Genomic DNA, 272,367 nt, shown 5'->3' on the forward strand with positions numbered 1-272,367 from the left:
CACTGAATAACTGATACTTTTGAACTGTGGTGCTGGAGAATGCTCTTGAGAGTCCATTGGACTGCAAGGAGCTCAAACCAGTCAATCCTAAAGGAATCAGTCCTAAATATTCATTGGAAGGACTGATGCTGAAGCTGAAATTCCAATACTTGGGCCACTTGATGTGAAGAGCCAACTCGTTTGAAAAGACCCTGATGCTGGGAAAGATTGAAGGCAGGAGGAGAAGGGGCAACAACAGAGGATGAGATGATTGGATGGCATCACCGACTCAATGGACATGAGTTTGAGCAAACTCCAGGAGATTGTGAGGGATAGGGAGGCCTGGCGATCTATAGTCCATGGGGTTGCAAAGAGTCAGATACCACTGAGTGACTGAACAACAACAGGGTGAGTATGTGTCTGGAGTTTTCAAGACATAGCAAGGATGCCAGTGTGGCTGGGTTAGAGAGAGTTGAGGGTGAGAAGCAGGAACTGAGGATGACCACTGAGTTGGAACAAGGGATGTAGGGCGGAGGACTTTACAAGCCCTTTGCCTTTCATGCTGAATGAAATGGGGAGCTACTGTAGACTTTTGCGTGGAACAATAATATGGTCAGGCATAGTTTTAAAGGATTACTCTGGCTTCTCTCACTAGGATAAATCACAGAACAATGGTGGATAGGCCAGAAGCTATTGCAGTAATGGAGGCAAGAAATAATAGTGGCTTGAACCAGAGTGGTAGCAATGAAAAATGATGTGAGCGAGGGCTCATGAATTCCAGGACACTGTAGAAGAGTTTCAGGGATAGGGGAAGCTGGAAGATGGAGACAGATTAGGGGATGTTTGGAGCCTTGTCGTAATGAGACTTCAGGTGGGAACTGGGAGTCTGCTCTACGCTTAGGGACAGGAGACAGCTGTGTTTATAGAGTGAAGTGAAGAAGCTGCTAGAACCAGAAGCATGGAAATTCAGAACAGAGGGGATCATCAATAGACTAACATTCCGCAGAAGATGGAACTATGAGTTGTTTATTCTTGGAAGGAAGCTGGGACATTTCTTCCCCTAAGAAAGGAAAGAAAAGACAATGGAATTATTCAGGAAGATTCTAAAGAAAGAAATGTTAAAATTTTTATTCTTTATGAAAACAAACTATGTGGTAAAAATTAAAAGAATCAGAAATTAATAATAGAAAGTAAAAATTCCCAATAAATCCATTCCTAGAATAATTTATATTAAATGTTTGGTATGTTTTCTACATTTTTTCTTCTAAGCATATGATTTCTCTTTTTTTGAAGGTGACCTTTTCCCCTCTGCCTGGATTACTGTAGGATTTTTTCTTCAATCCTTGAAGTTTTAGAAGAAAGCTTTTATTAAATTTTCTTGGAATGTGGTGAGCCCTTTTAAAGTGTAATTTCAAGATCTTCTTTATTTCAGAAAATTCTATTATGTAAATTTTTACAGTTCCATTTATTCATTCACATCTTCAAAGACAAGAGTCATTCATATGTCAGTTCTCCATTGTCTGTTGTCCACATCTTTCATCTTGTTGGTGATTACTTTCTTTCTAAATCATATTCTGCTAAATTCTGTGTGATTTTTTTTTTCATTAACTTATCCTCCAAGTTCAATTTTCTTCAGTTTAAGTTTACTTCTTGGTTTTTTAGTGTGATTTTCAGTGATGCGTCTGATGCTATTTTGGAGGGCTTTTAAAAAAAAATCTTTGAATGAGGTCAGTGAGATCTAAATTATTGCTCAAAAATAAAGTGAGTCATTGTCTTGCCCCCTCTCCCTATTTACCTGTGAATCATCCACTTAAAAAGCAAACTGGAATATAGAATGTTGATGGCTTATAATCTTTGATTAGCCATTCAGTGATGACTCAGCTGAACAGCAAGAAAACCTACTGTGGATGACAAAGAAAGAGAGGCAGAGAGAGATAAAGGGGAATTTACTTTTTTTTTCTACCTATTACCTACATTTTTAAACAAAGTATTCAAGTGACTTGTAATAATACAAAAAGTAATTTTAAAAATTATTTAACATCCAAATGTAAATAAAACATCAACACCAGAGAAGAAACAAAAATACAGTTAGGTAGATGCAGCATCCTACAAAGTTATTAAGAATTAAGTTATGACCAAATCTTTAAGTTTCCTGGCAACCAAAGGAAGAAAAAAATCATCCACATAATTAAATATATGATTCCCATTGACTCAAAAAGAAAACCAATAAGTCAGTGAGATGGAAATATTTTGTCACACTGAGTTCTGAAAAAAAAAAATCAAATGGGGCAGTGTTCCTAATGACTTTGATTAGTAAATACAACCGTGTCACTCTTTAAGACATTTCTTATAGCATTGCTTAATGAAAACTGAAAACCTCGCATCTAAAATAGTCTAGAGAAAACAAATCCCAGTGGCTCTAAGACAACATAATCCAAGCTTGTTGAAAGATACTCCTCCTTGGAGGAATAAATGGTCTTCCTGGACTGAACTGTGTCCTTGTGAAAGGTATGTTGAAGTCCTAATCCCCAGCATCATAGAATGTGACTTATTTGGAAACAGAGTAATCTCAGGCATAATTAGGTAAGATGAAGTCATCCTGGAGTAGGAGGAGGGCCCTACTTCTGTAAGACTGGTGTTCTCACAAGAAGTAAGACACAGAGAAAGGCCTTCCTGAGTGGCTTATTGGTAGAGAATCTGTCTGTCAATGCAGGAGACTTGGGCTTGATCTCTCGGTCAGAAAGATCTCCTGGAGGAGGTCATGGCAACCTACTCCAGTATTCTTCTCTGGAGAATCCCATGACAGAGGAGCTTGGTGGGCTACAGTCCAAAGGGTGGCAGAGTCACACATGACTGAGCGACTGAGCACCCAAAGCAAGACATAGAGAAGGAGAGACTATGTGAAGAACACAGAGACACAGAGGGAAAGGGCGTGCTGAAGATGGGAGTTGTGCTGCCTCAAGCCAAGGACCATCTAGGGCTACAAGAAGCTGGGAGGGGCAAGGCAGGAAACTCCGCTAGACCCTCCAAAGAGAACTTGACTCTGTCACAACTTGATGTCAGACTCCTGGCCTCCAGATTGTTTTCATAAAGTTTGTGGTCCTTTATTATGACAGCCTTAAGAAACTAATACAGATAAAACTGTATTTCTTTCAACAATATTTTATTTATTTAATTTATCTTATTGAAGTATAATTGATTTACGTTGTGTTAATTTTTGCTGTACAGCAAAGTATTTGTTACACATGTACATAGATATTCTTTTTCCCATTCCTTTCCATTATGGTTTATTGTTGTTGTTGTTCAGTCTCTAAGTCATGTCTGACTCTTTGCAGCACGCCAGGCCTCCCTGTCCATCACCAACTCCCAGAGTTTTCCCAAGTTCATCAATCCAACCATCTCATCCTGTGTCCCGCTTTTCTCCTTTTACCAGCATCAGAGTCTTTTCCAATGAGTTGGCTATTCATATCAGGTGACCAAAGTGTTGGAGCTTCATTTTCAACATCAGTCTTACCAATGAGTATTCAGGGTTGACTTCCCTTAGGATTGACTGGTTTGATATTCTTGCTGTCCACGGGACTCTCAAGAGTCTTCTCCAGCACCACAATTTAAAAGCATTAATTCTTCAGCGCTCAGCCTTCTTTAGGGCCCAACTCTCACATCCATTCATGACTACTGGAAAGACAATTGCTTTGACTATACAGACATTTTTCAGCAAAGTGATGCCTTTGCTTTTTAATAATGCAGTCTAGGTTTGTCATAGCCTTCCTTCCAAGAAGCAAGTATCTTCTAATTTCATGGCTGCAATCACCATCTGCAGTGATTTTGGAGCCCAAGAAGAGAAAATTTGTTACTTCTTCCACTTTTTCCCTTTCTATTTGCCATGAAGTGATGGGACCAGATGCCATGATCTTAGGTTTTTGAATGTTGAGTTTTAAGTCAGCTTTTTCACTCTCCTCTTTCACTTTCATCAAGAGGCTCTTTAGTTCCTCTTCACTTTCTGCCATTAGAGTGATAACATCTGCATATCTGAGGTTGTTGATACTTCTCCCAACAATCTTGATTCCAGTTTGTAACTCATCTAGCCTGGCATTTCACGTGATATACTCTGCATTTAAGTTAAATAAGCAGGGTGACAATATACAGCCTTGTCGTACTCCTTTCCCAATTTTGAACCAGTCATTTGTTCCATGTAAGGTGCTAACTGTTGCTTATTGACTTGCATACGGGATCTCAGGAGACAGGTAAGATGATCTGATATTCCTATCTCTGTAATAATTTTTCATGGTTTTTTTGTGATCAACACAGTCAAAGCCTTTTTTTTTTTTAAATATTTTTCCTATTATGACTTTTTAATTTTTTTTTAAGTTCTTTATTACTCCTTTAATTTTCATTTTTATAACCTACTGAAGTGAGGTGAAGTCACTCAGTCGTGTCTGACTCTTTGCGACCCCACGGACTGTAGCCTACCAGGCTCCTCCCTCCATGGGATTCTCCAGGCAAGAATACTGGAGTGGGTTGCCATTTCCTTCTCCACAGTCAAAGGCTTTAGCGTAGTCGATGAAACAGACATGAATATTTTTCTGGAATTCCCTTACTTTTTCTATGATCCAACTGATGTTTACAATTTGATTGCAAACAGATCTGGTTCCTCTGTTTTTTTCTAAGCCTAGCTTGTATATCTGAAAATTCTCAATTCAAGTACTGCCGAAACCTAGCTTGAAGAATTTCGAACATAACCTTACTAGCATGGGAAGTAAGTGCAATTGCCCAGTAGTTTGAACATTCTTTAGCACTGCCCTTCTTTAGAATTGGGATGAAAACTGATCTTTTCCAGACCTGTGGCCACCTCTGGGTTTTCCAAGTTCCTGACATATTGACTGCAGCATTTTAACACCATTATCTTTTAGTTTTTTAAACTGTTCAGCTGGAATTCTATCGCTTCCCCACTAGCTTTACTGATAGTAATGCTTCCTGAGGCCCACTTGACTTCACTTCCAGGATGTCTGGCTCTAGGTGAGTGACCACACCATCGTGGTTATCCAGGTCATCAACACCTTTTTTGTACAGTTCTTCTATTCATTCTTGCTACATCTTCTCCTGCCTCTGTTAAGTCTTTACTGTTTCTGTCCTTTATCATGTCCATCCTTGCATGAAATGTTCCTTTGATATCTCCAGTTTTCTTGAAGAGATCTCTAGTCTTTCCCATTCTGTTGTTTTTCTCTATTCTTTGCATTATTCATGGAAGAAGGCCTTCTTATCTCTCCTTGCTTTTCTCTGGATCACTGCATTCATTGGGTATATCTTTCCCTTTGTCCTTTGCTTTTTTCTTCTCTTCTTTTTTCAGCTGTTTGTAGAGCCTCCTCAGACAACCGCTTTGCCTTCTTGCATTTCTTTTTCTTTGGGGTGGTTTGTTCACTGACTCTTGTACAATGTTACCTCTGTCCGTAGTTCTTCAGGCACTCTGTCTACCAGATCTAATCCCTTGAATCTATTCATCATCTCCACTGTATAATCATGAGGGATTTGATTTAGGTCATACCTGAATGGCCTACTGGTTTTCCCCACTTTCTTTACTTTTAGCCTGAATTTTGCTATAAGGAGCTGGTGATAGCTTATTATAGGATATTGAATATAGATCCATGTACTATGAAGTAGGATCTTATTTTTTATGCATCCTGTATATAATAGTTTGCATCTGCTAATCCCAAACTCCCAGTCTATTCTTCCCTCAACCACACTCCCACCCTTGACAACCACAAATCTGTTTTCTCTGTGAATCTGATTGTTTTGTGAAAGTGGAAGTGTTAGTTACTCAGTCGCTTCTGACTCTTTGCAACCCCATGGACTGCAGCCCAACAGGCTCCTCTGTCCATGGAATTCTCTAGGCAAGAATACTGGAGTGGGTTGCCATTTCCTTCTCCAGGGGATCTTCCCTATCCAGGGATTGAACCTGGATTTCCCACATTGCCGGCAAACTCTTTACCAACTGAGCCATCAGGGAAGCTTGTTTGGTAGATAAGTTCAGCAATAATTGTTTTGTAGATAGATTGTTTTGTAGATAAGTTCAACAATGGTTTATAAATGTTAATTCTCTCAATCAAGTTTTGGTATACGTTGTTGTGTGGCCAGACCACTCAGGATGGCTGTTCTCTTGCTTTTGTATATTCTGCTCGACAGGTTCCTACTTTACCTATGCCCTACTCACAAGACTGACCTTTCCTCTCAGTCATGGAGCCTAATCAGTAAATGCTTATACACTTGCTCCTGGCCCTAGATGGTAACTGTTCTAATCTTTAGATTAGAACTATCTCCACATTGATAGTTCATCAAAGTGCAGTGAAGGGTGTGTTCCTCTGCAGGTTTCCCTGGTAACCAGTGAGCCAGCCTATAATTGGTAACTTCTCTCCCCTGCCACTTCAGACATGTAAGATCCGCTATCCATGAAACCACTGATGTCTCTGTTGCTGACTCTAGGCTCTTTGTTTGGTCTTGAAGCTGGGCAAGTACAAGAATTGCAGGTCTGCAGGGTAAAGCCCAGCAGTTGGACAGTAGAAGGTTTGGTAAGGGACTAATATAGTTTTTCCGTGCTGATACTGAGAATGGATCCATATACTTTAAATGAAAACCTCTTAAATATGTGTCAGCTAAATATTCCTTGTGAACATTGCCATACCTAAGATTTACATCTGTAATGCTGACCATCACACCTGCAGGAAATACCCAGTGTGTACATGAAAACAAGTCCAGAAGCTTTTGTTTATAACAGTGTGGGATCTGTTTTGTCACATGAAATCAAAGATGATTGCTATGATTTAGTCTAGAAAGTTTACAAAAGAGGTGATACCTGTCTCTCACTGCAAGAATTGGACTGACACATGATTACAAGGCATAAATCAGCTTTTTAAAAATGCAGGTTAATTTTAGTACAGTTGATAAGCCAGGATTTATAACAATGAGTAGATAGCAGCTCTGCTATCTGTTGAAACTACCCATAATCATTGAAACTCATCACTGGCATACAGTCTCACATTCTCTATAGTAGGAAGGACATATATACAGATTTTCCAAAAATTGTCTTCCTTCCTTCATTTCTTCCCATCCAGAGAATTTTATTCCCAGGCAAATGGTATTAAGAAACCAAAGTTTGTACAATTTCACCCTTATCCAAAGGTCAAGTTTCTGGACATTCTCCAAAACACAGCAGCTGTCTAGAAATATGAAAAGGAGGAGGTAGGTCTCTGAGAAATAATTACAGATCCTTGAATTAAAATTGTGATATTTGTGGTAGAACTATGGGTAACTGGAGACAGACTCAGCAACAGGGGCAAGGCACACTAAACAGCAGACATAGGGTGACACTGATTTACCTGCAATAATGAGCATTGGACAGTGAGAGCTGGGTCCAGAGCGAATGAGGTACCTAGGGGCAGGGAAGGATCCAGTGGTACGTTTCTTACATTTGAAGGTATATGCAACTACAAATAATAAAAATATTAAGTTAAAATATGTGGAAGAGTTCTCTTACTCTGAAGTGTTGAACATGAGTGATAAAATATGTCATTGTTTTTAAAGTGAGTGAGTGTGCTTAATATGTTAAAATAAATTATAACGGAAATTAAAATGTGAAGATGGAGAAAGAGACTATATCAAAGTATCTATCATATTTTTAAAAGAACAAAATAAAACTTCTAAAAATGAAAAAATGAAATGATTAAAATTAAAAGGCTAATGGAAGAATTAACAGCAAAGCCTCCTGCAACTGAAGAGACAATGAGAGGGGGTTGGTAAGTATAGATTGGAGGACATTTCACAGAATGCAGCACAGAGATAATTGCTGGATAATTGCTAGGCAGAGATGTTAAGAATTATGGAGCATAGAGTGAGAAAGTTCAGTATGCGTCTAACCAGAATTTTCAAGAGGAGATAACAGAGGAAAACACAAGGCAATATGTGAAGACACATCAATGAGACATTTTTACAATTGATGAAAGATAGTAACCACAGATTCTAACACCCAAAGGATCCCCAGTGAGATAAATTTAAGCAGACATGTACACACCTAAACACACTGTTGTAAAACTTTAGAATGTCTGAGACAAAGTGAAGATATTAAAATTAGTCAAAGAAAAAATACAGATTACCAGTAAAGAAATGACAATAAAACAGCTAAATTCTCAGCAACAGAAGTGGAAAAGACAAGATTGTAGGAAAATATTTTAAATGTCCTGAGGGATAGCATCACTCAAATAGAATTATTTCCCTAGTGGTTCAGATGATAAAGAAAGTACCCGTAATGAAGGAGACCTGAGTTCAATCCTTGGGTTGGGAAGATCCCCTGGAGAAGAGAATGGTAACCCATTCCAGTATTCTTGCCTGGAGAACTCTATGGATAGAGGAGCCTGGTGGGCTACAGTCCATGGGGTTGCAAACAATCGGACATGACTAAGCGACTAACAGTTTCACTTTCACCCCTTAAAACCATAGGCCAGATTAAGTTAGATTACGCTATGGTAACAGACTAACTCTGAAACCTCTGTGGCTTAACACGGAAGTTTCTGGCTCACATTATTCATCCAGTATAGGTCAGAGGACTTTCTGCTCCACACGCTCACTCAGGGCCTCAGGCTGTCATAAGCTCTGCTTTCTGTAGTGGCATCTCTCAGAGCTGCATGACATATGAGATCATTCATTTCAGGAGGTAAAGAGGGACATTGAGGAGCACAGGTTCTATCTGCTTTTGTCTGGAAGCGAAACACATCACTTCTAGTCACAGTGCTTTGGTCAGAATGAGTCTCAAAGTCCCAAAGTAACTGCAAGACACTGATAAATGAAGAGAATTCTGTGGATACTTGATAAATACTAATTTTCTCTGCCACAACTATTTGTCAAAATGGGGATGACATAGAAGTAGTTTAGAAAAACAAACACTGAGAAAGTTTAACATCACTGAACTCTTAATAAAGGAACCTCTTAGGACATCTTCAAGAAGGAAAACCATCTGAGAAAGTGAGCAAAACTGAAGTTAGTAAAGGAAAAAGCCAAATTTTTGGGTAAATATAAAGGTTAAATAAAATTTAAGGTACTCTGGAAGAAGATCAAGGGTAATAGACATTTGTCTTGTCAGATGATGAGAAGTATTACAAAGGTATTGTGCTGAAGACACTGTGAGATAAGCATCAGTTCAGCTCAGTTCAGTTCAGTCGCTCAGTCGTGTCCGACTCTTTGTGACCCCATGAATCACAGCACGCCAGGCCTCCCTGTCCATCACCAACTCCCGGAGTTTACTCAAATCCATGTCCATCGAGTTGGTGATGCCATCCAACCATCTCATCCTCTGTGGTCCCCTTCTCCTCCTGCCCCCAATCCCTCCCAGCATCAGGGTCTTTTCCAATGAGTCAACTCTTCGCATGAGGTGGCCAAAGTACTGGAGTTTCAGCTTCAACATCAGTCTTTCCAATGAACACCCAGGACTGACCTCCTTTAGGATGGACTGGTTGGATCTCCTTGCAGTCCAAGGGACTCTCAAGAGTCTTCTCCAACACCACAGTTCAAAAGCATCAATTTTTTGGTGCTCAACTTTCTTCACAGTCCAACTCTCACATCCATACATAACCACTGGAAAAACCATAGCCTTGACCAAATGGACCTGTTGGCAAAGTAATGTCTCTGCTTTTTAATATGCTATCTAGGTTGGTCATCACTTTCCTTCCAAGGAGTAAGTGTCTTTTAATTTCATGGTGATATAATTAAGCATAGGGAGAGATAAATGGACCCAAAGTTTATTAGAGAGTCCTGAAACAGACCTGGCATGTGAGAGAACTTAATATATGATGGAAGTGGCCTTGCAGATAAGTGTAATTGGCATTGCGACAATTGGTTATCCACTTGGGGGAAAATGCAATGCACTTGGATCTTTGCCTCACTTTATGTCAAAAAACATCTACTTCAGGTGGATTGAAGACATAAATATGAAAGGAAAAAACACCTTAAAATTTTTAATTTATAATGTAAGAGACTTTACACCAGCAGGATAAAAATTTTCTTAGAAAGACACAAAAATATAATTTATAAAGAAAAATATTGCCTGGATGGGAGGGGAGTTTGGGGGACAATGGGTATGTGTATATGTATGGCTGAGTTCCTTTGCTGTCCATCTGAAACTATCACAACATTGTTAATTGGCTATACTCCAATATAAAAAGTTTTAAAAATAAAATTAAAATATTGAAGAAATTTTAGTTAATTTTATTAATTAGATACTTAGCTGCATCAGAACATACTATAAATGAGAAGATACTTGCAGCATATTTAACTGACAAAGTAGTAATATCCAGAAGAAGAAAGAATATACAAATCTCAAGAAAAAAGCTCACAATCAAATGGATAAAAACAGGCATTTCACAGAAGAGGAAACCCATATGGCCAAAAATATTAAAATATGCAACTTCAATATTAGAAAAATAGAAATTCAAATCCTGAGTTGCAGTTTCATCCCCAGTGGGTTGGCAAAATTTTAATAGTTTGAAGAAGTGTGTTGTGAAGTGTGGAACAGTCAGAACTCTTATTTTGCTGGAGTATAAATTAGTCTGATTATTTTGGAAAATAATTTGACATTATCATATAAAGTAAAATATCCATAAACTGGTATTCAGCAGTTTAACATCTAGGCTTATACTGTGGTAGACAGAATCTAACACCCTCCACCCCAGGATATCTGTCCACATCCTCATCCGCAGAACCTGTGACTATGTTAGGTCACAAGGCAAAGGAGAATTAAGTTTGCAGATACAAATAAGGTTGCCAGTCAGTTGATATTAAAATAAGGACATTATCCTAGATTATCCAGGTGAGCCCAATAATCACAAGGAAACTTAACAGTGGAAGATGAGTCAAACCAGAAGAAAGTGACCAGCCGCTGTGGACTTTGAAGGGTCTGTAAGCCAAGGAATGCGAGCAGTCTCTAGAGGCTAGAAAAGTCTAGAACTTCCAGAAAGTATGCAGCCCTGCTTTTATCCCAGAGAGACCCATTTCAGATTTCTGACCTCCAGATCATTAGGGTAATACATTTCTGTTGTTCTAAGCCACTGAACATCTAAATTTGAGATAATTTGTTACTATAGCAATAGGAAACTGTTACAGTAGTCTAGAGTAACTTTTGCACAGTGGCAACAGGAGATAGATGGCAAACTTTATATAGCAGCATTGTTCAAAAGTCATGAACGATTGAAAATAATCTAGATCTTCATGGTTAGGAGAGTAGATCCATTAAAACTGTGGAATAATATATACCAGTGAAATGAGTAAACCACAGGCATATGGATCAACATGATATTGAGTGAAAAAGCACGTGACAGACAGATACATAAGCTAGAATGTCATTTATATAAAATTTAAAAAATTAAAAGTCCAATATGTTGCTTAAATATTCATAGTAAAATACATACTGTCTAAAATAAAAGCAAAGGAATGATTAAATACAATTCAGTGTTAATGGTTGCCTCTGGTGGTGAAGCCGTGGGACTTGCAGATTGGTGAAGAACATACACTTCATCATTCAGGCTTTTGTAACAAAATACCATAAACTGGGTAGCTTATAAACAACATACATTTATTTTTCACAGTTCTGGAGGCTGGAAGTTCAAGTTCAGTGTGCTGGCAAATTTGGTATCTTGTCTTTTTGCTATGTTCTCACATGGCAGAAGAGACAGGAAGCCTCTTTACAAGTACTCTAAATCCCTTCCAAGAGGGTTTACCATCATGACCTAATCACCTTCCGAAGGGCCTACCTTCCATACACCATCACTTTGGGAGTTAGGATTTCAACATAAGAATTTTGCAGAAGGGACACAAACATTCAGACCATAGCAGGCACATGGGGAGCTTCAGTAGCACTGGCAGTGTTCTAGAATACTGATTTCACTGGGTTTGTCATGATGCCTTGTAACACACATTTTCTATATGTTGGTTTGTAAGCACTGAGTATTTACTATATTAAGAAATAGACAAGAATAAAAAATTCCTAAGTATGACAGAATGTAGATTTTGTCCTATGGTGCTTGAAATAATTAACTGAGGTATTTGAGGCATTACAATTTGCTTGACGCTCAAATGAGTATTAGAAATACTACTTTTACATAAACTAAGTAAGTGAGAGTTTTGTGGCTCATGTGGCTTAACTGGCAGCTGATTTTTGTCCACAGGGTCACAGCCAAGAAGTCGAGTGAAGGTGACCGGTTCACAGAGAGAACTTGGAGACCAAACAGCCTTCCTAGCACCAACTCCACCCCTAATTACTGGTCAACCCTAACACATGCTTGCTCTGTCCAGGCTTTGTTCTAAACATGTACAGTTCACACAGCTACTCTTTTTTTTTCCACACAGCTACTCCTTGAAGTAGGTACTATTATTATTTCTATTTTACAGATGGTCAAAATGAGACCCACAGATACCCTGCTCAAGACTACCCAGCTAGGAAGTGGCAGAAACTTGTTTCAAACACAGACAGTTTGAGTCCAGAGCCTATACTCTTATTCACCACTGTATACTGCATCTCAGTTGTTCCTCAACTTTATTGTCATGAGATTTACAGTGAGGCAAGATCCTCTGGAGGAGGGCATGGCAATCCACTCCAATATTCTTGCCTGGAGAATTCCACGGACAGAGGAGCCTGGTGGGCTCCAGTCCATGGGATCACAAAGAGCTGGACATGACCAAAATGATTTAGCACACACACACCATGCACTAAATTAAAATACCAGTTCTTGTGACATTGTTGCTCTGAAGTAGGTCTTGAAATGAGCACTGGAATTTGCACTGTCAGATGGCACTTAAGCATTTACCACTAGTTTGACTTCTGTCCAATTTACCCTCCCACAAACACGATCATACTTCTATACTTAAAATTCTTCTGTGTTTCTCCCTGGCATCAGGACTCCAGTTCAACCCTCCTGGCTTAGCATACAGGCCCTTCATTCTCTGGCCCCTGACCATCCTTTTTGGGTCACAACCATTCCCTTAACCCTTTCTTTAGTTCCGCAGACCCTCTTGCAAAACTGCGTGTGGTATTTCATGTATCTGTTCTTCAGGCATGCTGCTTTGTCTGCCCAGAAACACTCTTCCAACCTCTTGACCTAGCTAACTCCTACCCATCCTTCCAATTTCTGAAACCTCATTTCATACCTTTGCCCAATATCGATTTAGAAGCCTCCCCTCTCCTCTAACATAATACTCCATGGTTTCTGAAATATCCTGTAAATATTTCATGGTGGTAATGGCACTACATTGTAAACTTTAGTGTACTCAGATGTTTCCTCCTTTAAGACTGTAATAATAGTAATAAATGTCACTTATGGAAATTATAGGCAATTCACATATTATTTCTCTTTCTTGACCCAACTCAATTTTCAGCTGCATTTGAAAGTTGAGGAACTGAGGCTTAGAGAGTAAGGTAGCGAATTGGTAGTCAGATCATGATCATGGCAGTACCACACTCACACCTGGTTCTGCAATGTCTTTGAGTCTTTCTCTCCAGGCATGAGTGCTGACACCTTCCTGGTTAGATGAAGGGGAATGGATGCATGGCCTGAGTTGCCATAGATGCAGGTTTAGAAGAAAGAAGTGAGTGAGTGAAAGTTGCTCAGTCGTATCCGATTCTTTGTAACCCCATGGACTACAGAGTCCATGGAATTCTCTAGGCCAGAATACCAGAGTGGGCAGCCTTTCCCTTCTCCAGGGGATCCTCCCAACCCAGGGATTGAACCCAGGTCTCCAGCATTGCAGGCAGGTTCTTTACCAACTGAGCCACAATGGAAGCCCTAGAAGAAAGAAAAAGGAAAGAAAAACAAAGCCAAATTTGAAGTCAGAGTGTGAAGGCTCTTGCTTAGTTTCCACCTCTGCCTCTTCCTAGATGCTAAGATAGGCGAGTTCCCAAATGCTGAGCATGTCCACAGGCTATTAGTATGGCAAGCAGGCTTCTCTGACTGGGAAGGAACTTAGCGCTAGAGGCTGCAGATCAATGGGGAGGCCAGAAAGCGTCTTAACCCAGAGGCAGAGTTCCATTAGTGTTAGTTTTCTTTGCAGAAGAATTGTGATGTCATGCAGTCTTTATCTAAGTTCCTCAGATGGGGAAATAGTGATTTGCTATCTCTGCCTGCAGCTGTGACCAGAGATTGATGTGGGCTTGGTCTCAGGGCCGGAGCTTGCACATCGCCTGCCTTTTGGTTTGTGTCCAAGGCTGCTGTTGTCTGAAAATAGAAGCTGACACTGCCTCTGACTCAGTCTCTTTCACCTCATGTTCTTTCTAGTTCATTTGTCCTAAAAGTATCGACCCATCTAATTCCTTGCTATGTGTCAGATTTGCAAACTTTGAGAATTATTACAGAGAGATTTAAACGTTCTTTAATTCATTCCTGGAAGTTGGGTGTCTTGTGAATCAAAGGAAATATGTATCTTTTTTATGTTACCTCACTAATGATATACAAGGTCATGGGGCATTCTTCATGGTGCATCTTTTGAATAAAGTAACGGTGTTTGTTAAAGCCACTACCTTGGGGTCCATCCCACTTCAGTTAGCAGGGAGTGAGGGTCTGCCTCTGGATTAACCTTCTCAGCTCTCTGTGACTTGCTGAGCCCTCTTAAAGGCTCCTCTGTACCCTCTCTCCTTTAATGTCTTCCCTTTAAGCAACTGCTAACAAGGACTTCTCCACGCCCATCTGATCGGAAGTGGTAAGGTGGCAAGTTCTCAGCACCTGCACCAGCTCCCTCTGTGTTCCAGGCAGTCGGGCCCTCTTCTCCATTCTGCACCTCTAGAGAGAAGCCATGAGTAGGCTTCTGCTTCCCCATCTCCCACCCATCTTCCTTCCCATCAGTGTGAGACTTAAGCAGAGATGACTGCTTTCAGTTCATTTTGTATTTTCATCAACTGGTTAGGCTCTGTGCGTTTAATTCCCTGTGATGCAAACTCTCTTCATTGTATGTAACTAAGTCTGTCTGTTTCTCCTGACACTTTCAGGTTTACATCATCCTAAATCTACCACCATCTACTGGTTGGGTAACCCTGAGCGCATCACTTTGCCTTTCTAAACTGCAGCTCTGTCCTGTATGTGGACGCCCTTGAGCTTGCTCTCCTCAACCTCTCCCTGTGGTCCCCAGACTCATGACAGGTGTGGGAACTCGGAGTCCAGGAGCCAATGATTCCCACTGCTCTCACATAGGTCCCCGTAGTTGTGGAGGGCAGTACTCCTCCTAGAGATGTGCATGACCATGTTCTTGGAGGCCACCTGAAGGCAGCCTCTTGGAGTCTGTCTCCTTTTACCTGGGCCTGGTCTTAGGGAGCTGATGCTGGGCCTTCATTTAACTGGATGTACCTTGGAGGGTAGGGGAAGAGCTACCCAGATTGTAAATCATTGATCAAGTGTCTCTCTCCACAACAAGCAGGAACTCTCCCACCCCATATCTGGGACTGAGGCTGCTCTTCTTCCCAGAAGTGCTAAGGGTTATGCCTCATTATTTAAAAATTATGTTTCAGAAACCCTAACACACTGGGGCCCATGGGTTGAATTTTCTTAAAGATTCCAGGGCTCTACCACTGAGTCTGAATCAGTAGATCCGGAGTAAGGCCTGGGAATCTATACATTTTAAAAGCAACACACCTAATTTTATGATCAAACAGATTTGGGAAGGACAAGCAGAGCTCTTCCTGCATAATTCTCTTTGTTTAACTTTTCCTTTCCGAAGGGGGTCACTGGGCAGCTCCTTTTCTGCAGCATAAATGACCAGCCCTCCCCAGGTATGCTTAGCAGACAGGTGTGTCCAAGTCCCTCCCCAGCTTTTACCCAAGTCAGTTACTTTTATTTTTAACACAAGTCTATGATGGAACGTTCTTCCTAAGTATGAGAGATCTAGGTTTTGTTGGTCCTGCAGCTTATAATTTAGAGATACTCTTGAAGGAAAGAAAGATTAAGGTATGAATACAACATTCAAGATAGCCTTGGAAGAGCCTTCTGTCTGTGAAAAACCTGAAAGTTTAAACTTTATCACCTGTGCAGCCGCTCTGCCTCTGAGCAGCTTCCTCCTTCTGGAGGAGATCAAAAGGACACTGTTACTTGGATCGTCTATGAGCTCCACATATATTACTAGATGAATTTGTGGAAATGTAGAGGGGGGAACCTACAGAAATAGATAGTTTTGGCCCGGAAGAGTCTGGAACTGAGTTTTTAACCACAGCACAGTGGCCTAGGCTTAGTTGGTATTTACTTGTTGTTATTCCATTTCTTTGAAGTTGGAGAAACGGTAACATGGCTCCTTACACCCACCTCCCATTACTTTTTGACCTCCTACCATTTTCCTCCTTGCTTCTCCTCTTCAACCACACTGGTCATCCCTGAGTAAATCTGGCTCGCTCTTGCCCTGGGGCCTCTGTATTTGAGGTTACTCTTCCTGATATGGTGTCTCCATGTTACAGAAAAAGACACATGGGTTCAGAAAAGCTCAGCACTTCGACCACGTGATTAAAGCCCATGAAAACATCCATAACATTTTTCCAAGGGTCTCATTCTTTTTTTTATTGAAGTATAGTTAATTTACAACTATTAGTTGTATGAGTATTTACAAATATTAGTTTCAGGTGTACAAATTACTGATTCAACATTTTTATAGATTACACTCGATTTAAAGGTATTATAAAATATTGGCTATGTTCCTGTGCTGTACACTATATCCTTATAGTTATTTAGTTTATACACAATACTTTGTACCTATCCTATACTGTCCTTCCAATTCTCTCTCCCCACTGGTAACCACTAGCTGGTTCTCTGTACTTGTGAGTCTGTTTCTATTGTTATATCATTTGTTTGTTTCTTTTTTTAGATCTGACATATAAGTGAGATCTCACATCTTTCTCTATCTGGCTTATTTCACTGAAGCATTAATACCCTGTAGGTCCATCCATGTTGTTGCAAATGATAGAATTTCATTCTTTTAATGGCTGAGCAGTATTCCATAGTCACATTCCATATATGTTATGCATCTTCTTAATCCACTCATCTATTGATAGAAACTTAGGTTGCTCCCATATCTTGGCTACTATAAGTAATTCTCTATAAACATTGGGATGCATATATTATATATTGAAATTATAGTATTTTTAATATATTTGATAAATAAAATTTATTATTAAAATAATTTTACCAGTTTCTTTTTATTTTTTTGGTATGGCTGAGAGAAAACAAAATGACATAGGTAGCTCACATTTCTGGCTTAAATTATATTTACAGTTTATATCAGACAGCACTAGTCTACATGTCCAATCCCTCCTTAAAAACTTTTCTCATCTTGTCTACTGCTCAGTTCAGTGCTCGTTCACTCCCATCCAACTCAACTGCACTGGCTTGCTTGCTATTCTTCAAACATAGGAATCTATCAGGCATCCTCCTGCCTCAGGGCCTTTGCTCTTGCTAGCTCCACTCTTAGAAAATCTTCCCTCGAATATTTGGATGATTTGTTCTTTAACCTTCTCTGGACTTTATTCAAACTTCACCTTTCCAATGAACCCTTATCTGACCACCCTGCTGAAATTAAATTCCTCATGTGCCTCCACTCCTGTATTCACTGAGCCCTTCCCCTAATTTACTCTCTTCCATAGCATTTGTCACCATGTAACCCACTCCAGTATTCTTGCTTGGAGAATTCCACGGACAGAGGAGCCTGGCAGGCTACAGTCCATGAGGGTGCACAGAGTCAGACATGACTGAAGTGACTTAGCAAGCACGCAGCACAACATAGTATATATTTTTTGCATTTGTTTTGTTTATTAACTAATTGACCCTCTAGAACCCATGCAGGTGGGGAATCTTGTTAAAGCTGTACTCCTAGCATTGAGAACTATGCTTAGAACATAGTAGGCACTCAACAAATATTTGGTGAATGAAATGCTGAATGAGTTTTAATCAGCCGCTTAATTATACAGGTCAAGAACTGAGGACAAGTGGCTTTTTCAGGGTCTCATGGAGAGTTAAGGGCAGAGTGGAAGCACCCTCTGTAGATCAAATGCTAATGACCAGAGGTGCAGGTGCCACCACCTAGATCCCAGCCCTTTACTTGCATTTGTGTTACTTCACTGGACTCTGCCCTCAATTTCATGCCACTTTTAGGACTCGTGCTTGGGAGAAGGATCTACTCCAGAAAAAAATATTTTACCTCAGTTACTAAATCCAGGAGATAACCTCTGACATTCTCTTTTACTTCAAGGATAAACCTTTGAGTTTTTGTTTTTTGTTTTTTTTTTCTAGACAGGAATTATATTTCTATCTGGATCTGTGAAAACTAGTGACATTTTACCGGGAAAAAAATTGCTAGAAGGAAGTCATTACCTTTGATAATATGGTCAGTTTTCTGAATTTGCAGATGAGGAACCTGTGGATATAGAGGGTGGCTGTACTGCACTATTTTATGTAAGGAACTTGAGCATCTGAGGAAATTTTGGTATATGCAAGCATCCTGCAACCAATCCCCTGTGGATACTGAGGGAAAATTCTATAATGATTTGTTATAACCTGTTCATTTATTTGACTAACCAGTACATATTTATGGATATGTGCCAGGCATCATTTTAGGCCCTGGGTACAGATAAATGTGACATGATCTTGAAGGAGTTAATAGTCTATTGTATATGGGGGCAGGGGAGGAGGCAGAGGGCAAGATAAATGAACAAATACAGGATGTGTTAGTTTTTATAGCTGCTGTAACAAATGACCACAAACTTAGAGGCTTAAAATAATACCCGTTTGTTCTCTTAGAGTTCTGGAGATCAGAAATCCAAAATGAATCTTGTTTGGCTAAAATCAAGGTGCCAGGAGGCCACATCCTTCTAGAGGGTCTAGGGAAGTATCTGTTTTCTTGCCTTTTTTTAGGTTTTAATGGCTGCCTGTCTTCCTGGCTCGTGATCCCTTCCTCTATCTTCAGAGCACATCACTCCAATGTTTGCTTCCGTGGTCACATCACCTTCTCCCTTCACTCTGACTCCTCCTAGGTCCCTCTTCTATGGTCTCTATGATGATAACCAGGTAACCCAGGAAATCTAGACAATTCAGGAAAACTCCTCATCTCAAGATCCTTAACTTAATCACATGTGGAAAGTCCCATTTGCTGTATACGTAACATTTATAGGCCCTTGGGATTAGGACCTTGACATTTTAGAGGTAACATTATTCAATGTATACCACAGAGGATGATGTGACAAGGGTCACAGTGGAGTTAAGTAGAAGATTCTGTGTAAATATAAATGAGACTGCAGACAGGATGTGGAGGAGAAGTGGGATGGCTTTATAGAGTAAGTGACGTTTTAACTGAGGCTTACATGGTGGCAACGGATGGGTGGTATGTATGATGAATAGAGGAATACACAAGAGAAAGGAGGTTTAAATGAAGATAATTTTTGCAATAATTATCTATCACTATGTAACAAATCACTCTGAAACTTGGCAGCTTACAGTAGTAAATGTCTGGGATCTCACATAGCTTCTGAGGGTCATGAATCTGGATGCTCCTGCATTATGGTGTCTCGTGAGGTTGCTCTTAAAGAAGGGGCTGGAGAAGTCGTCTTCAAGGTCACTCACGTGACTGTCAGCAGGAGGTTTCAGTCCCTCAGGAGGCTGAGGCCACTCCATAGAGTTACTCATGTGACACAGCAGCTGTCTTCCTGGAGGGCAAGTAATCCAGGAGAAAAGATAGTTCAAGATAGAAGCCTTAGTCATTATAACTGAATTTCAGAAGTGGTTAGATTATCATCATTCTACCATTCTATTGATCACTCAGACCAACTCTGGTACAATGTGGGAGAAAACTACCCAAGGTCATGAACACCAGGAGGTGGGGATCATGAGGACCATCTTGAAGTCTGGATTGTGCAATCTTCTTGAGATGATAAGAGCTTCTCATTGCTCGAATGTTCGACAATCATGAAGGATTGGTGGGGATGAGGTTGACGTGGGAAGGGAGGGTTAGAGTATGGCAGACCTATACCCTTGGCCAAGAGTTTGGAGATAATCCTTTTATTGATAGGGAATTATTGCAGGGGCTTAGAGAAGTGACGTGATCAAATTGCTTTTTAGAATGATCATGTGTGTGGTAAGTATGTATGGAGGGTGAAGCAGAGAGCAAATAGATTAGAGAGTAGGAGTGGCTAAGAAGTTATTGCAATAGTGCAGGAGAGAGGGGAAGAGGCTTCATATAAGGCAAAAATATGGAAGAGCCAAGGATGATGGATTCAAGGCATACCAGGAAGTGAAATATTAGGGAGGCAGAGGGTCAGGGAAGGCCTCAGGGTGACTCTCAGGCTGCTGGTTTTCAAGATGCATGTGAGTGAAAGTGAAGTCACTCAGTTGTGTCCGACTCTTTGTGACCCCATAGACTGTGGCCCACCAAGCTCCTCTGTCCATAGGATTCTGCATGGTAACATATGCATATGCTGCCAAGATGCATAGGTAGCATTAAAATACTACAGAAAGAAGGATATGGTTGACATGAGAGTCAAAAAGAGTTAAGATGCCTATATTTGAATGTATAGAAACTGAGCTGCCTGTAGGACTTACAGGTGTAAAGACAGCTGGTGGCTGGTTAGGAGTAAACCTTGTTTAGACTAACTACAGTGAGCCCTTCTGGGCATTTTCCAAGAGAAAGTGCATTCTGGCCAGAGGGGCGCTCTTCTCACTCTGAGTTGGTATTACATCCTAAACTAAACTGAAGGTCACTTTTTAGATACCATCCTCATAAGGTCACCATCCTTGTAACAACCAGTTTTTTATTGCCTGCTGTATATCACACTTTATGCTATGCACTTTGTGTTCTTTATTTTATCTTCACACCAAGATGAATGTTACGGAGATACGTAATGTTATCATGGGCTTCCCTGTTGGCTCAGCAGTGAAAATCTGCCTGTCAATGCAGGAGACACAGGTTCAGTCACTAGGTTGTGAAGATCCCCTGGAGGAGGAATTGGCAACCCACTCCAGTATTCTTGCTTGGGAAATCCCAATGGACTGGTGGGCTACAGTCCATTGGGTCACAAAAGGGTCAGACACAGCTTAGAGTCTAAACAACGACAACAATGTTATTATTTCCTTTTAATAGATGAGGAAGCAGGTGCAACTATTATCCCATTTTTTTTCAGATGTGGAATATACATTGTACAATATACAATTCATTGTGAATATGTAACATCGGCTTGAGGTTATGTAGTGAGTACTGATGGACGCAGGTCTCAAATTGAGATCTTTTGATTGCAGACCTTGTGCCTTTAATTGAACAGTCACCTACACGGTGCTTTCTAGAGTCAGAGCCACTTTCAAGCAAGGTGGGGTTAGGGAGTGATGATTTACCACCCTCCATACAAGAGATAGCAAATAAGGAAAGCAGGGGCAAAGTCCACAGAGCAGTGTGGTGGAGGAAAGGTCAGACGCCCTCTTCCTGTTCAACATGGAGAGATTTTGGCCTATTGACAATGTTTGCTAGCTCTTTCTTGGGACTCTCTTCCAATTTTTTTTTTGTTTTGTTTTGTTTTTTGCTATATCTGAAAAAATTGTGAGGAATTGCTTTCATTCATTTTAAAAAAATTGTTCATTTTCTGGAAAGTATAGCATCCTGCGTTAGCCAGATGGCCTTTGGATGCAGAGGGAGTTTAACCACAGCACATTTTTCATTAGAAAAGAGATAGGGGAGTGGGTGGATGAAGGATGTCAGACAGATTATGTCTTTTCCTTAAAGAAGGTTCCCATAACAGCAGATAAATTGGTCTGGAAATAGCTTCCAAGCCATTTCTTTATGTAAAACTCAGATTAAAAAAGAAAAAAAAAATGTTCTCACATCTAAGATTGTACTGTGACATTTAAGAAGAGATAAAGGGACTGGTGGTCGTGCCCAGCTTTGCAAATGGCTCCTGGACTCTTCCCTGTCCTAGAGAAGCGCTGACCCCGGACCTGCTTCTGGCGGATCAGGGTTGAGAGCGCAGGCTCTCACTGACTGGCAGGAAAAGTGCCACAGCTTCTCTGCAGCCGTCTGGAATTTCCCCCGAGAAAGCAGAAGACAAGGCTAAATATAGACTTTCACCTTGAAATGCCATAAAGGTAATAAAACAGGGCATGGTGGGTTATGACAGGTTCCTTTGCCATGCTCCCGCTTCACATTTTCTGTGAGTTTCCAAGCAACAAGCTTATTGAAACTAGAGAAGTAGGGAAGTGAGCAATGAGTTCAGAGAACTAGCCACAGAAATGCCCAGACAACTCTGGACATCAGAGAACTGCTTTTCCCGTCTCCCTGACCTGCCAGACCCCCCACCCCACCCCTGCACAGTATACCCAGAACCTGGTGAAGCCAGCACACAGTACCTGTTCAGTTAGGACTCAGGCCTTTGCCTTTATTGATACCCGACCACCTATCAGACCTTTCTGTGTTCATCTAGCAGGCATCAGTGTTAGTAGGAATATGCGTTCTATCCTAATTTCTTTTGATATTTGTTAGGTAAACAAAGCAACTCAGAATCTGGGGGAGCCCTAAGTCATTATTCAAATTCTAGAACACAGCTCTCTCAGTTGTGTTTAGCCCATACGCCTTAACAGAATTTCTAGTTCTAGTTTTGGTTTCAAAATATTAGCACTTAAGTAAAATTTATTTAATTAAAACCTAAAATGGGGACCTCTGTGTTGATGGTGGTTGACTTCACCTTCCAATGCAGGGGGTGTGGGTTCGAACCCTGGGCAGGGAACTAAGATCCCACATGCCTCACAGCCATAAAACCAAAACATACAACAGTAGCAATAGGGTAACAAATTCAATAAAAATGTTAACAATGGTCCACATCCAAAAAAAATGTTTAAAAACCAACTTAAAACATCACTGAGTTTTCTAACTAATATAACACATAATGATTTTTTCCTTCTCATTTTTATTTTTCTGTGCAATGAAATAAAACTATGTAACTTCTCTGGTCCAAGTTAAGGATTAATATGGTGTTTATGTGCCTGTCCATACACTTCTTTGCATGAACATTGTAAAAATGCACAATTTCACACAAATGGGCTAAGGAAAGTGAAAACCATGGAAAGACTGCTTAACAGGAAATGAAGCCACACCCCAGGAGGCCCATGGTAATGAAGTCAGTGCTGAATATATGAAGATTTATATGACATGTTAACAGATTATTACCACAAATTATGTTACTAAGTCAGTCATGGGAAATTGGTTCAGGGCCAGAAGGAAGTCAGTCTATGAACAAATTCAGCCTTTGGGGTGAAGCTTTTCCACCTGCCACAATCACAGAAACCTTTCAGCACTATAGAGTCGGTGCCTACTGGACATAAGATCAGGACATTAGCCAGTGATGACTGCGTGAGACTTTAGGAACAATTTTCTGTTCCTAAGGGGCATGACTGGCCCCTATAATTGTCTTTCTAATTTTACTGTTATAAACTATGCCTGTTGGAGAAGTAATATTACTGAAATAGACATTGTCTGAGAAGTTTCCAGAGAACTAAAATTTTGTAAATGTATTTTTGGCTGGCCTCTGACGTGTTTGATGTTCTCCTCCTTTTCAGGGACACATGCAGCTATCTATAGGGAGAGGAAGTGCCCCAGACCCATATGTGACAGGAGGACTCAGACTGGGGCTAGGTGCTTCTGAGGTACAAATGAACCAGCTTAGTAGCCCCAGCACCTGACTCTGACTCTAGTTTAACTTTTACCTTTGCCTCCAATTGTCATCTTGTTAGTCTGTCCAATAATAACGATTCCAACTGATGGGCTTCCTTCTTCTTCCTTCTTCCACATCCTCTATCAGTTTTCTCAGATCTATTCTTTGATCTGGTGCTTGTGTCAAATACCATCTTTGTAACTGACTTCTGCTCAGCCCAGGATCGCTCTCACAATACACCCCTGGGTGCTGCTGCAGGGGGCTCCAGGCCCCCGCCCTGTGAGGTCCATCTCAGGGTATCAGGGAGACCTCAACCAGCTCCTGGGTTTCTTTCAAGACTTTTTTTTCAGATTAGTGTGGGTTCATAGCAAAATTGAGAGGGAGGCACAGAGATTTTTCGTATATGTTCCTGACGTAGCCTCCCCCAACATCAACATCCCCTGCCAGAAGGTACTTTTGCTGACTGGTAAATCTGCATTGACACATCACAATCACTCAAAGTCCATGGTTTCCATTAAGGTTAACTCTTCGTGTTGTACAGTCTCCCAGTTCAGAAAAATGTATAATGACATGTTTCATATAGTGTTTTCATGGCCCTAAAATTTGCTGTGATTCACCTATTCATCCCTCTCTTTCCATTCACCCCTCCCAGCCCCTTAGTCCATTGTCTGGATGTATTTCGGTTTGTTTATCCATTCATCTACTGAAACAACATCTTGGTTATTTCCAAGTTCGGGCAATTATGAGAAAAGCTGCCATAAACCTCCATATGCAGCTTTTTGTGTAGATATAAGTCTTCAGTTTCCTTGGGCAAATATCAAGGAGCACAACTGCTGGATCATGGGGTAAGAGTGGGCTTCCCTGGTGGGCTCAGATGGTAAAGGATCTGCCTGAAGTGTAGGAGGCCCGGATTTGATCCCTGGGTCAGGAAGATGTCCTGGAGAAGGGAATGGCTACCCACTCCAGTATTCTTGCCTGGAGAATTCCATGGACAGAGGAGCCTGGCAGACTACCATCCATGGGGTTGCAAAGAGTCAGACATGACTGAATGACTAACACTATGTTTAGTTTTGTAAGAAACTGCCAATCTGTGTTCCAAATGGCTATACATTTTACATTCCCACCAGCAATGTGTGAGAGTTACTGTTGCTCCATCTCATCACCAGCATTTTTTGCCAGTGTTGTGGATTTTGGTCATTTTTCTACATGTATAGTGGAATCTCATTGTGTTTTTAATTTGCATCTCCCTGATGACATGTGATATTTCCTGCAAAAATTAACTCTTTCAAGGCTTGAGATACAGAGCAAGAAACTCCCAGCCTCATCCAAACCCTGTGGATCTGTCTTTCACCTAAGAAATTTTGTATTCCAATTAATAGACCTGTTCTCCTGAGTAATGGCATTGACAGGAAGTGAGCACACATAGACCTCATCTTGTGATGGAAGCCCAGCGTGACACTCTTGGTCATGACTACAGCTAGTGTGAACAGTAGCCAGTGCCTTCCTATTTCCCCACCATTTGTCAGCCTGGAGCTGCTTCTTTTCAAGGAAACAGTTCTACACTGATATGATTGACGTCCTTCTGCAGGGTTCCTCTGGGGGCCTTCATAGTAACTGTGTCACTTCAACGTGTTGTCAACATTTTCTGAAATGTGGACAGTCTGCTGAGAATGGTCTTCATTCTTACAGTAGATGTGGCAAAGGTTTCATATGGTTAATTGCCATGTGTGTATCTTATTTGGTGAGTCTTGTTAGATCTTTGGCCCATTTTCCCTGGTTTGTTTACTTCCTTACTGTTGGGTTTTAAGGGCTCTTTGTATATTTTGGATAACAGTTCCTTATCGGATATATGTTTTATAAGATATATTCCCTGTATTTTCTCATTCTCTTGACATTTTCTTTTGCAGAATGGAAGTTTTTAATTTTTAATGAAGTCCAGCTTATCAATTATTTCTTTCATGGAGCATGATTTGTATCTGGAAAGTCATCACTTTACCCAAAGTCATCTAGATTTTCTCCTATGTTATCTTCTAGGAGTTTCATAGTTTTGTGTTTTACACATTTGATCTGTCTCTTCGAAGAAAGTGTGTGTGTGTGTGTGTGTGTGTGTTTTAGTATGCCTTGCAGTTTTTTTTGATAACTGGGCCTGATGTACCAGTTAAAAGAAACTTCTGTAAATGGGCCTTTGGGAGTATGGCAGTGAGGTGTGGGAAGAGATGGAGTGTTCTATAGTCTTGTCTTGTCTTTAGGACTCAGTCTTTTGGTTAGCCTGTGCCTATGGACTTTGAACTTCACAAGTATTTTTCTCCACGCTTTGGTGGGACAGGATGGGATGGAGTTGAGTATACCCCTTCCTCAAGTCCAGTTAGGCTCATGATAAGACCTCAATGAGTTTGCTCCGGTTAACTAGTTTCCCCTGTATCCAATCTCCTGATCGGCCTCATTAAGAACAGCTGTGCTCTGACGTAGTTCAAAATGGTTCCTTTTGCCTCTGCCCTGCAGGAAGCCTGAAGGAGTTTCTCTCCAACGTTTGCTGTGAGAACCTGCTTAAGTTCTAGAAGGTAAAACTCAAAAGTTTAGGGCTACCCCTAAGACTTGGTCCCCTGTAGTTTTTAACTTTCAGATTTGTCCACATTGAGCCTTCTTTAATTCATTGAGTACATTTTGGGTTTTCCTATCCTGTCACTGGTTCCCACTGTAGCTTCTGCTCAAGAATCTCTGTTCAGGTAAGCTGTAACTCCCTTTATTTGCCTGTCTGTCTCCCCATTATTAGAAGCAGTGGTTTGTTCTGTGTTCTCCCTCTCTTATGAATCCAAGAGAGTTGCTTATTTTTCTGTCCATTCAGTTTTTTTGTTGCTGTTGCTTTTTGGCAGTGCTCTGTGGCCTGTGGAACTTTTCCCACCAGGGATTGAACTGGGGCCTCCTGCAGTAGAAGCACCGAGTCTTAACTGCTGGACCACTGGGGAATTCCCACTTAGCTTTTAACTTGTTAGCCCTTAGTGGTGATTGTAAGGTCCTTATATTCAGGACTGAAAATGGTATTTGTGGGTTTCTTGCCCCAGCTGGAGGGATTTATGAACCTCCAGGCTACCTGGGTCCCAGCCAAGACATGCTGGGTGTTATAAGCTTTTCCATTCAGGCCCAGGAGAAACATTTGCCTGCAGGAGAGTCTTCCTGCTCAGAAAATAAAATGGGATCCTGCCTGAGATAAGACCTGTGGATATACAGCAGTCTCTTGGGATCTGTGAGGGACTGGTTCTAGGACTCCCTGCAGATGTGAAAAATCTGAGGATACACAAGTTCCTTATATAAAATGGCATATAGCACACACATCTTCTTGAATACGTTAAATCATCTTTAGATTACTTAAACCTGATACAATGTAAATGCTATTGTAAATAGTTGTAAATACAATGTAAATGCTGTGGAAGGCAGCTATGCTATTATTACTACCAGCACCTCTGTAAATGCTACATATAAATAAATCATTGCTAGAGTGCAGAAAATTCAAGGTTTGCTTTCTGAAACTTTGTAGAATTTAATTAAAATTTTTTCTTTTGTCCTGGTTGAATTTGTGGATGTGGAACCTGTGGATAGAGAGAGCCGATTGTACAATGTAGGCCAGAGAGTGAATGCTCACATGGCCAGTCATCAATCCTGTGAGCCTTGAGAATTAAACTCCCATTCCCAGAAATAACACCTAGAGTCCCCAGGTTTGTCATTTATATCCACTTTGACTGCGTAGGCCCTTTCAATCCTTTTGAAATTTCACTGTAGGTTTCTTGGCTGACAGAGTAATCTGCTGCTTGGGTGTGTGGGCTCATGTTACCCACTCTGTTCATATGCTTCCTTTATTGTCATGAATATGCTGACCAAGAGGATGTGGGCCCAATTTCACTGCCTACTCCTTTTCTATTTTTTTCCAGGAAAAAAATGGAGAAATGGTTACTTATTGTGGTAAAATATGTACAACACAAAAGGTATCATTGTAACCATCTAATGGCATTAAGTACATTAATTCACACTGTTGTATAATCTTCACCACCATCCATCTTCAGAATTTTTTCCTTTTCCCAAATGGAAACTCCATACGAATTAAATACTAACTTCTCATTCCTCCCACCCCCAGCTCCTGGCAACCACCATTCTGATTTCTGTCTCTGTGAATTCACTGCTATAGGTAACTCATATGGGTGGAATCATACCATATTTGTCATTTTGTGACTGACCTATTCAACTTAGCATAATGTTCTCAAGGTTCATCCAAGTTATAGCATGTGTCAGAATTTCCTTTCTACCACATTTTGTTAAACCATTCACCCCTCATTGAACATTTAGGTTACTTCCACCTTTTAGCTATTCTACACAAAGCTCTATGAACATGGATGTACAAATATGTTCACATTTATGATTTCAGTTATTTTCTGTATATACCCAGAATTGGAACTGCTGGACTGTATGGTAACTTTTATTTTTTCTGAGGAATTGTCATGCTATTTCCCTCAATGGCTATCCCATTTTACCTTGTACCCCACAGCAATTTCTTCACATTCCTACCAATTCTTTCTCTTTCTCCCTCCCTTTCTTTCTTTCTCTCTCTCTCTCTCCTTCCCTCCATTCCTTAATGGTAATAGCCCTCCTAATGGGTGCAGAGTGGTATCTCACTGTGGTTTTGATTTGCATTTTCCTCATGATTAGTTATATTCTGCATCCTTACATGTGTTTATTGACCATTTGTATATCTTTGGAGAAATGTCCATTCAAGTCTTTTGTCTATTTTCTAATGAGTTTGTTGGTTTTTGAGTTGGGTCAGAAGTCTGATTTTTTTTTTTTTAATGGTCTTAAAAAAAAGAAAAGAAAGTGAAGTCACTCAATTGTGTCTGACTCTTTGCAACCCCATGGACTGTAGCCCACCAGGCTTCTCCATCCATGGGATTTTCCAGGCAAGAGTACTGGAGTGGGTTGCCATTTCCTTCGCCAGGGGATCTTCCCGACCCAGGGATTGAACCCAGGTCTCCCACATTGTAGGCAGATGCTTTACCATCTGAGCCAAATATTAAATAGTAGTTACCAAATAAATATTTTTTAAAATACTGTGAAAAAACTATGAAGGCCAAATTCCATTAGCCAGGGGGCTCTCACCCAAGTACTGCCTGGTCACTGCCTTGGCCTTAGGTGTGGATGGCTCTGAGGGGCATTGTCCAGAAAGCAAAGCCTGGTGGGAAGGACTAAATGGAGAGCATTCACTGTTTATAACATGTCGTGTTTTCCATCTGAGCTACCCAGGAAGCCCTCCCTGGGTTGGGAAGAGCCCCTGGAGGATGGCATGGCAACCTACTTCAGTATTCTTGCCTGAAGAATCCCCATGGACAGAGGAACCTGGCGGGCTACAACCTGGTGGGGTTGTAAAGAGCTGGACACGACTGAGAAGCTAAGCACAGCACAGCACAGTGTTTTCCAAAGCCCCATTTCTTGCCTTTTATTACCAAAGCCAAAATCCATATGCCTCACCTGTGCTCACCATGGCAATGAAAGCAAATAATGTATTTAACTTGATTTAATAAAGGGCTTTACCTGGTGAGGAGTCAGAGAAAGCTTCTCATCAACTGAATGGGAAGTATTAAAGATCTTTGTTCCATTGTACAACTTTCCACTGAAGAATATTCCTTTATAAAACATGTATTGATTCACTGACTGTTTACAGGAAGAGAAAATGGCACATTTATATGAAAGTATATTAAGTGAGATAACTCAGGGAGACAGCAACTGACCAACACTGACCTCTTCCAGCACTGCTGGGAAAGGTGCTGTAAGTGGACTCAGAGGAACTGACCTGGACTAGAAGGTCCTAGGACTGATTTCTCTCCCTGCTACTGTCTTGCTGTCTGACCTGCCTCACTGACTTCTATTTCTTCCCAGATAAGATAGGCTTAATAACCCCTCTTTGGAGAGGTTTTTGGAAGGTATGAAAGGCCTTTAAAGTGGAAGTGCTCTTTAGACCTAATGTTCTATGCAAACTGTCCTTTTTCCACATCCTCCTAGTCCTGGGAACAAGCTTGGGAGTGGGGAACGCTTGACCTAAAATATGGTCTGAGCCTCCTTGAGGGTTAACACTGAGCACCAAGTGCCCTGGACCTTGCCCTTTGAAAGTCAATCAGGTTTTTTTCTGCTGTTATCATTATTGTCCTTGACATTTTCCACTTGGCAGCTAGCGTGCGTCCTCCTGACCAGCTGGGAGCTACAGCCATCCCTCTCTATCACACCCTGGCAAAGGCACCACTGGGGGCAGCCAGGGTGGCCCCAGTCATCAGCGACCTACCCCAGGACAAGCCCAGTACTTGCTCTTAAAACTCCTTTCCACCCCTGCTCAGGGCTCAGAGGTACCTCCTCACAAGCGAGCACAGTTGTTCAGGTCAGTCTTTAAAGACAGATAGCCTTCTCACAGATCCTAAGAACACACTTGAGGACCTCCAGGAATCTTTGGGTCTCAGTGGAGGGAGCAGTGTTCTTGGAGACCCAGTGATGGAGGTATGGCCTTTCCATACCTCCAGACCCTCCCCGCTTCCAGGCTGTGCTAGGACAGAGCTAATGTCTGGGTCACCTTGGTCAAGTTCATCAGCATCTTGAGTTTCAATGTCCCCTTCTAGAAAGTTAGAGTGGTAATATCTATCTATTCAATATGATCAGAGGGCTAAAAGAGACAGCAAACTTAAAGTGCCTGGTATTTGGGGTAAGCTTAAAAGAGTTAGTTCTTCAACTTAGAGGTGGAGAAAAGTACCAGGGGCAGGGCTGAGAGGCATTTTCCAGGTACATGCCTGAGGAGCAGCCTGTCCATTCTTCATCTCCAAGGAGTTGGGGTCCAAGCACTGGGCATCCTCCTGCCACCCAGTGAGTCTCCTGTCCTTGGTGTTTTCCTGGGGCATGGGAAGGCTGTAGCAGCTAGAGTCAGTGTCCTATAGGCCCATCCTCTGTCCTCCTTCACCACTTCTCCTGGGGGGCTTAGGAGCCCTGATACAAACACAGTTCCTGGGGGTCTGCCCAATGGCCAGATTGTCCCAGAATGGGTAGAAAGATTGGGCTCCTCGCTGTGCGCTTCTCTACAAATGACCACAGCTATCCTTATTCAGGGCTGAGCCTGTGGAGAAAATCATGTAACTGCAGATTAGGGCCATGACAAATTCATGGTTTTCAAAATCCACCCTTAACAATCCTTTTGTCACAGGCCAGCTCCTTCTCCTGTGTTCCCTCAGCTTCTCTTCCAAACCTTAATCCTTGCCCACAGGTCTCCTGACTTACCTCTGCCCTCACCCTCTTTGCACATGCACTGGTCTCCACTATTCCAGGAGAACCAGTGTGATAGATGCCGCCTTCGCGTTCTCAGCCTGCATCTTCAAAGCTGTCCATCTGGCAGCAGTCCCTCCCTCCTCCTCTCCAGCCTAAAGAGACAGGAGGCCTTGCCTTCTACTCAAGGGCGCTCCTTCTGTAGTGAACTTGTGTTCTTTCTTTTCTCTGTGTCCCTTCTTCTGGCCAAGAAGCCCAGTTACCTTTTTGGAACCATCCTCTTTCTTTCTTTGTTCACGTGGTGTAGTTGGCATTGACCGCCACCCCCCCTCCCCAATTCCAGAGAGGACATGTAACTAATTTAGAGCCAATCAAAACACTCCAACTTTTTGGCCACAGAAATAGGTCAGAGTGAGCACATAAGTGAAACCTGGGTCCCTCAGAATCAGTCCAGAGCCACTGAGATGTAGTTTATTTTACTGAGCCCATCAAGCTTATGGGTCATATAATGATGGAGATGGGGCACCATATTTGCTACTACTTGGGTGCAGACTGCTTGAGAAAAGTGGAATTGGGAAGGGGAGAGGGAGGGAGAGGGAGATGCCTGACAACATTTTGTTGAGTCTTTGGAGGCAGCCATGCCTGGATTTTTTTCAGGTACATGAAAAAGTTCTCTTTTTCTCTTAAGTGGGTCGAGTTATTGGCACTTTCGACTAAAGAGGCCAGAAAGAAAACACCCTCCCTTTTAAACCCTAATGTCACTAGAGAAAGATTATATCTCTGTGTTGTTCATTCCAGCACTTAGGGTAGTGCCTGGCACATAAATCAGTACTCAGTAAATATTTTATTAAATAATATTAACTAACACTACCTGTAACTAGGGTTGACAATCCCTTCTCTTCACCTCACCTCCATCTTTCTTTATCATTTCCCTTCCTGTGTTTGGAGCCTCTCCCTTCCTCAGACATTGTAAATGTTCATGTCCCCTTAATCCTAAAAATAAAACCAAGCATGTAACAACAAAATAAAAAAATCTTCCTTCCTTATGGTATTTCTTTCTAGCACCCTGACCTACTATTCCATCTCATCTGAGCTCTTCAGAAACATATTCTTAACTCACAGCAACCTGGCTTCTGTCCGAACTCTTTCAACAATGTCATGCTTATCACTGACATGAGAGAATGTGGTCAAGACTCTGCAGCCCCTCATATCTGCATAGCCAGCTGATTCTTTCCAGGAGGCAGTGTGTCCCTCAGAACCCCAGACTCTTCTCACTGAATCTCAGCTCACGGCTCTTCCTTTTGCCTGAAAGCTCTGCTTGAATTCTGGCCTTCCGTTAGAGCATCTGAAATTTCCTTCCTGCCTTGGAATTGCCATGGCACAAGCTTTCTCCTTGGCCTTTGTGTTTTCCCCCAGGTGGCAAAGTAGGTCAGGCCGCAGTCGTCCAGTGCGTTCAAGGCCCACACTCATGTCACATGTTGACCCTCAGACTTATGCCAAGTCTTATACCACAGCCGGCACTCTCAGCTCAATCATTTTCAGGGGCCAGTCTTCTAGGTCAGCCCTTTAGGTATCGAACTGGGAGTGTTCTTTGCCACCTCTCGGATTAGGTTAGAGCGAAGTTTCATTTTATTCAGGTTATTGTACTATTACCTAAGGCAATAGCCAGAACAACCACCACCAAAGGCCATTTCAGGAGTGAAAGGAAGTGCCTTGTCTCCCTGATCCAGGAATCCCTCTGAAGGTTAATCCTGGTTGGTTCTGATGACCTAACAGGTAGTGGAGGATTCCAGGTGTCTAAGTCAAAAAGTGTGACTTTGTCTATACAACAAGTAAATGTGCACAAATGAATAATTTATAAAGGCTTAAGAGGTAAATGATCTCTGTTCATCCTGCTGGCTTTGGAAAACCACCACATCCTCCCGTGGCTCCATCTCTTTCATTTATCCATTCAGCAAATATTTGGCAAGAGTCTACCGCCTGCAAGGGGTTTATTATCCATATAAAGACAAAAATCATGCAGATAAATAGCTTTAATAAAATGTGCTATTAAATTTCAAATAGGTTTCCTTCTGTTAAAGGCCACATGGAGACTTAAGAGTTAAGTCAACAAGTGTAAAGTACTCATTTAAACTGGTAAACCAGGTCATCTCATTTCATGCTGACTAAACTTGGTTCCATATCAGAGTCTAGAGTCATAGTTTGGGGTGGACCCTGGAGTTTTTAACAATGCTCCAGAATGATTCTGATGTGCCCCTAAGTTTATCATGGATCCATTTCACCCTTTGCCTTCAGAACTGGACTTGATATCTAGGGTCATTTAATGGTATCTCCTTCTTGAAAATGGGTCATTTCTTGATTCTCTGGGCTTCCCAGGTGGTGTGGTGGTAAAGAATCTGCTTCCCAATGCAGGAGGCATAAGAGATGGAGGTTTGATTCCTAGGTAGGGAAGATTCCCTGGAGTAGGAAATAGCAACTCACTCCAGTATTCTTGCCTAGAAAATCCCATGGACAAGGAGCCTGGTGGGCTACAGACCATCGGGTCACAAAGGGGTTGGACACAACACTTACACTCCCTCACTTGATTCTCTAACCGTACGTCCTTTGGTTCTCTCCTGTCCTCTTTTATCAGCCTTTCCCCCTGCTATTTCCTTTCTATGAGCCACATATTAGCTTTCTATGGCTGTCAAAACTCAAACTTAGTGTTTTGAAATAAAACAGATTCATTATTTTACCGTTCTGTAGGTTAGAAGTCCGATGTGGGTTTCTGTGGGCTAAGACCAAAATATCATCAGGGCTGCGTTTCTTTCTGGAGATTCTAGGAGAGGATCCACTTCCTTGCCTTTTGAGCTTCTAGCCGGCTGGTGGCCCTTCTCCATCTTCAAAGCCTGTAATGGCTGGTGGAGCCTTTCTCACGACACGTTGTTCTGACCGTGCATCTGTAGTCACATCTCTGTTTCCGGTTCTCCTCCTTCCTTCCTGTTCCACTTTAAGGGGCTCCTCCCTTCCTCTGTCTTCAAAGCCAGCCACTTCTCACATGTCACTCTGACCTCCTCTTCTGTTTCCTGCTTCCACTTTGAGAGATTTCTGTTATTATGCTGGGCCCACATGGGTAATCTACAGGACTCTATTTTAAGGTCTGCTGGTGTGCAGCCTTCTGAGGGTTTGGATGTGGGTGTCTTTGGGGGAGGGCATCACTCTGCGGCTGCAGGGCCCTTCGTCGTTGTTGTTTATCCTCTCTCTGCAATTTTCAGAGGCTAAACAGGCCGAGTGAGTGAGTGAGTAAGGCAGGACAGAGAGACAGAGTGAACTGGACGTCCCTTTTAAATGGGCAGCAGCTAATCCACTCAGGCCATTTGTTGCTATGTGAGAATGTGGTCCCAGAGTTGCCGGATCTTCTGGTTTTTTTTTTAATCTGGGATTTTAGATTTCCTTTCTTTGTTATATCCTCCAACTTTTAAATGTTGGCTAAGAGTTTAAATATTTAAAGGTATCATACAAGCCAAACCAAAAACATCTACTGATGTATGCAGCCTTGAGCTGTCCATCTGTAACCTCTGCCCTGTGTGTTATCACCAGAAACAATCTCACTAAGCCCAAGGATTCACCCACCCCCAACACTATGCAGGATGACTCCCAAACCTCTGAGTCCATCTAGACCTCTCTGATAAGCTGAGAACAGCATTTATGACTACATTCCCCAGGGCCATACCCACTCATGAGCTCCTTGGAAAAATCTGCTTCTCAAGCTTGAAACCTGGGGGTCCCTTACTTTCTGATTCAATGGCCCATAATTCATTCCACCTTTGCACTTTACAGGGGTCCTTGATTGTCCCTTTGCTGGATATTGTCACACTCTTTATACTAATTCTGTAGGTTTCATTCTTCATCCTGACCTGATTGCAGCCTAAGCTCTAAAAGGCAACAGGCCGCCTGAACTTTCACATCTACTTAACGTCCTCAGCGCTTTCCAATATCCCACAGGATGTAGTCCAGAGTCCTCAGTATGGTCTTCCATGCCTGTGATGATAAGAGCCTGCATTATCTCTCCAACCTCCTCTCTTACTTCTTCCTCATTGTTGGCTGGGATTCCTGTATTACAGGACAGTCACTGTAGCCCTTCTGTACTCGACGTGGTATAACATCTGCTCATCCCTTGACCTGAAGTGCCCTTCCCCACTGATATACCTGGAAAGCTACTCATCCTTAAACCCAAGCTCAGGTCTTGCTCTGTGAGATGTTCCCTCTTTCCCCTCTGCCTTTTCACAGCCCTTCCTTGCAGCTCTCACTGCTTTGCTTATGCATTTTTTATTGAACTTGTCTCATGTGACTTCAAGAATTTATTCACACATACGTCTCCCATCTTTGTGTCGTATCATCTTTGTGTCACGAGTACTTAACCCCGGGCCTCACAACAGAGGTGCCTAATAATATTTCTGAATGAACGAATGAATGAAGGAACCATGCTAGACAGATGGCATCTGTCCTATTTATAATCAAAATTACCCCCAAGGAGTTGTAATTCTTTGATGAGTTTCTCATTTCTCCCTTCAAATAAGTTTCTATCTTCCGCCAGCTGCAGAAGCTCTTTGAATGATTTAAAATGCAGAATTCAAAATTGGCTGCCAAGAAATGCCACTTCATTTCCTTTCTAAAATAACATTTTCCCCCGTGGCCCAGACGTAACAACAACCCTTGGCTAATGTTTCATATAAAGGGGATTTTTCTGGTAAAAGGAAGGTTAAAGGGAGTGAATTTTAGTTTCCTCATTTCCTTGGTCTTCTGTAGGTGTTCCTGTCCAGGTGTGAAGACTCTTTCCTGTCTAGATGTGCAGGGGAAACCCACGCCAGGTCAGGTATTTAATCCTGCAGTGACGCCACCTCAGGAAGTGTCAGGGACCTGTGAACCTTACAGCCTCCTGCAATATAGTCATAGATCTGGGAAAGAATGACAATTTACAAGGTGTTTCTCTATCAGACAGGGAGCAGATTAATTTTCTAAAAATGGAAGGAGCAGGCACAAAGTGGCTCTTGTCGTCTTGGGCAGTCTGGCCAGCAAACCTTGTAGACCGACTAGAAGAGCTGGGTTGAAGATCAGCCTAAAGGACAGCCTCATAGTCACTTACCATTGGCCCAAGTGGAGCAGGGCAGACTCCAGGGGCAAAAGTGAACATTCAGCTCCTGGACCCACATTGCTTTTCAGTTAGTTACCAGACAGATTGCCTTGTAAAGATTGCAGGCAGATATATCAATAACCTCAGATATGCAGATGACACCACCCTTATGACAGAAAGTGAAGAGAAACTAAAGAGCCTCTTGATGAAAGTGAAAGAGGAGAGTGAAAAATTTGGCTTAAAACTCAACATTCAAAAAACTAAGATCATGACATCTGGTCCCATCACTTCATGGCAAATAGAAAGGGAAAAACAATGGAAACAGTGACAGTCTTTATTTTTGGGCTCTCCAAAATCACTGTAGATGGTGAGTGCAGGCATGAAATTAAAAGATGCTTGCTCCTTGGAAGGAAAGCTATGACCAACCTAGACAGCATATTATAAAGCAGAGACATTGCTGACAAAGGTCCGTCTAGTCCAAGCTGTGGTTTTTCCAGTAGTCATGTATGGATGTGAGAGTTGGACCATAAAGAAATCTGAGTGCCAAAGAATTGTTGCTTTTGCACTGTGGTGTTAGAGAAGACTCTTGAGAGTCCCTTGGACAGCAAGGAGATCAAACCCATCAATCCTTAAGGAAATCAGTCCTGAATATTCATTGGAAGGACTGATGCTGAAGCTGAAGCTCCAATACTTTGACCACCTGATGCAAAGAACTGACTCATTGGAAAAGACCCTGATGCTGGGAAAGACTGAAGGCAGGAGGAGAAGGTGTCGACAGAGGTTGAGTTGGTTGGATGGCATCACCGACTTGATGGACATGAGTTTGAGCAAGCTCTGGGGCTTGGTGATGGATAGGGAAGCCTGGCATGTTGCAGTCCTTGGGGTCGCAAAGAGTTGGACACGACTGAGCAACTGAACTGAGCCAGACAGCAGTCACTGTTATGTTGTTTGAGGTTTTCCTCTTCTCCTATCTCCCTGGTATATCAGGGCCCCCTGCTCCTTGAGGGAAAGGCACAAGAGGGAAAAGAATTAACACCCACTGCATACCTAACGCAAACTAGGAAGTGCATTAGATGCTTTAGAGGCTTTCTTCTTTTAACATATTTTAATTTTATTTGTATTCTTAAATCTCCATTTTACAAGTGAGGAGACAGGACAGGTGAGGCCTAGCAACTTGCTCAATTCTACACAACCAGGAGATGGTAGGGCTGAGGTTTATTCCCGGTAGGTGTTAAAGCCCATACTCATTCCACTTAATGATACTGCTGATACAGGAAAATAGTTGTAAAGTCTAATTTTTGTGCTTGTGTACCAGAAACTGCAGCTTATGTTATCTCATCCAGTTTCTGGTCTTAACGGACTATGTCTAAAGTATTCTCAGGCCAATATTCGGGCAATCAATCAACACACATTCTGTAAAGGGGCTACCCTATTGATCCAAAGAGGCATAAGACTCAACCCTAATCTGCCAGTACTTACGGGCTGTCTGAAGAGATGAAGAAAGTAAAGAGTAACACAAGAGCACTGTCATGGCATAGGAACTGTGGCAAGTAAGCATGTCAGCAACTCTGGATCTTTCTACTGTGACACTCACAATGTGTGATACATTCCCCTGGGTGTTTGTGGGGTCATAGCTGTCACATCTCCTCTTTTGCCCACTTAAACTGTGTACAGTTGCTCAGTCGTTGTCTGACTCTTTGCGACCCCAAGAACTGCAGCACCTCAGACTTTCCTGTCCATCACCAAGCCCTGGAGCTTGCTCAAACTCATGTCCATCAAGTTGGCAATGCCATCAACCATCTCATCCTCTGTTGTCCCCTTCTCCTCCTGCCTTCAATCTTTCCTAGCATCAGGGTCTTTTCCAGTGAGTCAGTTCTTTGCATCAGGTGGCCAAAGTATTGGAGTGTCAGCTTCAGCATCAGTCCTTTCAATGAATAGTCAGGATTGATTTCCTTAGGGATTGACTGGTTTGACCTCCTTGTAGTCCAAGGGGCTCTCAAGAGTCTTCTCCAACACCACAGTTCAAAAGCATCAATTCTTTGGTGCTCAGCTTTCTTTATGGTCCAACTCTCACATCTATACGTGGCTACTGGAAAAACCACATCTTTGACTAGATGGATCTTTGTCAGCAAAGTAATGTCTCTGCTTTTTAATATACTGTCTAGGTTGGTCATAGTTTTTCTTCCAAGGAGCAAGAGTCTTTTAATTTCGTGGTTGTAGTCACCATCTGCAGTGATTTTGGAGGCCAAGAAAATAAAGTCTGTCACTGTTTCCATTGTTTCCCCATCTATTTGGCATGAAGTGTTAGGAGCAGATGCCACAATCTTAGTTTTTTGAATGTTAAATTCAATGTAATGTAAAGTGTGTTAGACTGAAAATAATTGCAAGGATTTTGTCAAAGAGATCACTGCAATCAAAAGGGATCTTTGACATTTTAATTATTAGTAACTAAATATCAGTTGCCGTCTCACAACGAATGACAGGACAGCCTTGTGTGTGGAGCTACTGAGCTCAAGCATCACTGCAGGGATTGCCAACTGTCTCATGTGGACCAAACACACTGTTAGATGAGAGGAGGGGGCCCTTAATGGGGCTGAAGCAGACTAGGGTGTCTTGTAGGAAATCGCAGATGCTATAGACTCAAGTCTAGCATTGTTCCTGACATGTGGAGACTCACAAATGAGCTGAACTGAAAAATGCAGGGCAACAATGCCAAAGACCTGCAAATGCTGGCCAGTTACACCCAAGGTCCAGCACAAGGCTGGACCTCCTTCCTTCAATGCAGACACACAGGTAACCCCCCGCTTCCCTCCCTGTAGCTTCATTAACTCAGTGAATCAGGCAGACTGAATTTTCTAAAGGAACTGCCTGACTTATCAGACTGGACTATGTTTTAAATTGAATAACATGAAAACTCATTTCTCCCTTAGCCAGAGAATAGGGGCCAGAGGCAGGGTGGAGTGGCAGGAGGTCAGATTAAAAAGGGCTAAAGTAAAGGAGCTACATATTCTCTGCCCTGAGTGGAGTGTGAAATAAATTTTGTGACTTAGTAACACTTATATTGCTATTTGCTGGTTTTTCAATTTTAGATATCCTCTTATACTACTCCATGGCCGTTTTCTCCCTTTTCATCGTAATTTCTGAGAGTTAATAACACTATCTTTAGTTTTTCTATTGGTACCTTTATGCAGCTTCAGATCATATGCTTAAATCTCCCTCTCTTGTCCCATCTACTTTCAGCGATGCCCCAAGTTTCTATCATATAAGGTAAGGGCACTTCACATCTTCCACATTCTAATTTCTGTCATTTGGATAATTAACGTTTATCTTCTGTAACTATATTTGAGTCTTATTATACATTATATATGAGATTCCCTGGTGGCTCAGATAAGCAAGCATCTGCCTGCAATGCAGGAGACCTGGGTTCGATCCCTGGGTTGGGAAGATCTCCTGGAGAAGGAAATGGCAACCCACTCCAGTATTCTTGCCTGGAGAATCCCATGGATGGAGGAGCCTGGTGGGCTACAGTCCATGGGGTCGCAAAGAGTCAGACACAACTGAGTGTCTGACTTCACTCACTCACTTCACTATACATTATATATAGGTTGATCAAAATATCAAGAATAAAAAATAAAGTTGTTACTTTGAGTATGAAATACTTTCCACTCCAGGGCCATGTCAATATGATGCCAGCACCTTCAGGGTCACAACTGCCATTGTAACAAATTAAGCTTAGCACCTACTACACACCATGGTTGCATAGTGGCTTTCTAAATAACACAGGTTTATAGTTTTGGGAGTCGGAAGTCCTCTGTGAGTCTCCTTGGGCTAAAATCAAGGTGTCAGCAATGCTGGTTTCTTCTGGAGGCTCTAAGGGAGAAAATTTGTTTCCCTGTCTTTTCTAGCTACCAAAGGTCACTGAAATTCTGACACTTGTTAAAATGGTAATGAAGACTTTATTCAGGACTACTGCAATAGGTGTCAGGACTATCACAAAACGGGAGAGAGATCAGATTCAATTCTAAATACAACAAAGACAAGTGAAGATAAAAGTCAATGAGCAGAGTGAGGGGTGTCAGTGGATGAAAAATTATTAAGAAGAGACACTGAGGGAGAAGGGGTTCTTGTAAACTGGTTTAACAGGATTCTTGCTGCAGGAAGGTAATAGTGATAAGATATCAAGCATTGGTTGGGGGGAGTTTCTCTAAACTGACTTTGCAAGTTTCATCTAAAGCAGGGCAAAGCAGGTTGAAGACAGATACCAACTATAAGGCTGAGTGAAAAAGGGCACAGAGGAGAAGGTCTAAAATTTGATGAGAGAGGGAGTTTTTGTCACTTGTTCTCTCCGGAAGCATAATGGTTCTCTATATTACTCAAATTACATACTATGTACTTCTAAAAAGATTCAGTTTTCTTTAATCAGATCTCACTCCTTTTTGTTGTATTTATTCTTTAGTATGATATAGTTTTTGTTAATATTGTGAGTGAGGTTTTAAAAATTATATTTCCTAATTTTTATTTGAGTCATGTGGGAAAACCTGATTTCTGTAGGTTGATTCTGTGTTTAGCCATTTTACACTTCTCTTTTATTGAGTTTAGTCATTTTTCAATTCATTGTCTTAAATTTTAAGCATGTTTTTCCACTCACAGTTCAGTTCAGTTCAGTCTGACTCAGTTGTGTCTGACTCTTTGCGACCCCATGGACAGCAGCACGCCAGGCCTCCCCATCCATCACCAACTCCCGGAGCCTACTCAGACTTCTGTCCACTGAGTCAGTGATACCATTCAACCATGTTATTCTCTGTCATCCCCTTCTCCTCCCGCCATCAATCTTTCCCAGCATCAGGTCAGAAATAAAGGACAGAAATGGTATGGACCTCACAGAAGCAAAAGATAAGAAGAGGTGGCAAGAATACACAGAACTACACAAAAAAGATCTTCATTGATATCTTTTAGGATGGACTGGTTTGATCTCCTTGCAGTCCAAGAGACTCTCAAGAGGCTTCTCCAACACTATAGTTCAAAAGCATTAATTCTTCGGTGTTCAGCTTTCTTTATAATCCAGTTCTCACATCCAAACATGACTACGGAAAAACCATAGCTTTGACTAGACGGCCCTTTGTTGGCAAAGTAATGTGTCTGCTTTTTAATATGCTGTCTAGGTTGGTCATAGTTTTTCTTCCAAGGAGCAAACGTCTTTTAATTTCATGGCTGCAGTCACCAGCTACAGTGATTTTGGATCCCCCCAAAATAAAGTTTGTCACTGTTGGCACTGTTTTCCCATCTGTTTGCCATGAAGTGATGGGACAAGATGCCATGATCTTAGTTTTCTGAATGTTGAGCTTTAAGCAAACTTTTTCACTCTCCTCTTTCACTTTCATCAAGAGGCTCTTTAGTTCTTCTTCACTTTCTGCCATAAGGGTGGTGTCATCTGCATATCTGAGGTTATTGATATTTCTCCCTGCAATCTTGATTCCAGCTTGTATATTATTATTATTCCAGCCCAGCATTTTGCACGATGTACTCTGCATGTAAGTTAAATAAGCAGGGTGACAATATACAGCCTTGACATACTCCTTCTCTATTTGGAATCAGTCTGTTTTTCCATGTCCAGTTCTAACTGTTGCTTCTTGACCTGCATACATATTTCTCAGGAGGCAGGTAAGGTGGTGTGGTATTCCCATCTCTTTAAGAATTTTCCACAGTTTATTGTGATCCACACAGTCAAAGGCTTTGGCATAGTCAATAAAGCAGAAGTAGATATTTTTCTGGAACTCTCTTGCTTTTTCAATGATCCAACAGATGTTGGCAATTTGATCTCTGGTTCCTCTGCCTTTTCTAAATCCAGCTTGAACATCTGGAAGTTCATGGTTCACATAATGTTGAAGCCTGGCTTGGAGAATTTTGAGCGTTACTTTGCTGGCATGTGAGATGAGTGCAATTTTGCTGTAGTCTGAGCGTTCTTTGGGATTGCCTTTCTTAGGGATTGGAGTGAAAACTGACCTTTTCCAGTCCTGTGGCCACTGCTGAGTTTTTCAGATTTGCTGGCATGTTGAGTGCAGCACTTTCACAGCATCCTCTTTTAGGATTTGAAATAGCTCAACTGGAATTCCATCACCTCCACTAGCTTTGTTTATAGTGATGCTTCCTAAGGTCCACTTGACTTTGCATTCTAGAATGTCTGGCTCTAGGTGAGTGATCACACCATCGTGATTATCTGGCTCATGAATTTCCACTTTAGTGTCAATAGTTAAACCTCTGTTTATTTTTTTGGTATTGTTTTGTTAAGGTCTCAAGAAAAGGTTGAATAATAAATGGTATCTTGTTCTTCACTTAAATGTAAGTGCTTCCACTATTTCACTGTTAACTAAATGTTTTGTGATAGGTTTTTTGTAGTTACACTATCATGTTACTATAGCTTTCTTCTGTTCATAATTTATTAATACTAAGATTTTTTTAAAATTTTAAAATTAGGTGTGAATGCTAATGTAGTGAATTATAATAATAGAATAATTGATTTACTGAGGTTGATCTTCCTTTGAATTATTGGAGAAAAACCTATTTGAGTGCTTTTCAAAATGTTCTTAGAAATTGCTTGTGGCTTAAAAGGAAAGATCTATGATATAATCTGATTCATATTCATTTCACAAATTTTCCTTTTATCTATTAATGCTTACGAAGATATTTGCTAATTTCTTTGCTTATTATTGCTTCTTATATCCATCTACTCCTCCTGGATTTACTTTCTTTCTTACTGAAGTACTTAAGAAATATTTCTGTCAGTGAGGGACTGAGTGGTTAGTTCTGACTTTGAAAATGTCTTCTCTGTTTTTCCTTCTCTTCAAGGATAGCTTAGCTTGAAATGGGAGTCTAGGCTGACAGATACTTATTCTCAGCTCTTGAAGATATTACTCTGTAATCTTCCAGCATGTATACTTGCTAATAAAAAAAAGTCTGTCTAATTGCCTTGTTTGTAGGTTGTTTTTCTTTCTATTTACTCTGAAGATTTTCTCGTATGCTTTGATGCTCTACAGTTTTCTCTGCTGCTTAGCGTGAATTTGCTTTTATTTACCTTTCTTGATGTACTTATCAATCTAAAAACTCATGTTTCTTCAATTGTAGAAAATTCTGTCACTGTTGCTATGACAATTGAGTCTTTATTACTTTCCCTTTGATGTATTTTGAATCTTTTCATTTTATCCTATAATTCCTTTAAACTTTTATGTACTTTTATCTCTGTGTCACATTCTGAGTTATTCATTCAGTTTTACCTTTCTGTTTTCAAATTCTTTCTTCAGCAGTGTGTAGATTACTATGTAATGATCTTCTGTTCCTCTCCTCAGTGGAGATATATATATATATTTTAATGAAAGTTTTTCTTTATTTAGGTATATTTATGTTGCACAATGTTTTATAAGTTATAGATGTCCAACATAGTGATTCCCAGTTTTAAAGGTAATACTTCATGTATTGTTATAAAATATTGTGTGTTTTAAAATATGTCCTTAAGGCATTTATTTTGTACATAATAGTTTGTACCTCTCCCCTACATTGTCCCCTTCCCTCTTGCCACTGGTAAACACTACGTTTGTTCTCTATAACCACGAGTCTGTTTCTTTTTTGTTATATTCACTGCGCTGTCGTAGATTCCATGTAAGCATGCTGTGTTAAGTCACTTCAGGGGTGTTCTACTTTGTGTGACCCCATGGACTGCAGCCCTCCAGGCTCCTCTGCCCATGAGGATTCTCCAGGCAAGAATACTGGAGTGGGTTGCCATGCTCTCCTCCAGGGGATCTTCCCAGCCAAGGGATCTAACTCATGTCTCCTGTGTCTCCTGCATTGCGGGCAGATTCCTTACCTGCTGAACCATTGAAGAAGCCCTTTTGTATCACAGTTTTTTTTTTTTTTTTCTGGATACACACCCAGGAGTAGAATGGCTAGACCATGTGGCAGCCTTGCTTTTAGTTTTTTGAGGAACGCCCATACTGTTTTTCATGGTGGCTGCACCAGTTTAGATTCCTGCCAACTGTGTGTGAGGGTTCCCTTTTCTCCACGCCCCCTCCAGCATTTGTTGTTTGTAGACTGTTTGAGGTTAGCCATTCTGACTGGTATGAGGTGATACTTCATTTTGGTTCTGATTTGTATTTCTCTAATAATTTGTGATATTGAGCATCTTTTCTTGTGCCTGTATCTGTATGCCTTCTTTGGAAAAATGTCTATTTAGGTCCTTTGCCCATTTTTGATTGGGTTGTTTGTTTTTTTAATGTGGCCTAAGGCTGCATACTCTCTGCTGACCCTAGTGGGCAATAAAACTCCATCGGCCGTCCTAGAGCTTCAGGCTAGTCTAATGTTCCCATGAGCCACCCTGACTTTAGCTTCTTCTCATACCAGGTTTTGAGCTTCCTCTTTTTTTCTAGCACCGTGTTGTTTCCTTTATTTATTTATTTTTTTTAAAAATTGTCTCTAGTTTTACATTTCTGAGGTTCATCCACATTAAGGTTTATAGCTCTAGTTTATTCATTTTATCTCCTGTATAGAACTCAACCCTGTGGAGTTATGTCTATTTATTTGTTCATTCTCATTTTGGTGGATACTTAGATTATTTTCAAATTTTTGCTGTTACAAGTGATGTTGCAATGATTTTTTAAATACATACCTCCTACGGGACAAATGAGTTTCTCTAGGCTCTATTGTATGAGTGAAACTGGGGCTCACAGAGCACATGTATGGGCAATTTTACTAGATTTTTCTGGGTTTGCTTTCCAAAATGGTTGACTAGTTCATATCTCCAATGGCAGTGTAAGAGAATTTTGATTGCTCCACATCTTTGCTACAATTATATGTTAAGCTTTCTAGTTTTTGCCCAACTGATATGCATGTGATAGTCTTACTGTGGTTTTAGCCATTACATTCTTAACACTTTATGACGGTATGCCTGCTACATGTATCTTTTCCTGCATAAGAAATTACCCCAAAATTTAGCCTCTTAAAGCAACCCGCTTATTAAGTACAGATGTTTCATGGGTCACAAATTCAAACAGATAAGAGCAGAAATGGTTTGTCTAGCCATTAAGATGTCTGGGGCATTAACTGGGAATATTATACAGCTGGAAGCATCTCCAGAGAGGGGCTGGTGCCACCTGAAAGCGTCTTTACTGGGAAGGGACACAGACCTCGCTTCTCAATGGAAAGAATGTCAAAGAGTTTGTGACCATGTTTAGAACAGCTGTTACCCAACACAGGTGCTGTTTGGTCATTTTCTCCAAAATAACAGTCAGTTAACAGGGTGTAGTTTGTTTAAATAATACTTTATGTGTTATTGTTAAATTTCATGTTTTTAGAAAGATATTAATAGAAATATATCATAGAAAGATATTAATGTTTCCAAAAAGTTTATTGAAGGATAAAAATAGTGATGAAAATAACAACATAAGTACTTTACTTTGTATTACTTTTAATATCTTAAATGGTGAAGTAGATTTCAGTGAGAATATTAATTGTGAATCTGTGTATTGGAACAAGTAGATCTTTGAGTTTGATGGTTTCCTAAATTATAATTGTGGCAAAGCTGTGGGACAATCAAAATGAGAAGAGGGAAGACTCATATATCTCTGAAAATAGAATTTTGTGGGATTGGTCAGTCCTTTGCCCCTAGCCAGTGATGTTGTTTACTAGGATAATTTCTTAAGTGGTATGGTACCAGTGAAGTTTTTATACCTCTCATTCTGGTAGACCTATAAAGTTTTTCCACAATGCACAATAATTATTTTCCATACAAATTTTTTGTTTTTTGTTGGTGAAGGTGTAGAACAGATTTTAGTGAATATCAGCTTTTTTTCCCTTTCTGACCCACACATCTTTCTTCTGAGATCTACACCTCCCCCAACCCATGTAATTCTAGTGAGGCTGTTGTCCTGTATATCCCCTTACTTGGGCACAGAGGTAGGTTCTGACCCAGGCAGGATCACTAGTCCCATTCAGGTATTGACATAATTCACGAGAGACCTTCTCCTTCATCAAGGACTATGAACTCTTCTGAAAGCACAAGCCTAGAGTGCTGGTGGTTTTATTTTCTGCTGCATGGAAAGTGTCTCCTGAAACTGAAGTCAATTCTGAGGGAAGCAGGGTTAAGACGTGGAGTGAGAGAGAGGCGAGTTGCAATGATATATAGTTTGATCTTATATTGTGACAAAAACCCACCCTTGGACTTCCTGGTTCTGTGAGTCCACTGCTTCCCTTTTCTGTTGAAGCTACTTTGCATTGAGTGGTCTGTCACGTGCTGAGAGAGCCTTGACTAGTATCAATTCCCAAAGTATAAAAGCAAGATTCAGTCTTCCCCCTTATAGCAAAAATTGTACTAAGCATACTAAATTAAGAATTGTGCAAAATCAGCCCCAAATAAATGACAAGTATGTATGGAGGGAAAGCAAGAGAAAAAAATTGGTGACATACTATCTAGAACAATGTAGGTAAAGCCACTGACAAGAGATTTTACATTGGGCTTTCGGTGTTGAATTGTATGGGAAGGAAAAAGGTTCAGCAACCTTTTCATTTATCCCAGAGAAGAAAACTTTTATTTGGTTAGTGAATGTTTTCTTAGCCACAGTATAGATAGAAATGAGGTTATCTGCAGATCAGTAAGTGACAAAGAAGAACATTGCTACTTGAATGAAAAAGGCTTTTTTCCTAGATGCTGGTAACCATGTTTATTCATGGAGAATGTTCTGCACTTGACTATGTGTTTCTTGACTTTGACAGTTATTGCAGAAAATAGTGAAAAATTTAATAACGGAGCTTGCGGTCACTAAGTATGAGTTTTTAGCATACTGTATGAAGAAACGGGCATCAAAGACAAGAGTTTTTTCTCCACATGACAATGATGTTGGCTGTTAAAAGGAAGGGTGCTCCTTGGCTTGGGAAATGAGGAATGAGATGAAGACATTTCTTCATGACAATGATACTGCTGGTGATGCCATTTCAGTGACATCAGATGGCTTACTCAAAAGTATTATTTTCAGTCCTGAAAGGAATGGATCAGGATTTCTCAAGAAAGCTGAACTCTGATGGAACTGGCTTAATTGCTAGGAGTTAGTGTCATAATATTTGAATTTTTAAAATGGATAAAGATATTAATGCTCTGACATGGGGCATGCTATTTTTGAAGAATTACTCCATCATTATAAAGAATGCAAGCAATTCAGTGAAGTGCAAAGGAGAAGTTATAAAATCACCCCAGATTCCACACCATTAGTACCATGCTAGGCTTTCCTCTATGTGCGAACAGAAATAGAAGCCTAGAGACACAGTGAGGTACTAACTAGATAGCACTTATTTAATAAAAATTATATCATACTTTTTAATAGAACATCTCCAATTTAATTTTACTTATATTATAAAATCCAATTTAGTAGAAGAAACTGAAATGAAAATAAATGTTATTGGATTCAACACAAGAAGTTGAAGTAAAAATGAAAGCTGCTGATAAATGTTCTTTCCCCACAAAATAATTATGAAATTATAAAAAGAATCATTGAGAAGTTAGAGTCATTATCTTATATTACCACATGCACTAGTTTTAGACAATTAGTTGACTTCCTGCCGTAAAAGATAAGGAAATGACCAGTCTTACTTCCTTTTCCTACCTTCCAATTTTGTTAGCTATCTTTTTCTAATTTTGCTAAGGTTTAAAGCATTTACATCTGGTTCTGTAACTTTAATTCCCATTCTTGTGTGTGTGGTTAGTATGACAAATGGATTCAGTGTTCACCATGGGTTTTGTATCTCTGCTTCCTCATTACTGAGTTCTTTTTCAAAGACCTAGTTGGATGTGAAGGGGCCATAGGTTTTCTTTTAATTACTCAAAGAGACTTACCTTGTGCCTTTAAATTAAATGCAAATTGATTGGGTGTACTACTCTTGGCTCACATTGTCTTTCACTTAGAACTTCATACCATTGCTGTCTTTTGGCACCAAGTAATACTAAGGAGACATCTGAGATAGCCAGATTCTGCCATCACCTTGAGGGTCTTAATTTTATGCATAAAAATTTTAATCCTTGTAGTTCAAAACCTTCACTGGACTATGGTTTGGTGTTGAAAGCTGTGTGTCAATTTTTCCTGGAAAGATATATATTTTTTTTTAATTTTTTTATTAGTTGGAGGCTAATTACTTCACAACATTTCAGTGGGTTTTGTCATACATTGATATGAATCAGCCATAGATTTACACTTATTCCCCATCCCGATCCCCCCTCCCATCTCCCTCTCCACCCGATTCCTCTGGGTCTTCCCAGTGCACCAGGCCGGAGCACTTGTCTCATGCATCCCACCTGGGCTGGTGATCTGTTTCACCATAGATAGTATACATGCTGTTCTTTTGAAACATCCCACCCTCACCTTCTCCCACAGAGCTCAAAAGTCTGTTCTGTATTTCTGTGTCTCTTTTTCTGTTTTGCATATAGGGTTATCGTTACCATCTTTCTAAATTCCATATATATGTGTTAGTATGCTGTAATGTTCTTTATCTTTCTGGCTTACTTCACTCTGTATAAGGGGCTCCAGTTTCATCCATCTCATTAGGACTGGTTCAAATGAATTCTTTTTGACGGAAAGATATTTTTTTAACACACTATTTCATCTATAGTTTCTTAATTCAAGGATGCCAATTGTGGATTATCTTTGTTCACAGTGTCCATGACCACCTGTGAATTTTAATATCATTTACATTTAGTATCATTATCTCACTGTAATAAAATCTTACCTATTAGTACATCTGTGGCTTTATCTCCCACTTACCACTGTGTATTTTCATCTTTTCTGTCTGTGGAGATGTTTGAGTGCAATCTATTAATGTATCTTCAAAGATATTTGAAAATGTATTCTATCATTTATATGTGGAAAGTAAGCAAGCAATTATTTATAAGCTGGAAAAGGCAAGGAAACCTAGAGCCTCTAGAAAGGAATACAAGCTTGCCAATGTTTTGATTTTTCATCTAGAGACTCACTTCATATGTCAGCTGTAAGATAATAAATTTGTGTTGTTTTAAATCATGAATTTTGTGGTAATTTGTTACAGGAGCCAAGGACAAACTAACATGTTAAAGTAATCACTGGTTGTAAGTATTACTACCCCATCAATAATCAGACAATGAACCAACTGGGTTTCTCTCACCAGCTCTTTATCCCCATCCCACTTTCCTTTTGGCTGTTGCATTAACATCAACATTAAGAGATAAGCAAAGAGGAGAGTGAAAAAGTTGACTTAAAACTCAACACTCAGAAAACTAAGATCATGGCACCTGGTCCTATCACTTGATGAGATGGGAAACAATGGAAACAGTGACAGACTTTATTTTCTTGGCCTCCAAAATCACTGTGGATAGTGACTGCAGCCATGAACTTAAAAGACGCTTGCTCCTTGGAAGAAAAGCTATGACAAACCTGGATAGTGTATGAAAAAGCAGAGACATTACTTTGATGACATAGGTCCGTCTAGTCAAAGCTATGGTTTTTCCAGTCATGTATGGATGTGAGTTGGACTATAAAGAAAGCTTTGCACTGAAAAATTGATGCTTTTGAACTGTGGTGTTGGAAAAGACTCTTGAGAGTCCCTTGGACTGCAAGGAGATCCAACGAGTCCATCCTAAAGGAAATCAGTCCTGAATATTCATTGAAAGGACTGATGCTGAAGCTGAAACTCCAATACTTTAGTCACCTAATGCGAAGAACTGACTCAGAAAAGACCCTGATGCTGGGAAAGATTGAAGGTGGGAGAAGGGGACGACAGAGGATGAGAGGGTTGGATGGCATCACAAACTCAATGGACAGAAGTTTGAGTAAACTCCGGGAGTTGGTGATGGACAGGGAGGCCTGGCATGCTGCAGTCCTGGGGTTGCAGAGTCAGATATGACTGAGCGACTGAACTGAAATACTCTAAACTCAATGAGTCTGGTGTGTTCAACTTTATGTTGTATCATCAAGAGGATAGTTTGATGCCAAGGGTAAGTCAGACCAGGAGTTAGTCATGGTTTCAGTCACAACCCTCACTCTCACTACCTACTGTTTCCTGCTAATATCCTAGGGAAGAATAGAAACAAGCAGCAGGTGAACTGAGGTCTGTGACCAGTGTTTGTTTTTTTCTTTTTCTTTTTGGTGTATGGTGAGTCTTGATGTTATTTAGTCACTCAGCTGTGTCTGACTCCTTGCGACCCCATGGACTGTAGCCTGCCAGGCTCCTCTGTCCATGGGATTCTCCAGGCTAGAATACTGGAGTGGGTTGCCATTTCCTTCTCCACAGGATCTTCCCAACCCAGAAATTGAACTTGCTTCGTGGCGTCTCCTGCATTGCAGATGGCTTCTTTACCACTGAGCCATGGGGGAAGCCAGTATTAGCCAAGTATAAAGCATTATGAAGGGAGATGACTGGAAGCCATTCACCATGGGAGTACACTCATTGGGTGTACTCATTTGTTAGGACTGCTTTTACAAAGTACTACAGACTGGGTGGTTAAACAACAGAAATTTATTGCCTCACATTCTTGGAGGCCAGAAGTCCAAGACCAAGGTGCAGCAGGGTTGGCTTCTTCTGAGGCCTTTCTCTCTGACTTGTAGATGGTCCTCTTCCTCTTATGTTCTCACATGGTCTTCCCTCAGTTGGTGTGTTCTCTCTGTCCTAACCTCCTCTCATAAAGACACAGTCTTATTGGATTAGGGTCCAACCATATGACCTAATTTTACCTTAATTATCCCTATAAAGGGCGTACCTTCAAATACGATATTCTGAGGTACTGTGGGTTAGGACTTCAACATAGAATTCTGGTAGGACACAATTCAGCCCTTATCAGAAGGCATATAGAAAATGTTCAGCAAAGCTAAACTGAAAGTATTTAACTTCACATCCAATATTTGTAAGAGAAAAGTTGAGGGAATTTCAAATGATGATAGTTCTGGAGTGAAGATATGCTCAGATCTTTAGAACTAGTTACATACAGAAATGAGGAAACTAGAATTTACACAAGCTTAACAATGATAAAATGAAGAAGTCACTGGTTATAAAATGCATCAATGTTTATAAACTTTTGTAGTAACAAAACAAAAAATGATAAGTTATTAATTACCTAAAAAGGTATTTCTTGAGGTAAATGACAACTATAGTAATACACATTAATCAACCTGGCTAAAACCAGAAGAGGTAATGGTGAAGCTCAAAAACACCTCTAAAGAAAAAAAAAAAAATTCATAGTTCACTATTACAAAGTAAGGATGAGGGCTCTTCTAGTGTTAATCTTTAAAACATGAATATTTTCAAACATTATTTTATAAGTAATTTAGACTAATAGTATCAGGAAAAAGTAGAAACACTTTAGAGACTATGGAATAAATCTAGCAGTTTCTCAGTAAACACCCAGTTAGAATAGGCTAGTAGCCATTTGACCCTCTATTGCTCTGTTCTCACCCAAATACATAAGAACTAGGAATCCATAAGCATCTGAAGTATACACAGAAAATAAATCAGGAAATAAGGGTACTAAATAGAATCCAAGACTCAAATTGTTTTATCCTTTCAAGATACTTTAATTTTGCAGTTATTAATTAAAAAACACAGTTGTTTTCAGCATTTCCTAGCTACAGGAGTGCATAGGAAATTCCATTCTAAATAAAGAAGTAATTAATGAAATAACAACACACCTTAACATTTTACATTGATAGGTTACAGTTTACAAGGTGCTTTCACATACATTATTTCATTTGATTCTTCAACAAGCAGAAAAAACAGTAGGAAAGAAAAATGATTTTTTTAGGTTTACAATGAGTATTTTCAGGCCAATGGGCACTCACCACAGGAACGTATCAGAACAAGACAGCAATGCCCACAAGCCACAATATCATTTTGGTAGGCTGACAGTTTGATATCAATTGGATATTTAGCATCAGTGAAGGAGGAAGGAATCAGAACAGAGATGAGGTTCTCATGATATTCAAAGAACTGTAAGAACACTGTAAGAATTAAGGAGAAGAGAGATGCCCTAGAATATCGCCTTACTGAGACTTATTTCAAAGCATGTTATCCCCTCAGAATGTCAAATAAAAAGAGTCTCATCACAACATGGGGAAGTTAGAAGGGACCTTAGAAACTGCCTAATGGAACTCGTCCATTTCACAGATATGAGAAGTGAGGCCAAGATCACTGCTGATAGTGACAGACAAGGCTTGACACTCAGGTGCCTTGACTTCAGTCTATGGCTCCTTTCCCGACAATGTCATCTCCTTATTATTTCTTCTGTTTCAAATAACGTAATCTGAGATTAAATACTGATTCATTCCACTTATTTCTTATTCAAGTTTTTTTATCTTATTTTTGGCTAAATTGCGGCTGAAACTGGGAGTTTTATATAATTCCAAGATATTCTATTCAGTGTATTTGAGTGGTTGGAAATAGACTCCCTTGATGGATTGGGACAAAGCTTGCTGATGTCCTTCAAATGGGAAGTTAAACGGAATGACTAAATAGCCCTCGAAGCCAATGCATGCCTATGGGTCATCCACCCAGGCAGATTTTATAGCAAATTGTGCCAGGCAGTAGTAATTTCATGATTTTCTTTTTTCTTTTTATTTTTTAGAATTCATAGAAATCTTTTTAATTACTGAAAACTAAAAATGTAGTAATCAAATTGTCACCCCTATGATTTACCTAAATTATTATGTACTAATTTTACAATAATATACAACATAGGTACCATAGCATTTATAGCATACATATTGAATACATGATCAGCATGTTCTTGGGTCTAAATGAAATACAAAAAACCTAAAATATTTTATACAAATGATGTTTCAGATTTATTAACATGATATACTGTTACATAAAATTTGCTACAGCAAAGTATTTCATATTTTCCTTGCACATTTTAAATATAAGTGGACCAACAAATCAGTATCAGCCTTAAGTGACATGACCATGCAGAAACACTTGACAACCAAAAGATGCACAGACTGACGCAGAGAACATCTCAGAGAGATTTCTTCAGCATCTTCAAAGGTCTCACAAAGGTGTGGTACACAGGAAAATAAGTAGAATCAGTGACCTACCTGCACCGATAATGAAGCTGAGTGTTTATATACATTAAGATCAGTTTGATTAAACACAACTCATCTTATATGCATGTAAATTGATCATAAAAATGAACACAGTTTATTTTCAACAATTTTGGTGTGTTGTTTTAAGATAGGTCACTGACACACAGAAATAAAACCAGACAAGAAATTTAAAAGCAAAGAAAAAAAATATTAAAAAATTGAGTCAAGCCATGGATTCTCAACAAACAGTGAACGAAATGGACAAAAGTGTTTGAAATTTCCACGTGATAGCAATGTTATTAAGTCAGCTGGCAAAAAAAAAAAGTATATTAAAAAAACAAGTACTAAAATTGTATTTGCATGATCATAATTCCATTTACTGAAAGAAGCTAGAAATGATGACATATCTAAAAATACCACACCTCAAAATTAAAATACAGTTGTGGCAGTTTTATAAACTTTGTCCCCTTTCCTCATTGCTGAGGTGCAGGACGGAAGCTGAAGTTGCAGCAGTGCCTCCATCTCAGGCTGACACATACAGTTTACCAGCATAATCACCTGGCAACAACTTTTGTTCTTAACTGTGACAAAACAAAGCAAAGCAAACAAACCAAATACCTCTACACAAAAGCGCCTCTACGTCGTTTACAAGAGTCAAGCCATTTTTTTGACTTAGATGAGTATTTGTTCACATCAATGTTCTTTTTAGTTCATTTCTCTTCCTTTAAAAAGTTTATAATGGGGACTTTTTGAGAAACTTAAAAATTTGTCTTTTTCATTAGTCATGTTCTATTAAAATACTGTCTAAAATCCTTATGGAAAGTTAAAGTTTATAAATCTTAGAACTCTACTCTTGATACCTACATAAATGCTGGTACCAAGTGAGAGAATCTGGATGATTACGATCCATGTTATTAGCTTTTCCTGCAAATGAGACACAATTGTCACACTGCACAGGTTGGTCACTTATTTACTCAAGGGGAGGATGACAGAAAAGGCAGTGAAGTGAGACAGAGCTTCTGATCTGTATGAACCCAGCTAGCTGCTGGGTCTAGCTACTCTGCATTAGTGAGTTCTAGGAAAGTTAATGTTTTATTTGTGTAAATATCCTCGGTGAAAAGACATTCTAGCTTTAAAAACTGTCCAGCGTTTTGGCAACAACTGAGTATGAGCTATTCAAAGTAAAAATAATTATTAGAAAGCATATCCTCAAGCAACTGACCAACACAAATATTGGTTAAGAGTTACTAAAAGCAACATTTATCCTTCCCTTCCAAAGTCACATAGCCATAACACTGCCCATTTGAAACACCAAGAAAATAAAATGAGCACTATTTGCAGAAAAATTAATGGAAATGAAACAGGACGGAATGGATGTGGAAGAAGAGAAGAATGACGAACCAAAGGGAAGCGGGAGGTTGTCTAGTTCTGTGTTACGGCACAGACAATGCTTGCTTAGCGGTGCCTTGTTACAGAGGTGGATGCAGAGTGCACACATGGATGACGGGAACAGAGACCTCACTCAGTCGCTGGAATGAAGGAACTCAGTAACTGCTTTGACAAGGACGGTCTCGGCTCTGCCTTATCTCTTAACAGAGTGCAAAGACTGAGTGTGAGCTCCCATGTCATCTTGTTGCTCTAAAATTCACAAAATTCTTTCCCACATTTTTCTGTTATAGAGACACGGATATCTTCTTCTTCATAGTCATCAAAGTTGCTGGTATCTCCAGAGCCTCTGAACTTTGGTATGAATGGAGCTTCAACCTGTAATTGAGAAACAGAGAAAACAAGAGTGATATTATGATTTATTTTAAGAAATATATATTTGGTCTTAGTGTCAGTTCCTGGTACAAAGCTCCTAAAGCCTTTGGATCTCTTGAGTTGAGCATGGCAAATGTGTCTTTTGTTATGTTAATGAGGTGTCTTTGGGAAAGCCCATAGGTAACTTAAGCAGGGTGGCTGGTTGCCAGGGTACCCAACACTGTGATTAGAAGGTTGGAAACTTCAGTTCACTACCTGACCTGGGGAAGAAGCACATCAAGGCTGTATGTTGTCACCCTGCTTATTTAACTTATGCAGAGTACATCATGCAAAATGCCAGGCTGGATGAAGCATAAGCTGGAATCAAGATTGCTGGGAGAAATATCAACAACTTCAGATATGCAGATGACACCACCCTTATGGAAGAAAATGAAGAGGAACTAAGAAGCCTCTTGATGAAGATGAAAGAGCAGAGTGAAAAAGCTGGCTTAAAACTCAACATTCAGGAAACTAAGACCATGGCATCTGGTCCCATCACTTCATGGCAAGTAGACGGGGAAACAATGGAAACAGTGACAGACTTTATTTTCTTGGGCTTCAAAATCACTGTGGATGCTGACCGCAGCCATGAAATTAAAAGATGCTTGCTCCCTGGAAGAAAAGCTATGACAAACCTGGATAGCATATGAAAAAGCAGAGACATTACTTTGATGACATAGGTCTGTCTAGTCAAAGCTATGGTTTTTTCAGTAGTCATGTATTGATGTGAGAGCTGGACTATAAAGAAGGCTGAGTGCTTGAAGAACTGATGCTTTCAAACTGTGGTGCTGGAGAAGGCTCTTGAGAGTCCCTTGGACAGCAAGGAGATCAAACCAGTTAATCCTAGAGGAAATCAACCCTGAATATTCATTGGAAGGACTGATGCTGATTGCAGTCCTTGGGGTTGTAAAGAGTCGGACACGACTGGGCGACTAATACCACAATCTGATCTCAGAGGGAAGAGGGGCTGGAGACTGAGTTCAATCAGACTCCCCTGGTGGCTCAGTGCTCAACAATTTGTCTGCCAATACATGAGACACAGGAGACACCGGTTCGATCCCTGGGTTGAAAGGATCCACTGGAGGAGGAAATGGCAACCCCTTCCAGTGTTCTTGCCTGGGAAATCTCATGGACAGAGGAGTCTGGAGGGTTATAGTCTTTGGGGTCGCCAAGAGTCAGACATGACTGAGCAACTGAACACTCACACCAAATGGCAGTAATTGAGTCAATCATGCCTATATAATGAGGCCTTCATGAAACCCCAAAAGGAAAGAGTTTGGGTTTTGGAGAGCTGGGGTGGTGAATCAGTGGGGATTTGGGGAGAATGGCATGCCTGGAGAGAGGAGGAAACTAGGACCCCCTTTCTATACACCTTGCCCTAGGCCTCTCTTCCATCTGGCTATTCTTGAGTTACACCATTTATAATAAACTGGTCAATCCAGTAAGCAACTTTCCTCAGTTCTGTGAGCCAGTTTAGCAAGTTAATCGAACCCCAGGGTTTTGGGGGAATCTTGATCTATAGCTTGTTAGTCAGAAGCACAAACTGGACTTGCAGTTGGTATCTCCAGACAGGAAGTGTCAGAAGTGAGTTAATTGCTCGGTTGCATGGAAAAAGAGGAAAAAGAAATGCCTGAGAATTTCCAAACACTAAGGAAAATAAATTCTTATTATTACTAATGCAGTGGCAATCTTTAAATGCCTTTAAGTCCCTAAATGATAACAACATTAAAAGAAGAAACAAACTATAGGTTTGCTATTAATCTCAACATCTTCATTCAAAGTATGGTACAGGCCAACAAACGAGATTTCACTGCTGCCATCAAAATGCTGGTAATTAACGTTACAAAAGATGAGATGGTTGGATGGCATCACCGACTTGATGGACGTGAGTTTGAGCAAGCTCTGGGAGTTGGTGATGGACAGGGAGGCTTGGCATGTTGCAGTTTATGGGGTTGCAAAGAGTTGGACACGATTGAGCAACTGAACTGAACTGAAAGTTACAGAACTCCAGCTTTCCTTTATCAGTTTATTTCTGAAGTCTATTTTTCTGTCCTCCTTTCCTTAATTCCTTCCTCTCTAGGTTATTTTTTTTTTATTCCCAAGATTATTTTGTTTGAAATATCTGGCTATCAAGACTTTCTGGGAAATTTGAAAAAAAAAGTCTTTTAGAATTACAAAATTGTTCAATTCTGAACATTTTTTCAGTCCAGAGCTGTTTCTAATATTTATACCAGTGATTTCCAACGAGTTTTGATTAATATGCCTTTACTAAAACATCTTTGAGTATATATCACCAATAAATGTAGTTTTTTATTTATAAATAATTTACACACATGGCTAAATTATTACAAGATACACACAAACAAGACATCTAAAAAAATAAGGTAAAAAATAAGTAGGAATGGGAAGTCTAACTGGTTGCCTTGTGTGCCCTGTATGGGGGCCTGCAGGTCTGCACCACACAGAACAATGAGCTAGGCAGACAGTCGCTTCATGTCTAGCCAGGCAGTAATTTAGGATCACAGCTATTGAGCCAATCATCTCTAGAAAATGACTGTACAGTGTGAGCTGTCCAGGCCATTTTCTTCCATTTCTGTCTTTCTGCCAGATGACTTTGACTATTTTGTTGTTCATGAGCACTTGGTCAAAGAATAAAGACTATGAAAACTATTCAAATTTACTATCATTTTTGCACTTATCTACATACTTATCAGGGACATGATACTAAAACAAATGGCTATTTTTAAAGTACTGAATTATTTCTCTTTGTAAATTATCCAGAGATTCCCAAGTTCATTTCTGTTAATCATCAAGATTTACTATCAATCAATTTGCCCAATACAATAACCTGCTATACTGTGCTACTTCTCAGCAGATAAGCTGTTTAATCTAGATAAACCAAGCTCTTTGGAAAGGGCTCATCATTTAGATGAGCAGTAGCAGTTCTACCCATTTTAAGAGTAACTGTTTAAAATACATGATATGCATAGAATAGTAAATATTGGCTAAGTAACAGGAGAAATGTTTATTTCTAAATATAAGTTTTAAAATATTCAAAATACATCATAAATTTTTAAAATATTAATAAGGACAAACCTCAAGGAAATCTAATTAATTCATCTAAATATAGCATTAATTAACAATACTATAACAATAAAGATAGTATAGTGATAATTACAAAGGGATATAAATGATTTTATAGAAAAATATAAAATTCAAAAATTAATGAGGCAAAAATTTAAGAGGCCAATACCCACAGAATTAATTTGTTTTCATTTCCAAGGTATAAATATAATTCCTATCTTCCTTAAATTTCCCAGAGAAACATGGAAAATTTCCAACCTAATTTTATGAATCTATATAATTTCAACTCCAGAAAAACAAAAACTACAGGTTGATAAAATTTAAGACTACAGAAGTAAAAATCCTAAATAAAGCTTTAGCAAATTAATTTCAGGCAGATATTAAAATAATAATACCCTATGATTAAAGGATATTCATTTCAGGAATGTCAGGATATCTCACCAATATAACTCTTTATACTAACATGTCAAAGAAGATAAAAATACAATATACTGGCAGTCAAGGATATTTCCTTAACCTGATCAAGAATACTTATCCAAGACAAATGGCTAATATCTTATCTGGTGGTAAAGCATAAAAAGCATTCCCATTCAAAAGAGAACAAGATAAGAGTGTTCAACAGGCCCACTATTTTAAAATATTATTCTAGACATTCTAGCATATACAAATAAAACAAAATGGAAATAAAAGATATTAAAAAGAAGACAAATGACACTTCTACCCACTGTGATGATCTTCCAGTAAAATCTAAGGAAACCAATAGCAGAATTTACTTATTAAGGTGGCCAATCATAATAAACATAGAAATGTTTTCTCCCCCATACTCTTAATGGGAAAGAAACATACTCACAGTAGCAACCAAAATATCAATTTAAGGAAAAACTTTGAGAAAGAAATTGGACTTGTATGAGGTAAGGGGTTTCTAAAACTTTACCAAATAACAGAAAATTTTGAATAACTGCACAAATATAACATGTTCATTATGAAGAAATTTCAAAATTTTGGTTTTCTTTTAATTAATACACATAATCCCAATTAAGATCCCCCAATACAACATAAACATTTGGGAAGACCAACAAAACAGAGGAATTACTGCTTATTGGGTACACAGTTTCAATTCTATAGGAGCAGGTTCTGGAGATGGATGGCGGTGATGGTGGCACAACAGTATGAATGTACTTAATGTCCCTGAACAGAGCACTTACATTTGGTTAGCATATTAAATCTTATGTTATATGTACTTTACTACAATAAAACTGGAGAAAACTGAAATATGTATTTTTTATAAATATTTATACAAATTCCACATATTAAATATATAAGTATTTTGAAAATTGAAAAAAATCACGTTAGAAACCTACCTAAAATGATGTGGTGGTTCCCTGATGGCCCAATGAGTAAAGCATCTTCCTGAAATGCAGGAGCTGCAGGAGACTCGGGTTTGATCCCTGGGTGGGGAAGATCCCCTGGAGGAGGGAATGGCAACCCACTCCAGTGTACCTAAAAAGTCCCATGGACAGAGAAGCCTGGCAGGCTACATAGTTCATGGGGTTGCAAAGAGTTGGACGTGACTAAGTATGCATGTACAGTCTGAAGTTGAGGGGAAAGTGAAGGCCTGGAGGAAGCAGATTTACTATTGAAGGTGGTTACTAAAGTCATTGGAATGGACTATAGTGAGGAAAAGCACAGAAATAAAAGGAAGAAATATGCCAACTGTTAATAGAGATACTGTCTGAATGATGGGATTATGATGATTTAAAATCTATTTACTTAACAAATTACCTCATGACAACTGTATGAAACACACCTCAACCAGCAAGAAAAATAGAACCAATCTATTTAATTTTTCTCTCCAAACTATTTTCTTTTGCATTCACTATTTTAACCTAAATGTTGAGGATGAGAAATCTGATGCTTTAAAGTAGTTAAGTAATTTGCTTGAACTCTCACTCTTAATGGTTGGCTGATCTGGGATTCAAATCAGTGTCTACCTAACCTGAGTTCACACACTTTTTACTGCCTTCTGAGGCAGTCTTCCTACTCTGAAAATGCTCAAAGCATAAAATTTAAGCAGAGAATATGTAAAAATCTATGAATATCTTAAGAAGCAATGTATTGCTCTATGGTTTGGGCTTTATTTTAATCTTTCTCTTTAGTGGCTAAGTCATGTCCAATTCTTGCGTCCCCATGGACTGTAGCCTGCCAGGCTCCTGTGTCCATGGGATTCTCCAGGCAAGAATACTGGAGTGGGTTGCCATGTTAAAAGATCTTTAACGAACAAAGCTAGTGGAAGTGATGGAATTCCAGTTGAGCTATTTCAAACCCTAAAACATGATGCTGTGAAAGTGCTGCACTCAATATGTCAGCAAATTTGGAAAACTCTGCAATGGACACAGGACTGGAAAAGGTCAGTTTTCATTCCAATTCCTAAGAAAGGCAATGCCAAAGAATGCTCAAACTACTGCACAATTGCACTCATCTGCCACGCTAGTAAAGTAATGCTCAAAACTCTCCAAGCCAGGCTTCAGCAATATGTGAACTGAGAACTTCCAGATGTTCAAGCTGGTTTCAGAAAAGGCAGAGGAACCAGAGATCAAATTGCCAACATCTTCTGGATCATCAGAAAAGCAAGAGAGTTCCAGAAAAACATCTGTTTCTGCTTTATTGACTATGCCAAAGCCTTTGTGTTGATCACAATAAACTGTGGAAAATTCTTCAAGAGGTGGGAATATCAGACCACCTGACCTGCCTCTTGAGAAACCTGTTTGCAGGTCAGGAAGCAACATTAGAACTGGACATGGAACAACAGACTGGTTCCAAATAGGAAAAGGAGGATGTCAAGGCTGTATATTGTCACCCTGCTTATTTAACTTATATGCAGAGTACATCATGAGAAACGCTGGACTGGAAGAAGCACAAGCTGGAATCGAGACTGCTGGGAGAAATATAAATAATCTCAGATATGCAGATGACACCACCCTTGTGGCAGAAAGTGAAGAGGAACTAAAAAGCCTCTTGATGAAAGTGAAAGAGGAGAGTGAAAAACTTGGCTTAAAGTTGGCTTAAACTTTTCAACATTCAGAAAAATAAGATCATGGCATCCATTCCCATCACTTCATGGCAAATAGATGGGGAAACAGTGGAAACAGTGGCTGACTTTATTTTTTTGCTCCAAAATCACTGCAGATGGTGACTGAAACCATGAAATAAAAAGATGCTTACTCCTTGGAAGGAAAGTTATGACCAACCTAGACAGCATATTACAAAGCAGACACATTACTTTGCCAATAAAGGTCCGTCTAGTCAAGATTATGGTTTTTCCAGTGGTCATGTATGGATGTGAGAGTTGGACTATAAAGAAAGCTGAGCGCCAAAGAATTGATGTTTTTGAACTGTGGTGTTGGAGAAGACTCTTGAGAGTCCCTTAGACTGCAAGGGGTCCAACCAGTCCATCCTAAAGGAGATCAGTCCTGAGTGTTCATTGGAAGGAGTGATGTTGAAGCTGAAACTCCAATACTTTGGCCACCTGATGCAAAGAACTGACTCATTTGAAAAGACCCTGACACTGGGAAAGATTGAGGGCAGGAGGAGAAGGGGACAACAGAGGATGAGATGGTTGGATGGCATTACCGACTCAATGGACATGAATTTGGTGATGGACAGGGAGGCCTGGCGTGCTACGGTTCACATGGGGTCACAAAGAGTCTGACACGACTGAGTGACTGAACTAAACTGAACTGAAAGGGCTAATGTGATCCTGGAACTGGGAATTTGAAGAACCCAGAATTAAATACGTTGTTATTTAGTCGCTAAGTCCAGTCCAACTCTTTTCAATCCCAAGGACTGTGCCCCCCCTCCCCCCCTGCCCAGGGTCAATAGTCCATGGGATTTCCCAGGCAAGAATACTGAAGTGGGCTGCCATTTTCTTCTCCGGGGGATGTTCCCAACCCAGGGATTAAACCTGTGTCTTCTGCATTGACAGGTGGATTCTTTTACCCCTGAGCCACCATGGAAGCTAATATAGATGTGATTTAACAGCTCAAACAATTTAAAGCATTTAACCTTTCTAAGCTGATTTTCTTATCAGTAAATTGGGGAAAATGGTATCACCTATCCCATAGAATTACTTCAAAGATTAAAATGAGACATTACAGTGTTGCTTTTATAAATTTTAAAGCACTACATTGGTGCTAGGAAATTTAGGGGAAATATGGTATGTTTACTTATTCCTGGAGGAATAAGTGAGGCAACCCACTCCAGTATCCTTGCCTGGAAAATCCCAGGGACAGAGGAGACTGGAGTCCATGAAGTGATAAAGAGTCGATATGACAGAGCATGAACACACAATATTTATTCACTACATCTAAAATCTATTTTAAGTTGCTCTGGACTTTGTTCTTGACTACATAACACATTCAGTTGAGATAATAATGCTAACGGCAATGTTTCATGAATTTAATGGTTAGAGAGTATCTGAATCCCTCTTTGAGATACAAAGGCTGTACTGGACTCACATTGCTTTGGTCTTGCTATGTTTTCTATCTGCTGAATTAAAATTTTTTTTAAGTGTTAAAAAAACCTTTTATAAGACTATAAATTAGAAAAATGACTATTTACAATTAGAGCATTTACATTTTTTTCCCATGGAAATTCACTCATATGGCTTCATAGCATTATTAGATATGGCAAATTTTGGAGACATTAGATGTTTTGGTTTTATAGGAAAAGAAAAAGAAAAAATTAACATATTCAAGATGAAAACACTTCATATGAATTATCTTTAACTGGGCATTTAAGAAGGAAAAGGAGAGATAAAGGTAATTCAGCAAAGCAAAAGTTTTTCTTAAATGTCTCAATTTATCCCAAAGGTAAAGTAATGATGATTGAAAAATATCTTAATGAATCCAACAATTAAATGTTACTAAATCTGGCTGTGTGCCAATTCTGGGTAGGTGAGTCTATTTGTTTACATATTGTCTTACTAATGTGACTTTACATCAGTTTTGAAGTGCAAATTATTAGGACACTAATATGTACTTGCCATGGCATTATGAAAAATAAAAGGTATGGGTAGGAAAAATTTAACAAAGAAAATATTTCCAATTGATGATCTATACAGACATACACTTTCCCTTCTATCAAGGAGAAAACTCATTTAAGTTGTGAGCTATAAGGTTCTTTGTTGTTTAGTCGCTAAGTCATATCTGACTCTTTTGCAACCCCAATGGACTGTACTTGGCTAATCTCCTTTTATCCATGGGATTTCCCAGGCAAGAACACTGGAGTGGACTGCCATTTCCTTCTCCAGGGATCTTCCTGACCCAGGGATCAAACCCACATCTCCTGCATTAGCAGGCATATTCTTTACCACTGAGCCACCAAGGAAGCCCTAAAAGGTTCTTTGAGTCTTGCGTAAGATTAATTCAAAAGGTAAAAAATACTAAAAGTTTGTGCTAAGTTGAAGATACCTCTACTACATATAATTTAAATAGTAACTTGAAAAGCTTTTAAATTAAAGAAAGAACAGGCTCACCTTTCTCTGGTAAATAGCAATCCAATCTGTTGTGGCAAACCACTTGTGAGTTTTTATATCACTCACACCATTCTTTAGATTTCCAAACCGCTTTGTTAAGTCTACCTGCAGTAGGTTCCTTAGAAGGTCCTTGAGATCTGAACTGAAGTGAGAAGGGAATCGAACCTGCAAAACAGACCATGTGGTAAGACACACATTCTAAGATTCAAGACATCTCTGAAAGGTATTTTTTTAAATGTGATAGATCATTATATAAACATAAATATGCAGTGCTGACTTTCAAATACTTTTAACTACATACTTCAGTCTCCACAGTAGTCTTTAAAAAAGATAATTATTTAAGTGAATGAATTAAAACTGTTCTCTTAAGATCTTGCTTTGGTCATAAACTATGGAGCTACTATTGATGTGGCAGAGAATCGGACATGACTGAGTGACTAACACTTTCACCTTCACTCCAGAAAAATGGACCCCGCTCCAGAAAAATGTGCATAATTACAGAACTTTTCCAGCAATGTCAGAAGGTTTACCCATCTTCAAGAGAGACCCCTTGGATCCCATATTATAAACTTTTGCCTTAGAAACAAATTTAAACTTGTAATTTAAATAGAAAAAGCAGCATATGAAAGATATCAGTATGCACATTTTTTAAAGAGATGATCAAAAAAGCAGTCTAAAAATGATGATAAAAACCCACACTGCCTTTCATAGCATAGGAAACCACTTTTCTTTCACTAGTGGGTGACTTTTGAGTACAATTCTGCTATTATGCAATAGTACAAAAATGATTTAGGTTGGTTTAAAAGCAGTTTCCACTTTCTATATTGCGAAGATTTTATAATTAGTTGATTGGCCTCCAGTCTTAAAAACAAAGAAAAAAACTCCAAATAAGTGAAGATGTTATATATCAGGTAATCAATAAAATAAAGTACCAGTCATTGGAGACCTAGGTCTACTTTCTGTGTTGTTTAAACACTCTTCTCTAACTCTCTATTCCAACCTAACTCCCAGTTCTCCCCCTATTATTAATATGAGTACTGAAAAATTAAAATGGGTACTATTAAGGGATGATTTTAGAATGAATAGCTACATCTATGCCTCCTTACTATTTTCTTTCATTATTACGTTTTCTCCATTGTCCTATGCATTTCCACTGTCCTCTTCCCCATCAAACACACAGGTATGTATGCATATAGCTACATGTGTGTGAGCACGTGCACTTTCATTTTAATCCCATTTTCCTGTTGTGTGTTCAATTTCATGCTCCCACCCTCACTAAACACGAACACCATTCTCTGGATTATCATGGCCTTAACTTCAAACTGACCATAAATCTTGAAGAAATGCTTTAAAGGGTTAATAGATACATTTCTGAACCAGCATTCTTTCTTTGGTTCTCTACAAGTGCCACCGGCACCTGTAACTTGCACTGTGTGTCATGACATAACCTCAGGTCATCTTCACCATGCGCTCATTCGTTTAACTCTGCTGCAGTATCCGTGCATGTATGTCTCACCCAGACTGTGAATTTCCGGAGGGAAGATATTGTGTCATTTTTGTGTTTGTAGTTCTAGGATTTATTAGACCACTTAAAATAAGACAGTTCACCCATCTGACAATAGTGTATTGAGTACCTACTATGTGCCAGGTACTATTCTAGGTGCTGGATGCACAAACAGTGAACGAAAACAAGTCTCTGATTTCTTGGCACTTACATCCTAGTTCAATATGACATTCTTGATGAATACAGTATTAACTGTATTCTATTAGTAAATACAGAGAAACTAAGATTCAGAGACATTATATACCTTCCCAGTCATCACACCAGAAAGCAGCAGAACTAGACTCGAAATGTAGTCTTAGAATTCCCAGCCCCATGAATTTTACTCTTTATTACACTTCAAACATATAGAACTTCTTAATTTATATTCTGACTTTGAAAAAGTTCAACGTACTCAACATTGATTCTTATGTTTTCAAAGCAGAAGTTAAAACAGGATGCAGAGCTAGAAATTTATGGCAATACTAGGTTCATCATCATAGTCTTCTGACTGCCACTCACAGCTAGTCTGTAAATAAACGTTTCTCAAAGTGTGGTTCCAGGGATCACTTTCATCCACTAGGAAGCAGATTCCTAGGGCTTACTTCAAAGGTGATAATGGTACTGACCTGAAAATCTGAGCTGCTGTCTCTAAACAATTCATCTATACATGAAAGTTTGGGAAACACTATTTGCAATGCTATTTACTATGTTAAGCAGAAGTTGCTTTTTTTTTTTTCCCTGCTAGTGACAGATCAAAAAACAATTTTAGTATAAATTGTTTAGTATAAATAAATCACCATCATAACAGAAGAAAACTAGTACTTGTCTCAAGTAACCAAAGACTATTTGAAAGTTGAAGATTTGGCGTCAACTCATATTAGCGACTAAAAAACCTCATTTCTGCAAAGCTTGCATTAGTACAGATTATAAGAGGTTATATGTTCAAAAAAAAAAAAAAGACATGTGAACTACCACCCTCTCTAGTTCCTACTTTTGACACAATGGCTTCTTAGGCACTGTGCCAAACACTTTACATGCACTGGCTCATAAAATCCAAAATATAACAGCTAAGTAAGTATGATTGCCCCCATTTTATACCTGACGCAATTAAGACCTATAAGGATTAAGCAATTTGCTCCAGATTACAGAGATAGTAAGTGGGGGAGCTATAATAGCAAACCAGGACTCTGACTTCAGGGTACATACTTTAACTTCAGGTTACTGTCAGGAACCTTAAAAAAGACTGAAATTTTATCTTAAAAGTATCTGCACATTTCTTTACCCTACTTGGAGTAAAAACTAGAGAATACAAGGTATTCAAAGACACACCATCCACTTTAAAAATACCACAATTATTTATAAAATGATTATATTCTAATTTTGTTTAGATTCTTAAGAAATAACTTATTTGAAGTAGACTTCCAGGACTTCCCTGGTGGCTCAGACGGTAAAGCATCTGCCTACAATGCGGGAGACCTGGGTTCAATCCCTGGGTCGGGAAGATTCTCTGGAGAAGGAAATGGCAACCCACTCCAGTACTCTTGCCTAAAAAATCCCATGGACGGAGGAGCCTGGTGTCCATGGGGCCGCAAGGAGTTGGACACGACTGAGCGACTTCACTTTCTTTCACTATCTCCATTTAGAATAGAGGTTTCATGAACTGTTCAATGTACTGTGTCAGTTATTCTCCCCTTCATGATGTTCAGAATGATAGTGATGTACTACAAATAAACCTTTTGAATTCAGGTAATATGCAATGAAGTGGATAAAGAATACAGACACCTAAATAAAATAGTTCCTTACTTGGAATGCAAATACAGTGATGGTCTTGAATTAGTTAATGAATATGTTTATTAGTTTAATCCTCAGAACAGTGTTTCTCAAGTGGGAAGTAATGGTAGAGGGTTGCAATGGTAGATAACAGAATCATTTGGGAAACTGAAATTCTATACGTGTCCTCCTCACTTCCACATCACACCTTCTTTTCCCCCAGAGATTATGATAGGTAGCCCACACTCCCATAGTAAGCCATATTAATGATGGGTATTTGTCATATCCTTAAAATATACTAAGTGGGAAATAATGAGAATGATTGTGAAAATGTTTTCTATGATTGTTCTGAAATGTAATCAGAAATGTAGGTACTTTGTTTACTGAACGTTCCAAAGAGCTATGTTGATTCATTAACTGAAATTAGCAAAAAACAGAAAATAAATGAAACATCCAGTCCCATCACTTCATGGCAAATAGATGGAGAAACAGTGGAAACAGTGGCTGACTTTATTTTTTTGGGCTCCAAAAAAATGACTGCAGCCATGAGATTAAAAATGCTTACTCCTTGGAAGGAAAGTTATGACCAATCTAGACAGCATAATAAGAAGCAGAGACATTACTTTGCCAACAAAGGCCCGACTAGCCAAGGCTATGGTTTTTCTAGTGGTCATGTATACATGTGAGAGTTGGACTATAAAGAAAGCTGAGCACCAAAGAATTGATGCTTTTGAACTGTGGTGTAGGAGAAGACTCTTGAGAGTTCCTTGGACTGCAAGGACATTCAACCAGTCCATCCTAAAGGAGAAGGACTGATCTGATTGGAAGGACTGATGTTGAAGCTGAAACTCCAACACTTTGGCCACCTGATGCAAAGAGCTGACTCATTTGAAAAGACCCTGATGCTGGGAAAGATTGAGGGTAGGAGGAGAAGGGGACGACAGAGGATGAGATGGTTGGATGGCATCACTGACTCGATGGACATGGGTTTGGGTGAACGCTGGAAGTTGGTGATGGACATGGAGGCCTGGCGTGCTGTGGTTCATGGGGTCGCAAAGAGTCAGACACGACTGAGCGACTAAACTGGACTGATGTTTTAAATGGAAGACTTTTATTTATAGTATGTTACCTGGGAAACACCAAAGACTTCTATAATGGGAAAAACGATGAACTCTTCCTTCAAAACTTTATCAAATTCTGATATGCATTGTTTCTTTAACTATTATCAATTCTAACATATGTAGATATAGAAAGTAAAGTCAGAATTCTAGAACACTGCAGCTAGATGGAGTTTAATTTAGTCTAAACCTTCATTTTAAAGATAAGGAACCTGTTTTTTAAAAAAATAAAAATAAGGAAACTGAGCTCCAGTGAGACTATCAATTCAGCTTCATTGTTGGGAAAATAACTTGATTCTCCTGACTCCTACATCTTTCTTCAGGCCAGGATAGCACAAAATATGTGATAGGGCAAATAATGTGAAAGCAGCTGTAAAGAGCTAGATTTGGAAAAGAGACAATCTAACCCCATTAAACCAGTAGATCTAAGTGATAAGGTTATTGGAAACTGGGATTATTTAACACGAAAGAGGGCTTTGTGCAGTATGTGCTCCTTAAAGTGCTTGTTGGATGTTTATCCTCTAATATTTCCTGTTTAGGATTCTTTTTCAACCTTTAGAGACCAAGTTTGGAGAAGGCAATGGCACCCCACTCCAGTACTCTTGCCTGGAGAATCCCATGGATGGAGAAGCCTGGTAGGTTGCAGTCCATGGGGTTGCTAAGAGTCGGACACGGCTGAGTGACTTCACTTTCACTTTTCACTTTCATGCATTGGAGAAGGAAATGGCAACCCACTACAGTGTTCTTGCCTAGAGAATCCCAGGGATGGGGGAGCCTGGTGGGCTGCCATCTATGGGGTCACACAGAGTTGGACACGACTGAAGTGACTTAGCAGCAGCAGCAGAGACCAAGTTACTTCTGAGTTTCCTAATGATATATTCTTAAGAATAAATCTACTTCTGTAGTGAGGTATACACACGTAAGCTTTCAATACATGATGTGCAAAATACACCACATTAACAAATTGAAAGATAAAAACCATATGATTATCTCAATAGATGCAGAGAAAGCCTTTGACAAAATTCAACACTCATTTATGATTAAAACTCTCCAAAAAGCAGGAATAGAAGGAACATACCTCAACATAATAAAAGCTATATATGACAAACCCACAGCAAGCATCACCCTCAATGGTGAAAAATTGAAGGCATTTCCCCTGAAATCAGGAACAAGACAAGGGTGCCCACTCTCACCACTACTATTCAACATAGTGTTGGAAGTTCTGGCCACAGCAATCAGAGCAGAAAAAGAAGTAAAAGGAATCCAGATAGGAAAAGAAGAAGTAAAACTCTCACTGTTTGCAGATGACATGATCCTCTATATAGAAAACCCTAAAGACTCTACCAGAAAATTACTAGAGCTAATCAATGAATATAGTAAAGTTGCAGGATATAAAATTAACACACAGAAATCCCTTGCATTCCTATATACTAACAATGAAAAAACAGAAAGAGAAATTAAGGAAACAATACCATTCACCATTGCAACAAAAAGAATAAAATACTTAGGAGTATATCTACCTAAAGAAACAAAGGACCTATACATAGAAAACTATAAAACACTGATGAAAGAAATCAAAGAGGACACAAACAGATGGAGAAACATACCGTGTTCATGGATTGGAAGAATCAATATTGTCAAAATGGCTATTCTACCCAAAGCAGTCTATAGATTCAATGCAATCCCTATCAAGCTACCAACGGTATTTTTCACAGAACTAGACCAAAGAATTTCACAATTTGTATGGAAATACAAAAAACCTCGAATAGCCAAAGTAATCTTGAGAAAGAAGAATGGAACTGGAGGAATCAACCTGCCTGACTTCAGACTCTACTACAAAGCCACAGTCATCAAGACAGTATGGTACTGGCACAAAGACAGAAATATAGATCAATGGAACAGAATAGAAAGCCCAGAGATAAATCCACGAACCTATGGACACCTTATCTTTGACAAAGGAGGCAAGGATATACAATGGAAAAAAGACAACCTCTTTAACAAGTGGTGCTGGGAAAACTGGTCAACCACTTGTAAAAGAATGAAACTAGAACACTTTCTAACACCATACACAAAAATAAACTCAAAATGGATTAAAGATCTAAATGCAAGACCAGAAACTATAAAACTCCTAGAGGAGAACATAGGCAAAACACTCTCCGACATAAATCACAGCAAGATCCTCTATGACCCACCTCCCAGAATATTGGAAATAAAAGCAAAAATAAACAAATGGGACCTAATGAAACTTAAAAGCTTTTGCACTACAAAGGAAACTATAAGTAAGGTGAAAAGACAGCCCTCAGATTGGGAGAAAATAATAGCAAATGAAGAAACAGACAAAGGATTAATCTCAAAAATATACAAGCAACTCCTGCAGCTCAATTCCAGAAAAATAAATGACCCAATCAAAAAATGGGCCAAAGAACTAAACAGACATTTCTCCAAAGAAGACATACAGATGGCTAACAAACACATGAAAAGATGCTCAACATCACTCATTATTAGAGAAATGCAAATCAAAACCACAATGAGGTACCATTACACGCCAGTCAGGATGGCGTGTATCCTATCCAAAAGTCTACAAGCAATAAATGCTGGAGAGGGTGTGGAGAAAAGGGAACCCTCTTACACTGTTGGTGGGAATGCAAACTAGTACAGCCGCTATGGAAAACAGTGTGGAGATTTCTTAAAAAACTGGAAATAGAACTGCCATATGACCCAGCAATCCCACTTCTGGGCATACACACTGAGGAAACCAGATCTGAAAGAGACACGTGCACCCCAGTGTTCATCGCAGCACTGTTTATAATAGCCAGGACATGGAAGCAACCTAGATGCCCATCAGCAGATGAATGGATAAGGAAGCTGTGGTACATATACACCATGGAATATTACTCAGCCATTAAAAAGAATTCATTTGAACCAGTCCTAATGAGATGGATGAAGCTGGAGCCCATTATACAGAGTGAAGTAAGCCAGAAAGATAAAGAACATTACAGCATACTAACACATATATATGGAATTTAGAAAGGTGATAACGATAACCCTATATGCAAAACAGAAAAAGAGACACAGAAATACAGAACAGACTTTTGAACTCTGTGGGAGAATGTGAGGGTGGGATATTTCAAAAGAACAGCATGTATACTATCTATGGTGAAACAGATCACCAGCCCAGGTGGGATGCATGAGACAAGTGCTCCGGCCTGGTGCACTGGGAAGACCCAGAGGAATCGGGTGGAGAGGGAGGTGGGAGGGGGGATCGGGATTGGGAATACATGTAAATCCATGGCTGATTCATATCAATGTATGACAAAACCCACTGGAAAAAAAAAATAATAAAAAATAAAATAAAATAAAATAAAATCAGAGAAAGATAAACATGAAAAAAAAAAAGAAAAACATCTGAAATAATTAAAAAATATACATATAATTGGAATACACCGAAGACCAACTGAACTGGTATCTTTGAGAGTAGGCATCTATTTCATGAAAGCTTCATGAAGGCAGAGGCCCCAACTGATTTGCTATATCTAGCACTGGTCATATACGATGAGGTTAATAAATATACAACAAATGCATGGACTTAAATTCAATAAACACTGATTCAATACCATCTATACGCTAGGCACAGATGTGCTTGGGATATAGTAGAAAAACCAAAGTAAGACAAAGATTCCTGCCTCCACAATGTTCACATTCTAGTGAGAAAGAAACTTAGCAACAAACATGACCCTCTAAAAATGTTGTCATCCATCATTCCTGGCAAAATCTTTCTTTGTAAGGTCTTTAATTTTTTACTCTGAAGAAAATGGGGGTCACTGCAAGGTTCTGAAAGGAGTAACAAGATCTGACAATGCTTTTTAAAGAACTCCTCTAGTGACTCAAAAGACAGCAGTATCAGTGGAGGTGGTAAGAAGCAGCTGAATTCTGTGCATATTCTAAAGATAGAGGCAATATGGTTTTCCTATGCATCAAATATGGTTTGAGAACGTTGGGGGTGTTTTGGTCTGAGTAGCTGAAATTAACTGAAAGGATGATGCTTCCATCAAATGAGATGGGAAAGATGGTGGGAGGAACAGATTTGCTAAGGAAAACAAAAATCTGTCAGTTTTAGACAGGTTGAATTTGAGATATTTATTAGACCTCTGAGTGGAGATCTCAGGAAGTTGGATGCTAAACTATGCAACTTATGAGTCACGTATAGCTAGTATTAAGCTTCCCTGGTGGCTCAGATGGTCTGCCTGCAATGTGGGAGACCTGGGTTCAATCCCTGCGTTGGGAAGATCCCCTGGAGAAGGAAATGGCAACCCACTCCAGTACTCTTGCCTGGAAAATTCCATGGATGCAGGAGCCTGGTAGGCTACAGTTCATGGGGTTGCAAAAGAGTCAGACACGACTGAGCAACTTCACTATCTTTCTTTATAGCTAGTATTAAAAGTTATACAGAGGATGTGACCACCAATGAAAGATGTGCAAAAAAAGAAGATCAAGCTAAAGAGATTTAGAAGGAAAGATGAGAAGGGGTAGTGATATATGTACATATACAGCTGATTCATGTTGTTGCATAGCAGAAAGTAACACATTGTAAAGCAATTATACTCCCATTAAAATAAATTTAAAAAATTAAAAGAATGAGGATATAAATCCAAGCATTCTAGCATCCCCTTTTTAAAGAGTTTCACGAGAATTATATGGTTTTTTAAGCCAATTAAAAAAAAAAAAGGAAACATGAGTAATTCAGGAAGAAAGTTAAGATCATGAAGAGTCACTGAAGTCAAATGAAGGAGTAGTGAAAAAACCACTGAACTAGATTCTATTTCCTGCTTTGCCACTAACTAGCTTTTATCTTGGAGAAGGAAATGGCAACCCACTCTAGTATTCTTGCCTAGAGAATCCTGTGGATGGAGGACCCTGGTGGGCTGCTGTCCATAGGGTCGCACAGAGTCGGACATGACTGAAGCGACTTAGCAGCAGCAGCAGCTTTTATCTTTGGGCTATTCGGAGCCCAGATTTACCTACATATAGGATAAGGGAGTTAAAACTAAATAAAATGGAACATCCTTGTCATCTCAAGAATTCTACTAAGCTATTTCTTTGGTAGAAAGAATACCTGGGTTCCAATCCCGACTCCAGTTCTTTATACTTTAGGCAAACTTCTACCTTTCTGGTAAGTGAGATAACCTCACTTATCTCATCTGTAAAATGATAAAAGTATATTTCATCTGGCAGATGTGAAAAGAAAATAGGTAACTTTTATGAAACTGCCTTTTTTTTTCCCGGCCATGCTGTACGTCTTGTGAGATCTTAGTTCCCTGAGCAGGAATTGAACCTGGGTCTACGGCAGTGATGGAGAAGGACATGGCAACCCACTCCAGTATTCTTGCCTAAGAAATGCCATGGACAGAGGAGCCTGGTGGGCTACAGTCCATGTGATCACGGAGTCAGAATCACTGAGAGACTGAGACTACGGCAGTGAAATACCAAGTCCCACCCAGCGGACTGCCAGGGAATTCCCTATGAAACTGGCCTAGTATCTTACAGGCACTAATTCAATACATGTTTCATTTTAGAATAATATCTTAATGATCTGAAGCTGAATTTCCGATTCAAAAAAGGAACCTAGAAGTCAGCAATATTTATCATTATGTTTCCAGACTACTCAAGGACAAAGTGTACTAGAAAAGTCACTGCAGAGTATAATAAGTTCCTCTTTTCTTCTTTTCTCATGCTCCCTTTTAAAATTGTACAACAAACAAATTCTCTTCTTAAGGCACTTAAATTTGATAGAGTGAGTAAGAGAATAGACAACTAAAGCATTGTTTTATAAGGACAAAATTGTGAATATAGCTGATACCTTCTTAAACAACTTTGTTCAATTATATTACACAATATGTTAAAATAACTATGAAATTAAGTTTGAACTGAGCAAACAACCAGATATTTGTTCGGTTGTAACATCAATTATAGTCTTGTGCATTTTGGTTTTAGAAATAACTATTACATTCTAAAAATTTAAGAGGAAGTTATATCTAAGAAGAAAATCAGTGCATGTTGTTATAGTATCCATCCAATCTGGATGATTTAAATTCACTCATTTTTAATTTTAGAAACAAAGTAAGACAAGAGTCAAATTTGTCTACTTTTAGCTTAATCACAGAAATTACAAAGTTGATCTCTGATTGAAGAGGAGAAAAGTTTTACTGCTATTCTTCTGAAGTTATGGAGGAAAAGACTGTTCAACTAGTAACATTTTATCCTGCATCAGGATAAAATTTACTGGGCTTAAATGACTCAAAAAGTTTGTACACAGTCAATAATCTGTCAACTTCTGCCCACATTGCACACTGTGATAAATTTTAAGAAATTCTCTCTCTAAATTAGTATAGCTCTAAGAAATTTATGATCCTAGTTAAAAAATTATCTAGAAAAACTGAGCATTAGTTAACTTAGTTAACTTAACATTAGTTAACTTTTCAGAACACATAACTTTTCATACATACTTTCTAGCAGATACGGTGCTAAGTTCTACACTATCTCATAGGACTCAGTCTCATAGGACTGGATCCTATACACATAAGAAGAAACATCTAGGACATTAACAAAATACTTATATTAGTACCATGATTGTGGGCTCTCTGATCTGTTCTCACCTATGCAGAAACAGTGCATAGATATAATGAATTCAGATGGTTGCAGAAGGCTATTATCCACCCCATCCTCATTCCATGTTCTGCAAAGCAAGTTGCAATCATTTGCCCATAGGACTCCTAAGGTAAGAACCATCTCACAGCAGGTATTAAGAAGAATTTAAATGTCCACAGCAAGGTGTTAAAAAACTGCCCTGGATTTTATGCATATAGTATAACTGCTTTTGTATTTTATGAAAATGACTATTGAGTACTATAAGTGTCTTTGACTGTAGCCATGGCCAAATAGAAAATGGCAGTTTAATTTCTCAAAAAAGTATTAGTGGGGCCTTTGAAAAAGTGTAGTGGTATATCTGCACATGTGTATTTTATTTAGGAATATACAGAAAAGAGATAATATAGCAGGTTTGAGACTGCTACCCTTGAGGAAGGCCTGGCAGCAAGTTTGGCCCCTGGCAGGTATCTGGGAATTGGAATGGTCACAGTTCCAGAAACTGAAAAGAAATTTCCCTAAGTGACACGAGTGGCTCACTGCACCTAGATTTACTACAAACAATACGGCTTATGCTGAACATTTGCTTTTGTTGTGGGAATCGCAGATTCTGGTATGTGCCTGACAGAAGATATATATCTGATCCCAATAAAATCCTTGGGCCTTGAGTTTTTACTGTACCTCCCTGGTAGACAACATTTTATCTGTTGCCAAAATTCATTGCTGGAGAAATAAAGTTTGCCTTTTGACCCCTTTGGGCAAGGACTCTTGAAAGTTTGTGCTGGTTTCCTCTGGACATTACCGTAAATGCCTTTTCCCTTTGCTGATTTCACTTTATAAACTTTCTTGTAAGATACATTACAATGAAGGTACTTATTACAATGTAAGGTATTCATTCCCTGAGTATCACTATATGCTGAAATTTGTGAATCTTCCTAGTGAATCACCTAACCTGGGGGTCGTCTTGGGGACCCTAGGCACAAAAGGGAATAGTCATTTGGCTGCTAATCAACCATACTTCACTTCATGTGAATGTGGAAGGCCCTTCAGGAAAAAAAATTAACCGATTCTTTTTGATCATTCTGTGTATACCTAGGTTTATAACTTGATATTTTGTATAGTGTCTTCTTGTACATATTTGGTGGTCATTAAAAATGGAATAAAACTTTAGGAGCTAAAAATATCTTTTTAATTACATAAATCAAAAATTCTTGGTTTCCACACAGCTATTACTTGCTTGCCACCTTATTTGCAAATATCATTTTTCAGTACAATGTTAACCTTTGCATTTCTAAGAGTAATGAAGCCAGATAGAGTTGCTGTGGAAACCATTACTGATTCTTGTTATAGAGTATATGACACTGAGGTATTAAATTTAAAGACTATATACAGAAACTCAGCATATGTATTGCTAGGATGAGGCATAGTCAATGTGGGAATTATAAGAGTTTTCTGTTAACTAGGTATTTCTAAACCTGAATCTTAATACGGTATGAATAATTTGACATTTAAATACCACCTACTCTGTTTTTTATTAAAGGCAAAATATGTGTAGGCGAGAATCTAACAAGCTGATTGATCATCTTTCTGTGCATTGAAAAGTATCAGTTTGAGCTAAAATACTGTAAATAGAGAAAGAATGTAACAATCTAATGTTCAAATGTACATATGTTAGTGAACTAATCACTTTATTAAACTTATTTATTTGAACTTTGATAAGTCAATGATACCTATAATCTTTATATTAATAACATGGTTTCAGAAAATATACTCAACATAAAATACTGTTGCATAAAATAACACGCTTTTGAAAAAATCAGAAAAATTCTGAATGAAAAGTATCTTTTTAAATATTTGACATCACTAAAACCATTAAGAAATTTTAAATACAAATATAGGATCTGTAAGACCAAAACTGGATTATCAAAGACATGAACAATTAAAAAATTTGAAAACAAGTTAATCTCCAATTTGACTTTTAGCTGCTAAACAGAGAGACAATAATGCTTTATAACATGGATAGAGACAACTTCTAGTTTGAATCTGAGTGCCGAAACAGATGGTTTTAGTGGAAAATGTGAACATGATTTCATATTTACATAATACAGATCCTAGGGATCACTCAATAATAATGTTTTATTTTCATGAATTCTACTTTAGATGAGAAAAGATAATAAGAAATGAAAACAACTCTATATCCATTATGGGGAGAGATAATCTGGCACCTTTAGTTAAAAACAGCAGTATACCAAACACCTTATCATATCTAATTAAAAATAAAAAAAAGTCATATTGTGATATAAAATTTTATGTTCTTATTCTTCTAAGATGACCAGGATTTAAACTGTTATAGTTTTAGAATATATGCAGATTTAAATTTTACACTAACATTGGATCCTAAATGTTAAAGTTTGATATGAACATATTCATAAATAGCCAAAAAAAATTTTACACAGTGTACAATGATTGACAAATAGAGGCCTATTTACACAGATGAAGATACACTTGTTTTAATGAAAGTAGTTTTCCTAAGTAAATAAAATTTAGTTATGACAATAGCATCCTGTCAGAAAAATTGACTCCTATGAAGTTTCCCTGGAGGCTCAGATGGTAAAGAATCTGCCTGCAATGCAGGAGACCTGGGTTCGATTTCTGGGTTGGGAAGATCCCCTGGAGGATGGAATGGCTACCCACTCCAATATTCTTGCCTAGAGAATTCCATGGACAAAGGAGCCTGACAGGCTACAGTCCATGGGGTTGCAAACAGTCAGACACGACTGAGCCACTTTCACTATGAAGTTAAGGATGTTTAAGCAATATAGTAAAGATTCAAGAACTTTGTAATTAACTAATTAAATTATTTGGAAATATTACTATAATTTCTGCACTCTCAGTCTTTGTATTAGTAAAATACACTTCTCCCATTCAGTTATTTAAAAGTATTTTAGTATATGGCCTTTGGTCTTTATTTTCTCTTGAGATGTTACATCATTACTTCTCAAATTCTTAAAAAAATAAATCACTGCTTTTTGTCTATTAATTTTTCTTGATTTTTTGTTTGTTAATCTCAAAAGTTCTTTTGACTTTTAGTATTCTGTTGGGTGAAAGCAGGTACAAAGATAAGAAATCAGAAGCCTAGAGATCTACAAGTGTAGCAAGGACAGCAGTAACACTTAATTACCTAAATATTTCATTCTGCCTTTCTATATTACTTTAGTGTAAATCTTTCAATACCTAGCTTAAATATCTCTAAGAGGTGTTCATTTTTCACCTTTGACATAGTTTAAGTATGTGCTCTTTAGTAAGTCCCCTAGTTTGTGAACACTGCCACAACGTAGAACTTTTTAAAATGCAGTAAAACAGAACTGAAAATATTGTGATCTCTGTAGACTGCATATACACTATGACATATGGAACAATACTGTGTTGAGATGTGGGTTCTAGGTGACTGGAGAGACTCATTCTATTTGTTTCTTATCCCTAAAGCCTAGCTATACAGTATCCATAATTTAAATTTGAGACTTGGTAAAAAAAGATAAATTACATTATGAATAATCAGGGTACCTTTTGAATAGCTGATATTATGAATTTTAAGTTCATAAATAATAAGGGTCAACTTTCATATTAAATATAGAGGATGAATCTGGTTGAGATACAAAGTAACAGATTTTTCTTTTTTTCCTATCACTTTTCAGATTCTTTAAGAGTTTGATCAGATTTATTTCTGCTTTGATGTTGTTGTTGTTTAGTCACTTAGACATGTCTAACTCTTTGCAACCCCATGGACTGTAGCCCACCAGGCTTCTCTGTCCATGTGATTTCCCAGGCAAGAATACTGGAGTGGGTAGCCATTCCCTTCTCTAGGGGATCTTCCCGGCCCAGGGATTAGAACCAGGGTCTCCAGCATTGCAGGCAGATTCTTTACCATCTAAGCCACCAGGGAAGTTTAGAAAGCCACAACATACAAAACAGTCAATTGAATCACATCTCAAGGTAATGTCATGTCAAGATTGATGTTATGTGATCAAAAGCAAGCAAGCAAACGAACAAAAACTAATAGAGCATACCACATGGAGGAATAAGAAAAAGGAAGAAACTCTTCCTTCCCGTGAATTCTGTCAAAAATGTATAGAAGGTCTTCCAGGAATTTTTTAAAGCCTAGTTTCTTTTCCTCATGGTGAGAAGAATCAGGCTCATCTCTACTTAAACTGACAGCAGTATTTTTAAAAAGGACCAGAGGTATGAGTTAAGAGTCTATGGCTGACTGCAAACAAAATATTCTTGAAAAACAAAATTAGGAATTATAAATGCAAAAGAAGAAAGGTTAGTATAGTATTTCAAAATGTAATATACTCCGACTTATAGTATATCTACTCATATTCAAGAAAAACTAATGCCATTTCCATATTTGCTAAAGATCAATGGCAATTATAATCATATTAATGTGAAAAACCATTAACATCATTTCTTTGAATTCTCATCTTAAAAGGCTTATTTAGTCTATAATTGGGGCTTCCCAGGTGGAGCGAGTGGTAAAGAACCCGCCTGCCACTGCAGGAGACATAAGAGACACAGGTTTGATGCCTGGGTCCAGAAGATCCCCTGGAGAAGGGCATGGCAACCTACTCCAGTATTCTTGCCTGGAGAATTCCATGGACAAGGGGAGCCTGGAGGGCTACAGTCCATGGGGTCGCAGAGTCGGACACGACTGAAACGATGTAGCACACACATTTTATAATTATTTTCAATTTTGTGTTGTTTGACATAATTTAAACAAGTCTCTCCTAAAAAAGCAAGGGCATATAAAGACAGCCCCTAAAACTTCTCTGCAAGCAGATATCAACATGAAGTAACTAACAATTTTTATTTATTTGAAGAAAGATAGAAGAACTATGGCTATGATCCTGTATTTTACAAGTGATAATAATGATGGAAATTGCTTTATTATTTTGTTAATGTTTGTAAAATTGCCCTTTTTTACCTACAAGACTTCAATGATTCAATATTTACTGTATCTTAAATGAGTGCTAGATATAAGGGCAGAGTCCATGGATATTTTGATATTTTCCCCAATTTAGGGTAATATCCAGATGATATCAAATAGTTTCAATCTATAATGCTTAAAACTCATGTAGAGAGATAATCAGTAATTAAGGAATAATAAAATGTATTACTTACCTTTCCAGAAACAATTTTTTCATAAATCTGAATTGGTTGGTCTGCAAAGAATGGGGGGTAGCCAGCCGCCATTTCATAGATTAACACTCCTAATGCCCACCAATCCACTGCCTTATTGTAGCCCTAAGATAAACCAACACCAAATGGCAATCATTACTTAATTCACTCAGAGGATAATGAAGTCAAATTATTCCAAAATGATCTTCAAGCATATGAAATTTTTAAAAAGGCAGTTGCTGAGCAGTTATTCAGGATAAAATAAAAAAAAATATATTATGTCAGATTTGAATTAAACAAAGGGGAGGGTTTCCAGATATTGAAACTGAATATTAAGAAATACTATTAAATCTTCTTCCTAAAATCATTAAGATTATTAGAGACAATAAAATATGCCCTGTTTAATTGGGATAATTTAGTTTTTGTTCAACAATAGGAAGGGAATTGGATGAAATTACCTCTTAAAGCCCAAATTATTGTGTAATATTATGAATCAGATTTTCTAGAGAATACTTAGGAAAGGTCAAAAGTTTTGAAATGAAAGAGTAGATATTGTACTTCATGATAAATGCTTAAGTTGACTTCAAAATATATTGGTGGGTTTAGGAAGGTGAATATATTAGGGATAATCCCATCAAATCTTATTAAAACTAAAAGCTTAATGTGGAACCTAATGAATGTAAATATTTAAGTAAACTATCCATCCACTGTTTTTGTTTCTCGTCTCTAAAAGGTATACAGGAAAGATAACTAATTCATGGAGTTTTATGGGGACTACATCAAGTGAAAGGAAATAATGAATATAAAAGTGTGCTATAAACCAAATGTACAATTCTAAGGTTATTCTTAATTGGTTTTTTTTCATGTTAAACTCACTAAAATTAAGATCTAGAAATATTGATAAGAAAATTAAAAAATTAATATGTTTATATAAAATTTGATAATCAGTGTCAATTGGCACAAAAGATTATGGGGAAAAAAAAATACAACCTTATCATGGAGAGAAATGAACTGAATTCTTGCCAGATCTTTTGGTATATCCACTTAATTACCTTCACCATTCTCTCTCTTCCAACTTTTCATTAAAATTTTAGCTTTACAAATAATTTTATTTTCAAATTACTGGTTAAAATATAAGGATATAGAGATTCCATTTTTCTTTTTATTTCCTGATTCTGTATGTTTTTAAAGAGAGAGAGACTAGTAAAATAGGGATAACACTTTGTTTTGCTAATAGAAGTGGGCAATAACTATGCTTTTCTTTAAATGCAACTCGCTAATAATATATTTACAATGTTTTTTGCTATAACAAAAGCATATAATGTTAAAATAGATCCTTTTACCAAGTTCTGATTTCTATGTTTTAGATTGTGTGCTAATGTTTATAATAAGTATGCCACATGCTTTTAATACCCTAGTTAAAGAAAATTAAATCAATAAGAAAAACTAAATTATAATAGATAAATGGGCAAAGGACATGAACTAATGACTCATATATACACATAAAGAAATACCAAATGGCCATTAAAAAATTAAAAATCTAATAATCAAAGTCATGAGACTTAAAATAATTAGATATCAGTTACTATCTATCAAATTAATACTGATCTTTTAAAACAAGAATACCCAATGCTGGAGAAAGTGTGGTGAAACAGATACTCCTCAAACACTGCTGAGAAGTGTAAAATGTTACAATCTTTTTGGAAAGTCCTTTGGCAATACGTATTGAAAACCTTAAAAATGCTTATATCCTCTGACCCTGTAATTTCACTTCTAGGAATCTATCCTAAAAATAAAATAAATATCAATGCATATATCTTATCCTTTTCTCTTTCCTGGCTCCTGTCTGAGCCATTACTATCAGTTCCTCCTTTCTAGCTTTTACCACCAAGGGATGGAAGTAGAAAGGAAAATGAAAGTTAAACTACCCTTTTAGAAACGATTGAAAACTTCTCTCACCACATTTTCACTGTTTAGAAAAAGTAGAACTGTCTTCAATAAGATTATAACTATTTAATTGCTATAATGTTTCTATTTTTTTTAATTTATTTTTATTAGTTGGAGGCTAATTACTTTACAATATTGTAGTGGTTTTTGCCATACATTGACATGAATCAGCCATGGATTTACATGTGTTCCCCATCCTGTACCCTCCTTCCACCTCCCTCCCCATCCCATCACTCTGGGTCATCCCAATGCACCAGCCCTGAGCACTTGTCTCATGCATCCAACCTGGGCTCGTGATCTGTTTCACACTTGATAGTATACTTGTTTCAATGTTTTTATTTTTAAACTAAAATTTTAAAAAGTAATTCACATACTTTTTTTTCACTTAAGTGGTGAAATTGAAACAACGTGTTAGGGGAGTGTAAACTCCTCCTTTCTGTCTCTTCTCAACAAAAAATTGAAGCAACGGACGTTAAAGCTCTCGTTCTAACTACCTAACAAAAGGAAGAATAGACAACTAGTGCATATATATCATCTTTAATTTGCCTCTTGGTGTAACCCAGACCAAGAACTCTCTGCCCTCCTGTTACTGGGAATAATTACGGAAAGGCTATGCTTCTGGTTTCAAAACATAGATCTAGAGGCCATATTTATTTAAACTAATTCTCTCAGCTCTAGAGTTAAAATCAATAACTTATGAGATTAGTGGCAGGCTCTAAATAATTTATTTTTAGTAATTATGCACAAATATTTAAATTCATATTTAGATTAAATAAACATGTAAAATTAGATCATAACTTTTAAAAAAAAATAAAAGTCCACAGTGATGCATGCCTTATATTTTTACTTCTTACATAATGATACTATAAATATACCTTGCTGAGAATTATTTCTGGAGCCAAATATTCTGGAGTGCCACATAATGTCCAAGTTCTGCCTTTAACTCTTTTGGCAAACCCAAAGTCTGTGACCTATAAAAGACAAAAAGCCTGTAAACATTTGTTATTTCATAATAAATGTATTTACTGTACCCAAGTGGAAAGTTAAAAATCAGGGTTAAAATTAACACCTTGAAAAAAAATTAAGTCAATGTAATTGAGACTAATCCATGAAGGCCACTATTTAGTGAATAAAGATTAAAGCAACACCAACGTGGAAAACCATTCCCTGACTCAAAGAAAAAAATGAACCAAAAAGAAGTTTCAATAAAAATGAAGCAGTGCTAGAAGTGGTCCTGAAGTCCAACATTGTCTTCTGCCCTTAATTATACATCAGAAGTTGCAAAAGCATCAGTGGGAGAATCTTAATAACTGTGTAAAAAGGAGTGCCCCTGTATTGAGAGTAGAAGCCACCAGTCCAGTACTGGGAGCTGGGGCTCCTCTGGTAACCGCACTGTAGAGTTAAAAGGCATAGAGTCTCAGGACAAGCTGGTGGATTTAAATTATGCTCTACCTATGTGACCTTGCAGTATCTTAGTTTCATTAATCTTAAAATGAGAATAACAATAGTATTTACATTTCATACTGTTATCAAAATTAAAAGAGGTGACACACATAAGACACTTCGGACGATGCCTGGCACTAAATGAGTACTCACAAATTTAGCTATTCTTTCTATATACAGGAGCCTGTGCACAACCTGTGCACAGTTCACAACCAGAGGAGATATAAACAGGTGCTATCTTTGATGGGACTTTTGGTCCTCTGTAATAGCAACAGAACTGTTAGCTCAATTTAAGCTATTAGGAAGAACTATCTCCCTCAAAGGGAAAAAAAAAATCCAATTTTGGTAGTTGTGGTTAAATATATATAACTTCTTACCTAGTATGTTCTCAAATAAATTACACATAATGTGTTCAAGTCATACCTGGATATAACCTTGGTGGTCAATTAAGAGATTTTCAGGTTTTAGATCTCTGTAGATGAGGTCTAGTGAATGGAGGTACTCGAATGTTAGCACTATCTGAGCTGCATAGAACCGTGCATGGGGTTCACTACGAAGAAACAAAACATTGATTTTTGGTAAAATGGGTTAACATATAGTAACTAGTAGATTACACAAAAAATAACATGAGGTAGAGGCATTTTGGGAGCAAAAAGATACTTTTTTTCTTTTAAACATATGTAAAGAATCTTGTTAGTTTCCAAATATTTTTAAATCTATAAATCATCTTCAAATAATGCTTTTATATGCTTAGTGAGCAGCATATGCTGAAGAAAAACTTTAACTCTCACATTGTCATTGTAATTTAAATTATTGTTGGCCATATTAGAAGATACTAGGAATGACTGAAAAGCACCACTTAGATTGTCTATCAGGGCCATTGCTGTTGTTGATAAGCTCCATATACCTTTCCCATAAATTTCCAGTACTTAAAGAATTTCTGCTTTTATCTGCAGATTTAAGCCATTATACCCATGCTGTTACTATTACAAAAGGGATATATGCTCATTATAGAAAAAAAGTCATAAAATATTAATGAAGAATAAAGATACCAATAACCTCATTCAGAAACCAGATTCAATCATGGTGTTTGAATTTCCAAATCTTTCACTATACATGTTTCTACAAATATCTAAACATAGGTATAATCTGTATATTTACATAAATACACACAATTCTGGACGCATAGATTAGGTTAACTGATTTGTTGCCGTTGTTTAGTCACTGTTTAGTCACTCAGTCATGTCCAACTCTTTTGCAACTCCATGGACTCCAGTCCCCCAGGCTCCTCTGTCCATGGGGGTGTCCAGGCATGAATACTGACATGGGTTGCCATTTCTTCCTCCAGGGGATCTTCCTGACCCGGGGACTGAACTGATGTGTGTGTGTGAAAGTTGCTCAGTCGTGTCCAACTCTTTGCGACCCCATGGACTATATTCCAGGCCAGAATACTGGAAAGGGTAGCCTTTCCCTTCTCCAGGGGATCTTCCCAACCCAGAGATCCAATCGGGGTTTCCTGAATTGCAGGCAGATTCTTTACCAACTGAGCTATCAGGGAAGTCTCCTGCATTGGCAGGTGAGTTCTTAACCACTGAGCTGCCAGGGAAGCACAGATTAATTGACAGATTAGGGTAATCTTGAGGCCACATTCTAAGTATTATTCCAAAAGGATATACTGATTTTCTAGTTTGAGTTTCTGGTTCATCTTCATTTGAATTCTGCTAATCTTCCTAGTATGTTGCAATGACTTTCAGATTTGTGTCCTCAATGAACAACCTTAACTATGAATAGAATTTCCCTCAAGATGGTTCATATGAGTTTGATTTGGTAGCACCAGAAATAGGAATTCTAAAAAAAAGATTGTATATGCTGTTCCTTTTGCTTGTCACGTACTACATTTCCAAGGTCCTAGCCTGATACATACCAAGTGCCCAGCAAATATTTGTTAAATGAATGAATGAATGAATATGAGAAGAAAAACTCTTCCGTGGCAATATTTTATAATATCCTTCCATTTCCAGCCCTATCACAACACTGTAACAAGCTACAACACATGTCCTATGACAAGAAATTAGAATACTGTAAAGGAGACTGGAAGACTCACCCTGATCATTGAAACATTTATCCCTAATTCTGGAAACATTTTGACCTAGGAAGTCCCTTCCTATTTTCTTTATATGCCTGTTTGTATAAGATGTACTTTTATCTTATATTTATCATCATAAGCATAAGATGCACTCAGCATTTTATATTTATGTCCACATTAATGTTTGATTGGAGGTATACAAACATTACAGAGACCTTTAATCAAATTGTTGAATGGTAAGAGCAAAATATTCTATAAGGATAATTTAATGCTGTAGCAGCTTTAAGTCTAGACAGCTACTATCTAAGTAGAGAATCGTAATGACTTCATTGATTTTGATTAATGCGATGCTCAACAACAATTCAGTCTTCTTGTCTCAAAGTTTCTAAGGCTGGTGTTAACAATCTTTCAAGTGTATAAATAATGTGTGAAAGGTTAGAAAGATAGTGTCTCTTTGTGAATTATGCCAACCACTTGCTTTCCTCTTAGTATCAAGTATTAAAGAAAGAAGAGTGTGGGGAGTTGCAAAGAAAGGAAGTAGTCACAGAAAATGGATACAATATTTTTTGAAGACAGGCTTAGGTATGGTAATTCAGTGTTAAACTTTAAATTATCATAGGGCAATTCTGGAATGCCTGGACAAGGAGTGTAAGACAGGACAACAGGGAGTTAAAACTAAAATCATTAAATAGAAGTTACTCTGCATTGGCTCAGTGCTGGACACATATTGGATGCCCCATACATTAGGTTAACAAATGAATTGTGGTTTAGGCCTTAGGAAACTAAAATAACTCTCATATTGGCCTATTATGATGGTAATCTCATGGTAATCTCAATTCATATTTTTATAATATGAATTGAATTATCACCTTCAGTCATCTGAATTCATACTGGTGTTTTAATTATATCAATATATAGTACATTGAGTGAAGTGAAACTTGCTCTTGGTTTTAGCCTAATCTAAAAGTGATTATTAATGAATAGTAGGAGCTTACAAAGTATTATGCACAGGTAAAGTTACAGAATCTAAAAACTATTTTAATAACTGTGTGATCTTATTAGCAATAACTTAATGATAAGTTACTGCTTTTTAAAAAAATTACATACATATGTTTAAAACTGATACCTATGTTTAAAACATACATATGTTTATATACATACCTATGTTTGTTACATATTTATACATATAGATATGTATAAGTTACATACATATGTTTAAAACTCAACATGGCAACATTAGGAGAATCAATTTGTGCAAAATGAACTTTCATAATTTTACCACCATGATCCCATGATTATCTTTTCTATATATTTATTAATATATTTCTTACTTGTCTTCATACTTACATAAGCCTCTTCCTCAGAGATATATCACTAATATTTATTCACTAAATACTAGTTTAAATTCAATTAATTTTTACAGTATCTGGAAATTCTTCAAATAATGGGCCCTCATGATACCTACTAATGCTAGAATATTTACACTGCTATGATGGTGTTTTTAGTTAACTTTTAAAACTCAGTAATGTTTGTATAGCTAAAATATTGTTAATTTAAATGAAATAAATTTTTAGCATTGACAAAAACTTATTTGGTTTAAGACAAACACATAGCATATAAGTACTTGAGAAGCATAAAGTATTAGTTACCTGAACCTTCCAATTCTTCTTAGATGTGAAAACATTTCACCACCAGGAACATATTCCATAACCATGTATAAATTAGAATTATCCTATAAACAAGTAAAAAGAATAAATAAATCAAAACTATGAAACCTAGATTATTTCTCATGAAAATATTTTAAGATGGCACCATGTGCAATTAGAAAAAGACAAATTAAAAAATCTGATAGATTACTAACATCAGGAAATAGAGAATAAATGGAACATGCTCTAACTTTTCTACACTGGGGCACTTTTTTTTTCCTGGTACTCTTGCCACAGATTGGTCTGGGATTTTTGCTGTTCCTACTCTTATAGGAAATACTCTACTCTTGAACAATTAAACACTGTGGTAATGACTTAATGCTATAGTGTAAGCAAAAGTTTAAAAATACTTTGAAAAAGAATATTTACATTTTGTGCACTAAATAAGGTCAGAGAGATTAATAATTTTGAACATCATTCTAAATACACAAGTCTTCATTTGATTTAATGAATAAAAGAAGACAAAGGAGAAAGGTTAAAATGTTCCATATTAATCCACTGGGAGAGAGATGCCAAGTATCATCTCAAATAGCTGAAAAGCTGCCAACTTAAAGGATAAATCTTTTGCAACTTTATAAGGTGTTTGAGCAGAGGGCCAAAGACTATTTTGCTTCAAATAAATGAAGAGGCTAGAACACAAATGACAAGTAAAAGAAGACTGAGACTGCAGCAGAAAAGGTTCAAGAGGAGAGGCTATGTGGGTGTATCCATTTGTATGAGTGTAAGATGTGCTTAATAAGATGTCACTATGAATTTTAATAAACTGAAATACTTGATCTTATAATACCATTTCATGAAAAATTACACATTATCTTTAACAATCTCCTCAAGAACAATCAAAACCTTTTAAAATGTCAGCTAAGTTTTTAAGCACAACAGGACTTACATAAAATCTAAATATATTATTTTTTTGTTTATCCATATTTTCCAGCTTTATCATACAGATTAGAATCCTATTATAGCTTCATATTTAAAAAAATTTCAAGTTGAAAATATTTTATTTGGATAGAAGTAAAATTTACCTTAAAAGCATATTCCAGTCGAACAAGAAAAGGAAAATTCACTGCCTGTAATATTCTTTTCTCATTCAAAGTATGCTCTATTTGCTTCAGTTTAACAACCTATAATTGAGAGGAAAAGATATATTTAATGTATTTGAACAAAATTTAAAAGTTGCTATAATTTAAAAATTTTATTTATTTTAATTGGAGACTAATTACAATATTGTGGTGGTTTCTGCCATACATCGACATGAATACAGGTCTGGGACAACTCAGAAGGATGGATGGGGAGGGAGGAGGGAGGGTGTTTCAGGAAAAGTTGCTATAATTTTAAAAGAAAAAAGTTTTCCATATAATAATGAACTTGCATAAGCAGGATTGCCAATTTAGATACAGATAATAATAATAACAACTACCAATGAGACTTATCATATTCAAATGAAATACCTAACAGAGGTTTAAAATTTAGTCTTCAGAATGTCAAATACTATTTTCAGTCAAGAAGCAAGAGCTATGAAGAAAGAGGTTCATAATAAATTACCTAAAAAGTTAATATGTGACAATACTTGGGTCTTAATGACTTATTGGCCACTAAAAGAACTGGCACAAATAACTGTAATAAGTAGGTATTGATTTTAAATCTTAAGAAGATAAGCAAGGAAATTAAAGATTAAGGAAAAGTCAATGATTCTTAAAAAGTGGGTAAAAATGAACAATCTGTTAATATCATTATATCTGAATAAACACAAAAACAAATTCTAAAACTTCAATTTGCACAGCCACAAAACATTGACAAAAATGACTGTCTTTGTAACAAATAGGTCATTTAGGATTGATCAATTGATCAATTCCACTGAATAGTCTAATCAATCAGGTACATAGCAGGGAAAGCAACTTATCTTGACCTCATGAAGACTGTGATTTTATAACACAAGAAGTTCTATTCTGAATTTAAGAGAGAAGGTGACTTTAGGGAAACATAAATTGTCTTGTATAAGTCATTAGGCAGTGGCATTTTTTCTTGATAGAGGCTTATTTTCAGTGTGGGGTAGTGACAGAACTCAAGAAGTTAAACATTAATAAGAAAGGTAATTAAAGGGCTTCCCTGGTGGTCCAGTGGTTAAGAATCTGCCTTGCAATGCAGGAGACACACTATGATCCCTGGTCCAGGAAGATTGCACATGCCTCGGAGCAACTAATCACATGCACCACAACTCTAGAGCCTGTGTTCCAAGATGAGAAGTCACTGCAACGGGAAGCCCCGGCATCACAACCGGACAGTAGGCCCCAAACGCTACAACTAGAGAGAGCCTGAGTGCGGCAACAAAGCCCCAGCATAGCCAGAAATAAAAAACTCTTTAAAATCTCTGTATAAGAAAAGGTGATAAAAAAAAGGTAATCAAAGACACTGTCCATGTCCACTATTAGGATATAAAATTACAGTATAAAAATAATGCTGAGTAAAGAATAATTGACTGAGAGTCAGAAGACCTGTGTTTTAATCTAGACCTTCTATTCAACAAGCTTTGTGATGCTGGAGATATTGCAACTTGCTGGTTTTTTCTATCTGAAAACATGAAGTGGCTGAATCACTATTAGTCCATACCTATTACAATAAATTATATAACATTAGCTGGAGAACTATCATTGCTTTGTGTTTACTTTTTATTCATAGACTACTTTTATTTTTTTTTTTTAAAGCAGTTTCAGGTTCACAGCAGAATCAAACACAAAGTACAAGATTTCCCATATATCTTTTGCCCCCACACATGCCTAGCGTCTCCTATTATCAACATTCTTCACCAGAGAGGACATTTGCTACAATCAATGAACCTATACTGACCCATTATTATCCTCATTAATTTGATCAGGGTTCACTCTTGGTGTTGTACATTCTATGGGTTTGAACAAATGTGTAATGACATGTACCCACCATTATAATATACAGAGTAGTTTCACTGGTTTTGATATCAGGGTGATACTGGCCTCATTCAAAGAAGTCACAAGCATTCCCTCCTCTGCAATTTTTTGGAATAGTGTGAGAAGGATGGATGAAAACTCTTATTTAAATATTTGGTAGAATTCATCTGTGAAGACATTTGGTCCTGAACTTTTGTTTGTTGGAAGTTTTTTTTTTTTTTTTTTTTACTGATTCATTACTGGTAATTGGTATGTTCATATTTTCTATTTCTTCCTATTTCAAGCTTGAGAGAGTGTACTTTTCTAGGAAATATCCATTTCTTCTAGTTTGTCCATTTTATTAGCATAATAATCTCTCGTGATACTCTGTATTTCTGTGGTGTCAGTTGAAACTTCTCCTTTTTCATTTCTGATTTTATTTGAGTCCTCTCTCTTTTTTACTTGATGAGTCTGGTTAAAGGTTCTTATTAATTTTGTTTTTCTTTTAAAGAACCAGCTCTTGGTTTCAGTAATCTTTTCTACTATGTTTGTTTGTTTGTTTGTTTTTTTAGTCTCTATTTCATTGATTTCTGTTCTGATCTTTATGATTTCTTTCCTTCTTCTAAGTTTGGGATTTGTTTATTTTTCTGCTTCTAGTTCCTTTAGGTGTAAGAATAGGTTGTCTTGAAATTTTTTTCTTGTTTCCTGAGGCAGGCTTGTATCATTATAAACTTCCTTCTTAGAAATGCTTCTGCTGTGTCCCACAGATTCTGGGTCATTGTGTTCATTTTCATTGTTTCCAGGTATTTTCTCATTTCCACTTTGATTTCTTCAGTGACCCAGTGGTTGTTTAGTAGCACACTGTTTAGCTTCCATGTTGTTTGCACTTTTTTTTTGTAGTTGATTTCTCATTTCATATAATTGTAGTCAGAAAAGGTGCTTGATATGATTTCAACATTCTTACACTTATTAAAATTTGTTTTGTAGCCTAGCATTAATCTATCCTGGAGAATTTCCATGTGCGCTTGAACAGGATGTGTATTCTGTTAGTTTGGGGTGAAATTTTTCATATATAGGTATTAAATTCATTTGGTATAATGTATCAGTTCACACCAGTGTTTCTTTACTGATTTTGTCTCAATCCATTGAGTGATATAAGTGAGATATTAAAGTCTCTACTCATTTGTGAGAATAAACAATTTATTTTCCTTCCTTAAAAAAAAAAAATAAAGTCCCTACTATTAACATGCTACAATCAATTTCTTCCTTTATGTTTGTTAATATTTGCTATATGTATTCGCCTGCTCCTATGGTTGCTCAGTCACTTAGTCGTGTCTGACTCTTTGCAACCCCATGGACTGCAGCCCGCCAGGCTCCTCTGTCCAAGGGATTTCCCAGGCAAGAATACTGGAGTGGGTTGCCATTTCCTTCTCCACTCCTATGGTAGGTGCATATACATTCATAATTGTCATTACTTCTTGTTGTATTAACCACCTTTATCATTATGTAATTCCCTCTTTGCCTCTTATTATAGTCATTGTTTTATAGTCTATTTTGTCTTAATATAAATATTCCTATTCCAGCTTTCTTTTCATTTCTATTTGCATGGCATATTTTTTTTTACCATCTCTTCACTTACAGTCTGTGTGTGTCTTTAGATTTATAGTGAGTCTCTTGTAGGCAATATATATAGGTTTTATTTTCTCTTTTAATCCATTCAGCTTTTAGTCCATTTATACTTAAAGTAATTATTGATAGGTATGTACTTATTGCCATTTGGGTAACTGTTTTCAGGTTTTATTTTGTTCCTTTCTTCTTTTGCTCACTTCCGTTGTGATTTGATATCTTTAATGTTATGTTTGGATTCTTTCCTCTTTTTTGTGTGTATGTATTATAGATTTTTGGCCTATGGATACAAGTAGGTTTATATATAGCATCTATATATATATCAGTTCAGTTCAGTTCAATCGCTCAGTAGAATGCATTAAAATTTAAGAGATATATATGGTTATTTAAATCGATCATTTCTTAAATTTTAATGCATTCTAACAATCCCACATTTTTACTTCCCTCTGCTAAACATTAAATGTTTTTAGATGCCACAAAAGACCTATTAAAACTAATAAATTATTTCAGTAAGGTTTCACAATATAAAATATATAAGAATATTTTGTGTTTTAATACTACACTAAAAGCAAACTATCACAAAGAGAAATTAAAACAGTCCCACTTACAATTGCATCAAAAAAAGTAAAACACCCAGATAAATCTAACCAAGGAGATAAAAACCTGTACTTGGAAAACGAAAACACATTGATGAAATAAATTACAAATGACACAATCAAATGGGAAGACACACTGTGCTCATGGATTGGAAGACTTAATATTGTTAAAATGGCCATACTACCCACAGTAATTTACAGATTCAATGGAATCTCTTATCAAAATACCACATGAAAAAATGTTCAACATTAGTAATTATCAGGGATATGCAAATCATAATCACAATGAGCTAACACCATATACCTATTACAATGGCTATTATCAAAAAAGACACAAATAACAACCATTGGCAAGGACGTGGAGAAAATGGAACCCTCCTGTACTGTTGGTGGGAAGATAAATTGGTAAAATCACTATGGAAAACAATAATGGGGTTCCTCAAAAAATCAGAACTATTACATGATCCAGCAATTCCACTTCAGAGTATTTTTCTAAAGAACACAAAAACACTAATTCAAAAAGATATATGCACCTCTATGCTAACTGCAGTGTTGGTCAAAATATGGAAGTAACCTAAATGTCCATTAATGGATGGATTGTTAAAGAAGATGGAATAAAATGGGATTGACTCAGCCATAAAAAAAGAAGGAAATCTTGCCATTGGTGACAACATAGGTGGACTTAGAGGGTATGAGGGTATTAGGCTAAGTAAAATAAGTCAGACAGACAAAGAAAAATACCGTTATGATGTCTCTTATATGCTGAATCTAAAAAACAAATGAACAAACATAACAAAACAGAAACAGACTCATAGGTACAGAGAACTCAGAGTGAGGGGGTTTGATGGGTGAGTGATACAGGTAAGGGGGATTAAGACATATAAACTCTAAGAGCTTACAGAAGAAAGAGTTACAAAATAATGAGTCACAGGCATAAAACACACCACAGGTAACATGTGCTCATTGTGCTGGGCTCGGCTGGTCAATCGTGTCCAGATCTTTGCGACCCCATGGACTGTAGCCCACCAGGCTCCTCTGTCCATGGGATGTTCCAGGCAATAATACTGGAGTGGGTTATCATTTCCTCCTCCAGGGGATCTTTCTGAGCCAGGGATTGAACCTGTGTCTCCTGCATTGGCAGGTGGATTCTTTACCATCCAGCCACCTATAATCAATAATATTATGATAACTTGTGCAGTGACAGATGGTAATTAGATTTATTGTAGTGATCATTTTATAATGTATACAAATATCAAATCATTATGTTGTACACTTGTAACTAATATAGTATTTTAGGTCTATTATGCTTCAAACAAACAGATTTGAAACATTTTGTTGTTGTGCTAGCAATACAAGTATACTAGTCACTTATCCTTTCTTAGATCCAATTATCTCATCTAGATAATCAGGTTAAGAACTAGTTGAGATAGATCTCTAAGAGCTCCATGTTCAGATTGTACAAATCAGAAGTTCAAGGATGAGTTGAAGCTTGGACAAGAGTACACAGGGAAAGCATACAGAACACGAAATAGGAAGAGTGGATAGTCCAGAGATGGAGATTAGTAATCTTTACAGATAAGACAGAAGAAAAAAATAGAACAAAATATGAAAAAGCACATGAAAAAGAAGAGCCCAGAGAGAAAACAGTATAATCAGGAGCATGGGGTTCCAGAAGTTCAGAGACAAGACAGTTTTAAGAGAGCAGTCTGTGCAGCCATAGGCTCTAAAAAAGTCACATAGATGAGCAAAAGGAGTCCACTGGACTTGGTGATTAAGTCACTGGATTGGTGACCCATGGTAATGTTATTTCAGTAGAGTAGCAAGAAGTAGGAGATAAACAAGGAGGCAGCTAAATTGTTGTGGGTTAAAGATTAAAAGGAAGTGGGTTAGTGGGCAGGGTGATTAAACTATTTTTTCAAGAAGCATAGCTAGAAAAGATATGTGAAAGAGGGCAGTAGACAAAGATGCACAAATATGTGTTCAGTTCAGTTGCTCAGTCGTGTCCGACTCTTTGTGACCCCATGAATCGCAGCATGCCAGGCCTCCCTGTCCATCACCAACTCCCATGTGTATGAGTGTATTTAATTTTAGAGACTTAAGTCATTACTCCTTTTCATGTTAGAGGTTAGTTTTGTTTTTATTTTAAAGTAGAGGTTGGACTGAAACCTCAAACCAGTCTAATGTTGTGCTGTCCAATATGGTAGCCAATAGCCATATGAGGTTATTTAACATTTGAAAGGTGCCAAGTTGAAGGGAAATGTACTGTTAGCGTAAAATAAGCATCAGATTTTGGAACTTGATATGAAAAAAGAATATGAAACACCTTAGTAATTTCTATGTTAATTACATACGGCAATGATAGTGTTTTAGATACCTTGGGCTAAATAAAGTTCTATTAATTAAGATTAATTTTTGCTTTTTTAAAAATGGAGCTACTAAAAAACTTAAAATGACGTATGTGCCTCACATTGTATTTCTATTGAATACTACTAGTTTTATCCACCATCTATAACCCTGATTACTGTTTTCTCCACATTTTCCTATCTATACTCCAATAAGCCAAAATGTCATTCTTGGGTACATAATGTCTGTAAGATAACAAATTAAGATTTGCCATTTTTCTTTTCCTTCAATCATGATTACTAGAAAAACAGAAGCTTAATATTTAAAGCATGAATAATTCAGACACTCTGATTCATTTGTGCATGCTCAGTCATGTCCAACTCTTTGCAATCCCATGGACTGTGGCCCACCAGGCTCCTCTGTCCATGGAATTTTCCAGGCAATAATACTGCAGAGGGTTGCTATTTCCTACTCCAGGGGATCTTCCTGTACTAGGATCGAACCAACATCTCCTGCATCTCAGGCAAATTCTTTACCACTTAGCCACCTGGGAAGCCCTCTAATTCATTAGGTAGTAGCAATATATTATAAATATTTAAATTTTATTTTTAATTAATTTTTTTAGCTGTAACTGATATATAACATTATTAGTTTGACATGTACAATATAAAGATTTGATATTTGTTACAGTATGCAGGTTTTCAAATTTTTCCCTGCTTAACTTACATTTTAAATTAAACAACTCAATCATGTTAAACAACAAGGCTTCAACTGTCAATTAAAATAAGTCATAAAATAAAATAAATCACCAAATTTCTGTTACCTCAATCTAAGGATCAAGTAATTGGTCCTTGAATTTCTCCACAAGACAAAATGTAATAGAGATGGTTGTTCTTTACATATAGAATTCAGTATTTTGTCAGAAAATATATACAAACCTATTATGTATAAATTATTATTGAAATTATAATGTATCCCTGTGGGGAAATTAACAAGATGGCAGCAGTCAGGCTCTCTCACCCCATGCTCTCTAGCCCTCTCGCCCTGTGATCTGCAAACAATGACTTTGCACCATTAAGTAACAGCTGAGATCACTTACAGCACAGCTCACGCATGCTTGGTCACCAGCAATTTTGTGCGGTATGCCCGTATGAGCTTCACATGAAAGCCCTGGCTGCTGCTGCTTTGGGGCTACACTGGGGCAGCATCATGATTATGTTATGTAAGATTATGTTCTGGCTACGTTATGGCTACATTATGGTTATGTTGTGGCTGCTGCTATGACTACTGCGTCAGCCAGAGGAGAGGCTGTGTTATGGCTGCTCTGTGAGCCAGGAGAGAATAAATGTGTCTGCAATTCTTACAGCTCCTCGTGTCTTCTTCCAGCCTCTTAGCTCAAACCTTGCCTACCCTGAGTTCAGTGAACACTGTGAACAGGATCAGCAATACCATCCCCATACACAAAAACTATTATCTTTGTGTGTCATATAGTCACAATAAATAGGAATGCAAATTAAATGTGACAATAAAATCATCTGAAGGTGTCAATTCAGTTCAGTCACTCAGTTGTGTCCGACTCTTTGTGACCCCATGGACTGTAGCACGCCAGGCCTCCCTGTCCATCACCAACTCCCGGAGCTTACTCAAACTCATGTCCATTGAGTTGGTGATGCCATCCAACCATCTCATCCTCTGTTGACCCCTTCTCCTCCTGCCTTCAATCCTTCCCACCATCAGGGTCCTTTCAAATGAGTCAGTTCTTTGCATCAGGTGGCCAGAGTATCACAGTTTCAGCTTCAGCATCAATCATCCTTCCAATGAATATGCAGGACTGATTTCCTTTAGGATGAACTAGTTGGATCTCCTTACAGTCCAAGGGACTCTCAAGAGTCTTCTCCAACACTACAGTTCAAAAGCAACAATTCTTCGGTGCTCAGCTTTCTTTATAGTCCAACTCTCACATCCATACATGACTACTGGAAAAACCATAGCTTTGACTAGATGGACCTTTGTCAGCAAAGTAATGTCTCCGCTTTTTAATATGCTGTCTAGGTTGGTCATAACTTCTCTTCCAAGGAGCAAGCGTCTTTTAATTTCTTGGCTGCAGTCACCATCTGCAGTGATTTTGGAGCCCAAAAAATAAAGCCTGTCACTGTTTCTGTTTCCCCATCTATTTGCCATAAAGTGATGAGACCAGATGCCATAATCTTAGTTTTCTGGATGTTGAGTTTTAAGCCAACTTTTTCACTCTCCTCTTTCACTTTCATCAAGAAGCTCTTTAGTTCTTCTTCACTTTCTGCCATAAAGGTGGTATCATCTGCATATCTGAGGTTATTGATATTTTTCCCTGCAAGCATGATTCCAGCTTGTGCTTTATCCAGCCCAGCGTTTCTCATGATGTACTCTGCATGTAAGTTAAATAAGCAGGGTGACAATATAAAGCTTTGACATACTCCTTTCCCGATTTGGAAACAGCCTGTTGTTCCATGTCCAGTTCTAACTGTTGCTTCTTGACATGCATACAGATTTCTCAGGAGGCATGTAAGGTGGTCTGGTATACCCATCTCTTCAAGAATTTTCCACAGTTTGTTGTGATCCACACAGTCAAAGGCTTTGGCTTTAGTCATTAAAGCAGAAGTAGATATTTTTCTGGAACTCTCTTGCTTTTTCGATGTTCCAATGGATGTTTGCAATTTGATCTCTGGTTCCTCTGCCTTTTCTAAATCCAGCTTGAATATATGGAAGTTCACGGTTCATGTACTATTGAAGCCTGGTGTCAATGTAAGTCATTCTATTGCATGTGTTTAATAATCCAGCTGATAAAACTGAAATTTACCCTTCAGGTAAGTAACAATGAATACACTAATATCATTGCTTTAGATTCCATATATAAACAATATCATGTAATATTTCTTTCTTTCTTTGACTTATTTCACTAGTATGATAATCTCTAGGTCCATCCTAGACTTACATGTTACAAATGGCATTATTTCATTACTTTTATGGCTGAGTAAATATCCCATCATGTACATATACACCACATCTTTATCTATTCATCTGCTGATGGACATTTAGGTTGCTTCCATTTCTTGGCTACTGTAAATAGTGCTGCAAAGAACACTGGGGTGCATCTGCCTTTTCAAATTATGGTTTCCTCTAGATATATACCCAGAAGTAGGATTGCAGGATCACATGGAATCTCCATTTTTAGCTTTTTCAGGAACCTTAATACTGTTCTACACATAATGGCTGCATCAACAATGTAGCAGGATTCTTTTTCTCCACATCTTCTCTAGCATTTATTATTTGTAGACTTTTGATTATGGTCATTCTGACCAGTGTGAGGTGATACCTCATTGCAGTTTTTATTTGCATTTCTCTAATATATAATTATAAATACTGTATCCTTTCACATGCCTATTGGCCCTCTGTATGTCTTCTTTTGAGAAATATCTATTGACATTTCCACCCATTTTTGATGGGATTTATATATATATACACACACATACACAGAGCTGTATAAACTATTTGTATATTTTGGAAATTAATCTTTTGGCAGTCAAACATCATTTGCAAATATTTTCTACCACTCTGTAGGTTGTCTTTTTATTTTGTTTATGGTTTCCTTTGCTATACAAAAGCCTTAAATAAGTCCCATTTGTTTATTTTTGTTTTTATTTCCAATACTCCAAGAGATGGAGCCAAAAAATATTAATGTAATTTATGTTAAAGAGTGTTCTGCCTAGATATTATCATACTAAGTGAAGTAGGTAAGATAAAGACAAATATCACATTGTAGCACTTACTTGTGAAATCTAAAAACATAATACAAATGAATTTATCTACAAAACAGAAATAGGCTCACAGACAGAAAGCAAATAGAAAACAAACTTACGGTTACAAAGGGGAAAGCTGGGTGATAAACTGGGAGTTTGGTATTAAAAAATACACACTAATATATATAAAAGAGATCACCAACAAGAACCTGTATAGTATATGAAACTATACTCAATATCTTCTAATAACCTGTAATGGAAAAGAATCTAAAAAAGAAAAAAATATATATATAACATATAAAACTGAACCACTATGCTGTATACCTGAAGTTAACACAACAATGTAACAACACTGTATTTCAATTTAAAATTTAAAGATTTTTTTTAAAAATTCCAAAAGCAAACCAGACTAATGAATACACTAACCTTCTGCTTATCTAAGATCTTCATGGCATAATACTGTTCAGTGGCTTTGTGTTTCACCAACATGACTCTTCCAAATGAACCTGTTCCAAGCGTTTTTTTCCTTTCAAAATCTTCCAGCCCAGCATTATTCTAAATATACAGGAAAAAATAAACTTTATAATTAGTAATATTCATAAGAAGAAAATGACAACTATAATAGACTTAATAATGTATTATCAGAATAGGTAATTTATAACTATCCATTTAAAAACAATACAAAAAGACTACAGAAATTCCAGCTCATTGATTCTGTTTTTTCCCTTTGAATAAGAAAGGATCTTACATTTGAGGAGAGACTTATATCATAAACAAAGAGTAATAGTAATGTGAGGAAATAAGATCCTCAGTCGAAATATCAAAGGTCACATTCCAATATGAATTCATAGTACTGGACTTATAATAAATTAGATCCATATTTTAATAATTACAAAGTGACCAGAAGTATGCAATCATGGAAGCCACAAAGGGCATTTGCAAAAAAATTGTAATGAATAGATAACCTGAGCATCAGTCATTTCACCAGTTACCTCTGAAGAAAGCAGTCTTACTTCGAGAGATCCAAATAATTTTCTCTCTCTGATGTGATAATAACCCTGTATTACCTTAAAAAGTAACAATAAGGTAAGGAGAATTCCTCACTCCCACAAAGATAACCAAAAGTCGGAATCCCAGAACAATAATCAGTCTCTTTTTTCTCCTTGAATAGATGCTTTGTTACAAGCAAAATGTCTTTGTTTGGCTTTAACTATAGCATAGAAGCAAAAATTGGAGGCATCAATCTACTGAATTTGCTGCTGCCACAACAGAATGAAGATTACAGGGAACAAATTACATGCTTAATAGCATCAAATAGTAATTGCTGACCCATTTGTTTAATAGGTTTTCATTATAAACATCTTCATGAAAATCTTGGAAAAAATAATTCCAAGGACCAGTCTGTATAGCATTAAGCTTAAGAAACATATGATGCAATATGGTTCTTTTATAAGTAAGGAATTGAATTGCTACTGGAATTCACTGTAGTTGGACTTAATCTTTTGCAAATCAAACCTTGCCTTTGCTCAGAGCTTCTTAGTAAATCATTAAGGAGAAAGCAAGTGACTCTAAGTTTTTATTTATAAAACTTGTATTCATTCCTGTTTTTCATAATTTTAAATTGCCATGAGATTCTGTATCAATACAGAAAGAAAAAGTCCTTATAATTCTGTTTGAATTAATTAATTTTATGGATTAATACTTAATTTTTGGTTTTATCAACAATGGATTGAAATGTTTAATAAAATTCTAAAATTAATAATGAAAATAAACATTATTAATAGACAACAGAATGTCTCTTTCTGCCAGTCATTGTTTTTCATACAAATATGACATCTTCCTCACCTTCCTTAAAGTTTCAAATTAGAAAGTGTCTAACTGCTTTTAATCATCAGAGTGACTGTGTTTTAAATTATGACTCATGCTCTACATCTTGGTAATGATAGCATCTTCTTAAAACATAACATTTTATCTAGAATTAAATATTTTTTAGTGAAAAAATATTTGAAAAGGATATTTATGCTAGGAAAAAAGCTTTTAAAATGCTACTAAAGGTCATTAATTATTTATAAAAATAGATTCAAAATAAGCTTTTGGCAAGTATAGATGGTTCTTCTTATAAACAGTTTTTAGATATTAATTAAGATCTAAAGTACTTAAATTATATAGAACTGAACCCATCAAAACATTTATGAAAGAATCTTGTGTACTTTGTATGTTGTCAATAGCCAAGTATTTGTGATTAAGAATTTGAAACTATACAATATGATCCCTACTGCCATAATTAATAAAAATAATAAATATTCTATCAAAGACATAAATCAAAATTACTATCAGAAACTATAAACAGTTTGTAGGAACCTGGAACTAGTATCAAAATGTACCATCAGGTATTATATTGGAATTAGTTCCTTTTCCAATTTAGGTATACATAAAATTAGTAATGAATCAAAACCTAATGTTATGACAAAATTCTTACACTCAGCTTATAAGTATTGATGCTACTTGGAAATTAAGCTTTCCAAAGTAGTAAGTTATTTAGGCAAATATCATGATTTTACTTAAAGCGAGATTTTAAATCACAGAAAATTTTAAATGTTCCTTACCGGAGCAGGATTTTCCCATTTTTTTAAAAAGTCTTCTTTGGCTTTGGCTAGAAACTCTTTCACTGAAAATATATTAAAAAAATTGACTTGTAAGAATATTTGTACTACATATACAAATATATTACACATAAGTATACTTGCTTAAAAACACAGACTTAGGTAAACTATGGTTGTCATGAAACATGTATTCACAACTATGGTATACTAGAGAGCTATTTAGTTTCTTTAAAGAAGAAGCAAACATTTTCTCAAGTTTCTAAGAATATCTAATTCTGTTCTATATGGAGGTCACTTTGGTAATAATCTAATAATATAAATATGGTTCCTGAAAACATACCTGAAAGTAATGAAAAATGTTAGAAATGAATACAGGGCAAAATACTTATTGTAAAAAAAAGCCACCAGATATTAACAGAGACTTTAAACATAAGAAGTGAAAACAACTATAGAATGTGAATTTATTGATTTATGGAATTTCAAAAATAATTGACTTTGATAAAGGGCTGTTTTCAGGCGTAAGGATTTACATTATTAGATTTGTATCCTCTCTACTAAAGGTAGAAAGGGGGAAAACCACAGACTAACACAAAGAATAGCCACAAAGACAAAAATAAAACAACAAAAAAACCCCAAACAGCTTAACAATCTCATTCTAAATTGGGAGCAAAACTAAATGCCTGAATACTTAATTCATAATGTAAACTAAAGTAAAGTAATTCAAAATCAGATGGTTATATAGTGATCAATAATAGTCACATTATTTTATCGAGCTGTGGTTTGAAGCTTTAGATTTGCTAAATGATGAAACATTTATAAGAACTGTTTTTCATAGTCTTCCCACAAAGCTATTAACAGTGACTTCTGTTTACAAAACAACTTCAGGGTTTTAGAAACAAATAGAAAAAAATTCCAAGATATAAAATGGCATTAACAAAATTTATTATTGTTCCCATAGTTAAGTTTGAGATAAAAACATAACTACAAAACAAGTAAATCTTTTAGTCTTTCTTTTTTTGGGAAGGGAGAGTTCCCAATATTCCTCTGATATCTGAATCTAAAAACAAACAAGAAAATAGGATTTAGATAGTGTTTAAATAGTAAAAGGCAAAAAAGTGGCACACCGGCATTTATTTCAGAAGTTATAATGATGAGAAGGATGATAAAAAGACAAAATTAGAAGTTCAGGTGAGGGGTTCACAAATAATTTAATAAGATCATCTACTGATATAGTAGTATTAAACTACTATTTAAGTAAGGTATTTAAGATATACATTCCCCTGATGAAGTACCTTTGGCAAAACACTGTTAATCAAGAGGCCTGTTGGCATTTGCTTTGAGATTTCAAAATGGTGTTGAGAGGCACCAAAAGCAACATTAGTTTTTATGTAACACTAGTGTGCATTTCTAAAGATAGTATTCTACTACTTTATATAAACTGTCACTTGTATTTTGCTATAAAATACTCTCAAAATGCCTATTTTAGAAAATGAGAAAAATAACTTTTGAAATTAGAATCTTTCCACTGTATAAAAATCTCATTCACCAAAACAATGAATCAAATAATTGCACCTAATTATGCAAATATGATCTAATTTCTCCAAGGGGTGGATTTGGGGTGTGGAAAATTATTACATTTTATTTGAGTTTAGGAAGGTTCAAGTCATCCTACTTCTAAAACTTAATGTACTAGTTGCAATGGAAGAACAGTGGTTTTAAAAAATTTTTCTTTTTTTTCTTTTTTGCATAAAACAGATATATCTGCACATGGCATTGACTTGGAAATGACAGCTACAAAATAAGTTAGAAACATAATTTATTGCTAAATGTAACTGTGGCTTTTAAGAAACAACTTGTGATTCCCAAAATACACCCCTGATTTCTTTTGAAAAATATTTTTAGTTATCTTCTATCTATAGAACTTTTTGCATGTCAAATTGCAGTATAAACTCTCCAGATGCCTGCATGAGTATAGATAATTTGGAGACATGGAAGAAAATCAGGAAAATAAAAAAGAATCCCTAACATCCTGTTTCAGCTTCTCCTGTCACTTTTTGCTAATTGGATCTTGAGTTAAAAAAAGTAACTGGTCAAAGGAAGGACTGGCAGTATTTGCCAAAGATGGTAAGTTGAAGGAAAATGTCCTTTTTCCTGCTTGGTGAATAAACTAAAGAAGAAATTTTAAGTACTGCTTAATTTCATGCACTAATAGGCTATTCAGGAAAATCTTTGAAATACTCTGTACTCATCAATGTTCTGAGTTTACTGTCAAGTAATACTGTAGAAAGTAAATAACAATTCTCATAAAGGCCTTATATGAAAATTATCAGAAACTATGTGAATTTTACAAATTATTTCAACATATAAAGAGATTCCCTTTTAGAGTAAAGATAAACCTTAATTACAATGTCATTAGATAGTTCCACGAAGAAAATCTTGTTCCTGAACACTTTTTGTCACATAAGTATATATATACACATACACAAATCTCTAGTTTATATGTGCACTATTTAGATGCAAAGATGACATAGTTAACTCTTTCTAAAAGTATCAGTTAACCAAAATACATATTTTATAAATATAAACAAAAAATATTTCACAACATGCTAGATTAGGAATAATTCTAAAACAATACGTAATCTAGAACCACATGTATTTGCTTTGTGTTTTATTATTTTTACACAGTGGTAAACTTAACTTTCTAAATGTTTTTCTCCAGTTATTTTTAAAGCTTATATCCACTGATGGTGTGTGTGTGCTAAGTCACTTCATCGTTCGGACTGTTTGCGAACCTCTGTCCATGAGACTTTACAGGTAAGAATACTGGAAAGTGACAGTCACTCAGTCCTGTCCGACTCTTTGCGACCCCATGGACTATAAAGTCCATGGAATTCTTCAGGCCAGAATACTGGAGTGGGTAGCCTTTCCCTTCTCCAGGGGATCTTCCCAACTCTGGGATAGAACCCTGGATTCCTACATTGCAGGCAGATTCTTTACCAGCTGAGCCACGAGGGAAGACCAAGAATACTGGAGTGGGTAGCATATCCCTTCTCCAGGGGATACTGGAGTGGGTTGCCATTTCCTATCCCAAAGGATTTTCTCAACCCCTAGGATCAAACCCAAGTCTCCTGTGTCTCCTGGTATTGGTAGGCGGATTCTTTACCATTAGCTCCACCTGGGAAGCTCTCACATGTGTTGAGCTCCAAAGCCTGTGGCTGTAGCAGGATATCACAATGATTTAATTAAGTTTAAATGTAGATATTGGAGAAGGAAATGGCAACCCACTCCAGGATTCTTGCCTGGAGAATCCCATGGACGGAGGAGCCTGGTGGGCTAGAGTCCACGGGTCGCAAAAAGTCGGACACGACTGAGCGACTTCACTTTCACTTTCTTTATGGCTTATGGGCTTCCCAGGCGGCGCAGTAGTAAGACTCTGCCTGCCAATACAGGAGACACAAGAGATATGGGTTCAATCCCTGGGTTGGAAAGATCCTTTGGAGGTGGGCATGGAAACCCACTCCAGTATTCTTACCTGGAGAATGCCAAGGACAAAGAAGCCTGGAGGGCTAAGGTCCACAAGGTCACAAAGAGTCAGACACAACTGAAGTGACTTAACATTACATACACATGCATTGTAAAATTGGTTCTAATACTTCTTAGTAATCATAAGTACCTATTTAAAAACACAGTGTTTCCTAACTCTCCTTAGGAAAAATAATCTCAACAAAGGATTTTTCTGCAAATATATTTTGTTCTGTGTCCTGTGCTTAGTCGTGTCTGACTCTTTGCGACCCCATGGACAGTAGCCAGCCAGGCTCCTCTGTCCAAGGGGATTCTCTAGGCAAGAATACTGGAGTGGGCTGCCAGGCCCTCCTCTAGGGGATCTTCCCAATCCAGAGATTGAATCCAATCCTCTTGCATTGCAGGCGGATTCTTTATGATCTGAGCCACCAGAGAAGCCCAAGAACACTGGAGTAGGTAGCCTATCCCTTCTCCAGGGGAACTTCCTGACCGAGGAATCGAACTGGGGCCTCCTGCATTGCAGGTGGATTTTTTACCACCTGACCTACCTGGGAATGGTCAATAATGGAGCAAGCTAGACGCTAAAAAAATGAAGACCCCCAAAATTAACTCAATTTCTTCCCAGATCAATTATATTTATTTTCCAAATAAAGTTTTTCTCTTCAGTTTAAGAAGTGAGCATACCAAATAAATCTATATGTTCACCTAGGGTTGATTTGTAGAAATATTTACCCCTATTCATGAGATGAAGAAAGTGATAATTTTTATGAACATCCACAAGTGCATTAAAAAACTTAATTCTTACCACCCTCAAAGTATTTTTCAATATATTTACACAAAGGATATTGTTAAAAATTTGAGTTCATTTTAAACATTAGGAAAATTTATTAAAAATTTAAGTATGGAATATTCCATGTGATTAAAATCAAGTATGAAATATTTTATGTTATTCAGATAATTCTGCAATGTTTCACTAATTATAGGTAGTATATTTATATATTAGGCAGTTTTTGGTTCTGTGTTGCTGCTAGATTCTAGATTGCTATCTATTAGAAAAAGAGCATGTTGTTAGTTACAGTATGCCATTATGCAACATTTAAAGGAGGTTATCATTCATGTTTTATAAGAAAGGTTTGGAAATCTATTATGGTAAACATTACAACTACTCCAGATATTGAATTCTCCAGTTTTCTTTGTAATGAGATAAATGTCACCTCCCTCTTTTACAGTAAAAAGACAATTTTATTTAACTTCTTTTAATGGATGTCAGAAAATAGAAGAGAAACAGAAAATAGGACAAAATAGAATATAAACTTCCTAGGGTAAATACCCAATTAAAATACTAGCTGTTTTTTTTTTTCAAAATTTACAATAGCATAATTTTTCCCCAAAAACCTTTCATTAACCTGGGTTATTTAATTTAAGTGGTGTGTGCTTATCAATCAGCTTTGTGCTACCCTCTAAATCAAGTGTACCATGTACACTACTTCACAGTACTATATGTTGTTTCTAAAATATCATATAAGAAACTACAATATAGATCATTTCTGTAGATAAAACAACATAAAACTAAATAAGCCATTTCTTTCATCAACTAAAATATTTTATTAACTCAGAATATTTTATAAAAATATAACCTTATGAGGAGCATAACAACTTGCAAACTACCAAATAAAAAGTCTTGAAAGGTAACATTTGTTTTATTAAAAGTAATTGCCTACCAGATACTTCTGAAGACGTGCAAGCTTGTATCCAAAAAATAAACAATGATTAAATGACACTTACAGGACAGCATATTAGCATGAAATCACCTATACACATTTTCACAGAATATTTTGTACAGAATAAAGCATTAATGTAGAAACAATTATTTGAATATATTCAAATAGAATATTTAGGATTAAATGGTAAGGAAATAAAATCAGTAATTACTATTTAGTGCCAACATCAATACTAAGTTTCTAATTTTCCTTAAGATCACAGCTAAAAGTTTAACTCCTCATAGCAATAGCACTAATAATACTAAACTTAAATATACATTCTATAACTACTGCAGTGCTATCTCTGGACTTTTGTTCTTTATTCAAAACTTTACTGTAGGAAAAGACACTCTGAATTGTAATACTTCGTTAAGTCCCTTCTGAGAGACAAATAATGTTTTCCACACAAACACTGTCTTCATTGGTGCTATTTTAACCATCTTCTTAACGTTTGTAGAACATTGTTCAATGGTACCAGAAACTGAGTTACAACTGGGGAACACAATAAAGCATAAACATATTGCTACTATTAAGGAGATGAGAAGCTAAAGGGGAGATAGATGAACCACCGTAATGGAATGTGACAAGGATTACAACTAAGAAATCTACAGGTGCTATTCTAGTGCAAAAGAGGAAATTCTTGGGTAGTAAGTTAAGTCATAAAAGATGATGTGGCATTTGTGCTGAACCTTGAGGGATAAAGAGCTCCTCTGGCAGATAAAGTTGAGAAGGATAGGCTGGGATGATCTTGAATAAAGCATGGAGGAACGAGCATGCTTTACTCAGGAAATGGCAACAGGCTTGAGGACAGGGTAAAGGTGTACGGCAGCAGTGGGAGGTGAACGCATGGCAAGGAAGTGCCCAATGAGGCAGGCAGCTACTCCCCACAGCAACACTTTACAATGTGTGGGAAGGAACAGGAATAAACTATTATTCACAATGCTATACTCTACTTCTGGGAAACAGGAGGCAAAATAACTGCCTAAAGAACGAGGGGAACCAGATAGAGTAAAGAGGAATACCAGTGGAGATGGCAGGTCTGAATATTTTAAATCTTGATGGCATACTTTTAGGGGATAAGAGAAGAAACTGTCCCTCTAAAATTTTCTACTAGGGAAAGACTAAGTATTTGGTACTATAAGCAGTTGTTTCTTACTAGTATCTTTTTTGTAATAAGTTAAAAATTTTTTTTACTCAGCAAATTATAGTTCATGGATCTCCCTCCCTAATCTCTTTGTAATTAAATTATTTCCATTTTCATTCTTTACCTAAATAAAAGCATTATTCTATTTGAGTTATTCAGTGTATGTCAGAAAGCAAAAAATAGGATGGGAATGAAGGTAAATTACCCGTGAAAATACCAAGTTCTATCAACAAATAACAGTACAATCCCTTTCAAAACTTTGAGGAAGTATAAATCAAGTAAACTCTAATAGTTTGCCTTTTGCCATCACTACTTCAAACACCCACCTCTTTAGAGATCTGTATCTGTTATTTTTAAGTATACCCCCCCACACACATACATGCTATACAAAAATTTTCAGTAAGCTAATATATAAAATATTCTAATCACAAAATACCTCACAAAAATCTAACTTAGAGCAATAAACCAACCAAATAATAAACCAATTATTCTGTAAAAATTGGATTCCTACCAGATGCTTCTGATGATTTGCGTGCTTGATCAAAAAGAATAAATTGAACAGATTAAATAACACATAAAATAACATATACACAAGAAGTTATCAATCCATGTATACTCATTAGATATTCACAAATAGGAACAGAATGAAAAACACATATAATGATTACAATTAATTCTTTGGATACATATATTTTTTTCATTTTACTTTTTATTTTTTTCATTTATTTTTATTTGTTGGAGGCTAATTACTTTACAATATTGTAGTGGGTTTTGTCATACATTGACATAAAACCAGTTAAAACCCTACTCTGGAAATGTATTAATGAAATACCATATTTCTATCCTTTTAATCTGAAAAGCAACTGTGTTCACTTTGCTGAAGAAACACTTTTGCTTCACCATATTCAAACATGTTTATTCAAAGCAAATTCACTGTAACCTTAAAATGAGTGGGTATAAAAAACAACTTTAACTACTACAACTGTATTTGTGCAGTTCAGTGGATGAGACCATGCCTACTTTTGTCTTCTAAGACATTAATTAGTCTTGCACAAAGTCACACATGGATGAGTGGCTGGAAATTTAATAGGCAATAAAGGCTATACTTTGTGTTGCAATACTAACTTTTACTGTTCTGTCCTCTCCTTATGATTTTTATTAGCTAATTCTTTATCAAGTCTTGGTTACAAGTGAACATTATAATTGACTAACTCTTTCACCACATGGCTAAAAAAATTTAAAACTTTCGGTGAGACATATATAAATGATCAAATTATAGAAACACACACTAACTTACTTGACTAGTATCTATTTATCAATCATGGACAGATGAATACACTAGGAATCCACACAGTGTACTAATTCACTACTAATCACACACATATGCCTTCTCTCCCAACTTTCTATCTAGGAATGCTGTGGATTTTCTAATCACCCAAGCCATGTTTGACTGAAGATGTTCCCGATAGGATTTTGTAATAATAAATATGACTAAATTTATACTCATAAAACAAATGACCCAGAAAATTTTTGAAATGCTCTTTGAAATGCACTTTACTTGCTTAACTGTTTACTGAGGCTTTTTCTAAGAAAATATTATACCTACCACAATCATATGCTAAAGATTTTATATTTGGTTCTGAATTCAAATATTTTGTTTTGTTGCTGGACAATATAGAGCTAGGAGTGGATCCCTAGATGATATGGTATGCATGTTTTCAACTAAACTAAATAATAAATGGCTCAATAAACGGTTGTGCCAGTTTATATTACCACCATATTCTTGATGACCCATACCTCAACAAAATACATTACTGTTTTTTCTAATTTTTGATAATCTAGTGAGTATGAAATTATAACTGCTTGTTAAAGATTATAGATAAATATCTCTCAGTAGAAGTTTATAATTTTTCTCTTAAAGGTCTTATTATTCTTTTATTAGATTTATTCCTAGGGTCTTTAGAGCTCTGGTTGCTATTGTAAAAAGGAGATTTTTTTTTAAATTACCATTTGTTTGTTGCAGATGTATAACACAAAATTGATGTTTATATACTGGTCCTATTACATGGCAGACTCTCTCATCAATTCTAAAATAACACTGGTAGAATTTCTTGAACTATGTAGATAATCACATATCTATGAATAATGATACTTTGGTTTCCTCCAACATTTTGTCTTATAGTGCAGGTTATGAGTCACAGTGCAATACTGTACAGACAATGAGCATCCTATTCCTGTTACTAACTTCAGAGAACATGTTTCTAACTGATTTCTTTCCCATATTTCACTTGTAAAGTTATACTAGAATACACAGATTTAAGAAATTAAGAATATATCCTGTTTAATTCTTTGAAAAGTTTTGTACAAGATCAAAATTTTTGTTCTTTTTGAACTTGACTATAAAACTGTCCAGTCCTAATTTTGTTAAGTTTTTATTTTAACTATGATTAAATTTTAAATAGGTACAGTTGCAATCAATTTTTTAAAAAATCTCCATGAACTAACCTTTGGCTCTGATGAATCTTTATTTTCTATTCCACTGATTTTTGCTCATGTCTTTATTATTTTTTTCTTCTTTTGATTAACCATGCTGTGTTTTCCCTAACTTGTTTACTTGCACACTTATATCATAAATATCTTGACCCTTTCCTAATATACACATTTAAAAATTTGTCTCTAAATCCAGCTGCACTCTACAAGTTCTGATACATAACTGAATTTTAAGTTTATGAGTTATTTCTTGACCTGTGTGTTACTGGAATTTTTTAAATCCCTAAATACAACATTTGTGTTTACTTATTTAATTAGTCTTTTATTACTGATTAAACTTAACTGCTTTGTAGTCAGAGACCACAGTGAAAGAAAAAGTGAAAGTGTTAGTCACTTAGGATTGTCCACCCCACTGAGACCCTATGAACTGAGACCCAGGCTCCTCTCCCTATGGAATCCTCCAGGCAAGAATACTGCAGTGGGCTGCCATTTCCTTCTCCAGGCGATCTTCCTGACCCAGGGATTGCACCCAGGTCTCCTGCACTGCAGGCAGATTCTTTACCATCTGAACCACCAGGGAAGCCTGGAGAACAAAGCCTGTATCTCAATTCTTTAAAGTATTTCAACTTTATGTAGTCAAATTTTGTAAGTGTTCTAAATATTTGTGTATTCTCCAATTACTGGGCGACAATTCTTTATATATATCTATAAATATTACACAGTTATAATTTTTCCTTCTAACTGGGTCAATTTTATGTATTTTGAAGCTCTGTGGGAGACATATAATTTTTTCCTATTTCTTTTTTATGTGATTATTAATTCTGAATAGTAGTCTGAAGGTGAAAATTCTATTCTCTGAAATTCTTGGTAGGATCTAATGCTGTAGTACCTGCTGACTACCTTTTGCTGTAGACTGTGTGTGTGTGTGTGTGTGTGTTGTGTATCTACTTTGATTTTGGATTGTGAGTTCAAAGTTTAGTTGGCCTTTATCTGTGAGAAAATCACAGGGTTTGATTTGAGGATATGTTTTGTATTAGCTTCTGCCTGGCATCTGATAAATGTTATCAGCTTGACACTGTTACTATAAGGTATTTTATTTAAAATTATTAAACCACACAATTAATACAGATTAAAACATGAAATCTACTAGAGGAAAAGCAGTTGATTACAAACTCTGAGGAGAAGAATCCTATACACATCCACACACGGCCCTCCCTGTTCCCCAGGAACCCAAGCCAGGAAATGCAAGCTTCTGTATTCTCACCCTGTGTCAGAGGAGACATTTTATTTTTTAGTCTATGCTTTCACTGAGGTTATGATCCTTGGTGGATCCTGGCTTTATATAGGAATCTAAGATATCACAAGTTGAATGGATCAAAGAACTCATCTTCTGTCTCTGTGAGGCTATTTAAAACAAAAGCCCTTTGGTCACCAAGATATAAAAATTTCCTCAGGGTAGTCCAAGTATGCTCTCCCTTACAGCTCTGATTTTTCACTCACCATTTGACTTTTTGCACACTATTATATTCTTGTAAGTTCAGGTATTCATTGAAAGGGATGCTTGTTACATTTTATTTAGTACTTACGTCTATGTGCTCTTGTATCTTTGTCAATTTTTGGTCTAGAAGAATTTTCAAATTATCCAGTCTCCAATTTATGAAATTTTTTCTTTATAAGACAAACCATGTGTTACATTGTAAGATGCAAAGAGACCTGGATATTTTTGGAATTCATTATTTTTATCCATGTAATTCAAAACTTCCATCAGGATATATTTAGGTGCTAGTGTTTTTGTTAAACTTTGTCAACAAACAATGAGCTCAAAGTTATACATTTAGGTTTTTCTTCAACTAAGTTTTCCTAAATCCTAATTTTTATTATTGTTTCTGTTCTAGTCATCATTATCTGTTCTGAGGGAATGCTATCCATTCAGTTTGTAGAGTTTCCTACTTTATCTAACATACTTTTCACCTCAAAATTTTTATCCTATACATTTCCCCTACATTCTGGTAAGTTTTATCAAGTTAGTTCTTTATGTCATTAATCACCTTTTTGCAGTGATTATTTCACTCTTTACTGCTTCTAATACAGTTTTATATTCTACAAATGCCAGGTTCACTTTCTTATAATCTTCTCTTACCATATCATTATTGTTCCTTTTCTATTCCTGCCTCTCACCCAGCTCTTCTCTCATCCTAGTCTTGTTTCATCTTTTTATCTTTCACATCTTATTTTATAGAGTCCATGTGCACTTGAAATTTTTAAGAACTCCACATAGATGCTATTATAAGTTATTATTTTAAACCCTCCCCACAAACATTTTCTAAACATAAGGTCATTCTCTTCCTCTAGAAGGCTGTGAACTTATTCTTGAGCATTATCTCTTTTATAGGCTGCACATTGTTGCATTTCTTGTTTATTCATTCATGAACAACGAGAAGCCTTTCAAAACTTTACAAATGCTCCGCCCAAAAAAAGTTGGATCCTCCCATCTCCTATTTGGGTATGTTAAAATCAACTTTTCAGATCTTTCAGTTGATACATATACACATTTATATTATCATTTAAATAATCCAGTAACTTTCAAAAATGGGATGGAGCCAGGACTGTGTGGTTCTTTACTGGTAGTGGTGCCCAGGGCATCAGGTAAGAGCCCTGTTACACCTGGAAGAAGAAAAGTCACTTTTCTCAACTTGAGTAGATCAACAAATTTATAGTTGTCCCACTATTAACTGTTTTAGAATGAAAGAAATCAGCAGTGTTGGATCTTTCACTCCTCTCTCCCATAGTGTTTCTTTTTTTTTTTTTCCATAGTGTTTCTTTTTAAAAGCCTTATCCACCCAAGTTAATAAGGGTGAAACTACTTTTATTTCTTTTCCATGAAGGCAAGCCACTCAAAATAAAACTGCTACACTTTGGTGTCTGATCTTCAATCTAATACTGTGTATTTCCAGGCAAGTACCCTTCTTTAACTCCACTGATATACTGTTTCCCCAGTACTGTGTTCTTAAATTTTCAATCTAGAAAGTATAAATCTAAAAAGGGGAATTAATCAAATGCTTTTGCTCAAATCTGTAACTTTCCTGAAATTCAAAGCATAGCAAAAAAATTTTTTTTCAGAGATTTGCCCTCACCTACAGCAGGGCAAACAGTTTTTATTTGAAATTTTGGTATCATGATGCTAGTTATGTTCCAATAAGCACATGAACCAAAAAAATCAAAACACGGGACTGATATTCTTCACTGATAATGTAATAAAGGTGTTCAAATATGTAAAAAATGGATAAGTTTTAATTATTCATTTATTGCACATGAATTTAAAAATTCATTGCTATGTTTGGGGCACCAAGGTAACAGCTGGAAACACATGGATGAACAATGAACTGTCCCTAACCTAAGAAGTTCAAAGGATGGATATTGGAAATAGATAAGCAAGTACATAAATTCAGTGTAATACAAGTCATTGTTATAGTTTATAAGTTTACTTTGAGAGTACAGAGGAATCATCTAACTCTAGAGAATCAATAATGGAGGCACTGAAAAGCATAGCTGGTTTTCAGAATTTTTATGATAAAAGATATAAATATGGAAAGGTAGCAAGGAATAATACATAGTATAATATAACTGGATCCAAATTTTATGAGAGTGATGCAGATAAAGTTAGAAAGGCAGGCCACTGATCTTGTATGCCCCACTAAGGAGTTTAGCTTTTATTGGGGAGACAATAAGGAGTAACTGAAAATGTTGGATTAAGAAATGGGCGTATCTGCAATTTTAAAATGGCAGCACGGAAAATGGTCTGGAGAGATATAAAATTGGAAGTTGAGACCAGTGAAGTTGTTACTGCAGTAAGATTGAAAATATACATAGGTCCTGATCTAAAGGCATTCTCAGTGATAATAGAGAAAATTGAGTGATTTTTGAGACATTTCTAATGTAGAACCAATAGAAATTAATGGCTGAGTGCAGGTCTGGGGAGTAAGAAACATGTTCAGAGTGACTACAAGGTTTCTATTTAAGTTCCTACATGGGGAGTGGGATCATTAACAAAAATCAGAATGAATGAAAAAGGAGCAGATCCGTGGGATGGAAAGAGAAAATGCACTTCTGCACTGAACATTCAGGTAACTACTGAAGATGCTGGCATGGATGAGAGCTTTCAGAGAGAACGCATCATTAAAAGAGGGCCAAAGATAGATTCCCAGAGAAAACTATTCCTCCCCCCAAAGCTGATACTTAATAGACAAGGAAGGAGAAGAAAAATCACTTTTTAACTAGAAAAGTACCACATTCACATAAATATCACACATATATATAGCTAAAGACTGAGGTAATAGGGTCTGGCACTTGCTTATTTTTACAAATAAAACCACACTTCACTTGAAATTTTCCATATTTTGAAATGGCTAAGGCATTTAACCACTTTTGATATGAACAAAATTAATTGAAATTGGACAATTCTGAAAAAGTCAGAATGTTTAGCTGTCACTACTATAGTTCCTGAGGTAGAAAAGGCTATAAAGGCAGACCAATATGATCAAGTATATCAAACTATCTGAAAAATCCATAGCTTTCTTGAAAGAAAAGTCAAGCAATAGAGAAGCAGTAACAATTTTCTTCAGCCAAAACCAACATATCCAATTGTAAAACTTCTAAAACACTGTCAAAGAGAAAAACACACTGCCTGGACTCAAAGAAATCCATTATTTTAAGTATGATAACCAAGTATATTCAGTTTTGATTGATATCTAAGAAGTCCTAAGAAATGTTAACATGTTGCTTTTGTAATATTAGCCCAAATTTAACACACTAGAACAGAAACATCTACATCTAACAGAAAAATAACAGGATAATAATAACAATTAATTCTTAATATGTTGCATGTAAAAATGTTCTTTTAATGTCTAATATCACTTTATAAATAAATACCTAACAGCATTGATGAGGTGTATATTATACAGCAGCAAGATAAAAAAAAATGTTTATTTGCAACATTAAGGTGGTCTCCAATTATGGAAGAAAAGGTTCACTTATTTTCAATTCTACCGCTATACAGCAAAAATACATCTCTCTCAGGTTCTGAATTCCAATCCAAATCTTTTAAGTATAAATTATAGACGGTTATGAATAACCATATACTACCTTTCCTAATCATGCATCTAATTCAAAGGTTAACTTAATAAACATCCTCTTTTTTAGCTAAGCAAAAAGATGCTAATGAATTATGCTCTAAGCAAATATTACTCACTCTAACAACAGAGTATCTATTTTTAGCTGCAGGTTTGGCTTAAAGTGAACAGCTTTTACCCTCTGATAAACTGCAGTATATACTGTAGTATATTTTCTCAAAAAACATTTTTTAGAAATGTTTAGGAAAAAATAAATCATGTTACAAAACAAAAAAGAAATTATCCCCAAAGTACTTATTCTAACAAATTATTTTGCCAAAAATTATCCTAAAAATTTTAACCAAGCCTCCAAAACCAAAAGGCATGTATTTATTTCATCATTAAATTCCTATTTCTCAATGAATTACAGTTAAAAGCAACCAATAAATCAATAAAATTTTGGCAACATCTTATTCAAGATTGAGTATTTTTTTTTATATAACCAAAAAGAAATTGATAAAAATTAATATTAGAATAACAAAGCCAATAAATGGAAAGTTTAATTATTTTCAAGATTAGATACTAAAAAAAAATTCCTTTTACCATGGTGGATCTTTTACTCACTAATTTATAACACAATTAATAACAACATATTAATGAATATAATAAATCAAACCATAAGAGAGACTAGAAACTGATTCCTGGTATTGACTATTAATAGTGGTATTAATTGTTCACAGTTCTTAATGGATTTAAAAGGCAAATTACTATAAGCCCTAAATGCAAAAGCATCAAGAGAAAATGTAACTCATTGTAGCTCTGGCTTTACAATCACCCCTCTAAAAAACATTTTTTTCCCTCTTACAGTTAAATATTTTTTAAAAATACAAAGTTACAGAGTCTCAGAGAGCATACTTACCACTCATGATGAAAATCAACCTTTCCAAAACATATTGCTCAAAACAACAATCCAACAGCAAAGGGAGTTATGCTAATCTCTAGAGGTAGAAGAACCGATGGTGTAAACACATACACTAGAGCATGCAGCACAGAGAAAATGAAAAGAGCTTTCTTTTGTTTTAAAAAGAAAAGCCTCTAGACGCAAAGCTTAACTGTTCAGTGCGAGATATCACTAGTAAACATGAGATTAATGCCAAAGATGTGTATAACTAGATTTGATTTCTTTCAAGCTATTCTAGCCTCCTTCATATACCACTAGAACAACTCAAAATGGCAGGGAGAAAATGTTCGAACCAGGATGTATAAGATGTTCTCAATTATATCAGCATGAGTTGTTACCACGGCAACATTAGACCAGAATTATCGGTTCACTTGTAACCAAGGAGTAGCTTTTCTAAAGCTTTAATCAACCAAGACAAATAAAATCCCTTTTATTTTAGAGCCACATGATTTAAAAATTACAACGTTCCTTAAATTTAAGCACTCCTCCACCCTTTTTACATTTCAAAGATTTTTTTAAATTGCTGTTTTCTTCAAATACTCACACAATCCCATGTTGAACCTGGCAAGGAACAAACAGCAGAATGATTGCACCTAAACGTCTTTCAATTACACCAGCTCTGACTGCTAGCTGTGGACCTCACTGATATTAAAATGCTGTGTGCTGTTGCTAGTGACTATTGGCGATGAATCTTATTGCCCAGATCGCTGATAGCTTTCATTTTTCATGAGCCAGAAAGCTATACTGCAGCACAAATGTTAACCATTTAAACATTCTGTATTATGGAAAAGACAAAATATAATATATATATATCTTCACTATTAAAGGAAAATTGTAAAGCAACTTATTTAGAAACTTCCATTAAATTCAGCATCAGAGTCAGATGCTGCTTATGTGGTTTTCAAAAGAGGAGCGTACACAAAAAAGTTACTGAAAATTACTGTTGAAGTATAAAATCCCTTACATTAAATAGGATTAAGATAACAGATTGTATAGCAAGGTGGATGGTATGGTGAACAACTGTTCTGATTTCCAGAGACTGAAAATTTGCACCAAAATGGTGCAAAGGATCTACAGAATGGTTCCTTTTTAAGTGAACATGCCATTTTAAAAGTTGCCAGGGAGACAGGACTTCCAGTGATGACAGAATAGGTAAGTAAGCAAATCTTCTAAGAAATGATTATGAAGTTGGACAGAATTATCAAAAGCAATAACTTCATGGTCCTGGACACCTAATAATCACAAACAACAATCTGAGAAGCATTTCTTCATGAAAAGCTGCTAAATGCTGCATGAGGACAGTGGGAGTCTGTGGTGTTCTTCTTTAGTGCTGCTCCTGTTCCTCCACAGCTCGGTCAGTGCAGGGTGTGGCTCCATGACAAGCAGGAGCTTTACTGCCAGAGAGGGTTGACATGATTTGGAGAAGAAGCCAAAAAAACCCATATAAGTGATTCCGTCTATTAAAAAAAAAAAAAGCAAACTGTAGGGAATGAACAGGGAAAGTATCCAGCTTTGCTAGTCTGAAACTGTGGCCTTAGTAGGGGTGACGAGTAGACAGATGGTCTAGCAAAAAACGGAATATAAAAAAACATACATGAGAGGGGCAAAGAAGGCCCAGCTAAGCTCTTCGTACATCCCAGGGTGGCAAGGAAACCTCCATAGGAGAGATCCAAGAGGGCCCAAAGGGAAGTTTAAGCTGATACAGACTTGAAAGTACAATAACCTACGCTTTAAAACTCACTGCATAAGACTTGAAAACTGCCTGAACATTGAATATGCTCTTCAGCACACAAACAGCCCCATCAGCATAGACCAGATCACAGTATTTGTGCACAACCTCTGATTAATCACTGAATAATAACTAAGCTATGCAGACACAGTGTAATCCCTAGTACAGAAATCAGCAGCCAGAAAACATGGCGGAAACAGTCCATAGATTAAAACCAAGAAAGATATTAAAACAAAACAGTATAAATAAAAACAATCCTCAAGTAAGAAAAAACAATCGGAGTGCAGAGCTGCTGTGAAATATTATTTTAAAAAGTCAAAATTTTGACAAAAATCTTATGTAACCCATAATGAAGGGAAAAGATAGAAAATGTCTCTGAATGGGCACAGATATAGGATTTAGCAGACAAGACTCCAAAACAGCTATTATGTCAAAAGAATAAAAGGAAATTGTATTTAAAGAATTAAAGGAAATTATGATGGCAATGACACAACAAAGAGAATTGCAATATAGAAAGGGAAACTATTTAAATTATAAAAATTATAGACTTGGAAAGTATAATAACTCAAACTTTAAAACTCACTCCTTAAGCCCAAGAGCAGATTGAGGTCAAAAGACTCAGACTCAGTCAGAACTTGAAGATAAATCAATAGAAGTCATCCAGTCTGAAGAATACAGAGAACAAAAAATATGGGGGAAAAAAAAATGAACAGAGTCTCAGAACCCTGTAGGATATAAACGGTATCAGCATACATGTAATAAGAAGCTTACAAGGAGAGAGACAAAGGGCAAAGAAAAAATATTTGCAGAAATAATGGTTGACAATGTCCCAATCTGATGAAAAACATTAACCTTTAATTCAAGAAGTTCAACCAATGCCAAGTATGGTAAACACAAAGAAATTCATACAGAGACACCTCATATTCAAGTTGTTAAAAGACAAAGACAAAGAAAACATCTTGAAAGCAGCAAGATAAAATGACTAATCATATTTAAGGGAAAAGCAATATGATTAATGATGACTTCTTCACAAAAATAAGAGAGGCCGGAGGCAGTGGAATAACATATTCAAGGTGCTAAAAGAAAAAACCTTTTTACAATTCTCTATGCAGTAACACTAATCTACAAAAACAAAGGTGAAATAAAGATATTTCCAGATAAACAACAACTGAGGATATGTGTTATTAGCAGAAATACTTAAGGAAGTTGTCCCAGATGAAAGGAGAAGACACTGGACAATACTCAAATTGACAGGAAGAAATAAAGAGTACTAGAAATGGTAAATATATAAGTAAAAAACTATATAAACACATTTATCTTTCTTGTCTTAATTTCTTTAAAGATCTTACAACTGTATGAAGCAATCATTGTAACACTGCATTTCTAGGTTCATAAAAAAATAAATGCAACATGTGAAAATAATAACGCAAAGTTGGAGAAGAAATGGAGCTATACTGGATCAAAGTAACTATATTTTACTAGAATAAGTCAATACTATAGCTCCACAAAATGGAGCTACATTGCATCAAAGTAGCTATATTTTACTTGGAGAAGGAAATGGTAACCCACTCCAGTATTCTTGCCTGGAGAATCCGATGGACAGAGGAGCCTGGCAGGCTACAGTCTATGGGGTCATAAGAGTTGGACACGACTGAGCGACTAAGCACAGCACACAGCTGTATTTTACTAGAATTAGTCATTAATACAATATTGGAGAAGAAATGGAGCTATATTGCATCAATAGCTACATTTTACTAGAATTAAGCCAAGCAAGTAGATTCTAATAAGACAAAATGCATAATTTGACCCCTAAATCAACTATTAAGAAAATGTCTTTTTAAAATATAGTTTAAAAATCAAAGAGGAATTAAAATGGCCTCCTACAAGTATCTGTTTAACCCAAAAGAAGGAAGAGAGGAACAATAATACAAAAAGCCCTAAGACATGTAGAAAACAAACAACACAATGGAAGATGTAAATCCAACCATATCAATAACTACATTAAATGTGAATGGAATAAACAGATCAAAGGCAAAAATTATCAGATTGTATAAATAACATATATATGCTGTCTACAATGGTCACACTTTAGATTTTAATATAAAACCAGGATGAAGGTAGGAGAGAAAAAGATACACCATATAAAGAGTAACCATAAGATAGATGGAATACCTGTATCAATATCAGACAAAATAGACTTCAAGATAAGAAATATTACTAAAGTAAAAAAAAAAAAGGAAATTTCATAATAAAGGGCTAATAATTCTGGGAGATTTAACAATTAAAAATGTATATGCACTGATTAAGTCTCCAAAATGCTGAAACAAAAATGACAGAATTGAAAGGAGAACTGAGTAATTCAACAATTACAGTTGAAAATTTCAACATTCTCTCAATAATTCATGGAAAAAAGAGAACCAATGGAATATAGAAAACAAATAATGTAATTAAAATGACATTTATAAAACAGCATCTAACATCAGCAGAATACATTCTTTTCAGGTAGACATGAAAATTCAACATTTAATCATATGCTAAGCAATATAACAAATCTCAAAATAATTGGAAAGGAAAATATGATCTTTTATTATAGCAGAATTAAATTAGGAATCAACAACAGAGAGTAATTTTGGAAATACCAACACTGGTTTTAAATAACAAAGAAACCTTAAAGGAAATAAAAAATACATACACATGTATATATGTATATATATATATGTTTGGAATTAGAAAATATTTTGAACTGAATGGAAAAAAACCTACAAGAAATCAACATGCTTAGGATATAGATAAAGCATGGCTTAAAAGGAAATTCACAACTTTAAACCCCTGTATTAAAAAAAAAAGAAAGGTCTCAAATCAACTTAATTTAAGCTTCCACTTTAAGAAACTTAGAATGAGCAAATTAAACCAAAGCCAAAAAGATTACAGCAGAATTCAATGAAATGGAACATAAAAACAATAGAGAAAATGAAGAGACCAAAAATCTTACTGATAAACTTTTACCAAGACTGACCAAAATAAAGACAAAAGAAAACAAGACAAAATACTTAATTACCAAAGTCAGGAATAAAAAGATGACATCACCACCAATGCCAGAGAAATTAAAAGGATTATAAGAGGATACTATAAACAACTTCATCAAACTATATAATTTAGACAAACTGAACAAATTCACAGAAAGAAACAAATTACCAAAACTAACTCAAGAAGAAATAGAAAATATAAAAATACCCAGAAACAAATAAAAATACTGTCAGTAATTAAATTTTTTCCCACAAAGAAAAGCTCGGGTCTAGATGGGTTTACTGGGGAATTCTATGAAACATTCAGAGCTATAACACCAACCTGACACAAACTTTTTTAGAATATAAAGGAGAATCTAAAACCTCCCAACTTATTCTATGAGACCTGATGCCAAAACTAGACAAAGATCAAAAGAAAATTACAAATCAATATCCATTACAGTACAAAAATCTTTATCATAAACTTAGCAAACCTAATTCAGCAGTATGTAAACAGGACTATATACCAGGACCATATAAGATTTATCCCAGGAAGACAGGTTGTTTCAATACTGAAAATTAATTAATGGAATAGAATAAAATAATAATAGAATAAAAGACAAAACTACATAACATCTCAATGTATATAGCAGAATCATTCCACAAGATCCAATACCTGTGATAAAACCTCTCAACAAACTGTGACTAGAAGGGAATTTCTTCAAGCTGATAAAGGGTGAGTGTGGGGGTGAGGTGGGGAGGGGAACCCTATGGCTTAGATTATATATAAAGAAAGATAAATGTGAAAGATGGAATGTTTTTCCTAAGAACAGGAATAAAGCAAAGATGTCTGAACTCACCACTTCTATGCAACTTTGTACTAAAGGTTCTAGCCAGTACAACAAGGTAAGAAAAAGATATTTTAAAAAGGTATTGAAGAAAAAAGATAATAAAGGTATACAAATAGACAAGGAAGAAAGAAAACTGTCTTTTTTGTGGATCACATGAGTCTATATGTATAAAATTCTTTAGCCTCTATAAAGAACTAATAAACAAGGTAATCGATATCACAGGATATAATATACAAAAATCAATAACATTTTAATATACTAGGAACAAATAATCCAAAAATGAAATTAAAAGAACAATGCCATTCACAATGTATTAACAGAAAAAAACTATTCAGGAATCCCATTAACATGACTTGTTCACTAAAAAAATAAAAAAGAAAACATTTCACAGAAATTAAAGAACTTCTAAATAAATAGAGAGTTATTTCATTTTCATGGGTTGTAAGACTCAGTATTTTTAAGAGAGGATTCTCCACAAATTAATCCACAGATTGAATGAAATGTCTATGAAAATCCCAGCAGGTCTTTAGTAACTGACAGGCTGACATTAAAATTTATATGCAAATATAAAGGACCCAGAATGGCCAAAAAATTTTGGAAAAACAAAGCTTGAGGACCTACACTTCTTGATTTCAAAACATTCTTTAAAATTACAGTAACCAAGACAGTGATATCAGCATAGCACAGATACATATTGATCACTTGGAAAACATTGAAAATTCAAAAGTGAATCCCTCCATTTATGGTCAATTGACTTTTGAAAAAAGGTACCAAGATGACTAATGGAGAAAAAAAGTATTTTCAACAAATGATGTAGTAAAAATTGGATATCTATATGAGTAAAAAAAAGAAAAATAAAAACAAAACCCCAAACTCCACTCCATACCTCACACCATATACAAAACAACTCAAAAAATGAATTTCCAAATGAAAGCATAGGAAAAATATCTCTATTACTTTGGGTCAGATAAAGATTTCTTAATATTTGATAGCAACAGTACCATCAAGAGAAAACACTTTAAACTGGACTTCATTAAAACTACAAACTTTTGCTCTTCAAGGATATCTTTTAAGAAGATAAGACAAGGGGATTTCCCTGATGCCCTAGTGGTTAAGAATCTGCCTTGCAATGCAGGGGCTGTGGATTCAATCCCTGGTCAGGGAACTGCATCCCACATGCCTCAGAGCAACTAAGCCTGTGCGCCACAACGAGAGAGTCCATGCACCACAACAGAAGATCCTGCATGCCACAGCTAAGAACCCAGCAGCCAAATAGATAAATAAATTTTTTTTAAAAAGAAGACATGCCACCAATGAGAAGAAAACAATTGCAAGTTATCTATTGAGCAAAGAACTTGTGTTCAGAATTTATAAAGAACTTTAAAGACTTGATAATAGGAAAAAATACCCTCAATTGGGCAACAGATTTGAAAATATATTTTTCCAAAGTAGATACACGAGTGGTTTATATGAACATGAAAAAATGCTCATTATCATGAATCATTAGAGAAATACAAACTGAAACCATAATTAACTGCTAATTCACACACAACAGAATGGCTAAAATAAAAATGACTGATGATAACAAGTGTTATTAATAATAATGTGAAGAAACTGTGACCCTCCTAACATTGTTGATGGGAGTATGAAATATTAAGCGCCTTAGAAAAATAATTCAGGATCTTCTTAAAAAGATAAACATAAACTTACCATATAACCCAGTAATGCTTCTCCTAGATATCAACACAAGAGGAATGAAAGCATATGTCCACCCAATCTTGCATGCAGATGGATACAGCAACATTATCCAAATAAACCCCAAACTGAAAACAGTCCTAATGTTCATCAGTGCTGAACACATAAACAGAAATGTTATATCCATACAACATAGTATCATAAATAAAAAGGAACCAACTATTGATATATTTCATAACATGGATGAACCTCAAAAGCATTATTACAAGTTCAAGAAACCAGAAACAATAGATTATATATACTGTCTAATTCCATTTTTATAAAACAGTCAGAGAAGGAAATCCATGAAAGTGAAAGTCACTCAGTTGTGTCTGACTCTTTGGGACCCCATGGACTATACAGTCCATGGAATTCTCCAGGCCAGAATACTGGAGTGGATAGCCTTTCCCCTCTCTAGGGGATCTTCTAACCCAGGGATCAAACCCAGGTCTCTCACATTGCAGGCAGATTCCTTACCAGCTGAGCCACAAGGGAAGCCCAAGAATACTGGAGGGGGTAGCCTATCCCTTCTCCAGCAGATCTTCCTGACCCAGGAATTGAAGTAGGGTCTCTTGCATTTCAGGTGGATTCTTAACCAACTGAGCTATGAGGGAAGCCCATGATCAGTGTTTGTCTGAGGCTGAGCTGAAAGTGCGATTGATTGCAAAACAGTACAAAAGAACTGTTGGCAGTAATGAAAATGTTCAAAAGCTGAATTGTAATGATGGCTGCACAACTGTATAAGTTTACTAATAAACTCTTACAATGAGTGAGTCTTATGGCATGTAAATTATATTTCTATTTTTTAAAAAAAAGTTGTCAAGTGCTTCTCTACCTAAGTAGAGACAGTCTGAAGCAGATCTACTTTGCTGTGGGAAGAATCTCTTCAGTGGAGAATTTATTTAAATTTAAGGCTGGTTGGCATCCATTACCTTGGGAGAATGACCTAACAAAACTCTTTGGAGCTTGGTAAAGGCTGTTTCTCTCAGTACCCTACGGTAAAGAGAGCTAAGGAAAGGGAAGGAAGGTAAATAGATCTGCATTAAAAATATAACAGGAATTTGAAAAGGAGGGTTTAAAACCCAGACCCCATTCGTTCTAAGGTTCAGAATTATCAGAAATTCTTCCATCAATTTTAGTGATAGTATCTGTGGCCCATGAGTAAGAAGGCACACTAAAAAAGGTTTATCAAAGAAGAAAGGAGTATCTGGTGATTTAGGCTCACATTATGGACCCTGTAGGCCACATTCAAGTGCCTATGGAGGACAGGAAGGTAAAACAACACAAGTAGTGAAATAGTGAAGGCTAGAGCAAATAAGACAGTATATATCCTGACTCAAGAGAACAGTTTTCAGCACTGCCCAGTTGTTCTCATACGGGAACAAGAGGCACTGAAATCAGTTTTTCAAACGATTCAAGAATATGAAAGTCCAGGTATTCATCTAAAATATCTTATTTTAAAGTCAGCATTTTATATTTATATAAAAAATGGTGTCACATTCAATTATTTTAAAATGCCATGAGGACTAAACAAACAAATCTGTGAGCTACATCTGGGTCAGACAACCAGTTTGCTATCCCTGGAAAGATGTTCAGGAGAGGAAGGCCGACTTTAGTACGTGTAGGGATGAGTCAAAAGCACCTTCTCACACATTCAACCTGGCACGAAGCCAGGATGACTAAGCATGTAAGTATAAATTAAAGTATATAAAATTAAATAAGTATAAAGTATACCCAGAAACTAAATCTGGGTATAAGCCTTGAATGAGTATAACACTGCAAGGGGGGGATGATCCTTCCATTAAGAATCAGTGTCTCAAACAGATGGCTACTAAACACATGAAAAGATCCTCAACTTTGCTCATTATTCAGTTCAGTTCAGTTCAGTTCAGTCGCTCAGCCGTGTCCGACTCTTTGCGACCCCATGAATCGCAGCACGCCAGGTCTCCCTGTCCATCACAAACTCCCGGAGTTTACTCAAACTCATGCCCATCGAGTCGGTGATGCCATCCAGCCATCTCATCCGCTGTTGTCCCCTTCTCCTCCTGCCCCCAATCCCTCCCAGCATCAGGGTCTTTTCCAATGAGTCAACTCTTCGCTTGAGGTGGCCAAAGTATTGGAGTTTCAGCTTAAATATCAGTCCTTCCAATGAACAGCCAGGACTTATCTCCTTTAGGATGGACTGGTTGGATCTCCTTGCAGTCCAAGGGACTCTCAAAAGTCTTCTCCAAACACAGTTCAAAAGCATCAATTTTTTGGCACTCAGCTTTCTTCAGAGTCCAACTCTCACATCCATACATGACCACTGGAAAAACCATAGCCTTGACCAGACGGGACCTTTGTTGGCAAAGTAATGCCTCTGCTTTTTAATATGCTGTCTAGGTTGGTCATAACTTTCCTTCCAAGGAGTAAATGCAAAACTTTCCTTCCAAGGAGTAAATGCAAATCAAAACTACAATGAGATACCACCTCAAACCAGTCAGAATGGCCATCATCAAAACGTCTACAAACAATAAATGCTGGAGAGGATGCAAAGAAAAGGGAACACTTGCATATCTGGTGGGAATGTAAACTGAAACAGCCACTATGGAAGACAGTATGGAGATTCCTTAAAAAGCTAGGAATAAAACCACCATATGACCCAGCAATCCCACTCCTAGGCTTATACCCTGAGGAAACCAAAATTGAAAAAGACACATGTACCCCAGTGTTCATTGCAGCACTATTTACAACAGCTAGAACATGGAAGCAACCTAGATGTCCATCGACAGATGAATGGATAAAAAAGCTGTGGTACGTATATATACAATGAAGTACTGCTCAGCCATCAAAAGGAACACATTTGAGTCAGTTCTAACGAGGTGGATGAACCTAGAACCTATTACACAGAGTGAAGTAAGTCAGAAAGAGAAAGATAAATATCGTATACTGACATATACATGGAATCTAGAAAGATGGTACTGATGAACCTATTTGCAGGGCAGCTATGGAGATACAAACATACAGAACAGACTTATGGACCCGGGGGTGGGGTGGGGAAGAAGAGAGTGGGATGAATGGAGAAAGCAGCATGGAAACATACACTCTACCATATGCAAAACAGATAACCAGTGGGAATTTGCTGTATGACTCAGGGAAATCAAACTGGGCTCTATGACAACCTAGAGGCGTGGGATGGAATGGGAAGTGGGAAGGAGTTTCAAGAGGAAGGGGACATATGGATACCTATGGCTGATCCATGTTGATGTATGGCAGAAACCAACATAATATTGTAACTCAATTATCCTTCAATGAAAAATACATACAATAAAAAAAAAAAAGAAAAAATCAGTATCTCATTAACTATACTCCAATAAAAATTAATTTAAAAAATTTAAAAGGAATGAGTATAAGGATTTCTTAATGATTGTAGTAAAATAACAATAAAACTTAAAATATTAAAAAAAGAATCAGTGTCTCCACAAAGAGACATCATCCCATTGAGAATTCTCTCTATAAGTATCAGGGCATCACATCAAGAGCAAGGATATGTCAAATTCTTGGGACCAGTTTAAACCATGAAAATATGCAGCAGTGGCAAAATCAATAGCAGCCAAAAATGAGATTACTAGCTTTTACAGTAATCAAAATACCCATCTCTTTCTTCATCCAAGCTTTGGAAAGATTAGTCTCTCTGGAATGAGTAAACTCTCAGAAGTTTAGCCATACTTGAAGGAGGCTGGAAGAAGATCCTAAAAAGAGCCATTCAGAAGTTCTGCTAATTTGAGCAGATGAGTACAGTGATTAATTTGAATATTTTAAAGATGAGACCTAATTTGTATCCTAAGTAGGCTACACTTGTTATACAACCATAACCAGACCCCAGTGCTAAAAGCAGCCATTTCTTAGGACTTGCAAGTAATATCCACTTCCTGAGAAAATGCATTATTCTTCTAGTTTCCAATAATTAGCTCTTTATGGATGACATTTTATTTTCAAAGTTCTCTGACCAGCCTGTTAGTATTCTGTTCTTCATAATATGCATTATGTCTCTGCAACTGAAAGAAAAACTCAGACAGAAATCTTTGCTATAGGACCCAAACACCGTTTTTCTTATACGCTTACAGAAAGATTTTACAGAACAGTGATTAAGAGTATGGGCCCTGGATTCAGACTGTCTGGGTTCAGATTTTATCTTGTTAGTTATGTTACCTTGAGAAAATTACTTTACCTCAACGTGTTTCAGTCTCTTCATCTGTAAGATGTTAATAATAATAGAATCTATTTTATCAGTTTTTTTAAAAGCATTACATAAACTAATATATGCAATGTGCTTAGAACGATGCCTGACAGGTAGTAAATAAATGCTGCATGTGATAATGTATATGACAGTATTCCACCCTGGAAATGTGGGAGTGGAGTGGTATGAATCACTGCTATTTTGCACGATCAGAACTAGAAAATATACTGTATACTACTACTGAATCTCCAACCCAAGCAGATTATCATATGTTGACTACCAAAGATAACACTCTATTCAACAACTAAAATATGTCTCTCAGACCATTTGCTAATAATTGACCAATTTGGAAAAGGAGGAAAAATTTTTATAAACACTAACATAAAGAAGAAAATAAAGCACACCATGCTTTATTATACTGTGCCAGAAAATTATACTACAGAATTTATATGTCTACTCTGAATACTGAAAAAAGAATTATTTTGTCATTTAGCATTTAAAAAGATTTTTAATTGAAAGATTATTGTTTTAAAGAATTTTGTGGTTTTCTGTCATACATCAACAAGAATGAGCCATGGGTACACTCATGTCCCCTCCCTCCTGATCCTCCCTCCCATCTCCCTCCTCATCCCAACCTTCAGCCTGTCATAGAGTCCCTGTTTGAGTTCCCCAAGTCATACGGCAAATTCCCATGGGCTATCTATTTTACATATGGTATTGTAAATTTCCATGTTACTCCCTCCCATATCTCCCCTTCTCCCTCCTCCCCTACCCTCATGTCCATGGTCTGTTCTCTATGTCTGTTTCTCCACTGTTGCCCTGAAAATAAGTTCATTAGTACCATCTTTCTAGATTCCATATATATGTCAGCATACAATATTTATCTTTCTCTTTCTGACTTACTTCACTCTGTGTAATAGGTTCTAGGTTCATCCACCTCGTTAGAACTGACTCAAATGTGTTCCTTTTGATGGCTGAGAAAGTACTTCATTGTATATACACGTACCACAGCTTTTTTATCCATTCATCTGTCGATGGACATCTAGGTTGCTTCCATGTTCTAGCTGTTGTAAATAGTGCTGCAATGAACACTGGGGTACATGTGTCTTTTTCAATTTTGGTTTCCTCAGGGTATAAGCCTAGGAGTGGGATTGCTGGGTCATATGGTGGTTTTATTCCTAGCTTTTTAAGGAATCTCCATACTGTCTTCCATAGTGGCTGTTTCAGTTTACATTCCCACCAGATATGCAAGTGTTCCCTTTTCTTTGCATCCTCTCCAGCATTTATTGTTTGTAGACGTTTTGATGATGGCCATTCTGACTGGTTTGAGGTGGTATCTCATTGTAGTTTTGATTTGCATTTCTCTAATAATGAGTGATGTTGAGCATCTTTTCATGTGCTTGTTAGCCATCTGCAGGTCTTTGGAGAAATGTTTCTTCAGATCCCCTTCCCACTGCTTGATTGGGTTGTTTGCTTTTTTGGTATTGAGTTGTATGAGTTGTATTAAGTTGTATATTTTGGAAATTAATTCTTTGTCAGTTGTTTCCTTTCCTATTATTTTCTCCCATAATGAGGGTTATCTTTCACCTTGTTTGCAGTTTCCTTTGCTTTGCAAAAGCTTTTAAGTTTAATTAGGTCCCACTTGTTTATTTTTGTTTTTATTTCCATTACCCTAGGAGGTGGATCATAGAAGATCTTGCTTTGATTTATGTAATCGAGTGTTCTACCTGTGTTTTCCTCTAAGAGTTTTATAGTTTCTGGTCTCACATGTAGGTCTTTAATCCATTTTGAGTTTATCTTTGTGTGTGGTGTTAGGTAGTGTTCTAATTTCATTCTTTTGCACATAGCTGTCCAGTTTTCCCAGCACCACATATTGAAGATGCTGTCTTTGCCTCATTGCCTATTCTTGTCTTCTTTGTCAAAAATAAGGTACTCAGAGGTGTGTGGGTTTATCTCTGGGTTCTCTATCTTGTTCCATTGGTCTATATTTCTGTTTTTGTGCCAGTACCATACCGTCTTGATGACTATAGCTTTGTAGTATAGTCCGAAGTCAGGCAAGTTGATTCCTCCATCTCCATTCTTCTTTCTCAAGACTGCTTTGGCTATTCGGGGTCTTTTGTGTTTCCATATGAATTGTGAAATTTTTTTGTTCTAGTTCTGTGAAAAATGCCATTGGCAATTTGATAGGGATCATGCTGAATCTGTAGACTGCATTTGGTAGTGTAGTCATTTTCACAATGTTGATTCTTCCTACACAGGAACATGGAATATCTCTCCATCTGTTTATGTCATCTTTGATTTCTTTCATCAGTGTCTTATAATTTTTCTGTATACAGGTCTTTTGTCTCCTTAAGTAGGTTTATTCCTAGGTATTTTATTCTTTTTGTTGCAATGGTGAATGGGATTGATTCCTTAATTTCTCTTTCTGATTTTTCACTGTTAGTATATAGGAATGCAAGTGATTTCTGTGTATTGACCTTATGACTTTGCTAAATTCACTGATTAGCTCTACTAATTTTCTGATAGTTTCTGTTGGGTTTCTATTTATAGTATCATGTCATCTGCAAACAGAGTTTTACTTCCTCTTTTCTGATATGGACTCCTTTTATTTCTATTTCTTCTCTAATTGCTATAGCTAGGACTTCCAAAACTATTTTGAATAACAGTGGTGAGAGTGGACACCCTTGTCTTGTTTCTGATCTCAGAGGGAATGCTTTCAGTTTTTCACCATTGAGAATAAGGTTTGCTGTGGGCTTTTCATATATGGCCTTACTATGTTGAGGTAGGTTCCTTCTATGCCCATTTTTTGAAGAGTTTTAATCATAAATGGATGCTGAATTTTGTCGAAGGCCTTTCCTGCATCTATTGAGATGATCACATGGTTTTTATCTTTGAATTTGCTAATATGGTGTATCACCTTGATTGATTTGCATAAATTGAAGAATCCTTGCATCCCTGGAATAAACTTGACTTGATCATGGTGTATGAGCTTTTTAATGTATCACTGAATTCTGCTTGCCAGAATTTTGTTGAGGATTTTTGCATCTATGTTCATCAGTGATATTGGCCTATAGTTTTCTTTTTTTGTGCTGTCTTTGTCTGGTTTGGTGTCACAGTGATGGTGGCCCCAAAGAATGAATTTGGAAGTGTTCCTTCCTCTGCAATTTTTTGGAAGAGTTTCAGAAAAACTGTCCATTAGCTCTTCTCTAAATGTTTGATAGAATTCCCCTGGGAAGCCATCTGGCCCTGGGCTTTTGTTTTTGGGAGATTTTTGATCACTGTTTTGATTTCAGTGTTTGTAACTGGGTTGTTCATAATTTCTATTTCCTTCCCAGTTCAGTCTTGGGAGGCTGACCTCTTCTAAGAATCTGTCCGTTTCCTCTAGATCGTCTCTAGGTTGTCTCATATTCACTTATGGTCCATTTTATTTCTGTGTTTTCTGATGTAACCTCTCCTTTTCCATTTCTAATTTTGTTGATTTGATCTTTCTCCTTTTTTTTTTTCTTGATGGGTGTGGCTAGTGGTTTGTCAATTTTGTTTATCTTCTCAAAGAAACAGTTTTTAGTTTTATTAATCTTTGCTATCTGTTAATCTTAGGTATTCATTTTTTTTCCATTTATTTCTGCTCTAATCTTTATGATTTCTTTCCTTTTGTTGATTTTGGGATTTTTTTGTTCTTTTTTTGTCAACTGCTTTAGATGTAGAGTTAGGTTGTCCATTCGATACTTTTCTTGTTTCTTAATGAATTACTGTATCGCTATAAACTTCCTAGAACTGCTTTTGCTGAATCCCGTAAGTTTTGGGTCATTGTGTTTTCATTGTCATTTGTTTCTAGGAATCTTGATTTCCTTTCTTATATCTTCAGTAACCTTTAGTAATGTATTGTTTAATCTCCATGAGTTTGTATTTTTTGCATTTTTTTTCATGCAGTTGATATCTAGTCTATGGCATTGTGATCAGAGGAGATACCTGATACAATTTCAATTTTCTTAAATTTATTGAGGCTTGATTTGTGGCCCAAGATGCGGTCTATCCTGGAGAATGCTCCATGTGCACTTCAGAAGAAAGTGTATTCTTCCGCATTTCGATGGAAAGTCCTGAAGATATATATTAGGTCCATATGGTCTAATGTTTCATTTAAGGTTTCTGTTTCCTTATTGATTCTTTGTTTTGATGATCTGTCCAATGATGTAAGTGGGGTGTTAAAGTCCACTACTATTATTGTGCTACTGTCGATTTCCCCTTTTATGCCTGTTAGTGTTTGCCTTATGTATTGAGGTGCTCCTATGTTGGGTGCATAAATATTTACAATTGTTATGTCTTCTTCTTGGACTGACCCCTTGATCATTACGTAGTGTCCTTCTTTGTCTCTTATAATTATTCTTTATTTTAAAGTCTATTTTGTCTGAAATAAGGATTGTCACTCCAGCTTTCTCTTGGTTTCCATTCACATATAATCTTTTCCATCCTTTTACTTTCAGTCTGTACGTGTCTCTAGTTCTGAAGTGGGTCTCCAGTAGGCAGCATATATATATGGGTCTTGTTTTTGTATCCATTCAGTCAGTCTGTATCTTTGGTTGGTGCATTTAATCTGTTTACATTTAAGATAATTATTGACATATATGTTACTACTGGCATTTTCTTGATTGTTTTGGGTTTGCTTTTGTAGTTCTTTCCTTTCTCTTGTGTTTACTGGCTATGTAAGTCCCTTTAGTATATGTTGCAAGGCTGTTTGGTGGTGCTGAGTTTTCTTAACTTTTGCTTGTCTGTAAAGCTTTTGATTTCTCCATCAATTTTGAATGAGATCTTTGCCAGGTATAGTAATCTTGGTGGTAGATTTTTCTCTTTCAGTACTTTAAATATATCTTGCCATTCCCTTCTGGCCTGAAGAGTTTCTGCTGAAAGATCCACTGTTAATCATATGGGTTTTCCCTTGTATGTTACTTGTTGCTTTTCCTTTGCTGCTTTTAATAATCTTTCTTTGCATTTAGCACTTTTTAAAATAAACTTCAAACTTTTTATTTTGTATTGGGATGCAGCTGACTTGAAACAAATTTAATTCTGAAAGAATACAGTACATGTGTATCTGGGACGGAATTTAATACAAAAGTCTTAAAATGGTTGTAACAGTTCTCTACATTTGCTCTGTAAAATATAAATATGATGATATGCACAAATATTTAGCTACAAATATGTTTATCACAGCAGTTTTTTTATAAAACAGCAAAAAATTAAAAAGTCTAGATGGCTAGTGATTGTTTAAATTGTGGTACATCCTTAAGACTGAATACAAAAAAGCCACTTGTACTGTAGAACAAATCTCTATGATAAGGCAAAATGTTATGACATATTGTATCGAGAGATTCAAATTTACAGTGGAAAGTTGTGTACCTATGCAGTATTCTTGCCTGGAGAATCCCAGGGATGGGGGAGCCTGGTGGGCTGCCATCTATGGGGTCGCACAGAGTTGGACATGACTGAAGTGACTTAGCAGATGCACAAAACAGATATACATAGAACAAGGTTATCTTTTGGTGGGATTGCATGTGATTTTTTTACTTTGTTTTTTTCTACAGTTTGCAAATTTTCTTCAATGAAGGCATAATATTTGTAATCAGATTAAAATGTTATTAGGGAAAAAGTGTTTCTCAAACTTTAATGTGCATATGAATCAGCTGGGTAATCTTGTTAAAGTTCAGATTCTGACTCACTAGATCTAGATCTGGGCCTGATTTTTAACAGGCTCCTGGGTGATCCTATTGCTACTAGACTGGGATGAAACTTGAGCAAGACACTATATAACGGTATATACTCAGTCTTCCTTCTCTAACCATGTAGATTACAAAGATCGCAATAGAACAAATTTTTAGAGAAAGCTTGTTACTGTACGACTGTAGTGATATTTAATGTTGGCCTACCAAACAATTCAACATTAACTAAGAAATATGCTGGCAATACAAAAACAAACGGACAAAACAGGGGAGAGAGGTAACTTAAGGACTAATTTAATATAGTTTTAATGCTATAAAATAAAGCATAACAGGAGTGAGTATAGATGTTATAGAACACAGGAAGAGAACATGAATTCTAAAAAGGATAAAGGTCAGAGGAACAGAATGCTTCAGTGATTTTGTTACAGAGATAGTATGTGAGCAGAGGCTTAAAGTAGGATATATCCCATCATTGGCAGTAGTAGGAAAAGGAAATTCCAGGTAGAAGAAACAACTTACATTGTTGTTATAATTGGATTCCATTGTCTATTCATTATCATGTTCACATAGTTGCCAAAAGTATTAGCTCTGCATAGCTAATTATTAAGAGAAATGCAAAAATCGAAACCACACAAAGCTATCACCTGACGCCTCACAGAATGGCTATCATCCAAAATGTACAAATAACAAATGTTGGAGAGGATGTGGAGAAAAGGAAAGTCTTGTAAACTGTAAACTGCGATGTAAATTGGTACAGCCACTAGGGGGAACAGTAACTACCATATGATCCAGCAATTACACTCTAGGGTATATATATCCAAAAAAATTAAAAAAATGAAAACAATAATTCAAAAAATACATGCACCCCAACCTTCATAGCAGCACTATTTACAATAGCCAAGGCATGGAAGCAACCCAAATGTCCATCAATAGACAACTGGAAGGTATGGTATATAGATGTGTGTATATATGTGTGTGAATGTGTATGTGTGTGTGTATATATATATATGTATGTGTGTATATAAATATATATATAAATATACACATACATAATACTCAGCTACTAAAAATAATGAAATACTGCCATTTTCAGTAATGCGGATGGCCCTAGAGAATATTATGCTTAGTGAAATAAGTTCAGTTCAGTTCAGTTCATTCACTCAGTCATGTCTGACTCTTTGTGAATCCATGAATCGCAGCACGCCAGGCCTCCCTGTCCATCACCAACTCCTGGAGTCTACCCAAACCCATGCCCATCGAGTCGGTGATGCCATCCAGCCATCTCATCCTCTGTTGTCCCCTTCTCCTCCTGCCCCCAATCCCTCTCAGCATCAGGGTCTTTTCCAATGAGTCAATTCTTCTCATGAGGTGGCCAGAGTATTGGAGTTTCAGCTTAAACATCAGTCTTTCCAATGAACACCCAGGACTTAGCTCCTTTAGAATGAACTGGTTGGATCTCCTTGCAGTCCAAGGGACTCTCAAGAGTCTTCTCCAACACCACAGTTCAAAAGCATCAATTTTTCAGCACTCACCTTTCTTTACAGTCCAACTCTCAGATCCACACATGACCACTGGAAAAACCATAGCCTTGACCAGACGGACCTTTGTTGGCAAAGTAATGTCTCTGCTTTTTAATATGCTATCTAGGTTGGTCATATCTTTCCTTCCAAGGAGTAAGTGTCTTTTAATTTCATGGCTGCAGTCACCATCTGCAGTGATTTTGGATCCCCAAAAAATAAAGTCTGACACTGTTTCCACTGTCTCCCCATCTATTTCCCATGAGGTGATGGGACCAGATGCCATGATCTTAGTTTTCTGAATGTTGAGCTTTAAGCCAACTTTTTCACTCTCATCTTTCACTTTCATCAAGAGGCTTTTTAGTTCCTCTTCGTTAGAGAAAGACAAATATGACTCACAGACAGAAACAGACTCACAGACATAGAAAAGCAACTCACAGACATTGAAAATAAACTTCTGGTTACCAAAGTGGAGAGGGAAAGGGTGGGGCACAAATTAAGGATATGAGATTAACATATGCAAATTACTATATATAAAGTATAGAAGCAACACAGATTTAATGTACAGCATAGGGAATTATACGCATTATCTTGATAATGCAATAGAATCTGCAAAGAGCTAAAGCAGTTATAATAGACCAGTTTAGGCAGTTTTAACTTTCCAAAGCTCATACAGTCTTTAAGGCAGTTTACTCCCATGCTTTAGTGCAGGGGTCCCCAACCTCCAGGATCTAATGCATGGTGATCTGAGGTGGAGCTGATGTAATAATAATAGAAATAAAGTGCACAGTCAGTGTAATGCACTTCAATCATCCTTCCCCCAGTCTGCGGATGAATTGTCTTCCCTGGTGCCCAAAAGGTTGGAGACCTCTGCTTTAGTGTACTATATCTGTATCTTGTAACTTCTAAGCTAAAAGACCTTCCACATTATCTTTTCATCTACTTTTTTCATCTGCAATATTCCACTGCTTCTTGGTAGTAATTAATTTTTTGAGGATTTGCAATATTATAGCCTGCAAACTAGGATATGGGAAAAATAAGATTGAGTTATTACCCTCAAAAACAAGAGAAAGAGCAAACATACAGACCACATAATAGTCTAGGCACAATGAAATAGTAGCTTAAAAATGTATAAGTAACTTTCTGTGGGAGTTTAGCACTAAAGAAGAAATTAGCATTAAGGAGAAGACAGAGCCTTCCAAGTATATTGAAGAATGAATTTTGAGACTCAGAGGAGGAAAAGGTGATTGCAGCCATGAAATTAAAAGATGCTTACTCCTTGGAAGGAAAATTATGACCAACCTAGACAGCATATTAAAAAGCAGAGACATTACCTTGCCAACAAAGGTCCATCTAGTCAAGGCTATGGTTTTTCCAGTAGTCACGTATGGATGTGAGAGTCAGACTATAAAGAAAGCTGAGCACTGAAGAATTGATGCTTTTGAACTGTGATGTTGGAGAAGACTCTTGAGAGTCCCTTGGACTGCAAGGACATTCAACCAGTCCATCCTAAAGGAGATTAGTCCTGAATGTTCATTGGAAGGACTGATGTTGAAGCTGAAACTCCAATACTATGGCCACCTGATGTGAAGAGCTGATTCATTTGAAAAGACCCTGATGCTGGGAAAGATTGAGGGCAGAAGGAGAAGGGGACGACAGAGCATGAGATGGTTGGATGGCATCACTGACTAGACGGACATGAGTTTGGGTAAACTCTGGGAGTTGGTGATGGAAAGGGAGGCCTGGCGTATTGCGGTTCATGGAGTCGCAAAGAGTTGGACACGACTGAGCGACTGAACTGAACTGAATTGAACTTAGCTCTGATTCTATCTGAAAAAAAGTCCACATACAAAATTGCTCATTTGTTCAATACAGTATTTCAATCTAAACTTCACTAATATGGATTTGTATCTGCCAGAGAAATAACCTATCAATTCACAGGAAAGAATAGGTAAAGTATTTGATGGTATTCATCTATTCAGTGCTTAAACTGTTGCAATTAGACATTAAATATATAAAGTCCAACATTTAAAATGTGCAAAACTTCCATCAAGTTCAGCATTGTGTAACTCAACACACCATTTATGATCAAAGAAAGATTTAGAAGCTAACTATAACAAATTTTCTAGAAAGAAAACTCAATGGAATGTCAATATTCCCTTTAATTCTGAGTCAGAATAGAAAGAATTCCTTCATGTTTTTGTTTTGAACTTCATGTACTTATATGTTCAAGGAATCAGCTGTTAAATATTTATGTTATCAAACAGGAATTCCTGTTATTTTAGTAGTAAAAGATAAAACACATTTAAAGCACCTGGAAACCACTATATGGCCTTTATTTTGTGTTTCTTCTTAAATTTAATATCACTGAAGAATAAAGAAACTTGTATTAAAATTGTTACATTTCATATATGCTTAAATTGACCATTATAATCTTTACTCAATAGTTCAGAAATCTAATTTTTTATAAAATTAAATGCAGTTTCTATGCTCATCTTATTTCCTAAATAGCACTTTTGAAACAAGCATACTCAGCTTATCAGCAGGAGATATTACATTCCTTTTTCTTATCAAACAAGTCATGGAAGTAAACTGTTCTAAGCAGCATGAAGAATGTAATCTGCATGAAAACTTCATACTGTCAAAGTTCCTTCCATAACTCACACTATAAATGAATAAGAATTTGTGTTTCCACCACAAAAAATAAACCTTGGAATTTTGAAACAGAAGGATTCCTCTGTTTCTGTTGTATCCTTATTTTCTCCTCTACAACAAAACATTCCATAATAGGAAACCAGAACTCCATGCTTACCATAATCATCACTACATATATACAATTATTTTGTCTATGATATTCTGGGATATGAAAGAGAAAGTGAAGGAATGCTTGATTAATGAACATTCAGTCACTCTTTAAGTATTTCTTATATCACATCTATTATTTGAATGGCTGCAAAGTCTGTGCTTAATTTCACTGTGCACTATGATCCTATTAATTTATTTTGTGACATCACAATAAAGAAAAATGTTAACAGCATTTTATTTGTTTCTCCAAAAGAAATCATAGTTCCTGATATTACCTTCAACTGTTAGATTTTAAAATGTGTCTCAGAAAATGTTACAAGCCCCACACACTCTTTTAAATGTTGAGGGTACAGCTCAAACACAACTTTTCATTATTAAAAGCCCATACCATTCATTATTTGTGACACATTTACTAAATACCCTCTATTTGTAGAAATAGGGGTTAGTGTACTAAGCCAATATTGTCCTCATTCTTCATTGAATGTTTAATTAAAAGATCCCTGAAATGCATAAAAATGATTTCCAAAAGGCCTTAGGAGACTGCAATTTAACAGAATAGGGCAAGTAGAATGAACAGCAAACTTTTGTTGCTTGGTAAATTTTAATAACGTACTCCTATTTCAATATTTAACAGTTCATTACCTTGAAGATATTTGCAATTTCTCATCTATCAACTTGCTACATAGTAAGGATTAATTATAAATAATCAAAATCTCTAGAAGGAAAAAGAAATGTACAAATACATGTTTTTTACTTTCTCCCTAATATAACTTATAGGTAAAAAAAAATTCTGATGTGATTAAAAAAAATTCAAATAAGCTTCCGTGGAACTATGAAGCTACTATATAAACAAAGGTGTCAATTCTACAAGCTATTCTTGTTCTGTTGTTGCTGTTTTAGCTGAGTTTTCCTCTTTAACTGCTATGGAGTATATAAACAGAGGCAAAACCTAGTGCTGTCTGGTGATCAAACACACTAAAAAGGACCAAGAGTAATTCTATTGTTCCTTTGATCAGAGTGACAAAAATACTTTGAGGAAAGTCCAAGGTGAGATGTGGAATGGCAGCACTGGTATTGTTTATAAGTGAAATGCATCCTTTAAAAATTGCATGTCACAAAAAAATCATTATGTATCACCATTTCGGCCAAGCAGCAAGTCGAAACATTTTACCATGTCTGGAAAGAATGTGATGCATGCATAAACAAGTACCCCCCACTATAAGAACGCTTCTGGTATTTTTAATGTTTTAAATGTAAGATTTCACATAGAATAATCATAGTATGCTTTCATATTATAAATCCTGCTTGTTAAACTAAGGTAACTTTTACACATGCATTTAAAAATAAAATATGGCAAACATAATAAAAATTTAATTATAAATTCAAGAGTTCTTTTACCCCTTTTGAATTTTAAGGCTTATAAATGTATGACATTTAAAAAAATAAACTGATTATCTCTCTTAAATGTAGGCATTTCACTTTTACATAAAAACAAAAAAATAAAAACAAAACCATAATACACACTAGAAATTAAGAATCTAGTAGAAAATTTCCCCACTGATACTCAGTTTAACTGATTGTATTTCAAACAAAACCATGAGCTATGTGATTCAGCTCAATTTATAATCAAGTTTTTGTGGATTTTTTTCAACTTTACCTTGCAAAATATGTTTGTGCAAATTACAAAAAAGACAACAACAAAAAAATACCCCCATAGTTCTCTGATTCTAAAACTACAATTAGTATTTTAGCTTCTAGTTACAATGTATCATCAAAAAACAAAAACAAAACTTACTTGATTTGTCCCATAAGGCAGTATGTTCAGAGAAATGAAGGCTGTCATTTTCCAGAGTTGTTTTCTGATCATGTGCAGTACCTTTGGAGTGTCTATGAAATAATCGGCTAGCAAAACCTTCCAATTTCTGAAGAGCAGTAGTACCTGTATATTGGTTACAGGGTACTTCTCTATAAGCTGCCATTCATGTGTATTTACACTTAACTTAGAGTAACTGAAAATATTTCCAGAAGGAGCTCAACAACTCCTTACACAGAAGCTAAGAGCTATGCATGTGTCAAACTTCCTGTTTGCAGGGTATTCAAACCACTACTGCTGTTCTGTTTCCTGTTAATATAAAACAGCACATTACTGAGCCTTGCTTAGCAAAACTTCAACTAGAGATGAAGATTTTAAAGACTTGCAATATCATCCTTAAAAGGTCTATGTTTGAGTGTTTTAATACTAATACACAGGTTAATGAGAACACTAAATATAAAGCTTTAGATATAAATAATAAGCTGAAAAAATTTTTAAAAAGGAAAACTATTTACACATGCATTACAACCCTATACAAATAACTGAAGGTCAAACCACTCTCCAAATGTAATAAGTTTAAAAGGTTGTGTTCTTTTTTCCCAGCAAATCAGCTAATATAGACTAGTATAGACTTTATAGATCCTTATAAACAGTTAACTTTTCATTGAAAACCTGTATGGAACAGATATTACAAAACACTCAAAAAACAAACATAACTTTTAATGAAAAAAAAAGTGAACTATAATTTAAAAAACTCAACATTGCTAATTCACTGGCTTAAATCTAATACATACAGAAACTACAAAAACTTAGTATGTTAGTATTGCTTACCAAACATAATTTGCTGACAAGTGCACATCTGCAGTACATTTTAAAACATTCTATAATTTGAAAAAATATTAAGATTTAAAGTATATAAAATCAGCCACAGTGAGAGGTTTCAGTTGAAAGGAAAAAAATCATTCTAGTTGACTGAAATATGTTAATTTTTAGACTTGACACTGAGGATTGCTGCTTCCCTGATCTCTGATTTAGGGATCTCACTTTGAAACAGCAACTTTAGTTAAAAGTAAACTGTCCATTTGCACAAAAAAAGTAACCTGTGACATTTAAAAATGATTCTGGGTACTTGCCTTGTGACACTTTTATTAAAGGATGATAAGGGGGGAGGAAGGAGGGAAAGGAAAGAAAGATCTTTTAAAAAAAATCTAATGAGAGATGGGAGGGAGATTCAAGAGGTAGGGGATATGTGTATACCTATGGCTGATTCATGTCGAGGTTTGACAGAAAACAACAAAATTCTGTAAAGCAATTATCCTTCAAAAGAATAAATTATAAAAAAGTAATTATCAAAAAATCTTATGATTTCCTGCCTACTGCTTAACAAACAAAATAAATAGAAACAATGATGACAAGCAGAATAAAAAGGAATAATAATGTAATCAAATTAGGATACCACACACACACACACACACACACACACACACACACACGCATACAAAGGAAACATTGACTAATGCATTTTGCCAAATAAGAGCTCATTTGTGTACATTTTATTTTGTGCAATAAAATTAGTATCAATCTAAACAAACAGGCAACAGTATCTACAAGACCAAACTTCTTAAACTGTAGCCTTCTGAGAAATGTGTGTATATAATACTAGATAATTTCTTTATTAACAACAGACTTTACACAAAACACACCCTCCACAGGTGTCTCCAGCCTTTAATAAACATCTATAGAGCATGAGCTGGTTATTTACAGGCGTAAAGTGGATAAAATTCCTGAATCTTTCACTTGCTTTCTTGGGATAAATTCTATTCATCCTCAGGGCTCAGCAAAAGTGTCACCTCTTCATGGAAAGTTTCCCACAAATTTCCTGGAAAAATAAACTGCTCTCTCTGCTATTTCCAATAATCTTGGAATTTTACGTTAAAATTTGTTTATAAATTTATGTCTCAAATTGTGCAATGCACATATTACATAATAAATATACATATAAAAGTATTTGTTCATTTTTAACAAGTTAAAGGTCTAAGTAGAATCAAACACTTGAAAATATTTTATTTATGATAGGATCATATTTGTAAATTATCCAACAACCACCTAGCTGCTCATATATAGAGACAACAGCACTGGAAGTAATGTCATTTAACTTCTCTATTTAATCTGTTACAAAATTTTATTTATTCTTTGAGTTTCATTTTTATTAGTGCAAATGTGGATTTCTAAAATAACTTCTTTTCCCTGTTTCCAGCCACTCCTTGCAATCACTCATCTCTGACATATGAACCTCCCCGAAATATTACACTCACAGTATTCCCTTGGCAAAAGTACAAGCTAATTCTAACATTTCAGCCCAAAATACTTGTTTTTAACACAACATGTCTAGCTAGACTTATATCCAACATTGCTGGAGTTTCCTACAAATATTCCAGATTTCTAAATATGACACTCAGGTTAATTTATTTAAAGCAATGTATAAACTTTATAACAAAATTACCATAGGAAGGAGGGGGAGGAGGTGGAGGAAGCAAAGAAGGGAGTAATCTTCAACACTTTAAAATTTATCCTTTTTCTTCAGTAAAACTCTTTTTTATCTGTTACAAAGTCCTTATAGAAAGTAAAATCTTTAGTGCCTACAGCAGTATTTCTATATATGGTAATGTGAATAGGAAGCTGTTGTTATATAAGTACTTAGGCAATTTGATTCTTACTACAAAGAACTCTACTGTCATCTACTGCTAGAAAGAAATAACTACAGCTTTAACTAAAACTGAATTTCTTCATAATTCAAATTAATCTTAAGTATTTTGCTTGTTACCCTTCCTGATAGTATTTTCATAAACTGAATTTGTGCTAAGATGTCTATCCATGTACCCAAACTTGCTATAACAACATATCTTATATTCTATTAATAGTTTAAATAGTGTATGATAATAAATTATACTAGGGCTTCCCTGGTAGCTCAGATGGTAAAGAATTTGCCTGCATTGCAGGAGACCTGGGTTTGATCCCTGGGTTGGGAAGATCTCCTGGAGAAGAGAATGGCAAACCACTCCAGCATTCTCGCCTGGAGAATCCCATGGACAGACCATGGGGTCACAAAGAGTCTGACAAGACTAAGAGACTAACACTTTCACTTTCACTATGATAATAAAACTAGAGAGTAATCAACCTAGAAGTTATAAAATCTTTATTATTCATTCTGCATTAATTCTAAAATTCATAATAATTTTCAGAGTTGAATCTGATTGCCATATCACAAAATATTGCTTTATTTCTGATGTTTAATAATAGTAATGATGATAGCTTACATTTCCAAAAACATTTCACAACATATAAAATGGTTTCCACTGATTTCAAAAGAAGTAAGCAGAACAGATATTATTATCCTTAAGAAGACAAACTTATAAATATTAAGTGACTTGCTAAAAGTCACCTATGTCTTCTGCCTCCTAGATCAAGCCTCCTTTGTACTGACAATAATGATTCCCACAGTAAAGACTTCTTCAAACAAGGGTAGGGAAGTGGAGATTAATGGCTGGTAGGAGATGGAAATAGTTTTCAGAGTCTGAGATTCTGCTACAAGAAAATGTTTATTCAGATGGTTACCTTATAGCCGTGCAATTTCACTGTCCACATTTATGTTTATAATCATGTTGGGGCCAAGCAGAACTATATACTAGTTTGAAGGTTAAATTAAAAACAACAACAACAAACACGGAAGCATATTTGATATGTAAATAATATATCTGCTACAGGCAGACGACAAATGATATGACCATGACCCCTGCTATACAAATAAAGGTTTTAAAGTAATAGTTTTGCCTTTCCCAAAATGGATTCATACCTTTTATAAGTGAATTCAACTATTTAAGACTGGCTGATTTCATTTAGCACAACATAAAAACAGGTTCATCCATGTTGTGTTTTTCAATAGCTTACTAATTTTTTATTGACTAGTACCCCACTGTTCCACTGTATGGATTTACCACAATTTAAATATCCATTTACAATAAATTGCCTTTGCACCTTTGTCAATAATCAGTTAACCATAACTGCGTAGGTCTATTCTAGACTTTCTACATTGTTCTACTGATCTATGTGCCAGTTCTTTCATCAATGGTGTACTGTGTTGGGTACCGTATCTTTTAATTAAGTTTTCAAACTGATTGTATGAATCTTTCAACATTTTTTTTTTGGTAAAGTGTTCTGGCTATTATAGTTTCTTAACTTCTCTATATAAATTTTAAAAGTTTGTCCATGTCTACAAAAATAATCTTGCTAGGACTTAATTGAGATTGTTTATTGAGAGAAATGATAACAATAGTTTGAGTCTTTCAATACATGATCATATCATATCTCATTTTTCGGGGCCTTTGATTTCTTTCATCAGTGTTTTATATTTTTTCAGCATACAGATTCTGTACATATTTTGTCAGTCTTATACTTAAGTACTTACTGCTCCTTAATTGGAGCTATTTTAAGTGGTACTTTGAAAGATGTTTGCAATTGTTCATTGCTAGTATATAGAAATATGACATTTTTGTATGCTAACCTTGTGTACTGGAACCTGGCTAAATTCACTTATTAAGCTTTAGGAATCTTTTCCTTTTTCTAGATTGCTTGAGATTTTCTATGTAGAAAATTGTTATCTTTGAACAGATACAGTTTGGTTTATTTTTCCTTTTTAATTCCTTTGTTATTTACTTTTCTTGCCATACTGCACTGGCTAAGACTTCCAGGAATACATTAAACAAGGGGTAAGACTAAACATTCTTGCCTTATTCCCAATCTTAGGAACAAAGGGTTCAGTTTCTCATCACTGATTTTGATGTCAACTGTAGAAATTTTTTGTAGATGCTCCGTACTGAGATAAAGAACTTCACTTGTATTCCTAGTTAGCTGAGTGCTTTATATAAAAAGGATGAATTTTATCAAATACTTTTTCATATTTGTTGATTTGATCATATGGCTTTAGTCTCCTTTAGTCTGCTAATATGGTGGATCACAGTTACTAATTTTCAAATATTAAACCAGACTTGAATTCCCAAGATAAACACCTCTTGGTCTTGGTGTACTATTCTTTTTCTAAATTGCTGAATTCAATTTACTAATATTTTACTAAAGATTGGTATATGTTTACAAGATATATTGTTTTCAAGTTTTATTTTTATGTACAGTTTTTGCATGATTTTGATATCAGATTAAGAAAGGCTGCATAAAACAGAGGATTCTTTTTTTAAATTTTTATTATCTTTTTCTATTTGAAGAATAATTGATTTACAGAATGTAACCATTTTCTGCCAAGTATCAACATGAATCAGCCATAGATTTACATATGTCCCCTCCCTCTTGACTTCCCTCCCACCTCCTACCCCATCACACCCCTCTATACTGTTACAGAGTCCCTGTTTGAGCTCTCTGAGTCATAGAGCAAATTCCGATTAGCTATTTTATTTATGGTATTGTAAGTTTCTATGTTATTCTCTCCCTACATCTCACCCTCTTCTTCCTCCCCTCTTCCCCATGTCCATAAGTCTGTTCTCTATGTCTGTTTCTCCATTGCTGTGTTACAAATAAATTCATCAGTTCCATCTTACTAGATTCCATATATATGCATTAGCATATGACATTTATCTTTTTCTTTCTGACTTACTTCACCTCTATACAATAGGCTATAGGTTCATCCATCTCATTAGAACTGACTCAAATGTGTTCCTTTTTATGACTGAGCAATATGTAGCACGGTTTCTTTATCCATTCACCTGTCAATGGACATCTACGTTGTTTCCATGTTCTACCTACTGTAAATAGTGCTGCTCAACATCACTATTAGCAAAGTATTCTTTTATTTTCTAGAGATAATTGGAGGGATCTGATATCATCTCCTCCTAAAATTTTTGGTAGCATTTGTCAGGAAAACTATCTAGGCCAGTAGTTTGTTTATAAGTCACTCAGTTGTGTCTGACTTTTTTCAAATCCATGGCCTGCAGCACGCCAGGCTTCTCTGTCTATCACCAACTCCTAGAGCTTGTTCAAACTCATGTCCATTGAGTCAGTGATGCCATCCCACCATCTCATCATCTGTCATCCCCTTCGCCTCCTGCCTTCAATATTTCCCAGCATTAGGGTCTTTACAAATGAGTCAGTTCTTCCCATCAGGTGGCCAAAATACTGGAGTTTCAGCTTCAGCATCAGTCCTTCCAATGAATATTCAAGACTGATTTCCTTTAGGATGGACTGGTTTGATCTCCTTGCAGTCCAAGGGACTCTCAAGTGTCTTCTCCAACACTACAGTTCAAAAGCATCAATTCTTTGGTGCTCAGCTTTCTTTATAATCTAACTCTCATATCTGTACATGACTACGGGAAAAACAATAGCTTTGACTAGACGGACCTTTGTTGGCAAAGTAATGTCTCTGCTTTTTAATATGCTGTCTAGGTTGGTCATAGCTTTTCTCCCAAGGAGCAAGCCTCTTTTAATTTCATGGTTGCAGTCACCATATGAAGTGATTTTGGAGCCCAAGAAAATAAAGTCTGTCACAGTTGACCCTGTTTCCCCCATCTAATTGCCATGAAGTGCTGGGACTGGATGCCATGATCTTAGTTTTCTGAATGTTGAATTTTAAGCCAGCTTTTTCACTCTCCTCTGTCACTTTCATCAAGAGGCTCTCTAGTTCTTCTTCACTTTCTGCCATTAAGGGTGGTGTCATTTGCGTATCTGAGGATATTGATATTTCCCCCGGCAATCTTGATTCCAGCTTGTGCTGCATGTAGCCTGGCATTTCGCATGATATGCTCTGCATGTAAGTTAAATAAGCAGGGTGACAATATACAGCACTGACATACTCCTTTGCCAATTTGGAATCAGTCTGTTGTTACATGTCCATTTCTAACTGTTGCTTCTTGACCTGCATACAGATTTCTCAGGCGGCAGGTAAGGTGGTCTGGTATTCCCATCTCTTTCAGAATTTTCCACAGTTTGTTGTGACCTACACAGTCAAAGGCTTTGGCATAATCAATAAAGTAGATGTTTTTCTGGAATTCTCTTGCTTTTTCAATGATCCAATGGATGTTGGCAATTTTCTGGTTCCTCTGCCTTTTCTAAATCCAGCTTGAACATCTGGAAGTTTATGGTTCATGTACTATTGAAACCTAGCTTGGAGAATTTTGAGCATTGTTTTCCTAGTGTGTGAGATGAGTGCAATTGTATGGTAGTTTGAGCATTCTTTGGCATTGCCTTTCTTTGGGATTAGAATGAAAACTGACCTTTTCCAGTCCTGTGGCCACTGCTGAGTTTTCCAAATTGGCTGGCATATTGAGTGCAGCACTTTCATAGCATCATAGCTCAACTGGAATTCCTTCGCCTCCACTAGCTTTGTTCATAGTGATGCTTCCTAAGGCCCACTTGACTTCACATTCCAGGATGTCTGGCTTTAGGTGAGTGATCACACCATCATGGTTATCTGGGTCATGAAGATCTTTTTTGTATAGTTCTTTTACCACCTCTTAATATCTTCTGCTTCTGTTAGCTCTATACCATTTCTGTTCTTTATTGTGCCCATCTTTGCATGAAATGCTCTCTTGGTGTCTCTACTCTTCTTAAAGGAATCTCTAGTCTTTCCCATTCTATTATTTTCCTCTATTTCTTTGCACTGATCACTGAGGAAGGCTTTCTTATCTCTCCTTGTTCTTCTTTGGAACTCTGCATTCAAATGGATATATCTTTCCTTTTCTCCTTTGCCTTTCACTTCTCAGCTATTTGTAAGACGACCACTTTGCCTTTTTGCATTTCTTTCCCTTGGGGATGGTCTTGATCACTGCTTCCTGTACCACGTCACCGGACCTCTGTTTCCATAGTTCTTCAGGGTCTCTATCAGCTCTAATCCCTTGAATCTATTTGTCACTTCCACTGTATAATCATAAGGGATCTGATTTAGGTCATACCTGAATGGTCTAGTGGTGTTCTTTACTTTATTCAATTTAAGTCTGAATTTTGCAATAAAGAGTTCATGATCTGAGCCACAGAAGCTCCTGGTCTTATTTTTGCTGACTGTATGGAGCTTTTCAGTCTTTGGCTGCAAAGAATATAATCAATCTGATATCGGCATTGGCCATCTGGTAATGTCCATGTGTAGAGCCTTCTCTTGTGTTATTGGAACAGGGTGTTGGCTATGACCAGTGCATTCTCTTGCAAAACTCTGTTAGCCTTTGCTCTGCTTCCTTTTGTACTCCAAGACCAAACTTGCTTGTTACTCCAAGTGCCTGTACTCCAGGTATCTCTTGACTTTGACTTTTGCATTCCAGTCCCCTATAATGAAAAGGACATCTTTTTTGGGTGTTACTTCTAGGAGGTCTTGTAGGTCTTCATAGAACCACTCAACTTCATCTTCTTCAGCATTACTGGTTGGGGCACAGACTTGGATTACTGTGATATTGAATGGATAGCATACTATTCTGTTTTCTATTTCATCTTTAGTGAATATTGGTAGTTTGTGTCTTTCAATAAATGGTCTATTTCAGCTAAGTTGTCAAACTCACATGAATAAAGTTGTTTCCAAAATCCCCTTAGTTAGTTAGTTAGTGTTAGTCACTCAGTCATGCTCGACTCTTTGCGACCCCACGGACTGCAGCCCATAAGGCTCCTCTGTCCATGAGATTTTCCAGGCAAGGATACTGGAGTGGGTTGCCATTTCCTTCTCCAGGGGATCTTCCCAACCCAGGAATCGAACCCAGGTCTCCTGCAGTGCAGGCAGATTCTTTACCGACTGAGCTACAAGAGAAGCCCTTATTGGCCTTTAAATGTCTGTTGCATCTGTAGTTATTTCCCCCTTTTATTCACGACATTGGCAATTTGCCTTCTTTCTTTTCGCTAGTTTGGCTAAAGGATTTTAAGTTTTTATTTTTCCAAAGAACCACCTTTTGTTTTCACTGATTTTTCTCTATGATTTTTTCCAATGTCATTAAATCCTGCTCTTATCTTTTCCCCTGCTCTCTACTTTCTTTGGCTTTATTTTGTTCTTTTTCTAGTTTCATATTGTGAAAGTTTAGATCATTTCCCTGTGAACTAGGATTTAGGTACACCTAACAAATTCTGACACACTGTATTTTCATTTTCAGTCCAAAAATATTTTCTAATTTCCCTTAAGACTTTATTTTGACCATGAATTATTTAGAAGTGCTGTTTAAATTAACAAGTATCTGAGATTTTCCTGATATCTTTGTTATTGATTTCTAGTTAGTCTCATTATGGTCAGAGAACATATTTTGTATCATTTTTAATTGTTTTAAATGCTCAATGTTTGTCTTATGATCCAGGATATGGTCTCTGACGGTGAATGTTCCATATGTATTTAAAAAATGTCTTCTACTGTTGCTAAGTAGAATATACTACAAATGTCAATTAAATCAATTTGGTTGATGGTATTGTTCAGGTCTTCTATATCCTTCTGGATTTTCTGCTTAATTGTTGTACAGATTACTTAGAGATGATTATAGAAGTCTTTGTAGATTTTGCTATACCTCTTTTCAGCTATATAGTTTTTGCTTCATGTATACCGAAGCTGTTATTAGGCTAAAGTATATTTAAGATTGTTCTGTCATTTTACTGAACTGGCACTTTTAGCATTATAAACGTTCCTCTTTAATCCTGGATAATCTGTATTCTGAAGTTGACCTTGTATGATATTAATACAGCACTACAAGCCTTCATTTGATAGTGTTTGGATGGCCCATCTCTTTCCTCACCCCGAATTATCAGTATATTTAAAGTAGACGTCTTTTACACTGCACATAGCTGGGTCTTGTTTAGATCATTTATGTTTAATGTAATTATTGGTATAAGTGAATTTGGGTCTATTATTTTGTTATTTTTCATTTGTCCCCTATTCTTTAAAAAAAAAACTTTAATAAATATAACATAAACTGCAAATATTTGAAGTGTAGAATTTGATTTTATACATAAATATAACTGTGAAACTATCACCATGTCAAGAACACATATATATCTTTTCTCAGGCCTCTTTTTGATCTCTCCCTCCTGCCATTCCAAATCTTCAGGCAACTGATATTTTCTTATAACACAGATAATTTACATTCCAAGACTTTTATATAAAATGGGACTTTTGTTAAAATAAACTTATTTTAGAATAGTTTTAGATTTACAGAAAAATTGCAAAGATACTAGTACAGAGAGGTACCATATATCCAACACCAGTTTCCATTATTATTAACACCTTACATTAACATGGTAGATTTATACAGTTAATAAACCAATATTAATACCTTATTGTTACTAAAGTCCAAAGTTTACTCAGATTTCTTTTTTCAGTTTTTACCTAATGTCCTTTTCCTGTTCCAGGATCTCCTCTAGGATACCACATTACATTTAGTGTTCAAGTCTCCTTAGGTACTTCTTGGCTGTGATGATTCCTCAAACTCTCCTTGCTTTGATGACCTTGACAATTTTCAGGAGTTTTGGTCAGGTATCTTGTAGAGTATACCTCTGTTGGTATTTGTGTGATTTTTTTTTTTGTGATTAGCTAGGGTTATGGATTATTAAGAAGAGGACAACAGAAGCAAAGTTCCATTTATATCATATCAAATACTATCAACAAGGCTTACCACTGTGGATGCTGACCTGGCTGCATTGATCACCTGGCTGAAGCAGCTCTTATCAGGTGACTTCATTGTATAATTACTTTTCCCCCTTTCTTTCCATGAAATAAACTTTCTTTGAAATAAACTCACTATGCCCGGGGCACACTTTAAGAATAGGGAGTTACACTATCTCATTGAAGGCATAGTGAAATTCTTCTGCCTGAGAAATATATCTCTTCTCCCTATTTACTTATTCAATCACTTATTAACATCAACAAGAACTCATGGATATTTATTCTACACTTTGGGCCCTAATCCAATACTAGATTATTTTGTTGCTCAAATTACTCAAGCTTTGAGCACTGGAAACTCAATTGCCTCTATGTCTTTTGATACATAATTGTGTGTACATACACACACGTGCATGCATGTGTATTTGAGCACTTACTTATTTTCTACCACTATAAAATTCTGCTGCTGCTGCTAAGTAGCTATAAAATGGGCCATGCTCATTTTCTGCACTTACTGCTCCAGTCCCCAAATCAGTCATTTCTCCAATAAGCCCTACTTCCTTTACTGGAGAATAGTATTAGAAATCAAGACTTTCAAACTAGGTGTGCTCACTGCTACTGGGGTGTTGTTGCTTCCAGACCCTCTTAGCTGTGAAAAAGAGAAATGTATGTGAATACTAACATGTATGTATATCCATTTCTATAAATATTTCTATATGTAACCATCTACATCTAAAGTAAGAGAAACATAAATTTTTCCTGGTACTGATAACTCTAATTCATTACTCTACAATTCATTTTAGCTTCCTCCTTTCTTACCTGAAAACTCCCACTCCAATAGTGAGAAACTTGGCTTCCACCATCTGCCATCCATTTACTTACTTGTTTAATTTTGGTATACACACATGACAACACCAGCATTGTGAATCTGATCCAGTTAAAAACTTTATCCCCTGGGAAACAACTTTATCAACTAGAGTACGCTACTATGTAGTTTCTTTTGCCTCTACAATTAGAGACTCTACTTACTTCCAAATTTACTCAGGTCAGCACCTATTGTGTCATGTTTAGTGAAGCTGTTTCACACATCTGTAATACCGTTAGAATGTTTTCTCACATTCTGTCTTTCATTCTTGGGTTCCTGAACCTATTAAATGACTTTTTAAAATTATGTATCCATTAAAGTTTACTCTTTGTACTTCAGGTGCTATAGGTCTGAACTATACATGCTGTCATGTATCCACAATTATGCATCACACAGAATAAACTACCGCCTTAGTGTTAATAAATCTCCAACGCATCCCTATCTTTGGCACCTCCTGACATTTTTTTTAATAATCACCAGAAATTTGCCTTTTCCAGAATGTCATTTAACTCAAATCATACTCCATGGAATCTTTCAGACTGCTATCACTTAGCAATATGCATTTAAAATCTGTGCATATCTTTTTGTGTCTTTATAGTTCATTTGTTAATAATCATTGAATAATTTTCTATTATATGGATATACCACGGCTTGTTTATCCATTCAACTACTGAAGGATATTTCGGTTGCTTCTAATTTTCAGCAATCATGAATAATGCTGCCACCATCTTTCATGTGCAGGTTGTTGTGTGAACATAGTATTTAAATCTCTGTAAAAAAATCCCAGGAGTGTGACAGCTAGATTGTAGGAAGACTATGTTTAGTTTTACAAGAAATTGCCAAAATGGCTATACCACTTTTCATCACTACTAGCAATAAAAATGAACTTCCAGATGATCAGGCTAGTTTTAGAAAAGGCAGAGGAACCAGAGATCATATTGTCAACATCTGCTGGATCATCAAAAAAGCAAGGTTCCAGAAAAACATCTATTTCTGTGGTACTGACTATGCCAAAGCCTTTGACTCTGTGGATCACAATAAACTGTGGAAAATTCTGAAAGAGATGGGAATACCAGACCACCTGACCTGCCTCTTGAGAAATCAGTATACAGGTCAGGAAGCAACAGTTAGAGGTGGACATGGAACAACAGACTGGTTCCAAATAGGAGTACATCAAAGCTGTATATTGTCACCCTGCTTATTTAACTTACATGCAGAGTACATCATGAGAAACGCTGGGCTGGAGGAAGCACAAGCTGGAATCAAGATTGCTGGGAGAAATATCAATAACCTCAGATATGCAGATGACACCAGCCTTATGGCATAAAGTGAAGAAGAACTAAAGAGCCACTTGATGAAGGTGAAAGAGGAGAGGGAAAAAGTTGGCTTAAGGCTCAAAATTCAGAAAACTAAGATCTTGGCATCCAGCCCCATCACTTCATGGCAAATAGATGGGGAAACAGTGGCTAACTTCATTTTGGGGGGCTTCAAAACCACTGCAGATGGTGACTGCAGCTATGAAATTAAAAGCTGCTTACTCCTTGGAAGGAAAGTTATGACCAACCTAGACAGCATATTAAAAAGCAGAGACAATACTTTGCCAACAAAGGTCCATCTAGTCAAGGCTATGGTTTTTCCAGTAGTCATGTATGGATGTGAGAGTTGGACTATAAAGAAAGCTGAGTGCCGAAGAATTGATGCTTTTGAACTGTGCTGTTGGAGAAGACACTTGAGAGTCCCTTGGACTGCAAGGAGATCCAACCTGTCCATCCTAAAGGAGATCAGTCCTGAATATCCATTGGAAGGACTTATCCTGAACCTGAAACTCCAATACTTTGGCCACCTGATGCGAAGAGCTGACTCATTTGAAAAGACCCTGATGTTGGGAAAGATTGACGGCAGAAGAGAAGGGGACAACAGAGAATGAGATGGTTGGATGGTATCACCAACTCAATGGACATGAGTTTGGGTAGGCTTGGGGAGTTGGTGACGGACGGGGAGGCCTGGTGTGCTGCAGTCCATGGGGTCGCAAAGAGTCAGACACGACTGAGCAACTGAACTGAACTGAACTGAAGCAATAAAAAATTCCTATTGCTCTGCATCCTTCTCAGGAATTTGCAGTTTTGTGTGTGTGCGTGTGTGTGTGTTTAATCATTCTAATTCTAAAAGATGTACGTGGTATCTCGTTGTTTTAACTTTCAAATCCTTAGTAACAAATAAAGTTAAGCATCTTTTCATATGCTTATATGCCATCTTTAGTGAATGTAGATGATTAATTTTTCCAGTGTATGCATTCAGGTTATAAATTCCCTTCTAAGTACTGCTTTTCCTAAATCCCTCAAATTTTGATAAGTTGTATTTTCATAATAAAAAATTAGTTCAAAAAATTTTTTTTAATTTCTCAAGACCTCAACTTTTGACCCATGTGTTATTTAGATGTATGGTCTATAATTAATTTCCAAATATTTGGAAATTTTTCTAGCTTACTTTTTATAATCAGTTTTTCATTCACTTCCATTGTGATCTACAAATATACTTTGAGTACTATTTTTTAAACTTTCAAGGTATGATATATAGCCCATAATGTGCTCTGTCTTGGTGAATTTTCCATGCAAGTTGGAGAAGAATGTTAAATTCTGTTAAATATGCTGTTGGCATATTCTATACATGTTATTAGATCAAGTTGACTAATTGATAGTGTTGTTCAGGTGATCAACATACTTACTGATTTTATGCCTGCTTGGCCTATCAAGTATCGAAACAGGGATCTTGAAGTCTCCAACTGTAATAGTGGATCTGTCTATTTATCCTTTCAATTCTATCTGCTTTTGCCTCATGTATTTTGACACTCTGTTGTTAAAAGCTAATGTTTAAGACTGTTAAAACTTGGATAACTGATCACCAAATCATTACATAATGTCCCTTTGTATTCTTCATAATTTTCATTGTTCTAAATATGCTTTGTCTAAAATTAATATAGGTAATCCAAGTAACTTTTGGTTAGTGATAATATGGCATATCTTTTCTCCTTTCATTTTCTTTTGTCAGGTTCAGTTCAGTTCAGTTCAGTCACTCAGTTGTGTCCGACTCTTTGCGACCCCATGAACCGCAGCATGCCAGGCCTCCCTGTCCGTCACCAACTCCCGGAGTCCCCCCAAACCCATGTCCATCGAGTCGGTGATGCCATCCAACCATCTCACCCTCTGTCGTCCCCTTCTTCTCCTACCCTCAGTCTTTCCCAGCATCAGGGTCTTTTCAAATGAGTCAGCCCTTCACATCAGGTGGCCAAAGTATTGGAGTTTCAGCTTCAACATCAGTCTTTCCAATGAACACCCAGGACTGATCTCCTTTAGGATGGACTGGTTGGATCTCCTTGTAGTCCAAGGGACTCTCAAAAGTCTTCTCCAACACCACAGTTCAAAAGCATCAATTCTTCGGCGCTCAGCTTTCTTCATAGTTTGTCAGGTAGATAGAAAAAAAAAGGGAGTCCAAGATAGTGGAATCACACAAACGCAGAAAAAGCCTATAAAGGGGGAAATCAAGAACCTGAATGAGAACCTCTGGTCATGGGTATAACCAGTCAGGTAAATGCTGGTACCAACCCCTATTTGCACAGGCCCTAAAGTGGGAAAACACACCCTCTCCCCTGACTGGTCCTGGGTGTAACCAATCATGCGAACACTGGTACCCATCCCCTATTTTGCATAACAGTGTAACCAATCAGGAACCATGGGGAGGAGACAAAAAGTATAAAAAGGGAAGACAAAAAGACACAGAGCTGCCTCCTGGGCCAGTGTGCCCTCCCCTCTTGGTAGCCTGCTGCCCACTTGACCTGTAACTAAGCTGTAACCAGTTTGTCCTATGAACATAGCCTGCTGCCTGCTTAATAAAAATCCTGCTTGTTTGAGCTACAAGTGGTCCAGCCTTCCAAATCATTGTTAGGAGACAAGATCCAAGAGAGAGAAATATAACAACCTGATACTTTTTACCTGACTCTTTGTAGTTAAATGAGTTTCTTACAAGCAACACATAGCTGGGTCTTCTCTTTTTATACAGAGGGTCTTGTTTTTTAATCCACTTTGACAATCTCTTTTGATGTATTTATACCATTCATATTTAAAGTAACTGTTGAAATAGATTAATATTCACTGTTGTTTATAACTGTTTCCTACTTCTTGTAGCACTTTTTTCCCCTATTTTTCTGCCTCCTCTGATTTTATTTGACATTTTATACAATTTTAATCTCCTCTCAACACATCAATTATACTTCTTTTCAGAATTTTTTAGTGGTTGTCCTAGTGTTTGCAATATACGTTTTTAACTGAATTAAGTCCATCTTTAAATAACAGCATATTGCTTCATCTGTAGCACAGCTGCCTTGTAACAGTGTATTCCCAAGTCCTTTCTCCTATCCCTTAAGACACTGCTGTCATTCATCTCCCTTAGCCGTAAGCTATAATCACCCTGTATACTGTTACCATTATTAAACAGTTACCTTTTAGAGCAATGATTAATAAGATTTTTATTTTACCTTCACTTTTAATCCAACACTTTTCCTTTCTTTATGTACATCCAAATTTCTAACCTATGTAATTTTCGTTCTCCATGAAGAACTTTTACAATTTTTGCAGGACAGATCTGGCAATGAATAGCTTTCATTTTTGTTTGTCTGAGAGTCTCTGTCCTTCACTTTTGAAGGATAATTTCACTGGATATAAAATTAATTATAGGTTAGTGGGTTTTTTCTTTCTCCTCTTAAATATTTTACTGCACTCTCTTCTTGCCTGCATTAGTGATGAGAAGCCTGCCATAATTCTTATTCTGTGATTCTTCAAGTAAGTTTTTTTCCATCTCCTCTGATTTCTTACAAGAATCTTTTAGTCTTTGGTTTTCTACAGTATTTAATGATGTGCCCAAGTGTAGTTATTTTGGTATTTATTTTGCTTGATACTTTCAAATTAGGCTTCCTGGGCCTGTATTTTCATGTCTATCATTAATTTTGTAACACTTTCTCTGCCATTATCCCTTCAAAAATTTCTTTTGCTCCCTTTTCTTCTCCTTCTGATATTCCAATTATGCTGTATGTTATACTTTTCAAAACTGTCCCATAATCCTTGGATGTTCTATTCTGGGTTTTTTTCCATTCTTTTTTCTCATTGTATTTCAATTTAGACAGTTCCTGTCGACCTATCTTCAGCCTCATTGATACTTTCCTCTTTTCTGTCCAGTCTGTTGATGAACTCATCAAAACATTTATTTCTGTTACAGTACATATATATATATATATATATATATATATATATTTACTTTTACCATTTTCTTTTGATTCCTAAGATTTGCTCTCATGAGTTTTACACTCTCATGCAAGTCCATACTCAGCCTCCAGACACTTAACAATATTATCATTTAAATGCTCCTAATGATGTATGGCTCCAGTGGCTTCTGCTCTCAACTTTGTAAGCGCATCTTTGCTGCAAGTCTTTGGACTTGCCTCACTCCAGATTTCAGGTTGGTGGCAGTTCTTGTAAGATCAAGAGTGATGGTTCAGGGGTTAAGACTCATGCTTCCACTACAGGGGGCACAGGTTTGATCCCTGGTTGAGGAACTAAGATCTCACATGCCATGTGGCCCAACAATAAATAAATAATAAATAAAAGCTCTTTAAAAATGAAAAAAATAAACAATAAATAAATAAAAGCTCTTTAAAAATTAAAAAAAAAAAAGTAGTGATGACTTCTAGCTTTGTTATACCATCAGAGCTGAAACTAGAAGTCTCTTTCCTTCCTCTTTTATTCCTGTCTCCTTGTTACTGCATTCTTTTTTACTTGAATACTTCACATTTGTATAGTTGGGGTGTTTTTGGTGTTGTTATAGAGATTACAATATACATACTTCACTTCTCATAGTCTACTTAGATTGAAATTTTACTTCAAGTGAAATTTATGAGCCTTATAAACATTTGGTTTCCTTTAAATTCTTCCTTTATATTGCAGTTGTCATGTTTATTCATCAACATACATTGGAGATCCCATAAGACATTACAATTTATTAAAATTTTTTATTTCAACCATATTTTAATCAACCCAAGAGAAAAATAGTCTGTTACATTTATCCAGATATTTACCACTTCTGTTGCGGTCTGTCCTTTCATGAACTTCCAAATTTTTCTCTGATATCATTTCTCTTCTACCTGAATAACTTCCTCTACTATCTTTTTTAGAGCAAAACTTCTGGTGAAAAATTATCCTTGGTTTTAGAAATTTAATTATGATGTATTTGGGTGTGATATTCTTGAGCTTCTTAAATTTGTAAATTATGTTTTGCCAAATTTGGGGAATTTTAAGACATATTTCTTCATTTTTTTCCGCATTAATCTTTTTCCTCTCCTACTATAATTTTAATGTGTCAATGAAAAAATGTTGCCTGCCATCTCAGTACACAAAGGATATTGCAGCCATCAAGCCGCCAGTGAGCCCTGAAGAAACTCAGGACAGAAACAGGATGCCTGCCACCAAGCCATGAGCCACTATAACCACCCTCCAGTGGTGAACCCTGAGAAGAAGCACAGGCCCCAGATAGCTGAGGTGTATATCAAAGGAATGATTCAATAGGCCCAGACTTTTCATCTTCACATACATAGAAAAGCACTACATCATTAACTAGAGATGCCTGGTTTTCTTTAATTAACAGTAATCCTTTGATGTCCCTATTGCCTGGTCTTTGTTGCAAAAACTCTTATATGTCCTGGCTCCTCCCTTACGTCTTCAGAGCAGTCTCTCAGAACTATCTGAGAGGCTTGTCCCAGATTTAAGTCTTCAGTTTTGTCTGCCAAATAACACATAATTCTCAACTTTTAGGTTGTGCATATCTTCCAGTCAACAAATGACATGTATATTAGATATTTTTATATTGTCTGACAGTTTCTAAAGCTCTGTTCTTTTGAAATTATTGATTTTCTGTTATTTACATTTAAAAAATTCTTCGGACCTTCTATACTAATTCTCTGTCATCTCATTCTCTCTCAGAGCTTTAGGCAGCTGTACAGTTGCTGTTGTTCTCACCACTGCCACAGGAGTGCAGTGTTACTTAGAGACAGGATATGGAAGAAAAACATTTTCTTCACGTGTTACTTCCTGAAAAAGCTTCATTTCTGGGATGCACACTACCTTGAATCTAAACAGTGATATGTGAGAGGAAACAGAAAGACAATTCCCTACTGTATCTTTCTTCAAATTTGGATTTCCATTCTCATCTGCTTACTACTATTTACTTTTCAAAATCTTCCCATAACTACACCACATGTTATGTTCAATGATTTTAGGTGTACTCAGTAGGATAGACAGGGTTATATATGCTTATACCACTTTAATTGGAACTAGCAAGCAACTTCACCACTTTTCATTTTAATAGTAATTTATAAATAAAAAATGTAAAGGATACAATTGAACTTTCAATATGCTCCACCTTGATCAGTGTAAAATTAACAAATACATCCTCTAAATAAGCCCACAATAATGCTGTAGTATTTTGCTATTGTACTTCATGTGACAAAAAAGTTAAATGCACACATTTCTTTGAAAAATATAACATATAAAATTAAAAAATTACTAATAACAAAGATGGTACCATCATTAATATGGAATTGACTTACATGCCTGGAAAACTGATACATTTTCAAATATATAAACAAAATTTCTGGAGAAAAGACAATCTCTTTAACAAGTGGTGCTGGGAAAGCTGGTCAACCACTTGTAAAAGAATGAAACTAGAACACTTTCTAACACCACACAAAAATAAACTCAAAATGTATTAAAGATCTAAACATTAAGACCAGAAACTATAAAACTCCTAGAGCAAAACAGGCAAAACACTCTCTGACATAAATCACAGAAGGATCCTCTATGACCCACCTCCCAGACTAATGGAAATAAAAGCAAAATAAACAAGTGGGACCTAATTAAACTTAAAAGCTTTTGCATAACAAAGGAAACTATATGCAAGGTGAAAAGACAGCCTTCAGAATGGGAGAAAATAATAGAAAATGAAACAACTGACAAAGAATTAATCTCAAAAATATACAAGCAACTCCTGCAGCTCAATTCCAGAAAAATAAACGACTGAATCAAAAAATGGGCCAAAGAACTAAACAGACATTTCTCCAAGGAAGACATACAGATGGCTAACAAACACATGAAAAGATGCTCAACATCACTCATTATCAGAGAAACGCAAATCAAAACCACAATGAGGTACCATCTCACACTGGTCAGAATGGCCGCCATCACAAAGTCTACAAACAATAAATGCTGGAGAGGGTGTGAAGAAAAGGGAACTCTCTTACACTGTTGGTGGGAATGCAAACTAGTGCAGCCACTATGGAGAACAGTGTGGAGATTCCTTAAAAAACTGGAAACAGAACTGCCATATGACCCAGCAATCCCACTGCTGGGTATACACACTGAGGAAACCAGAATTGAAAGAGACATGTGTACCCCAGTGCTCATCGCAGCACTGTTTACAATAGCCAGGACATGGAAGCAACCTAGATGCCCATCAGCAGACGAATGGTTAAGAAAGCTGTGGTACGTTTACACAGTGGAATATTACTCAGCCATTAAAAAGAACACATTTGAATCAGTTCTAATGAGGTGGATGAAACTGGAGCCTATTATAGAGAGTGAAGTAAGTCAGAAAGAAAAACACCAATACAGTATATGCATATATATGGCATTTAGAAAGATGGTAACGATAACCCTATATGCTGGACAGCGAAGGAGACACAGATGTATAGAACAGTCTACTGGACTCTGTGGGAGAGGGCGAGGGTGGGATGATCTGAGAGAATAGCACTGAAACATGTATATTATCATATGTGAAACGGATCACCAGTCCAGGTTTCATACATGAGACAGGGTGCTCAGGGCTGGTGCACTGGGATGACCCAGAGGGATGGGATGGGGAGGGAGATGGGAGGGGGGTGCAGGATGGGGGACACATGTACACCCATGGCTGATTCATGTCAATGTATGGCAAAAACCACTACAATATTGTAAAGTAATTACCTCCTTATTATTTATAAAATTATTATATATATATATTATATATAATTATCTATATAATATATATAATTATATATAAAATCATTACCTTATTTATAAAATAAATTTTAAAAATAAACAAATAAATAAATAATAAACAAATAATAAATAAATTAAACAAAATAAACATGGTCATACTCCATATTTTCATTCTTAAGCTACCCATAACACCTAAAGATAACACATAAATCTCAATGTAAAACAATCTGCTGCCACTGCTGTGAAGTCGCGTCAGTCATGTCCGACTCTGTGCAACCCCATAAGATGGCAGCCCACCAGGCTCCCCCATTCCTGGGATTCTCCAGGCAAGAACACTGGAGTAGGTTGCCATTTCCTTCTCCAACGCATGAAAGTGAAAAGTGAAAGTGAAGTCACTCAGTCATGTCCGACTCTTAGCGACCCCTGTACTGCAGCCTACCAGGCTCCTCCGTCCATGGGATTTTCCAAGCAAGAGTACTGGAGTGGGTTGCCAGGGCCTTCTCCAGTATAACAATCTAAAGAAGTTTATAATCTTGCTAAATGGTAAGCAATAAGATAAATTAGTACAAGACACAAAGATAGTATTTTACTAATCCACATCAAATGAGGATTTGATTCCACATTTGAATCCACAATCCACCTTATATGAATCTTGAAATAGTAATGTAAGAACATATAATTGCTCAAAAAACATGTTTTACATTGTTTTACAATGTAAAAAATTGTTTTACATTGAAAGAGAAATATTCTATAATTTCTTTTTCAAGATTTTAAACTACTTTATTCAGAAGTTTGAGTCTAGAATACACTGTCCAATATGGTAGTCACAACAAGTGGCTGTCTAAATTAAAATTCACCAAAATTCAACAAAATTGAACTCTATTTTTCAATTACACTAGTTATACATCAAATGCTGAATAGCCATATTTGGTTAGTGGTTGCCTTTTAAATAATGTAGATATAGAACATTTTCATCATCCAAGAAAGTTCTATTAGACAGAACTGGGCAATAGAAACATTCAGAATTTTATGGAGGCACAGTTCCTAACATATCCATAGGCCAGAACTCTGTGAGCCCTTACTAGTTTATGCTTATGGTGAAAAGAATTTTAAACTATTATGTTTTAAACATAAACTTATTTTTGAATTTCCCATTGGAATTATTTTCAGGACTTACTGCATGTTATGATATATTTGAACCTGTGATTTCATCAAGCCATATGTTTGAGTTCAAGGGTTGACTTACTAAATGATTTATTAAATAATTAAATAAATTATTAAATGACATTAAAATCACTTAAATTTTATAATAGAATTTTATAATTGATCTTCCTCAACTAACTAGGGTTACACCCCAATAAACCCACTGTAAGCTGAAAATGCATTCAACACACTTATCCTACCAAACCATAGCTTAGTCTAGCCTACCTTAAAGGTGCTCAGAACACTTACATTTACTTAGAGTTATGCAAAGCCATCTAACACAAAGCCTACTATATAATAAAGTATTGAATATCTCAGGTAATTTCTTGAGTACAGTGTTGAAAGTAAAAAACAGCATGGTTATTTGGGCACAAAATAGATGTAAGTGCATCAGTTGTTTTCCTTCACAATGGTGTGGCTGACTGGGAGCTGCAGCTTGCTGGTGGCCAGCATGACAGAGTATTGTATTCACATATGTATTTGCATATTGCCAGGCTGGGAAAACATGAAAACTTGGAAGTACAGCTTCTAATGAATGCTTTTGCACCATCATAAAGCTGAAAAACTATTAAGTCAAACTATCGTAAGTCAGGGGGGGCATCTGTACTAGAAATAAAAACAAACATAACAAAATGTATTTGATTAAATACCCAGGATCAAACGATATAGGAAAAAAGATGTTGAAAGTTGTATTATCTGTGCTGATTATCCACTTAATCACTGAATAACCATAAACATCTTGATAATATTAAACAAAACCGCTGATAGATATTACTTTTTGTAAGAGTTTTGAATAGAATATTTGAAGAGAATACTATAGATGGGAAGAACTATGGAGACAAGGATTAGTTTCTTGGGATTAATTTCCATGAATTAACTGACTCCTTTCACGTTGAGTGTTTTAAAGAACCTAGGATTTGTTATGCTTGCTGAGAGATGGGTTTATGACATTTTAAACTAGTCAGTTTTTTCTACAATTCTTGGTTTCCTCTTCTGCAAAACAAGATCATTAATACCTTACCTGACTATATCATTGGTTTTATGTGTGACTCAATTAAGATGATGTAAGTGAAATGGATTTGTGATATTATAAAAATACAGACTGGTGTTACATTAACATATTTGGTTAATAATATATGGCAATTATTTACTTATATCAGATTAAGGAAGGTCAAAGTATATTTTAGTATCATTCTTTTAATGTCTAGATGCTGGAAGCATTCAAACACCAAAATGTGCAAGTAAGATTTTTTTTGAAACTATTGTATTGTAATATTGTAATGGCAGAAAATAAAGAGAAATTAAAGAACCTCTTGATGAGAGCGAAAGAGGAGAGTGAAAAAGTCAGCTTAAAACTCAACATTCAAAAAACTAAGATCATGGAATCTAGTCCCATCACTTCAAGGCAAACAGATGGGGAAACAACGGACTACTTCCTTGGGCTCCAAAATCACTGCGGATAGTCTGCAGCCATGAAATTAGAAGATGCTTGCTTCTTGGAAGGAAAACTATAACAAACCTAGACAGCATATCAAGAAGCAGAGACATTACTTTGCCAACAAAGGTCTGTCTAGTCAAAGCTATGGTTTTTCCAGTAGTCATGTAGAGATGTGAGAGCTGGACAATAAAGGAAGGCAGAGTGCTGAAGAACTGATGCTTTCGAAATGTGGTGCTAGAGAAGACTCTTGAGAATCCCTTGGACAGCAAGGAGACCAAACCAGTCAATACTAAAAGAAATCAACCCTGAATACTCATTGGAAGGACTAATGCTGAAGTTGAAACTCTAATGCTTGGCCGGCTTATTGGAAAAGACCCTGATGCTGGGAAAGATTTGAAGGCAAAAAGAGAATGGTGGCAAAAGATGAGATGGTTGGATAGTATCACTGATTCAATGCACATAAGTTTGAACAAACTCCAGGACATACTGGAGTACAGGGAAGCCTGGCATACTGCATGCAATCTATGGGGGTCGCAAAGATTCGGATATGATTTATCAACTGAACAACAACAAATAAGAAAGCAGTTGGTGTGCCATAGCAGTCAATTTATGCAGTCTTGACAGAACACTGTAGGTCTGACTAGACAGTCCAATGACATCAAGACAACCAGTTCAGTTCAGTTGCTCAGTTGTGTCTGACTCTTTGCAACCCCATGAACTGCAGCACACCAGGCCTCCCCATCCATCACCAACTCCAGGAGTTGACTCAAACTCATTTCCATTGAGTCAGTGATGCCATCCAACCATCTCATCCTCTGTCATCCCCTTCTCCTCCTGCCTTCAATCTTTCCCAACATCAGGGTCTTTTCAAATAAGTCAGCTCTTCGCATCAGGTGGCCAAAGTATTGGAGTTTCAGCTTCAACATCAGTTCTTCCAAAGAACACCCAGGACTGTCTCCTTTAGGATGGACTGGTTGTATCTCCTTGCAGTCCAAGGGACTCTCAAGAGTCTTCTCCAACACCACAGTTCAAAAGCATCAATTCTTCAGTGCTCAGCTTTCTTTATGGTCCAACTCTCACATCCATACAGTACAGGAAGAACCATAGCTTTGACTAGACGGATCTTTGTTGGCAAAGTAATTGCTCTTAAAATATGAGAGGTGTCGATTTTCTGTGTCCCATACTGTCTAATACATCTTATATATCAAGACTCCTTTTTAAAATCATGCTTTTTAGAAGGTAAGGCACCTATATTATGAAAATAATTTTAATAAAAAATAGATTAGATTCTGAACAGTCCTGGGCAAAGCCTTTTGTTTGCATAATAAACAACTTTGCAAATCAGTTTTCTTAAAAACTCCCAGTGAATATATATTTATCTTTAATGCAATTCTATGATATAAAAATAGGAAATTTTATGTTTTATTCAAAACACAAAATGCTTTCACTGAAAGTACTTTGAAAACTAATAAATCTCCAGATTAAAAGAGTCAATACAGATAATTCAATGTGCTATTAAAATATCTTCAAGAGTCAGAGTCCAACAGGGACTAAATTTGCTGCATATGGCTATTAAATATAAGAAAAACAAAAAGAAAAAAACACAAAATTTTCATTTATATCACAGATACAGTAAATTAGTAATATATGAGGGACAATTAAACATTTATGGCAAATGAGTGTTCTTGAAAAATTTTTAACAAAATAACTCTAATGATACACTAATCCAAACACGTTTGTGAAATAACTTCTGACATACCAAGGAACTCCAGACACTCGATCTGTATTGAAGACATTATAGCAAATATAAAGTTTGATAATTTTAGAACTCTAACACCCCTGACCATTAATATGTTCAATTTAAGGGGCTTTAAAGGACTAAGGAAATTTTAAAGCTCCACAAAGAAAGCAGCTTTCTTAGAAAGGTAAGTTCAGTGTATACTAGGTATTGAGGAAAATGCAATGGAATACATGAAATTTGAGAAAGGTCTTGTAGAACAGGTAGAATTTAGATAGGCCAAAAAAAGTAAAAAGTGTAATTCAAGAAGATAAAAATACATGAATAAAGGCAAGAATGACATGTTATATTCTCCCCATTCACTCTCTTTTTCACATTAAGAAATGTAAAAAAGAAAGTAAGAGAAGAAATGTCGGAATAACATGACTTTTTTTGCATTGTAAGATCTGAAATATTATTAAAAGGAAAAAGTTGAGGGAAGATGAAAAAAGAGTACATCAGGCAGAAGGAACAATGAATTAAATATTTTGAAAGAAAAATGAGGCAGAAACAGTATAGCTACTGGGCTGAGAATGGACTGTGAAATAGTCTAAGTTGAGAGTAAGCGTAAATGCAGAGAAAACCACTGAGACAACTGCTAACAGTCCAAATAAGAGATGGTAGCCACTTGAACTGAGATACTGGTGGGAAAGAGAAAAATGGACAAATTTTATATATATTTTGGAGTAATAGGGGGATTTGCTGATAGATGGAATGAATAAAAGGAAGTTATCAAAAAATATTACCTATGTTTTTGGCTTGAGTATCTGGGTAAACAGTGATGCCAATTACTAAGAGGAGGAAGGGTGAAGAAGGAAGAGGTTGGACAAATGTTCTAATAAAGAAAGATTTTGTTAAACACATTTCTTAGACATCAAATTGGAGATTCCAAAAAGAGAGCAGGATATGAGTCTAGAATATATCACTGTTTTCTAAGTTTTATTTTACCTACACCATATCTGTTATCAACTGTTCTACATTTCTGGTTATTCAGGGAAATAAAGAATGGCTTAATTTTAACTACTAAATAAGTCCTCCTTTCAGGGTGACTGTGAGTGTGATATGCATTCCAAAGGTCAGTCTCTCTGTACTTCCTCTTCTCTCCAAACTCCCAACATCTTAGATCTGATTCTCATCGTATTTTTCATATTACTAAGACATGATTCCATGTCATTCCCAAGGAAAATAAACTCAAATTGACTTCCCATGGCCTAAAAAATCCAAACTCCTAGCATATTAACCCAGGACCTTTGGGAATCTTCAACAGACCTCCATTTAGCTCATTTTACCAGTTTATATCTCAACAATAATAGTACTAAATTAACAGCCATTTCTTAAGAACATTTCTTGCCTGTTCCTTAACTCTGTGCCTTTGCATAAACAATCTCCCATTTTGGTTCAAAAACCATACTTGAAAGCTAACAGACTTGTGATATGCAAAAAACCCTCCTCTCCCCCAATCTGTCCTATCTATTGCCTGGAAACTGTAAATATGCTACAATACATAGCTAAAGAAATGCTGTAGGTACAGTTAAGGTTACTAATGAATCCCTTTAAAATAGATCCTGGTGGATTATCTAGGTGGGCCCAATCTAATCACATATGCTGTTAAAAGTGGAGAACTTTCTCCAGCTTGAAGCAGAAAAGAGCCCAGGCAAGAAATTGTCAGATTCCATGGATGAAAATGATTCACTGCACTACTCCTGGCTCTAAAATATTAGGGTCCATTTGTAAAGACCAGAGAGAGACCTCTAGGAGATAAGGGCAGTCCCAAGGTGACACAGAGAGAAGAAACAGAGACTTTGATCCTATAATCACTAGGAACTGAATTCTGCCAAAATATGAATGAGCTTGGAAGTGGATTCTTGCCCTGAAACCCCAGATTAGAGCCTGTCAGAATTAGGACTTATAGAATCGTGAGATAATAAATGGGTATTGCTTTTAACTTCTAAATTTATGGTAATTTGTTATGGCAGCAATAGAAAATACCAGATCTAAATGTAATGAGGTGACAAGGATGGCAAAAGTGGGATTCTATTTCCAGAGTACTAAACTATATGAAGTATGAAAATATAAAACTTCTAATCATGGTTGACACAGCCACTCTCCCTCTAGCCCTTTAGTTCTTCATGGTGATTAGCACTTTACCATTGAGCACTACTTACACATTATCCAAGATAATGTACAGGCAGCCCCATATCTAAATTTCCACTTAAGGACTTTCTAAATACCTGGAACAGAAATAAAGAAGATGAAAATTATCCTCTGAACTCCCACCACCACTATACAAATGGAGTCACTCTTTTCACCCACATGAGTGTTCTCATCATGTACACAAGGGCAAGCTCTAGGCCTCAGGCACCTGACTGCCAGCATGGTAGGTCTGGCTCCACAGAACAGGGAGTGAATGCAGGGAGCTACCCGCTCAGAGAGCAACATCGCAAATGTCTGCCCAGAAAAATACAGTTCACCTTCACCTAGAATTACTATGATGGAAGCCCAGTCTTCCCTATTAAAATACAAATACTTGAAAACCTCATTCTTGAGGGAATGTGTGACAAAGCATTCTGGATATGAAAAGCAGTAATAGTATAGTTTTTAAGTCACTAAGATGTGCTTGACTCTTTTGAGATCTCATGGACTATAGCCTGCTAGGCTCTTCTGTCCATAGGATTTCCAAAGAAAGATACTGGAATGGATCGTCATTTCCTTCTCCAGGGGATCTTCCCAACCCTGGGATTGAACCTGTGTCTCCTGCATTAGCATGCAGATTCTTTACCAGTGAACCACCTGGGAAGCCCCAAGAATAGTAAGCACTATTATGAAATTTCAGAATGTACAGAAAAACCAGTAGTCCAAAATAAATCAACCTAAAAGTTTTATTTATGTAAGATGATTTTCTCCCAGCAAATTCTCAGCTGTTACTTAAAGTCTATTTAAATGTTACTTCCTCTATTCTAGCTCCTAAAACATATTAACATCCACATTATTGTACTCACACATTGTACAATAATTATATGCTTATACTTCTCTTTTTTGAGCTTCTTCCATAATTTTCCACTTCTAGAATCTAACACAATAGTAACCACATAAAAAAACATTTAATAAATGTTTTTTAATTGATTAAATTTTTAGAGCACCATAGTTCTTTTGGGGATAATTTTAGGTTTCTCAAGTCAAAGATGAGTTGTACAAGGAAATGCACGTGTGCATGCTAATTCGCTTCAGTCATGTCCAACTCTTTGCGACCGTATGGACTGTGGCCAACCAGGTTCCTCTGTCTATGGGATTCTCCAGGCAAGAATACTGGAGTGGGTTGCCATGCCCTCCTCCAGGGGATCTTTCTGACCCAGGGATCAAACGTGGGTCGCTTATGTCTCCTGCATTGGCAGGAAGGTTCTTTACCACTAGTGCCACTTGAGAAGCCCTGTACATAGAAATAGACGGCCTTCATTAGGCTAAAGCACATCACATATATTTCTATGCTATTTCCACTATCTTCAATTTCTCTATTTTTAAAAAATATTGGATATAAAACTATAAGAAAATAAAAAATTTACTGTCTAGGATATTTTGGAATCTATTTACTTATAAATTATATAAAATATGTAATATATTCTGAATGTTGTAAAATTGTTGATAACATGTTTACTTCTTAGTATGTTAGGTATTGTTCTTAAGCATTTTATATGAAATAATATTTATTCCTCACAACTCACCTCTAAGTGAGTCTTATCATCTAATTTCCCAGAGGTACAGAGAGGTAAAGCATGTTGTAAAAAGTGACAAAACTTCAATCTTCCATATTAATTCTTACTTCCTACCTTTCCCCAGGAAGAATATCATACTTTAAAAAAATGAATTACATTTTTAAGTTTTAAGCCTTTACCAAAATCTTTTGGAATAAATGAAAGTAGACTTTAGAGTCATAAAACCTAGTGTACAAAATACCAAGGTTTCATTAACACACACGTTTTTCCTTTTAAAACTTTGATAAGTGATTACTGAATGTGACATTAGTTTCTCTATAAGAACTTAGCAGCAATTTCAGCAACTTTGATTTCTCTCTCATTCTCCAAATATTTTTCTTATTTTGACCATGAGAAACTTCTAACAAACTTGATATATTTTAATATCAATGGAAAAGCAATAGTAGTTGTAAATATATAATGTTAGAGGAAATAACCCAACACATCATCATGTGGTACCCTATTTCAATAAGCTCTGATGTTTTAGAATTAAGAAATAAACATTAGCCTAAGGCACAAGAACCACATTACAGCTTAACTAGACTACAACTGAAATCTCTGAGTCCCCAAATAGATGATCTGATGCCAGCCATAGCAGAAACAGATGACACTAAATTCATAGCACTATAAGATATGGAGTCAGCCAGAAGGTGGCAGAATGAGGCCACTTATGCTTCACATACAAATCCAGAAAAATCTTTTGTTGTCATTATCTTAGGTTTTAACAGTACACAAAAATCACAATTTTAGATCCTTATATAAGTAAGAATTTTATGTACTAGATATATGCAAAAGCATTATTTCATGTATACAAAGCAAACTATAAATTTCCCACATAGACAACCATATTACAAATGAATCCTCATTCTTCCCCTGTAATAGGTTTTCCCTATTTTCACACTATGAAAAAATGAAGCCCTCCAAAGGAACCCATGCTTCCCTTGTGGCTCAGCTGGTAAAGAATCTGCGTGCAATGTGGGAAACCTGGGTTCAATCCCTGGGTTGGGAAGATCCCCTGGAGAAGGGAAAGGCTACCCACTCCAGGATTCTGGCCTGGAGAATTCCATGGACTATATAGTCCATGGGGTCGCAAAGAGTCAGACACGACTAAGCGACTTTCACTTTCAAAGTCACCCATATTATTCCAATCTCACATCTGAATTCACTAACAATCTGATGAAAAACTACTACTAAATGTTTCATTATGTAATATATTTAATTTCATAAGTTCAATCATAGTTACTAATAGCTGCTAAGAAATGGAATATTTCCTGTATCAGTAAGCAAGGATGTCACAGTAATCAATGCTTGCAGGCCTCCAGTGTGGCCTGGTGAGCCCTGGGGGCACTCAGGAAGAAGAATAATACCTGTGATCTTGCAGCCTTCAGACTTCAGGCACTCCCTATGGTGAGCCCCAAGGAAGCTCGGGATGTGAAAAAGACAGGACATTGGCCCCAGGTTAGCTGAGATACATATAAAAGGAATAATTTTAGTGAGCCCAGACTCTTGAATCTTCCCATACATAGAAAAGTCCTAAATTCCTTAACTTGGGATATCTGGGTTCTTTTTTTAATTAACAACAATCTTTTGATGCTCAGACTACCTGCCCTTTGTTGTAAAACTTTTATATAATCTGGCTCCTCCCCTTGCCTCCTTGGAGCAGTTCCCTCAGGGTTACTTGAGATGCTTTCTCCTAGGCTTGAAATCCTAAAAATTCCCACCAAATAAAACATAACTCTCAACTTCTAGGTTATGACTATTTTTAAGTCAACGTGGAAAAGTGAAATCTTCTGTAAACTCTTATATAACTTCAAATAAAACAGTTGTTTTTACACTGGGTTTTTAAAATAGGGTTTAAGCACTATGGTTTAACATATGGCAGGTTAACCACATTATTCTTCATGTTGTATTTGAATGTTCACTAAGGGTTTCCTAAGTGAAGCCAGTGGTAAACAATCCACCTGCTACTGCAGAAGACACAAAAGATATGGGTTCAATCCCTGGGTTGGGAAGAGCCCCTGGAGTAGGAAATGGAAACCCGCTCCAGTATTCTTGCCTTGGAAATCCCATGGACAGAGGAGCCTGGCGGCCTACAGTCCATGGGGCTGCAGAGAGTTCGACACAACTGAGCAACTAAACACACATGCAATAGATTGTTTACCTTTGCATTCATGGTACTTATCATAGGACCTAGAACACATAAGCAGGGTATCAAGGAGAAAACAGAAGGCTAAAAGCAATGAAGCAGATATTTAATATATCAATCTGTTCCCTTTATTTTTCCGTCAGGTGACCAGCCCTCAAACAGAACACAAAACAATAGGTGCTAATTGCTCTCAATTAAGGACTAGGCTCTTTACAAACTAACAGATCATAAAACCAAATATGTTAACATTAGTCAATTTACATCAGAGATAGATGCTGAAGGGTCTGAGAGACAGTTGTAGTGGATTAAGTTGTGAGATAGGCAACATCATTTAGGAGAAGAGGTGTTTTACCCTCACCTCAAATCAAATGAGGTGCTTCTAGGGAACCACTCAAAGATTTGACATTCTCAAAAGTTGACAGTAGTACTGGAGAAGGCAATAGCAACCCTCTCCAGTACTCTTGCCTGGAACATTCTACGGACGGAGGAGCCTGGTGGGCTGCAGTCCATGGGGTCGCTAAGAGTCGGACATGACTGAGCGACTTTACTTTCACTTTTCAGTTTCATGCATTGGAGAAGGAAATGGCAACCCACTCCAGTGTTCTTGCCTGGAGAATCCCAGGAACAGCAGAGCCTGGTGGGCTGCCATCTAGGGGGTCACACAGAGTTGGATATGACTGAAGCGACTTAGCAGCAGCAGGGGCTGTTACAGGGGACTCACCAAATGTATCAAATGCAGATACTTAATGGTGGATGAAGCCACCTAAGCCCAGTGGCAGACTAAAGACTTGTCAGAACTCCCTTTGCAATGGCAGGGAAAACACATCTCTGTCCTTTGGATCTCAGAAAAAGGAAGGTGGGGAAGGCAGTCGTAAGTGGTCAAGCAGAGGAAAGGCATTCCCTCATAAAGGGAACTGTTAGGGGAAGTACATTGACTGAAACCACCCACCCTGGCCAAACACCATAGTAACCATTTGCATGAGTTGTTTTACAACACGAGGTCCTGGTAAGAAACATGGAACTAATAAGCCACCACCAACCAGAAGAGTTCAGGAAAGATCAAAAGGTGACACCACATGTCCAACCACCTCCCAGAATCCTTCTCGCTGGGATCCATCTTGGTGGAGCAATGCGTGCGTTACCAGGAAGGGCTCTGAGTCAGAATGATTGGCCAAAGACAACTTGGAAACTAATCCCATCACCATAAAACCTAAGACTGCGACCACAGCAGTCTCAGCAGTTCTCCTAGGTTCCCTTACCCTACTGCTGTCTGCTTGGCATCCCTTCCCAATAAAATCTTTTGCATTGTCAGCACATGTGTCTCCTTGGACAATTCATTCCCAAGTGTTAGACAAGAGCCCACTTCCAGGCCCTGGAAGGGGTCCCCCTTCCTGCAACAGAACTAAAACCCAAGACCCACAGCAGGTATACTGTGAAGCTGCTGCTGCTGCTAAGTCACATCAGTCATGTCCGACTCTGTGCGACCTCATAGATGGCAGCCCACTAGGCTCCCTGGTCCCTGGGATTCTCCAGGCAAGAACACTGGAGTGGGTTGCCATTTCCTTCTCCAATGCATGAAAGTGAAAAGTGAAAGTGAAGTCACTCAGTCATGTCAGACTCTTCACGACCCCATGGACTGCAGCCCACCAGGCTCCTCCATCCATAGAATTTTCCAGGCAAGAGTACTGGAGTGGGTTGCCATTGCTTTCTCCAATACTGTGAAGCTAAAGAAGCTTAAAATTCAGAAACCCTCAGGTGCAGGGAAAATTCTAACACCCGGGGAGAGACTCTAGTATTGTGTTCACAAAGATATATGATTTTGTAAAATTTGCAAAGATATTTTAACTACAATCTGTTCAAACTCTTCTTTTCATTCCAACCATCCCTCTTTTACACTTCCTATTATGTCAGGAATGGCTGCAAACATTTTAGAGACTTTGCTAGAGTAAAACTGAGATAGGAATATGTCATTCTAGCTGCAATTGGTAAGAAATTTGAGAATTTTTCAATAAAAAAAGAAATTACAGACTCATGTTTTTGAACATATTTGAAAAGTACCCTGGTTTTTTTAATCTTGAAATTAACGTATTTTTAAAAAAAGATAAAACTTAGGTAAAGCATAATGGGATATACAAACATAATAGAAGATGAAAAAGACCTTTGAATAAATAAAAATTCTTATTTAGAAAAGTAAATCATAAAAATTTTCTAGATCAAATGAAAGAACTAAATTATTTTTTTAATTCTAAGTAAAATAACGAATAGGCACTTGAATTATTTCATAATCAAGTTAAAGAGAATGAAATATTTTTAAGTTTCTTGCTGATTTGACACAAAATTCTAACACTGATGGAGATACATAAAACCCCCAATAGCCAGTTCCATGAGGACACGAAAGAAAAAATGATGGATGAACACTGTTAGTTCAAACTTAAAATTACTGCCAAGAAAACCTGAAGTTTCCTGAAATGTTACAGCTCATATACAAAAGAAATGTCAGCCACCAGTATATGGTGATGGTGCTTCTTCAACCAGAAGACACAGATATGGGAACCACTGGAACAAAGCTGAGAAGGGCAGACGTCACCATTTACTTCACTGAATCTAAGACTACCATTGTGAGACTCATCATTATTTTATGTGCCACTGAGAAAGAAAGTGGAACAATCAAATTACAACATTATGCTCTGTTACAATTTTTATATTTCTTTAAGATAAGAGGCAAAAAAAGGGAGTTATTATTTTTGTTTAGGTATTTAATCTTGGTTATCTGTAAGACATACGTTCTTGCTACAAAATGTATGCAGGGAAGAACAAGACTGGAACCCAGGAGATCTTGTGGGAGTATATTCTTATAATTTCCATATTGAGTGGTGAAAAGGCTAGGATACTTCACAATCCAATATAGGAAACACTATCAAGGTCTCAATAACTTAAGAATGATGGTCTGAACTACAATTTTGAACAACTATCCTGAAACAGAACCCCTTCTACTTTATATGCTGGCAGAGGGAATAACAATGAAGGTGCTGTGACGATGTTACATATATATATATATAATATTTATATTAATACATGTATAAATATAATATAAATATATATATATTTACACACACACATACATCCCAATTTCTAGACAGAATAACAAGGACAGTAACAGCTACTTATAAATACCACCTTGTGCTGCTATGTGTATGTATATGTGTGTGTGCATATATCTAACACATCAGTATCTTTCTCCCCTTTCCTTAGCAATTTTATGTAAGTTATGATAGAGGTGGTGGACTTAACAATGTAGCACAGGGCAGCAGAAAATTACGGTGGTATCATGGCTAACTGAGATGAGTATCATCCAGAGACTGACACAAGGATTGATGGAATTTTGACTCTCTTCCTCCTAAGAAGAAAACCATAGCTTTGACTAGATGGACCTTTGTTGGCAAAGTAACATTAAATTAGATGTAGCATACTGCAATTGCCATTATGTATGGGAATGTCAGTAGAAGGGTATATGTAAGGTGATAAACAGCAAAGTGGACTGTATTACATCTTGCGAACTGGCTCATGTAACATCCTTTCCACTCTGGCAAGACTGAAAAGCTATAAAGTGTATGAGCTTTTATCTATCTTCCATTTATAACAGTAGGAGACTGTAGCCCACCAAGCTCCTCCATCCATGCAGTTTTCTAGGCAAGAGTACTAGAGTGGGTTGCCATTTTCTTCTCCAGATAAAGTGTATGAGCTTTTTTCTATCTTCCATTTATAACAGTAGGAGAGGTTGAAAAGCTATAAAATATACCTCCTGGACTTCCTATTCCTAAAGTTTGGGATGCAAATAACATTTTTCCTACTAAATGTCCTTCTAAGATATTTGGAAGGTAGAAATGGAACCCTTTTTTGCATTTTTCTGATGGCAAGCATGGTCATGAAAATAAGGTTTCCCAGAAGCAGTGATTCAATGACATCCAGCTTCTGCCCATGAAAAAAATCCTATCAACACTATACCATATACAAAGACAGGGAGAAAGATAAATCTAATAGTATCATTTGAGGTCCTGGATACTGTAATACCTAAAGCCAGGTTATCATGTGAACTTTCAAATTACTTTAGAATATTTTTTGTTTCAATAAGTTTGAATTGGTTTCTGCTTCCTGCAATTGAAAGACACTCATTTAATACATATTCTGAAAATAAGTATAATTTTTAGATTATCCCACTTTTTACAAAAATCAACAATTTTCTATATATAAACTCATTTTAAGAGCAGCTAGCTAATGAGAAGCGAGTTCCCAACTTCCTGAACTGAAAAAGTGAATAATGTTACAGTGATTTGAAAAACACTATCATATTTTATAAGCAAGATTATTGCTGAATAAAAAATACAGGAGGATGGCGAGTGTGTCACGTGTGGTTGTAAATGTTCAAAGTATTATAATATGGATTATAATGGCCCCTGCCAATAAAATACCATGATCCCTAAATTCCCTCTGTTTCCAGAAAGAATCCTAGGTTTTCCTGCTGTGGTAAATGGAAAAGGTCAGCTTTCACTTCAATCCCTAAGAAAGACAATGGCAAAGAAAGCTCAAACTACCACACAATTGCACTCATCTCACATGCCAGTAAAGTGATGCTTAAAATTCCCTAAGCCAGGCTTCAGCAATACGTGAACCGTGAACTTCCAGATGTTCAAGCTGGTTTTAGAAAAGGCAGAGGAACCAGAGACCAAATTGCCAACATCCACTGGATCATCGAAAAAGCAAGGGAGTTCCAGAAAAACATCTATTTCTGCTTTATTGACTATGCCAAAGCCTCTGACTGTGTGGATCACAATAAACTGTGGAAAATTCTGAAAGAGATGGGAATATCAGACCACCTGAGCTGCCTCTTGAGAAATCAGTATACAGGTCAGGAAGCAACAGTTAGAACTGGACATGGAACAACAGACTGGTTCCAGATTGGAAAAGGAGTACGTCAAGGCTGTATATTGTCACCCTGCTTATTTAACTTATATGCAGAGTACATCATGAGAAACGCTGGGCTGGAGGAAGCACAAGCTGGAATCAAGATTGCTGGGAGAAATATCAATAACCTCAGATATGCAGATGACACCAACCTTATGGCAGAAAGTGAAGAAGAACTAAAGAGCTGCTTGATGAAAATGAAAGAGGAGAGTGAAAAAGTTGGCTTAAAGCTCAACATTCAGAAAACTAAGACCATGGCGTCCGGTCCCATCACTTCATGGGAAATAGATAGGGAAACAGTGGAAACAGTGGCTGACTTAATTTTTCTGGGCTCCAAAATCACCACAGATGGTGATTGCAACCAGGAAATTAAAAGATGCTTACTCCTTGGAAGGAAAGTTATGACCAACCTAGACAGCATATTAAAAAGCAGAGACATTATTTTGCCAACAAAGGTCCATCTAGTCAAGGCTATGGTTTTTCCAGTAGTCATGTATGGATGTGAGAGTTGGACTATAAAGAAAGCTGAGCACAGAAGAATTGATGCTTTTGAACTGTGATGTTGGAGAAGACTCTTGAGAGTCCCTTGGACTGCAAGGAGATCCAACCAGTCCATCCTAAAGGAGATCAGTCCTGGGTGTTCATTGGAAAGACTGATGTTGAAGCTGAAACTCCAATACTTTGGCCACCTGATGCGAAGAGCTGACTTATTTGAAAAGACCCTGATGTTGGGAAAGATTGAGGGCAGGAGAAGGGGACGACAATGGATGAGATGGTTGGATGGCATCACCGAATCAATGGACATGGGTTTGGATGGACTCTGAGAGTTGGTGATAGACAGGGAGGCCTGGAGTGCTGTGGTTCATGGGGTCACAAAGAGTCGGACACAACTGAGTGACTGAACTGAACTGAAATGATGTTCTGTTCCAAAACTCATTGACCTTGACGGTAAGCTGTTGCTCTGCTCCTCCTCCTCCTCCTCCTCAGGTCACCTGTGTCTGGGCTTGCAGGGTTATCACTGCCACTTCTCAGACTTTTTTTCACTTTTACATTTTCAATATTTTTCTACAGCTCTACAATAGCTAATTAAAAAGAAGGATGCTGTTTTATATTTGTTTCTTAGATTTAGTTCTCTCCTCATCCTTATTTCTGCCATCCAGAAATGTTGTTGTTCAGTTGTTGTGTCCAACTCTTTGTGACCACATGGACTGTAGCATACCAGGCTCCTCTGTCATCCGATATCTCCAGGAATTTGCTCAAATTCATGTCCATTGAGTCAGAGATACTATCCAACCATCTCATCCTCTGCCACCTTCTTCTCCTCTCCTCAATCTTTCCTATGGGTCTTTTCCAATGAGTCAGCTCTTCACATCAAATGGCCAAAGTATTGGAGCTTCAGCATCAGTTCTTCCAATGAATATTCAGGGTTGATTTCCTTTAGTATTGACTGGTTTGATCTCCCTGCAGTCCAGTGAATTCTCAAGAGTCTTAAAGCATCAGTTCTTCAGCACTCAACCTTCATTATGGTCCAGCTCTCACATCTCTACATGACTACTGCAAAAACCATAGTTTTGACTATCCAGAAACACTGCTATTTATATTTTAGAATATTTGCTTTAAGTCCATTTTTTCTGCTTATACTGTAAAAAATTACACTATTTTGAATGTAGTATTTATTTAGAAATTAGATTATATACAGTACTAAAGGCCCTCCTGCGGAGAAGGCAATGGCACCCCACTCCAGTACTCTTGCCTGGAAAATCCTATGGACGGACGAGCTTGGTAGGCTGCAGTCCATGGGATCACTAAGAGTCGGACACGACTGAGTGCTTTCACTTTCACTTTCATGCAATGGAGAAGGAAATGGCAACTCACTCCAGTGTTCTTGCATGGAGAAACCCAGGGATGGGGGAGCCTGGTAGGCTGCCATCTATGGGGTTGCACAGAGTCGGACACGACTGAAGCGACTTAGCAGCAGCGACAAAGGCCCTCCTGATTTCTTCCCTATCCTGATTCTCCTGCTCTGCTCCCTAGAAGCAACCACTATTCTAAATTTGCTTGCAGCCTTAAATTTTCTTTTTTTTTATATTTTTACTATGTAATTTCCACAAATATCATATATAATAATTTTTAATATGCCTGAATGGTATCATGATCTCCATATCTTTTTGCAAGTTACTTATTTCAAATGCATCATATTTTACTTAGCTGTTTCTCTATTGATGCCTTTAGGTTATTCAGTTTCCATTGTTACAAAGAAAGTGTAAGGAACATCTGTATTCTTTCCTCTTCCCTCTCCTCTATCTTCCTCTCCCCCTCATCTCTTCCCTCTGTTTCTCATTTTACTTCTCCTAATAAAAGACATGCTATACCTCTGGTCTGAATTTTTTCCACAATCCTTCATGCAAGTGTTTGCCTACCATCTTAGGTTACAGCGTTTATAAAGTCCCCAGCTAGTAATAATTGTTAACAGTTTTAGTGAGATATAACTTACATACCATAAATTAACCAGTACTAAGTGTACAATTCAGTGGGGTTTAAGTAAATTTATAGTTGTACAACCAACTCCACTACTAAATTTTAGATATCCATCACCCCAGAAGGAACCTCACGCCCATTTGCGGTCATTCTCCATTTCCACCACAAGCCCTGAGCAACCACTATTCTACTCTCTGTCTCTATAGATTTTTTTCACTTTCATATAAACGAAATTACACAATGCACAGTCTTTTGTGTCTCACTTCCTCCACCTAGCATAATGTTTTTGAGGTTCATCCATGTAGTAGCACGTAATACTTTGCTAAGTTATTGCTGAATAGTATTCCATTGTACAGATACACCATATTCTGTTTCACCAATTGTTTCCACTTCATGGCTATTATAAATAACGCTGCTATGAGCATTCATGTACAAGTTGTTGCGTAAACATATGTTTTTAAATCTCCTGGATACATTTCTAAGAGTAAAAACTGCTGGGTATGGTAATCTGGTGCTTAACATTTTGAGAAACTGACAGTTTCCAAAATGGCTGCACCATCTACATTTCCACTGGAAGTATATGATGGTCCAGTTTCTTCACACTTTTGCCAATACTTGTCTTTATTAAAAATACAAATTTATTTTTGCACATGTGTAAGTGTTTCCATCAAGAAGATACCTAAAAGTGGAATTCCTGGATTACTGTTTATACCCATTTTCAGTTTTAATAGAACCATATCATCTCAGGAGGGGCTAGCTCAATTTACATTCAACATGCTTGCCGTACATAATACTGTACATAATACCTGTTCATCTCTGCTAATCTGATGAATGAAAAAAAGACATATCATTTTAAATCACACTTCACTGATTATTACTGAAGTCAAATACCTTTCATATGTCAATACCTGATTTCATCTTCAGTAATGTACCTATTCATATCCTTTACTGTATTTTTCTTTCATTTATATTTTATATCTTTTTGTTGACTTATAAAATGATTTTTATTCTGGATATTAATCCTGTCAGTTTTATGCATTAAAAATATTTCCTCTCAATCTCTTAAGAAATTTGGAGTACCATCTTTCAGAGTTCTATGCAAAACATTTCTCCCAACTATTATCAATTACAGTCTTATGCTCCTTGATTCCTGTGACTAAGAACTTAACTATCCATGCTAAGAGTACATTTCATTGTTTCCCTGGGAGTCCTATGAAATATGCATACAAATAAGACCTCTAGCTGCCTTTCCTGGGAGGACAAATGAATTAGGCTACTTTTGCACATGTACTAGTCAGGTTGTTAAAAAAAAACCAAAAGCAAACAAGAACATAAAAAACTGATATTAGTATTTTAAGGAAAAAAAAAAGGAATTCATTAAATGGGTAGAGTATAGAATGGTTAGGAAAACAACATCAGATTAAGGCAGGCACCATAGGAGGTAAGCCACAATTGAGAAGCAATGCATTTAAGACCCCTTCATGGATCACAGCTGGGTCATGGCAAAGGGGCTTGCACAACTCAATGAAACTATGAGCCATGCCATGCAAGCCACCTAAGATGGGTCATAGTGAAGAGTTCTGACAAAATGTGGTCCACTGAAGGAGGAAAAGGCAACCCACTCCAATATTCTTGCCTGGAGAACCCCACGGACGGTATGAAAAGGCAGAAAGATATGATACTGGAAGATGGGCCCCCCAGGTCAGAAGGTGTCCAATATGCTACTGGGGAAGAGCAGAGAGCAATTACTAATAGCTCCAGAAAGAGCGAACTGGCTGGGCCAAAGCAGAAATGATGCTCAATCGTGGCTGCATCTGGTGGTGAAAGTAAAGTCCGATGCTGTAAAGAACAACACTCCATAGGAACCTGGAATGTTAGGTCCATGAATCAAGGTAACTGGATGTGGTCAAGCAGGAGAGGGCATAGCTGAACACCAGCACCTTAGGAGTCAGCGAGCGGAAGTAAGCGGGAATGGGTGGTCTGACCCAGATGACCAGCGCATCTACTACTGTGAGCAAGGATCCCTTAGGAGAAGCAGCGCAGCCCTCACAGTCAACAAAAGGGTCCAAAGTGCAATCTTTAGGTACAATCTCAAAAACGATGTAATTACAGCTGAGCTATTTAAACTCCTAAAAGCTGATACTGTTAAAGTGCTGCACTCAGTATGTCAGCAAATTTGGAAAACTCAACAGTGGCCACAGGACTGGAAAAGGTCAGTTTTCATTCCAATCCCAAAGAAGGACAATGCCAAAGAATGTTCAAACTACTGTACAACTGCACTCATTTCACATGCTAGCAAGGTTATGTTTAAATTCCTTCAAGCTAGGCTTCAGTAGTGTACGAACTGAGAACTTCCAGATGTACAAGCTGGGTTTCGAAGAGGCAGAGGGACCAAAGATCAAATTGCCAACATTTGCTGGATCATGGAGAAAGCAAGGGAGTTCCAGAAAAATATCTACTTCTACTTCATTGACTATGCTAGAGACTTTGACTGTGTGGATCACAACAAACTACAGAAAATTCTTGAAGAGATGGGAAAACCAGACCACTTTACTTGTCTCCTGAGAAACCTGTATGCAGGTCAAGAAGCAACAGTTAGAATCGAATACAGAACTGACAGGCTCAAAACTGGGAAAGGTGTATAGCAAGGCTGTATATTGTCACTCTACTTATTTAACTTATAAGCAGAGTATATGGATCCAAAATGCCAGGCTAGATGAAGCACAAGTTAGAATCAAGATTGTCGGGAGAAATGTTAACAACCACAGATATGCAGATACCACTGGCAGAAAACGCAGAGGAACTAAAGAGCCTCTTGATGAGGGCGAAAGAGGAGAGTGAAAATGCTGGCTTGAAACTCAACATTAAAAAAAAAAAAAAACTAAGCTCATGGTATCCAGCCTCATCACTTCATGGAAAATAAAAGGAGGAAAAAGTGGAAGCAATGACAGATTTTATTTTCTTGGGCTCCAAAATCCCTGCAGGTGGTGGCTGCAGTCATGAAATTAAAAGACTCTTGCTCCTTGGAAGGAAAGCTATGACAAACCTAGACAGCATATTAAAAACCAGAGACATCACTTTGCTGACAAAGGTCTGTATATTCAAAGCTATGGTTTTTTCAGTAGTCATATACAGATGTGAAGAAGGCTGAGCACTGAAGAACTGATGCTTTCAAACTGTGGTATTGGAGAGTACTCTTGAGAGTCTCTTGGACTGCAACGAGATCAAACCACTCAATCCTAAAGAAGTCAACCCTGAATATTCATTGGAAGGACTGTTGCTGAAGCTGAAGCTCCAACACTTTGGCCACCTAATGCAAAGAGCTGACTCACTGGAAAACACCCTGATGGTAGGAAAGACTGAAGGCAAAAGGAGAAGGGGACAGCAGAGGATGAGGTGGTTAGAGAGCATCACAGACTCAATGGACATGAATCTGAGCAAAGTCCAGGTAACAGTGGAGGACAGAGGAGCCTGGTGTGTTACAGTCCTTGAGGTTGCAAAGAGTCAAGCACAACTCTGCGACTGAACAACAACAAGAAGCACTGAATATACTGTCTATTATGAAACAGATACTCAGCCTCCAATCTGACGGCCATGCCATCAATGGTTATTCATTGCTACACCACTATACTCTCAATTCTGCAAAATAAATCTCCATTTGATCTTCTGTTTTTGAGTCAAGCTCACAAGACTCACTTGCAATATTAGTTTCTTGTTAAGACATTGCTTCTAATATAACAAGTAAACCAGGCCTGAAGTTCAAGTAAAAGTGAAAGTGGCTCAGTTATGTCCGACTCTTTGCGACCCCATGGATTATACAGTCCATGGAACTCTCCAGGCCATAATACTGGAGTGGGTGGCCTTTCCCTTCTGTAGGGGATCTTCCCACTCCAGGAACCGAACCAGGGTCTCCTGCATTACAGGCGGATTCAAGTACAAAGATATAATTATTTCAAGGAACATAATTAGTCTTCTCTACCACCCAGCAGAAGTATTTTGATGGCTATCTCTCCAATCTTATATTAGAAATAAATACAAAATAAAAACTATAAGCAGCAGTTGGCACATCATTCTATAGGATTAGTAGATATTTTTTACAGTAATTTTTAGATATAGCAAGATGGTTATGACTATATTTAAAATAAGCATCTCTCAGAAAAAAATATTGCCAGTTTATCCTCTTCTGTCTGTTAAGAAACTGTATTCATCTATTCACCAAGTATTTCCTGAGTCTCTACTATGTGCTGAGCATATCACCATGTGATAGATTTCAGTCAACAGCATTACCGACATTATAATTTAGTGGGGAAAACTGTACTATTAAAAAAATGGCATGATTCTATGAAAATATGTAACAGGAGACCTCAATCTAGTGTGGGAAGATCAGAGAACATCTTCCTGAAAGCATAATAATTGAAATAAAACATGAAGGATGTGATAAAGAGTTAATAAGGTGAAACAAAAAGAGAAAAAAAAAACTTTCAGACAAGAAACAGTATGGGTAAAGGTCTTATAAAAGAAAAATATCAGGGTGACTTTCAGAAATTATAGCTTAAAAAGGGCATTTTTAATTATCAGGAAATCAGTAATTATGTATAGGTACTATTTATATCTTTGGCTAATTCCTTTGAGAGGCTCCTCTGTCCACAGAATTCTCCAGGCAAGAATAATTGAGTGGGCTGCCATTTCCTTCCCTGGAGGATCTTCCCAACTCAGGGATCGAACCCAGGTCTCTTGCATTACAGGCAGCTTCTTTACCATCTGAGACATGCACAACTCTTTGAGAAGTTTATATAAAATCAGAAAATGGAAGAAGATATTTGGCACAGTAAATTTTCAATAATCCATACTAATGGGAGATATTAATATAGATAATCTTAAGCAAGAAATAGCAGACAAAATTATTTTGATTTAGTTTTGAATTAACCCAATACATTTTTCTCATAGTAGACTGATTTGTTTTGCTCAAACTAATTTAAAAAATTATTTGTAATATCTTAATAAACATTAGTTAGCAAAACAATCACTTTGCATTTGGGGCATGCTTCTGAATTCTATAGCTTTGGGTGTTAAAGTCAGTAACAATGCCAAGGTAATCATAGTAATAACAATGTCTTATTGTATCTTAAAATGCGCTATAAGAAGTGATAGGAAGGAAGTCAAACAAGATACAAGGGTCAAATTACGACAGATGTTATATGCCATGCTAAGAATAGATTCTATTGTACATTCAATGGAGTAAAATAAAAATGATTTAAGTAGGGAGCAACCAGATCAGATTTGGGAGATAGCTAAGAAAACTGAGGGATTCCCAGGTGGCACAGTGGCAAAGACTCCACCTGTCAATGCAGGAGACGCAACAAAAGATGAGGGCTCGATCCCTGGGCTGGGAAGATCCCCTGGACGAGGAAATGGTGACTCATTCCAGTATTCTTGCCTGGAAAATTCCACAGACAGAGGAGTGTAACGGGCTTCAGTACATAGGGTCACAAAGAATCAGACATGACTGAGCACAAACGCACACATACACATAAGGAAACCAAAGGTAAGGAGACCGATGAAGCAAGTATTTTAGATATCCTGGAAAGGGATGATAAAGAACTGAACTAAGATAGGAGTACTATAAGGAGAACTGAGAGGACAAATTACAGACAAGACCCAGTCAACAATGAGAGGTAGGGGGAAAGGAAAATGAAACAATCTAAAATGACTCTCAGATTTCTGGCTTACATGACTTATTTCTCCATTTTCACCAAAATAGGGGGTACAGATTTAGGGAAAAGATAATTTCCTCAACTTGACTTTTCAGGTAACATAGCCAGTAAAAATTAAACATGACTGGAGAACTGAAGAGAGAGATCTATTAGCACAAAGGACTAGGAAGTGGCAGTACCTGAAGTAACTTGAGTGGATGACTCACTGGGGAAACACTACAGACAGAGAAACTAAAGAAAAAAGGTCAAAAAGAGGATTACTGATGATACTTACCAAAGCAGGCAGGAACAGAGATCAACCTTAGGATTTGAAGAATAAAAGGAAAGAAAGTAGAAACTGTGAAATCAGCCTATTAACAAGTTTGATTTTGAAGGAGATTTGAGAAAAATGAGAGAACACAGCATAGAGGGAGAAAGTTTACATTTTCATATTATTTTTCAAATGGTAAAACTTGAATATACATATATATATATTTACAGTACAAATACATGTATATACGTACACATGTACATACATAAAGGGGAAGAAGAGAGTGGAATTGAATAGTCGAAAGTATGAGTAGGTCTTTTAAAGCATGATACCAAAGATAAAAACTGTAAAACATACTTTTGATTACATAAAAATTTAAATTTTTGTAAAGCTGAAAGATAAATAGGAAAAATTTACAGCACAGAGCCAGAAAAAGGTTAATAATGATAATAAAGACACTCAAATATTTCAATTGAAATATAAGCACAGGTTACTCATTAAAAGTACAAAAATTACTAAAAAACATAAAGTTCAACTTTTGCTGGCAATAAAATCAACTTAAAAGTATGAGATGCTATTTCATGCTGAGTAACTAAAGACCTAAAAGTAAATTTCTTATATTTCAATGAAACAAACCCTCATGTTTTTGTACGTTTATGTGCATAGAAAACATGTATCAGGAGTCTTAAAAAATAAATCTACAATAATACTAGTCTCAACACTTTTCAAAAAAGAATGAAAACAACTTAAATTTCCAACAACAGGAGCTGCCTTTTAAAAAAGATAGTACATAACCATACAATGGAACACAAGTATTTTGCTAAAATAAAAAAGGAAAGAAAAGCCAAAGGTTGTTGAGATTGCAGAACATGAGAAGGCTCATACAATGCTGATAGCAATGCAATTTGGCACCACTACTTCAGAAAACTATTAACCATATCTATTAAAGCTGAATTCTACAACTAAGTATATACTCAATAGAAATTCATACATATGTTCACCAGAATACATGTCCCAGAATGTTTAGAGGAGCACCATTATAATAGCCTTCAAATAGAAACTTAACATATACCAACAACAGAATGAGTAAATTGTGATATACTCAAACAACAGAATACAATACAGCCAAGAGAATGGACAGTTTCTAACTACAGTCAACACTAGGGATGAATCAGACACAAAAGATTACCCACTGTATGATTACATTTATAAAGTAACCAGAACTAACCAATGCTATTGGAAGTAGGGAGAATGGTTACTATTGAAGTGAAGAGTTAAAAAATTAGTGCTATAAATGGTATCATTTTAATAAATTTAACACATTGAATGTTAAAAATTCCCTACAGAATAACATCTGACCGTATGGGAAAATTCATGACCTAAAAATGAAAAAAGTACAATGTATACTACAGATGGAAGATTCAGTTCAGTTTAGTTGCTCAGTCATGTCCAACTCTGCGACCTCATGAATCACAGCACGCCAGGCCTCCCTGTCCATCACCAACTCCCGGAGTCTACCTAAACCCATGTCCATCGAGTCGGTGATGCATTCCAGCCATCTCATCCTCTGTCGTCCCCTTCTCCTCCTGCCCCCAATCCTTCCCAGCGTTAGGGTCTTTTCCAATGAGTCAACTCTTCGCATAAGGTGGTCAAAGTAGGTAATGGTTAAAATTGCAGGTTCTAAAGACTACTTGGGCTTCCCAAGTGGCACTAATGGTAAAGAACCCATCTGCCAATGCAGGAGATGTAAGAGATGCGGGTTCAATCCCTGAGTCAGGAAGATCCCCTGCAGGAGGGCACAGCAATCCACTTTAGTATTCTTGTCTGGAAAATCCCATGGACAGAGGAGCCTGGCAGGCTGCATAGGATTATTAAGTCAGACACAGCTGAAGTGACTGAGCAGACAAAGACCACTTGAATTTGAATCCCAGTTTATATGCTATTGGGCAAATTACTTAACTGCTTCAGTTTCTTCACCTGCAAATGGTGTTACTGAAATTACAGACCACATTAGGCTGTGAGGTGGATCAAATAAAATAAATGGGATTAAAGCACTTATGATAGTGTCCGGTACACTATAAATACTACACTATTATTATCCCCAAATAAGAATTACTCCCCAAAAAGTAGTAATAACTGCAGGCAACTTTCTGAAACCCTCCTTCTCACATCTAGGAATCTAGAGAGATTTCTCTCTTTTATTAAACAATAGTTACCTTATGAATTATGTAGACTAAAGCTCCTTGTTTTTAGATAGATTAAATTTCTGTTAGAATTCAATACTGAATTCCTGTTAGAATTTCAGTGAATTCAAAAGAGGTTCTATACTATGTAACTCCCTTGCCACGTAAAAAGTGCTAAATTTTATGCTCAAATATAGTAACTAATCTCACTATCAGTTTTCTGGTTCAATCTTTCTTTGCCTTTTATTTTGAGACTCCTGTTTATTTTTTTAAATTTACTTTAAAGATAACATGGTTCATGTAAATGCCTTCTCTAGCAAAACACTTGAAATCTTTATCTGTGGTAATAGCAAGGAGGGCTGGTGGGGCTGATGTTGAGGAGGTCCAAGAATGATTAATAAGTAAATGAAGAATGACAATAAAATAGAAAGTTCCATTTCTGGCTTAGGAAAATGAAAAGCTTCCCCCACCCTCCACCTCAGGGTTAAAAAAGAAAAAGATGTCTGAGATAAATCTGGCTAGGGTACAGTCTTCAGATACTCAAACACTAATCTAGGTGTTACTGTGAAGGTATTTTGTAGATGTGATGAAAAGTCCATAATCAGGTCACTTCAAGTAAAGAAGATTATCCTAGATAAACTGAGTGAGTCTGATTCAATCAACTGAAAGGGCTTAGAAGAGGGGAACTGAAGCCTCCCTGAAGTGTCTGTGGACTGCAGCTTCAGCCTATATCTGAGAGTTCCAGCATGCTCTTCCTGACAATCTACCCAGACTTGCCCAGCCAGCCCCCAACTTGCAATATAGCTCTTAATATATAGCCTATTAACAATGTTTCTCTGGTGGAACCCTGGCTGATATAGGACTGAGTTTTCTAGCACTGGTAAGATTATTATGAAAGAGATAACTAAAGCATTTACAAATTTTTAATGAAGTAGCCAATATGGCATGGTGGTTAAGAACACAGACTCTAGAGCCACACTGCCTAGGTTCAAATTCCAGCTTGACTACTTACTATCCATGTGACTTTGGACAAATTACTTAGCCTCTCTGTGCCTAAATTTCCTCTTGTATAATAGCAATCACAGTTACCATTTCAAAGGATTGTGAAGATTAAATGGGTTATTATACATACACACACACACATACATATATTAAGTGGGTTCGGTTCAGTTCAGTTCAGTCGCTCAGTCGTGTCCGACTCTTTGCAATCCCATGGCCAGGCCTCCCTGTCCATCACCAACTCCCAGAGTTTACTCAAACTTTGTCCACTGAGTCGGTGATGCCATCCAACCATCTCGTCCTGTATCTCCCCCTCTCCTCCCACCTTCAATCTTTCCCAGCATCAGGGTCTTTTCAAATGAGTCAGTTCTTCACATCAGGTGGCCAAAGTACTGAAGTTTCAGCTTCAGCACCAATCCTTCCAATGAATATTCAGGAATGATTTCCTTTAGGACAGACTGGTTGGATCTCCTTGCAGTTCAAGGGACTCTCAAGAGTCTTCTCCAACACCACAGTTCAAAAGCATCAGTTCTTCGGCACTCAGCTTTCTCTATAGTCCAACTCTCACATCCATACATGACCACTGGAAAAACCATAGCTTTGACTAGACAGACCTCTGTTGGCAAAGTAATATCCCTGCTTTTTAATATGCTGTCTAGGTTGGTCCAAGGAGCTAGCGTCTTTTAATTTCATGGCTGCAGTCACCATCTGCAGTGACTTTGGAGCCCCCCAAAATGAAGTCTGTCACTGTTTCCATTGTTATTATACATCTTTGTTGTTCATTCACTAAGTCATGTCTGACTCTTTGTGACCCCATGGACGGCAGCACACCAAGCTTCTCTGTCCTTCATTGTCTCTCGGAGTTTGATCAAATTCATGTCCATTGAGTGGGTGATGTATCTAACCATCTCATTCTCTGCCACCCTCTTCTCCCTTTGTGTGTGTATATGCATATATATATATATATATTACAGTGCGTGTCAACAACTGTACCTGGCACATAGGAAAAGCTAGGTAATAGTCTAAAAAGGTATTATGGTAGGGAGATAGAACTTCTAGGGGCTTTTTGGATTCTAGGACAGCTTCAGATGTACAATTTTTGAAAGAAAATTATCATTACCACATTAGGGTATGATAGGGATTATGAGTAGAAGACCTAAAACAAAATAAGTAAGTCTGGATTGCACACAGCTCTGTCATTCAACTTTGTAACCTTGTTAAATTTCCATAAGCCTTAATTTTCTTACTGAAAAAAAGTGATAACAATAATAGTATTTACTACCAGGGTTATGGTGAGAAATAAATGATATAAGATATTCATGTAATTTTTAAAGTTTTAATGGATAATGCTAAAATTTCCCACTGAATTTTTATATTTTTTTATTCTTGATGATCCTGAGGTTATGAATACAAGTCAGATCCTTACCATTTAATATAACATTACTCCAGTAGATTAATTTGCTGTTTCTGGTTGTCCATTTTCAGACAACTTGTCAAAAAATGTGCCCAATCATAAACACAGTGATTAAGGATTTTCCTTCAAAAACTATAGCTACTATATATTGATTATCCTCTAGGTGCTAAGAAAAACACATTATATACAACTTCTAAATCTCATAGTTCAGCACTATCTCCATTTTGCAGATTAGGAAAGACTTTGAAAGTACCTGTGTGAAATTATATGAATATGCTGTAACATCTATTATTATTTCTTTCAGAACACTTTTATTACTTTCTAGATCTCAGTGTGATGAAGACACCAAGTTTAATAATACTCAGTGCTCAGGCAAGTAACCTCTCATCACATAAATAGCTAGCTTCTAAATTCTCACTTTTCAGTTAATTTTTGAAAGGGGGGGAATAATTCAATTCCTTTCTCAACTAGATAAATTTAAATGAGTTGTTAATAAAAGCTATATTTCCATAGAGAATGATAATACATTCCCATTTAACTATGCAAGTATGAATATTTTTAAATTCAAGAAGAGATACATATTTAAACTGAAATATATTTTAACCAACAGAATACATAAACCAACATGATCTCACTTTGGCTATACACTATTAATTGGAAACTCATGTCACTAGAGTACATTTAATTTATTGTCTTTTATCTGAAAATTACATTGTTAAATTTTTTTGCTAAGATTTTTAACACTGTAAATATGTTTCTCATATTTAATATTACAAATAAAACTAGGCTACTGTAATTTGTTTAATATATGCTTATTTAGTATGTAGATACTCCAATTTTCTAACTTAGTATCTGTATTCACTTAATATATACATTCCCACACTACCCTGCCTTAGACATTTACTTGAAAGATCATTACCCTAGACCCATTTCATCCTATCCTTTCTTTGATAACCATCTATCTTTTTAGCTGAGGCCCTTTAATATCTCAACCCCAACAATCTTCAGACTTTACTAAGGTCTCCAATCCCTTTCAGTATACTTCATACCCTAAGATCCTCTTTCCTCCTTAAAAAGCATAAATCCCAAGGTCAAGCATTATGCTCAACTCCTTGCACACACTTTCAGCCACTTGCCCCTCTCTCATTTTAAGATTTTTTAATGTTTTTGTGTTGTTCTATACTGACTGACTTACAGGCAGACCAAATTTTCAAACGTGCTGTATTCTAAAAGCTGGATTGCAATAAGCATAAGCTACATTCTCTGTATCATGACAAAGTAAGTATAATACAACAATAAGAGAAAAGAGAACACTGTTTCTTTTTTTTTTTTTTTTTATTCTGGCTTCAGGTTTTACCCAACACTCATTCTAAGTATCTACCTGGCAACTGAAAGGGCCACACGTACCATAAGTCATAGGTTAGTTTACTTTGGTAGGTTAGAGATGAAAAAGAAAGGGAACAGAATGTAGTCAAAAAAAAAACAGAAAGTTAAAGAAAAGGGGGTGCACATTTTTAAAACAAATGAGGAGACAGGCTGACTATAAAAGAGAAGAATACACAATAGCATAAGGTTCCTGCAAAAGCTAGATGGGAATGAGATCCAAAGTAATGGCAGAGGGACTGACCTTACAGAGCAAGATACATAATGTAGTGATTTTTAAAAATGTGTCAAACATTCTTTGAACTTCTTCCATCAAAGGGTGGAATCTAATACACTTTTTTCAAATAGGATTCATCAAAGTGAATCACTTTGAATGAACAGAATGTAGAAGAAGTGAGTGCAGCAAGAGAATTCCAGGAAAACATCTACTTCTGCTTCACTGAGTATGCTAAAGCCTTTGACTGTGTGGATCACAACAAACTGAAAATTCTTAAAGAGATGGGAAATTCCAGACCACCTTACCTGTCTCCTGAAAAACCTGTATGTAGACCAAGAAGCAACAGTTAGAACTGGACATGGAACAATGGTCTGGTTCAAAACTGGGTAAGGAATACGTCAAGGGTGTATAGTGTCACCCTGCTTATTCAACTTATATGCAGAATACATCATGTGAAATGCTAGGCTGGTTGAAGCACAAGCTGGAATCAGGACTGCCAGGAGAAATATCAATAACTTCAGATATGCAGATGATACCACACTAATGGCAGAAAGCAAAAAAGAACTAAAGAGCTTCTTGATGAAGGTGAAGGAGGAGAGTGAAAAAGCTGGCTTGAAACTCAACATTCAAAAAACTAAGATCATGGAAGCTGGTCCCATAACTTCATGGCAAACAGATGGGGGAAAAGTGGAAGCAGTGACAGATATTATTTTCTTGGGCTCCAAAATCACTTTGGACCGTGACTGCAGCCATGAGATTAAAAGACGCTTGCTCTTTGGAAGGAAAGCTATGACAAATCTAGATAGTGTATTATAAAGCAAAGACATCACTTTGCTGACAAAGGCCCATATAGTAAAAGCTATGGTTTTTCCAGCAGTCACACACAAATGTGAAGAAGGAGGCAGAGCACCAAAAGAAGATGCTTTCCAACTGTGGTGTTGGAGAAGACTTGTGAGAGTCCCTTGAACTGCAAAGATATCAAACCAGTCAATCCTAAAGGAAATCAGTCCTGAATATTCATTGGAAGGAATGATGCTGAAGCTGAAGCTCTAATACCTTGGCCACCTAATGTGAAGAGCTAACTCATTGGAAAGGGCCCTGATGCTGGAAAAGATTGAAGGCGGGAGGAGAAGGGTGACGACAGAGGATGAGATTGTTGGATGGCATCACCCACTCAATGGACATGAGTTTGAGTCAACTCTGGGAGATAGTGAAGGACAGGGAAGCCTGGTGAGCTGCAGTCCACGGGGTCGCAAAGAATCAGACATGACTTAGTGGCTGAAAAACAACAACAAAGGAGAAATGATGCTGCTTAACTTCTAAGGCTAGGTCATAAAAAGGGGATAAAGTTTCCACCTGGCTCTCTCTTGCTTGGAACTCAACCACCATGTTATAAGAAAGTCCAAGCCATGTGAAAGGCCATGTGTAGATAGTCCAGCTGAAAATCTCAGTTAAGGTTCCAACTACCTACAGCCAACACAACAAGGAGACGCCTAAATGAGCAAGTCTTTAGGTGATCATAGGCACCAGCCTTGGAGAAGGCAATGGCACCCTACTCCAGTACTCTTGCCTGGAAAATCCCATGGACAGAGGAGCCTGGTAGGCTGCAGTCCATGGGGTCGTGAAGAATTGGACATGACTGAGCAACTTCACTTTCACTTTTCACTTTTATGCATTGGAGAAGGAAATGGCAACCCACTCCAGTGTTCTTGCCTGAAGAATCCCAAGGATGGGGTTGCACAGATTTGGACACGACTGAAGTGACTTAGCAGCAGCAGCAGGCCCCAGCCTTTGAAGTGAGCTATTTAAGTTTCTGTCAAACAGAGCAGAGATGAGACGTTCTTGTAAAACTCTGTCCAAAGTGCACTTTCCTAGGCAAAATAAATGTTGTCATTCCTTTCAATTACTAAATGTAGAGAGATATGTGATGTAACAATAGATAAATGGAATAGACAACTCTTCTATTATAACAGAATGACACAATAGATTAAAATATAGGATATCTTTGAAAAATTAAAAAATTAAATGCCAACCTTTGGATAAACAAAATGTGTGTGCATGTGCATATGTGCATGAGATAGAACACTATTCAGCTTTAAAGAAGAATGAAATTCTGGTACTTCTATAAGACAGAACCTTGAAAACATCATGCTAAATCAAATTAAGTCAGAAATAAAAGGAGAAGCATTGTATGGTTCCACTTTTATGGGGTATCTAATGTAAATTCATAGAGAAAATACTATAGAAGTTACCAATGGTTGGTGGAAGGAGGGAATGTTTGGGATAATTAGAAAGTTCTGGAAATGGATAAAAATATATTTGTACATATACAGGATATTTGGATGTCTGATATAAAGAAGTTGAAGGGGTTTTTATCTGATACCTTTTATTTTCTTTGTAAAGTGCATGAGGCAAGCTCATTGCTTAGCATGAGAGAGATAAAGGGAATTTCAGAAGTATAAAAAGAATGAAATAGGAATCAATGAATGGGAGACAGAGTTAATCAGAGAAATGTAGAACTGTCAAGTCAGGTTGACAGCCCATTTGAGGTTGAATGTATAGTGCCCCTTCCATGTGGTTTTCTCCAGCAGTGATTAGCTCCTCGCTCAAGACAGGTAAGTTTATCAGTTAAGACTTTTATAAGAGAGATGTGATTAAAAAGACAAATGTACAGAGGATTTCAGGGACCACATAATCTAAACTGGTCAAGAAAAAATGAAGCAAGAGGTTCTGATGAAGAATGATCATACAGGGAACATTTAAAAAGCAAACATCAAGGAGAGGACATTGTAATCAGAGAATGACATGCTTACAACAGTGATTCTTGAGCAGTTAGTGAGGCTGATAAGGTTGTTGATGAGACTGGCTGTCTAAAATGAAAAAAAGAGGATAAGAGATAATGTGGTCAAGGAACTGAGATGCAATGGTAATGGATGAGTCATCACACAGAAGTTTAAGCCATCAAGGATGAATACAGGGGTTACAGTATAAAGACTGTGAGCCAGGGCCAAAGTTTTGAGTTTTCTGTTGGGTTTTTTTTTTTTTTTTTTTTCAGATTGTGGTGGGTCTTTGTTGCTTTGCTTGGACTTTCTCTAGCTGCAGGGAGTGTGGGCTACTCTTCATTATGGTGCGCGGCCTTCTCACTGCGGAGGCTTTTCCTGTTGCAGAGCACAGGGTCTAGGAGCAGGGACTTCAGCAGTGGTATCACAAGGGCTCAGCAGGTGTGGTGCACAGGCTTAGCTGCTCCGCAGTGTGTGGAATCTTCCCAGACCAGGGATCAAACCCATGTTCCCGGCACTGGCAGGCCAGGAACTGTGCCAGCAGGGAAGTCCCTGAAGTTTTTGATGAATGAAGGCAAGTGAGCGAGAGATTGGTAAATGATAGCAACAAGGATGAGGAACACAGTGGTGCAGCTGAATGGTATAGGCCTTGTCTTGGTCTGTGTGGGCTGCTATAACAAAATACCATAGGCTGGGTGACTTATAAACAAGATATATTTATTTCTCATGGTTCTGAAGGCTGGAAATGCAAAATCTGACATCGGCAGATTTGAGGTCTGATAACAGCCCACTTCCTCACTAACAGCCTATTCTCCTTGTTAACCTCATATCAGAAGGGGCAAGGGAATTCTCTCAGGGGTTTTTATACCCCATTCATCAAGCTCTGCCCTCATGACCTAATCAACTCTCGAAGATTTCATCTTCAAATACCAGTAACTCGGAATTTAGGATTTCAACACATGAACTTGGGGGACACACAAACATTCAGTCCTCAAATGAGTGGGGTTTTATTTAGGAAGTTGGGATTGTAACAGTTTTTCTCAATCTAATGTCTTCCTAACTGAAGCCTAAGATTAATCTCTCCCTTCCAATTAAAAGTGATGTAATTTTGACATATCAGTTCAGTCGCTCAGTTGTGTCTGACTCTTTGCGACCCCATGGACTGCGACCCCATGTGTGCAGCACACCAGGCTTCCCTGTCCATCACCAACTCCTGGAACTTACTCAAACTCATGTCCACTGAGTCAGTGATGCCATCCAACCATCTCATCCTCTGTCATCCCTTTCTCCTCCCACCTTCAATCTTTCCCAGCATCAGGGTCTTATCAAATGAGTCAGTTCTTTGCATCAGGTGGCCAAAGTATTGGAGTTTCAGCTTCAGCATCAATCCTTCCAATGAATATTCAGGACTGATTTCATTTAGGATGGATTGGTTGGATCTCCTTGCAGTCCAAGGGACTCTCAAGAGTCTTCTCCAACACCACAATTCAAAAGCATCAATTCTTCAGTGCTCAGCTTTCTTTATAGTCTAAGTCTCACATCCATACATGACTACTGGAAAAACCATAGCTTTGACTAGATGGACCTTTGTCAACAAAGTAATGTCTCTGCTTTTAAATATGCTGTCTAGGTTGGTCACAACTTTCCTTCCAAGAAGCAAGCGTCTTTTACTCTCATGGCTGCAGTCACCATCTGCAGTGACTTTGGAGCCCCCCAAAATAAAGTCTCTCACTGTTTCCATTGTTTCCCATCCATTTGCCATGAAGTGATGGGACCAGATGCCATGATCTTAGTTTTCTGAATGTTGAATTTTAGGCCAATTTTTTCACTCTCCTCTTTCATTTTCATCAAGAGGCTCTTTAGTTCCTCTTTGCTTTCTGCCATAAGGGTGGTGTCATCTGCATACCTGAGGTTATTGATATTTCTCCTGGCAATCTTGATTATATTTGACATATAAGTGTCAAATACACTACTATGTGCTAAGAAGGATAAAAAGGTTCCCTGGTGGCTGGGATGGTAAAGAATCCTCTTGCAGTTAGGGACACCTGGTTTTGATACCTTGGTTAAGAAGATCTCCTGGATGAGGGTATGGCAACCCACTCCAGGTCACCTTCTTATCAAGTGAATCAACTACTAGGCCCAAATTGTAAATATATTACAGAGAAAGCACCTGCTGACTGGGGAGGAGGAGAGTAAACACTTCTAAAAGAAGCTTACATTTTTTTATCGACTTAATTATTCATAATTTTAGTTTCCACTATGAGCTGGGAACTGTGTCAAATCTGAGGGATTAAAATATTAAACAAGGAGGAGAGGTGGGAAGAATTAGGAGATTGAGATGAACATATACACACTACGGATACTATGAGTAGAATAGACAACTGATGAGAACTGATGAGAACGCACTGCGTAACACAGGGCACTGCTCCGGTGACCTGAGTGCGAAGGAGACCCTAGGAAGACACGTGTCTGTGTGGAGCTGATCACCGTGCTGCGCAGCAGAAACCAGCACAGCACTGCAGAGCAATGCACTCAAATAAAGACTAACACCAGAGACACCAAACGAGGTAGACGTGGGCTCTGCCTTTACAGATCACAATGTGTAGGAGGGGAAGGAGCTGAGAAATCAATGTGAGTGTAAATGCCACAGTTACAGATGTAAATGTCTCCAAAGTGGACTCAAAACCAACTTATATTAGAGTCTGTTTCCCAAGATGATCTCAGAAATTCTATATTCATTCCCATATAAACGCCTATCTTGCATTTTCACCCTAGTATCAATCTCAACACTTCCGCCGTGGCTCAGCAGGGCAAGAATCCACCTGCAATGCAGGAACACAGGAGACGCAGGTTCAATCCCTGAGTTAGAAAGATCCCCTGCAGTAGGAAATGGCAACCCACTGTAGTATTCTTGCCTGAGACATGGCGCCATGGACACAGGAGCCTGGCAGGCTACACTCTAAAAGGTCACAAAGAGTCAAACACAACCGAGCACATAAGCACCAGTCTCAGGAACCTGTGTATCACTTACACATTTTACCATAAACGTCTGAATGTATCCATCTCCCAGCTTAAGGAGAGAAACCAAGGCTTACTTTTTTTCTTGTATTTGCATTATGGACTAGCACAATGCCTGGTACAAAATAGGCACTTACTAACTACTGCCTGAGAATAACTAAAGGATTGAATTAATGATAAATGACTGTTCTGTCTCTGTGTCATTCTAGCAGTTGAACTTAGAGATTATTTAGTAACGCAAGACTATAGCCTAAAGAGGGACTCATATTCTTCCCCAGTTTAACCTTTCATGGCTTCTATACATCTAGCGAGCTGAGCTAGGATAGGAGGAGCTAAATTATAAACAGAACCGAATCTTGCAAAAGAAGCTAAGTAACATCTGTACAAACACGTTCTCTCAATTTTGTGGCTCACATACCACAGTGGTCTGCTGATGCTCTGTGGTCTTCTACTCGAATAAGTGGTACGGAAATTGAATACTCATTTTATTAAGTAGGACCCCAAAATAATGAGATCTCAACACAATATCTTTAATTTTTTGAGTCAAGGTCCAGATGGATATTACAGATTTGCCAAGGACTTACAGGTTTAGATTCAACAGTTGTTTTACTAGAAAACAAAAGTTTGAAGAGTCATTGAAAAGTTTACATTATATGAACAGTAGGCAACAGGGAATACAACCTTAAACCATGGCCATAAAGCCTTGGACTTTATACCTTTAAATAGCAAGTCAGCTAAAGATAGGGCATTTACATTGGATTTTGTGAGGCAGTCCTAATGTCAAATGTGTGACTGCATCAGCCCTCACCGTGAACTGTCAACTAGTTCATTTCTCTAAAGGAGTCCCAAATTTAGTTCAGGAAACTATCCACATAGATACAGAACATTACTGAATCTAATTTATATTATAATCAAAAAGTGAAAAACCAAATTATTGCTACAGGAAATACTCTATACTGTACTTTCAACAAAATTCTTGTGTTTGCATATTTACTTATTTAAAGCTTTCACTATACTATGAGCTACAAAAAGGCAACTCTTTATCTCCTTCATGACCCCCCCAAAATAAAAAATATACATAAATGAATAGATGAATTATAATACATTAAAATAAAAAAATTTAAGCTATATCTCCATTTCTACTTAAGCAATTTAAGTTATACCTCCATATCAGGGGAAATAATTTATTATTTGCGTTATGGTAATAAACCTCAATATTAACAAGAAATAGGTCTACTTATTAATATTGATGAGCATTTTTGAAGCTGTAAGGGACTGAAAGGGTTACAAAATTTACAAAAGAAAAAAAGAGTAAAAAAAAGCATCAATGTTTTCCAGCAGTTTTTAAGTTACTAAAGATACTAGCTGAATTTATAAGAACAAATGCTTTTACCTTTAAACATAAATAATCAGCTAAATATATTTATTCTCTAAGCCAAGTTTATGAAGGTTTCACTGTACTTCTTTTATTGCTGTACAACTAGCTTTCATAAGTTTTGAGGAATAGCTCCTAAGTTCTAGTGTTTTAAATTCAGGAGAACAATTTTCTCTACCTATACTATTTGGTTTATATACTTTAATCATGTAGACCTATTACAAAATAAAGAGTTTCAGGTTTGTTTTGTTTTTTAGTTTATCCTCAAACAATAGACGTTCAATTCTCTTGCTCCTATTAGCTGTCCCTGATGTTAACTTTTCTCCACTTCTGCTATACACAAAACATCATAACTACACATAACATGCTAAGGGTTTTTCACTAAGAATAGAATGTTTTATGTCTTGTTTCCAACCTACTCCCCTGATGACCAATATTTAGATGGTCTCTTTACCTACAGTAGAACATGAGAATCTCTTCAAAGATCAATACAGTGATTCAAAATTTGTTTCTTAGGCCAAAATTCATAAACTATAAGTACAGATCAAAAATTTCCCCTAAACATATTACTGTGTATTTGCTTACACTGAGGCTCATTTGCCAATTCTCTACCTACATAATTTTGTGATAGTCTTAAATTCTCAAGTCTTGCTACTTTAAAAATAAACCTTCTTTCTTTTAATAAATATATATGGAAATCACTGAACTATAAGGTCAGAAAAGACCACAGCCTCTTTATTAAATTTGTCCTTCTTAATTTTATAGTACAGCTTGGAGGTATTAAAACACTTATCTAAAGTGAGCTAATGGAAAGTTTTAGAAAATAGAATTTAGATTTTTCTTATTCTGAGTTCACACTCTTACTATTAAATCACACTTTAACTTTTTAATGTCTATTTTAAAGATCTCTAGGAGAAGAATATTGATACTTAGTACAATATATGTTGTTACAATATTTTACATGTTTTTCTACTACTCCACATGACTCTACAAAGTTCAATAGCTTACAGGATGCATACTTTAATTATGAAAGTAACACATTTTATCTGACTTTAATTTTGTTTCTTTAAAAGTTACACTGTTCTCATCAGTGCTCTGGCTTTTACTTTTTTTAAAACAAACCAAAAAAGCTAAACTTTTAGTGGCTACAGTTCTTAATTTATAGAAGCTATGTCAGATGTCATACATAGTTCTATAGATTCTAAATAGCTGGCCTTAGAAGGGGAGCAAACTGAGATGCAATGTGGAAAAGAGCCTCTGATCATCCAAGGTCATTTTTCCCCCACAGCTGAGAGAATTATAGACAACCCGTATATGAAATAACCAATCAGATATCATTTCTCAGAAATTCCATAGGCACCCTAAGTTCAACATTCCCCCCCCCAAATCTGTTCCTTCCCTTATATTCACTTCCTGACTCCATTACTGGCATCACAACCCACCCACTAAGGCAAAGAAGCTAAAAACTTGGGAGTTATTCCCAATCCCTCCTTTACCTCATTTCCCAAATGCAATCAGTAAAGCATAATCTGCTTATTTTTCGTTTCCAAATTTCTTACATTTTAAGTCCTTCCTGTATCCCTACCTTTACCATCTTGATCCAGACCCTCAAAGTCCCTCACTTGAGAAAGGGAGTCTTCTAATAGATTTCCTGCCTCCACTTCACTTGTTCCATAATGACATCTTCACATCACCACCTAAGTAATCTCTCTAAAATCCAAATTTTATCGTATCTTTCTCTTATTTCAGAGTCCACAATAGATTTGATAGTTTTATCCCATAGGATGAAATTTAGACTCTGCATTTTATGGTCTCTGTCCAATTCTTGAGTCTCATCTTTCATTGTACAATCTCCCCTCTTCCCTACCACCAACCCCGTCCTTTTTAGTCATAATGAACAACTTACTTTCTTCCTGGAATATGTCATGCTGTTTCAACCCTCTGCATCTTTGCTCACTCTGTGCGTTCCCTCTTCTCAGAACACACTTCTTCCTGTAAATCTACTGTTGAACATTTACTGTTTTCAATGCTCAACCCAGGGCTCACCTCTTCTTTGAAGTCCTTTCTGGACTTTATCCCCCACCCACCTCAGTGGAAATGACTATACTTTCTACTGGTTCCCCCGCTGAACTTAAGAAGCCATTTGTAATAGGTTTTTGGTTTTTTTTTAATTATTATTAAGTTGTTGACATGTCTGTCTCCCTCTTCTGAAATACTGGCATTCTGCAGCAGGTACTGGGTCCTATTCAATCTTTATTCCCACAGACTTGCATAAAGTCTGTCATGTTTTAGGAGCTCAATATGCTAGAATGAATAAATGAAAGCAAGAATGAATGAACAAAGAAAAGAAAAATAGAAGATACTCTTGAAGGAATATTTTTTAAATTAAGAAAAATACTCAATATAATATGGTACTGACCTAGGTATATTTAACTCCCATAAATTCCACATTTTCCTACTTAAAGTAGTTTTTTTCTTTTTTTTTCCCCATTAAAAACCTAAGATTTATTCCTTTGAGGAAATTTGGACATATATGTGTACTAGCATTTATTATCACATAAATATACAGACAATTTTATAAACTATACTAATTACTTATTTTATTAATTTAATGGAACATCAGAATTATTTATGGTCAACTCCTGACCATCTGGGCTTCCCAGCTGGGGCTAGTGGTAAAGAACCCACCTGCCAATGCAGAGGTAAAAGACACAGGTTCAATCCCTTTCCAACCTCTGGAGGAGGGCATGGCAACCCATTCCAGTATTCTTGCCTGGAGAATCCCATGGACAAAGAAGCCTGGCAGCTACAGTCCACGGGGTTGCAAAGAGTCAGACATGACTGAAGTGACTTAGCATACACTGTCTGAAAGAATCTTAATAGCTATATGCTTACTTACCTCGGATCTTTTCATGTGCTGCTTCTGCCACTCAGCTATGGCTTACTTTTCTAAACTAGCTTTCATGGCTCTAATTATCCTGCTGCTGGCAATGAAAAGCAGCAATATCCTAAGTGCAGGACACTGACCAGGAGAAAATGGTTCCTGAACAGGAGGTAATTTTATACTGTAAATAATCTGCACAAAATTGAATCACAGAATCACGGAACTGCATGTGACATTAATAAAATGTATTTATCATCCAAATAGTGTGGCTGTTTGTTTTGATTTTTTTCTTTATTTTTTAAACTAATGAAGACTATTTCAAAATTCTTCTGCCAATCTATTAAAATGGAATGTAACTAATTTTCCTTTAAAAAATAACTGAAAGTTTAAAGACATGAATAAGATGAGATCACTAAATTAGTTCTTATTCAAAGCTATAAAAATTTTCATTGAAATATATTCACAGAGATCCAGCATTAAAAACTAAAAAATTCTAATTCTAGTAGAGTCCAATAAGGAAATTAACTTTGTACCTAACTCTACAGATTATATACATAATTACTAAACTATAATAATATGTTCACTAGGTTTGTAAATACTTATTCAGGGGAAAAACTGAAGAAATAATTTCTAGTATGAGAAAAGATAAATATAGCATTTTGTTCCTCTATGAACACTTGTGAGGATCTACAAATTACAAAGATGATGGAAAGATAGGTTGGTGTTTTTATTACATGCTATATTCTAAACTTGGAGAAGGAAATGGCAACCTACTCCAGTACTCTTGCCGGAGAATCCCATGGATAAAGGAGCCTGGCAGGCTATAGTCCATGGGGTCGCAAGAGTCAGACACAACTTAGCGACTAAATCACCACCACCACTATGCTCTAAACTATGCTATGCTCTAAACCTGTGCTGTCCAATATATCAAACACTAACTGCCGCATGTAAGTTAAAAATTCAGTTTCCCAGTTGCCCTGGTTACATTTCAAGTGCTCAATAGCTGCAGGCAGCTAGTGGCAACCACAGAAGACAATGTAGATAGGAACATTTCCATCACAGCAGAAAGTCTGATTGGATAGTGCTATTGCAAATCATGGTATAAAATGCAAATTTCCAAATACTTTTAAAATGGCAGTACAAGTTCAGAAAGTAATTTTTCAATTGGCTATTTCACAGAAAGGGAAACTATACATTTATGAATAAGAAGAAAAAATTAAATACAAATATTAATGAAGGTTTAAGTATATAAAATCAATTTTCTAAGGCTTACTTTGAAATTATACCATATTAAATCTGAAAAGACTTTCAAGGTAATTTAATCCTTCATCCTCATTTTACAGAAATTGAATCTAGAAGACAGCACAAGAAAAAAAATAACTTTCATTTAAGATATTTATTATATCCAAATAATCACTATTGAAAACAACCAAAATTTCCTATAATAATACTGACTAAAGTGAAGTCTAAACTATTCTGTGTGCCTCAGAATAAGCTTTCTGTTGCATACAGAGGGTGTCTGAATAGTGGTTAGGATTTCAGGTTCTAAGGTTAACCTGTCTAGTTCAAATGTTACCCTTTCACTGAACTAGCTGTGCAGCCTTAGGCAAGTCATTTAGGCTCTCTGAGCCTCCTTTTTCTTATCTATAATATAAAATGGAGAATAACTGAACTATGTTATACAGCTGAAAAGATTAAGAAAATCATGCATGCAAACTTAAGAGAATCAGGCACATAGTAAACCCTTAAAAAATGCTAGTTTTTATGAAATCTGCATTTTGGTTGAACCTAGTCTACTAGTGGGTGACTCTTTAACTTCCATTCATCTTCAAAAGTTCTTAAGACAGAGAAACACTCCGGAAAACATTAAAAATAAAAAAAAAACCATTGTATGAACACTGGTGGCTCTACCACCTACAGTCACAGAAGAATGTGCATCCAAACCTCCACCAACACTGTAACCGCAAGCCTCAGCACCATGGTTCTGACAGTGTTACACATAAAGCCCACAGGCAATATGTGAGGGGAACGGAAATCCACTGTGTGTGTGTGTGTGGTTTTTGTTCTTTAACCTTTCAGGTTAAAATAAGTGACATGATTTTTATGTTGGGGACTGTGAATAAAGTGAAAGACAGGATAAGTGAAACAATTTTGAATGACAAGTTTAAAATTTCTCAGAGAATTATATGTTCACTTATTTTTCTAAAATTTATACTTCTGCCTATTAGCTGAGGTTTCAATAACCACATTCAAATTTTGAGACCCCTATATTTATGAGAAGACTCCTATATTTATTTACTATATTTAGGAGAAGGGGACGACAGAGGATGAGATGGTTGGATGGCATCACCAATTCGATGGACATGAGTTTGAACAAGCTCCAGGAGTTGGTGATGGACAGGGAAGCCTGGCGTGCTGCAGTCCATGGGGTCACAAAGAGCCGGACACAACTGAGTGACTGAACTGACTAATATTTATTAGAGTAATTTTTTTTAATATACAAAACAAGTAGATATGTAAAAGTAAGAGTTGCTCTTTCATTAAGTTTTACGACATCTCAATACAATTTCCCAGTTCACCACAGTAGAATAAGTACCCAACTTAATGTTGGGATCCCAGGTGGCACAGTGGTAAAGAATCCGCCTGCTAATGGGGAAGACACAAAGGAGACATGCATTCAATCCCCGGGTCGAGAAGATTGCCTGGAGAAGGAATTAGAACCCACTCCAGTATTCTTGCCTGGAAAATTCCATGGACAGAGGGGTCTAGTGGCCTACAGGCCATGGGGTCACAAAGAGTTGGACATGACTGAGCACAGCACAGCAAGCATTGGAGGACAGATTTCAGTACAGTACAACATAAGCACCAGATGGGCCAAGCTAACCAAGACCCTTCTCAAATATTTTTATGCCCCACTTCATTGTTCTGGAATATTTTTAGAACTAAAGTCCAGAGTCACCTGTATGAGGCATGAGCCAAACCTCAAATCCTAACTGACCTGATATTTTTAAATCATTTCAAGTCAAACATTTTCCTATTGGTAGTTTTCAGAGTTTTAACTTCACATTCCATAATGTTAGCATTTGTCATATTTTGCTTTTCAGTTAACTTTTATATGTACATTTTCTCTCTCACATTAGATTGTAAAACTTTTTGAGCCTTTACTTACAGGATCTCCATAAAAAACTAATACACTTAGCAGACACTTTGAAAATATTGGTGTTACTTGATTAGTTAGTGATGCAGAATGGAGTCAGGGGACCAGACTCAATTCTTTACTCTGATATCACTAACAGTAAGATCTCAGCTCCTGCTTCTTCAGAGGTCAAGTTCTCTGGCTTTGAAAAGGAATGATTACATAGGCTGATCTCTAGGACCACTTACATTTCTAAAAGCTTATGCTTTTATGTATTGGTTGAAGTTTAAATTCAGTTCAGTCAGTTCAGTCACTCAGTCGTGTCCAACCCTTTGCCCCATGGATGACAGCATGCCAGGTTTAAATAACTACACTCAAAGTTTGAAAGGAATATATTGAAGTTTAAATAACTACATTCAAATTTTGAAAGCCATATATTTTCAAAAGTAATTTTTAAAAACTATACAAATCAGTTAGCTATATAATGGTATAACTTATTCTTTCATTAAATTTTAAGATATATAGATAAAAATGTCTTTGTTCACCATGGTAGACCAGCAGCAACATGTACCTGATAACATTGCTCCAAATGAAATTACAAACTAATCAACATGTGACATTTCAAATGACTGTCCAGTGAGACATAACTTGCTATTTTCTCTTATCAATTCAGAATATGTATTCAAACTACTATAATGACCTTCAGTTTCCATAAACAAACTTCTATAAAAAGCTGGCTAACATACTTAAGAACTAGGCTGCCACTAACAGTTAAAGCTTATGAAAGAATTTATTCAAACATTTTTAAAGTTTCCATTCTGTTTCCAGTAAATATTCTAAGATTATCTCATAGCTAGGAGCTTCAAATGTCTAGGTGAGAATTTGTTTGATAACCTTAATGGAAATATATAGATCACAAAAGAGTCTACTATCACTATTAAAAATATAAACACTGTACAGGCCAGTACTTGTTAATAAAAAATCACTGATATGATTCAATTACCAAGCACACTTTGTAATACATTAGTACACATTTTATCTTTATGTTAATAGAACTTCAAAAGGAAAATGACAAAAGGCAGAAACAATTCCTTACACTTCCCTCATTTTTAATACTTTCTATACAGTTAGTTACTACATTTGTGCAATTATAAGAAAAAAGACCACTGAAGTTCCACCTCTATATTGTTTTTTTAAAATGTCCATCTCACATATTAAAGACATTAAACTTTTCTGAAGCTCCTGAAAATTAACACCAAAACCTTATTGGTGAAACACAAACCACATAATTTGACCTAACTATTCATATTAAACAAAATGAATGACTAGATCTTTCCAAATTGATTCTGCTTTACTGATATGGGGGAAGTGAAGTGAAGTGAAAGTCGCTCAGTTATGTCTGACTCTACAACACCATGGACTATCGGTCCATAGAATTCTCCAGGCCAGAATACTGGAGTGGGTAGCCTTTCCCTTCTCGGGGGGATCTTCCCAACCCAGGGATCAAACCCAGGTCTCCAGCATTGCAGGCGGATTCTTTACCAGCTGAGCCATAAGGGAAGCCCTGATATTGGGGTGGGGGGGAGACTATTTCCTTCATGCTAAATTATGAAATTAACTTAAAACACGTTACAAACACAGAAACATTAAAAGATACTGTTTACACAAATTGGAATAAATCATCAGGTATCCCCCTATTCATCTGGCATTGCCTCAAGTGCTTACATGTTATTTACTCCTAGTAACAAAATAAATACTTGTTATCTGTTCACTCTGAATTACAAGATATGAGTTGTACTGGGCAAAGGCAAAAACCATCCAGATTTACTGACTGACTAATAGACAGACTGACAGATAAACGAAACAAAACCATATGGCCATACAGGAAAGTGTAGAGTGCCTGCACTTGCAGCTCTCAGAAGAAATCCACGCAATTCTGGAAGGACTTCAACTCGGAGTAACCTTTAAGTTTTACAGACATTGTAGCAAATTTTTGAATGTTTTAAGAGACTGCAAACCTGTCCTGCTTTTTTTCTCTAATGGGAAAAGTTGCTGCTCACTCTTACTATATTTTCAACTCCTAACCAGAAGAGATGGAGGATCTCTGAAACCCATTTAGGATTAACCTCACCTGCGGAGAACCAGAGCAGCAATCCCTCACCTGATGATAAAACTGGGTTAGACCCAAGTGATGGAGGGAAAAGAGCCAACGCTACCTGTGGCTCCCAAAGCAGGGGACGGGGCCGGGGGGCGGGGAGGGAGCGAGGGCTTGGGATGGTCCAAGAGACTTCTTTATCCGGACCATATTTGGGGAAGTGTCTAAGCTTGGGAGTCCCCCCGCTTTAGTGTAAAAGGGAGTCACGGGGACCTCTCTCCTCCCTCGCCCTCTCCATCCGGCCCTCGACGCTCAGCTCTCGCGCCGGAGCTGGGGGGAGGGGGTGGAGGAGGAAGGCAGCTGGTCCCCAGGGCCCCCTTGAGTGGTTCCCGGCGGCCGCTGAGGCCTGGACCATGCCTGCGGCCTCCGGGCTCCGACCCCGCGCCAGCCCGCCCAGCCGATCCCCAGACCCGGCCCTTGACTCACCGCTCTCCACCTCGCTGCCTTTCTTGGCGGTCGCCGCGTTCCCCATGACTGGGGCGATGGGAGGAAGGGGTGAGGGAAGGGAAGCGGGGCTGGCACTGTCCCCGCCGCTCCACAGGCTAAGGCAGCTCCCGCTTCTACACCGGTCACAGCAGTCAGTGCTCCCGGCGCTGGCGCCCAGAATGCGGGCGGGAAGACTGGGCGGGTTCTGAAGCCAGGGCTTCAGCGAACTCAGCCCCGGATGCCACGGCGGTGGCGGTGGCGGTGGCGGTGGCGGTGGTGGCGGCGGCGGCGGCGGCGGGCAGACACTCCCCCTTCCCCCGCCCCGCCCCCCCTGCGCGCCCCCGGGCAGTCGCGCACCCGGGCCCGGGACCCTGTCCCTCTTCACCCGCGGGCGCGCGCGCCGGAAGTGACGTGCCGGCCTGGGACGCGGGCGGCGGGCTGAGGGGAGCCTCGGCCCGGGATAAGCCGGGCTGGCACCTCAGCGGCCAGCGGGGCTGGGATGTGGTGGCCCGGGCTTACTCTCGGATGCCAGAGATATGGGAGGCGGCGTAGGGACCGTTAGCTTTCAGGAACTTGTCGTCTCAGAGTGGCGTCAGTCTGGAGCGGGGCCGCGGGAGGCCGTAAAGGGGTTTGGGTTGAATTCTTTGTGCCCCGCTTTGCGGCGGCTCCTCGTCAGACGCTTCCGTGGCCCCACAGTCCCACCGGTCCGAGAGGATCGCACGGTCTGGGAGGAGATGGCATAGGAGGGGAACTCCTTGGTTCTCGCCTCCGGGCTTTGCGGACTGATCAGTATCAGCCAGATACTGGGAACAACCTCGTCCCTAATTGCGATCGTGGTTCGGAGCCTCTCTTTGCGTCCCAGATTCAGGTATTCGCCGAGCCCACCACGTTTTCCTCCCGGTTCTTAGGTAGTTGGTCACCATCCCTTTGATGTTTCCCGTGCAACTTTCATCCGCTGTGGTTTTGCGGGATTGCTCTCAGGTTTTGTCAGATAGCTCAGGCGGAAAGAACGGAAAGTATTGCTGTTTCTGCAGAACGTCTGTTGATGTGAGTCATTGTATTTTGCAGCTGTCTGTGTAGATGTCAAAATAAATGCATTCCCAACTGGTAGTGGCGTTTTCCTTAGTATCCATCTTAGAGCACTTGAATTGTGCATAGTAACCAAGTAATTTATGTGGCATTTCAGTGCTTTTTGTTGCATATTTCTTTGAACTTTGCGCTGTGAGCATTTATTCTACCACCAGGCAAGTCCTTATTCTAAATTTAGTTTAAAAAGACTAACTTCTGGAGGCACAAAGGCTACATAAATTTATTTTGTGTCCCCAAGGCACCAGGCACAGTAGATATTTAGTGGATACTTGTAGATTTCAAAGTCAGCATTGGAAATCTCTCCGAATTTTGAAAAATAGCTTTCACTACTGACTAAAGCAGAGTAGTAACTGTAGAAATTTCTCAGTAAGTTCTTTCCACTATTTCTTATAACTAATTATGTTAATTTATCAAAGGTTTATATCATGTGCTATATTCCCAGTACTACCATGCAGATAGCAACTCATTGGACCTTTAAGAACTCTATGAGATGGAGTTTTAATATCATGATTTCACTTATGAACAAACTAATGCACAGAGAAGTTAAGCAGTTTGCCCTAGATTACACAGCTAGTATATTGTGGAAGCAGGGTTTGAACCTCTGTAATGGGACTCCAAAGTATAACTTTTTATCCATAGTGTTATGTGGATGTTATGGTAAATTGCTTTCTCTCCGTTTAAATCCCCTTGACTTGAAAAGATGCATGCATAATGAGTTTATTTCTTGGGGAAATTCATTATATCATTTTCTGGGTTTCCACTAAATCCAAGTAATATAAAAATTGTAGAGAAGGATATGGAGGAGGTATAAGGTTTGTGTCAGCATGCAACAATGTTGCAACAATGTCACATCCTTCCAGTCACATTTAGTTTTGTGTTGTGGGTGTGATATTTCACCATACCTACACAGAAATTTCAGTGAATAGCATTAGAAGTGTGTTAGTTGCTCAGTTGACTCTGCAACCCCATGAACTGTAGCCCTCCAGGCTCCTCTGCCCATGGAGTTCTCCAGGCAAGAATAATGGATTGGATAGCCATTCCCTTCTCCAGGGGATCTTCCTGACCCAGGGACTGAATGCAGATCTCCTACATTGCAGGCAGACTCTTCACCATCTGAGCCACTAGAGAAGCCCCCAAATAGCATTAAGCCACATACCAAATTAAGAACAGCTTTTCAATATATTTTCTTCTGGAATCCTAGAATACTCATGCTGCCCTCATTGGTGTGAGTTTTCAAATGTATACCTCTTTAGAGACCAGCTTTAATAACAGAGCTGATGGGCTTTCCTGATGACTCAGATGGTAAAGAATCTGCTTGCGATGCAGGAGACCAGGGTTCCATCCCTGGGTCAGGAAGATCTCCTGGAGAAGGGAATGGCTTACCCACTCCAGTATTCTTGCCTGAAGGATCCCATGGACAAAGAAGCCTGGCAGGCTATATATAGTTCATGGGCTTGCAAAGAGTAAGACAGGACTCAGCAACTAACACTTTCACTTTAATAATAAAAGAGAGATTATGTGCATAATTTGTCCCTATCCTTAACATAATGTTGAATTCTAGGTCTCTAACAAGGGGGCAGCCATTTGTTTAGCAAATTATCAATTTGCAGAAGAGACAGGGATTACAGAGTTAAGATACCTTATAACTACATCCTGGAAAGTTAATAAGAAAAAATTCAACCTTAGAAATTTCTCCCTTTCTCTCTCAATTTAACTTTATCATTCATTGGTTAAGAAATTGTTAATTAAGAAAAAATGATCCAACAATTGGAAATATCTTATTTTCTTTTTTCTGTATACTATTATTTCTATTTTTTATATTAATAATAAAAACTGCTATATTACATTGCTACTTTGATTCAGGGAAGATTATATGTTGAGTTTAGTTTCATGAATGATTTTCAGTTAGTAAACATTCATGATCATCTAGTTGTAATTATACACAAATTTCTTTTTCACTATTACAGAAAGTTCTCTTTAGGAATCCATTGTTTATATAGCATCTAAAAGACTGTTTTAAGAATTGTTGTGTTTTCTTTTTTACTTGTAGAAGGGGCAGAAATTTCATTAACTTATTCTTGAATGATTGGGAATAGCATAGGGCAACTGCTATCCTTTGCCACTAATGCCTTTTCTATAACCTAGACAAGTACAGAGGAAGAACTATATCTTGTTTCCCTAGGAAAGCAGATGCAGAAAGAAGGAAGTGATATGGAGAAAAGACTTTGAGTTACCTTCCATATAATATTTTATCTAAGAACATGCAACACTCTGTTGCAGGGAAAATTGGACCAGTGGTAGTTGCTTTGGAAATAACTATCCTTACATTTTCTAGTACTTTATAAAAATGTTTTCACATGTCGTTTTTATCTGATTCCCACTATAAACCTACATTATGTTAGCCACAGTTTACAAATGAGAAAAAAGTTCAAAGAAGTGAAGTAACTAGGCCAAGGTTACTCAAATGGTAAGTAGCAGAGTACTAGATTAGATACCATTACTGTGAGAGACAAATGTAATCTCAATCTCATTAAGATTAGTTTTTATTATCCACATTTTGCAAATGAGAAAACTAAGGCTTAGGAACAAAGAGCCCTCTATTCTTATTAAGAGTCACCTTTTCAGAAAGGAGTGAGAAAGTGGGGGGAAATTAGTAAATTGTTATTCCTGTTTGTTGTGTAGTTTTTACTTAGTTGTGAACTAGATTTCCAAGACCTTTTAAAGTAAAGCACCCTCAGAAGCAATGTTTGTCAGAAATACTTGTTTTTCCTTTACAATTACCAGGACAGATGAAGCTGAAATAATTGTTAGAAATATGGCCAGGTCATTTTGTTGTTTTTATATTGTATTTTACATCAAGTAAGTGCAAATGAGAATTTATTTAACCATCATAAAATTATGATTATTTTGAGTGACTTAGCATTAACTCATCTATGAAAAGCATCTAAGGTAACTTGTTATATAATAGGTACAACAATACAATAAAATGGTGTATTCTTTGCATTTATGTTTCAACAATGATTGCTCAACAAATATGATTAAGGCAAATTTGAAGAGTCTTTATTATATGCAAAACATGATGAGAGGACGTCCCTGGTCGTCCAGTGGCTAAGACCCTGCACTCCCAATGCGGGGGGCCTGAGTTCCATCCTTGGTTAGGGAACTAGATCCCACATGCTGCAACTAAAGATCAAAGATCCCACATGCTGCAACTAAGACAAGGTGCAGTGAAATCAATAAATATTAAAAAATTTTTCCCTTTATATTAAACATGATAAGGGTACAAAGATGAATACAATCTGTTCCCTGCCCTCAAGAAGTTTTTGTTTATGGCAAGAAGGACCTGGAAATAATTATGTAAAATCAGACTAATTAAGACTAATAAATAAATCACCAAAGAGACTTAAAGATAAGTACTATTAAATGATCAACCAAATAGAGAATTTAGAACTGGATTTTGCTCTTAAGCAGATGGGGAAGATCATCGAAAACTAAGAACAGCAAACTAAGAACAGAGGCTTATACAACTATCCTTAGATCACACCAGATCAGATGCTATGGAAGGATGTTGTTAAGAGTCGTAATCTTCCCACCAGGATGTAAGCTATTTTGTCATCACCATGTCAACTCTATCCAGAATGATATCTGGAAAAAAAAGTGGGGCTCAATAAACATTTGTTGAATGAATGAATAAGTGAATGAATGATAATCTCAAACTAGATCATACTCATTTGGGGTAAGCTTTTATGCTGAAGAAATGATGCCTTCAAATTATGGTGCTGGAGAAGACTCCTGAGAGTCCCTTGGACAGCAAGGAAATCATACCAATCTTAAGGGAAAACAACCCTGAATACTCATTGGAAGGACTGATCCTGAAGCTGAAATTCCAGTATTTTGGTCATCTGATGCAAACAGCTGACTCATTGGAAAAGTCCCTGATGCTGGGGAGGATTGATGGCAGAAGAAGAGGGCATCAGAGGATGAGATGGCTGGATGGCATCACTGATGCAATGGACATGAACTTGGGCAAACTTCGGGAGGTGGTGAAGGACAGGAAGGCCTGGTGTGCTGCAGTCCATGGGATCACAAAGTGTCTGACGTGACTGGGCAACTGAACAACACCACCAACTACATGACTTTTAGAGAGTGAGGGCTTTGTTCAGCATGTCAGAAAGAAACACTGACGATAGTTAAAGAGAAGAGTAATATAATTCACATTTTATTAGTAAGCTAACTGGTAACAGTGTGATGGATATATTGAATGAACTATAGATTGGCAGCAAGCTGAGTCATAAGGCAGCTGTTGTAATAGAAAAATGATTTGAAATCATTGGGTGGTGTAGCAGCAATAGAAGAGAAAGAAAGAATGCATGTGTGACATTTGAATGTAAGAGCAAGAGGATTTAGAAACTAAAAGCTCTTTAGCATAATACAAGTCATGGAAGCCCGATTCAAACTAGCTTAAGGAAAAGTAAAATGTATTGCGACAAAGAACTAGAAAGTCTAGATTGGGCGCGACTAGTATTAGATTCAAGGCTATGTATCTCCACCTATTCACCCTAATTCTGCTTATACATTGAATGTATTCTGCTAAATAGGCTCTCTTCATATGACAGATTTATATACTTCCAGCTTAGCAACTTAAAGAACAATGCCTTTTCTTTCTCGGTATCCATCTATTACAAATATATTCTACATATTTGTTCTGTATGGATCACACAACCACTCCTGTGAAGAGAGGAGGCAGGATACTATGATTGGCATGGGATGTAAGAAATGCATTTTCTGGAAGAAATTGTCGTATAGGGTAGACAAAAGCAATAGATACTCAATACAGTGAAAATAAGAAAAATTTGAAGTTCTCAATCAATCTTCCTTCTTGGGTGACTGGATAACAGATATCAGGAATGAAGGAGAGAAAACTAGTTTTTAAATCAGTGAGAGATGCATGATTTGGGTCGTACTATGTTTAAGTTGGTTGTGTAGCATCTATTAATATATGGAGATGATGAATAGTGGGCAAACACAGAGTTAGATCAGTTCAGGAGTCATGAATCAGTGTACAGATGAAAGTCAAAGCCGCAGCTTTGAAATCACATAGAAGATAGAAAGATGGGGGGAAGAAAGCATTAGGAACAGACAATTACAGAACAGAGAAGAGAGAGGAATGCTAAAAGAATCCTGATGTAAGAGCCTGGAGTGGTCAGACAAGCTGAAACAGAACCAGCAAATGTACTTATACAAGTCAAGAAAGAAAGTGGACTATCACTTTGATTGACTGCATACTAGAAATTGATTCTATTTAAAATAAGCAAAACAGAAATTTATTGAAAGAATATACAGTTGCTTATAGGAAGAAGAAGAAAGCTGAAAAACCAGACTTGCCATGCTCAAGAACCAGGCAGCCCCACAGAGTCCAAATAGTAGTTGTTGCTTGGACATTTTTCCCTGAAATAGCTAATGGAACAACAAAAAAAAAATACGCTATTTTCAGTCTTGTTCCTTTCCCATAATTCAGTTTCTAAGAGAATTCAGTTGCCACCTTGGGTTAAATTTCTGCTGCTTCTGCAGAACAAGGCAACTGATTTGCAGTCCCATGAGACTCATTAGTGGAGAAGCAGAAGTTTCTCAGAAACAAAACAAGATGGAATAGAAAGTGAGCACTCAGTAAGACAGCAATATCCACTGCAGAGGATTTATTAAATAGTGTTAGTAAAGACAAATGTTTCTCTTCAGTGAGGTGTAATGAACTACCATTTCTCTCCTCCAAAAATATGTGCTGGATTTTGTTTTTAAAAAAAATTCATAGACTTTCTTCATTTAAATACACCAGAAATATTTTGTTACCTGATATGGCAGGCAGAATAATGCCCTTCCAAAAGATGTCCATGTCTTAATTTCCAGAATCTGAATATGTTACCTGGAATGGCAAAGGGAAATTAAAGTTGCAGAAGGAATTGAAGTTGATAATTAGCTGGAAAAAAATTCTTACCACTAAAACTCATTATTCTGGACTATACTTGTGGGCCCAATGTGGATACAGAGGTAAAAAAGTGGAAGAGGGAAGAAGATGTCAACCAAAAGTCGAGAAATGTGGGCAGCCAATAGCGTTGGTAAGAGCAAGATTCTCTCCTAGAAGGACTTCCCTGGTGGTCCAGTGGCTAAGACTCTCCGTTCCCAATGCAGGGGGCCAGAGTTCGACCTCTGGTCAGAGAACTAGATCCTGCAGACCTTAACTAAAGATCCTGTATGCCTCAACTAACGATACCATGTGCTACAACTAAGACCTAGTGCAGTCAATTAAAAAAAAAAAAGATTCTCTCCCAGAGTCTCCAGAAAGGAACCCAGTCTTCCTGAGACCTTGAGGCCAGTGAGATCGGAGTCAGATTTCTGACCTCTTGAATAATTTTGTGTTGTTTTATATCACCAATTTTATGGTAATTTGTTACAGCAGCAATAAAAAATTAATACACCTGGCACCATTTTAAAACAGAGGGAGAGAGGTTAAAAAATTTGCTAAATTATCCAGACTGAAACCCAGGCTCTAGATTCTAGCTAGTGTTCATTGCACTTCACCCAAGAGTATTAGAAATTCTTACCACTGAAACTCATTATTTGGAAACACTGATTTCCTGGAAACAGGATAAAGAAGGAAAAGGAAGTTTAATTTCCTCCTAAATGATCCTGTTAAATGACTATTGAGTGTCTTATTAAAGAGAAGGAAGCTTAAGTAAAACTTAGTTTTTCTGATCTGGAAGTTTAAGGGGTATTTAAATAACATCTATGGAATGTGACAGAACCATGGTTGAAAATTAAGGTGATTTTTATTTATTCATTTATTACTTTAAATCTGGCAATCACTCTTCTCAATATTTCTTTCCAAATGTTTTAGCTTATACTATGTAGAAGTTAACTCATTGGAAAAGACCTTAATGCTGGGAAAAATTGAGGGCAAGAGGAGAAGGGGGCGACAGAGGATGTGATGGTTGGTTGTCATCACTGACTCAATAGACATGAGTTTGAGCAAACTCCAGGAGATAGTGAAGGACGGGGAAGCCTGGTGCTGCAGTCCATGGGGTTCCATGGGATTGCAAACAGTCAGACATGACTTAATGACTCAACAACAACAACAATGTACTACTTATTTCTCTGAGAAATGTTGACTCTTATTAAATAAAAGGTGCTATTTGCTTTTTAAGAATAATTGTGCAAGTTTAGGAATGGCTAGAGAAAGTGAGCTGCTCAGTCTAATGAAGAGAAAATTCAAAAGTCCAGAGTAATCCAAGAGGAAAGGAGTGAAGAGGAGAAATAAGAAAGGAAGAATTAGCAAGATGTCAGAAGATGAGTTTTTATACGCAGTAATGCAGACAATGGCAGCTAAAAGGTCTAAATGTGACTCTAAGTTGTTTCCTATTTAACACGTAAGGTAGCCCCCAAATCTTCAACTAGATTTCTGCTACATGAAACAGCTTTGTATTGGTGGTTGCTCTTGACCTTGGAGGGAGAGCAGTGAGCAGTCCTGTAGAGAGATCTTTGTTCCCCGCCCAGGGACTGAACCTGGGTAACCTAGATGAAAACCAGGTATCCTAGCTGCTAGACCACCAGGCACTAGCAGCAAGGTGGCCCTGTCCCTTTCCCTCATTTGAAAGCAAGAATGTTTCAAGGAGGTAAAAATTGTAAAAACAGGTGTAAAATTTATAGTTAGAGACACAGTCTAACATGTATGGGAGAGCACACAGAAAGACAGTTTATTTAAGAGAGAAGCTAGGCAGAAATACACAACCAGAGAGAAAGTGTGTCGGCATCCTCCTTAATAAGGAGTAGCCTCTTAAGTCAGAAGTTAGGCAGAGACACACACCCAGAAATGAGTGCTGGTGTCCTGAGTGAGGAAGAGCACAGTAAAGAGGTGATCCTTCTGAGTCTTTGTTTACTTTTGGCCCATTATCTTGTTTCTTTCTTCACATCTGACTGGTCTTTGGATCCTCCCCAAAATGCATGCACAGCTTTTTTCTAAGATGGATCCCACTGCAGAGACCTGTGGGTGCATGTCCACACTTCTTACTGGGTGGGGCCCCCTTCCTTTTTGACCCACAAGAAGACTTCCTGTTCATGTGCAGACAGAGAAGTCTTCCTTGACCTCAGGAGTGTGCACCTTATCTCTTTAGTAGAACTCAGCTTTTCCCACTAGCTTTGTCCTTGGAGTGTCTGGGTGAGAACAAAGCTTGCATTTTACTCCGCTTGACAAAAACCAGGTGTCTAGCCCAGGGGCCCATCTATCTCTTACCTCACTCTGAAGGAAATGATGACAGACAATCTTGCCTTTGACTTAAAAGTATGGTGGAAAAGTGAATAGACATTAGTTATTTCAGAGCAAGGAACAAAAATTCCTCAGAGACAGGAAGTCAAAGTCAGAGTGGTCCATGAAAACATAAGCCCAGGAGAAGTGTGTACAAAATAATAAGGAGGGCTTTGAATACTAAAATCTACATAACAGGTATTTAAATCAATATTTTATAGAGAATTAAATAGTTTAACAACCATCACCACTACCATCACTACCACCACCACCAATTATAATCATAATTAAAATGCATAGAATATTCTTTGTGTACCAGGCTCTGCACTAAACCCTGAAAATATACTTCATGTAATTCACTAAGAATTCTGCCACAAGAGGGAGCAAGTGTAATCACAGAAGGTCTGCTAAAGCCTTAAAATCTCTAGTAGGACTGATGGAAGGTAATGTTCACCCAAAAGCAGTTAGTCAAGACTGGAAGAGGGGACTGCTACTCAAAAGCAAAGATAGCAACACAAAACTTTAAGGAACATGAAAAATCAAGGACACATAACCACAAAGGGATCACAATAGTCTTTCAGTAACTGAACTCAGAGACATGTAGATCTGTGGTTTTCCCAATGACAAATCCAAAATAGCTTGAAGGAAACTCAATGAGCTACAAGAAAACACAGAAAGACAATTTGACAAAATCACAGAAACAACATATCAACAAAATGAGAAACTTAACAAAGAGATGCTAAGTTACACACACACACACAAAGAACTAAACAGAAATTCTGGAGCTGAGAAATTCACTGAATGAACTAAATTCTTTATGCATTTGTCTACTGAAAGACACTTAGACTGCTTCCCTATCTTGGCTATTATAAACAGTGCTACTAAGAACACTGGGGTACATATATCTTTTTGAATTTTAGTGTTTTCATTTTTTTTCAGATATATACCCAGGAGTGAAATTGCTGGATCATATAGTAGTTTTATTTTTAGTTTTTTAAAGAACCTCCAAACTGTTAACCATAGTTCAATTCAGTTCAGTCCCTCTGTCCTATCCGACTCTTTGCAACCCCACGGACAGCAGCACGACAGGCCTTCCTGTTCATCACCAACTCCCAGAGCTTGCTCAAACTCACGTCAAATTGAGTTGGTGATGTGATCCAACCATCTCATCCTCTGTCATCCCTTTCTCCTCCTGCCTTCAATCTTTCCCAGCATCAGCGTTTTTTCAAATGAGTCAGTTCTTCCCATCAGGTGGCCAAAGAATTGAAGTTTCAGCTTCAGCATCAGTCCTTCCAATGAATATTCAGGACTGATTTCCTTTAGGATGGACTGGTTGGATCTCCTTGCAGTCCAAGGGACTCTCAGTCTTCTCCAACACCACAGTTCAAAAGCATCAATTCCTCAGTGCTCAGCCTTCTTTATAGTCCAACTCTCACATCCATACATGACTACTGGAAAAACCATAGCCTTGACTAGACTGACCTTTGTCGACAAAAGTAATATCTCTGCTTTTTAACATGCTGTCTAGGTTGGTCATAACTTTTCTTCTAAGGAGCAAGCGTCTTTTCATCTCACGGCTGCAATCACCATCTGCAGTGATTTTGGAGCCCAAGAAAATAAAGTCTCTCACTGTTTCTACTGTTTCCCCATCTGTTTGCCATGAAATGATGGGACCAGATGCCATGATCTTAGTTTTCTGAATGTTGAGGTTTAAGCCAAGTTTTTCACTCTCCTCTTTCAATTTCATCAAGGGACTCTTTAGTTCTTCTTTACTTTCTGCCATAAGGGTGGTGTCATCTGCATATCTGAGGTTATTGATATTTCTCCCAGCAATCTTGATTCCAGCTTGTGCTTCCTCCAGCCCAGTGTTTCTCATGATGTACCCTGCATATAAATTAAATAAGCAGGGTGACAATATACAGCCTTGATGTATTCCTTTCCCTATTTGGAGCCAGACTGTTGTCCCATGTCCAGTTCTAGCTGTTGCTTCTTGACGTGCATACAGTTTTCTCAAAAGGCAGGTCAGGTGGTCTGATATTCCCATCTCTTTAAGAATTTTCTAGTTTGTTGTGATCCACACAGTCAAAAGCTTTGGCATAGTCAATAAAGCAGAAATAGATGTTACTCTGGAACTCTCTTGCTTTTTCGATGATCCAACGGATGTTGGCAAATTGATCTCTGGTTCCTCTGCCTTTTCTAAAACCAGCTTGAACATCTGGAAGTCCACAGTTCACGTACTGTTGAAGCCTGACTTGGAGAATTTGAGAATTACTTTACTAGCATGTGAAATGAGTGCAAGTGTGCAGTAGTTTGAGCATTTTTGGCATTGCCATTCTTTGGGATTGGAATGAAAACTGACCTTTTCCAGTGTTGTGGCCACTGCTGAGTTTTCCAAATTTGCTGACATATTGAGTGCAGCACTTTCATAGCATCATCTTTTAGGATTTGAAATAGCTCAACTGGAATTCTATCACCTCCACTAGTTTTGTTCATAGTGATGCTTCCTAAGGCCCACTTGACTTGGCATTCCAGGATGTCTGGCTCTAGGTCAGTGATCATACCATCATGATTATCTGGGTCATGAAGATCTTTTTTGTACAGTTCTTCTGTGTTTTTTTGTCACCTCTTCTTAATATCTTCTGCTTCTGTTAGGTCCATACCATTTCTGTCCTTTATTGAGCCCATCTTTGCATGAAATGTTCCCTTGGCAGCTCTAATTTTCTTGAAGAGGTCTCTAGTCTTTTCCATTCTATTGTTTTCCTCTATTTCTTTGCAATGATCACTGAGGAAGGCTTTCTTATCTCTCCTTGCTATTCTTTGGAACTCTGCATTCAAATGGATATATCTTTCCTTTTCTCCTTTGCTTTTCACTTCCCTTCTTTTCACAGCTATTTGTAAGGCCTCCTCAGACAACCATTTTGCCTTTTTGCATTTCTTTTTTTGGGGATGGTCTTGATTCCTGCCTCCTGTACAATGCCAAGAACCTCTGTCCATAGTTCTTCAGGCACTTTGTCTATCAGATCTAATCCCTTGAATCTATTTGTCACTTTCACTGTATAATCAAAAGGGATTTGATTTAGATCATACCTGAATGGTCTAGTGGTTTTCCCTACTTTCTTCAATTTAAGTCTGAATTTGGCAATAAGGAGTTCATGGTCTGAGCCACAGTTAGTCTCCAGTCTTGTTTTTGTTGACTGTATAGAGCTTCTCCATCTTTGGCTGCAAAGAATATAATAAACCTGATTTTGGTGTTGACCACCTGGTGATGTCCATGTGTAGAGTCTTCTCCTGTGCTATTGGAAGAGGGTGTTTGCTATGACCAGTGCGTTCTCTTTGCAAAACTCCCTTAGCCTTTGCTTTGCTTCATTCTGTACTCCTAGGCCAGATTTGCCTGTTATTCCAGGTGTTCTTGGCTTCCTACTTTTGCATTCCATTCCCCTATAATGAAGAAGACATCTTTTGTGGGTGTTAGTTCTAGAAGGTCTTGTAGGTCTTCATAGAGTTGTTCACCTTCAGCTTCTTCAGCATTACTGGTTGGGGCATAGACTTGGATTACTGTGGTAATGAATGGTTTGCCTTAGAAATGAACAGAGATCATTCTGTCATCTTTGAGATCGCATCCAAGTACTGCATTTCAGACTCTTGTTGACTATGATGGCTATTCCATTTCTTCTAAGGGATTCTTGCCTACAATAGTAGATATAATGGTCATCTGAGTTAAATTCACCCTTTCCAGTCCATTTTAGTTTGTTGATTCCTAAAACGTCAATGTTCACTCTTGCCATCTCCTGTTTGACCACTTCCAATTTACCTTGATTCATGGACCTAACATTCCAGGTTCCTATGGAATATTGTTCCTTGCAGCATTGGACTTTGCTTCCATCACCAGTCACATACACAACTGGGTGTTGCTTTTGCCTTGGCTCCGGTTCATCGCTCTTTCTAGAGTATGGCTCCACTCTTCTTCAGTAACGTACTGGGCACCTACCGACCTGGGGAGTTCTTCCTTGAGTGTCCTATCTTTTTGCCTGTTCATACTGTTCATAGGGTTCTCAAGGCAAGAATACTGAAGTGACTTGCCATTACCTTCTCCAGTAGATCACGTTTTGTCAGAACTCTCCACCATGACCACTTCATCTTGGGTGGCCCTACAAGGCATGGCTCATAGTTTCATTGAGTTAGACAAGACTGTGGTCCATGTGATCAAATTGGTTAGTTTTCTGTGAGTGTGGTTTTCAGTTTACCATAGTGGCTGCTCCAATTCACCAATTCATATTCCCAGCAACAGTATGTTAGGGTTCCCTTTTCTCCACATCCTCATCAACATTTGTTATTTGTTATCTCTTTGATGATAGTCCTTCTGATGATGTAAGGTGTTATCTCATTGTGATTTTGGCTGGCAGATGCTTAATGATACTGAGCATCTTTTCACGTGCCTGTTAGCCATCTATATATCTTCAGAAAAATGTCTGTTCAGGCCTTTTGTTCATTTTTTAATGAGGTTGTGCAGTTTTTTGTTTGTTTTTGTTTTGGCATTGTATTGTATAAGCTGTTAGCATATTTTGGATATTAACCCCTTATCAATCATATTGTTTGCAAATATTTTCTTCCATTTAGTAGGTTATCTTTTGTTTTGTTGATGGTTTCCTTTGCTGTGCAAAAGCTTTTTAGTTTAATTAGAACTCATTTGTTTATTTTTGCTTTTGTTTCCTCTTTCTTAGGAGAGATATCCAAAATTATTGCCATGATTTATGTCAAAGATATTCTGCTTATGTTTTCTTCAAGGAGTTTTATGATATTCTAGTTTTATATTTAGGTCATTAATCTATTTTGAGTTTACTTTTGTATATGGCATTAGAAAATGTCCTACTTTTATTTTTTTACATAGAGCTGTACAGTTTTCCCAGCACCAATTATTGAAGAAACTATCTTTTCCCATTGTGTATGCTTGCCTCCTTTGTTGTAAATTAATTGGTCATAAGTGTGTGAATTTATTTCTGGGCTTTCTACTCTGATCTATTGATCTATGTTTCTATTTTTGTACCAGTACCTTAACACTTACCCCAATACATGCATGCACCCCAATGTTCATAGCAACATTATTGACAATTGCTGAAATGCAGAATCAACCTAAGTGTTTAGCAACAAATGAATAGATAAAGAAGGTGTGGTATATACATACATAAATATTATTCAGCTACAAAAAAAAAAATAAAGTTTTGTCATTTGAACAATGTGGATAAACCTGGAGGGTATTATGCTTAGTGAAATAAGTCAAAGAAAGACAAATACTGAATGTTATCACTTATGTGGAATCTAAACACTAAACAAATAAGTGAACATAACAAAACAGAAACAGACTGACTGATTTAGAGAACAAACTAGTGGCTACCTGTGGGGAGAGGGGAGTGGTGAGGGGCAAGGTGGAGGTAAGGGGTTGTGGCAAAAACTACTGTATATAAAATTAATAAACTACAGAGATATATGGTACAGCACAGGGAATGTAGCCCATAGTTTATAATAACTTTAAATGGAGTATAATCTGTTAAAGTATTAAATCACTGTGCTGTACACTAATATAAAACTAATGTAATGTTGTAAATCAATAATACTTCAATTTTAAAACTTTTTGAATAAAGAGAAGGGGTGAAAAAATGCTGAAAGGAGTTTTCCAAGCTGAAATGAAAGGAATTCATTAGTAACATGTAACATATGAAAATATGCAACACATTGATAAAGGTAAATATATAGTCAAATTTAGAATACTCTGAGATTGTAATGTGGTATATTAACTCTAGTCTAAGGTTAAAGATAAGAGGATTAAAAACAACTATAGCTACACAATTCGTTAGTGAATACACAATGTAAAATGTGGTTAACTGTGACATCAGAAACAGAAAAGGGGGGATAAAAAGGTAAAACTTTCATATCTGATTGAAGTTAGTTGCTATCAGTATAAAGCTGTTATAAGTATAAGATGTTTTGTGTAAGCTTTATTATAACCAGAGAGCAAAAACTTATAGTAATTCACAAAAGGTAAGAACACAATCAGAGCATACCACTATGGTCAACCATCAATTGACAAAGGAAGGCAGCAAGAAAGGAAAAAAGAAACAAGGAAACTATAAAATAGCCAAAAATAATTAAGATGATGGCCTTAAGAAGTCCTTACCTACCAATAATTACTCTAAATGTAAGTGGATTGAATTCTCCATTTGAAAGGCATAGAGTAGATGGATGGATTAAAAAAAAAAAAAAAAAAAACCAAGACCCATGTATATGCTGCTTACAAGAGACTCACTTCAACTTTATGAACACATATGGGTTCAAAGTGAAGTGATAGGAAAGGGTATACCATGGAAATGGTACCAAAAGAAAGCCAGGGAAGTTATACTGGGAAGTTATACTTTTATCAGACAAAATAGACTTTAAGCTAAAAACAATAACTAGTGACAAAGAAGGTCATTGTATAATGATAACAGGGTCAATTTACCTAGAAAATAAAACAATTGTAAACATAATGCACCCAACATAAGAACACTTAAATATATTAAGCAAATGCTACTAACAGATTTGAAGGGAGAGACAGACAACAATGCACGAATTGTAAGGGACTTAAGTATCCACTCTAAACAATGGATAGATCAACCAGACAGAAAATTAACCATGAAATGGTGAAATTGAGCCATATGTGAGACTAGATTGTCCTGACAGACAAAATAGAACATTCTATCCAATAGCAGCCGAATGAACATTCTTCTCGGGTACACGTGGAACATTCTCCAGGATAGATCACGTGATCAATCACAGAATACATCTTAAATTTAAAGAGAGTGAATTCATACCAAGTATTTTTCCTGAGCACAATAGCATGAAACAAGAAATCAATAACAAATGGAATAACATTCATTTGCTGATGAATCGAGGGATGATGTGAGAGGACTAATGGAACCAAGGAAGACACATAGATTTTTAGACAGAGTAACTCAAAGAATAAAATTTGAAATGTATTAAATGTAGTAAGGCAAGAAAGAGAAGGGGACCTGATTTAGAGGGCATTGAAAGGAGAGTGGAAATCAAGAGTTTGGTTTTGGACACATTAAATTTAGAAATACTTTGGCCACCTGGTGCAAAGAACTGACTCATTTGAAAAGACCCTGAGGCTGGGAAAGATTGAAGGCGGGAGAGAAGAGGACAACAGAGGATGAGATGGTTGTATGGCATCACTGACTCAATGGACATGAGTTTGAGTAGCCTCCGGGAGTTGGTGATGGACAGGGAAGCCTGGCGTGCTGCAGTCCATGAGGTTGCAAAGAGTCGGACATGACTGAGCAAGTGAACTGAACTGAACTGAACTGAAATTTAGAAATGACCACTAAACACCCAAGTATACGTGTCAAGGAGACAACCAGATACAAAAGTCTGGAGCTCACGTGAAAGGTTAGAACAATTACTGCACCTAATGTACAAGTCTTTCACAGGACTTTATCATTACACTTAAGAACCTGGCAAGAGTTCCATGAAACACTTGCGTAGAACACACTTAGGGAGACACCTCACTGCATATTGCATCCGAAATTAATGTCTCCCCTTCAAATTCTGTCAACAGACCAAAATTTGCCCTCCACCCCTCCTCTGTTTTTCCTTTCTTCACCATCTGCTATACTCCTTAGGAAATAAAAAGAATGTTTATGTCCTGCTTCCTGATGACTCAAGAGGATGCAAGTACTAGCCCTAACAATGGAGTCATGTCTTTCTTGTTGATCAATTCTTCCTCAAAGGAGGCTTGGTCAGGACCAGCATGACACGTATCAGGTAGAACAGGGACAAGCAAAAGCAGTTACTACATTTTTTAGAAGAATATAAACCTTCTGAAGACTTACACCAAACCTTGATACATTGATTTATTACCCCCCAGGATATCTACTAAGATTAAATTCTCATGCCAATACTATTCCCCTGATTCCTCTTTCAATACTTTCATTGTGATTCAGTCATAACTTTACTTTGATAAATACTATTAGAATGTTAGTAGATACTTTATTAAGAAATAATCTAAGAAAATTGGTAACATAGTTAAATACAAACTTTGCTTTACATTCCCAATAAGATTGCTTAAATGATCTTTTCTTATGGTCTAAATCATTGTCTAGAACAAATTCTTATTTATTTACTTTCTATGCTGTGCTCAAGTCATTTCAATCATGTCCGACTCTTTGTGACTCTATGGTTCCTCTGTCCATGGGATTCTCCAGGCAAGAATACTGGAGTGGGTAGCCATGCCCTCCTCTAGGGGATCTTCCCAACCCAAGGATCAAACCTGCCTCTCTTACATCTCCTGCATCACAAGCAAATTCTTTACCCTTGAGCCACCTATTTACTTTAGCTCAGAATTTAAATAGTTTTCTCAAAAACACCTCCTTTTACTTAAGTCACATTATTAAAGTATAGACTGGAAATTTTTAAGCCTATTATGTTATTCCCTTGCTTAATTACCTGAAGTCTTTTTCTCAGTGATTATAAAATTAATTTCAAATTCCATAGCCTCATTTCAGTTGCTCAGAAATACTAGTTTTTGGTGCTCCACAGGGAAGAAGATCCAAGAGTGATGTATTTTAAATGACTCCAGACATAGTTATATAAGGGAGAGATTAGAGAAGAACTTTCAGTGGTGGGAACAGCCTGAATGATAAGAAGACCTAACTGGGGTTGGAGTACAAAACGTGGGGCTAGAATACGGAAGAAAAGTAACTTGTGTGGGATTCAATTCTAGAGGGCCTGATGGCTTTTATGAGGTATTTTAATTGAATTTAACTGATATTTAAAGAGCATTTTATGGCATCTGGAAAGGAGAGTGCATGATAAAACTTCTCCTTTAGGAACATGATTCATACTATAATTTGCAGATTAGATTGGTTCAGAGACAGTACTTTCTTTTTGAAGCTTCCAACTTAGTAAAGTAAAGCAGAAACACTAACATTTATAGTTGATTTAAGGGCATATATCTGTTTTTTTTAAATTAGTATTGCATTTCTGATGAAATGAGAAGCCTTACATATAGTCTTATTGAGGGAACACACAGAATATGACAATGAGCAATCAACATGTCTATTTTGGACTCATGCCTTGGTGTATTTTTAAAATAACATTTTCTTTGAAGCTTAAAAATAAGCATAAAGACTGATTTATTCATCCTTTGGGGAGTGTGTGTGTGTGTGTGTGTGTGTGTGTGATGCTAGGTTTTGAGGACAATTGCAAAGGCAGGAAGGTTTTGGCTTTAGTTAATGTAGATGCTTGTTAAAGTTAACTAGGACAAAATGCTTTTGAAGTTTTTGTTGCAGTATTATGACAACTACTTTAGGAAAACTTGCATCTCCATAATATTCTCAAAGGCTTTGATAAAATGATGAAAAATAGTTTGTGAATGAGATAAAATTTCTATATTTTTTGGGCTTAACAGGTCAAGAGTTCAATTAAAGACACATTTATAAGGGGGCTTCCCAGGTAGCGCTAGTGGTAAGGAATCTGCCTGCCAATGCAGGAGATGCAAGAGACCCTGGTTTGATCCCTGGTTTGTGAAGAGCCCTTGGAGTGGGAAGTGGTAACTCACTCCAGTATTCTTGCCTGGAAATTTTCATGGACGGAAGAGCCTGGCAGGCTACAGTCCATGCATGGGGTCACAAAGAGTCAGACAGGACTGACACACAATATTTACAAGAAAAAGGATTGAGAGTGAAAATTTTGTGATTTCTTGGACTTGTTGGATCTAATTTCTGAATGCTAAGTTCATTTTTTTTTCAGTTTCTTCAAGAAATGAATTGACAGAATATGTAAGTAATTTATATAGTTTTTCGTTCTCCTAAAAATACCAAAAGTTTCCACTTTTATCTTTTAGATAATAAAAGTGGCTTAAATAATTGGGAAAAATAGAAAAATAACAATTCTAGAATAAGAGGATTTGGATAAATCTATTTCTCTAGAAATATCAAGGCAAGGAAAAGTGTTAATATACCAACATATCTGGAATATTATAATTCAATTAGAGAAAAACATTCTGCCTTTAGAAAGGGCATTATGTATAATTTTTCCATGCAGTGAAAGTGAAAGTCACTCAGTCATGTCCAACTCTTTGCCACCCCATGGACTATACAGTCCATGGAATTCTCCAGGCCAGAATTAATAACTAAAAAAAAAATTCTACAAAATAAAGAAAATGAGGTCTGGTTCATGAATTTTTTGTTCATGCATCCTCTTAGGACAGTATTGCTTCCTCTTAGGAAGCAACTATGTTTCTGGGGTAGCAGATGGATGACCATGTGGTAGCACATGGATCATGACCTAAAGAACCTTGATAATATCTGGAAGGCTAGGTAAAGTATTCTACAAAACAAGTCTTTAAAGGCAAAAATTCATAGGCTATGTCTAGTTCTGGAAATTTCAGAAGTCATTAGAGTCTGCTAAAATGAGAAAGTGACGGGATAAATGTGCAGATGAGTGGGGCATAGATACGGAGATGCAACTCTAGAGTCAAAGATACAGATTGCTTCCAAGGCCAGTCTTTGTGCTGGATCAGGTGCTCTGCATTTCTATTCCATCAATTGTCTAACCCTCATCTCCTTCATCAGTAAAATAGGAGAAGTTAGTGCTTATTTTCTGATACTGTTGAAAAGATTAAAATGGGACAAATCATGCAAAGTGCTTAGCATAACATATGATGCAAAGTAAATGCTGAATAAAAATGTTGGTTACCTTTTGCCAGCATGAAGTAAAGTCACTCAGTCGTGTCCGACTCTTTGCGACCCCATGAACTGTAGCCTACCAGGCTTCTCCCATAGGAATTTCCAGGCAAGAGTACTGGAGTGGGTTGCCATTTCCTTCTCCAGAGGATCTTCCCCACCCAGGGATCGAACCCGGGTCTCCCGCATTGTAGGCAGACGCTTTACCGTCTGAGCCACCAGGGAAGTCAGCGTAGTTACTATGGTTTCTGTATCAGCCAGGTTCATTCGGAGAAGAAAAGCCACTATGAATTATACAGAATAAGAGATTTATTATATGGATTATATAGGCCTTACACAAATGCAGAAGCTAGCCAGGAAGTTTATGCCAGCCTATGTGGCCTTTGTACCTGGTGTTGGGACTAAACTCAGTGTAGGTTAGCTGGACCGGCAGTTGAAGAGAATTGTATGAGAATGGTGTGAGGGCGTAGGGGAGAGGAGAATAAGGACAAACTACGTCTTGGAAAGATAAATGGAATCCATGATAATAAATTGGATTCCATGAGGATACCTGGAACCTCAATGATGTAAGGCACCTACTGGAAAAGCTGGTGTTCTTTATGGTGGAGTTTCAGACATACCTGGCCCCAGACAGTGAGAAGAGCTCTGGGGACAGCTGGAGAAGCTGTAAGCTCCAGAAGTATCCCGCACCAACAAGGTTAACTAGAAGATCAGCAACAATGAGTGTGAGCTTCCATACTTCCTGACACCCTACACCAAACTTTAGAACACAAAAGTGGCAGCTTAAAATTTTTTCTGTCATAAAATTTTGACCAAATTGCTTTTGTGATCATTCCTAACCTGGGACTACACAGGAAAGGGGGTTATCGGAAAAAACAGATCCAGCTTGACTAAGTAAGCAGTAAAAACAGTAAAAACACCACAGGTAACCTCCTGTCTCTTCCCCAGGGGATTGTCCCGACCCAGGGATCAAACCCAAGTCCCCCACATTGCAGCAGATTCTTTATTATCTGAGCCACCAGGGAAACCTGGTATTTTGTACACACTTCTTTAAGACTATAGTTAAACTCTAAAAGACAGGAAAATCAAACACCAATCAAGCATGATGCAAATATCTCCTATTATGCAAACCATTTTTACAAAGAAGATGAAAATTCCCCTTATGTATTTTAATAGATCTTGTGTATTTCTCTTCTAGCTGAATCACACACTTCTGTTAGCATATAACTTAAATTCTAAGATATCAGACTGTTATTAAAATATCCTATGTTAGATAAAAGAGTTCCAATGTATGTATGTACCACGACTTCTTTATCCATTCATCTGTTGATGGAACAACTTTGAGGAGATACTCCATGTCCAGGGGCAAAGGAGAAGCAGCAACAAGACAGTAGGAGGAGTGAAACTGTGTTTAGAATCAAACCCCAAACCTGCCAGAGACATTGAAAGAAAGAAATTAAGAGGGCTCAAACAAACCTTGTGCACATCAGGACGCAGAGACCCCACAGAGACTGAGCCAGAACTGTGTTTGAGGGTCTCCTGTGAATGTATGGGTCAGCAGTGGACTGCTGCAGGGACAGGGACGCTGGGTGCAGCAGACCTGGGTATGGCATAAGCCCTCTTGGGGGAGGTCTCCATTAACCACACCACAGAGCTGCCAGAACTTACACAGGACTGGGAAACAGACTCTTGGAGGGCACAAACAGAACCTTGTGTGCACCAGGACCCAGGAGAAAAGAGCAGCAATCCCAACAAGAGACTGACCCAGACTTGCCCGTGCATATACGGGAGTCTGCAGCAGAGGCATGGGTCAGCGGTGGCCTGCTACAGGGTTGGGGGCACTGAGTGCAGCAGTGTGTGCATGGGACTTTCTGAAGGAGGTCACCATTATCTTCATTACCTCACCATAGTTTGGCCTCAGGTCAAATAATGGGCAGGGAACAAAACCCCGCCCATCAACAGAAAACTGGATTAAAGATTTACTGAGCACGCCCCACCCATCAGAACAAGACCCAGTTTCCCCTTCAGTCAGTCTTTCCCATCAAGAAGCTTCCATAAGCCTCTTATCCTTCTCCATCAGAGAGCAGACAGAATGAAAACCACAATCACAGAAAACTAACCACTCTGATAACATGGGCCATAGCCTTGTCTAACTCAATGAAACTATGAGCCATGCCCTATAGGGTCACCCAAGACAAAGTGGTCACGGTGGAGAGTTCTGACAAAATGTGGTCCACTGGAGAAGGGGATGGCAAGTCACTTCAGTATTCATGCCTTGAGAACACCATGAAGAGTATGAAAAGGCAAAAAGATAGGACATTCAAAGATGAACTCCCCAGGTCTGTAGGTGCCCAATATATTACTGGAGATCAGTGAAGAAATAACTCCAGAAAGAATGAAGATATGGAGCCAAAGCAAAACAACACCCAGATGTGGATGTGACTGGTGATAGAAGCTAAGTTCAACGCTGTAAAGAGCAATATTGCATAGGAACCTGGAATGTTAGGTCCATGAATCTAGGCAAATTGGAAGTGGTCAAACAGGAGATGGCAAGAGTGAACATTGATATTTTAGGAATCAGCAAACTAAAATGGACTGGAAAGGGTGAATTTAACTCAGATGACCATTATATGTACTACTGTGGGCAAGCATCCCTTAGAAGAAATGGAATAGCCATCGTAGTCACCAAGGGTCTGAAATGCAGTACTTGGATGAATCTCAAAACGACAGAATGATCTGTTTGTTTCCAAGGCAAATCATTCAATATCACAGTAATCCAAGTCTACGCCCTGACCAGTAATGCTGAAGAAGCTGAAGTTGAATGGTTCTATGAAGACCTACAAGACCTTCTGGAACTAACACCCACAAAAGATGTATTTTTCATTATAGGGGAATGGAATGCAAAAGTAGGAAGTCAAGAAATACCTGGAATAACAGGCAAATTTGGCCTTGGAGTACAGAATGAAGCAAGGCAAAGGCTAATGAAGTTTTGCTAAGAGTATACACTGGTCATAGCAAACCCTCTCCCACAACACAGGAGAAGACTCTACACATGGACATCACCAGATGGTCAATACTGAAATCAGATTTATTATATTCTTTGCAGCCAAAGATGGAGAAGCTCTATACAGTCAGCAAAAACAAGATTGGGAGCTGACTGTAGCTCAAACCATGAACTCCTTATTGCCAAATTCAGACTTAAATTGAAGAAAGTAGGGATAGCCACTAGACCATACAGGTATAACCTAAATCAAATCCCTTATGATTATACAGTGAAAGTGACAAATAGATTCAAGGGATTAGATCTGATAGACAGAGTGCCTGGTGAACTATGGACAGATGTTCCTGGCATTGTATGGGAGGCAAGGATCAAGACCATCCCCAAAAAAAGAAATGCAAAAAGGCAAAATGGTTGTCTGAGGAGGCCTTACAAATAGCTGTGAAAAGAAGAGAAACAAAAAGCAAAGGAGAAAAGGAAAGATATTCCCATTTGAATGCAGAGTTCCAAAGAACAGCAAGGAGAGATAAGAAAGCCTTCCTCAGCAATCAGTGCAGAGAAATAGAGGAAAACAATAGAATGGAAAAACTAGAGTTCTCTTCAAGAAAATTGAAGGTATCAGGGGAACATTTCATGCAAAGATGGGCTCAATAAAGGACAGAAATGGTATGGACCTAACAGAAGCAGAAGATATTAAGAAGAGGTGGCAAGAATATACAGAAGAACTATACAAAAAAGAACTTCATGACCCAGATAATCACAATGACATGATCACTCACCTAGAGCCAGACATCCTGGAATGCCAAGTCAAGTGGGCCTTAGGAAGCATCACAACAAAGCTAGTGGAGGAGATGGAATTCCAGTTGAGCTATTTCAAATCCTGAAAGATGATGCTGTGAAAGTGCTGCACTCAGTATGCCAGCAAATTTGGAAAACATAGCAGTGGCCACAACACTGGAAAAGGTCAGTTTTCATTCCAATCCCAAAGAATGGCAATGCCAAAGAATGCTCAAACTACTGCACAATTGTAGTCATCTCACACACCAGCAAAGTAATGCTCAAAATTCTCCAAGCCAGGCTTCAGCAATACGTGAACCGAGAACTTCCAGATGTTCAAGCTGGATTTAGAAAAGGCAGAGGAACCAGAGATCAAACTGCCAACATCTGTTGAATCATCGAAAAAGCAAGAGAGTTCCAGAAAAACATCTGTTTTATTGACTATGCCAATTCCTTTAACTCTGTCGATCAGAACAAACTTGAAAATTCTTAAAGAGATGGGAATACCAGACCACCTTACCTGTCTCCTGAGAAATATGTATGCAGGTCAAGAAGCAACAGTTAGAACTGGACATGGATCAACAGACTGTTTCCAACCAGAGAAAGGAGTATGTCAATGCCGTATATTGTCAACCTGCTTATTTAACTTATATGCAGAGTACATCATGTGAAAAAATGGGGTGGATGAAGCACAAACTGGAACCAAGACTGCAGGGAGAAATATCAATAACCTCAGATATGCAGATGACACCACCCTTATGGCAGAAAGTGAAGAACTAAAGAGCCTCTTGATGAACTTGAAAGAGGAGAGTGAAAAAGCTGGCTTAAAAGTCAATATTCAGAAAACTAACATCATGGCATCTGGTCCTATCACTTCATGGGAAATAGATGGGGAAACAGTGGAAACAGTGACAGACTTTGTTTTGGGGGGCTCCAAAATCACTGCAGATGGTGACTGCAGCCATGAAATTGAAAGATGCTTGCTCATTGAAAGAAAAGTTATGACCAACCTAGACAGCATATTAAAAAGCAGAGACATTACTTTGCCAACAAAAGTCCATCTAGTTAAATTATGGTTTTTCCAGTGGTCATGTATGTATGTGAGAACTGGAGTATAAAGAATGCTGAGCCCTGTAGATTTGATGCTTTTGAATTGTGGTGTTTGTGAAGACTCTTGAGAGTCCCTTTGACTGCAAGGAGATCCCATCAGTCCATCCTAAAGGAAATCACTCCTGAATATTCATTGGAAGGACTGATGTTGAAGCTGAAACTCCAATACTTTGGCCACCTGATGCGAAGAACTGACTGATTTGAAAAGACCCTGATGCTGGGAAAGATTGAAGATGGGAGGAGAAGGGGATGACAGAGGATGAGACGGCTGGAAGGGATCACTGACTCAATGGACATGAGATTGAGTATGGTCCATGAGTTAGTGATGAACAGGGAAGCCTGGCATGCTGCAGTCCATGGGGTCCCAAAGAGTCAGACATGACTGAGCAACTAACCTGAACTGAACTGAACTGTCGGTGGACATCTAGGTTATGTCCGTGTTCTAGCCATTGTAAATAGTGCTGCAATGAACAATAGGATACCTGGTTCTTTTTCAGTTTTGGTTTCCTCCGGGTCTTCCCTTGAGGATCAGCTGGTAAAGAATCCGCCTGCAATGCAGGAGACCTGGGTTTGATCCCTGGGTAGGGAAGATCCCTTGGAGAAGGGAAAGGCTGCCCACTCCAGTATTCTGACTTGGAGAATTCCATAGGCTATAGAGTTCATGGGGTTGCAAAGAGTCAGACACGATCGAGCAACTTTCATTCACTCACTCCTCCAGGTATATGGCTAGGACTGGGACTGCTGCATCATACAGTGGTTTTATTTTAGGTTTTTAAGGAACCTCCATACCTTGTTCCATAGTGGCTGTATCAGTTTATATTCCCACCAACAGTGCAAGAACGTTCCTTTTTCTCCACATCTTCTCCAGCATTTATTGTTTGTAGACTTTTTCATGATGTCCATTTTGACCAGTGCGAGGTGATATCTCATTATAATTTTGATTTGCATTTCTCTGATAATGCGTAATGTTGACCATCTTTTCATTTGTTTGTTGGCCATCTGTATGTCTTCTCTGAAGAAATGTCTGTCTAGGTCTTCTTCTCCCCTTTTTATTGGGTTGTTTGTTTTTCTGGTATTGACCTATATGAGCTGATTCTATATTTTGGGAAATTAATCCTTTGTCAGTTGCTTCATTTGGTATTATTTTCTCCCATTCTGAGGGTTGTATTTTCACCTTGCTTATAGTTTCTTTTGCTGAGCAAAAGCTTTTAAGTTGAATCAGATCCCACTCGTTTACTTTTGTTTTTATTTCCATTACTCTAGGAGGTGGGTCATAGAGGATCTTTTTTTGATTTATGTCATCAAGTGTTCTGCCTATGTTTTCCTCTGAGTTTCATAGTTTCTGGTCTTATATCTAGGTCTTTAATCCATTTTGCGTTTATCTTTGTATATGGTGTTAGGAAGTATTCTAATTTCATTCTTTTACATGTAGCTGTCCAGTTTTCCCAGCACCATTTATTGAAGAGGCTGTCTTTGCCCCATTGTATATTCTTGCCTCGTTTGTCAAAAATAAGGTACCCAAAGGCGCATGGGTTTATTTCTTGGCTTTCTATCTTGTTCCATTGGTCTATATTTCTGTTTTTGTGCCAGTAGCATACTGTCTTGATGACTGTAGCTTTGTAGTGTAATCTGAAGCCAGGAAGGTTGATTCCTCCAACTCCATTGTTCTTTCTGTAGAATACTTTGGCTATTCGGGGTCTTTTGTGTTTCCATATGAATTGTGAAATTTTTTGTCATAGTTCCATGAAAGATGCCATTGGTAATTTGATAGGGGTCACATTGAATCTGTAGTTTGAGTTTGATAATATAGTCATTTTCACAATATTTATTCTTCCTACCCAGGAACATGGAATATCTGTCCATCTGTTTATGTCAGTCTTTGATTTCTTTCATCAGTCATGATTTTCTGTGTACAGTTCTTTTGTCTCCTTAGGTAAGTTTATTCTTGGATATTTAATTCTTTTTGTTGCAATGGTGAATGGGATTGATTCCTTAATTTCTCTTTCTCATTTTTCATTGTTAGTATATAGAAATGCAATTGATTTCCATGTATTGATTTTGTATCATGCAACTTTGCTAAATTCACTGATTAGCTCTAGTAATTTTCTGATACTATATTTAGGGTTTTCCATGTACAGTATCATGTCATCTGCAAACGGTGAGCTTTATTTTTTTTTCTGATCTGAATTCCTTTCATTTCTTTTCTTCTCTGATGGCTGTAGCTAGGACTTCCAGAACTATGTTGAATAATAGTGGTGAAAATGGACACCCTTGTTTTATTCCTAATCTTACGGGGAATGCTTTCAGTTTTTCACTACTGAAAATAATGTTTGCTCTAGGCTTATCATATATGGCCTTTACTATGTTGAGGTAGGTTCCTTCTACGCCCATTTTTTGAAGAGTTTTAATCACAAATGGGTGCTGAAAGGCTTTTTCTGCATCTACTGAGATATCATGTGGTTTTTTATCTTCCAGTTTGTTAATATGATGTATCACATTGATTGATTTGTACATACTGAAGAATCCTTGCATTCCTGGAATAAGCCCAACTTGATCATGCTGTGTGAGCTTTTTGAGAAGTTGCTGAATTTTGTTTGCTAAAATTTTGTTGATGATTTTTGCATCTATGTTCATCAGTGATATTGGCCTGTAGTTTTCATTTTTTGTGTGGCTTTTGTCTGGTTTTGGTATCAGGGTGATGGTGGCCTCGTAGAATGAGTTTGGAAGTGTTCCTTCCTCTGCAATTTTTTGAAAGAGTTTTAGAAGGATAGGCATTAGCTCTTCTCTAAATGTTTGACAGAATTCTCCTGTGAAGCCATCTGGTCATGTGCTTCTGTTTTTTGGGCGATTTTTTAAATCACAGCTTCAATTTCAGTGCTTGTAATTGGACTGTTCATAATTTCAATTTCTTCCTGGTTCAGTCTTGAAAGAATGAACTTTTCTAAGAATCTGTCCATTTCTTCCAGGTTATCCATTTTATTGCCATGTATTTGTTCATAGTAGTCTCTTATCATCCTTTGTATTTCTGCATTGTCTGTTGGAACCTCTCCTTTTTCATTTCTAATTTTATTGATTTGATTCTTCTCTCTCTCTCTCTTTTTTGATGAGTCTGTTTAAAAGCTTGTCAATTTTGTTTATATTCTCAAAGAACCAGCTTTTAGTTTTATTAATTTTTACTATTGTTTCTTTCATTTATTACAGCTTGGATCTTTATGATTTCTTTCTTTCTACTAAATTTTTTTTTCTTGTTACTCTTTTTCCAGTTGTTTTAGGTGTAAAGTTAGGTTGTCTATTTGATATTTTTCTTGTTTCTTGAGGTAGGATTGTATTGCTATAAACTTCCCTCTTAGAACTGCTTTTGTTGCATCCCATAGATTTTTGTGTTTTCATTATCATTTGTTTCTAGAAATTTTTTATTTCCCTTTGATTTCTTCAGTAACCTGTTGGTTATTTAGAAATATGTTGTTTAATTTCCATGTGTTTGTGTTTCTTACAGTTTTTTTCTTCCAATTGATATCTAGCCTCATAGCATTGTGGTCAAAGAAGATGCTTGATACAATTTCAATTTTTTAAAATTTACTGAGGTTTGATTTGTGACCCAAGATGTGGTCTATCCTGGAGAATGTTCCATGTGCACTTGATGGAATGTCCTGAAGATATCAATGAGATTCATCTCATCTAATATACCATTTAAGACTTGTGTTTCCTTATTAATTTTATGTTTTGATGATCTGTCCATTGGTGTGATGAGGTGTTAAAATCTCCTACTATGATTGTGTTATTGTCAATTTCTCCTTTTATGTCTGTTAGTATTTGTTTTATGTATTGAGTTGTTCCTGTATTGGGTGCATAGATATTTACAATTGTTCTATCTTCCTCTTGGATTGATCCCTTGATCATTATGTAGTGTTCTACCTTGTCTCTTATAATATTTATTTTAAGGTCTATTTTGTCTGATATGAGGATTGCTACTCCAGCTTTCTTTTGCTTCCCATTTGCATGGAATATATTTTTCTGTCCTCTCACTTTCAGTCTGTATGTATCCTTAGGTCTGAAGTGGGTTTCTTGTAGATAGCATATACACGGGTCTTGTTTTTGTATACATTCACCCAGTCTGTGTTTTTTGGTTGGAACATTTAATCCATTTACATTTAAAGTAATTATTGAGATATATGTTTGTATTGCCATTTTCTTAATTGTTTGGGGTTGATTTTGTAGATCTTTTTTCTTCTCTTTTATTTCTTGACTATACAAGTCCCTTTAACATTTGTTATAAAGCTGGTTTGGTGGCACTGAATTCTCTTAAATTTTGCTTGTCTGAAAACTTTTTGTTTCTCCATCAATTTTGAATGAGATCCTTGCTGGGTACAGTAATCTTGGTTGTAGATTTTTCCCTTTGAGTACTTTAAATATATCCTGCCATTCCCTTCTGGCCTGCAGAGTTTCTGCTGAAAGATCAGCTGTTAAGTGTATGGAGTTTCCCTTGTATGTTACTTGTTGCTTCTCCTTTGCTGCTCTTAATATTCTTTCTTTGGGTTTAGTCTTTGTTATTTTGATTAGTATGTGTCTTGGTGTGTTTCTCCTGGGGTTTATCCTGTATGGGACTCCTTGTGCCTCTTGGAGTTGATTGACTATTTCCTTTCCCATGTTGGGGACATTTTCAACTATAATCTCTTCAAAAATTTTCTCATACCCTTTCTTTTTCTCTTCTTCTTCTGGGACCCCTATAATTTGAATATTGGTGCATTTGATATTATCTGAGAGGTCTTTGAGACTATCTTCAGTCCTTTTCATTCTTTTTACTTCTTTCTGCTCTTCAGGAGCTATTTCCACCATTTTATCTTCCAGTTCACTGATTCATTCTTCTTCAGGTATTCTGCTACTGATTCCTTCTAGAGTATTTTTAATTTCAGTAATTGTGTTGTTTGTCTCTGTATGTTTATTCTTTAACTCCTTTACGTCTTTGTTAATTGATTCTTGCATTTTCTCCATTTTGTTTTCAAGTTTTTTGATTATCTTTACTATCATTATTTTGAATTCTTTTAAACGTAGTTTGCCTATTTCCTCTTCATTTATTTGGACATCTATGTTTTTAGCTTTTTTCTTCATTTGTGTAGTATTTCTCTCCCTTTTCACTATTTTTTTTTTAATTTATTGTGTTGAAATCTCCTTTTCCCAGGCTTCAAGGTTGAATTATTTCTTCCTTGTGGTTTCTGCCCTTCAAAATTTTGGTCCTCAGATATGCAGATGACACCACTCTTATGGCAGAAAGCAAAGAGGAACTAAAGAGTCTCTAGATGAGAATGAAAGAGGAGAGTGAAAAAAGCTGGCTTAAAACTCAACATTCAGAAAACTAAGATCATGGCATCTGGTCCCATCATTTCATGGGAAATAGATGGGGAAATTGGAAACAGTGACAGACTTTATATTTTTGGGTTCTAAAATCACTGAAGATGGTGATTGCAGCCATGGAATGAAAAGACGCTTACTCCTTGGAAGGAAAGTTACAACCAACCTAGACAGTGTATTAAAAAGCAGAGACATTACTTTGCCAACAAAGGTCCATCTAGTCAAGGCTATGGTTTTTAAAGTAGTCAGGTATGGATGTGAGAGTTGGACCATAAAGAAAGCTGAGCAATGAAGAATTGATGCTCTTGAACTGTGGTGTTGGAGAAGACTCTTGAGAGTCCCTTGGACTGCAAGGAGATATAACCAGTCCATCCTAAAGGAGATCAGTCCTAGGTGTTCATTGGAAGGACTGATGCTGAAGCTGAAGCTCCAGTACTTTGGCAATCTGATGCAAAGAACTGACTGATTTGAAAAGACCCTGATACTGGGAAAGATTGAAGGCAGGAGGAGAAGGGGACGACAGAGCATGAGATGGTTGGATGGCATCTTGACTCAATGGACATGAGTTTGAGTAAACTCTGGGAGTTGGTGATGGACAGGGAGGCCTGGCATGCTGCAGTCCATGGGGTCACAAAGAGTTGGACGTGACTGAGTGACTGAACTGAATGAACTGAATTTTGGTCCAGTGGTTTGTGTAAGCTTTGTATACATTGAGATTTGTGCTGAGTTTTTTGTTTGTTTTTCCTTTGATGGTCACGGCTGAGTGAGGTGGTAATTCTGTCTGCTGATGATTGGGTTTGTGTTTTTGTTTTGTTTGTTATTTAAATGAGGCATCCTGCACAGAGTGCTACTGGTGGTCAGGCGATGCTGATCTTGAATTCAAGTGATTTCCTTTGTGTGGGTTCTTACTATTTGATACTCCCTAGGTCCATCTAGTCAAGGCTATGGTTTTTCCAGTGGTCATGTATGGATGTGAGAGTTGGACTGAAGAAATCTGAGCACCGAAAAATTGATGCTTTTGAACTGTGGTGTTGGAGAAGACTCTTGAGAGTCCCTTGGACTGCAAGGAGATCCAACCAGTCCATCCTAAAGGAAATCAGTCCTGGGTGTTTATGGGAAGGACTGGTGCTGAAGCTGAAACTCCAGTACTTTGGCCACCAAAGAGTTGACTCATTGGAAAAGACCCTGATGCTGGTAGGGATTAGGGGCAGGAGTAGAAGGGGATGACAGAGGATGAGATGGGTGGATGACATCCCCTACTCGATGGACATTAGTTTGAGTAAAGTCCAGGAGTTGGTGATGGACAGGGAGGCCTGGCATGCTGCAGTTCATGGGGTTGCAAAGAATCGGATGCTATTGAGTGACTGGACTGAACTGAACTGAACTGAGGGCTAGTTCTTGGGTAATCTAGGATCTTGGAGTCAGCCTGAGCCTAAAGGCTCAGGGCTTGATCTCTGGTCAGGAACGAAGATTCCACAAGTGGTTTGTCATGGCGTTAAGTGAGATTAAAACAAATACCCAAAAATGAGATACAAAAGAGGAACCCTAGACAAAAGGCAGTTACACAATCAAGCAAATGATAATTAAAATAATGGTGTACACACATATACACTCATAAGCAAAGTCAAAACAGTCCAACAAAAATAAAGTACAGTAGATTGACCCAACAAGCAAAGGAAATAAAAAATCGTATTTATCAGTTAAGAACAAAACTAACTAAAGCACAAACTGTAAAACAAAGCTAAAGCAGGGTGCCCAGTGGGGAATAAGACAATGAAAACAAAACTAACTAATATGTTGAGAGGAAAGGAAAGAAAGAATAGATATGTAAAGTTAAATAGAGGTATATGAATATTTATATACATTAAAGATTAACTGCAAGGAGAAAAGAACAGTAGGAAAAGCAAGCAAAGGAATAAATGTAGAAAAAATAATAATAGGTTTAAAAAATTAAAATTTAAAAAAGAAAAAAGAGGACAAAAAAAGAAAAAGGAAAACTCCACACAACTGCAAAAGCCCAACATTGAGGCAGAGGTTTATAACAATAAAAAAAGTGACTGAGAAAAAAAATAAAGAGAGCTCAAAAGTTTAATTAGATTTCATAGTGTCAATAAAGTCTACAACTACAATGCGGGGGGGGGGGGGAAGAAAAAGAAAAAAAAATCAAAAAGAATCTACAGAACAAGTCAAAACATGAGAATAATAAATGTTTTTCTTGAGTCACTGCTCTCTGAGTCCTTTCCCTCACTAGGAGTCACAGTCTACCTCACCTCTCTTGGGTGCCCTCCAACACTGTGTTGATCTCTGGACCTGCTGTGGGGGCTGCTCAGATTCTAATCTGGTCCTACGCCTCTGTGTTCTTGCCTTCAACGTCCACAGCTATCAGAACTAGTGCATTTTGTTTTGTGGGAGCTCTCAATGTCCTTTTATATATTCCATAGACATAGAGTCTGCCTAGTTGATCGTGTGGACTTAATCTGCAGCTTGTACAACTGGTGGGAAGGTTTTGGGTCTTCTTTCTTAGCCACACTGCCCCTGGTTTCCATTGTGGTTTTATTTCCATCTCTGCATGTGGGTCGTCCACTGGGGTTTGCTCCTGAGGCTGCCCTGGAGGACTTGAGTTTGCCCCTGTGAGGGCCAGGTGTGGAGGTGGTGCAGCTGCCTGGGTCGCAGGGGTTCTGGCAGCACCAGGTACTCAGGGGAGTTGGTGGCTAGGGCAGCAGGAAATATAGTGCTCTAGAAGGGTATGGCAAACAGTATTGGCCAATATACTCTAGTATTCTTACCTGGAGAACCCCCCTGACTGAAGAGCCTGGCAGGCTACAGTCTACCAGTGTCGCAAAGAGTTGGACACAACTTAAGTGATCCTGTGTGCATAGATGCAAAACTAATTTTGCCTGTAGCAGCTCTGCCCCAGTGAGAGTTGAGCATGAAGGTGGCACAGCTGCTTGGCTTGAGGGGATGCTGATGGCGCCAAGTGTGCAGGGACATGGACTGCCTCCACAGAAGGAGTTATGGCCCTATCAGAATCTTTTTTTGAGCCTCTTGTAGCTGGTGATCAGAAGACCTCTTTGGCCAGTCTTTCTCTGTAGCTCCACCTGTTCAGGGACTTAGAGGGCTCCTTTGCCTGGGGTCTTTCTGTGTTGTTTGGCGCATCAGGCACATAGAGGGGCCCCCGGCCGGGTCCTACTCTATAGATCAGCACGTCAGGCACTTAAAGGGGTATCCTGGGTGGGGTCCTGCTCTGTAGTCTGGCACATTAGTCACTTAAAGGAGCACCCTGGATGGGGTCCTACTCTGTAGTTTAGTGCATCAGGTGTTTGACCGGCCTGCCTCTCTATTGTTCAGCTGCTGATGCTGGCTTGTGGGGAGAGAGAGAGGCTATGGTGATGGCTCCACCCCCTACACATGACTCGCCAGTGTCTCCTTGCTCCCATGGCTGCCTGGCTTTCCTCCACAGGCATTTCCCACCACAATCTCCTCCCTCACATCCCCTTGATCCGTCTCTCCACAGTCAACAGCAACCCTTGCCCAGGGATTGCTCCACAATCCCTAAACTCGAGCTCCCAGCTCCTTGCCGTGCCTTCCAGGGGACCTGTGTCCAGGGTATGTATGGCTACAGCAAGGAGCCATACATGAGGCAAGGAGCCTCATTCCATTTAGGCTGCCACAGGTCAGCTGTTTCACTCTCAGCCTTAAATGTTTCTCCTCTGACTCAGACAATTCCCCTGATGTGGGGATTGGATCCCTGCTTCAGCTCCCCAGCCCGCTGAGGGCAAGTCCAGTCCTACTAACACTCCTGTTATTTCCCCCTAGTTCTTTGTCCTACTGAGTTTTGCGTGGTTCTGTATATTCTTTTCCACTGCTCAGGTACTCCTGTCTGTTCTCATCTGGTGTTCTGCCTGCACTTCTGTGTGTGATGGTGTATTCCTGATGTATCTGTGGAGGGAGATGTACTCCACGTCCACCTACTCCTCCGCCATCTTGTTCTCTCCATGTCTGATTCTTTGTGACCCCATGCACTGTGGCATGCCAGGCTTCCCTGTCCATCACCAACTCCCAGAGCTTCCTCAAACTCATGTCCATTGAGTCAGTAATGCCATTCAACCATCTCATCCTCTGTCATCCCCCTCTCCTCCTGCCTTCAAATCTTTCCCAGCATCAGTCTTCTAATGAGTGAGCTCTTTGCATAAGGTGGCCAAAGTATTGGAGTTTCAGCTTCAGCATCAGCCCTTCCAATATATATTCAAGATTGATTTCCTTTAGGATTGACTGGTTGGATCTCCTTGCAGTCCAAGGGACACTCAAGTGCCTTCCCAACACGACAGTTCAAAGGCATCAATTCTTGGGTGCTCAGCCTTCTTAATGGTACAACTCTTAAATCCATACATGACTACTGGAAAAACCCTAGCTTTGACTACATGAACCTCTGTGGTCAAAGTAAAGTGTCTTCTTTTTAATATGCTATCTAGGTTTGTCATAGCTTTTCTCCCAAGGAGCAAGCTGTCTTTTAATTTCATGGCTGCAGTCACCATCTGCAGTGATTTTGGAGCCCAAGAAAATAAAATCTGTCACCGTTTCCATTGTTTCTCCATCTATTTGCCATGAAGTGATGCGGCTAGATGCCATGATCTTTGTTTTTTCAATGCTGAGTTTTAAGCTGGCTTTTTCACTCTCCTCTTTCACTTTCATCAAGAGGCTCTTTAGTTCCTCTTTGCTTTCTGCCATAAGGGTTATGTCAACTGCATATCTGAGGTTATTGATATTTCTCCCAGCAATCTTGATTTCAGCTGTGTTTCATCCAGTCCAACATTTCGTATGATGTACTCTGCATAGAAGTTAAGTAAGCAGGGTGACAGTATACAGCCTTAATGTACTCCTTTCCCAATTTTGAACCAGTCTGCTGTCCATGTCCAAGTTCTAATAGTGGCTTCTTGACCTGAATACAGGTTTCTCAGGAGGCAGGTAAGGTGGTCTGGTAATCCCAATTCTTTAACCGTTTTCCACAGTTTGTTTTGAGCCACACAGTCAAGGCTTTAGCATAGTCAATGAAACAGACTTAGATATTTTTTCTGGAACTCTCTTGCTTTTTCTACGATCTAACAGATGCTGGCAATTCGATCTTTGGTTCCTCTGCCATTTCTAAATCCAGCTTGAACTTCTGGAGGTTCTCAGTCCACATACTGTTGAAGCCTACTGTTGGAGGTGAGTGTAGTGGTGTGGAAGTTTGAACATTCTTTTTTGACATAGCCTTTCTTTTGGATTGGAATGAAAACTGACATCTTCCAGTCCTGGAGCCACTGCTGGGCCTTCCAAATTTGCCAGCATATTGAGTGCAGCACTTTCACAGCATCATCTTTTAGGATTTGAAATAGCTTAGCTGGAATTCCATCACCTCCACTAGCTTTGTAGTGATGCTTCCTAAGGGCCACTTGACTTTGCACTCCAATATGTCTGGCTCTAGGTGAGTGATCATACCATCGTGGTTATCTGGCTCATTAAGATCTTTTTTTGTATTCGATTTATTGAATAGTCTATCATTTCACCAATGATTTCTTTTTGCCCACTTGTCACTTACCAAGATTCCATGTATTCTGAGTTTTCACTTGGTTCCATGTTTGTTCCATATGTATTAGTATGTACGCTTTGTTTTATCCCAAACCAGGGGAAGTCCTTAGAGAAGGCAGCATATAGTTTCTGCCAGCCATATGGAACTCCCTCAACTCTGTTGTAATCAATGCATGGCACCCATGACATGGATTTGCTTCCTAACGCAAACATTATAAATCTAGCCCACTGCTTTTATGAACTGTATACTGTCTTAATAAGCTTATAATCCTATAATTCACTATTCTAACTTTGATTTCCTGCTCGTTTCTGGCCCTTTGCATTTTCCTTTTCTTAATTTTGAGTTCACCAAAAAATTGAAAGCTGTGTTTTTTAATTTTTGGCAGTGTTTCTAAGTGTTTAAAGCACATATATGGTGTATCTATCTTCCATGTAAGGTCAGTCCATCATATTTACCAATTTTTATTGTTTGGGAATTTTTTTCTTTGAAATTATTTTCTTTGTTCATAAACTCTCCACCCACTAAACTAATGTTCATTGCCTCAGGGTAAAGCAGATAAAGTTCTACAACAAAGACATTTGTAGACATGAAAGTGGAATTTTTTAAACACTCAGCAGGCAGACAGTCTGAAACCAAAGAGCTTTTGATATGCAAGGGCTTAGACTTCAGAGAAAAGTTGTTTGTTTTGATTTCTAAAATGATTTAGCTTGGATCATCAAAGCCAGAGCCTGCAAGAGCATAGATTTTATAAATGATAAATGCCAAGTAAGGCAAAATATTGAATATATTAGCACCTTAGGAAGCACAGGAAATAACCAACAATCAATAAATCTGTACCTAAAGGGAGTCACTACTGTAGGAGGCAAGGGAACACTGTAGCAGAAGCTTAAGGTGGACCACTCCAAAGGGTGTCCATATGGAGGACTCATCTGAGTCTCAAAGAATCAGCAAGCCTGTGAGAGCCAGAGTGATGCCTGGGGTAATCATGCAGTCCCACTCACTCCCAGGCATCAAACAACAAGCTACTTTATTAGTGAGGGAGGCAAGTAAGGACCAGAGGGCATCAAGAGATCCAAAAGCCCTCCTTCCACTACAATGATGTTGGATAATATTTACTGAGTATTGACTATGTTTTAAGCACTCACACACTTTATCTAACTGGATTCTATAATAACCTATGAGATTGGTAGTATTATTATCTCTGTTTTAAAGATGAGGCAGTAAAATAAAGAAAATTCATGGTGTGTCTCTAGAATTCTCTTGCTTTTTCGATGATCCAGCGGATGTTGGCAATTTGATCTCTGGTTCCTCTGCCTTTTCTAAAACCAGCTTGAACATCTGGAAGTTCTCGGTTCATGTATTGCTGAAGCCTGGCTCGGAGAATTTTGAGCATTACTTTACTAGGGCGTGAGATGAGTGCAATTGTGTGGTAGTTTGAGCATTCTTTGGCACTGCCTTTCTTTGGGATTGTAATGAAAACTGACCTTTTCCAGTCCTGTGACCACTGCTGAGTTTTCCAAATTTGGTGATATATTGAGTGCAGCACTTTCACAGCATCATCGTTCAGGATTTGAAATAGCTCAATTGAAATTCTATCAGCTCCACTAGCTTTGTTTGTAGTGATGCTTTCTAAGGCCCACATTGACTTCACATTCCAGGATGTCTGGCTCTAGGTGAGTGATCACACCATCGTAATTATCTGGGTCGTGAAGATCTTTTTTGTACAGTTCTTCTGTGTATTCTTGCCACCTCTTCTTAATATCTTCTGCTTCTATTGGGTCCATACCATCTCTGTCCTTTATTGTGCCCATCTTTGCATGAAATGTTCCCTTGGTATTTCTAATTTTCTTGAAGAGATCTCTAGTCTTTCCCATTCTGTTGTTTTCCTCTATTTCTTTGCATTGATCGCTGAGGATCAACATCTGCTGGATCATCAAAAAAGCAAGAGAGTTCCAGAAAAACATCTATTTCTGCTTTATTGACTACACCAAAGACTTTGACTGTGTGTGTGGATCACAATAAACTGTGGAAAATTCTGAAAGAGATGGGAATACCAGACCACCTGACCTGCCTCTTGAGAAACCTGTATGCAGGCCAGAAAGCAACAGTTAGAACTGGACATGGAACAACAGACTGGTTCCGAATAGGAAAAAAGGAATACATCAAGGCTGTATACTGTCACCCTGCTTATTTAACATGTGCAGAGTACATCATGAGAAACACTGGGCTGGAAGAAGCACAAGCTGGAATTAAGATTGCCTGGAGAAATATCAATAACCTCAGATATGCAGATGACACCACCCTTATGGCAGAAAGTGAAGGAACTAAAAAGCCTCTTGATGAAAGTGAAAGAGAAGAGTAAAAAAGTTGGCTTAAAGCTCAACATTCAGAAAACTAAGATCATGGCATCTGGTCCCATCACTTCATGGGAAATAGATAGGGAAACAGTGGAAATAGTGGCTGACTTTGTTTTTCTGGGCTCCAAAATCACTGCAGATGGTGATTACAGCCATGAAATTAAAAGACGCTTACTCCTTGGAAGGAAAGTTATGAGCAACCTCGGTAGCATATTAAAAAGCAGAGACATTACTTTGCCAACAAAAGTCTGTCTAGTCAAGGCTATGGTTTTTCCAGTGGTCATGTATGGATGTGAGAGTTGGACTATAAAGAAAGCTGAGTGCAGAAGAATTGATGCTTTTGAACTGTGGTGTTAGAGAAGACTCTTGAGAGTCCCTTGGACTGCAAGGAGATCCAACCAGTCCATCCTAAAGGAGATCAGTCCTGGGTGTTCATTGGAAGGACTAATGTTGAAGCTGAAACTCCAATACTTTGGCCACCTCATGCAAAGAGTTGACTCATTGGAAAAGACCCTGGTGCTGGGAGGGATTGGGGCAGGAGGAGAAGGTGACGACAGAGGATGAGATGGCTGGATGGCATCACCGACTTGATGGACATGAGCTTGAGTAAACTCCGGGAGTTGGTGTGGTCAGGGAGGCCTGGCATGCTGCGATTCATGGGGCCACAAAGAGTTGGACACGACTGAGTGGCTGAATTGAACTGAACCAATCTCTAGAATTTGACAGATTCGGGCTTTTATCCCCTATGGATCCAAACACTACTAAAGGGAGAAGTAAGGAGAAAATCTTTGAAGAAAACAGTCAGCCTGCCACCATGCAGCTGACTGATCACCCTGGGAAATGGTGTCATGTTGAAGGCTCAGAGTTGCTCTCTGCTGCCTGTCCCCTCACAGCCAAATAGGCAAGTTGCATGTTGATGTGGTGGGAACTGCCCCTGCATCCTTCAAGTTCTTGATGGTGGCACTAATTTCTGCGATCAGTCTAAGAATGTATCATTGTTTTTGGTTTACTATTTTCCTAGGTAGAGACAGTTCCAGTAGCTTCTATTTGGCTTTTCCTGTTGTCATGGCCCTTATGCCACAGGTCAGGGGATCAATGTGTTATAGTACTTAGTGGCAAGATTGAGTGTTTTCCTCTTAACTAACATAAATGGGGTTTTGGGGAAGACAAGAGAAAGTTAATTTCAGTTACAAAGAAATAAATGATTGCACTGCTGCTCATCTGTACACATATGACAAGCCACACATATGGACATGTAGTCCATAATAGTCCATGTCCCTCCCTGTTGCTCCAATATCATATGGATTACTTCCTTTGCCCTGGGGAGTCTCTATATTTGCTTGACTGTGACCATTTCTTTTCTAGGCTAACCATTCAAATTAAACCAAGTATTCCTCTCCATTTCCCCCCTTATTCCCCAGTTTATTTAAAGCTACTGAAAGTGAAAAGGAAGTTTGCACAGTCGTGTCCAACTCTTTGTGACCGTATGGACTATAATGTCCATGGAATTCTCCAGGCCAGAATACTGGAATGGGTAACTGTTCCCTTCTCCAGGGGTCTTCCCAATCCAGGGATTGAACCCAGGTCTCCTGCACTGCAGGTGGATTCTTTACCAGCTGAGCTACCAGGGAAACCCACTTAATGCTATTAACCAAATTGTTATAAATGCTGTTAAATTATTCCATTTAATTACATTTAATATTTTGTCAGCCACCATCAGAGCATGACATATTTCAGTGGAAAACATAAAGTAAGATTTTAATTCATCAGCACAGATTCTTAAAACATCAGTTTGTTTTTTTTTTTAATTGGAGGCTAATTACTTTATAATATTGTGGTGGTTTTTGCCATACATTCACATGAATCAGCCACGGGTGTACATGTGTTCCCCATCCTGACCCTCCCTAAACATCAGGTTTTTTTTTCAGAGTTGTTACAATAGATTATTATGAGAGAAGCCTGGCATACTGTACTGTAGTTCATGGGATTGCAGAGTCAAACATGACTTAGTGACTGAAAAACAACAACAAATTATAGGAGAGGAGCTGGGGACTGGCCTAGCTTGCTTGCCCGCTTCAGAAAACTGAATAAGGAAGCCACTAGCAGTCCGGCTTATTTTAATTTACCTGGACTTACTCCTTCCTCTTCCATCCCTACATCTCCCTACCCTCTACCTGTGCTGTCTACACACATATATGCACATACCTGAAGAAGAAGAAATAAGATGTCAACAATTCTTTGTGGTGAATATTATAGATGTGGGAAGTGAATCTCAAATAAAATATTTTTTTTTAATTGAAGACTTCGTGTTTTTAAAACAGTTTTAGGTTCACAGAAAAATTAAGAGGAAGATAGAAGATCTCCCATATATCACCTCTCCCCACATGCTAGCCCCCCCTATTATCAACATTCCCTACCAGATCGGGGCATTTATTGCAATCAATGAACCAACATTGAAACACCATTATCAACCAAAGTCCAGAGTTTACATTAGCTTTGTGTGTTCTACGGATTTGGACAAAAGTATAATGACATATCCATCATTATAGTACCATACAAAGTATTTTCACTGTCCTAAAAATCCTCTGTGCTCTGCCTATTCATCTCTTTCTCAACCCCAGCTGCTGGCAATCAATGACCTTTTTTTTTTTTTTTTTTTTTTTTTTACTGTTGCCATAGCTTTTGTTTTTTCCAAAATGTCATATAGTTGTTGTTTGGCTGCTAAGTCCTGTCCAACTCTTGGCGACCCCAAGAACTATAGCACGTGAGGTTTCCCTGTCCTTCACCATCTCCTGGAATTTGCTCAAAGTCATGTCTATTGAGTCAGTGATATTATCTAACCATCTCATCCTTTGCCACCAGCTTCTCTTCTTGCCCTCAATCTTTCCCAGCATCAGGGTCCTTCCCAATGACTTGGCTCTTAGCATCAGGTGACCAACAACCAGACCATAAGTGAAGCCCAGTGACCAACAACCAGACCATAAGTGAAGCCCAGAAGTATTTAATTTGGATAAAGTCCAGCTTATCAACTATTGTTTTCATGGATCATGAGGAGGAGAGCAGAGAGAGAGAGAGTAGTGAGAGGCACATGACCACAGAGAATACAGAATTGTAATAGGACGACTGTATGACGTTAAAGGAAAACTAAATACCGCTGGAAGAAAGAAATAAATTTATAACTTGTAAAGCTATCTCAAATGAGGTGGGCTGCCTTGGGAAGGAGTGAATTCCTCACCACTAGAGTTGGTTAAGCAGAAATTTGTCAGTGATATCAAATAGAATATTCAAATGTTATCCAATCATCCTTCGGTATCAGTGGGGGATTGTTTCCAGGATCCTGTCTATTACAGAAAATGTTGTAGCTTTTACATATAACCTACACACATCTTTCCATGTCAGTTCAGTTCAGTTCAGTCAATCAGCCATGTCTGACTCTTTGCAACACCATGAAATGCAGCACGCCAGGCTTCCCTGTCTTTCACCAATTCCCAGAGCTTGCACAAACTCATGTCCATCAACTCTGTGATGCGATCCAACCATCTCATCCTCTATCCTCCCCTTCTCCTGCTGTCAATATTTCCCAGCATCAGAGTCTTTTCTAATGAGTCAGCTTGTCACATCAGATGGCCAAAGTATTGAAGCTTCAGCATCAGTCCTTCCAGTGAGTATTCAGAACTGATTTCCTTTAGGATTGACTGGTTTGATCTCCTTGCAGTCCAAGGGACTCTCAAAAGTCTTCTCCAACACCACAGTTTAAAAGCATCAGTTCTTAGGTGCTCAGCTTTCTTTGTTCCATCTCTCAATCCATACATGACTACTGGAAACACCATAGCTTTGACTAGATGGAACTTTGTTGGCAAAGTAATGTCTCTCCTTTTTAATATGCTGTCTAGGTTGGTTATAGCTTTTCTTCCAAGGAGCAAGCGTCTTTTAATTTCATGGCTGCAGTCACCATCTGCAGTGATTTTGGAGTCTGAGAAAATAAAGTCCGACACTGTTTCCACTGTTTCCCCATCTATTTGCCATGAAATGATGGGACCAGATGCCATGATCTTCATTTTTTCGATGATGAGTTTTAAGCAAGCTATTTCCCTCTCCTCTTTCACTTTCATCAAGAGGCTCTTTAGTTCCTCTTTGCTTTCTGCCATAAGGGTTATGTCAACTGCATATCTGAGGTTATTACTATTTCTCCTAGCAATCTTGATTCCAGCTTGTGCTTTATCCATCCTGGCATTTTGCATGATGTACTCTGCATGTAAGTTAAGTAAGCAGGTTGACAATACACACCCTTAATATACTCCTTTCCCAATTTGGAACCAGTCCATTGTTCCATGTCTGGCTCTAGCTGTTGCTTCTTCACCTGCATCCAGATTTCTCAGGAGGCAGGTCAGGTGGTCTGGCACTCCCATCTCTTTAAGAATTCTCCACAGTTTGTTGTGATCCACACAGTCAAAGGCTTTAGTGTAGTCAATGAACCAGACAGATATTTTTCTGGAATTTTCTTGCTATTTCTACGATCCAACAGATGTTATAATTTGATATTTGATTCCTCTGCCTTTTCTAAATTGAGCTTGAACATTTGGAAGTTCTTGGTTCACATACTGTTGAAGCCTGGCTCAGAGAATTTTGAGCATTACTTTGCTGGCATATGAAATGAGTGTAATTGTGTGGTAGCTTGAACATTCTTTGACATTGCCTTTCTTTCAGACTGGAATGAAGACTGACCCTTTCCAGTCCTGTGGCCACTGCTGAGTTTTCCAAATTTGTTGTCATATTGAGTGCAGCACTTTCACAGCATCATCTTTTAGGATTTGAAATAGCTTAGCTGCAGTTCCATCACCTCCTCTAGCTTTGTTCATAGTGATGCTTCTTAAGGCCCACTTGACTTTCACCCCAGGATGTCTGGCTCTAGGTGAGTCATCACACTATTGTGGTCTGGGTCATTAACATCTTTTTTGTATGGTTCTTCTCTGTATTCCTGCCACCTCTTCTTAATGTCTTCTACTTCTGTTAGGTCCATACCATTTCTGTCCTTTATTGCGCCCATCATTGTATGAAGTCTTCCTTTGGTATCTCTAATTTTCTTAAAAAGATAGCTAGTCTTTCCCAGTCTATTGTTTTCCTCTATTTCTTTGCACTTAGGAAGGCTTTCTTATCTCTCTTTGGTATTCCTTGGAACACTGCATTCAGATGGATTTATCTTTCCTTTTCTCCTTTGCCTTTTGTTTCTCTTCTTTTCTCAGCTATTGTTAATGCCTCCTCCGACAACCATGTTGCCTTTCTTGCATTTCTTTTTCTTCGGGATGGTTTTGATCACTGCCTCCTGTACAATGTTACCAATCTCTGTCCATAGTTCTTTAGGCACTCTATCAGATCTAATTCCTTGGATTTATTTGTCACTTCCACTATATAATCGTAAAGGATTTGATACTGGTCATACCTGAATGATCTAGTGGTTTTCCCTGCTTTCTTCAATTTAAGTCTGAATTTGGCACTAAGGAGTTCATGATCTGAGCCACAGTCAGCTCCTGGTCTTTTTTTGCTGACTGTATAGAGCTTCTCTGCCTTCAGCAGCAAAGAATATAATCAATCTGATTTTGTTGTTGATCATCTGGTGATGTCCTTGTGTAGAGTTGTCTCTTGTGTTTTTGGAAGAGGCTGTGGCTATGACCAGTGCGTTCTCTCGGCGCAACTCTGTTAGCCTTTGCCCTGGTTCATTTTGTATTCTAAGACCAAACAGGCATTCTAATGCCTGTTACTCCAGGTATCTCTTGACTTCCTACTTTTGCATTCCAGTCCCCTATAATGAAAAGGACATCTTTTTTTGCTGTTAGTTCTAGAAGGTCTTATAGGTTATCATAGAAACGTTCAAGTTCAGCTTCTTTGGCATTAGCGGTTGGGGCATAGGCTTGGATTACTGTGATTTTGAATGGTTTACCTTGGAAATGAGCAGAGATCATTCTGTAGCTTTTGAGACTGTGCCCAAGTATTGCATTTCAGACTCTTGCTGACTATGAGGGCTACTCCATTTCCTCTAAGGGATTCTTGCCCACAGTAACAGATATAATCATCTCTAAAATACTTATAATACCTAATATAATGTAAATGTTATATAAATAGTAGCCATTGTGCAGCCAATTTAAGTTTTGCTTTTTGAAACTTTCTGGATTTTTTTAGGGGGGGTGGATATTTTGGAGCTCAGGTTAGTTGAATCTGATGAGACTAAGGGCCAGACTGTATAGGGAATCTGATCAAATGACATTAGGGCCCCTCCCATACCTCATCCTCCATTTAGAACTTTAAAGATATATGCTTATGTATGGAAACCAACTGAAGATGCTTAAATGATTATGGATGAGAGTGTATAAAAAATCCACATGGTGGGGTATGGAGAAGGAAAATGTCAAAGCCCCACGGGTATCAGTTCACTTTGGCTAAGACATGCTGGAGTTACAATGAATCCCCAAATCTTGCTGGCTTACTATACAAAGGTTTTTTTCCTTACTCTCCTTACATGTTGGCTGATCAACAAAAGTGTAGACCACTTTCTTTAATCTTGGCATCCAGGATGAAAAAGAAACCCGTATCTAGACATTGTTGGAATCATGGAACCATGTGGAGGCTCTTAAAACTTATCTTTGGAGCTGACATTACCATTTCCACTCCAATTCATTGGTCACAGCAAGATATTAGGCTAAGCCTGCTATCAAAAGAGCAGGAAGGATGGCCCTGAAAGGTAGGAAATATTTCAATTATATTTAAATGTACTACATCAAATCTTGTAATCATGGTTTGATATTTGACAATTCCACACAGTGAAATAAATGATCTCTAGGGAGTAAGAAAAAACTTTTTATATAGTGTTTATTTTGGAAGTGTGTTTTCCTTAAAGGGTTGAGTAACCTAAAAACCTGCTACCAATTTCACTGCAGAAAAAGAAAATGGATCTCCCAGCCATTCATAGGAGGCATGTTTGTAGAGTTGCAGGAAAAAAAGTAACTCCTTTTACTTCGTCATTGCTTTTTAGGAATATTAATATCTATGGCTACCTACACATAGTTGCTAAAACTTTTTGCACTTTTAAAATAAAATTTTGAATAATTTGTCACAGAGATAGAAAATTTTCTGGAAGTCCATGACCATAACTGTTTGAGTGATGGCAGACAGATATGACCCTGCTTCTTGTGTGGACTGTGCAGCTAGGTAGAGGAGTTGGTGTTGGATTTAGACCAGAATGAAAGACATAAGAAGAGAGAAGATATCCAAACTCTTTTGTATCAAACTAAGAGTCTGGATTTACTTTGGAGGTTCTAAAGAGTTAATGGAAACTTTTAAGCAGGGAAGATTCAGGATCAAAATCACTCAGACAATAATATGGAGAATGGATTGGAAATAGAACAACATTTGAGGGAAGACTAGGTAACTATTAGAACTAGAATAATGCAGGCTAAAAGTGAAACACCCTGAAAGTAGGCCAGGAATAGTAGTAACAGAAAGTGAGAACAAATGCAAAACTATTTATAGAGTAAAAAAATTAGGTCTTGATGACTGATGGGTGAGAAGGCTGAATGAGAAGGAAGACTCAGACGACTGCCAAATTTGGGCCTTGGTGCAGCTAGGCAAGTATAGAAATGCAGGGTTACAGTTAAGCCCTAATTGGTACTTCTTAGATTTGTGACCTCACACGAGTTATTTTATCTTGTCAATCTCCATTTCCTTATCTGTAAAATTTAGCTGATAATAATACTCCTATCTTAGAACTATTGTGAGAATTTACACACTGTGACCAGTGCAAGCTTTCAGAGAAACTCTAAGGCATTTTTTTTTTCTTCTTTTTTTTTTTTTTTTAATTTTTATTTTTTTTTTTCCAGTGGGTTTTGTCATACATTGATATGAATCAGCCATGGATTTACATTTTTGAGGCTTGCGGGCACATTAAGATAGACCAGTCTGCCATCTAGACTGATATTTTATTCCTGGAATGGATAAGCCATATGGACAACAGGGCATGAATGTCTCTGAAACAGGAGGGAAGGAGGCAAGGCACAAACTTTAGGAGAAATATATAACTATAGGACATGACAAAGACTGATTAGAACCAAACAAGATGGCAGAAGATTCAGCTTCCAGGGGACCTTGAGTCTCATTATAGGCTCACTGTAATACATGAGCATCTAAATTACACACCAGCACCATGACAGTTCTGAGGCCAACCATAAAACGTCAAAAAGTGAATGGTGGCCCAATTCTTAAAAATTGTTGCCCCTTCCCCTAAATAATTGGAATAATCCTCCCACTCATTAGCTTATCAAATTACCCAGCCTATAAAAGCTAGCTATTCCATATTTCAAGGCTCTCCCACCTTCTGAGACGGCCCATCCTGTTTCTTTCTAAATAAATCCCTTTTTTACCTATCACTTCATCTCTGAATTCTTTTCCAACAAAGCAAGAACCTAAAATTCACTGGGAATATAGCTAGTCTTGCTTCAAAATGGATATTCTAAGAAACGCTTATACAAGAAAGTTAAAAACCTTTACTTTCATTTCGCCACTGTGTCTATTCTAGTTGATTTCACAAACGCTTATCTTTGAGGACCTTTCTTCTCTCTTTAGCTCCTTAATAGAGGTCTTAGAGCTTGAGCCTTCACTCAACTCCAGGTTCTCAGTGCGCAGAATTAGTATAGATCTTACACATCCACTGGGGAGGAACGGTGAGACATTTCAGGATTAATGGTTTGTTTAACAGTAACAGAAACTGCATAGAAAGTAAGCAGTAAGTTTTTAAAATTTTGGATCAACTATGACAATAAACCCCTATACTTTTCACAGAATATTTAACCTTAATACTTTGCTGTTGTTGTTCAGTTGCTTAGTGTCCGACTCTTTGTGACCCCATGGACTGCAGCACACCAACCGTGATACCATAATACCAACCTAATACTGACTGCCCGCCCTGTGGTAGACAGTGAATATGTGGCATATTCAGTGAATAAACAGTGAATATTTACTTTTGTGATGATGGTGATGAAGGATAGATGACCAGCTGAAGTGTCGTTAAAGATTATTCAGATTTCTTGAGGTATACATAAAGAATCAAAATAGAAAAGTCAAACTGGAAAAATAGGTTTGTATCCATTTATTTTGGATACATAAAATGAGTGATATCTATGGCTGCTATTAATATTTATGCCTCAATATTCATTCTCCTCTTTTTTCTCTTGGTTATAGAACTCGCTGAGGAGGCCTTACAAATAGCTGTGAAAAGAAGAGAAGCAAAAAGCAAAGGAGAAAAGGAAAGATATTCCCATTTGAATGCAGAGTTCCAAAGAATAGCCAGAAGAGATAAGAAAACCTTCCTCAGCGATCAATGCAAAGAAATAGAGGAAAACAACAGAATGGGAAAGACTAGAGATCTCTTCAAGAAAATTAGAGATATCAAGGGAACATTTCAGGCAAAGATGGGTTAGATAAAGGACAGAAATGGTATGGACCTAACAGAAGCAGAAGATATTAAGAAGAGGTGGCAAGAATACACAGAAGAACTGTACAAAAAAGATCTTCACGAACCAGATAATCACAATGGTGTGATCACTGACCTAGAGCGAGACATCCTGGAATGTGAAGTCAATGTGGGCCTTAGAAAGCATCACTACAAACAAAGCTAGTGGATGTGATGGAATTCCAGTTGAGCTATTTCAAATCTTGAAAGATGATGCTATGAAGGTGCTGCACTCAATATGCCAGCAAATTTGGAAGACTCAGCAGTGGCCACAGGACTGGAAAAGGTCAGTTTTCATTCCAATCCCAAAGAAAGGCAATGCCAAAGAATGCTTAAACTACCGCACAATTGCACTCATCTCACGCCCTAGTAAAGTAATGCTCAAAATTCTCCAAGCCAGGCTTCAGCAATACGTGAACCGAGAACTTCCAGATGTTCAAGCTGGTTTTAGAAAAGGCAGAGGAACCAGAGATCAAATTGCCAATATCCTCTGGATCATCAAAAAAGCAAGAGAGTTCCAGAAAAACATCTATTTCTGCTTTATTGACTACACCAAAGCCTTCGACTGGATCACAATAAACTGTGGAAAATTCTGAAAGAGATGGGGATACCTGACCACCTGACATGCCTCTTGAGAAACCTGTATGCAGGTCAGGAAGCAACAGTTAGAACTGGACATGGAACAACAGACTGGTTCCAAATAGGAAAAGGAGTACGTCAAGGCTGTATATTGTCACCCTGCTTATTTAACTTATATGCAGAGTACATCATGAGAAACGCTGGGCTGGAGGAAGCCTAAGCTGGAATCAAGATTGCCGGGAGAAATATCAATAACCTCAGATATGTAGATGACACCACCCTTATGGCAGAAAGTGAAGAAGAACTAAAAAGCCTCTTGATGAAAGTGAAAGAGGAGAGTGAAAAAGTTGGCTTAAAGCTTAACATTCAGAAAACTAAGATCATGGCATCTGGTCCCATCACCTCATGGGAAATAGATGGGGAGACAGTAGAAACAGTGTCAGATTTTATTTTTTGGGGATCCAAAATCACTGCAGATGGTGATTGCAACCATGAAATTAAAAGACGCTTACTTCTTGGAAGGAAAGTTATGAGCAACCTAGATAGCATATTAAAAAGCAGAGACATTACTTTGCCAACAATGGTCCATCTGGTCAAGGCTATGGTTTTTCCAGTGGTCATGTATGGATGTGAGAGTTGGACTGTGAAGAAAGCTGAGCACCAAAAAATTGATGCTTTTGAACTGTGGTGTTGGAGAAGACTCTTGAGAGTCCCTTGGACTGCAAGGATATCCAACCTGTCCATCCTAAAGGAGATCAGTCCTGGGTGTTCATTGGAAGGACTGATGCTGAAGCTGAAACTCCAGTACTTTGGCCACCTAATGTGAAGAGTTGACTCATTGGAAAAGACCCTGCTGCTTGGAGGGATTGGGGGCAGGAGGAGGAGGGTACGACAGAGGATGAGATGGCTGGATGGCTTCACTGACTTGATGGGCATGAGTTTGAGTAAACTCCGGGAGTTGGTGATGGACAGGGAGGCCTGGCGTGCTGCAATTCATGGGCTCACAAAGGGTCCGACATGACTGAGCGACTGAACTGAACTGAACTGACTTTAGATTCAGCCAATGACTGCATATCCCAGTCAACTCTGCAGCTAGGTTAGGTCATGTGACTATCTGGTCAAGAACATGCGTATGAATGGCAAGTATAGCCTCTGGGTGACATTCTTCTCTTGTTTCTTTTCTCATGAGAATTAAGTGTAAACCATGTGAACCAGGAAAGCAAAGATAAAGAACCCTAAGGACTTGGATGGCCTTGTGGGGCAAAGCCACTAATAGCCAAGCTACCTCCAGACTCTTACATGTGAGAAGCACTAATTTCCTTTCAGCCACTGTATTTTTGAGTCTCTTCATCATTTATGACAAGATAGTGTAATACATGAAATAAAATGCCTGGTATGGTGCCAATCAACTATAAAAGAACACATTTTAAAAAGATTAAAATATACCATTAAAGATGGTGTCTAAAATGTGACTATAATTAACTTCTAATTTTCTGGGTACAGAAATCATCACACTTGCCTAATGTGCATATCTCTTGTTCGAATTTCACACACTCAAAGTTATTTCACTTTTGAGTGAATGAATACTTTGTGAGTGAAAGTAGGAGATTCTCAAGTATGTTTTAAAGATTCACATTTTTTGTGGATAATGTAGCTCTCTTGGTCCTCAGAAATCAGACCACAGGGTATTTGTCTTAGCACCAGCACCAACTGGACTTACCCAGACAAGGCATGGTGTCTGCTCCCTCATCAGGTATACTGGATGTTTAGGAAGGGTTTCAAGCAGAGTAATGCAATGATGGCCCCAGTGCTGAAGCTACAGGGGAGATAAATGCAAAGTTAAAAAGAGAAAAAGCACTTTTCTGTTTACAAAGAAGGCCATGTTTTTTTTTGTTAGTTTATTACCAACACTCCTAATCCCAGCACCTGGTCTTTTCTTCACTATGCTTTGACATTGAATGTACTGAATCCACCAAAGAATTCAGCCAGTATTATTCTGATACTTTTTTCATCTCCTAAATTTTCTAAATGTACACATGATAGTACATCCTCTGAAAAGCAACTGACCAGATTTTTCCCCCTGTAATAAAAAAAATCCCTGAATTTATATTTCCGTAGATGGAAAGCTGTCAACTGAATTAATGGCAGGTGGACTTCAAAAGGTCACAAACCTAGAAGTCTGGCTTTTGGTTCTACCTCTGCTATGCAATGCATAATTATGTGACTTTGGTCTAGTCACATAGTCAGTCTGCGTCCTAACCTTTAAATGAAAGAACAGAACTATATGGTTTCCTAATGGCCATATTCTGTGAATCTACAAATACATATGTCATAAGAGGGAGTCTATTCACATGGGTTTAAAATTTTTGTTTCAGCATATTCAGCTCATGAAGTACATATATAAAGGCAGAATTCATTGGAAAGAGTGTATGTATTGCATGTTTGAATATGATTTAAAATGAATATTGCATAATTATGAGAGTTTAAAAATATTCAAAAAACTTTTATTGAGTAACTGCTAAGTGCTAAAGATGGACGTCCCTGGCGGCTCAGACAGTAAAGAATCTGCCTGCATTGCAGAAGACCTGAGTTCAATCCCTGAGTTGGGAAGATTCCCAGGAGAAAGGAATAGCACTCCACTCCAGTATTCTTGCCTAGAGAATTCCACAGACAGAGGAGCCTGGTGGTCTACAGTCCATGGGGTCACAAAAGAGTCGGACATGACTGAGCAACTAACATTTCAATGTTTATCTTTTGTGAATGGGTTTTTTTTTTATGATGACAGGATTTGCAGGCAATTCTTTTTTTTTTTTATGTGTTTAAAAACCCACTCACAAAAGATAAACATTGAAGCTGCCTGTAATCCCATCTCACAAGAGATGAACTAAGGGCAAAAGCTCTCCACATCCCTTTCCCTGTAGAAAAATGTCATTAATCTCTCCATTAATGACTGCAATAAAAGGATGTCAAAGCAGCAATTCAATAACACTCAACTTGCATTAATTTGAGATCTACATAAGAAGGGTAAGAATAAAGTGGCTGCACAGAATTATCAGAAAACTGGAAAATATGTTAGTACTGTAGCAAGTTCAAAACCATTTCAGAGATGGATAAGAAACAGCTGGAAAAAAAGGGAAAAGTGACAAAATTTGTCCTGAAAGTTTTTTGTTTTGAAATCTTCAGTTATGCTACATAATGAATATGGAAAGCATTATTCTCTTAGTTAATATTCCCTGCAGCAAACCAGAGATGACAATGTATTGTTTATTCCCTAGAGAAAGAAGCCAGCCATACAGTTAGAATTGGGAGGATTTGCCTTTTCTGAACTAGTTTTCATTTGTTTGTTTTTTGGTGTTGCTAGTAAAGCTCATGTTGTGAAATGCAGAATGTTTTAATCAGGTACCTGGGTTTGTTCTAATCATGTATGGTAAGATCCTGGCATAGAAATGGTTGTCATGGAGGGAGTTGATACTCCTAGGTCCCTAGAGAGAGAAGATACAGCAGGTGCCACACAGGGAATAAAAGGAAGAAGGTAAAATGCAGGCAAGAATCTTCTTTGTGGTTTCTGAGGGAAGGAACAGGTGAGGTGGGGTGAGCAGGTTTAAGTTTGGCTGGTTTGAGGCATTTCAGCAGGCTGTTGGGGACAGGGACTGGTTGTCTGGTCCCTGGCCCTGGTGTGACAGGGCAGGATATCCCTGAGTGTGAGAACTCTCTAGAGAAAGTGGTCGGGTGGGGGTGGGCTCTGGATTGGTTGGTTTGCATGTGAAAGACACACTAGCAGGTGAATTAACTTGCTATCTCTAGAAATTAACTGTCTCTGGGAGGAGCAGTCCTTCTGGTTCAGTAAGATCTCAGATGTCAAATATCAAAATACAGAAACTAGAAAATATGATAATTAAATAGAAATGTGTCATAGTTAATAACTGAAAAATACAAAAAATACAGCCAAAATTCATACTGAAAATAAACAAAACTCTGAAGAACACTGAAGTTTTCATCAGTATATAGAAGTCATAGTGTGTTAGTCTCTCAGCCATCTCCAACTCATTGAGACCTCATGGACTATAGCCCACCAGGCTTCTCTGTCCATGGGATTCTCCAGGCAAGAATAGTAGAGTGGGTAGTCAGTCATTCCCTTCTCCAGGAGATCTTCCCGACCCAGGATAGAACCCTAGTCTCCTACATTGCATGTGGATCCTTTATCATCTGAGTCACCAGGGTAACCCATGTAGAAGTCATAATTTCATTTTCAACTGCAAGTTTACTTTCTTTAATACCATTTGAAGTAGTTCCCATATAACTAACTGCAAAACTTTTATTTATGCTTTTCTTATATCATTTGTTACATTCACAGATTTATACAATGGTAAGACATCTGCTTAAAGGTGTACATTTAAAAAATCTTTGTGCAAGTGCTCAGTGGTGTCCAACTCTTTGTGACCCCATGGACAATAGCCCACTAGGCTCCTCTGTCCATGGGATTCTCCAGGCAAGAATACTAGAGTGGGTAGTCAGTCATTCTCCAGGAGATCTTCCCAACCCAGGATAGAACCCTAGTCTCCTACATTGCATGTGGATCCTTTATCATCTGAGTCACCAGGGAAACCCATGTAGAAGTCATAGTTTCATTTTAACTGCAAGTTTACTTTCTTTAATACCGTTTGAAGTAGTTCCTGTATTTATGCTTTTCTTATATCATTTGTTACATTCACAGATTTATACAATGGCAAGACATCAGCCTTCGAAGAAGGCAATGGCACCCCACTCCAGTACTCTTGCCTGGAAAATCCCATGGACGGAGAAGCCTGGTAGGCTGCGGTCCATGGGGTCTCGAAGAGTCAGACATGACTGAGTGACTTCACTTTCACTTTTCACTTTTATGCATTGGAGAAGGAAATGGCAACCCACTCCAGTGTTCTTGCCTGGAGAATTCCAGGGATGGGGTCGCACAGAGTCGGACACGACTGAAGTGACTTAGCAGTAGCAGTAAGACATCTGCCTAAAGGCAACTTGTTTAAAAATTAACTACGGGATCTCCCTGGTTGTCCAGTGGTTAAGACTCTGAGCTTCCACTGTAGAACGCACAGGTTTGATCCTGGTCAGGCAAGTTTTGCATGCTGCATGTTATAGCCAAAAAAAAACCTTCAAAAAAGCCTAACTACTATGTACATTTAAAAAATCTATGTACAAGTGCTCAGTGGTGTCCAACTCTTTGCGACCCAATGGACTATAGCCCACTAGGCTCCTCTGTCCATGGGATTCTCCAGGTAAGAATACTGGACTGGGTTGCCAGCCCTCCTTCAGGGGATCTTCCTGACCCAGGGATCGAACCTGCATCTCTTATGTGTCTTGCATTGGCAGGCGGGGTTCTTTACCACTAGTGCTACCTGGGAAGTACCTTTTTACTTGACTGCTCAGCATTAAACATCTCAAGCTTAATGTGTCTAAAATGGAACTCTATCTTTCCACACCCCAGTCCCTGCCCACACCATCACCAAATCTTCGACTTCAGTATGCTTGTACAGATTGGTTGATGCATCTCTATTCTATACATCAAATTAGTCAAGACTCCCCTCCTTCTCTCACATTCCACATCTAATACATAAGGAAATTCTTCTGGACAGCCCTGTCCAGCTTTTGCTGCTCCTTTTTTTCTGATTGCAAGTTTGGGAGCCTGAAGTTTGATTTTAAATTTCGATTAGTTAAATACTGTTTTAGTCAGAGTTCATAATCTCCTTGGCAATATGATTTCCTCAAAATTTTAGAAGGCTCTTGATCTAATTTTTCTGCTGAAATTCCTCATTGATTTGTGCATGTTCTTCAACTTTTACATTTGTTCCTTTAGTTTATTAGTCTTAATTATTCTAAAGATGGTTGTAACATCTGGGTCATTTCTGAGTCTTTTTTTATTGATTGTTTTATCTCCACTCAGTGGGTTGATTTTCTTGCTGGTTAGACTTATAATTTTGTATTGACTGCTGGATATCATGTGTAAGGCGGTAGAGACTAAGATAAACAATATTGAGTCCTGGAGATGGGAATATCTCTTCTGTCAGACTTTTAGTGTAGGGTTGAATCAATATGGTCAGGAGTTAAGTTAATTTTGGATGTTGTTTTGCTTTTGTTTTCTTCAGTGTACCTCAGGCTTCAAATTCTTTTAGTAGTTACTACTCCCTTATGCTTGGAAGGAAATACAGAGTGCTTAAGAGTTTTTCTCATGGCTTTGCTCCTCACTCACCTTTCAGTCTCTGCCCACATTCCTGCCCCTTACCCAATGGTAGGGAGGAGCTCTTGGGGTCCTGTTGAGCCTTCCTCTTTGGCAGGTCCTGCACAGTTGGGCCTGGAAGGTGGAGCTTTCTCTCTCTGTTTTTTGTTTTTTTTTTTAAATAAACTTTGAATGCTTTCTAATTTTGCATTTCATGTATTATCCAGTTTCACATTCTCACAGGATCACCAATTACAACAGCCACCTCCTCTCCCAAGCCTGAAAATGGCAAGAAAGCCACAGCTGTGACTAAAAAGCAAAGCACGAATGTCTTCACAAAACAGAAAAAAAATTGCACACGTTTTCCGTCATTTTTCTTAAAGTAAAAGCTGACAGTAAGACTCACTGCTGGAGAAGAAAACCCTTTTCTTCTTCACACCTCAAACCAAATGTTAAACTTATCTGAGGGAATTCCCTGATGGTCCAGTGGTTAGGACTCCATGCTATCACTGCCAAGGGCCCAGGTCAGGGAACAAGATCCCGCAAAAACTCATGATACAGCAAAAACAAACAAAACCCCCCAAAACCCTTGTCTGAAAAGCTTACCTGACAGGCACACAAGAGCTCCTTAATAATTAGCTGCACACACATGAAAAATTCTTTATGGTTCATAAATCTTTCATTACAAAAGGTATAAAGTACTTTACTTCTTGGTTGGTTTTGAATTTTGAAAAGAATGAGGAGTCATGGCAGGGGTGGAGTGCCCTGTGAAGAGGTAAACAAATGGGCAGAGCAAGGGTTTCCTTCAAGAGTCTTGGCCTGTCTGAGGAGGAGGAAGTGGAGGACCCTGATTTGAAGTGATAAAGAAAATATTCTTTATTGGGTGGTCTTCCTGTTCAGCTTGGAAGTGTGTGTGGTAGTGGGGAGTGCTGGCCCCTAGGGCAAAACAGGCTGCAGGGCTTGGTCCTTCCTGAGGCAGGATGGGTATAGGGGAGAGGTGTGAAGAGAGGCACCAGGAATGATGAACCATTAGGGGCCAGGGCCTACTGCTATGGTGACACAATGCAAGAACAAACTATACACTCATATACACACAAGTTTGTGTCTTAATTCATGCCAGAAAACATGGAAAATGAAAGGCCTTCTTTCTCTCAGGTGGAGCTACAGAAGCAAGTTTGGAGTGGAGATTGGGTCTTGGTCATCTCAGTGAGGCCTTCCAGCTGGGTCTGGGTGGCCCAGTAAAAAGACCCCTGAGTCCTGCTGTGAGCCCTTCAAGAGGGCCTTCAAGGTAGGACAAAGCTGAGGAAGAGGAGAAAAAGGAAACCTGAGGCAGTTCACTGAGTCAGGCTTACAATTCAAGGTCTTCAGAGGGAAGCAGCAGCTCTCCACAGGCTGCTTGGGGGCAGGAGAAGCTCAGAGCAGCTTCCTCCCCAGTGAGGCAGGGTCTTCAAGCTGTAGTGAAAAGACTGAAGATCTGACAGAAGTGATGGTATTTCCATCCTTGCCAGGTGGTGTCTGAGGAAGGGTGCCTGCTAAGCAGTGCAGGTAGGGTGGAGGCAACAGCAGAGGCAGCTGGGTATGTGAAGGCAGCAGATGAGATGACTGGGACCAGCTCTGTGGTGTAGAGAGGACAGGGAGGCCTAGGCTTCTGGGGATGCATGCATCAGAGCGGCCCCCATCAGGTGATAGGGGTCCCTCGAGAAGAAGTGTGCTCCTAGGGCAAGGTGAGCATTGGTGTGATAGGGTGTGGCCGTTAGCTTGTTCTTGGCCTTCTTGGTTTGGCCTTGGCAAACAATAGCCTCAAGGTCTATAGATTCTTGGGATCAAAATGAATACCTTTCCACACATTCTTGGCCACTTCTGCTCCTGCCCAGCTGTCAAAAATCACAAGACAAAAGTCTGTCTTGATGTGAGCTTGGTCAAGGGCCTTTCATACCCCTTGGATGTGCCAAGGGAACGCAGAGGGCGATTGCATGCCTGGCTGCAGTCAGCAGGTGGGAAGGGGTGTGGTGAGCGGTGTGCTCTGGTGTGCAGGGCCGGGTGGCAGTCCAGGAGTGGGGCGCTGGGGTGGTGAGAGGGGCAACCTCTGCTTCAGGCTGGGCTCACTTCAACTTTGGCTGATGTGAGAGGTGGGGAGGGATGTGGGACAGTGGTGGGGCGGGGGGTACTGGGAACCTGAGCCCACTGGAGCTTTCTCACTATGTGTACATATCCTGCCCATGGCAACCAAACTCTGTCTTGTATCTGGGGTTGGTCCTGTGCAGGAGTTTCTTGCCGTTCTCTCACTGGTGGCAAAACTCTGATAAGACACAAAATCCAGAATGGTTTCTTGTTTCTCTTCCAGAGCAGGTAGACTTTTGCTTATACTCCTTCCTCAGATGCAGTGGGTTTTTGCCTCCACCCTGTAGGGTTTGCTGTCCTTCCTCGCAGAGATTTAAGGCTTTTGCTTCATAGGAGAGATGAAAACAAAGGAGCAAAAGAGTTTTGTGCCCATTCCCTAACAGCTGGCCATTACTGCCTCATGGCTACATCAGTGAGGCGGCTCTATCAACCTCCTACCCTGATCCCAGTCTTTTTGTGAGTAACCTGTGGATACCTGTGGGAAAAAGCTTGCAGGTGAGTACAATCTCCCTTTGTTTCTGAATGTTCACTATCCCTACCTGATACATCAGCGTACATGGGTCTTTAATATATATCTTTAAATTTTAGCTATTTTTTCCCAACCCATTTGTATGCTGTCCACCAGTGTTTCCCCTACTATGCCACAGGTCAAAAGGCTTACATGTTCTGTTTTTTCCTGGAGGATTTTTGTCCCTCATTAGAATTCCAGACCAAATTACCTGCCTCCTGAGAAATCTGTATGCAGGTCAAGAAGCAACACTTTAGAACCGGACATGGAACAATGGACTGGTTCAAAATTGGAAAAGGAGTATATATATCAAGGCTGTATATTGTCATCCTGCTTATTTAACTTATATGCAGAGTATATTATGTGAAATATGGGCTGGATGAAGCACAATAATGCAAAGAAACAGAAGAAAGCAATAGAATGGGAAAGACTAGAGATCTCTTCAAGAAAATTAGAGATACCAAGGGAACACTTCATGCAAAGATGGGCTCAATAAAGGACAGAAATGGTAGGGACTGAACAGAAGCAGAAGATATTAAGAAGAGGTGGCAAAAATACACAGAAAAACTGTACAAAAAAGATCTTCATGACCCAGATAATCATGATGGTGTGATCATTCACACTCACCTAGAGCCAGACATCCTGGAATGTGAAGTCAAGTGGGCCTTAGGAAGCGTTACTACGAACAAAGCTAGTGGATGTGATGGAATTCCAGTTGAGCTATTTCAAATCCTAAAAGATGATCCTGTGAAAGTGCTGCACTCAATATGCCAGCAAATTTGGAAAACTCAGCAGTGGCCACAGGACTGGAAAAGGTCAGTGTTCATTCCAATCCCAAAGAAAGGCAATCCCAAAGAATGCTCAAACTACTGCACAATTGCACTCATCTCACATGCTAGCAAAGTAATGCTCAAAATTCTCCAAGCCAGGCCTCAGCAATATGTGAACCATGAACTCCCAGATGTTCAAGCTGGTTTTAGAAAAGGCAGAGGAACCAGAGATCAAATTGCCAACATCTGCTGGATCATCAAAAAAGCAAGAGAGTTTCAGGAAAACATCTATTTCTGCTTTATTGACTATGCCAAAGCCTTTGACCATGTGGATCACAATAAACTGTGGAAAATTCTGAAAGAGATGGGAATACCAGACCACCTGACCTGCCTCTTGAGAAACCTGTATGCAGGTCAGGAAGCAACAGTTAGAACTGGACATGGAACAACAGACTGGTTCCAAATAGGAAAAGGAGCATGTTAAGTATTGTCACCCTGTTTATTTAACTTATATGCAGAGTAAATCATGAGAAATGCTGGGCTGGAGGAAGCACAAGCTGGAATCAAGATTGCTGGGAGAATCAAGATTGCTGGGAGAAATATCAATAACCTCAGATATGCTGATGACACCACCCTTATGGCAGAAAGTGAAGAAGAACTAAAAAGCCTCTTGATGAAAGTGAGAGGAGAGTGAAAAGCTGGCTTAAAGCTTAACATTCAGAAAACTAAGATCATGGCATCTGGTCCCATCACTTCATGGGAAATAGATGGGGAAACAGTGGAAACAGTGGCTGACTTAATTTTTCTGGGCTCCAAAATCACTGCAGATAGTGATTGTAGCCATGAAATTAAAAGACGCTTACTACTTGTAAAGAGAGTCATGACCAACCTAGACAGCATATTAAAAAGCAGAGACATAAAAAAAAAAAGTAGAGACATTACTTTGTCAACAAATGTCCATCTAGTCAAGGCTATGGTTTTTCCAGTGGTCATGAATGGATATGAGAGTTGGACTATAAAGAAAGCTGAGCACCAAAGAATTGATGCTTTTGAACTGTGGTGTTGGAGAAGACTCTTGAGAGTCCCTTGGACTGCAAGGAAATCCAACCAGTCCATCCTAAAGGAGATCAGTCCTGGGTGTTCATTGGAAGGACTGATGTTGAAGCTGAAACTCCAATACTTTGGCCACCTGATGCGAAGAGCTAACTCATTTGAAAAGACCCTAATGCTGGGAAAGATTGAGGGCAGAAGAAGGGGACAACAGAGGATGAGATGGTTGGATGGCATCACTGACTCAATGGACATGGTTTCGGGTAGATTCTGGCAGTTGGTGATGGATAGGGAGGCCTGGCATGCTGCGGTTCATGGGGTGGCAAAGAGTCGGACATGACTGACAGACTGAACTGAACTGAACTGAAACAATAATACTAGGAAACATATGTTTTACTGACTGAAAATGTAAACATATCATGCAGATTATTATGTGATATTTTAAGAGACAGAATAGCCTTTAGAAGAGAAATTTTTTGTCTAGAAACAAAAATGCTTTAAAAATCTTTGCATAATTATGTGAATTTCACTAAGTATTCTCTATATTCTGAAAATACTGTAGATGCTAGTAGTCTTGGCAGTGACTTAAGGCAAAAGGACAAGGTTAGAGGTAGTACAGAAGTTCATTTGATAGAATTATTTATAGTACGTCAGATTTTCATTCCTTTTACTTCTAAAGAAATTGCTCTTCTCGAAATCTGAGAATGGGTCAAACAGTTTGCAAGTTTATTTTTGTATTATTTGCTTGGCAAATGGAATAACTTTTCCAAATAATTGGCCTGATGATAAAATATTCTATGTCTAGGATACTTGGGCCCACAAATTGGACAGAATATACTAGCTTCTCTTCTTCAGTGAGGCGGGAAAGGGGGATAGGAGCTCAGGACTCAGAACAAAATAGATTTAGACAAACCTGGACCGGAGTCCCACTTTGGCAATTTCTAGCTTTGTAACACTGTAGAAGTTATTTAATACCTATTTTTATTTTCTTTATCAATAATATAAGAATAATATGGTCTCTTCATGAGTTTAAATGAAGGTTAAATGAAGTATTTAGTGTAGTGTATTTTACTTGAAACCTCAATAAAAAATACTATTAGTGTTAGCTCTCTTACTGTAATAATCTAGCAGGCTGGTATTCTCTCTGCATGATTAAGGTTGAATTGCTTATAATTTATTCTGGAAATGAACTTGATACACTGAAATTCTGTTATTAACACATGGATTTACTATCATTATCAACCAGAAATGTCATAGTCTTAAACAACCAACTGCACAAATTACAATTATAAGAGGAATAATAAGCAGCATCAGTTACTAGGAACAGTAAACAGAAAACCCTAAGCCACTTCCTTGACCCAGTGATGAGGTGGGGTTGCATTGGGTAGGAAGGGCCATGTTCCTTCTTCAAAACATATCACTGTGGTGTGCGAACCTTATGCAAGACTGAAGATCACTCTCTTTGCTTGAAGGCCTGATAAGTCTGTAGTTTTTCAAATCCAATTATAAAATCATGAAATTATTACTCAGTAGCTTCCCAGGTAGCTCAGTGGTCAGGATCTGCCTGCCAATGCAGGAGACATGGGCTCAATCCCTGGGTTGGGAAGATCCCCTGGAGAAGGTAATGGTAGCCCACTCCAATATTCTTGCCTGGAGAATCCCAGGGACAGAGGAGCCTGGCAGGCTGCAGTCCATGGGGGTCACGAAAGAGTTGGACACAACTGGTGACTAAACAACAAAACAAACAAACAAAAAGATTATTCAGTAGGACAAACACTTGAGGGTTTCAATTTTTTATCTGCTTTGTTGTGATTTATGTCAAATCATTCCTTCCTTAAGTAAAAGAGGAATAACATCATGGGTTACAAACTAGATGAACTAGTCTTTAGTCCTTGGACCCATCTTTGACTTCTGATGTGACTCTGGAAAGTGGTCATGTGACTCAGTTTCCTTCTCCATTGAACTTTGATTATAAAAATGTGATTTTAAAGCAGTGATTATAAAATTCCTCGTTTCAGGAGATGTGTGTGAAAACAGAGACACAGTAACTTTTCCTGCTTTCTTTCTCCATCTTTTCTAAGATTTTCAGCCATCTTCTTTTGAGATATGTTGAGTTTTACTCAGAGTGTATTCAGGGAGAAAAATAGGACTGGTGAAGAGTTGACTGAAAAATTATGATGCCCAGTTATCTTAGAGCACTTGCCATTTTCCTTCCCTCTGCTTGAGTTTCCAAGAAATCAGAGTCTATTGCTGCCTGTAGTGCTGGTACTGCTGATGCCTGGCATAGGTGACTCAAAAATGTGTCCTCAAAATGGACACAACTGAAATTAGGAAAACAAACAAGCAGTAACAACCTCACAATTAAACAGAAAGACTCCTGCTCCTTTTTTCCCTCGGAGGTGCCAATTATTACTGTTTTATGCTTTCAACATCTTCCTGAATTTTCAGTAAAAATAATTTTTCTTGAGCCCTCGCTTTCCCAGGATTTGCACCTGAGAGTTGGGCTGGAGTGCAATGTGAGCAAAAGATACCACGCTGTATTCAAAGTCTGGCACAGAGGCAGGGTTATTGAAACAGCTTATGAACCTGACCCCTCAACCCCGCCACCTTGGTTTTAACTAGGAGACTCCTCAGTCCACCCAGTGAAGTATCTTCTTGGCAGACATTTGTCTTGTAGACAAGCCCTAACTGAGCTTCAAAGCACGGACTACCTGAGCTTGGCCAAGATCACCAGTTTCATTGCCCTTTTTGTGTCCTTTTTATGATCTGAAATAGGTGTTAGAACATGTAATAATCACTAACACAGACAGTCTGGCTCTATGTAGGTGGAGTCTGCAAAATGTATAGATGACTCAGATCAGTTGTTCACTTCTGTTCAAACACCTCAGCACCACGTAAAAACTCCAGAATCAGGATCCAGTTCCAGGGGAAAAAAAAAGGGAGGATCTTGAGTTGACTGAGATTAAATCTTTATTACCTGATGGAGTGACAGACTTAAATAAAAGTTACTGTGAGTTATAGAAAAACATAGTTAGGCTTAAGGGAGAGTCTGGTCATTATGTTGACATGAGCTCAGCTCCTCTTCCCTTAAGCCTCAGGCCTAGACTATCTGACTTTGAAAAGTTATAATGGCTGCTGGCTTCCATGGGAAGCTGGGGAGAAGTTAGGTCTCAGGTTTTGCTGAGATTCTAGCAGAGGGAAATTAGTCCAGTGTTTTTTCCCTTCTGGGAAGGGCAGCATCATCAGTGGATACTGGGAGATGCTGGGAGGTTAGAGATGTGTAAACCTCCAGAGAGAAGACAATGTTGGCTCAGATCCTCTCACCTTCACAAGGTGAAGCGAAAGCTGTGCAATAAGACTGGATCTCCCTGTTCTGCAGGCTGAGAGAGATCTGAGAGCAGGGAGGGGGTTTTCTTCAAGGCCAGCAGCAGGGTCTGGAAGGCTCTTATAGTTAGCATCATCTTTCATGATTCTTGTCATTTACCATCTGAACTCCAATGAGTTCACATAGAAAAGTAACCTACCCGGGACTTCCCTGGAGTCCAGTGGTTAAGAATCCACCTTCCAATGCAGGTAACGTGGATTCAATACTCGGTCTGGGAATAAGATGCCACATGCTGCGAGGCAAAGAAGCCAATGCATTGCAACTGGAGCAGTGAAGACCTGGTGCAGATTTAAAAAAAAAAAAAAGAAAGAAAAAAAAAAGTCCATCCAATAGCTGAGAGAAAAGCAGTCATCAGAATAAACATACCACTGATAGAGTGTTATTGAAGAAGATGGTGACATTTTGAATTAAGATTCAAGACTAGAATAAAAAATTCTTTGTGGAATTGAAAACATGACTTTTAAAATAAAAAATTCAGGAGAAGAACTGGGAGAGAGGATAGTCTCTGCTAAAATCTGAATCAATGGTCTGAAATACCAAGTGCTAAGAAATACCTCAAAGAATAAGGCAAAGCAAAGTGAATTTCAAAAGGAAATGGAAGTCTGGTCCAAGGGACCTAAAACCTATGGAATTTCAAAGGGAAAAGAAAGAACAAATTTAAAATTTGTTCTTATTAAAATTTCCCTATTTTAAGACCTAAGTCTTCTAAAATTCCTGAATTCTAAGAACACAGGGGAAAATCTCACAGGTTTCCTAGCTCATATGATGAAATTGTCTTAAAAAAAAATCCAAAAAACAAAAACACACCAGACTTCTTATTAGCAACAATGGAAGCTACAGACAAGAGTGAATGAGTATCTATAGATTTTTCTTAGAATAGGAACACAACCAAAGAATTTAATAACTGAACAAGCATGAAAATAGATATTTGAAGATACTCAAGAAAGAGTTTACTGGCTTATGTACTTCATCAGAGACAAATCTACAGAAAAAGTCTTTCGTTAAACAAGACACAGACCAAAATAGAAATCTCAAGATGGAAAAAGATGAAGAGAGAAATAGAACTGGAGAGTAGGAGAGAAAGAATGTTGAAGAGGAAGAAAGTGAAAGTATTCTAAAAAACTGACCTTACTGAAATGGAAAAGGGGGAAATAATGTCTTGCTATCATATAATAGTCCAGTAGTACTATCTGATTATGAGAAAAAGAGAAGGAAAGACAATCATTTGTGAAAAAAATTGCAAAACAGTATAACTTGCATTAAACAAGGGGAAAAATGAATGAATAAAATGTGATCAGATAAGTAAGCATAAAATGATAATGGGTTCCCCTTATTTCACTTATCATAGTGTGGTCTGATAAGTAAGTAAAAAATAAGATAGAAAGAATAAACTGATACATATCAAGCATTACATAAAATGTGATAGGACTCAAATTCTCTTATTTAAAAAGTCTGTTATAGTTTTTTAAAAACAGGAGCAGACTTTTGCTTTTTGCAAAAAAACATATTTAAAATACAGTAATAAAACGGATTTGAAAAAAGAACCGTGAAAACCAAAACCAAACAAAACACTGGAAATGGATAGAAAGACATCAAGAGAGGCAACATTAATAGCAGACAAACTGGAATAGAAGGTTAAAAACACCACAGAAGATAAGGACAGACATTACCAATTGATTAAATGCACTGTTTTCATCAAATACAATAAATTATTTATACAAACAATACCTTTAGGCTTACAAGAGGACTTTTATTTCTATTAAAAAAAAAAAAGAAATGAAAGAACATGATAAAAACCCAATTGTACTGAATTTTTCAGTATATTTCCAAGAACTGAAATAATTTGGTAGATTTCCCCCCCCCCAAAAAAGCTACAGAGAGGAGACAGAGGAAATAAATAATGCAATTTATAAACTTGATTTGACATAGAAATATAGAACATTTTATTTCTTGAATAGGATCTTTCGACAACCCTTTTTATAAAGGCACTAATCCCAATCATAAGGAATTCACCACCATAACTTAAGCATTCCCCAAAGACTCCACATCCTAAGACCATCATCTTTTCGTGGTTAAGATTTTAATGTATGAATTTGGACGGGGACATAAACTTTTAGATGATAGAAAAGACAACATGGAAATGCCTAAAAGCAATGCAAAACAAACACTTTGTACTAAAATAATAGGGAACAGCAAAACTGAACTCAGATGTATGGAAGCGGAAAGGTATAAATAAAAGAACTAAATATTTATCTTAATGAATACAGATAAGAACAACATCAATAAAAACAAAACCAAAGAAACTTTGAAGAAAGAACTAATATTGGTAAAAGCTGAAATTATTAAAATAGATAAAATAGCAGAAAAGAATAATAAATTCAAAGATTGATTCTTTTAAAAAAGACCAATAAAATAGATAAATACCATATGAGCATGATAAGAAAAGAGAATACAATAAAAATTAGATAGGATTAACAATGTGAAAATAGGAAAGAATTTTTAAAAATTCCAAGCATATACAGTGACTAGAATAATATTTAAAAGAAAAAAAAACTAGAAGAATTGAACATTTTCCTAGGAAAATATACCTGATCACAAATGAGATAGAAGTGAAAACTTGAATAGACCAATTATTATAGATGAGCTTATAAAAGTGATAAATGATCTACTATCAAAAGAGGCAGTAGGCAGATGGATTCACATGTGAATTTTTAATCTAAGCATTAAAGAATAGAAAATTTTCAATACTGTTTAAACTATTGTGGGTCTTAGTAAAAGGCTGAAAGTTTTTTGTGTGTGTGTGAGACCAGTTAATTTCACATGAACACCTCCAATACCAGAGCTAAAGAAGGAGTGCAACAACAACAAAAGTGCAGGCCGATTTCATTTATGACTATGAATGCCAAATGTTTAAATAATATATTGAAGAACCCAATAGAGGAATGAATCAAACAAGTAATACACTATGATAAAACAGTCTTTATTAGAGGAATGAAAGGGCAGTTCAGTTCCAGGAAGTCTATCAACTTATTGATTACATTAAAAATTAAAGGGAAAAAACCACCAACTGTTATCAATATGTGGTGATAAGACATCAGATAAAGAAAGGTCAAGTGATCAATGCCAAGGGAAACTTCAAGTAAAATAGGAATAGAGGGAAATTACTTATATAATAAAAACAAGTCCACTAACAAACGTTACCTTAAATGGCAAAAAATAAGTTACTTAAAATCAGAAATCAGAAAGGCATCTCTCTAATGACTTGTATTGGTGATTCTATCAAAGGTAAGTAAAATAAACTGGAATAAATAAAGGGAAAAGAGAGAAAGTTCCTGATGCTGATGACTGTTTTTTTTTTTTCCTTTTTATTGTTTTTGTTGTTAGAAAACCCAAAAGACTCTCATGAGAAAAACAAGTTATAAGAGAATCTGATGTGTTGAATATAAAATAAAGTACATAAATAACCAGACTATTTCTGTTCAGGCAAAAGCATCTAAAAAAGAAAATGGGAAGAATATTTGACTCAAAGGACAAATGCTAGAAAATAATTTGGTTTAGTTTAGTAAGAAAGGTGCAGAACAAAACTATAAAAATATTTTTGGGAAATGCATGGAAAAAATATAAACAAAACATAAACAAATGGAAAAGTCTAGCATCATCTTGGATTGCATGACATTGTTACAAATATGTCAGTTCTCCAAAAATTAACACATAAATCTATGCTGCTCTAATTGGACTCTTTATTACTCATAAAATACCATCTAGTAATTGAAAACAGCCTTAAGTTCCAAGTATCTACATATAATAGTAATTGTGAATGAGCATAATCTTCAACTTAAGAATTTTTGAAGACTTTTCAGAATGATCAAAACAATAATGACGAAGACACTAAACAATTTAATGAATATACTTCTTTACAATAAATGTGAAGTTATACAAAGGAAGAAAGAAAGAAAGTGAAGTTGCTCAGTCTTGTCCAACTCTTTGCAACCTGGCAGGCTCCTCTGTCCACGGGATTTTTCAGGCAGGAATACTGGAGTGGGTTGCCATTTCCTAGTAGGTTTTAAATACCAATTTCCCATTTCCTTCACACTAATTGACTGGGTTAATGGGCAAGTCTAGGAGACTGAATGTTCTTGTGAGCACCATACTGTTTAGTTCTGTTGGACTGGTCAAACTTGGTTGTGAAGTAGAATCATGTATGGTGCTTCATAATGATAGAAATTCCAGGCTCTCACCCTGGAGTTCCTGGATGAGTTCCTGCAATCAGAATCTGTAGCAAAAGTGTAGAAAATCACTGGCCAAGTCTATGCTGCAGTGATCATAGAACTTTTTTTTGGTTTGTTTCAGGGCTTTATTTTTCTTTTTCTGAGCACAGAAATCTAAACAGTTGCCCAATGTTCCACTGAAACATTCCATACTCAGTGTTTCCATTGGGAGAATTCTCATTTAAATCCTCTTTGTGAGAAATGATTCATTTCCTTTTAAGAATGGGAGTTGAAAATAGATTTAAAAAATAGAAAATAGATTTTCC

At 37.6% G+C, this 272,367-nt stretch overlaps 1 protein-coding gene across 7 annotated transcripts; it reads right to left on the reverse strand.

The window, feature by feature from the left end:
- Window positions 1-51,607: 51,607 nt before the first annotated feature.
- On the reverse strand, window positions 51,608-205,807 carry PRKACB (protein kinase cAMP-activated catalytic subunit beta). 7 transcript variants are annotated; one of them, XM_043875890.1, is made up of 12 exons: window positions 116,352-116,470; window positions 107,760-107,783; window positions 106,066-106,089; window positions 100,826-100,887; window positions 98,646-98,774; window positions 88,001-88,099; window positions 86,922-87,004; window positions 83,610-83,736; window positions 82,619-82,714; window positions 79,800-79,922; window positions 63,549-63,713; window positions 51,608-54,895 (listed from the first exon to the last, which is right to left on the reverse strand). In XM_043875890.1, exons 1-12 carry the CDS (start codon window positions 116,359-116,361, stop codon window positions 54,770-54,772), a joined length of 1,068 nt encoding a protein of 355 aa, XP_043731825.1. In that variant the 5' UTR covers window positions 116,362-116,470; the 3' UTR covers window positions 51,608-54,769. The 7 variants fall into 7 exon arrangements, with proteins under 7 accessions (XP_043731825.1, XP_043731826.1, XP_043731830.1 ...); XM_043875891.1 differs by lacking the exon at window positions 116,352-116,470 and adding an exon at window positions 115,766-116,082; XM_043875895.1 differs by lacking the exons at window positions 107,760-107,783; window positions 116,352-116,470 and adding an exon at window positions 115,766-115,787.
- Between the last annotated feature and the right edge of the window lie 66,560 nt (window positions 205,808-272,367).

This window comes from Cervus elaphus, chromosome 20 (assembly GCF_910594005.1).
Source record: "Cervus elaphus chromosome 20, mCerEla1.1, whole genome shotgun sequence".
NCBI classification, from domain to species: Eukaryota; Metazoa; Chordata; class Mammalia; order Artiodactyla; family Cervidae; genus Cervus; species Cervus elaphus.

What these genes read in the sequence shown, in the direction of transcription:
- PRKACB (XM_043875889.1), bottom strand. Translation starts at nt 139,357, where the DNA reads ATGGCAGCTTATAGAGAAGTACCCTGTAACCAATATACAGGTACTACT. An exon ending in TGCCTTATGGGACAAATCAA is followed by an intron (nt 100,888 to 139,173) that starts GTAAGTTTTGTT and finishes ATATATTTTCAG; the next exon opens with TGAAAGAGTTTCTAGCCAAA. An exon ending in ACCACCAAGGTTATATCCAG is followed by an intron (nt 82,715 to 83,609) that starts GTATGACTTGAA and finishes TGTCTTTTATAG; the next exon opens with GTCACAGACTTTGGGTTTGC.